At 39.5% G+C, this 288358-nt stretch overlaps 1 protein-coding gene and 1 pseudogene across 3 annotated transcripts, besides 1 other annotated feature; one reads left to right on the top strand and one right to left on the bottom strand.

Annotated features, from left to right (window-relative positions):
* Positions 1 to 56188: 56188 nt before the first annotated feature.
* On the bottom strand, positions 56189 to 274247 carry SH3GL2 (SH3 domain containing GRB2 like 2, endophilin A1). Of its 3 annotated transcripts, none has more exons than NM_003026.5 (9): positions 274026 to 274247; positions 106179 to 106247; positions 91804 to 91876; positions 66789 to 66932; positions 65800 to 65933; positions 63763 to 63921; positions 61979 to 62082; positions 59816 to 59946; positions 56189 to 57769 (listed from the first exon to the last, which is right to left on the bottom strand). In NM_003026.5, the coding sequence occupies exons 1-9, from the start codon at positions 274068 to 274070 to the stop codon at positions 57570 to 57572; spliced, it is 1059 nt and encodes a 352-aa protein (NP_003017.1). In that variant the 5' UTR covers positions 274071 to 274247; the 3' UTR covers positions 56189 to 57569. The 3 variants fall into 3 exon arrangements, with proteins under 3 accessions (NP_003017.1, XP_047279686.1, XP_011516307.1); XM_047423730.1 differs by lacking the exon at positions 274026 to 274247 and adding an exon at positions 246059 to 246079; XM_011518005.4 differs by lacking the exon at positions 274026 to 274247 and adding an exon at positions 235098 to 237614.
* Positions 262617 to 263850, top strand: PABPC1P11 (poly(A) binding protein cytoplasmic 1 pseudogene 11; annotated as a pseudogene).
* Positions 275237 to 275435: a silencer, noted in NCBI's record as "fragment chr9:17577876-17578074 (GRCh37/hg19 assembly coordinates)". NCBI's record gives its function as "represses an EF-1alpha promoter that drives an FKBP-Casp9 reporter gene in an ReSE screen in phorbol 12-myristate 13-acetate-treated (for megakaryocytic differentiation) K562 erythroleukemia cells {active_cell/tissue: K562(+PMA)}" and the evidence as "EXISTENCE:reporter gene assay evidence [ECO:0000049][PMID:32094911]".

Here is a 288358-nt window from a genome sequence, read left to right as displayed (position 1 = left end):
ATTAAATTCAAGTAAAATGAAGTGTAATCTTTTTTATTTCAATATAGCATATGTAGTATGATGCCCTTTTAATAAAATCCTCTCCCTCTCTCTCTTCTCTCCATCCTTTGGTCTGTGACTATCCCTGGAGATATGTCTAGAATGAGGCTCATCAACTGTTAACATAGGTTATCTCTATGTGGTAGTATTTCTTGTGATTTGTTGTTTTCTTCTTTGTTTATTATTATTACAAGCATTTATCAGTTTTATAAATGAAATAAGCCAGTGTTGTAAAATTGCAACAAAATGCCAAACATATGAATTCAGTGAGTATATTTCATTTACTACTCAAAAAACCTAAAAATATGTTAATTTTTTTAATAAAATGTAATATCCATCTCAGGCCTCCGTAATTTTCAAGATGTGTGCCATCATAATAGGAAAGCTATTTGTACTGGGTGGGAGGGTGGAACATGATCCTCAACTCTTCTCTCTATGCTGGCTGTCCTGCCACAGCTGCTATTATTGGAAGGTCCCCCCAAACTCATGTGTTGAAATGTAATTGCTAATGTGACAATAGTAAGAGGTAGGGCCTTTAAGAGGCAATTAAGTCATGAAGGCAGAGCCCTTGCGAATGGGATTAGGGCTTTTATAAAAGAGGCTTCATCCAGCATTTAGCCCTTTGCTGCTCTTCTGTTCTTCTGCCACGTGAGGACGCAGCAATAAGGCACCATCGAGGAAGCAGAGAACTCTCACCAAACACTGAAGGCCAGCACCTTGACCTTGGACTTCCCAGCCTCCAGCATTTTGAGAATTAAATTTCTATTTTTTACAAATTACCCAGTCTGTGGCATTTTGTTATAGCAGCACAAAAAAACAACAGCTTTCTTTCATGTCCAGAGGACCCCTGTAGTCTGGTGGCTTTCTCCTCTTCTACTCATTCCAGGCATGCAGATTTCATCAAGGCTGACTGTAGCATCACGTACCTAAATGCAGCAGGGAGCAACTTCCTCCCTGGTATCTTGACAGCTCCCTGGGATTCTACTCTGGCTAATGACAGCGTGAGGTCTGAGTCCCCTGTGGCTCTCAGCCCTGAGCACAGACCAGGAAACTCCAAAACTATGATAATAGCACCTCTCTGCCTCCAGCCTATACCCTAATTCTTGGGGACACCCTAGGGACAACTGGGAGGAAGGAAGCCTGCTCTGTTTCTTGAAGCAGAGAATAAAGTTACCATGGGAGGCTCTTGAGTGATGCCCCCTCTCTCTTGAGGTTTGCCTCAGGGGCACCCAGCATAATCTTGTTAATGTGCTTAAGTGTTTGGAATACGTACTCAGGAAAGTTTTACATCCTGCTGCAGCTCTTCTCTGACGGTTGTTGAATGGAAACAAGGGAAAGGGAAAAAATTACTTAAAGGCAGGTAGGAGGAAACCCATTGCTTAACAACTCAGAAGTACTGTTTTACCATATTAACATTGAATTTTAAAACTCTATGAGCTCAACCTAGAAGATAGTGTACCTGCCAGGTTACAGACTATTATTTTTGCTTTTGGAAAGGAGATGCTCACAGTTGATGATGAAGAGTTTGAGGGTGAGCATGATTTGCTGGAAGACTGTTCTCAGTTTACCTCCCAAAGAGAGGCACACTTTGTCTTCTACAACAGCCAAGTGCTCTGCAGACCAAGAGGATGCTGAGGAAGCATCTGAAATATTGGATAGGGGAGCGAGCAGAATATTCAAGCAGGCCAACAAGAGGCTTTATGGCTAGTGAAATACTACAGCCAGCCAGGCTCCTCATTCAGAGAGAATGCTAAATGAAGAGAAGAAAATCAATGACACAGCAAAAGGAGAAAAGGAAACGTGTTAATAAACAGGTAGGAATTTTAAAAGGGTATTACAGATCTGAACTGAGGAAATCTTTGTGGACCAACAAATGTACACTAATGCAGGATAAGTCAGACAATTTCTAGGGCTTTCTTGAGATTTAAAGGTATACATGCATAATGCATGCAGGATGACTCATATGGTGTGTATAAAATTTTGAGAACACCTTTGCATTCTACTGGCACATTAATCATAGGGCCATTTAAAATGAAGAGAACATCTGCTCAAAAAACAGGTATACAAAATTGTCTTTGGAGAGCTTATATGCAACAGATGCCACATCTTCTAGCTTAAATACTAGGGACGTTTTCTGCATTCCTATAGGGAATCACTCCAGCAATATCACATTTCCCAAACAAGTGGTATTGTTATTGTTGTATTTGACTCAGCTAAAATAGGAAATATTATTTTTTTAAAATCTCACAAGGAAACAAAGCTTAAAAATAAGCTGGAATTTAGAAATATTATCAGAGAAGAGTATTTTCCTACAGTTAATTTTGTGTTTGAAAGAAAAATCTTTGCTCAATTATGCCTGGGTATCTTATTAAAATGTATTTGTTCCATGTCATTCCAAAAGAATCTGATGCATATGATATGCACAATGTATACAGTTGTGACATAAGCATTGGCAACCTCCCACAGATCTCTCTGTTTTCCTTTATATTCATCACCAGAAGGTCAAGTTTCCAAAATCACTAACCCCCACTAATTGAAGGACTTCTGTTGTTGTCAGAGAGAATACTATTGAGATGTATCTTACCAGTGACTTTAAGTCTTTTCTGAACATCAGTATCAAATGCTTACTGGCTCAATTATTATTATTGTATTTATTTATGTATTCATTTATTTATTTATTTTGAGACAGAGTTTCACTCTTGTCACCCAGGCTGGAGTGTAGTGGTGCGATCTCGGCTCACTGCAACCTCTGCCTTCCAGGTTCACATGATTCTCCTGCCTCAGCCTCCCGAGTAGCTGGGATTACAGGCACCTGCCACCATGCCCAGCTAATTTTTGTATTTTTAATAGAGACAGGATTTCACCAATTACTTATCGAGAGTTGAATGAGTGAAAGTTTCTAATGCCTTTGAGAGAACTATTGCATGCCAACTCCCTCCCTATCATTTCTGATCCTTGTCTTCCCAGCATTTTCCATGGGTTCAGAGCTACATTGGTATTTAGTCTGTCATCTGCCCTTAATCTCTCAGTAACATGGAGGAAAAGAATCTTATTCTGTCACTTAGGACTAGTATTCATCTAAGGGAGTTTACAAAGCACCAAATGCTGACTTTCCTAAATAAATGTAATCTTGAACCAAGAGCTCATATATTTTATTGGGTAAATTATCACCGGCATTATTGGCTATCTTAAAAGCTTAAAAAAATTTCTTTTTTAGCACAGCTCTGGTTCAAATGTTTGTGTTCCTCCAAAATGTATGTCGAAAGTGATCCTCAGTGCAATATTAGATGGTGATTAGGTCATGAGGGCTCCACCTTCATGAATGGGATTCGTGCCCTTATAAAAGGCCTGTTTTGCTTTTTTTTTTTTTTTTTTTTTTTTGCCTTGTGCCATGTGAGGACACAGCATTCATCTCTCGGGAGGACACAACATTCATCCTCTCGGGAGGACACAGCAACAAAATGCCATCTTACCACACATGAATCTGCTGGCACCTTCTGGATGTCCCAGCCCTTCAAACTGTGAGAGCCTATTATTTAACTGTGAGTTCTATTATGTCATCAATTGCCAAGTCTGTAGTATTTTGTTATAGCAGCAGGAACAGACGAAGACAAGGATTCTTTAAAGGGAGCTCTCACAAACGTTGACATACTGTTTTATCTTTTATTTTATCTTCCATCCTAAAGCTTACAAGTTATTAGAAGTATACGTCATACAATGATCTCAGGGTATTTTAGAAAAGTTGATGCCCAAAGTAAATACATTGGACAGAATAGAAGAATGTGGCTTAATAGTTAGATTTTTCCATGTTAGTGCTATGAAACTATTATAGTTTTACTAGTGCTCCAATAAGGATATGGCCTTGGAGTTCACCTCAACATTTATAAAAGATTGGTATCTAGTAAAGAATCATGATCTTTATGGAGCAGAAGATCCACACCTCCCTGATTCTGCCCTTAAATGCATTTGGTTTTTAAGTCAGACTCTTAGACTATAAATAAGGAACTTCCTCTGTTTCCATTTTGAAAAGAGTTCACGTACTGTGCTATAGAATTCCAATATTTCTTAATCAATCCTAAATTGTTCACGGGTTTTATACACTACATAAGAATGAGAGAACATTTCTTGGTACATAGCCGTTCAACCTCCTGAACACATTTTCTAATCAAATCCTCATGTTCTGCTCATAGATGTTCTTTATATCTGGGTGGGAACAACCTCCCCAAAGTTCAAGTCTGAGGTCACAGGCCTCTGTTGAAACCACAGGGACTGAGGGCCTGGCAGGAGTTGGGGGATGAACGGAGTGACCTGCAGGCATTTAGGGAGTTGGGGCCGCCTTCCTGCCCCCATGAATTCTGTGTGACATCTGATACCATAGGGAGCTTTTTAAAGAATGAACAATGTTAGTTCCCCATATATACATCAGCTGCTCAGAATTTGCCATGATTCTTGACTGAGAATGAAAACATGGATCCACAAGTGTGTACAACTAATAGTAAAATTGGTTTTCCCAGGGGCTGGAGGAAGGAACACTGTAATTGGGAACATGGCAGGGGTGTATAAGATGAGCATTCAATGCTGGAAAACATTAAGCAGGGGGTTTTACAGTACGTAAAATTCAGCACAGTTTTTCTTTACGCTCCTTCATGGAGAGAGAAATTGTTACATCATCCTCTCTGGGGACAAATCACCCATTGGGTAAAAAGAGCCACACCATGAGTGAAGGGCAAGACCAGTTTCATCAAAACAGATGTCTTTTTAAACTAGTGAAAAGGGGAAAATGTCTTTTTTTCTTTCCAATAAAAGTATGCTTTGAGATATTTCAGAGGGTCATTTCTTACTTGTAACTTGTATGGCCTAAATAGCACTGAATTCTCAGATTGTGGAAGGAACATTACCAAATGCATGCTTGATTCTGTAGGAGATATGGGACACTGACTTTGAAATAAAACAAGAGAACAGAGTTCTCTTCCCACCCCATAGGCAAGAAAGAGGCTTGGTAATGACGTTGGAGCCATTTGCAGGCAGGTGTGAGCCAGCTTCCCAATAGGGAAGTTCCACTTTAGAGACCCAGCATCACACCTGGAACTAATTGCCCTCTTTTTTGGCAAATTCAGTAACTGGGCCAAAGATTAAATAGACCTTGGAGACTGTACAACCACTTCCGTCTCTAAGTGCCGTCAACCCCAGGGCAGGAAGGAGGAATGCTGAGGAGGTGGCCCAGAGAAAGGGCTGCCCCACAGGCCCTGCACCTGCACTAGAACACACCAAACACACATCAGTATTCAAAGCACCAAAATTAAATGCCTGAGCAGTATGTTGATGATTTCTTTCAAGTTGTATTTTTCTGCATTCTGTCCTAGGAACATTCATTTCTAAAGGCATGTAGGTACACAAATACAAAATAATACTGTCAATAACTCTGCATATTTCAGAGAAGGTTGCATGTAAAGCATAAAAACCATTTCATTAAGAAGTTGAGTTATTTTTAAATAGTTTGGGGTATTTTCCATTTTAAAAAGATCATAGGCTTTTCTTTTCAATTTCTGTGAATAAAATTAATGTGTTTGTTAAAATTATATTCACTCATCATCTTTTCAACCAATACCTCCTATGTGCCATGTGCTAGTCTTCTTTAAAGACTCTGAGCCTACAAACAATACATGAGAAGACCTTGTCCACAAGGAATTTAGAGTCTGATGGAGGAGAGAGATTAATCAGGAGACAATTACAATGAAACATTGTAATGACATCATTGGCAAAGGCAAACACAGGGCCTTGTGTGGATCCAGAGGGGGCTGGGGTGGGAAGCAGCAGGAGCTGTGTGTTTTTGTTTGTGTTGGAGTCCCTCAAGACTCTCAGCTCAGAATGGCCCCTCCCAGTCCATGCCCAGCTGTCTGTCTAGAATGTCCTAGTTCTTGAACCAGGTGAAGGGGGAGGGGGTTGTGTGAAGGGGGGGTTGTGTGGTGAAGGGTGAAGGGGGTTGTGTGGGTGTGAAGAACGGGGAAGAGGGTAGGTAGATTCTGAGTTTAAGGGAAAAGCTACTACAGATAAGGCTGCAGGCATGGAAGCCAAATTATCAAGATCTAAATATGTCATGCAAAAGAGGTTGGGTTTGCCCTGGGGAAAATGGAAGATTTTGGAATCTTTTAAGCACAGGGAGTGCCACTAGCAGCTTTGTGTGTTGGAAACACCCTCTGGCTGCCGTGGAAGGATGATTTGGAGGATGATGAACTTAAGTCACGGAAAACAGGTATGGGACTGAGCCACGGCTTGAAAGGTGATGTGGGTCTCAACTGGGAATGAGGCCAGAGAGACTGGAACTAAGTTCAGAGACATGGAATAGGTAGAACTAACTGAGTGACACTGAATGCTGGGGAGAGGAAAGAGCCTAGGGTAAATTCCCAGTTTCTGGCTTGGTTTACCTGGGGTAGTTTAAAATCTACTGTTCTGACTTACCTAGTCTCATGGAAGGAGATATCATTCATTCATTCATCTATTCAATGAACGTGTATTGTGTGTGCCAGGCCCTGTCTGAGACATTGGGGATATAGCACTGAACAAAGCAGCAGAAATCCCTGGCCTCATGGAGCTTACATTCCAGTAGAGAGAGAAGGACAACAGCACAACAGCCAAATAGATTAAAATGTGTCAGATGGTGGAAGGCCAAGGTGGGCGGATCATGAGGTCAAGAGATCAAGACCATCCTGGCTAACACGGTGAAACTCCGTCTGTACTAAAAATACAAAAAATTAGCCAGGCGTAGTGGCAGGCGCCTGTAGTCGCAGCTACTCAGGAGGCTGAGGCAGGAGAGTGGCATGAACCCCGGGTGGCGGAGCTTGCAGTGAGCCGAGATCACGCCACTGCACTCCAGCCTGGGCGACAGAGCGAGACTCTGTCTAAAAAAAATAAAAATAAAATGAAATAAAAAAGTGTCAGATGGTGATAACTGCTAAAGAGAAGGGAGAAAAATCCATAAGAAAGGATGGAGGGTAATGGAGGGGTGCTAGGTAACATAAAGTGGTCAAAGAATGACACTTGAGCAAAGACCTGCAGAAAGAGAGGGGGAAAGGGAAGAGTCTTCCAGACATAGGAAGCTCCTGGTGCAAAGGTTTGGAGACTAGAGAAAGGTGCCATTAGAAAGAGTCCTTCTCCACACAGTGGCAGCTATTGCCCAAGAGCACAGTCTGTCTTCCTCAGAAGGTAGTAATGTATTCCTGTGACAAGGCCTAACTGAGATGGTCCTTCTCACCCTCCTCAAATGATGCAATTCTCTCTGAAACCAAATGTCTGAGACAAGTTAAAATAATTAATTGGGAAGCCATTAGACTGAGGCAGCTCCAGTGCCCTGGGTTTCTATGTGAGCAAACCAAAACCCAACTCAGTGGAATTGGTCATATTCTAGGAAAACAAAATTTAAGCTTAACCAATCAGAAACTGCCCACTAACCTCTAACTATGGACTTTACACTGGAATTATCCAAATAAGGCTACTGCTCCACTTTAATCAGTCAAATACTTTCTTTGCCTTGCTTCTTCAATCACTCTGTAAAAGCCTCCTTCTCATGCTCCTTTAGTGGAGTCCTGAAAAAAAAAAAACACTTCCAGTTTGGAGTTGCCTCATTCATGAATTGCTCTCTGCTCAAATAAACTCTAAAATTTTAATGTGCCAAGGTTTATCTTTCAACAGACCTCAGAGAGCAAATTATCTTCTGCTTGTTGGACAGGAGAACTCTCAAGTCATTGGAAAAAGCAAGGTTGTTAACACCAGGGAGTGGACAATGAAAGAGACTCAATTTACTCCTGCAAAAAAACTGTGGTATTGGAAAGGTGAAGCTGCATTTGTAAAATTCTGACAGTAACAGAAATCTGACATAGTTGACTACATCTTGTTTCTGACCTCCAAACTGCCCTTGGTCATTCCTGAGTGTGAGCCAAGCTAACTTTGGGAGGGAATTTAGTGCACAGTTTAACTTAAAAGCATGGATGATAATAGCCCCTCCCTAAAACTAACCCCCTTCTTGCTCAGGGACTGAAAACCACCTTTGTAATACTAATGAAAGTCCACAAAATTAGGATTGTTGGAGGGCCCAATTTCTGCTAAGATGTAGGTGTGCTTTCTCTAATCCCTTACTGCTCAGGAGTCTTGTAGCCAGAGGTCACAAGATTTGTGACTTCCCCAGTTGCTCCTATAGGTAACATCACTATTGTGGAACCTAAGATTGGTTTTTTGAGATGCTTTTCAGACTGACTCCACTTGGGATCATGACTCAACTGATCCTGTGGCCCCACCCAGAGATGGACTCAGTGCATGAGGACCATTTTCCACAGCCCTATGATTTTATATCCAACCAATCAGCAGCACCCATTCCCTAGCCCCCTGCCCACCAAGTTGTCCATAAAAACCCTAGCCTCTCAGCTCAGGGAGGCTGATTTAAGTAATAACTCCATCTCCTGCACAGCCAGCCTCATGTCAATTAAAGTCTTTCTTTACTGCAATGCCATGCTCTCAGTGAATTGATTTTGTCTATGCAGCAGGTGGGAAGAACCCATCAGGTGATTATAAAGCCAGGATCAAAGGTGTGCTTAGGACAAAGAGAGGCCTGCCAGAGCACAGAGCACACCCATGTTGGCAGACCTTACCAGCCTTTAAAAGCAAAGAGAGGGTGCAACATTGCCCAGATAAGGAGCAACCCCTGCAGCACCACCCACCACCCTGCAAACTCACCTTCAGTAGGAAGCTAAAGAGGAATGTGTCGAGGGGCCAGATCCCAGGGGAAGAAAGAAGAAACTATAAAGGGTTAGATGGCAGATGCAATGGCGACATCTGATGGTCTCTAAGTCTTTGGGCATGGACAAGTTCACCTGAGAGAGGATGTAGGTAGAAAAGACAGCCACAGACAGAACCTAGACAACAACAACATGAAAAGGGTGTGTATAGGCTGAGGACCTCCCTAGGGTAGCTGAAAGAAAGTAGGGAGAAACTAGGAGAGGTAGGACCAGGGAGGGACAGGGCTTTAAGAAGCCAGGGGTCAACAGGAGCAATGCTGCTGAGAGGTCAAGTGAGATGAGGCTGACACATGCCCACTGAATTTGAACATAAAAATGGAAGGAGCTAGAAGTGAGGAATGGTTGGTGATTATGCTCTTCTTTCAAGAAACTCATGGAGGCTGGTCAGGAGCAGTGGCTCAGACCTGTAATCCCAGCACTTTGGAAGGCCGAGGTAGGTGGATCCCTTGAGCCCAGTAGTTCAAGACAAGCCTGGGCAACACACTGAGACATTGTCTCTCCAAAACCTTAAAAATTAGCTAGGCATGGTGGTGCATGCTACTCGGGAGTCTGAGGTGAGAGGATCACTTGAGCCCAGGAAGTGGAGGCTACAGTAAGCTGAGACACAGTACTTCACTCCAGCTTGGGCGACAGAGTGAGACCCTGTTTCAAAAAAAAAAAAAAAAAAGGAAAGGCATGAGTTAGAGAGTAGAGCCAGAGGCATTTCAGCTCTATCTCACTCCTCAAGGTCAAAACCAGTGGTGAGGGAGGGAGACAAGATGGAAATACTGGACAGGCTTGGGAAACTGAAGTACCTCCCAGGGTGTCTCAGTTGCCATGGGGCAGCCAGAATATAGAAAATACTCTGAGAGGGAGGTCAGCCCATCTTCCATCCTCAGGGATCCAGACAGATGCAGCAGTCACCATCTTGGATATTGCTGGGTGCTACTGCAGAGGAAAGAGGATTCTGGAGGATTATCCCCAGACAATTAGATGTTTAGCTTGACTCATCTCATTTTGGAGCTTAATCAACAAATCACATGGCCCCAGCCACCCAAAATGGGGCACAGGAAGTGTAATCCAGAGATAGTTGGTGAGCAGCACTAATGATTACCACAGTTTCCATGGTAGAGTCCATGCGTCAGCCAGAGGATTAGGCAGCTTAGGGAGAGGGCACAGCTTTGAGGAACTAGATGAAGAGAGAGGTGAATGTCAGGGTCAACCATGCTGTGAGCCAAGGGAGCTAAGGCTGCAGGGGTGCCAGTGGAGGTGCAGAGGGAGACGCACAAACAACACCAGCTCTCAACACTTCAGCAGAGGGGCAGAAAGCTCAGAGGCCCACACCACAGCCTTGGGGGGACAAGATGGCCCAGCAACAGTCAAACAGTCAGCAAAGAATGAAGGGGGGCACAGGCATGGGACCATCTGCCCTGGGCTAGGACAGCCACTGGGAAGGTAGATTGAATTGAATGAATTAAATTCAAAATTGACCACTTTTAAAATTATAAGTGACTAAGTATCTTGAGGTGGCAAAAAATAAAAAAAATAAAAAAATAGCCATCAGAGGAAAAGGGGTAATTGTGAGAACGCCTACAGCTATGGAGTAGTAAATAAAGACAGGCTGCACCTCTAAGCCGTGACCGAGACTTTTCTACTATGATAAGTGAGTGTATGCTGGGAGGGAGGGGACAGAGATTAGCAGCACCATAAACATCAGATCCTACACATGTAAAAGGCCTCTATTTTCTTTCTGAATGAAGAGACAAGGTCACCTAGGACTCTGCTCTGAAGGTCCAAACACCTGGAAATGTGATGGTGACCCAAGAGCCATAAACTAACCCTGAGTGATGTTGACACCAAGGGGAATCAACACTAGCAGGTACCCATGTCCCCAAGGACAGGCATGCAGCATCCTGGGCCTTAATAGGGAGCAGAACAGAATAGAGCACAAGCTCTTGCTCAGACAGGACAAGCTGGTTCAGTGATGGTCATGCATTCCTGGAGAGAAGTCAAAAAATGGCCCCTGCCTCAGAGAGGGGCAGAGGGAGGCAGCAAGGATTCCCTTCACATGGCTTTGACATCTGCAGTGAAGTCACATTGGTTTCCTGCATGTATCTGACACTAATGAATGAGAAGTGAACAGATATTGGAATCAGACTGAGGTTCAAGTCTTGGCTCTTCCAACTATCGCCAAATTACCTTTCTGAGTCAGTTTTCCCACCTATAAAATGGGGAGAAGTGAGTCTGCCTGGAGTGTCTGAATGAGGACCAAATGAGATAATTCATGGAGACTCCCTGGCACATAGAAAACATTTGTGCACATAGGAAGCACTTGTAAAATATGAGTTCCCATGCCCATTTTTTGTCCACTGGTGAACTGTCTTGATATACTCAGAGTTTACACCCTGACTTCATTATGTAAATTATTTTTTAGCAGGCCCAGTAAATCATTTGGAAAATCAAATCCGAAGGCATGTTGGACATGGCAGAAGTATAAACATCATGTAATGAACTGTATAGCGACCTTGAGTTTTGACCACCCCATCCCACCTCCACCCTCATCAAACCTGCTCTGTTGCGTTATATGACAACACAGGAGTAAAAGGCTGATAAGGAATTTTTTTTTGAATTCTGATCACTTCTCCTCAATCCAACAAGGAAAAATTTAATTTTTTTTTTTAATGTATAGAGACAGAGTCTCACTCTGTCCCCAGGCTGAAATGTAGTGGCACTGTCATAGCTTACTGTAATATGGAACTCCTGCACTCAAGCAATCCTCCCACCTCAGTCTCCCAAGTAGCTGGGACTACAGGTATGCACCACTGTGCCTGGTTAGTTTTTTAAAATTATTTGTTGAGATGAGGTCTCATTATGTCACCAAGATTGGTCTTGAACTCCTGGCCTCAAGTGGTCTTCCCAACTTTGGCCTCCCAAAGCATTGGGATTACAGATGTGAACCACCATGCCTGGCCAACAAAATTTTATTATGTGACTAATAGTCAGTAGAAGGAGATGTTTCCATATTAGGTATTAGGTACTATGAGATACTGAATGACACAGAAAGAATATTAATTTGTGACCAGTTGTGGTGGCTCACACCTGTAATCCCAGCACTTTGGGAGGCCGAGGCAGGCGGATCACAAGGTCAGGAGATCGAGACTATCCTGGCTAACACGGTGAAACCCCGTCTCTACTAAAAATAAAAAAATATAAAAAATTAGCTGGGGGTGGTCGTGGGCGCCTATAGTCCCAGCTGCTCGGGAGGCTGAGGCAGGAGAATGGCATGAACCTGGGAGGCGGAGGTTGCAGTGAGCCAAGATCACGCCACTGCACTCCAGCCTGGGAGACAGAGCCAGACTTTGTCTCAAAAAAAAAAAAGATATTAATTTGCTAAAAGTAATATTCTGATTGTCTACTTATACATAACAAACTTCCCAACACTTAGTTCCTTGAAACAATTTAGTTTTCTTTCTCATAGTTCTAGGGTTGATGTACTCAGATGGGCAGCTCTCACTTAGGGTCTCTCATGGTCAGATTCAGGCTGGGGCTGGAGTCCCCTGAAGGGGTAGGAACCTGGACAGCAAACTGCTGGACCAGCTGACAACTGGGCGAGCATGCCCTTATGGGGCCTCTCCTTTCTTAGGGAAAGTGGTGAGATTATTTTGTTTAAAGCATGAGAATGTATTTCCCTGGAGGGTAACACTAGGAGGTTTATGATAATCCTAACACTTAACCTGAAAGGAAGTGGGGGTATGGGTCAGGGACAGGACACAGCGTTGAGAAGGTCCAGCAGAGGCAGCAGGGCACAGCGGTTAAGAAGATAGGCTTTAGAGATGAAGACCTAAGCGTCTATAGGCCACTTTGACACTTTGAAGGCTCCCCACTCACAGGCTGTGCAGCCTTGGGGCAGGTCCTCATCCTCTCTGAACTTCATTTTCCCATCTCCAAAAGGGGGCTAATAATGCCTACTTTGCAGGGTACTTGCGAATCCTGAATAAGGTAATAAAGTGCAATATTTTGTGTTTAGATGGTGCTTGTCAATTGTTCAATGTTGTAAGGAGGCAGCATTTTAGGGGTTGAGCCTAGATCCAGCCCAAGAAATAAGAAATCCCAGTGCTAAGGAACTCAGTTGGTTCTAGGATCTCTGGTGATAGCTAGAATCAGACATTCCCTGTACTATTTTTAAGCCAAGACAGAAAAATGTACTTTTGATGAGTAAACTTGCTTTTGAATACTTTTTTCTACCTGCATCAATGTCCTTTTAGGGTGCCACTCCCCAAAAAACTCTGGTATGGCTTATTCTGGTGCCTTTTAAATGGTAGGGTTTTGTTGTTGTCATTGTTTGTTTGTTTTCTTTTTTTATTACTGTGGTTGAATTTTCGCTTCATTCTGTGTGTTTGGCTCTGGAGAAAAAAGAAGCTCAGATCACATCATGCTGTAAGTGGGTGTGGTCTGGGAATGCCCACTGCTGGTCCTTTGTACATAGTACCTCTCCCAGAAACTGTCAGCTCTCTTGGTGACAGCTAAATACATGCTTTAGACATGTGTTAAAAATCAAGCCTGCCAGGAGGGCTCAGATTTCATCCTACTCAACCACCTTCTGCGTCGTCGGTCCTTAGGAAGAGGGCAACAACCTCAAACGTGGATTAAGTTGCTTCCAGGTAGAATTACAGGACAAAGGCCTGGTTGGGGAAATGTTCTTATGATTTAAGGGTATCAGAGAGGACCTACCGCTTGAGTGCTTTAAGAAATAAAGAAATTGGCAAGTGTTTTGTTTTTCACCTTTAAAAAATATTTGTGAGGCCGTAAGAACTGGTTAAAAACTAGAAAGGCAGCAATAGTTTATATCTATGTCAATATTAATGCTGGAGACAAGCCCTCCGCCCAAGTGACAGGAAAGCATCCAGAACTAATTTGCGTCCCCAGGCAGATTTGGAAAATGATTATGCCTCAACATGGGGTAGAGCTGAATCTATCTGCCTTTGGCCCACTTTGGAAGATGATCTCTTCCCACGGCAAATAAACAAATGATGGAAAATGCAGGCCAGAGTTAGAGAGAACCTGACTAGGTAATTTTAGCCATTGACACAGAGAATTTTTCTACTCACCAAGATCAAGGCTAAACTTGGAGTGGGCAGAGTTCCTCAGCATCTTCTGTGGTCAAATATGCAGCTTGGCAATTAATCAGGAGAGGAATGAGCACAGGATACAACCCCTTCCGCTAGGACATGGCTCGGCCATGCTTGTCACAACAAGGGTCTGTTTATTTTTCCTCTATGGAAAGGGCATTTAAAAAAGAGGACCAGCAAACATCCTTGGCCAAATTTGGATTATGAGGTCAAGGAGTAAAATCATCAGCAAGCTTACATGGAAATAGACATAGAGGCAATCAATTTTGAAATAAGATACAGTGGATATAAAAGAGCATTTAACAAATGTTTCTTCAAGTTCTATGTATTCAACTGTTATTTCTAAATCTATTTTATTTAACCATATAGAGATTAAAATGCACTTCCCAAGTAATTAACCGAATAATGTGAAAACTAAACAAAATTTAGGCAGCATTAGAAGTACAGAAACTAGAAAGAGGAAGGTAATGCCATCGCTCCACCTGTGCTGTGTGTTCCAAACTCCACTTTTTAAGAGGGAGTAGGGATGACCTGGGGCCTGGTCAAAGGAGAGAAACCAGAGTGGTAGAAAGACACAAAACCTTGTCATTTAGAGACTGTTCAAGAACTAGGATTGCCTTGTAAGAGTGGTGAGGGCTCAAGGGGCAAAGGGGCATGATACCCTTTTTTAAAAAATGTAAAGCCAATTATGTGATTTTAAATGTGTTGGTATAACAGTTCCAGAACAAGTGCTGGGCACTGGCTGCAGAAAGTTACTATGGAATGTAATGCCTCAGTGGTAGTAAGTTCCCTTTCACGGGAAGGGTGGATGGTCCATCAACAGTGGTGTGGTAGACATATTTGAGCATTGGTTGAAATTGGATTGGGATGAGAGGGATTGAGGAGAGTGGTGCAATGGTCACACCAAGAGAGCAGCCCTAGAAGTAGACACATTTGAGGGCCTTGCCCACTCATTTTCCTTAACTCTAAACCCTCTACTTAACTCATCTGAGCTTCAGTTGCTTCACCAGGAAATGGAGATAACAGTGCCTGTCTCATAAGGTTATTTTGAGAAACAGATGCATTAATGCATACAGAGAGCTTCGCATTCTGCTTAGCTTGTAGTCCTTAATACATGACATCTGTTCTTACCATTAATTACGAGCTTTATGGTTTTTATTACCCTGATAGTCAAATGTAAACTTTCCAAATTCTCTAGATCCAAGGAACTTAACCGACAACACTTAGGTTCCTAACCACAAGGTGGCAGACAGATTGTCACCCTAACTATTATACTCTGGGATGGAGCTTGGAGATAAGAAGCAATGAGAAAGCAGTAATAGGATGAAAGGGGAAAGAGAAATGAACCGGACCTGGTGGGACCCTGGTGGGTCCCTGCTGAGAGCTGTGAAATCAGGCCATGGATTTATAGGGATTTTACTGTGCTTTGACTTTTACATAATTATTTTTTTTTGGTTTGGCTTTTATGAGAATAAAATATCTTTTGAATAAATAGGAGTTTTCCTGAAAGCTGATGTTTATGGTGACTTTACTTCACGATAGGGAGACAAGTGCAAAAAGATGGCTAGAAAACGAGTGTGTGTTTACCGTCATGCAAGGAAGATACCAGACATAAATATGGCAACACCCTTCCCACTCGTCCACAGCTGCCACAGACTCAGGCTCATAGCTACAAGCATGAAAATCAAACCCGCTCATATAGGCACCCGAGAGTTCTTTCTTGCCTACTTTTTTCCCAAGCTTACCCTCTCCAGACTCCCAGTAAAAGAAATATAAAAGCACAACTTTCCCCTGGGGAAGGATGGACATGGGACCAGATGAGTGGATTCTAGTCCCACCTTGGCTATTTAAGGAGATGTTCTGGTTTGGACAAGTTAATCAATCAGTGTTCTCACCCCCACGGTGAAGGGCATAACCTAACCCTGATCCATCTCTAAAAGGTTCTTTCATCCTAATGGTCTCTTAACTCTCTAAGGCAGAGAGGAAGACCTTTCTCTGAAGCCTAGCATGTAATCTTAGCTACCTGAATCATGAGCCACAATTCACACAAAAGCACCCTGATACATACAATGTTAGAAGAACTGGAAGAAATTTTGGAAAGTAAGTAGTTCTGCCCTTTTGCTTTATAGATGAAAAAATTGATAAGGTAATTTTACCAAGGACAGACAGCGAATTCAAGATTAGGCCAGGACTAGGCTCAAGCCCTTGGAAATTCTAAGAATCATTCCCAAACATGTACTTACACACACCCCACACCCCACACATAATAACGTTTTTAGAGTATTGTTAAACATTATTTAGATTCCATAAAATTCATCCATTTTAATTTTACAATTTAATGATTCTTAGTGAATTGACAGAGTTGTGAAACTATCTCCAAAATCCAATTTTAGCATATTTTTATTCCCCCATAAAGATTGCTAGTGCCCATTTGCTGTCACTCCATTCCCATCACAGGCAAACACCAATCTGCTACATGCCTTTATAGATTTATTTATCTCAAGATATATATAAATAGAATCATATAATATGTAGTCTTTCCCCCAATTTTAGAGGAAAAAGCAGTCAGTCTTTAACCAATAAGTATTATATAATGCTACTTACAGATTTTTCATAGAATTCCTCTATCAGGTTGAGAAAAGTATTTTCCATTTACAGTTTACTAAAAAATTTTATCATGAATGAGGATTAGATTTTTGTCAAATGTTTTGTGCATGTATTGAGATGACCATGTGATTTTTGTCTTTATTCATAGTATTATATTAATGTGACATTACATTGATTGATTTTTAGATAGTAAACCAACCTTCTATTACTAGGGGAAATCCTACTTTGGCACGGTGTATAATCATATTATATGTTGCTGGATTCATTTTGCTAATATCTCGCTGAAGATTTTTGCATCTACAACCATGAGGAATATTGGTCTGTAGTTTTATTTTCTTGAGATGTCTTTGTCCAGCTTTGTATAAGGGTATACTGGTCTCATGGAATTTGTTCAGAAATGTTCTCTCTTACAATTTGTGGAAATGTTTTTTTAAAAAATTGGTGTTTTATAGAATTCACCAGTGAAGATATCTGGACCTATGCTTTTCTCTGAGGGAAGATTTTTTCCATTACTATTAAAATTCTTTACTAGTCTATGCATGTTTTCTATTTCTTCTTTAGTCAGTTTCATTAATTTGTATCATGCTATGAACTATTTCATCTACATTGTCTAATTTGTTAGCTTAAAATTGTTCATCATGTGCTCTTATAATCCTCTTAATTTCTGTGAGATTAGTAGTGATGTCTCCTTTTTCATTTTTTTTTTTTTTTGTCAGTTTAAATCAGGTATCTCAACCTTAGTACTATTGATATTTGGGCACAATAATTTTAGCATGGAGGGGCTGTCGTGCATTGTAGAATATTTAGGAGCATCTCTGATCTCTACCCACGAGTTGTCACACACACACACACACACACACACACACACACACACACACACAAAGCATTACAATTAAATTTTTCTCCAGACATTGACAAAATATCCCTTGGGGTACAAAATCACCCTTGGTTGAGAACCACTGGTCTAGATGAGATTTTAATTTTGTTGGTCTTTTCAAATAACCAACTTTTGTTTTCCCTGATTTTACCTAATTTTCTGCTTTCCATTTCATTAGTGTCTGCTCTAATCTTTATTATATCCTACATTCCACTTGCTTTGGGGTGAATTTACTTTTTTTTCAGTTTCTTAAGGTGGAAGCTTTGGTTATTAATGTGGGGTATGCAAGGTCATTTTAAGACAAATTATATTTTGGACAACTTGGATTTTAGAAAACCTAGTCTCTTAGCTAGAAGAAAGGTTTATATGTTAAAAACTAGAAAGTAGTAAAGAAAAGCTTTTCCCCAGCACTCATTCTTACCTTCTCTAAACAAAATACTACGTAAACGAAAGAGCCATGGTGTTCTTCTAGACTGCTCTTACCTATTAACCCAGGCTTCCTTAAATTACATGAATCTTCAGCCTCTTCTTGAAGCTTCTTTCCCACCTCCCATCTACATCCTGATTTATGGTTCCTCTTTTCATTCACTCACACTGATAAATTAGCTAATCTGATTGAGCAACTGTTACTGACAACATCAGAGAATATTTTGACTTTACCGCTATGCAATCTATCCATGTAACAAAATTTCTTTTAGGAAAACTAGACTTTAAAACAAAGACATTTTCAAATCATGGAAGGATAGAGAAAATATAGCTTAACACATCAGAAAGGAAAACTTAGTTTGGTCAGGCTGAGATCAACCTCCATTCCATGAGCAGGTGCTAAAGCCGGGATGAGGATACCACTGGGAGTTAAAGAGAGACATCCCATTAAGACTCTTTGGCTAGCATTAGAGCTGACCCATGGAAACCAAATTTAGTGCATGAGCACCAAGATCATCAGGAGCAGAGCTGACAACAGGAGACTGGACAAAAATGAGGAGCAGGGCAAAATATGAACAAGGCAAAAAGTAAAGAGGGTCTTGACATTTCCATTTAGTCTGCAGGTTACATTTCTGGGTTCACCAGTCACCTAGGGTGCATCAATGATCTGGTAATTAATTACAGGAAATCTGGCCATCAGCTGTCAGCCTGTTCTGCCCAAGTGCTGTGCACAGGAGACAAGTGCTGTGCCCTGTCTGCATGTAAGGCACATGTATGCTCTAAAGGGCCTAGGAAGAGGAAAGCAGTTCAGCTCCACACTTCCTTCCTTGATCCCAGTCCCTCTCTCAATCTCTATCCTCGTCCCTGTCCCTTTGCCAGTCTCAATCCGCCTTCCATTTTCCTTCACCCTTTTAGTTCCTCTCTTGCTGCCCAGACCTGGCTTCTCTCACATATTACATTACCCAGGGTTATAAGCAGAACTAAGTTCAGGGCTGTAAGAAATATTCTTTTCCCACCTCAAACTCTGCTTCTTACATAACATCAGTTCTTCCTATTTCAGGAAAATCTGGGTGTGGTACACTGGTGTTTACAGTACAAGAACATATCACAGCATTACATAGCCACACAACTGGGAAAATGCTGAAATTGGAAAACTTGGGCTGGAACTGAGATCCTGTGGCTACCCTTGTTCTAAGCTATGAAACATGTCTATCAGCTGGAGAATGAATATTTTAAAAGAGGGGAAAGTTAACAGAAAGAGGTTTTCTAAAAACAGGGAAAAGGGAACCTACACAGTGCTACCTGCGTGTTATAGGAGCTTTACACGCACAGTCCTATTCACTACATAGCGATGGTTCAGTAAACAATGGACCACATACGTGATGGTGGTCCTGTAAGATTATGACAGAGCCAAAAAATTCCTATTACCTAGTGACGTCATAGGCGTATGACATATTTCTATAATGCAATGGAGTACTCACGTTTGTAGTGACTACACCACCAGTTGCATAAAAGTACAGCACATACAATTATGTACAGTAAATAATACTTAATAAATATGTTATTAGTTTATGTATTTCCTATATTATACTTTTCATTGTTATTTAGAAAAAAACTTTCTTATTCCTTCTACTTATTTTTTAAAAAAGCCAATTGTAAAACCGTCTCAGGCAGGTCCTTCTGGAGGTATTCCAGAAGAAGGCATTGTTAACACAGGAGGTGACAGCTCCGTGCATGTTACTGAGTGTGGAGACCTTCCAGTGGGACAGGACGTGAAGGTGGAAGATGGTGATACTGATGACCCTGACTCTGTGTGTACCTAGGTTAATATGTGTGTTTGTGTCTTAGTTTTTAACACAAATATCTAAAAAGTAGGAAAATAATTCAAAATAGAAAATAAAGAAAATAATTTTGTACAGCTAGACAATGTTTTAAGCTAAGTGATTTTACAAAAGAGTCAAAAAGTTTTTCACAATTAAAAAGTTTATAAAGAAAAACGGTTATAATAAGCTAAGGTTAATTTATTATTGAAGAAAGAAAACTTTTAAAATAAATTTGATGTACAGTAGTGTAAAGTAACGTCCTAGGCCTTCACATTCACTCACTCACTGACTCACCCAGAGCAACTCCAGTCTTGTAAGCTTAATTCCTGGTAGCACCCTATGCAGAGATACCCTTTTTTAAATCTTTTATATAATATTTTTACTGTAGCTTTCTATGTTTAGATATGTTTAGATACACAGACAGCATTGTGCTACAGTTGCCTACAGTATTCAGTATAGTCACATTCTATACAGGTTTGCATTCTAGGAGCAATAGGCTATACCACAGAGCCTAGATGTGTAGTAGGCTCTACCATCTAGGTTTGTGTGAGAACACTCTATGATGTTTGCTCAATGATTAAATCGCCCAAGACTGCAGTTCTTACAACATGTCCCTGCCAAGCAACACATGACTGTATTGTCTAATTTAATTCTTGCAACTCCATAAAGGAGCTCTTATCTTCCCACTTTTACAGAGGAGGAAAATGAGCCCCATAGACCTTAAGTAGCTTGCCCACTGTGAGCATGTGGCAAAGCTGGAATTCCGAGGACTGAATGACTCCAAAGCCTCCTCTTTGACCACCAGACTGCTTCACACATCAGTCAGTGGAGAAAATGATGGTTACCTCGATAATCTCTCCAGTCTTTGTGAAGAAAAATCTCTCCAATCTTTTTTTTTTTTTTTTTTTTTTTTTTTTGAGAAAGGCTCTCACTCTGTTGCCCAGGCTGGAGTGCGGTGACATGATCTTGACTCATGTCCCGAGACACAGCCCTTAGAAGGTCCTGAGAATATGTGCCCAAGGTGGTCAAGGTATAGCTTGGTTTTATACATTTTAGGAAGGCATGAGACATCAATCAAATACATTTGATATGGTAGCCTCAACTCCCAGGTTCAAGTGATCCTCCTACCTCATCCTCCCCCAAAACTGGGACTACAGGTGTGAGCCACCATACCTGGCTAATTTATTTGATATTTTTATAGAGATGAGGTGTCACTACCTTGTCCGGGCTGGTCTTGAACTCCTGGGCTCAAGTTATCCTCCCACCTCAGCCATCCAAAGTGCTGGGATTACAGGCATGAGCCACCATGCCCAGCCTGTGATTAGTTTTCTTTTATTTAACAATAGATCCTAAAGCAGAGAATTCTGGAAAGATAGCAGCTCAAATGTGTCCTGACCTTTCAGTCTCTTGTCTAACCCAGCTAACTTCTGAGTCAAGCACTGCCCTGTTGCAATTGGCAATGGTAAACTTAGAGATCACTAAGTGTGCAGGACTTTGCCCACCTGGGCCAGGTGAGAGCCTAGAAACAGCATCAGAGACCTTGAGACCAAGGATTAGAATATACATATTTAGGAGGAGAACTTAGTCCATTGAGATCCATGAACAACTACCACCTCCCACCCCAACATCATTCCCAAGGAAAGGACAACTAGGCCTGGATAAGTGTCTCTGGCTTCCTGCCCCTGAGATGCTGAGGAAACGCTGAAAACGGGGATTTTTGTCTCTCCATTCTTAGAGCAGGAGAACTCAAGAAGGGTAGGAAACAGAAAGGCTTCTTCCTGATGAGGACACCTCAGTCAGCTTGACATTGAGGAAGGGGCCAGATAGTGAACGTTATTATCTCATTCTAAGAAAATAAGATTTTTTCCTGTTGGCAATGAGTAGCCTCTCCTTTCTTATAGGAGAAAGGGAGAGGAGTATCAAATAGCATTGTGCAGGAACTAAAGGCAGAGAAGTCAATTTGAAGTCTGGGAGAAGATGGTGGCCTGAATGAAAACAGGGACAATGGAGTGGAGATAAGAAAATAGCATTTGGGCCAGGCGTGGTGGCTCATGCCTGTAATCCCAGCACTTTGGGAGGCCAAGGCGGGTGGATCATGAGGTCAGGAGTTCGAGACCAGCCTGACCAACATGGTGAAACCCCATCTCTAAAAATATATATATATAAAAATAAGCGGGGCGCAGTGGTGCCCTCCTGTAGTCCCAGCTACTTGGGAGGCTGAGGCAGGAGAATCACTTGAACCCAGGAAGTGGAGGTTGCAGTGAGCCAAGATCATTCCACTGCACTCCAGGGCGACACAGTGAGACTCTGACTCAAAAAAAAAAAAAAAAAAAGAATAGCATTAAGAGGCACTTAGCAAGCAGAATCTAAAGATGTTCAGGCAAAAACATTGGCAGGTCTTGGTGCTGGATGAGATATGGGAAGTGAGGGTGTGAGAGGCACCATGATGAGCCAAGATATCTGGCTCATGCAGTTCGGTGTGTGGTAGTACCCCCTCCCCAAGGAGAAGCCTGGGAGGTAGAGAAGGTAATGATCAATTCATCTTTGGGCACCCTAAGCCTGAGGTATCCAGGAAATTTTAGTGGGAAGCTGGGAATACAACTCTGGTGCTTAACAGTGAACCCGCGAGTGAAGTGGGCCCCTCAAGACAATTACTCTTACTGGCCGTGGTGCCACAGCTCTTCCTTGGCACACACTGGTCCCTGGGGAAGTCACATGTTTCCTAGCATCACTGATGCTGCCTCCTCCTCACTCTACTTGAGGAAAAGCTGAAATGGATAGCATGTCCTTCTCCAGCCTCTCATTTTTTTGTCTCAAAGTTTGTGCCACCCTCGCTTTCAGGAAGACGGCCCTATTGCAGCCCTCAAGTTTGCAAGCCTGGAGGCTTACTCTCCATTCTTTTCATCAAGAACACAGACCTGCATTTGTTTAACAGTTGATGAGCTTGTATAATGTGCCAGGCTTTGTGCCAGAGATCAGATACACAGAAGTGCAAGAACATGCTTATGCCTGCAAGGAGCTCACAGTGGAGATACAGATATACACACAGTCACTCTGTGATACTTGGACATGGCTGAAATTCACTGAGATTTTGGAGGGAGAAAGGAAGAAAAGGAGAGCAAGCCTGCAGAAATCAGGGAAAGTGTCATAGAGGTGGTAGCCATTGGCCTGACATTGAAGAATATACAAGAATCCACAGGATAGGGCAAGATGGAGCAGATGGAACAGGTCTAAATCAAAGGCCTGCGAAAAGACCTGGGTGTAAACGAGCCTGGTGTGTTGGAGAGTGGGTGGTTGCAGACAGCTTAGGCTGGAGTGTAATGTGCAAGGACAGGAGTGTTTGAGGTGGGTCTGTAGGGAGAGAAAGCGGTCTGTGCAAGTGCTAATCCTTGCATGGTGAAAGACAATAGGGACAGACTTCCTCTCATTTGGGCGCTCTCCCCTAGGAGTAGCTCATTAACATCCTGGAGCAGAAGAAACACAGCCTCCTTAGCATGACCATGGGTGCTCAGGAAAAGGACATTTTGCTGGCTAGTTAGACTGTCTGCAGCTGGACCAAAACAGGTGTAGTCAAGGTGTGGGATTCCTGGGACAGTCTAGCCAGATGGCAACCAGCATTGCGTCCAGATACCAGCACCAGCTTGAGCTGCAAACAGCCAGAGGACCTCCTCAAAGCAGTCACAGGGCTCAGGCTGAGATAAAACAGTCAGTTTGGCCCAGATCCCTAGCATTGGCCCAACTGCAGTTCCTGCCTGAGATAGAGTTAATTAACTTTAGTGGACATGGACATGACCAGGGTTCCAGGGGAAGCAGTAGGCATGGCAAGAGCCACAAGGGCCAGCAGGACTCAAACAGGCACAGAAACCTTGGGCCCCGGCCTTGCAGAAGTAGTTACAATGACCACGAGATGCGAGGAGAACACAAGGCAAAGAGAGAGGATGCAACAGCAGTGGTGGCCAGAGCTCACACCTCCCCAACACACAGGCAGATGGCACAGTATTGGTGCATGCTTCCACAACTATACCCTGTGAGCTTTTGGATTTGTTGATTGGCTATAAGTGTTTTTATGACCATGGACTTCCATTTTCACTCCATGTTGGTAGGGCTAGCAAGAAATCTTGTTGATATTCTCAAACTATTCAGAAAATTTACCATATTTTATATGATCTAAGAAGCCATATATTATAAGAAGCATTATTATTTTATCTACTACAAATACAGGAAAATACTGCTGATTAATTGTAAGATATAACCAATTGTAAGACATTTAGTTCTCATTATTCTTGTTACCAAATATTTCCCTGTCTCATATATCATACTGAATATATGGTGGGGCTGCATTTCCTGACTACTTTGTGGATATGTAAAGTCATATGACTAATTTTGGCTGATGAGTTATGAGTAGGAGGGACCAACTAATTATGTACTTGTGAGTTGGAGACTTCCTAGGCTCCTCTTTCTAATTCACACAAAGTTACCAAAAGGGCTAGTGGCAGCAGTAGAAATGATACATGAGATGTGTGACTTGTTAAGGTTACACAGAGAAATCAAGCCCTGAGCTGAGAGTTAGCTCTGACAAGCCTACTTCGTGCTTCTGCTTCCCCTGCATCAGAAAAGAGCACGCTTTCTGAAATTAACGAAAAGTACTATCGTTCCAGGAAGACGTTTCAGGATCTCCAACTGGCCTTGACTAATGCAAAATTTTGAACAAAGATATGTGTTTTCAAGTGAAATGACAACAAAGTACAACATTAAGACATAATAAACATGCCAGAGTTGTCCAGGGAAAACTGTTAGGACTAGGAAAATGACAACTTGTATGTTATGTTAGTTACTTTCCCTGTCTACCATCACTCATTGTATTAGGTCTTCTTTTGGAGGGTTGATATTCAGAACATTTGGGAATTCATATGGAGAGTATATGCTTTGACAAGAGACTAATCCCATCCTGAGATAGCCAGGAAAAGAAAGAGAGAGAGAGAGAGACAGAGGAATTTATGAATTTATGAGCTTTACTACCAGGGATTAAAGAGGCATAAGAGGCAGAGATACTCCCTAAACTAAAGCACATAAGCAACAGTTGGAAACATTGAACTCTACCCATATTGACCAATTTCATTTTTTCATGCCTGTGCCCCCATTTAAAGAACAGGGAGGTCTTTGTACTTGTTGATGGATATAATTTCCAGAAATGCCCTGATTTCATTTCACTAGCCTTGCTTCATTCTACCCGTAAGTATATTCATGCTTGGGAGATCACATGTTGTACTTTCCTAGTTTTTGGCTAGAAATGCATAGTTGCTGAAGGAATAGGTGGGAAAGGAGGGCTGTAGGGAGCTTGCATGCAACTTTGTAGCCGCTAGGAGAAGAGATGTTACTATGAAGATAGGAATAAGCAGGTAGAAACTTCTTCCTGGAAAACAGGAGGCTGCACATGGGACTGGCCTGGAGTTGGAAAAGTGGACCCTGAGTCTTACCTAGCAAAAAGGCCAAGAACGTTTCCTAGAAGTGAAGTGATAAAAGCACTGCTTCTAAGTGTCATTTGGGCTGGGCATGGTGGCTCATGCTTGTAATCCCAGCACTTTGGGAGGCAAAGGCAGACGGATCGTTTGAGTGCAGGAGCTAGAGATCAGCCTGGGCAACATGACAAAACACTGTCTCTACAACAAATACAAAAAAAAAAAAATAGCCAGGTGTGGTGGCACATGTCTATAGTACGAGCTATTTGGGAGGCTGAGGCAAGAGGATTGTTTGAGTCCAGGAGGTTGAGGCTACAGCTGAGCCATGTTCATGCCACTGCACTCCAGCCTGGGTGAGAGAGCAAGACCCTGTCTCAAAAAAAAAAGTGTCATTTGGAATATTCCAGTACAAATAAGCAAAACTAACACCCAGATCTTAGTTTCTAAATACCATTTTCCCCTAAAAGGAATTAGCGTTCTTTAAGAACTGGCTGATTCCAGAAGTGTACCTGGAAAAGTACAAGATAAGCGTGGAACATCTTGCTACGCGGAAGGCAAAGATGTGCTCAAAGAAGGCAAGGACTTGTCGGAAGCATAAGGGGCCATTTGAAGGAACTCAACCTGGGACAATTTGGCTCCAAAGTAAATATCAATAGTACAGATTATAGCTCATGGAATACATTAAAAATCCATGGGTCTATAGTTATGCAAATATGTAAATGAGAAATAACAGAAATCTGTTCCTTGCAGTAGGATGACAACTATTAATAATAGATACAGAAGAAATGATGTAAATGAATGCAGGAATGATGGAATAAGAAAAGAATCACCATTTGACAAAAACTGTTTGGATCCTACGCAGAAAACTATGTATTTCTTTTGCTATAAGGCATATCAGCATGACAATTGGTAAAATTTGAATAGATATGTAGATTGGATAATAGCTGTACAAATGTTAATTTCCTAGTTTGGATAATTGTGCTGTAGTTATGTAAACAAATAACCGTTTTAGGCAACAATCACCAACTGATGCTAAAACTAAGTGATAAGAAGCAGAATTTTTAGATTGTCTGGATGTATCTCCCCACCAGACTCTTATTAATTACAAATGAAAAAAAAATAGTAACTTTACAGTGTAGAAATCTCACTGACCATACGTTAACAAAGTGTTCAAAGTTGACATAACGTATAATTGTCAGTAGATAACATTTGCCTTCTGTGATGATGCACTGAGAAAAACATCATTATTTCTGTGGTATTGATTCCAAAAGGGCATAACCCGAACCAATCATGGGCAAGTGTGATGGTTACTACTGAGTGTCAACTTGATTGAATTAAGGGACACAAGGTATTAATCCTGGGTGTGTCTGTGTGGGTGCTGCCAAAAGAGACTAACATTTGAGTCAGTGGGCTGGGGAAGGCAGATCCACCCTTAATTTGGTGGGCACCATCTAATCAGCTGCCAGCGAATATAAAGCAGGCAGAAAAACATGAAAAGGAGAGACGGGCCTAGCCTCCCAGCCTACATCTTTCTCCTGGGCTTGATGCTTCCTGCCCTCAAATATCAGACTCCAAGTTCTTCAGTTTTGGGACTTGGGCTAGCTTCCTTCCTCCTCAGCTTGCAGGCAGCCTACTGTAGGACCTTGTGATTGTGTAAGTTAATACTTAATAAACTCCTCTATATATATACAATATATATAATATATAATATTAGTTCTGTCCCTCTAAGAGAACTCTGACTAATACAGCAAGCATTGGACAAACCCAAAATGAGAGACATGCGACAAATTCACTGGCCAATAATCTTCAAAAATGTCTAGGTCATGAAAAAGACTGAGGAACTTATGGGAGACTGAAGACACATGACAACTAAATGCATCATATGATCCTAGATTGGATCCTACCCAGAAAAATATATTTTTCTTTTGCTATAAGGCATATTAGTATGACAACTGGTGAAATTTGAATGGGTCTGTAGATTGAATAATAGCTGTATGAATGTTAATTTCCTGGTTTTGATAATTGTGTTATAGTTATATAAAAGAACGCCCTTGTTTCAAGAAACACACACAGAATAATTTAGGCATAAAGAAGCATTATATCTTCAGAGCACTTTCAAATGATTCAGAGAAAGAGAATGAAAAATCATCTCTGTAAAATGTTAACATGTTGGAATCTGGGTTAAAAACATATGGGAATTCTTCCAAATATTTTTCCAACCTTTCTGAAAGCCTGAAATTATTTTAAAATAAAAGGTTTTTAATATTTTTTAAATTTTAAAATAATTAAATACAAAATTCCAGGGAGTTTCTACTAAAAGCAAAAAAAAAGAAGAAGAAGAAGAAGGAAGAGAAAAAGTCACATGGAATCCCTTACAGGGTGGATGGGGTAAGGCTGGGGGTAGGAAGAGATTTCTTTTCTTGTACCCACTGTAGGTCCAGAGTGGTGACTGCCCAGCCAGATTTCCTATTTTCCTTATGTTTCCTGGCCTAATTTCATAATGCCTACAGCCAGGAAATACTGGCTTTCCACCTCCATCCAAACAGGCACCCACACATTCAAAGCCCAGATGTACACTGGAATCATCTCTGAGCATCCCTTGAGATCATACTACCCAGAGGGCAGACAGCCCAATACCTGCCTCTAACTAAAGGTCTTGATTATTTTGCTGACTGTGTCTCCTCTCCAGCTTTGGTCTTCTGTCCCTGCCCCCAAGAATCTAACCAACATTTTACAAGGTTTCAATTTTGAGAAACCACATGCTATATTGGGAAGAGCGCTGAACTGAGAGTCTTACCTCTACCATCAACTAGCTCTGTGAGCTCAGATAACTCACTTCTATAGTCCTCATACATAAAATCAAGAATTTGAATGGAATCTTCTTAAAAATAGTCTCTTTCATCTCTAAAAAGTTGAAAGGTATTTTTTAAAAGACTCCTCTGACTTTAGATAGGTTGCATCCCCATGAGAACAAACTTTTCCTCCTGAAGGAAAGAGATGAGATCTTGCACTTGATTCTCAAGGTTGACCTTGGTTTGAGTTCATGACATTGACATTGCTTTACTCAAGGGAAGGACTACAGCCAAGAGGCAACATTCCTACACCCAAGTTCTATTTTATCCCAAACCCTGCCAGCTTTGCTATGTTTAGCTTAAACTATTTCTGGATGCACAACAGTTAATCACCTCCTCCAGTGAAAAATTCAAGGAGAAAAAAATGCAAAAAAGTCCTATAATCACTCCTAAATGCCCCTAACTCTTCTCCTGGATCCCTCTCTCCCCCACCCTTCATCTCTGAGATTTCTCTGCTATCACCACAACAGTGTGCACACGAGCTGTCCCCCTGTTTCTGGAATGCTCAGTTATCTATTTCCTTTAGTCTTGGCTCAGATTCAGCAGCTACAAGCTGTCAAGGAGTTGGGAGAGAGAGACTGTGCCCAATCTGGCATGAAAGCAGGACCTGGGCACACACATTTTAGAAAATCATTCTTTGGGCTTTGCCTTCTCCCTGGGCTGTTCATCCATGCTAACATCTTTGACACTCTTTCCCCAAGTCCCAAACCTCTAGAATACCATCTGTTCTCTCAGTGACTACTAAGCACAACTCCATTTACTTTTTCAGATTTTTCTATAATCTGATTGTTCCTTTACTCAAAGAAAAAAAATTCAAGTTAGAAATATTTGTGCTCAACTTCCCTTGTGGGGCCAGATAAGGGAATACAATGGAAGTCTTATATCCTAGAGGAATGCAAGGAATCCCAAAGATGGGCACAGGCTGTTGGAGCTAAGAGTGCTTTTTATAACTGAAAACACAACAGCAACGAGAGAGTGGTGCAAGCTGGATAGACCTAGGGGGCCCCCTAAGGTCATGAAGTTTCTCTAAAAAAGAGGAGGTAAAAATATTTTAATTCCTCTAACATGTCAATTTTTTAAATTATGAAAATATCAAAATATAAAAATGTCAAACACACAAAAAGTAAAAATATCAGTACAATGAATACCCATAGCATTTTGCATATTTACTTTCTTACATTTTCATATGTATTTCCATATTTGGTTTAATATATTCTTGTGTGTTGTATTTGCATATACATGCATGTGTTTGTGTGTACAGCATTATAAAATGCCATATATATATATATATACTTTAATTTCCAAAAAATAAGGACATTTTGTGACAACATCAGTAACATTATTACCCTTAAAGTTAACAAAAATTCCATATCATGTAACATCCTGGTGTCTAATCCATTGTCCTAGTCATATAAAAAATGTGTTTTATAGTTGGTTTCTTCAGAATAGGATTTAATCAGAGCAAGCCAGTGGTCTAGCTAACTATACAGCATTTTGCATTTATCTAATAATTTCCTCTTGGTGTCATCTAACTTATCTCTCTCCACTGTTTTTCTTTACCTTGAAGATTACATCTAAAGGCGTGGTTAGATTCAGGTTAAGATTTTTGGTAATCACTCTTCATAGGTGATGCTGTATAGTTCACATTACAACATATCAAGAGGCATACGATGTCTGGTTGGGAAACTAAATTTCACCACCTGGCAAAGTGCAGTCAGTTCTGCTATAATGCCACCTATGCATTCCTGAAAACCACTGTGCTATGGAAAACTGCACATTATGAACCGTAAGACCCATGAGGAAAATTAGGTTAGAGGTCATATATTCAAAAACTTTGTCAGTGACGTGTACAAAAAAAAAGATAGATACCTATTAAAAATAGCACAGTTTTATATATGGGAAGTGATTAAGAAATATATAAATACTACAACAAATACAGCTCTTTACCTTGAAAAATACCCAAAGGACTATAAATCATGCTGCTATAAAGACACATGCACACGTATGTTTATTGCAGCACTATTCACAATAGCAAAGACTTGGAACCAACCCAAATGTCCAACAATGATAGACTGGATTAAGAAAATGTGGCACATATACACCATGGAATACTATGCAGCCATAAAAAATGATGAGTTCATGTCCTTTGTAGGGACATGGATGAAATTGGAAATCATCATTTTCAGTAAACTATTGCAAGAACAAAAAACCAAACACCGCATATTCTCACTCATAGGTGGGAATTGAACAATGAGATCACATGGACACAGGAAGGGGAACATCACACTCTGGGGACTGTTGTGGGGTGGGGGGATGGGGGAGGGATAGCATTGGGAGATACACCTAATGCTAGATGACGAGTTAGTGGGTGCAGCGCACCAGCGTGGCACATGTATACATATGTAACTAACCTGCACAATGGGCACATGTACCCTAAAACTTAAAGTATAATAATAAAATTTTTTTTAAAAGATTTAAAAAAAAAAGGAAAAAAAAAAACCTGAAATTTGTTTGTGGAGTTAGACATCAGGATTGTTGCAGCTTATGAGTTACTGTGAAGTGGTGGAAGGGAGGGTCATCTGAAGTCGGCTGGAATTTCCAGCGCTAGATGTGGTTGGGCATGGCTCGCCACACAGGCAGTGAAATGGGGTAGCTGGTAGATGTCTGAGGTGTGTACATGTGTGCACTTTGTGTATTCCTACGTGGCTTGGTTCAGCTGGGTATAGTTTTCTGCACTTACCTAGCGTTTGTTGTGTACAAAGCTGTGTATAAATATATGTGAAAGTATACTATGCTCAAAGTATATCGATTGCATTAGAAAGGTTTACATTTCAAAACAGAGTATATGAGAACTGACTGATTTTGTAATTTACATCTTCTCCTTTTCTTGATCAATCTAGCTTGATGTTTTACCAATTTTGTTGATGTTGTCAAAGAATGAGCTGCTGGTTTCATTGACTTTTTTTCTATTCTTTTGTTCTCTGGTTCATTTATTGTGCTCTTATCTGTATTATCTCCTTTCCTCTTTTCCTAGCTTCCTAAGGTGGAGGTTTAGATAATCAATTGTAGATCATTTTTCTTTTCTAAGCTTTTAGAAGTATACATTTCTCATTAAGTACTGCTTTAGCTGCATCTCACAAATCCTGATAGATTATGTTTTCACTAGCATTGGGATCAAAATATTATCTAAGATTTTTCACATTTGCAAAGATGGAGTAAACACACCTTTTCCTATTCTTTAAGTATAGCTAAAATTCCTGGACATTATGTATAAAATAAATGTAAGAAGCAAACAGCAAAAGGCAGGCAGGCTGGGGACCTCAACACATGAGGGATGACATGACTCCACATTGATATTCATGAAGCAGAAGCTTTGTAAGGATCCTGAACTCAAACTTCTGTCTGGTACTAATGAGGCAGAACCCACCTGCTGCTGGGTATCCATGAAGGCCAACTGGGGAACTTAGACTTTCATCACCACCTGTCAGCAACAAGATATGCTTCCCTTGTCCTACTAGAGCAGTGTCAGAGGAAGACTAATAAGTAAAATAGACTGTTTAAGTAAGATCCAGTATCTATCTCATGATATAATACTGAAAATACTCAAGATTCAACTGAAAATCACTTGTTATACCAAGAATCAGGAAAATCTGAACTTGAACAAGAAAAGACAATGATTAGATGAATGTATTAAAGCAAACTAAATATGGCCTGAGAAGGACTCCATACTTCTATATTTGAGTCCTTGTGGATGAACTGCAACCTAACTTAATAGGTAAGGCAAGATTGAAAACCTAACTTAGGAGTATGCACCTGTAACAATCGCTGACTCTTGGCCAATCCCAACAGCCATACTTCAACCACTCATACACTGCTGAGTGTTCAAACTATGTTCAAATAAGGCAAATACCAAACTGTAACCAATCCACCTGTTTCTGTACCTCACTTCTGATTTCTATACGTCTTTTTACTTTTTTTGTCTATAAATTTGTTCTGACCACGAGGCACCTCTGGACTCTTTTTGAATCTGCTGTGATTCTGGGGGCTGCCTGATTCACAAATCATTCATTGCTGAATTAAACTCCTTTAAATTTAATTCAGCTGAAGTTTTTCTTTCAACAGATGCCAACATCAAGATGACATAGATGTTAAAGTTATCTGACGAGGATTTTAAAGCTGAAATCATAAAAATGCTTTAAGAAGAAATATGAATACTCTTGAAATAAATGAAAAAATCAAAAATCTTTGCAAAGGAAGAGAAAGCTTCAGCAAAGAAATATAAGCTATAAATAAGAACCAAATGAAATTTTTTTTTTTTTGAGACAGAGTCTTGCTCTGTCACCCAGGCTGGAGTGCAGTGGCATGATCTTGGCTCACTGCAACCTCCCCTTCTCAGGTTCAAGCAAGTCTCTTGCCTCAGCCTCCCAAGTAGCTGGGATTACAGGTGTGTGCCACCACACCCAGCTAATTTTTTATATTTTTGGTAGAGATGGGGTTTCACTATGTTGGCCAGGCTGGTCTTGAACTCCTGACCTCAGGTGATCCACCTGCCTTGGCCTCCCAAAGTGCTGGGATTACAGGTATGAGACACTGTGCCCAACCCCAAATGAAAATTTTAGAACCAAAAAAAAAAATGAAATAGAAAATCAATACATGAACTCAGCAGTAGAATGGAAAAGACAGAAAAATATGAAAAGTGAACTTAAAGATAGAACAATAAAATTATCCTATCTAAACAACAGAGAAAAATAGACTGAAAAAAGTTAACAGTCTTGGGGACTTATGACATTATAACAAAAGATCCAACATTCATGTAATTGGAGTTTCAGAAGGAGAGGAGAAGGATGATAGGGCTGAAAAAGTATTCAAAGAAAGAATGGGTGAAGGCATAAAACCACAGATTCAAGAAGCCAAATGTGTGTCAAACAGGTTAAACCCAAAGAATTCCATGCCAACACACATCATAGTCAAACTTCTGTAAATTGAAGACAAATAAAAGTTCTTGAAAGCAGTGAGGGAGAAATGACACCTTACCAATTGGGGGAAAATCATTCAAATGACAATGGATTTCTCATCAAAACCACGGAAACCAAAAGGAAGTGATACACAATTTTCAAGTGCTAAAAGAAAGTTGCTATCAGCCAAGAAATCTGTATTCACTAAAAAATATCTTCCAGGAATGATGAGGAAATCAAAACACTCTCAGCTGAAGGAAAACCAAGAGAATTTGTCACCAGCAGACCTACCGCCAAAAATGGCTAAAGGAAGTTCACTAAACCAAAAAATAAAAATAAAAAATGAATATTAAAACATCAAGCGAAAAGAAAGAATGGGGGGACGGGAGGAGGGATAGCATTAGGAGATATACCTAATATTAAATGACGAGTTAATGGGTGCAGCACACCAACATGGCACATGTATACATATGTAACAAACCTGCACGTTGTGCACATGTACCCTAAAACTTAAATAAAAAAAAAAGAAAGAACAGTGGAAAGAACAAAAACATGGGTAAAGTAAACTTTATTTCTTCTCTTGAGTTTTGTAAATTGTGTTTGAATGTTGAAGCAAAAATTGTAATACTTTCTGACTCAGTTCTCAATGTGTGTAGAGGAATTTTTTATAAAATTAATATTTATTTTAGATGATTATATTATAAAGGAAAGAGGGTAAATGGATATAAAGTGAGGTAAGATTCTAGAATTCACTGTAACTGGTAAAATACTGACAACAGTAAACTGTGGTAAGGGATGTGTGTGTGTGTGTGTGTGTGTGTGTGTTCTCTTTAGCAACAGACATATTTCTAAGTAGCTCAAAGTTGAAGCATTTGACATTGACCAATTTAGGTTTAGCATTCTGCTAAAAAAAAAAACAGCAAATGTACATTGAGTGTATGGCCATTAACCTCTTGAAGATCTAAGGGTTCTAAACTCAATTGCCTCCAGGTCTGAGGAAACCAGAATTTTTTTTAAGATTTCATTGTTCTTTTTTTTTATTATTATACTTTAAGTTCGGGATACATGTGCAGAACGTGCAGGTTTGTTACATAGGTATACACATGCCATGGTGGTTTGCTGCACCCATCAACCTGTCATCTACATTAGGTATTTCTCCTAATGCTATCCCTCTCCTAGTTCCCCACCCACCGGCAGGCCCTGGTGTGTGATGTTCCCCTCCCTGTGTCCATGTGTTCTCATTGTTCGACCATTGTGGAAGACAGTGTGGAGATTCCTCAAGGACCTAGAACCAGAAATACCATTTGATCCAGCAATCCCATTACTGGGTATATACCCAAAGGATTATAAATCATTCTACTATAAAGGCACATGCACACATATGTATATTTGCAGCACTGCTCACAATAGCAAAGGCTTGGAGCCAACCCAAACGCCCATCAATGATAGACTGGATAAGGAAAATGTGGCACCTATACACCATGGAATACTATGCAGCCATAAAAAAGGATGAGTTGATGTCCTTTGCAGGGACATGGATGAAGCTGGAAACCATCATTCCCAGCAAACTAACACAAGAACAGAAAACCAAACTGCATATTCTCACTCACAAGTAGGAAACCAGATTTATAAACTTCAAAAGATGACTAAGAATAAAAGGTAATACATGTATTCTATAAGTGATCAGAAAACAGAGAGTACTTCGCTTGATCAGGTATTTAGAGAATGGGCCTAAAGAAGAGTTGGGATACAGAAGGTGAACATGGAGAAAGGCACAACATGGCATGATGCAGTTCTCAAATCTGGCTGACCATCAGAAAGACCTGGTAACTTTGGAAATTACAGATTTCTAACGGCCAACCAGAAAGCTCTCCAGGTGTTTGCAATGATTAGCCAGGTTTGGGTAGCCACAGGTTAAAACAAGTTTAATACATGCTGACTGATTCAATAACTGTGCAACAACATTTGGCTGTTTCCACATAATTTATTCCTATAAAGCATATTTCATAAAAAACTATACCCAGTGCATTATGAATACAACACCAACTATGGTAATAATTGATTAGATGATATAAATTCTTTCTCTTATTTACAAGAATGTAAGTTCAGGAACAACACCGTGTTTATGAAAAAGTCAGATGAAGGCAGAATTCTTTCCTGCTTATTTTCTGGTGGCATATTTTTCCTCTTTTTTTGTCTCTGTTAGCTCCCACCACTCTGGCAGCACTGGGGACTTCTTAGATGGTGAGCTGACTCAACAGGCTTCTTCAGGTGAATGAGGATCTCTTGCTTATAAAGCTTCTGCATCATTCAGCCCTTTCTCTTTCATGGAATACCTTTCCTTGGATTTTCTCCTCTTCCCTCTGAAGGGTAAACTTCAGAGACCTGAGATTTCAGTGTGGGCCTGGGTAAACAGAGTCCAGGAAGTCTTTCCTTTTGCTATGGAACCAGACCTTAGGCTACTGCACTCCAGGGGAGAGAGACTCTCAGAGTCCATGGAAGCTGGCTAAGCCAGACACTGGGTTAGGCCCCAGCAGGCCCTTTACCCATCCTTATCCTCTCCTGTCTCAGTTTCAGGGGGATCAGAGCTGGGGCAAGATGGGGTCTGAAGTTCCTGGGTACCCTAATCACCTATAAATCTTTCTCCACAAGATGCAAGTCCCACAGTGTTTCCTAAAAGCTTAGATGTTAAAGACTTGAAAACACATAGAAACCTTAAGCATCATAATTAAATCACTTAAACATAGTTACTTTCAGAGCAACTTGGTATAGTAGAGTAACTGTAAAGAGCTGAAAAACAGCTGTGGACCAAGACAATTTCACTGTAGCACATGCTAAAATAACTGAAGCATGATAAAATGTTTTCATTATTTTGGAATCAAAAACGCTTGTTAACTAATTTATAACTATCCTAGAAATAAGGTTTTTATATTTTTGTTTTTGCCAACAGAGGTCCCATTCAGGAACTCTCCACAGCCCATCTGTAGCCGTAAGTTATCTGCAAGTTACTCAGGAAATACAAGGATGCTCATCATGAAAAGACATTTCTCCCAAGCTCTCTTCCTTTGGTTTCCATCCATACGGAGACTGGGCCTGAGTGTGGAAACTATCTCCATCAGCTTTCTGTTCTTGAATACTCTTATGAGTTTGCTTGTTTTGGGGTTTGCTTATTTGAAACTTAAGTTGCTATTACGAGCGTTTCAATGGTGATGATGATGATGAATATAAGTTTAAAATAAAACAAAGCAGAATAAACAAAATAACACACTGGTAACCTGCTTGTTCTGTACTGAATTTCATATAGATGCCCATGATTCCACACAATAAATTGTTGCATGTTTCCTGAACATGCATTCCTTCATGCTGCCTTTGGCCTACCTATTCCCACAGCCTGAAAATCATGTTAACTATTGGATGAAAGAGTTGAATTAGAGGACAATGGTGCTTTGGCCCTTTATTAGAGCTCTGGGAGGCTGGGCTGAATCTGCAGAGTGCATTTGGAGGCACAAGTCTTTGTCTCACACCCACTGAAAGAGACTGTTAACCATGAATCTGTTCTTTCCAGCCATGCCTGCATAGATAAGAAAATATTCTTAGTCCTCCACCTTTAAAATGCAGATTATGCTAGTGGTAAACTTTCTCAGAGATGACTGAAATATTTTTTAGAAAGCAGCATATGGAAGCATATGGAGTCAGCCTTCAGTGAAAGAAAGCCAAACCACAGCTTGATCCATTTATCCACTGATTCATTCATAAATTAGTTCATTCACCAAGATTTATGGATAAATCAGCAGTCCACGTTCTGAGTTAGGTTCTAGCAGTACAACAAGGAATGATGCATGCTGCTTTCTCCCACCTAGTTCACAATCTGGCAAGAGAGAGAAACACCAAACAACAAACCATAGTACAACACAGCAACCACCATAAAGAAAATGCTTCTGCTATACCGTAATACCGTCTCCCAATGTATACGTGCGTGCGCGCGCGCACACACACACACACACACACACACACACACACACACACACACACACACACCCCACCCCAGATCAGTCAGTATGACCAATCTAGGCAAAATGGCTGGGCAGCACACACTCATGGAGAAGTTTTTTAGTGGTTTTGTGCTTTTCCACATTTCCTATGCTTCCTTAATCCTTAAATAAGAAACCCAACTCCGGTTTCCCTTAGACACCTCTCTCATCCCACGTCAGGTCTCACTTTCCTCAAAGTGGTCAATGAAGTGCTCCTGGCTCCACAGATGTCTTTTTTTTTTTTTTTTTTTTTTTTTTTGCTTGCCCACTGGGAGCTTCCTTTGGTAGCTGCTGCTGATTTTTGTCCACCACTATTTTCCTCTTCTGTAGTTGATGGAAAAGCCTTCTTTTTACACCAGTCTTTGGGGCTATTTATTAGGCTGCAGGACCGGCATATGCCCCTGGTTGTATTTTAGTCTGCCCTCTTGAGGAAAACTTAGGTCCAACTTTCCTGGGATCTTCACGTAAGACACTGGAATGGTACCACCTGTACCCAGTTTTACATTCAAAATAGCTTTTCCCCAGATCCTGAACTAGATTATGCCATCCTGGTTGTCAGGAGGATGTCTCTGCCTGTTCAGAGGACTTCAGTCAGAAGCAGGCATTAACTGTGGTTCCCCCCCGATATTGTGTAAGAGTCTTAATCCAGGTATCAAAGGGTCTGACTGTACACTTATCTATCAATCAATCATCTAACTGCCTACATTTTTTTTCACTCTTTCTCTCATGAAAAGAGCATTCTTTTACACCCCTGAGCTCCCATGGTAGCATTTAGATTAGCCTCTTCCCCCTGCAGATATAGGACCAAGCAGGTGTTTGCAGATGTTCCACCCTTCTGAGTCCAAAGCAGCATCAGAACAAAGCTGAACCCATACAGTTTCTTATATTTGTAGTTTTCTTAATTCAGAGTGTATAGAAATTCCTAGTGACCCTTGAAACTTTTCAGAGTGAAGGGAAAATGTTCCACTTGCTCTTTATTTTTATACCAGAACTCCTAAACCATTAAATTGCACAAGGGAGAAGGGAAAGGTAAGACAAATCTGAGTTCTTTATTTAGCACATATGTGAATAGAACTTTACAACATGTAGAGCAAATTAATTACATTTCATCTTATTATCTAAAACATGTTACATCTACGATTAATGTCAGAAATGAGAAGTGCTCTTGATAGGAGAGGAGGTAATTTGATTTATCCTCTGTGGTGAATTGAGGCATAGCCCATGGTTTATAAAGTGAGGCATCCCCAAACTTCATCTTAGTGAAAAAGGACTTTTTTTTTAAGTCTTCTCAGAATTCTTATGGGAATTCTAACAACCATCAGGAGGTGCTTGAGAACCAGCAAAGGCAAAAACAAAATCTTTGGGTCTTTACTCAGTGGACAATGCATAAGCATGAATTATACCTCTGGTATATTACTAAGCCCTGAAACATTACAGAATGTAAGCAAAACTTGATCCTCAAGTAGTCTCGAGTGGAAGACATAGATTCATATTATTATACATAGAAAAAGCTTAAAGGAGTCCCTGACACATAGAAATCCCTTAATAACAGCTTTAGTTATTAGCTTCTGCACTATAATAGACGCACATGATATTTTGTTTTGTTTTTAGATTCAGAGGGTAAAGGCAGGTTTGTTACATGGGTGTATTGCAAGATGCTGAGGTTTGGGCTTCTAATGATCCTGTTGCTGTTGCCCAAGTAGTAAATGAGGTATCCATTAGGTAGTTCTTCAACCCTTGCCTGCCTCCCTCTTCCTTTTCAGAATACCCAGTGCCTATTGTTCCCATCTCTGTGTCCCTGCATACCGAGTATTTAGCTCCCACTCACAAGTAGGAAAATACAGTATCTATTTCTGTTCTGCCTTAATTTGCTTAGGATAATGGCATGTGAAGTTTTAGAAACTGCTATGACCTCATAGAGAGGAAATGACATGGGGAAGTGGTATAAGATCTTACAGAGGAGGTGCTTTGAGCTGAGCATTGGAGGATCTGTAAGGAGTTTCCTAGGGAAAAAAGAAAGAGCATTCCAAACAGAAGCAACAGCACAGAGAAGAGCAAAGCCTTGAATTCACATTGGTACTAAAGGAATCCTGAGGGTGTATATTGTCCATAGAACAGAGGGTTGAAAGATGGGATGGGAGAAGATGCAAATTTAAAAGGCAATTGGGCCCAGATGATGAAGGACTTTAATGTTCAGGCTTTATTCTGTACACAATAGGGGCAAAATTTTGGAGAAGAACAGTGATGTTATCAAACCTACGATTTCAAAAGATCACAACAGGAGTTTCTAAAAAAGAAGGACTGGGTAAGACAGGTGGCGGGTGCAGGGACTGCAATTAGGAGGCTCTTGTGGAAATAAGGAAGATAGGAGGAGGGGACCCAAAACAGGCAGGGAGCAGCAGAGAAGGTGAGAGACTCAGGAACACTGAAGGACAAGCTTTTCCTTTTTTTTTTCTTTTTTCTTTTGGAGACAGTGTCTCGCTCTGTCACCCAGGCTGGAGTACAGTGGCATGATCTCGGCTCACTGCAACCTCTGCCTCCCAGGTTCAAGCAATTTTCCTGCCTCAGCCTCCCAAGTAGCTGGGACTACAGGTGCATGCCACCACGCCCGGCTAATTTTTTGTATTTTTAGTAGAGACGGGGTTTCACCGTGTTGCCCAGGCTGGTCTTGAACTCCTGAGCTCGGGAAATCTGCCTTCCTCAGCCTCCTAAAGTTCTAGGATTACAGACGTGAGCCACCATGCCTGGCCAGGACAGGCTTTTTCATTATGAATTGCTGCACAAATATTCTTCCCAAAGTATTGGGCATAATTTTTAATGAGGTTCATGTCTATACATTGGGAGTTCTTTTTGATAAAAGAAGTAACTAGATTATTTTTTAATTTTTATTTTTAGATGGAGTCTCGCTCTGTTGCCCAGGCTGGAGTGCAGTGGTGCCATCTCGACTCACTGCAACCTCCGCCTCCCGGATTCAAGCGATTCTCCTGCCTCAGCTTCCCGAATAGCTGGGATGACAGGCACATGCCACCATGCCCAGCTAATTTTTGTATTTTTAGCAGAGACGGGGTTTCACTATGTTGGCCAGGCTGGTCTCGATCTCCTGACCTCATGATCCACCCACCTCAGCTTCCCAAAGTGCTGGGATTACAGGCGTGAGCCACCGCGCCTGGCTATGACTGGATCTTATGCTCTTTTCCTACTGGCTCCATTGCCGGGGGGAGGCGAGCCTGTTTTTTCTTTGCAGGCGCCACTGGGTGCAGCTCACTGAATTACAGGCACAGGACTCAAAAGTATTATAATCAGTCCTGATCAAGGGATTTGGCCAACCTGCACTAATAACAAATGCCACACTGAGGTTTCATTGCACTTTATCAGAAAGGATAGAACATGTTCTTTTCTGTGTTACAGAGATGAACATTAAAAAGGTGGTTTGCTTCAGCTAACAAAATGAAATGCTGCTGTTCCAGATAAAAAAAAAGCAGGCAGCAGGGCATGAGAGAAAACAGAGGACACTGAAGGTATGGGCAGGTCGCTCATGTGTGTGTAATGCCCGCAGATCATCCAGACCTGACTGACAGATAGCTGTCAATCAAGAGCAATGAAGGACATCTCCATTCTGCAGTCCTATTGTCTGAAATCAGAGATCCTCATTGCTAACGACAACATAAACAATAGTTGTTTGTTACTACGTTTGCTGTTAGGGTGCAGAAGAGCTTAAGATGGATGAATGGTTTGGCCTCTGTTTAAATTGCATCCTCAGAAAAAAAGAAAAAGAAAAAAATGGAGACTCTGGATTTGGCAACTCTCTTTCTCTCACACACACTATATAATCCACTGAAAATCTTGGCAACTCTAAGATCTTTCCAATGCAGCCTAATCTGACCACTGTGTGCCACTCCACTACTGCTACTGTGTTCCAACCAGCAGTGCCTCTGGCCTGGCCCCCACACTGGCCTCCCAGCTGGCCAGTCGTTCACTGCTGACCACCCCCTCTCACAGTCAGCAGGGTATTCTTTTAAAGAAGTAAATCAGATCAAGCCACTCCCCTGCTCAAAGTCTTCCCATGGCTTCCCATCACATCGAGAAGAAAATCCCAGTCTTTAAGGGGACCCTCCAGCCCTTCGTCATCCACTCCTACTTCTCCCATCTCGTCTCCCACCATGCCCCTCACACCCCTGGCTCCAGCTCCCGGGGCCTCTCTGGAATCTCTCAAACTTGCCAGGCACTCTCCTGCCTTGGGCCTTTGCTCTTGCTGAATCCTCTGTCTGGAACGTTCTTTCCTCTATGGCACATACCTAAAACAGCACCCTCCCCATCCCTCTAACCCCTTACTGTGTCTTATTTTTTTCCACAGTTTTCCTGTTGTTTTATGATACATTTGTTTATTTGGTTGTTTGTCTCCAGATTTCCTGGCATTTTATTATACATGTGTTTAGTTAACTGTTTGTCTCCTTCCCTGGAAGGTAAGTTCCATGAAGTGAAAGATTTAATCTGCTTCATTTAGCTGTTGCGACCCAGTGCCTAGAATAATGCCATGCAGGTAGCAGCTTCTCAAGTGTTTATCAAATGCATGTAAGATTGAATGAATGAGTGAATGATACACTGTCCTTATTTCCTAAACCAGACCAATTCTCCCTCCAGTCCTGAAATAACACCCACTTTTGCCCACACAACATCCTAGGCCAACCTGGCCTAAGTGATTTCCCACAAAGTGGGGAAATGAAACAGTGTTTGAACAAGTGAAAAAATTCGTACATTTTTAAGACACCAGATGATGCTCTTCGGACCACTTCAGCTATTCTCAAGAACTCAGCAGCTGCAGCCACTCTGCCTAAGGAGGAGAACTTAAAGAGTACATCATTTGAGTAATAAACTTCAGAGGATTCTGAACGTTTGCCATAACTCTGAATGACCTCAGAATACTCCACGGATACATTACATTATACAAAGTATAACTTCAAATAACTAATACATGATTTCAATCTTTTGATGAAAAAAACTCAAATTTCTAAAATAACTATTGCATTATTTCAATCTTTTGATTAAAAAACTAAAAATCAGAACTTCTTTCGGAGAAAATAAAAATAAAAGCCAGCTTAATGCTACAGGAATCAAACTACAGCTAAAGGGCATTCTAGCCAAAGGTCACAGCGCCCTCTACTGGCTATTGATAGCTAACAAACCATGGGGAAAAATTCACGGAGGAAGCCGCTTTATATTCAAATCCATTCACGGGATTATTAAAAAATATTTTAGTCCCTGCAAAGAAAATGAGCTGTGGCTATAAAAGAGGGAAAGATTCAGTCCCTGTTTTCAAGGGGGTTGAAGACTAGTACGAGGAAGAGAAATTTGGAATTACAGTAGAGTAGGACAAATGATGCCATCTAGAACACCAGGTGGGCATTTCGTCCAGCATGCAGGGGTGTGGGGCAGTGCCTGAGCTGAGGACTGAAAAAGGGTAGGAGTGAGCCATGTGAACGGAGGGGTGTGTAGATGGGCAGTGACGTTCCAGGCAATGGGGCCACAGATGGAGAGGCATGGAAGTGAGAAAGAACCTCAGGAATTGAAAGTTGTGACAATTACTTTTGGTTGCCCACTCACCAACCGTCCCCTGACTTCTTTTTCCCTCTGGTCTGCCTTCCTGTTGGTGGCTGAATGTGCCAGGTACTGACTTTCCTGACTGCTTTCATGGCTAGAAATAGCCCTGTGAACAAATTCTGGACAATGAGATATAAGGGAACATTTGCCAGAGGGATGGCTGAGATAGAATTTCTTTGATGATAAAAGAGGAGACACCCATGGAGACGACACATCATGTCAATCTGCCTGTCAAAGTTGTCGTGAAAAGAGGTGATCCTTGTTGCTGTTGCAGCCTTCCGGTGAACATGAATGGCAGCATCACTAACACTGTGAGGCCGGCAGTCCTTGGTGACATTACAGAGCTGCTGAACCACCCACCTCTGGGACCACCTATTTCTGTCCTTGTTGTTATGAAAGAAAAAATAACCCTTATGGCTTAAATCACTCCCAGTTATGTATTCTGTTATTTTTAGCTAAAGCATACTCATTGATATGCTCACATTCTCTGATGTGAGGAACCAGTGCAAGGTTTAAGCAAGGATGTAACACAATGAAATTTGCATTTCCGAAAGATCAGGCTGAAAACAAGCAGAGAATGAATTGAAAGAGAGCAAGACAAGAGGGAAGAAGACCAAGTAGGATATCTATAATGGTATAAGCGAGGATGGGGGAGAAAGGCAGAGATTAGGGTCTGACCTAAGAATAAAACAAAAGGGAGAGATCTAAAAAATAATTAGAAAGTTGAATGGACAGAGTTTGGTCATTCGTGTGAGAACTAGAAGATGAGATGAAGGGAGGAGTCAAGAATGAATCCAAAGTTTGGGGCTTAAATAATGAGGTAGGTAGATGGGTCACTTCTTGATATTCACAATTGAGGAGGAGAATTAGATTTAGGACACAATGGAAATGATGAATTCTGTTTACACACTGAATTTAAAGAAGCTGAATTTCATATATGAAAATCAGAGAATCTGGACTTAAGAGAAAGATTTTCAACATATTAATGTGTACATGGTAATTGAAGTTATGGAAGTCGACCTGGTCACTCTTTGGGGAACATATATACAGAGAAGGAGACAAGAAAAGGGTGTGGAGAGAGGCCCTCACAATGACCAATACCCACAGACAGACAGAAAGGAAAGCTACACAGAGACAAGAGACTATAAAACAGCAGAGGGAGAAAGCAAAGAATGAAGCGTCTCCAATGGCAAAGTAACAAAGTTTCCAGATGGAAACTTCCCACTTCAGTGAAACAGGGTCAGGAAACCACACTTTGGTGCCTTTAACCAGGACAGTTCTGTGGACTGCTGAGTACAGAAGCAGAAGCCAGTTAAGTTGGAGAGATGAAATGGATATGAGCAGTAGATGCTTCGTTCAAGAAGATGGCTATGCAAGGGAGGAGAAAGATTGAGGGACAGTTAGGGAACGCATGGTGAAGGTATCATTTCAAGATGTGGGACATTTGAATGTATTTACATATTGAAGAGGAAAACCAGCAGAGGAAGTGGGTCAGAGAGAGGGGAGACAGGTGATAATTGATGACATAAGATCCCTGAGGTTTCAGGAGGGAGTTGTAGGCACAAGCCTTGCAAACAAATTCAGATCACAGTTCTTTCCAAAGCCACTTAATTCCAACTCTTGGGTGGAAAATTCGATCCCACTCAATACTGGGGTTCTCCTACGAAGGGTCATAGCATACCATCAAAACATCTGGATGAGCACTCCAGTTGTTAACCACAGTGATTACCACAGAGATGCTCACTCTTTCAGTCTACAGGGCCCATCTGCTTTGGAGATACTGGGAGCCCATAGGCCTGGGAGCAACTATCACAGGATTTATCATATACACAACCCAGCATCTCCCAGGGTACTGCCACTGAGTCCACAATACAGGTTAGAATTCCCCTTCCCCCTCCACCTCCAGCCTCCTCCTCATATGCAGAAAATCATTATATTCATACTTATGGTGGCCTATCTGTGTCATTTTTTGGACCCAAATATGCTCCCTCTCCCCCCATAAAAGAAAAGGTAAAAGAAGAAGGTGAGGTGAAGGTCAAAGTTTTGTGTTCCCCCAGAGATAAAATCTTATAACCAAACTCCTTAATAAAAACATCATATGGATATATTTTCTCATGCTTGTACTAGTAAGAGGGACTTTGAAACATGGTATTGTCACCACTTAAGATTTGCATTGAACATGAGCCAGAAAATGATACATCATACTATCTCAGTTTCTGACTATCAGCTGGATTTGGTGGCTCCATATTCATAAGACCCAAATATGCAACTGTAATTTGATGTTCTCACCCAAAAGCCAATCATCTCTGTGTGTCAGATGTTCTTTCTGGAGATGCCACTGCTTATCTTCAGGTGGGAAGAATAAAGTGAATCAATTTTGGAAAGCAAAGTCAGCAAACTTCTTCAGATGTGTGGACAAGGGCCACTCATGTCTTCATGCATTTAAACAAATGCTGGGTACAAGGCAAGCAAAAATTCCCCCAGCTAAAGACCCAGACCATGTAGCAGACCTGCATCATAAAATGCATAAAATGCCATATTTTTAAGAGAAAAGGGGGAGGTGGTGGAGTTAAGTCATTTATAAAGAGGAGTCTTGCTCTTTATACAACTTGAACAGCCTCCAGCAATGTCCAGGGAAGGGGGAGTTTGACTAGTGGAAAGGTGCATTCCAGACCTCCTGGTAGGAATGGCCCCATGGCAGAAAACATTGCATCTGGCTATCAGTGCATGGTGAAACTGAACATTACAATTAACAACTGGCTGTAAGCACACAGACTCAAATTTAGCTTTCTGCAGAGTTCACCTGCACAAAGAACACACAGATTGGATGATACAGCCTTTCAGCCTCTGTGATAGCTTCCCCACCAGCTGGCATCCCACACTGCTTGGGTGAATGTTTAACCTTCGTTAAATAAATAGATCCTTGCTGCTAGCCCTCCTGAGGCCTATTACATAGGGCTGCCCATGTGAGAAACAGCTTGCTCACACAAATCAGTGCCTCAAATTTGAAGCATCTGGCCCAGTGATTCCAATTTTAGGCTTATATTTGAAAGCACAGTTTGATTTCTCTGTTCACTTAGCATATCTCACATGATCGGCAGTTTCATAGGCCCATCAGTAGACCTCAGTGTCAGCTCCTCTGAAGAGGAACAGCCTGTGTGTTTGAGAAGCCCCCAAGGACCTTCCAAAGATAATAGGGGAGGGGGCACGTCATAAAAGTACTTAAACACACCTTGCAATTTTTCTGAAAATCTGTAGGGCCTTTTCATGGAATTAGTACCAGTCATCGCTTACATATTACTTATGTTAATTGTAGCTGAATAACTTCTCGTTCTTGCTCATTCCGAAAATAAAATAACACCCTAGCACCTAGGCTGTGGTCTTTAAATTCTACCTCCTACTCAACAGAAACAAGACTCCTTGAAGAAATGGCCAATTCCAGTTCTGGGGTAAGAAATCTACCAGAGGAGCCTGGTATTTCTCACCTCACCAGAAAGCAAGGAAGTTTGGAGTGACACCTAGGGTTGTATTCAAAGTACTTGGAATTCAACTTGAATGGATTCACACTGGCCAAAGCAGGGACAATTTGAGTATCAAAGGATAACTCCAATGGATTAAAAGCATACTAGATATGTTTAGATCCACGAATTCATAATACTTTAAAAATATTTATTGGTCACCACTGGAGATGGTAGTCAGTTAACTATTTTGAAAACAAAACCAGAATAAAAAAATCAAGATTTTATTCTATCTTTCCTCTATAGACTATAATGCCGAAAAAAAGTAGATGATGAAAGTTTCTTTATAGAAGTATTCTGGCAAATAAAGAAATGATAGAATGTCACAACTTTGCAACTTCTAATGAATTAATGCATCTAAGGAATGACCATCCCCAGCTGCCAAAATCACAAAAAGATAAATTATCAAAGATTAAATACCTCCTGATGGAAGCACACACTAGTTAAGAGGTAGTCTTGGTAAAAACTCAAGGCACTTCCCTAGATCTACGTACCAAATCACTGGAAACGAAAACGATATTAGGAACAAGTAAAATACCACCACAGGGATACAATAAGCAAAATCCAGACTGCAGGAAACTCTATGGAATGAATGATCTTGTATATTCAACAAATTGCAAGAAAAAAATATGGAAAGGAAACAAATGAATGGAGTCTTAAAAGTCATATCAACCCTCTCCCAAATAAAAGGAAGTCACTGATTCCCAAGGTTTCTCATTGACCATGGAGTGATCTATTCCCCTTTAACCTCAAAGCCCCACAGTTTTCCCAAGATGTGACTACAACAATGCTCTCATTATGATACATTGTTAGTCCTCAGGTCCTACCTCCTACCTTAATATTTCTCCTTCTACCTCCATGTTCTTGAAATCCCACCCCTCATTCCTGCCAATGCATTTATGTTAACTGAAGACTTACTACTTGCTATCAGCCACATGAACCCTAAATCCACTACAACTCTGATGTCACACAAGATCTCTGTTTCTGAGGATCTCAAGGGGATTGGAAAGATGAAACTTGTGCTAAAAGTTAGGTCTTTAGGGCTGGCCACAGAAAGAAATCCTACTCAAGGTAGTTGTCGAAAGCAGAAATAGTACAGCACATCTGAGCCACAATCCTTGAGGTTCAGCAAGGGAATCAAATATAAACATTAAGTCTAAGGGTAGATGAGATTATAAAACATAAATAAAACCAAGAGCCAGGAACCAGTTGGGACCTAGACTGGAGGGGAAAGGTAAAGAGATCAATTAAGACAGCCTAAGAATGGATATAAGGAACAGCGTGGACATCAATTGATTTGTGTTTGTCCAGTATTTCACTTTGATTTGGGAGCTGCTTTGATTCCATCCTAAAGCCTTGGCCCTTCTCCTCCACAAGGAGGGGCGATGACCAACACTGGGACTACTATGGGGCCCTATCCACCTCACCACAGTGCTTGGACCATTGTGACTTGTCCAAGGTTGGACACAGATCCAAGCAGGGCTAATCAGGCTTCTTCCATGCAATTTTCCCATTTGGATATTAAAAAGAAAGGGCACCTTCTACCTTTATGTATGAAGACTCACATCTATCAGCAATCATCTTCCCCATGATGCGCAAACAGTTGTCTATGGCAGGAGAGAATTAAACCAACACATCAAGAGGAATGGGAATAAGCACAGCTGAGATATAAAAACAGAAGAAAAAAAAGAGGGAGGCAAGCTCTAAAGACATTGCTTGAGGCCCTAGATCCAGTCTTGCCCAAAGTGAGTTCCATTCTTGAGTTTACCTATTACATGAACCAACTCATTCCTTTTTTGTCCTTGTTTTAGTGTGTGTTAGGTTATTGTCAATTACAACCAAGATTTTCACTACTGTAATATGTAGGACAGGTAAGCTCTATACCCATTCCTAAGCCTCACAGGGTATGGTGCAATCACGGCTCACTGTAGCCTCAACCTCCTGGGCTCAGATGATCCTCCCATCTCAGCTCCCCAAGTAGCTGGGACTATAGACATGCACCACCATGCCCATCTAATTTTGTTTTTTTGTTTGTTTGGTTTATTTTGGTAGAAGTGGGGTTTCACCATGATGCCCAGGCTGGTCTTGAACTCCTGGCCTCAAGTGATCCGGCTGCCTCAACCTCCCAAAGTGTTTGGATTACAGGTGTGAGCCACGACACCCAGCCACTACTTTCATTCATTAAAGCTCCAGTGGCTCCAACCTTATGAGCTTCTGCTCTTTCCCTAGTGTCCTGGTGAATGAATTTGAATTATTCTATACTGGATGCAGCCTCCAAATTTTAAAAAGCCATACATTGTCACGGTTCAATGTTACGTTTTCTGAAAAGAGGTGCACAGCGAGTATTTTGGAAAATGCAACTCATTTTCCACTGACTTAAACTACCATTACAGAAATGTTTCATAGAGGAAGACTTTATAGCTGGAGTCAGAACTGATTCTAGTCCCGGAATCTGTGAACCTTGGACTGGTTTTGCTTCATTGAATCACATGGCATGCCTATTCTATGTCTTGTATTATTTTAAACACTTCACCTCAACAACCTACCATTAACACTTAAGTAGGTACTATTATATCCCCACTTTACAATTAAAGAAACTGAGGCACAGAGAGTTTAAATAATCTACCCAACATAACAGAGCTAGTAAATGGCAGGTAGTGGAAGTGATGTGTTTTGAATCTGGGGACTTGAATGCCTCATCCACAAAATGTTAGTTATTCGAAATCCTGTGTGCTAAGGTGCATGGAGAGCATGGGCTTTGGAGTCAGAAAAACTTGGCTAGAATTCTGAGCCTTAGGTTTTTTTCCTATGTAAAATTGACCACACCTTTCTCTTGGGTTTGTTGCATAGATTAAATGAGATAAAACAGGTCTAGCAGCTATGAAAACACTTGGAAAATCCCTCCTACTGTGAAACAAATGGGCTTTGCAGATTATTGCCTGCAGCTACAGAGCAGACTATACTAGAAATCAAACTCAGAACTCAGAACTTGTTACAGAGGTAAAACTAGACAGAAAATGGAGGCCAGGCACGGTGACTCTTGCCGGTAATCCCAGCACCTTAGGAGGCCAAGGAAGGAGGATCACTTGAGCCCAGGAGTTTGAGACCAGTCTGGGTAATATAGTAAGACTGCATCTCTACAAAAATTAGCTGAGCATGGTAGTGCATGCCTGTAGTCTCAGCGACTCTGGAGGCTGAGGTGGAAGGATCACTTGAACCTGGGAGGCAGAGGTTGCAGTGAGCCAAGATCATGGCACTGCAATCCAGCCTGGATGACACAGTAAGACATCTGTCTCAAAAAAAAAAAAAAAAAAAAAAAAAGAAGAAGAAGAAGGAGGAAAAGAAAATAGAATGTACAATCTCAACAGTTCTCTTATGTCAGAGCAAGGAACAGTGGGACCCACAAACTGTCATGGACCTGTCTAGGTGGACAAGGCTCAGAATCTTCAACTCTTGGATTCTCCTGAATCATCCCATCTGACACAGGCAAATCCTTCCTCCACTTTGCTAGAGGACCAGCAGCCTCCCCTTGCTTGAAGACCTTGCAAAGTCTTCACCTAAGGGTCCTGCTTCCCAAGGTCAGCCCCTGCTGCCTCTGGGCTGATAAAGCGACATAGCTTAGTACATCCAGAGCAGAAAAACACAGTGCCTGCTCTGGGGGAAACAGTCTATGCACTGTAGGAAGAGCAGGCTCATAAGTACTGGCAGAGACTAGGGGCAGACTCGTGGGAGTGAATCTCAAGAGTGTTGAAATGGGGATGGATGAGAGAAATTTAAGGCTGAATTGGATAATTTATTGGCATGGGAGAACTCTCCTGTGACTCAATATTCAACACCTGGAGCTAGTCCTAATGTGTTGCTGGGATAGCCCCTTAAAACTTGGATATGGTGAGAGCCTGAAGTGAACAAAGTACAGATGCTGGAGCTACCTTATCAGAGTGGTAAGGACGTGGAGAGAGGTTTCATGGAGGTGAGCACGTTAGTTGGGATATTTTTCAAGACGGATGGCTAATGATGCCAGTGCTATTTATCAATGAAACTATAATGATTTCCACTTAACTAAAATATCTCAATTTTTGTAATTTAAAACATTACTCACAAATTAGTGGCTGCCTGAAGATGGGGGTAGAAGCAGGGTCGACTGCAAATGGGCACAACTCTTGGGTGTGATGGAGATGTTCTAAAACTGGAGTTTGGTGCTATTTGCATGTTTCTATACACTTACCGAAAACCATTAACCTGTACATTTCAAATGGGTGAATGTTATAGTAGGTAAATTGTACCTTATAAAGCTGCTCTAAGCATTACTCATAAGAATACTGTTGTTTATACTGTATAACTTTTACTATTGTCTTTAGATACGGCATTTTTCTAGGGCTGATGTCCAAGGTGAAATACTGTGACCTACACCTTTTCAGCTGTTTCAGAAAGCTGAGGTGAGACTGCAGATCATCAAGCAGTTCAAGGAGTTTGGGTAATTCCTATAGGGCAAACATGCAGCCCTAGTAAAACTGACAGTCACTGGGTAACTATGCCAGCTGATCCACAAGCACGCTTTTTATTAGAAGAACAAGAATTTGGTTCTTTTCCCAAAGATCACATACTATTTACTGGATATCACTTTGACACCAATACTTGCTAAAAATGACTAACTTATTAAAGGAGCAATAGTTTAAGCAGCATGCTATGTGAGAAAGAAAGACCTTAAATGCAGCTTATGTATATGATGACTATATAACCACCAGGAAAATTGGTCAGATTGGCAACTGATTAATTTTGGGGCAGGCCAGTAGAGGGCAATCTAGGTCCCACGAAAATACTTTGGGAAAAATAAAAGAACAAGAATTTAAAAAGAACATAAAAGACAATACATAATTAGATGGCACCAAAATTTTGATGATTGGGTATGTGAAGTCAGTAAGTCTATGTTTCCTCAGACTCGAACCACCTTCCTTCTTCATCCCTATTTCATACATAATAAATTCAGATCTTTTTTCATTCCAGAAAAGAAAAACCAAGAGAGAAGTGTGTGTCACTGTTAATGTCAGGGATTAACCTGTGCATTCTGCAATACTGTTAACTTTCTCTTTTCATGGGAAGCACTTGTATTGCAATGTGAGAGGAAGCTGGTCCCTCATATCCCCTTCTTGGTTGCCAAGCCATCTCTTAAATGGTCTTCTTCCACTGCACTCACAAATCAAAGAATTCCCAAATTTGAAGGCGGGTTCTTCAGAGTGTGGCTTTGAACGCTGCCTCTGTAAGAACCATGGGGTGGGGCAGGATGCCTGTCACCCATGTGGATCCTGGCCCTGTTCTAGAAAATGGAATCAGAACGTCGGTGTCAGCCCCAGAAATCCGCATCTTAGCACGTATCCCTCAGGGTTCTGGTATGAACTGCAGGGTGTGACCCACTGATCTAAACAAGAAAAGCAAGAGCTCTAAGAGCAGCCCATCTGAGGAACATGGGGCTAACTGCAGACATATCTCTCTGATTCCCTCGCAAGAGGGGAAGCGGAAAGCAAAGCGTAAACGAATGACCAGGAAAGAAGTGGGAATTCCAAGTCAGCACAGACTCAAATCTAGCGCATCTTTAATGTCGTCAGCAAAGTTGGAAAAACACAGGATGTCCTGAATTTGCAAGATCACTCTGAGTGGAAACATGCATTGAAGTTACTGGATCAATCAATAAATGCAAATGTCTCAGAGCAAAACCAGTAGGTAAGAAAGTCAGTGAGCAGTTGGCTACTTATTTAAAAAGTTTTTATACACACAAGAGCTCCCCAGACTTGCAGGAATGGGAGAGTTGCTTGGGAAGCTTGCTAAAAAACCTGATGCTGACCCTCAAGGGCATGTTTAAGAGGCTACCGGGGCACAACTCAAGTGGGACTTCTGGGGTCTGTAAAAAATGCCTGGATTTCCCTAAGCCATCATTCTCCACCAAAGTTTTATTCAGTGTGTGAGCCCAAAGAACACTTCAGTTGAGGAAAATGACTGAATATGTCTGTTTTCTGGTCATTCTCAACACCAAAGGCAGGGCCAAGAGCTGGCTCTTCCTAAGTTTATTTGGTAGAGCAGCACTACTTCAAGTGTGGTCCAGGGACTGGCAACATCTCTATGGAGCTTGTTAGAAATGCACATTCTCGGGCCCCACTCCAGACATTCTGAACGAGAACATCTGGAGATGGAGGCCAGGCATGTTTTAACAATACCCAGGTGATAAAGCACATATCAGTTTTAGATGCCCTGTAGAGTTTCTCCTAAATCTTTCAATGGTAAATACCACTTGCTAGGGGCCCCTCTATGGGCAGTTCTGATTCTGAGCAGCTGTAATGAGAACCTGGAAATCCAATTTGTAGTTATCTCCAGGTGACTCTTATTATCAGGTAAGCTTAAGAAACTCTAGGTTCTTGATTTCTTATCTCCACGTGTCCTGGAGGCAGACGTTTTGATAAGGGATGCACATAAAAATCACTGACAGAGCTATTTAAAAATGGATTCTTTGGCCTTTCCCCAAACTAGCAAATCATCATATTCAGTTTCCTTTTCAAGAAAGTGGTAGTGAGATGCTGTGCTTCATTCTTTTGCTCCCAAAGCTAACAGCCTGCTCCCCTGCTGTCAAGAATCACAGTTGTCTCCTGCCCTTAAGTGGAAGGCTGCCATCACTTAGGCATACATGATAGCAGAGTAACATTCAACTGCCTGACTGTAAGCAGTTAGCATTCAATGGGTCCTTAAAAAATAGCTTTGTTCTTTTCCTTGACAGCCCCTTTAACCAAGGGGCTCATAACTAGTCCCCAAAAGCTGGGCCTAGAAATTGCTGGTATGGCCTTGCAGCACTCTAAGTCTCTTCCACGAACCACCACCCAGAGTTCTAATGGCAGCTGTCTGCCTCCTTCTTCAGCATAACGTCCCTCCTTCATCACTTCCCCATCTCCGTGGGATGGAAGGCAGTCTGCATGTTTAGCAGTAGTTCTTAATCTGGCTAATGAAACACAGGCTTTAAAAGTGCCCACATACTGTTTCCTGGGATCTCAGTGAAAGAAAATAAAAGTGCCCACATATTAACGGTTTCATCCAGAACACTAGAAGCTATCTTGAAAATGGAGTGTTGGGCTAATCTCAATTTCCTAAATAATGTATGCAGAACAGGACTTGGCACGTTCCAGAATGTATGTTGTGTACTATACACAGCCCCAGGGAAACTTCCATTCTAGGTCGTATCATTCTTATTGTCTACTGATTTATGGCAAAGAGAAACTACGTGAAAATAACTATACTCCTTGAGTTTTCTCTTTAAGACCTATTAAACCTAGTAGACCTATTAGAAAAAGAAGCGAAACCATTGCCCCACTGAATTTATTAATCATTTTAGTTCAGTTTAATTCTGCTTCTGTTTCCACTTTAGGCAGTTTGTTTCAATGATTTGACTTGGAAGAACAAGTGTTTTCTGGCAAGTTCAACTTCTAGTGGTGGTCCACTGAGTAATTTCCATACATAAGGTTTTGTACTAAGGTATTAACTATACCTCAATAAAAATAAAGAATTCAAACAGTCCTGTATCTGGTGAGTGCATTAGTAATGGTCTCCAAAACTCTTCCTTAAATCAAGAGTAAGTTCTTCCTGGAATCTGTGGTCATGACACTTGTTTCATGTGACATTGACTCATAGTGAGATTACTGTATTTGGCACAAAGTCTTGCTGTTTTCACTTTGGGGTTATGGAACTGATATTAAAAAGGTTCAGTTGATATGAGTGCATCACATTAAACATAATGGAATGCTTTTCCTTCAAATATGGTCGAATGCATCTATGTCTCTTTCTGGACTCGCTATTCTGTATATACAATCTATTCTGCTATCTTTGTATCAAAACCATACTACCTTAATTACTGTAACTTTTTAATGTTTTATATCTAGAAAGAGTCCTCCAACTTTGTTCTTCTTTGAGAAAAAACATCTTTTTTCTTTTCCACAAAAATTTTATGACAGGCTTAAAAGTTGAACTTGTCAGTTCTCGAACACATGGAAACAAACTTCCTAAGATTTCTGGTTGAAATCGCACTTAATAAACAGCTAGATTTGGAGGAAAATGATACCTTTACAAGACTGAGTTTTCCAATCTAAAAACACAGAATATCTTTCAATTGCTTTCTCAAATATGTTCCATAATTTTCTATGCAGAGATCAGGTACAATCTTGTTAGATTTGTATCTATGGTTTTGATTTTTTTTTTTTTTTTTTGAGACGGAGTCTCGCTCTGTCACCCAGGCTGGAGTGTAGTGGCGTGATCTTGGCTCATTGCAAGCTCCGCCTCCTGGGTTCAGGCCATTCTCCTACCTCAGCCTCCTGAGTAGCTGCAACTGCAGGCACTCGCCACCACACCCGGCTAATTTTTTGTATTTTTAGTACAGATAGGGTTTCACTGTGTTAGCGAGGATGATCTCGATCTCCTGACCTCGTGATCCACCCGCCTCGGCCTCCAAAAGTGCTGGGATTACAGGCGTGAGCCACCGGGCCCGGCTGGTTTTGATTTCTGATGCCTTTGTGAATGACATTTTTTTAAATTACATTTTTTCTGATTGCTATTGATATATAGAAATAGATTTTTGTATATTCCTCATATCTAGTGATCCTATTAAATTCACTGATTTTTCTAATAGTTTATCTTTGGATTCTTTATGATTTTCTATAGTCACAATATCATTGGTATTTCTTAAAATTGCTTTAGAGAACTGATCTGTAATACTCTAGAACTCATACAGCTAGAAAAAAATATTTTCACGTTAGACTAGTTCACATATAGAACTTTGATATCGTTTGGCTGTGTCTCCACACAAATCTCATCTTCAATTGTAGTTCCCATAATCCCCACATGTTGTGGGAGGGACCAGGTGGGAGGTAATTGGTAATTGAATCATGGGGGTGGGTTTTCCCATGCTGTTCTCGTGATAGTGAATAAGTCTCATGAGATCTGATGGTTTCATAAAAGGCAATTTCCCTGCACATGCTCTCTTGCCTGTCACCATATAAGACGTACATTTGTTCCTCCTTCACCTTCCACCATGATTGTGAGGCCTCCCCAGCCAAGTGGAACTGCGAGTCCATTAAACCTCTTCCTTTATAAATTACCCAGTCTCGGGTATTTCTTCATAGCAGTATGAAAATGGACTAACAGAAACTTAGTATATTTAATTACAACTATTCATGTTAGATTAGAAAATCTGGACTATTGGCCTCAGCACAAAATAATAGAAATGGCCCCTAATACACAAAGAACATGTTTATTTTCCTGGGAACTCAGAAAATACACATTTTGTGTGCCTTGCTGCTCCCCTATTCCCACTCACACCCCAAACATATACATCAAGAGAAAATAATACTGGCCTTTTTTTTTTTTTTTTTTTTTTTTTTGGAGGCAGCATCTTACTCTGTCACCCTAGGCTGGAGTGCTGTGGCGTGATCTCGGCTTACTGCAACCTCTGCCTCCCAGGTTCAAGTGATTCTCGTGCCTCAGTCTTCTGAGTAGCTGAGACTACAGGCATGCACCACCATGCCCAGCTGATTTTTGTATTTTTAGCAGAGACGAGATTTTTCCATGTTGGCCAGGCTGGTCTCGAACTCCTGACCTCAGTTGATCCACCTGCACTGGCCTCTCAAAGTGCTGGGATTACAGGTGTGAGCCACTGCACCTGGCCTAATAGTGACTTTCGATCAAACTATTTTTCCATGTCTATTTCTTTATCTTCAATTACGAAAGAAAATAAGAGGCTACTCGAAGGGATATATTTTATTTCCCCTTCCTAACATTATATTCTTCAGATGATACCACTTTTAACAATATATCATTTAACATCTATGAGACCTAATTCTCCTTACTTTCTTCTCTCCCAAATTCTCCTCCTTCCTGGGGTTACCAGGAAGGTCCCAATGTCCAGGCTAGCTACTTCCTTGCTGCTGAAACTTTTCCTATGTGTAAAGAGGTAGATATGAAGTTGGAGCCAGGTCTTGTTTGGCTGCATGAGAAAGCAATGGAGACTGAAACCAGCCCCCATCCACCCAGTGTTAGACCCAAAGAACTGACACAAAATGAAGGAGCAGAGCCTTTGGTTCTGTCTTCAGCAATATTTATTGGAAACAGCGATGCTTCCTGTGGTGAGAGTTTATACATTAAGCAGTAAGATTTGCCTTTCACTCCACATGATCCACTACTGCAGGTGGCACATCGGAAGCAGCACGTTAAACCTCTGAAAGAGTCTGTACAGCTAGATAAATAGAACTCTGCATACCTAACAGGACTTTCATGACTGATACAAATAAAAAAACACACTGATAAGCTTACACACAGCACTGTACACACAAAATGAAGACGATGGATAGAAAGGGCAGAAGTAAAAGTAGCGACTGAATTGGGAAAGAGTTTTGCATATGCAGCCATATACCTTAAACTGCTAAGCACAAAAATCATCTTTATTTGGTCCTCATTGAGGGCAGAATCTGCACAAATGATGTTCAAAGAACACAGGGTAAAAGTGGAAAGGAAAGGTATTTACTGTTTCTCAGTATATGAACTAGTGGAAAGATGGTTACTAGTGTTTTCTTCCTTGTGTCTCTGTGCCAAATGGATTCATGAAACATGTAATTCACAAATAAAACTGAAGTGAAGATATTTGTTCCCCCTTCCCTGTGCCCTTCAGAAATAGCCTAAATACATACATAGTTTCTGTATAGCAAGAAATTTAAGCTTGGATACCAGATTTCTTCCCAATTCCTCATAATGGAGAATTTCTTTTCAGTCCCTCTCACAATAATGCTGATTAACTGTCTTACTGAAAAATAATTTGGAATTACCGCTCTGGCTTTAATAGCAAGGAGGGAAGAAAACTGGCTATACGTCAGAAATAGCCATAAGTGTGAGGAGCTGAGATGCCTATTTGCAGAGAATGCTTTGAACCCACAATTAACACTTTTCTATGGATGCATTAAGAGACAAATTCATTCAGATCAGGAGACAATTTGCTGGTGAGGGAAGGCTTACTTTGACAATTCCATGACTCACATATTTGGGAAGGGACAGTGTGAAAGCAAAAGCTTTCTCCTCTTTGCATGGAGAAATGCAAAGAGACCTTCAGATGGCCCCTGGGGTGATAGACAATATCTTCGGTGGGATGGTTTTTCTGTGAAATGGCTCATGGTCATATTCTAAGAAACCACAGCCTCCTGAGAACTGTGTAAACAGCAGTTCTGTGACTACTGGCTGGTCTCAGATGATGTTTTAAAAAGCACATGCCACGCCCACCAGGCTAAGAGGATATCATCCATCACCATGACTCCTGTGGGAGCCCACAAGTCAACCAAAGTCACTTGGTGGGGCTGGATGACGTGGACCACTGCGGCCTGCACTTGGGATGTGTTATAAGCAGCATTGCCAAAGCAGTGGTTAACCGTAACTATCTGGGTCAAGAGGAGGCGAGCCAGCCAGCATAACATCCTAATGGGGCAGGGCAACCAGAATTTCCACATAATTGATGGGGAAGAAGCCTGAATGGCCATGCAGCATCCCCTCATACCAGTTCTCATCAATTTGGTTAGTGAGTGTGATGATATCGCCCTCTTTAAATCCCAACTCCCCTTCATTTTCAGGTTCAAAGTCGTACAGAGCTCGGCAGCAGGGCTGATCCATTTGGACACCTGGGAGTAAGAGCAGGAGAGAAGAGAAGAACACAAAAGGATAAGGGGTATTTAACTCACAGAATCTGCTGCCTGCTGTACCCACCTGGCTTGCTGCTCCCCGTCTTTCCTCCCTCATTCCTCTTCCTGTTGAAGCTTCTTCTTGCTACTGGACCTTAGTGTCCACTGCACTGGGCATCTTGCCCTCTACCAATCCTCAGAAGCTTTCTCGGACCTTTGGAAGTTGCTGCATATTCCTGTTTCTGTTTCCAGTATGAAAAACAGTCACATCTATTCTTGTGATACATACAACACAGTTCATTATAGTTTGCCTTCGTGATAATGCCCAGAAATAGGAGGGACAATGACTTAAGAAGAATATAATGATGTAGGTTAATAACACAGCATGGCAAGAATTCTCTCATCTGAGCACTTTAAAACCTTTGCATATCTGAAAAAGTATGGTGAATTACATGGAGAATGCTTTTAAGTAACAGTTCGGTTATCACTCTTTAAAATGATAACCCCAGCCTCTGGAAAACTGCTGTAATGTGGTGAAAACGGAATAATATAAAACACTGAGTTCAAGTTTTTACTTTCTGTGACCTTGCACATGGTACTTCGCTCTCAGTTTCACTGTCTGAAATTGGATGTAACAGTAGGACTTACTTCACATTACTACTGTGGCTACTAAATGAGATTATGTAAAAAATTTTGTAATTTATACTTGGTAAGGTAAACTGTTGCATACATAAATATATGCAGTGCACTGGAGCTATGGCATACAAAAATAATGTACTCCACCTTGAGTAAAATAATGAAGGATGAAATCATATCTTAAGAGGGATCTATTCCAAATGACCCGCTGTATTAATACTACATACATACACATGTAGATACAGACTCAGACAAGTGCACACAGTTCCCATGCCATCTAGGTGGCTGGAAAGGAAACAATGTAATTTATTTTTTTATTTAGAGAAAGAAGCAAATTACTGAGTCTCCAGATGAAAAGTGAAATATATGGTTGGTTTTCAGACAGGGAGAAGCATAGCTATACACAATTTCTGTGACTAGTCCTGGTGGCCAGCTCCAGGAGCCACAGCTGCTTATGTCATGCCCTGAAGTGCTGAGCGCAAAGGACAGAGAGCACCACCTGCCGGCTCAGACCTCGCTTTTTTTCTTAATAAGTCTCCTGAGAGCATCTTATAAAAAGTTTTCTACAGTAGAACATCAAGCACTGGGGATACAGGAAAAATAAAAGAAAGCTACCTATCTCTAACATCCACATCCAGTATAAGACAGTTCCCACTTCAAACAAGCAAATGTGGAGGTTGAAAATGTCTCCAGCACAGGCTGTTGTGTAATCTGCGTGTAGGAGTGGAGAGCAAGTGTGACAAGGTAAAGAATGCTCTATTTGGTATGCATCGATATTCCTGAGATAAAATGTCATCTAGCTTTTATTATATCAACCCCAGTGCCACAGCATGATAAAGTGATCAGAGGTGAGGCATGGGAAGGAAAACCCAGCAAGTGTCGAGTTTCAAAATATCATCTTCTACAAATATATTTAACCATATGCTTCTGTGACTCAAGAAATCCAGCTCATCAGCACATTTCTGGAGCCGCTTGCTGTCTGTGGGTTATATGCGAATGCATGTGGGGACACACTGTCCAGGGGCATTCACTGTCATACAGGCTGGATTCAGAGCGAACACGCAGGAGAAAAGATGACACTCGCAGACCAAACTGACAAGGAAAGGCGATTTACGACCACAAAGGAGGGTCAAAACAAAATGTGTTCGTGTGTGCTGATGATTGACAGAGAAAATGGGATATACAAAGAAAGTTTTATAGAGAAGAATGAGAAGGAAGGAAAGAAAAGGTAAATGAAAAAAAGACAAAAGGATTCCTTTAACAGAGTTTCTACCTGACAACTGACTCCATAAGAAATGTATTACTGCATATTTCCTATGCAGCCAGATTGGACTATTCCTAAAATTTCTGGAAGAGTGCCAATGGATATGCCAAGGGCTATGCAATAGGATCTGCAGTTTCAGCTCTTACCTGAAGGTTTGGGAGTGCCTGTGTGGGAGAGACCCCCATTGGGCTGAGTACTGTCTCCAGTTGGAAACTCCAGGCTCATTCGTGGTTTAGGTTGATATTCCCTTCTAGGCTGAGATGAAGCCTGTCTTATTCTGCAGTAAAAAGAAAAGTGGTGGAAAGGTTATGTAACCAGTTAAGAAGTAAAATGAAAAGCAAATATAAAGATTCAGGAAATGCTTGGGTCACCCACCATGCTACCATGATGAAGTGTGGGAAATCAAAAAAGGACCCTTAGTTTTCTTGTATGTATATGTCTGAGATTTTGGTGATGTCCCTTTATGGGGCCATGTCCTCACTGTCTTCATTCTCTCTCTCAATCCCTCACTTCCTCTCTCATTTATTCAGAGTCCTTTATCCAAATACGCACTGTGCTAGGTACCAGGAACACAAAAATGAATTAAAACACAGTTCTTGTACACAAAGGATAAATGCTTGAGGGGATGCATACCCCATTCTCCATGATATGATTATTATGCATTGCATGCCTCTATCAAAACACCTCATGTATCTCATAAATATATACACCTATGTACCCACAATTTTTTCAATTTTAAAAAAGACACAAACAGATTATGGTCTGTAAGGGAGACAGAACACAAACAACTGATTACTATAAATTTTAGTAAGCACTGTCAGAGATATCTACAAAGTGCCACAGGAACACAGGGGTGTGGTTGTGGGTGAAGGTGGGAAGGAGTCTATCTCTCCATAAGGAAGCTGGAGGAGGTTTAAGGAGAGAACTAAAAGATACACAGGAGCTGTTTCCAGATGAAAATGTGAAAGGGAGCTATTCTATTCAGAACATGAGAAGGTTTGGACAGAGGGAAGGAGGAAATATACTGTGTGCTCTTAGAAGAATGAGCAGTTTGAAATATAGGGAGGAGGAAAGGAAAGAGGGAAGACAAAAGGAAATTGGAAAGGTATGGCTAATAATTGTCTTCTACATACCCCTAAATATTTTCCAAAGTTTCAGTTATTCAATAAACAAAGTATGTAAGAGATATGCAAGGGAGGGCGAGGGTTTAGGGTATGGTAACTGTAGAATGATACTGACTTTGAACATATTTCAGAGGAAAAAAAGGAAAGGGCTCCCTTCATGCTCAAGAGACATTACAAAGACACATAGTATTTCTTTAGTATCTTTGAAGTATATGGTTTTAAAACCTTTCTGGAGGCTTCAGCATTACATAAATTTCCATAAGGCTGCGCCGAAGGAAAATGCTCAATTAAACCATGAATCAAAGAAAATACTGAAATGAGATCAGCCTGAGGGAAAACAACGAAAACAGGTGTGGAATCGTATGATTGGTGTCTTCTTCACGCAGGCAGCCATGTGATCAGCTGTGAGAGTCTAATCTGGCCATGTGGCCTAAGAAAAAAGCTTGCTGAGGTGACCCTTTGAGGTATACATGTTCAGCAAAATCATCCTGTTTAATCTGGCTAAATTAAAATAACACATATTATAACATAGGGCCACTGGTATATAGCCAAACAGGCTGTGCCCCACAACTCCACGGAGCCACATTCACACGGTAGTTTCCTACTACTACAGCCCTGCTGTGAGGTACATCTAATGAGGTGAAAGTAGCTCTCTCTGATGGCAGAGGACTTGACCGCCATTCAGAGAAACACAAGATGTGAAAAGAAACAGCCTCTCACACAGGTTATGGCTGGCTGTGAACTCCACTTGCACCACTGAGTGACCCTGGGCTAGTTACTTCACCTCTCTTAGCCTCAGTTTACTCATCTGTTAGTCGAGGCTAAAAACACTTAGGTTACAGGGCTGTTATAAGATTGATGATGATATGTATCCAGTACCCACATGGAATAACTGCTCAGCAAATGGCATCCATTATCAGCAGTAGCATCCTGGTGTTCCACCTGTGGCAGCCAAAATATAATCCAAGTATCGATCTCTCATAAGCAGAAAATTAGATTCAACAGAACAACGTAAAACAAAGCACAAGAAAAAACAAAATCAAAACAATCCACAAGGCGCCTCTGTAGGATAAGCGGAATTTTGGCAGACGTTTGTCTCCAAATGTATTCTATGATTTCCATTTCTTTATACATCATTTTATAGCAATAAAATGCAAATGTGAAATGCAGGGAACTGTAGAATACCTTTCTTCCAGTCTGACCGTGACTTGCTGCAGGATCTGGACTGCCTGCTTGTGGTACTCCAGCTGAGCTTGCACAAGTGCAGAGAGCTGGCTCACTTGTTCAATCTGCAGATTGATGGGAAAATCATGCCTTAGTTTTACACGTTACCATCCCTAAACAGCCACTACTGTTTCATACATACACCAGGGCTGCCCTCAACACACAGCCCCTGGTTGGTGGTGCTGATGACTGTGTGATAAGCCAACTAAGATAGATAGTTCTGCAGGTTTCAAATCCATCAAGGATAAAAGAAAGCATCCTTATGCTTAGAATCATGCGTATCAGTACCATGAGGAGAAGCAACATGGGTAACCCTCAGGAAGACCATATAGCTCTAAAGAGTCTCATGCTTAGCTACAATCTTGTATCTGGGATTTGACTTCTTTTATTCTATAGAAAAGAAGGTACACTGGCCAAAGGACTCTTTGTTCCTTATACTTTTCATGCTGTTAATATCGGTACTGTTAATAAAAATGTGACAATATCTCACATAATGTACCCGGAGAGGCGACATGGTATGACAGAAAATCTTCTGTGCTCTCTGAGCCTCATCTGTAATGTAAAAGGGTTAAATCAAGTGACATCTTGAGTTCATTCTTGCTCTAATATTCTAAGCTTGATTTCTCTTGATTTTATGTTTCACATTATGATCCAGCTGGGTAGCAGCCTCCAAGTCAACAGAAGCAGTGTTGTCCCATGAATTTGGGGATGGGGAGGGGTGCTGTGTTGCAGGGAAGGAGCACTGTGATTTGGAGCACCCCTCATGCACACAGTATTCCTCTCGAGGAGTTAGGTGGACACAAGTTGTTTTACATAAACAAAAACCTACACTGTCTCCAGGTGGTAGGAAAGTCTGGATATGTTCAACACACTTCCCCTGCCACAGTCAGGAGTAAGGCAAGTAGGCAATGTGATGGTTAATTTTAGGTGACAACTTGACTAGATTAAGGGATCCCCAGATAGCTGGTAAAGCATTATTTCTGGGTGTGTCTGTTAGGGTGTTTCCAGAGGAGACTGGCATTCACTTAGTAGACTAAACAAAGGAAGAGCTGCCCTTCCCTATGGGGGTGGAGACCACCCACTCAGCTCAGGACCCAGATAGAATAAAAAGCAGAGGAAAGGCAAGTTTGTTCTCTCTCTCTTCTAGCGAAGGGACACCCATACGCTCCTGTCTTTGGATGTCACAGCTCTAGGCTTTCTGGCCTTTGGACTCTGGGACTTGCACCAGTACTACTGATGCCCCCTGCTCCACAACTGAGTTCTCAGGCCTCTATTGAGTTATACATAGATCCTCAGAAATATCCTTTATCTTCCCACTATTGATAAGAGAGATGGTCCCTGACTTTACGATTTGTAGGCTTTATGATGGTGCAAAATTGATATGTGCTCAGTAGAAACCATACCTCAAGTACCCTTACAACCATTCTGTTTTTTACTTTTAATGCGTTATTCGATAAATTACATGATATATTCAAGACTTTAACCCCATCATAAGTTAAGGAGCATCTGTACTTTAAGATTCATTAGCAGTCGAGAATCTAGTTAAACTACAGGAATGCAGAAGAAACTTTTCTATTTCTCAGTCTACTTTATGACTGACAATTATTTAAAATAAATAACTATCTACTGAAGTTCTTATCACATAGTGTAATCAGATATTAATGCTTTTAAGGGTTATGGCCTTTAACATATTAATGTTGTGCCTCGATGATAAGATTAAATTGAAAACCACAGGAGTCACTTACATCCATCTCCAAGAGATTGAACATGCTTGACTCAGCAATTTCCTTAGACTCATCAAATTTCTCTAGAGCTTGACGAAGCTCTTCATCCGGAATCTTGCCTTGTCGTTTCTTCTTATAATCAAAATCCAGGCGTCGACCCTCCAACTTCTTTAGATGATGCTGCAAAAGTCAAGGGCAGGAATAGGCTTTGAAAGGGCTTATGGAAAAGGCTTATTTGAGCTCACTTCTCCATCACGTCCATTAACTTCCAAATTAAGATAGGCTAAGTTTTAAAATACAACGCCACCAGAGAAATAAAGAAACATGCATCAATGGGGCCAGTGCTTTCAAAGGCTAAATATGGGGGAATATCTTTAAAAATAATTAAGAATAAAAGATAAATTATAGGAAATATCAGTGCCCTTTATTTTCTGGCCTTGTCAGGCCAAAGCCAAGCTGGACTAAGCCTTTGCAGCCCATGACAGAAACAGAGAAGGAATGCACATGCCCTACACACAATGAAAGGACACACTCACAGGCCCCACAGGCCCTGTCTTCAAGAGAAATGGTATCTCATGAGAAGCCAGAGGAAAAACTCTTTCCTTGAAATTAAGTGAGATAGAAATGGCAGTCTTGCTTTTCAAATCATCCAGTCTGTTAGAATCACGTAAGTTGCTCATCACAATATGGATTCCTGAGCTCTTGAATCGATATCTAGGGTGGGGGCCTAGGAATCTACATCTTAACACTTGCCCCAGCTGACTGATGCAGCTGTCACCAGAGAAACTAAATCCAGTGATTTAGTTTAAGCCTCCCACTTGACATATAATTGAACTCAAGAACAAAATCTCACTTGGAAGGGACCTACCAAGGGATTATATCTAATGCTCCATGCTGAGCTTCAATCCCCTCCTTGCACCATACCTGGTAGATGGCTGCCCAGGCTCCACCCATCATCTCTAGTGACCAGGTAGCAAAGTAGTTTTCCAAAGCTAAAAAGTATTGTTTTTCCCCGATAGCTAGTCTTTCACTACTAATGGATGAAGGAAAATCCTGGATTTTCCCTTGTTACTAGTATGTATGGAGCAGAATGAAAGGAAATGAAAACAAAGTAGGGAGTAGTTAAAAAAATGAAAAGGAAAGGAGGAAGAATAATATTCTAAACCTTCCCTCACACTGCATCCCCCGCCCCTCAGTCCATGCCCTGATCCAAAAACTAAATGCTCATTTGGAAGGAACTTTCTTTTTTAAACATTTGAGCTATAGGGTACAGCATTGGAGTCAGAGTTCTATTTTGGATTTAGGGTCAGTCTGTCACTTACTAACTCTATAATCTTGAGCAAATGGTACTGCTAAAGGAGATTTAAGCTAGAATAAGGAGGAGGAGGCCCTAGTTCAAGTTATGGCAATCCATTTTACACCCAACAAAGTTTCAAAAAAGCTCAACAAATATTTGTTAGATAAAAAAAAGTGAGCAAACATTCCACACTCAAAGACATATGAACTTTATTATAAACAGCTCAACTGCTCTACATGTTTTAGAAAGTGGCTAGTTGGTATTCTTCCTCAATCCTAACAACCATTATGAAAATATTAATATAAAAACACATAACATCCATCTAATTTCTAGACTTGGAAAAAAATAAAAATATGTGCTTATGCAGTGATAGAATAACTATTTATTTAAGCTAACAACTAGTACAACTAACATTTTAGTGGGTGAAATCAGCCCAGCAAACCATAGAATAATTAACAAAACTGTGTATTCTCAGGAAAAGTATATTATCCTCTGGAGAAAAAGTCTGAAAAAAACTATTCAATATGAAAATCAAACATAGAGAAGCCAGAGACAGCCCTCATGAGTGGCACAGTCATAACAGGCTGAAAAGTATCACATTTCTGGTTTCTCTCATTTTGTCTTACTGGGTTGTTTTGTAATTAACGTGCCCAGAGCTGACAACACACAGGGTAAGCTAAAAAAATGTTTTCTAAAGAAAAAAGGCATCTGCATCTGTATGATTTCAACTGCCCACTTTCCAGAAGACTCATTGTACATACTTGAATTTCCCTAAGATCTTTGTCATGAAGATTCTGAAGAGGGTCAATGAAGTTCTGCTTCACTTCTATGTCCAAAGAGTCTTTGACCTCCGACAGTTCCCGCATGGCCTCCCCGACCTCACCAAGTGCTGGGCCTAGGAGAGAATAAAGCTCTTTCATGTTACAGAATAAAGATGAAATGCACTCGCAATAACAGGGCCCTTCACAGATGAAAACCCAAAGGATTACCACTTGTCTTCTAAAGACAACAGACAAGAGAGAATAGGTATCTTCAGTTCACTCCAGGCAACAGACTCAATGCCCCCTAAGAGGGTAAATACCTCTCATCAAGAATGGAACAGTTACTTTTTCCTTTAAGAAGCAATTTAGGAAGCTCCCTGCCCTCTCTTGTAAGTACCAGCTTTCCCTAATGTGGGACTAGCTTAAGGCAAATCTATTAGCAGAAGCAAGTACCAGAAATAGCCGGGTTCAACCAGGAAGGAGATCCCACATCACAAGGGGGTGAAAATAGAAGATGTTGGGTGTGGTAGCTGAGTTTTGGGGGAGACAGGGTGAAGGAATAAATCATGTCTCACCTTGGGCAGTAGAACTAGGTACCATATACAAGTGAGCAAAGATCTATGAAAAAGGCCATGAGGCAGGGAGGGCTTTGAATCATGCTGACTGTGCCTGCTCACTCTGCTTCAATACTCAATGACTGCCAGAAACACCCAATAGAAAGTGCCAAGGAGGCATCTGGATATGTCAACCAAAGCTGTTGTAAAGACTGAGGTCTTATAGTGGGGGGGGTGGGAAGAAAACTTGTAAGATAAATCACATTAGAGCGGATGAAATAATTCTGAAAACAAATTTTTGGCCCATGTGTGTAGGATCTAAAACTGAAAACCAAAATATAAAATGATTTGACCGATTCCCTACAGAATTTCTTACCAGCACCAAAATCCCCATGGACAAATGAAAGAATTACAATGTGAGGAAGCACTTGTTACCAAAGTTGCAATCATCTCCAAGCTCTCTTCCAAATTTGAGCATGGCCTCTGCCAGCAGCGCCTCTGCCTGAGGATAGCCTGGCCCCTTCTCCTGGCCACGGATTTTTGACATGGTGTTGATCATGCTGAGCTTAGCTCTGGAAGCTGAAGGTGAAGAGAGAACAAGCTTTCAGAGTAGGCAATGTGACACTGCGGAAATAGGGCTGGATGGAGGATCAGGTCTCAGAGCAGCCTACAAAGTAGCTCAGCTACTGATAAGTGTACCTTCAGTACGCTCCAGTGTTCTCTCCGTCAGTCAGTCTTATCAACCACTTTTTTAAAGCACTAAACTCTCCCTTTCCCTTAAGATCTTAAAATGAATTACAGCAATTCTGTTCTGGATGAAGCAGGATTACACGCTCAAATTCTATCACTGTGTGCCCTTCCCCATCCTCCCTTCACTGTGGTGGCCCCTGCAGTGACTCTGTGGAGCTGGGTGCTTCCATGGAGAGCTTTTTACAAACTCTCGAATTATGTGATGATCTCTAAATTTTATTCTAGTTTTATAGTTCAATTCTAGGAGTCTAAGGATTAAAATAAGGAACCAATGGTAAATTCCTGCAGAGTGGGCCTTATGCCTTGTTTCACTTATACCATGTATGAAACAGAACTATTTTCAAAATCATTTCTCAACTAAGATTCTGATGGTAAACAGACCCATGAAGAGCAAAAATACTGTGTTCATTTAAAAGACTTAATCACTTCTCCAGCACATAACTAGAGAAAATTAGTTTTGTGCCTCAAAGAGAACATTTCAATTTCTCTTTCTTTGTTTTTGTTTTTATAAAAGAAGTTGCCTAGAAACCAATTCCAGTGTTAGTGGCAAAAACAGCTTTATTAAAAAAATTGTTAAAGCCTATGACTTAATTGATGCTAGGATACCTAGGTTCCTCAGGTTCAAAATTAGAGTTGGGATTACACATTAACCTAGGACTATACCCCAAATCCCATCTTCAATGGAAACCCCAGATAGAATCACAGCTTAAGGTACTTCCAGCATTCAGTGGCTGACAATCTTGACATTTATTTCACAAGGCTTTTATTTAAACTTTGAGTCTTAGAGGCATTGAATAGAGATGAGAAAAGTTATCAGGAGAGCACATCCTGCAACCCTGTCCCAGGGATATTACAATGAGCACGACAATTATGGTCCCTGCTTTCACAAAGTTTATAATGAACTGAGGGTAGAGTCTATTTTAAAATTAATTAGAGTGAAGTAAATATGCCAAGTGCCTTGATGGGGGATTGAGGAGAGTCCCAGATATGCGGCACTGTCCTCATCAGTTGGGGAGGGGCATCGCAAAGGATTCCTGGAGGGAAGTATCTTTAAGTTTAGATCCAAACAGTATGTAGCAGTTAGGCTAACAGCACATGTAAAGGCTGGTGGTGACTGGAAAAAATATAAAATTCATTTCTTATTTGCTTTTTCATATAAAAGGGATCATATGTTAAGTTTGAAAAATAGAAAATGCAGGCTAAGTGTGGTGGCTTATGCCTATAATCCCAGCACCTTTGGTGCCCAAAGCAGGAGGATCATTTGAGGCCAGGAGTTTGAGACCAGCAAGGCAACATAGCAAGACCCCATTTCTACAGAAAAATTTAAAAGTTAGCAGGGCATGGTGGTGCCCACCTGTAGTCTCAATTACTAGGGAAGCTGACGTGGAAAGATTGCTCAAGGCCAGGAGTTTGAGGCGGTAGTGAGCTATGATGGTGCCACTCCACTCTGGGTGACACAGCAAGAGCCTGTCTCTTTTTTAAAAAGAGAAAATGCCACAGAATCATTTTTAAGGGAACAATATCATTATTTTCTGCAGTGAGTCATATCTGAGATCCAGGAAGGACACAGTCCCAGCCCTCAAGGTGCTCACAATATAGTGAGGAGTAAGATAAACAGTGGCAACAAGTATGATAAATATTATCATGGCTGATATCATGGTACTAGGGGGACACTGAAGAATGACAGCACGAATAAAATGAAAACAGTGCAAATAAAATAAACAACACCTAAAACACACAGAATGAATAGAAGGAAAGGAGAAACAGAGTAATGAAACCACACATGAGTTAATCCCTACAAATCCTATTCAGGCCATTTTACATTTAAGGATGCATTCCTTTTATAAAAGCTGGATGTGGTAAGTGCTTATATCTTGGCTCTATTAAGGGCTGTCTCCAGGTAAGTAATTCTAAACAGTTTAATACACTGTGGCTGATTTTCAAACACATCATTTTGAATGTTGTTCAATTATGAAGAGCTTTATTCTTTTACTAAGAGTATCTTGGATATGTTCTATATTTTCATAAGAAGGAGGAAGAAAGCCATTTTCTACTAGCTTATCTACTTCAAATGATTAAAAAAAGCCTACTAATTCACATATCTGAAGAGACTAGCTTTTAAGTTCATTCACAAATTTATTACATATTAAGAATCTTGGGTTAATGAAACTTCTGTGTTATTAAAAATATCATCAGACCTCCAAATTAACCATCTTTAAATGTTAACATAATTATCTTTAAATGATTGTTTGAAGCAGTACTTTAAGAAACTGAGAGTGAGCCTGGAAAATACAAATTTAAAGCACTCAAATTCCTATTATATACTCTCAACCTGGATTGCTTTACCAAGTTGTATGTGCCCTTAGAGATCTGTGTCCCTTCTCTTCTAAACATACCTAACTCCTCTCCTTCAAACCCATGAATCTACTTCTAGGTGATTCCCAGAAGGAAATGTATTGGGTGAATTAAAACAGCAGGAAGCAAAATTAGGATGACCATAAAAGGCTGACCTATTCCCAAAAGGGCTCCACTGTTTTGTCCTCTGCTAAAATGAGTAGTTTCTTTTTTGACCTTAAAATTTATGCTGTCTTTTAAGGAAGACAAATGGGGGCAGTTGAGGCTCAGTCTTAACTCCCAACTCTAAAGCATAATCTGTAGCATCCCTGACGAGCTTTCTAATTCTGGGAACAGCCAAAGGGAGATCTAAGCTCTGCTGAGAATAAAATGGAAGCTCTGCTAGCCCTGCCTGAGTTATTTTCCTCTGACCTAAAAGCAGTGTCCATGTGAGTCACTGCCTGGTCTGTCCTACAGCTACTTATCTAGTGTGGCAACTAGCTGAGGATGCTGTAAACTCAGTACTTCTGCTAAATCTTAGTTTTTATTTCCTAATCCAAACAAACAAACAGGAAAACCACTAGGTCTTGCTTTCCATGGAAAACAGCAGAGTCCATTAAAATGAACATTAGCTTTGAGCACATACAGACATAGCTAAAAATCCAGGCTATAAATCTTGCTAGTTAGCTGTGAATCCCTGAGAAATCTCTCATTTGTAAGACTGTTATCAGTGTTCAATGATAAACAGCAAAAACCAGCACAGACAACACAACAGGCACTGGATACTGGGGAAAATATTCTTTCTTTCCTCCTTCCAGGCTCCCCTGTCTGTGTGTGTGTTCTGGAATGCTCTACTGACAACTTGGTTGCACAGAGAACTGCACTGCCCAGAGTCCCTTCCTTGCGTGTTTCCATGGACAAAAATCAGAATTGGTCCAAAGTGAGGTTGCGCAAGATTTGGGAGGTGAAGTTGAAGCAGCAGCCCTAATACTATGAAGGCTGGCGTGCGTTAGAGAGGGTGACAGAAAGATGCAGAGGTGCCTGTGGCTTCCAGTTTTTCCTTGCTCTTCCCCACTGTGTACTGAATTACTTCATTTAAACATTTTAATTTTTTATAAAATGCTTCTGTATACATCATTTTTTCAAACCCTTAGGTAAAGCTTTCCTGTTCAGAAGTACCATGACCGCCCACTGTGCTTTGGAATGGCACTAGAGGCTGCTGATACAATCTGATCACACCACTCACTCTGTGGTCTCATAGGATGGTTTGAGAGCAGGTCTCCTTGGCACCAGGCCTGCTTTTCCTTCACACTAATTAAATGTTAAGGATTCCAAGGCTACCACTGAGTCTTTTCATTTCTCCTGACTCCATTTCGTAAAGTACAGAAGAGTACAGTTCCACTTCTCAGGTAGGCTAAAAAGCTATATGGTTTACCATCATTCACTCCAATCTTCCCTTAGGAATCTGGCTCTTTGGAAGCACTTCCTTCTTAAATTATGCCATGAAAATCTGCTCTATGTGAGGATGACAAAAAGTGATCACGTGCTCTCACAGAATCAGAAAAAAGGCTCTTATTTTCCCCGAAAAAGAGAGTTCCCAAGCTAAATCATGAGTCCTACACCAAATCACGAGTCCCACACCAAGGAGTTTAAAAAAGATTAAATTGATTAAAATCAATAAGGAGGTTACACTGGAAACAATTATGCATTCCCTATACAGAAGAAATGTGAAGTTTCACTGCCTGGTTGAATATAGTCATTTACCAAAAATCTATTTTTAAAAGATTTTCTCTGTGATAAAGTGAGCAAAAGAAATATTCATGAAGCACCTATAATGTGCAAGTGCTATGTCTAGGGGGACTCTGAAAGAAGTGAGGTGCAGCCTCTGCTCTTAAAAAGCTTATTATCCAGGTGGAGAGTCAGAGTGCTCACTCACTGCTGTGAGGCAGAGTGTGGGTGAGGCTGTAATGTATTAATATTTACACTGCAGAAGACACAGTAACAAATTCCACCTGAAAGAGTAAGGCTGGGAAGGCTAATGAACAGATGATGCTCGAGCTGGGCTTTCTGAAAGAGTGAACCGTAAAGGGAGAGACCTGGGAAAGGCCATTCTAGGTACCTGGAGAATCTGAGTAAAGTATACAAAACAGAGATAGATCAAGTGTTCAGAGTTTGGAACAACCAGAACTCTCAAATACTGCTGGTAGGAGGATAAATTGGTAGAAAATTCTGGACAACAATTTGGTAGTGTTTACTAAAGCTGAATAGACACATACCCTGCAACCCAGTAACTCCACTTCTAGGTGTATATCCATCAGAAATGTGTACATGCATAACAGACATGTACAAAGCAATGGCAACAAAAGCCAAAATTGACAAATGGGATCTAATTAAACTCAAGAGCTTCTGCACAGCAAAAGAAACTACCATCAGAGTGAACAGGCAACCTACAACATGGGAGAAAATTTTCGCAACCTACTCATCTGACAAAGGGCTAATATCCAGAATCTACAATGAACTCAAACAAATTTACAAGAAAAAAACAAACAACCCCATCAAAAAGTGGGCGAAGGACATGAACAGACACTTCTCAAAAGAAGACATTTATGCAGCCAAAAAACACATGAAAAAATGCTCATCATCACTGGCCATCAGAGAAATGCAAATCAAAACCACTATGAGATATCCTCTCACACCAGTTAGAATGGCAATCATTAAAAAGTCAGGAAACAACAGGTGCTGGAGAGGATGTGGAGAAATAGGAACACTTTTACACTGTTGGTGGGACTGTAAACTAGTTGAACCATTGTGGAAGTCAGTGTGGCGATTCCTCAGGGATCTAGAACTAGAAATACCATTTGACCCAGCCATCCCATTACTGGGTATATACCCAAAGGACTATAAATCATGCTGCTATAAAGACACATGCACACGTATGTTTATTGCGGCACTATTCACAATAGCAAAGACTTGGAACCAACCCAAATGTCCAACAATGATAGACTGGATTAAGAAAATGTGGCACATATACACCATGGAATACTATGCAGCCATAAAAAATGATGAGTTCATGTCCTTTGTAGGGACATGGATGAAATTGGAAACCATCATTCTCAGTAAACTATCGCAAGAACAAAAAACCAAACACCGCATATTCTCACTCATAGGTGGGAATTGAACAATGAGATCACATGGACACAGGAAGGGGAATATCACACTCTGGGGACTATGGTGGGGTCGGGGGAGGGGGGAGGGATAGCATTGGGAGATATACCTAATGCTAGATGACACGTTAGTGGGTGCAGCGCACCAGCATGGCACATGTATACATATGTAACTAACCTGCACAATGTGCACATGTACCCTAAAACTTAGAGTATAATAAAAAAAAAATTAAAAAAAAAAACTGTGCTATTCAAAATATCTAGAAAATGCAAACACCTAAATGCTCATCAGTGGAGAAAATGGACAAGTAAACTGTGCTATGTTCTCACAAGGGAATTCTACAGAGCAATGAGAATGAAAGAAGTAGGACAAATAGAAAGATGAACAAAATAAGCCAGATCAAAAGAATACATGTTCTATGATCATATTTCAGTTACAAGACAGATAAAAATGTATAGTATTAAAGGTAAGGGCAGCTAGGATCTGTGGAAGGAGGTTTTGGGATGTTGACAATGTTCAGTTTCTTGAACCATGTACCTTTAAACAGAAGTTTATAATAGTTCATTGAGCAATATACTTATGATATATGTGTTGTACTTTTTGTATGTTACAGATCAATAACAAATTCAGAAATTTCACTCCTAAACATTCTGATGTAATTGGTTTGGCATGTGGTCTGGACACGGCAGTTTTTAAAATCCCAAAGGCGATTCTAATGTGCAGCCAAGGTTGAGAACCACTGTGTTCGTCTCTAGACTGAAAACGTGGGAGGTGATGATACAAATGTGAGATAAAGAACACAGGACAAAGAGAAGATTTTAGAGTGGAAGTGTGTAAGTACTTCAACTGCAGAAACACAAAGTCTAACAATATCCATGTGGTTGTATAGCAGACAACCAAGCAAATCGGTCTTGGGCTCAAAGGATGGTGGTGGGGGGTAAAGAAAACCAACTTATCTGACAACATCTGAAATCTTGAAGGCTAGGCCATTAGATAACAGAAAGAAGCAGAAGATAATTGCCCCCAAATGAAGATGAAACAAAATTCAAGAACAGTTTTCTTCCAGTGGTTTTATATGTGGCAGGTGAGATTAGCTTTTAATTGGTGTCTACTCTAAGCCAGGAGCTTTATACAAACAATTTACCTTAATCTTCACAACTCTGTGGGTTTGGTTCAATTACTCCTATTTGCAGAAAGAGGGATGGGCTGCATCTATAAAGAAAGGATATGGAACCTCAGAGAGCCTGGAAAGCCTATCCGAGCTCTCATAGTTACTAACAGGAAAAGATTGGATTCAGGCTCAGGTCTGAGCCACTCCCAAACCCATTCTCTTTCCCATTCCGTCAAATTTCCTGTGGGACTCAAAGTTTCAGATGGAAACCCCTAAGTCTCCAAAAAACAAAATCCTTGTCTAAAGGCTTTTACTAGTGGTGGTCAACCTGATGCATATCAGAATTACTCAGAAAACATTTTAAAACCATAGATTTAAGGACCCCATCTCTATCTTGATGATTTGGACTATCCAGTGGGTTAGGCCACCAAGCATGTGTCCAAGGGGCCTTGGGGATATAAGCAAGCAAGCCTGGGCCCTGAAGTCCCACCTCTTATCAGGTCTGGCCAATTGTATCACCTCCTTGAGTTGGCAAGCTGATGATTCTCATGTATCTCTGCAGGCTAGCCCTTTACACTGTATTACAGACTAAGGCATTCTAATACCTACTTGACTGTACTAGGATGTGTAGGCCTCTCAAACTTAACATATTCAAACTAAACTCCAGATTTTCCATCATCATCCCAAACCTGCTCCTCCTATAGTACTCTCAATATTAATGAATACAACTCCATTCATTCTTCCACTTGCTCAGGCACTAGACTTCATAGTTATCTTTGATGTCTCTCTTGCCTAATATGCAATTAGTCAGCAAATTCGGTCAGCTCTACATTCAAAACACATCTAGGATCAGACTGTTTCTCACTCTGGTCTAAGCTACTACCATCTACAGCCTGGATTATTAAAATAAGCTCCTGCTGGCCTCCCTGCTTCCACGCTTGCCCCCTATAATCTACTCTCAATAGAAGAGTAAGGACAGTCCTATTTAGTGTAATTTAGATCACATCACTCTTCTCCCCAAAGCACTTTAATGTGTTCCCACGTCATTCAGGGTAGGAATCAAAGTCCCAACAATGGTGACAAGGTCCTATCTGCTCTTGCCTCTCTGACCTCCCCCAGCCAACATGGCACTTTATTGTTCTCATATACATGAGAACTTCCTGGACCCGGTCACTCTCTCCCCCTCTTACTCTTCATTTTAATTCACTGCACTGATCACATCTGACATTAGGTATTATTCTCTATCAGTCTCATCCTTCCAGAGTATAGGCTCCATGAGGGCAGGGGCTTTGCCTGCCTCATTCACTCATACATGCCCAGGGCTCAGAACTGCCTTAGAGTAAACGTGGAAGATAACTGAAAAAAATGAATGGATTTCTTCATCTACAGAATGGAGAAAATCAAAGCTACCTTGCTGGGTTTATTGTGAGGATTACAAATGATGTTTTAGAGTATCCAGCACCGTGCCTGGCACTTATGGAACTATTCAATAAAATGGAGGCTATGACCAGTATGGTAAATTGTGTTATGGAAGTATGTTAACCAAGAGGTATACTGAAATGTATAAATATGGCACTCCCAGATTGTCATGGACAAGAGGAAAGTTCTTAGAGTTGGTGGGTTCGGCTATAAATATCTAGTCTGCCTCTAGTATAAAACTAAAGATAGGGATGAGAGCCCAACCTACGCTAAAGGAATAGAGTTGGTAAGTGATGAATGTAAAAAAGGTAAGAAGACTGCTATTTGTCCTCCCCAAATTCATATGCTGAAACCCCAATACCCAATGTAATTGTATTTTGAGATAGTGCTTTTAGGAAGTAATTAAAGGAAGTCAGGAGGTCAAAGTCCTAATCCAGTAGGATTGGTAACCTTATAAGAGAGGAAGAGAGAGAACAATCTCTCTCCCTCCACACACATGCACCACGAAAAGGTTACATGAGGACATAGTGAGAAGGCGTCTAACTACCAGCCAGGAAGAGAGCCCTCATCAGAAATTAAAACATGGTCAAGCAACTTGATCTTGGACTATATAACCTCCAGAACTGCAAGAAAATAAATTTCTATTATTTATGATATTTTGTTATGGCAGCCTGAGCTGACATAGATCAAATTCTGAGGTTCCGGGGGAAAATGAAATGAATTTGGGAGGGATATCACTCAACCCATATACTTTCTTTTTAAACTTGATTATTTTAACAAACTTTAAATCAAAGTAATTTTTTAAAACTATCTGAATTACTATATTTGTGAGCAAACCAATTATTACATAATTTTCATTTCACATGGATTTCTGAAGCTTTTATCTTTATAAATATTCCACCTGGGTTTACTCTTTTTGAATAAAGTCATCTTAAAAAGTTATGTTTGAAAGAAGCCTCTAAAAATATATACAGTTTATTGACTGCATGGTTATTGAGTCCTTGGGTAACAATATTTTACTGACTAAATGCTTTATTTCCATAAGCACACAAGCATGAGATCAACCAACGAATATGTAATCTAAGATTTTCCGAAATAAAGAAGAGGAAGGTCCCTAACACTCTCCATTCTACAAAGGTCTCCCTGCCTCTGTCTACAGGTATTTACAGAGCATCTGCTTCCTCCCTATCCGTGGGAGCTACTCTTTCTTGGCAGTTCAATCCAGTGGTGTGCTGGAGTTAGGCCAGCACTGCTCAGGGGAGCCAAGTGTGAGCCTCTTTTTCCAAGTCACAGTTCAGTGATGTCACACTGGTAGCTTGAAAATGGCCATGTGAGACACAGAAACTGGCTCATGCTACAAATCAAGGTTTTTCTTCCAGAAAGATGGTTGTTAAGCCTGTAGCAGCACACTGCTGGTTCCTCCCAGCTTGTGGCAAGTTTTATTGCACTTCAATTCTCATCTGTGGTGGCCAGGTAAGTATTATCATACTTCTTGGCTTAAAAAAAAAAAAAGATGGGACATTTTGAAAATGCAAAGTACAAAGAATAACATAACACACTCATATACACATTATTCAGATTTCTCACTGTTAAGTACAATGTTCCTGATAATCTCTCTAAACAAGTATTAATACTTCCTTTATAGCATTTTTGTGTGTGTGTCTCTAAAATAGGACAGACTTGAGGTTGTGAGGTTGTTGAGGTTGTGACAGACATTTGTAGGAAAGCCCCTGAGATTCTTTTTCTGGAAAAGTGTAAAATGTCAGGGGACCAAGCCTCTGAGGGCTAGGCAAAAGCGGTGTTTTCTAAGGGGGTTTAGTCCCAAGGACAGTGATGCCAGAAGATGGAATGCTCCTTTTCCTAGGGAAAAAAACAGGGAGTTTTAATGTCTGCTTTTTTTAAAGTTTCATTTACTACAATTCAAAATCAAGGTTTATCACAAATGAGATTTCTGTCACACTGGAAACCAGCAGACTCTGTGGAACGTACATGCCCAGCACAAACCTCAACAAAGGGTGGGGCTGCAGAGGCACAGGGGTGTGAAAATGAGTGTTCCCTGCTGGAAGAGCAAGGATGAGGGGTGATTCTGCCCTCCGCACCCTATTTTTCTCCCCACCCTAGATGATTATGATGGCAGTATTTTGGGAAAGACCTTTTGTAAATCACTTTTTAAAAATTACAACCTGATTTAAATTGCTGTATTCTCAAGAGTGGCTTCCTTCTTTCACTGTGAAATTTCACATAAAAACATAATGACAGGGCATCTGTCTATCACAACAGGGAAGAAGAGAATCCAACCCCCACCCTTGGTGTGAGTTGATGAACACAGCTGATGCACTTGGGCAGAACAGGTGGCCACAGTACTCCAAGTCACATCTTTATGTTCTGACTGTTGGGGGAAACCTAATGGCTTTAGCATCCATCAGGGAAGACCAAAGACATGAAACATGGTTTCTGAAGTCTTTCACTGCTTTTAGTGACCTAATTCCTTTGTCATCCCTATCTGTCTTATAGAAACCAAGCCTCATTACCCAAAGGAGCAGAGATCTTGAGCAGGACAAATGCCGAATAATTTGTAGTAGTATTCATTAATTGCTACTATCTGGTCCAGAAACTTAGAAAGAGCCCTGAAATACCTGAAAAACTGAAGACCATAACCAGATTTCATCCTATAACTATAATTTCAGAAGTTATCTACTACATATATAATGCGTACACATCATCCAGCCTTGCAAAACACAACAGATGGGTTTTGTTTCTCCATTTTACAGATGGAAAATGAAGTACAGAAAAATGTTAGTTTTTTTCTCTGTTTTCCCACTTTTGGAGAAAATTACAGTTGACGGCTATTTCGTTGAAATGGCAACCAACAGCTAAAAATACACTTGCCCCTTCATCACCTATCAAGAGCCAAGGATGTCTTTAATTGATGGAAAAAATTAAAAGTTTGTTCTTGGAAAAGATCAACAAAATTGACAAACATTTAGCTAGCTGAACTAGAAAAAAACAGAGAGAAAAGACACAAATTACTAAAATCAGAAATAAAAAGTGGGGATATTCATTCTGATCTACACAAGTAAATAAGATTATTAAGAGTACTATGAACAACTGCACAACAATGAACTGTATAACCTAAATGAAATGGACAAACTCTTAGAAACACAAAACCTACCAAGACTAACTCACAAAGAAATAGAAAATCTGAACAGACCTATCATTAGTAAGAAGATTGAATCAGTAATCAAAAATCTCCCAACAAAAACAAGCCTAGGATCTGATGGCTTCACCAGTGACTTCTACCAAATATTTGAAGAACTAACACCAACTCTCCTCAAACTTTTCCAAAAAATTGAAGAAGGAAAATTTCCTGCTCATTCTATGAGGACAGCATTATCTTGATAGCAAAGCCAGACAAAGACACTACAAGACAACTACAGACCAATATCTCTTACGATCATTGTTGTGAAAATTCTCAACAAAATGCTAGCAAAGCAAATTCAACAGCATATTTTAAAAATTATACCCCATGACCAAGTGGTATTTGTTCCTGAAATACAAGCATATGGTTCAATATACAAAAATGGGTCCATCTAATACCTCACATTAACAAAATAGAGTAAAAAAAAAAACCACACACACGATCATCTCAATTGATGCAGGAATAAGTGTTGACTAAGTTCAACACCTTTTCATGATAAAAACAATAAGCTAGGAATAGGAAGAAATTACCTCAACATGGTACAAGTCATATATGAAAACCTCACAATGAACATCATACTAAATGGTGAAAGACTGAAAGCTTTTACTCTAAGATCAGTAACGAGACAATGATGCCCACTGTGACCACATCTATTCAACACAGTACTGAAAGTTCTGGCCAGGGCAATTTGGTAAGAAAAAGGAATCCAAATTGGATGTAAACAAGTAAAATTATCTATTTTCAGATGACATGATCTTACATATAGAAATCTCTAAAGATTTCCCACAAAAAGCTGTCAGAACTAATAAATGAATTCAACAAAGTAGCAGGACACAAAGTCAACACACAAAAATCAGTTGCATTTCTATACACTGACAACGAACAATCTGAAAAGGAAATTAAAAGGTTAATTCCATTTACAATAGTATCAAAAAGAATAAAATACTCAGGAATTAATTTAACCAAGGAGGTAAAAGACTTCAACAATGAAAACTACCAAACACTGCTGAAAGAAATTTTAAAAGACATATATAAATGGAAATACATCCCATGTTCATGAACTCGAAGACTTAATATTATTAAGATGTCAACATTATTCAAAGCAATCTAAAGATTCAATGCAATCCCTATCAAAGTCTCAGTAACATTTTTTGTAGAAATGGAAATCCCACCCTAAAATTCATATGGAATCTCAAGGGACTCCAAATAGCAAAAAGAATCTTAAAAAAACAAAGCTAGAAGACTCACACCTCCTGATTTGAAAACTCACTACAAAGCTATGGTAATACAGTGTGGTACTGTCATAAAGACAGACATGTAGGCCAAGGGAACAGAGCAGAGGGCCCAGAAATAAACTCTTGCATACACGGTCAAATGATTTTTGACAAAGGTACCAAGACCACTCACGAGAAATAATAGTCTTTTCAACCAATGGTGCTGGGAAAAATGGATCTATATGCAAAAAAATGAATTTGGACCTTTTTCTAATACTATATACAAAAATTAACTCCAAATACATTAAAGAGCTAGCTGTAAGATCTAAAACTCTAGAACTCTTAGAAGAAAACACAGGCAAAAGCTTCATGACACTGGATGTGGCAATGAATTCCTGGATATGATACCAAAGGCATATGCAACAACAAAAAAAATTACACAATTGGACTTCACGAAAGTTAAGAAATTGTGTGCATCAAAAGACACTAGAAACTGAGTAAAAAGGCAACCCACAGAATGGGGGAAAATATTTGTAAATCATATCTGATATGTACAGAACTCCTAAAACGCAACAAAAAACCCAAACAACTGGATTAATAAATGAGCGAAGGCTTGAATTGACATTTCCCCAAAGAAGACATACAAATGGCTAAAAAGCACATAAAAAGGTGGTTAACTTCACTAATCATTAGGTCATTACAAATCAAAACTACAATGAGATACCACCTCACACTCATAAGGATGGTAAACATCAAAAAAACAGAAAATAACAAGTGTTAGCAAGGATGTAGAGTAACTCGAACCCTTGTGCACTGTTGGTGAGAAAGTAAAATGCTGTGGAAGAGAGCACAGTGGTACCTCAGAAATAAAAAATAGAATTCCCTTAAGTTCCAGCAATTCCATTTCTGGATATCTACCCAAAATAATTGAAAGCAGAGTTTCAGAGTGATATTTGTATACTCATGGTCATAGAAGCATTATTCACAATAGCTAAAATGTGAAAGCAACTCAGTTGTCTATCAACAGGTGAATCTATATAAAAATTGCACTATTTACACACAACAGAATACTATTCAGCCTTAAAAAGGAAGGCAATTCTTATATACACTATTACATAAGTAAACCTTGGGACATTATGCCAAGTGAAATAAAGCCGTCACAAAAAAGACAAATGCTATGTGATTCCACTTACATGAAGTGATTAGAATAATTAAAATCATAGAGCCAGAAAGTAGAATGGTGGTAGCCAGCGGCTGAAGTAGGAAAGGGGGAGTTATTACTTAATGGGGATAGAGTTTTACTTTTACAAGACAAAAAGAGTTATGGAGATGGATGGTGGTGGTGATTACGCAACATTATGAATGTATTTAATACCAGTGAAATGTATACTTAAAAATAGTTAAGATAATTTCATGTTATGCATGTTTTACTATGAAAAATAAGAAAAATTAATTCTAAATTATTTTAACTAAATTTGTGAAGTCTAATATAGAGATTACAATTGTAAGATGAGTATAAATCCTCAAATCACACTAAATAAGATTTGGGGCTTAATACTTCCAACAAAATTTATGTAATAAATAGCATCTTAGCATGCATTTCATTTTGGCAACATGTGATTATTGCATATTATGGCCTGGTTTTCTTAGGTGAAGTCTCAGAGCATCTACAAGTCTGAAACGTGGCCCTCTGATGCTCTCTGCACTGATACCAATGTGCTCTGCTGTTTTGCACACTAACAATTACGAAATGACAGAAAGAGTTATACTGTAATGAGAACTTAGGTAAATATACTCACATCTATGTTGTTTCTTTTGTAGTTAACTATTAGAAGACACTGAGAAAAGGGAAGAGGAAGATTTGCCTACTGACTTACACAAATAGACAACCCTAGCACTGGATCGTGCTACTCTCAACCCAAATAATGGTATTTATATAACACCTCTCTCCAAGGTGACAAAGCTCTCTTATGCCTCAAGTAGGAAACAGCAGGGAGGGATATTAAGACCCTGTGCTGTAGTACACAGTCAGCAGCCCTAAGAACTTGTGACATGGGGCAGCAAACATCTCCCACCTCAAGATTGGGTGCTGCAAGGTGCCAACACAGGTCTCACAGAGTGCCCTGGCAAAGCAGGCAACTGTCCCCCTCAGGGGCATAAAACAGTTTGTGAAATCTGAAAAATACACAACCCTCAGTGTACTAACATCATCAGCCTTTGCTTTCTCAGGTTTTCAGAGCAAATAGAGGGTGGTGGTAAATAATATATCCTTATTGTAAGAAGGGTCCTGCAGTGGGATTTCTAAAGACCTTGCCCAGGGAGGAACTGCTGGGTTAGCATCTGAGATGCCCTAGGTTGAGCTGCAGTACCCCAGGAAAGGAAGGTGCATAATATTTCTTGAGTCCCTACTAAGTGTCAGGCACTGTGCCAAGTGTTCTTTGCTATCATGTTTCAAAACACAAAGATATCTTCAGTCTTTGGTGGAACTGGACTGACCTATACTCCCTGGGGGGTTCAGGAGACCTCATCTTAAGCTGAAAAGACAGTGACAGGTGTTCCCAATCTACCTCCTACTTCAATGTAAGGTATCCAAGGAGCCTAAAGCCACAGGGCAAATAGCCTGATGGCCCCAGCAGACAGTTGTATGCTTGAAATAGGAGCTCTGGCTGGGAACAGCCACACTGTATTAGTTTTCTACATAGAATAACAAAGTACCACAAACTCAGTGGCTTCAAACAACACACATTACCTCACAGTTTCTGCAAGTAAGTCTGGGCATGCCTAAATTGAGTCCTATGCTCAGGGTCTCGCCAGGCTGCAAACAATGTAGAGTCAGACTGCTTTGCCATGTGGAGGCCAGAGAGGGGAGAAGTCTGCATCCAGGCTCACGTGGGTTGCTGTCTTCCTGAGTCCGGGCTGTTCACTTCTCTGTGGCAGTGTGATTGAGAGCTCTGGCTTCCCGCTGGCTGTTGGCCAGTGGCCACCCTTAGGTTCTAGAGACTACCCCCAGTTCCTTGACATGTGGTCCTCTCCTTGGGCTGTCATAACATGGCAGTGTGCTTCTTCTAGACAAGGAAGGGAATGTCTCTCGTATTAGTCTGCTAAGACTGTCTCACATAATGTGACTTGGTCATGGGAGTGATGCACCATCGATTTGGCCATATAATGTAATCACTATCAAGGGAGTGGTGAGTAGTTGATTCCATTACCTTTGCCATATTTATTGGTTAGCAGCAAGTCACAGGTTCCATCTACACCCAACGGGAAGGGATTATATAAGGGTGTGAACCTGTACAAGTCACCCTAGAGTACACTTGCCACACTTACCAAGCCTGGAGGTATCTTTGTAGTTTAAGACTTTGTAGCATAAGACATTTTTTTTTGAAAACAGAATGTGCCTTGGAGATAGTAATATCTGAATAAAGATTCTGGCTGTTCTGTTGTATAGTTCGGGCAAATTGCTAATCACCTTGCAGCTTCAGTTTTCTCATTCAAAAATAGATACAACTATTATCTATGTATATAAACACAAATGTCTATTAATAGCTTCAGCCCAGTGATTTTATACATGACAGTATGCACATCCACACTTTTCCCAAAGCAATTGTGAAATATACTAATTGTACATGACACCAAATAGATATTACACAGAGAACAGCTCTGATACTGATCTGTAAAAGTCTGCAGACCACGACACTTACCTGAAAAGTTAGCTACTCCCGTAAGATGGAGCTTATGTATGCTTCACATGATTTGATTCATTCATTAAGCAAATTAATCAATCGCTAGCACCAAACTCTGTGCTAGGAACTGGGTATATATAAAGGAGTAAAAGAGACATAGTCCTTGTCTTCAATGACTATGTTTACAATATACTGGAAGAGATGAACAGCATTCATTCAATAAATATTTACTGAGGGCACTACTTCCATTATTACGAATAGTAAATAAGACAGACAAGATTCTACCCTTCTGGAGATTACGTTCTATATGAGAAATGGGAGTGATGTGAAAACAATAAACAAAAAGATAAATTAGAAGATAATTCCAAATGTTGATAGGAAATAATATAAGGAGGTATGAGAGGGATGAGGAGAAACTATTTTCAATAGGGGTCGGGGCAGGAAAGGACTGTACAGGGAGACGGCATCTGACTGAAGGTGGAGTGATGAGGAGCAGCAGACATTAACAGGAGCTGGAGAAGAGTGTTCCAGGCAGAAGAAACACCTGTGCAAAGACCCCGAGGCAGGAACAAGTCTGAGGATAATTCTCAGTGCAATGGAAGCCAGTGGAGAGTTACAAGCAGAGGAGTGACAAGATGTGAATTACATCTTTAATGGATGGAACTGGCTGCTATGTGAAGAATGTAAAATAGGAGAGTAATAATGGAAAAAGGCAGTATAGTGAACAAATCATAAGTTGCATAAAGTAAATATTATGAAAAGTGCAATAAAAGAATAGAATTGGGCTCTTTGCAGTGTACAAACAATCCTGTGCTCAAGTCACTGCGTCACTGCATTTCGGTAGCAGTGACAAGCAACACTTTAACAAGTAAATGTACATCTGAAGTGGTGCTAAATGCTCTGAAGAAAAGTAAAACAAGAAAAGGCTTAGGAAGTTAGAAGGGCTGATGTTTTAAACAAGATGGTCAGGAAAGCTGCACAAATTAGGTGACATTTGAGCAGAGACCCCAGCGAAGGCTTTGAGAAGACATGGAGAGGAAGTGATTGAAGCAAAGGGGCTGGCCAGGCCCCATGAACAATAGTGCCTGTGTGTTTGAGGAAGGCTAGCTCAGAAGGAGCGAGATGGAGACAGCCAGGAACATAAGGAATGAGCTCAGATCCTCAGGACTTTGTAACCCACATAAGTGCTTTCAATTTTATTCTAAGTGAGGAACTTCTCAAGAGATTTGTTGAGGGGAACTCATGTGATATAAAGGTAGCATGAAAATATAAAACTGGAGTAGAAATGATTTCGACTTGGCCCTCAGAAGACACCACTCAGAGTCGAGATACATAAGCTGAGACAGGAGGGATGGTGAGAAGACAGTTGTCGAAGAAGGGGCAGATGAGGGCCCATATTCTACCAGGAGAAGGGGAAACAGCCGCTACAAACTCCTGATACAGCAAAGAACTTGAGGAATTGAAGAAACTAAAGGCCACAGAGTGAACAAGAGGGAGAAGGAACTAGGAGAGACAGAAAGCACAGGGGCCACCACATGCTGGATCTTAAAGGCCATGCTGAGGATTTAGGTATGGTATTTATTTATAGTATTTAGGGACTATTCACGTGAGGTGCCATTAACTTAATTCTCAATATACATGTACACATGCATTTTAAATGTATACTATATTTGTTATGATTAAGAATCTGGTGTTTTTTTTTTTTTTTTTTTTTGAGACAGAGTCCCGCTCTGTCGCCCAGGCTGCAGTGCAGTGGCATGATCCTGGCTCACTGCAAGCTCCGCCTCCCAGGTTCATGCCATTCTCCTGCCTCAGCCTCCCAAGTAGCTGGGATTACAGGTGCCCACCACCAACAGCAGCTACTTTTTTGTATTTTTAGTAGAGACAGAGTTTCACTGTGTTAGCCAGGATGGTCTCTATCCCCTGATCTCGTGATCCGCCCACCTCGGCCTCCCAAAGTGCTGGGATTATAGGCGTGAGCTACTGTGCCCAGCCCTGATTAAGAATCTTTTAAGCAAGATCTGGCTTTAGCATTCATTGTTTAGACACACAAGTAAAGAATATCATTATTCCACCAGTTCTAGCTGACTTAAAAGTCTAAATCACTTACAGTGTCTCACATATTTCAGGAACCTATTTTCAATATTTTCCCCAAAGATGTAGAAGTAGAAACCCTCCAGCCTTTCAATACATTAGTATATGAATTATATCACCCATCACCTGACTTAAGTTTTCTTTCTTAATATATTTATCCTTGAAATACCCTATTCCTTTGAAGCTTAACAACATTTTCCTCACAACTGCTTTTGTAATCTGTCCTTTATGCATTTTGATTATTTTTCATTGCCAGGATGTGGAAATGGAAAAGCTCTGGCTACTAGACTCAGCACACATCCCTTATTCTTTAAGTGAAGGATGGATATATTCATTCATACACCTATTCACCAGACATACTGAGAGCAAACAATGTACCAGGCATAATGCTAAGGACTCTAAAAGATGCAAAGATGAATACAAGCTATCCTGTCCTCCAGGAAAAAACAGTAAATTCAGTGTGTTGTGAGACCAAGGATTTGTCTACATGAATGCCAAGTAATACATGTATTCATTTTCAGTTCCACAGTCACCAAATATAATCACTGTATTTATTCATCTTTGGAAGGACATGATTAAGAGCACAGCCTGTGGGAAAAGAAGTACACTAATTTTAATAGAGTATCTTTCCAGGGACTAATGGTACATTTTGAAACTAATACAGCTAGCTTTTATTTCCACAGGCAATATTTCACAAATGAGATTTGAAATTATTAAAAAATTCTAAATAGACATCGAATGACCCCAATTTGATACCCAAATCTCAGAAATGCTGGAAAAATCTAGACCATATAGGCATTCAAGGGAAAAGCATTTCCATAGAGAAACAAACCCCTACTGTGTACAACATTTTTCACATTCAAGCTGCTTTTTATGTAAGCAGTTTGGAAATTTGTATTAGATTATCACATCAGGGTAAGAGTAACTTCTCAGTGCAAACTGAAAAGGCCTCTCTCATAACAAGGATGCTAAGTCTGGAAAAGGTCCACAGTCCAACTGTCTACAATTCCATTCAAGTGTCATGAAACAGACTTTCAGAATTTTTTTTAAAAAATCCAGAGCCTAAATATATCCTAATTCTAAATCAAGAATCCATTTCTCTATTGAAAAGAAAAACCCACTGATAAAACATAAAACCAAGGAGGTAAACATGAAACATATATCGAACAGAAAGGCAAACTATCTAGTGCTGTACCGTCTATTACGGGCACCACTGGCCACAGCGGGCTGCTGAGCACCTGAAATGTGGCTAGTCCAAATTGAAATGTGCTGTAAGTATAAAATACAGACCGAAATCCAGAGTATGAAAAAAAACATAGAATATCTCAATAATTTTTAATAGTGGTTAATATTTTGGCTATAATGGGTTAAATAAAATATATTATTAAAGACAATTTCATCTTTCTCTTTACTTGTATAATGTGGTTTCTAGAAAATTCAAAATTACATATGTGGCTTGCATCCTATTTCTATTGGACAACATCGATTCAGTTTTTGCTCCCCCGTAAGGCATCAGAATATGTAAAGAAAACTGAGTTATATCTTCTTCAGTGATTTTTGCTCACAAATATCGTAAGAATAGGCACTTACAACCAGTAGAATGGAATTTGTGCACAGTACTTTCTATATTCAAATTATATCTTATTTAAGCATTTTAGGAATGTGTACTGGTTCATGCTATTGCAGTTCAAGCTTGGATGACTTTACAGCTGTCTGTCCTGCGTTCTCGAAAGCCCACCCTCACAGGGCAGACGTTTAAGCCTGTGATCCCGCTCACACTTCCACATCTCATCAGTTAGCTGGATTTTCCAGGAGGAATTAGCTGTGAAGCCTTCTGGGCTCCTCTCCTCAGACTGTGTGTAACTTACACTAAGACTGTGAGGTTCCAGAGGACAAGCCTCCAGTCTTGGTCTCATTTCTGCCCCACAGCATCTAGAATTGCTCTTTGCATAAAAGTAAATGCATGTGACAAATGTTGGTTACATATGAGTATCTGATGATTTAGGGAAAAGGAAGAATTTTTCCTCCTACTTTTTGTATTAGAGAAGTTTTAGTACATTAGACACTGACAGTCAACTGTGCTTCATAATTCATTTATTCCAATATCCCAGTGCCTGTTGGCTGCCTGGAACTGAGCTGGGGGCTGGGGATGTGGTGGTGAATAAGACAGGCACAGTGCTGAACTCATGGCGGATGAAAAACAAAACCACAAGTATGGCATGTGCCCCACTGAAAAGCAGCTGGGATTACAAGAGGGACAGTGACAGGGGAACCTAATGTGGTTGGAGCCAAGGAAGGCTAATAAGTGACCTTTACGCTGGACCCGAGGGAGCTGTTAGCCTAGCAAGGTGTTGGGGAAAGGGCAGGCTGACCATGCAGGGAGGGCCCCTTAAGCCATGTTAAAAATGAAAGTTAATCCTAAAGGCATGAAAAGCCATGGAAGGGTTTTACATAATATGACCAAATTTGCTTTTTAAAATATCATTCTGGAGATGGGCAAGAGTGGATGTAGGACCTTCACAGAGCATAGCCATGTATTCTTAAAAGCTAAACAAAATCACTTTGGTCATCACTTCAATAGGAACTGAGTTTTAAGAATAGAAAACATGTGTAAGCTCCACACCCCCAAGACGTGAAAGCCAGCAAGCACCCAGGAGCAGTAATCTAATACAGATGTACTCCCAAAGTACCCTCGAAGCATCAAATCCTACTGATTCCCCTGGCCTGTCCATGAACCCAAGATGTGAAAGCCAGCAAGCACCCGGGAGCAGTAATCTAATACAGATGTACTCCCAAAGTACCCTCGAAGCATCAAATCCTACTGATTGCCCTGGCCTGTCCATGTACCCAAGATGTGAAAGCCAGCAAGCACCCGGGAGCAGTAATCTAATACAGATGTACTCCCAAAGTACCCTCGAAGCATCAAATCCTACTGATTGCCCTGGCCTGTCCATGTACCCAAGATGTGAAAGCCAGCAAGCACCCGGGAGCAGTAATCTAATACAGATGTACTCCCAAAGTACCCTCGAAGCATCAAATCCTACTGATTCCCCTGGCCTGTCCATGTACCCAAGACGTGAAAGCCAGCAAGCACCCGGGAGCAGTAATCTAATACAGATGTACTCCCAAAGTACCCTTGAAGCATCAAATCTTACTGATTGCCCTGGCCTGTCCATGTACCCAAGATGTGAAAGCCAGCAAGCACCCGGGAGCAGTAATCTAATACAGATGTACTCCCAAAGTACCCTCGAAGCATCAAATCCTACTGATTCCCCTGGCCTGTCCATGTACCCAAGATGTGAAAGCCAGCAAGCACCCGGGAGCAGTAATCTAATACAGATGTACTCCCAAAGTACCCTCGAAGCATCAAATCCTACTGATTCCCCTGGCCTGTCCATGTAAATGTGTTACTTGGCATCAGGCCCTGTCCTAACCCAGGCCATATCTTGCTTATTCAGAACCAGCATTCAGTATCCACACTGGTTGGCCCAGCTCTAGGGTTCACTGAAAGGCTGAGTGGGCAAAGTATTTAGCAAACTGCACGAGTTTGGGAACATTCTTTGTGCTCTCCTGTGCCCAAGGACTGTCTCTCTGGGTGTCTGCCTAACTCTCAACTTTACCAGTTACCTGGTCTGGGCTCTATGGCCAGTGTCTACTCTCAGGGCAAGAAGCTGGTGGAGGGATGAAATTGTACCTGTTGTAAACAATTAAATGCAGGTTGTTTAAATTCTGTGGAATGATTACACAAAATTTTCGTTTTGTTCTGGACTCTTCTGGGTAGTACTTACTCATATATGTATGTGGCCTGCCCATACATAACTGTTTTTCTGAAACCAACCTCGAATTGCCTGTAATGGCCTTCATTGTTCTTAGTGGCAGATGTCCATTCAACTCTCAAATAGTCACAAAACCATTATATTGGCAGCCAATTAGCACATGCAATATTGTATTAAAAATGTCATTTCTAAACATTCAGATCTTCTCAATTACCTCCTCCTTTGATGTTTTTTATTAAAATAAAAATAAGCCTTAATCCCACAATTTCCTTTCTGAATTTCTCTGGTACTCTCTGAAAGGGAAGGACCCTTCACACCTAAATGAAATGGAGCCTACCCTTCTCAGAGGCAGGATCGTGCAACGTGAAGTGCAGAGACTTAGGAGGTAGTCAGACCTGAGTTCCAATCTTGTCTTCATCCCTTCCTAGGTGTATGAATGGGAAAGTTCCTTAAATTCTCTGACCCTTGTTTTTTCCTGAATAAAATGAGGCTAGCGTACTGGATTAGTTTTCTAGAGCTGTCATTTCAAATGACCACAAACTGGGCAGCCTCAAAGAAAAGAATTGATTCCCTCACAGTTCAGCATACCGGAAGTCTGAAATCAAGGTGTCGGCAAAGTTGGTTCCCTCTGGAGGCTCTGAGAGAATCCTTCCTCATGTCTTCCAGCTTGTGGTGGTGGCTCCTGGCATTCCTTTGCTCGTGACGTGTAACTTCAACCTCTTCTCATTCTTCACGTGGCCTTCTTTCCTGTGTTTCTCTGTGTCCTCTCCTCTTCTCATAAGGACACCCATCACTGGTTCTAGGGGCCACCCTAAATCTAGGAAGAGTTCATCTCAAGATCCTACATCACTACTTACATCTGCAAGGATTATTTCCACATAAGGTCACATTCCTTATAAGTTTAGTTCTGGATGGACCTGAATTTGGGGAGACACACAATGCAACCCACCACACCTACCTACAACAGAGCACAGTTCCATTATACTCAGGAAAACTGATGAGCTCCCACTGATAATTTGTGTTACAATGAATTTTTAGTCTATTTTCATACTAGAAATTCTTCAACTGTTTTTACTTTATATGGAGAAAAATGGTTACTTTTAAAGATGAGACAATGCCTCATATACCTAGCACTGCACTGAAAATGCATCAGTGCTCAATAAATACTATATTCCTCCTCCCACTGCCTTTCTCTTAGCCCTACAACCATGAGTTACAAGTACAACTCGTGAAAATCCCAGGAAATCATGGAGTACTTCAAGGTTCTAGGCAAAGATAAAGACCAAAACTTCTTGCCCCTATATAATGATTTCTTGCGGGGAAGCAGGGCGAGCAGTTCTCTTTCAGAACTTGACCTATGACAGTGGTTTAAACAGTAAGGAATAAATGTGCATCCAAGAGATCTTTGCATCTCTGTGAAAAACAGTGGTTACCAAGAAGGTTCTGGGTAAAAATAAGAAACCTGATTTTTGCAGTGCTTTGACAAATTTGCTAAGCATTTGAAAATGTATCTAGACCACTGTCAGTTAAATTCCTGGTTCCTATAGCTTATCACATTTTCTTCCATATTTTCCTCCCTCACATAAGCTCATTTCTAATGTGTTTTATGAACAAAAACAACAGCAACAAATATCCAGAAAGTTATTCCTACATAGTCTGCTCATCCTCAGAATAGCAGCTGGGCTGGTCATAGGTGAATAAGGATGGAAGGAAGCTGCAGCCAGCAGCAGGGGGCATAGAAAAGGAGCCAGCACTTAGTACAGCACACACCTGCTTCCTCTCAGCCCACACCCGCCCCCTTTTTTTTTTTTTTTTGATCACTTGTCCACTATTGCTCAGTATCCAAACTCATTGGGGCTGAAGCAGTTGTCTGCACCATCCTCTCTAGGACCATAAAATACACGGAACCCCAACCTGAAACTTGCAAAGAAACTAGCCTCAAGATTAAGGGGTATTCCAAATATTCACACATCTCACTTAAATACAACCAGCCTCACTTCCCGTTTCCGTGCCCTGTGGTTAGAAACTGACACACAGGAATGGTAATGAGGAGGTCTATCAGGTAGGCTGCTTTGCTTTGCTTTGCTTTGCTATACCTAGTGCCTACCGAAACTGCCCCAACTCTGCCTGGTCCTCTTATCAACATATAGCTCCGTTATCTCTATTACCACTTCTTTTTCTTAGAGTATAACAAGTTAGCAGGAACCAATGCTGATCTGTGATGTGCTTGGAGAAGAATCAGAATCAAGATCAACGCTCTGAAGACTTTGGTGATGCCCTATGAAGAAACCCTCTGTGTTTCATGAAAACGATTCACCTCCCTACTTTTTCACATCTTCTGGGAATCATTATATCTTACCTTAAACTATCCTAATTTTCCTTCTTACCATCTCTTGAAAGTTCAAACTGATAACAGTTTATAGCTACTCTGATATTATGTGTCACCTGAACTGTTTGCATACATTATTTGTTAAATATACCACAGTCAGATAAAATACCACAGATCTTCCAGTTACTTCAATGTGAGCTTTAAAAAGCCCTTCTCCCCAGTTAAAATGTGCTATCCATGAAGTCGCTAACCTCTCAGAAAAGTGGACCGAGGAAGCAACACCAAAAGAAGAAACACACCAAACTTAAAATGTCTATCAAAGAGAAACTAAAAGTTACCTCGAGGGATCCTTTAAACATATAAGATGATGCCTTACCTGGATTGGGTTGAAGGTATTCAATTGTTTTAGTCATTATTTCCATCACAGCCCTGCTGGTGACATCCACTTTCTGAAATGAGAAAATAAGTGCTCTAAATGACAAAAATGATGAGCTTTAGAATACCGGTTTTTGGTTGAGTCTGTATACAATGGCGGGGTATGCAACAGAGCCCCGGACAAGTCCCGCAGTAGGTGAGGGAGGCTGAGACGCGGCTGGAAGTCATGCTGACACTGTACTCAGCAGTGGTCTGCCAAGATGTGGAAAGCCCGTTTATCCAAAGAAGAAGCTTGTAGTTTCCTAAAATTTGTTTCAAAATATAATTCATTACCTTCTGGTGAAAATAAGGTGAATAAAATGAAACATATTTTGTCCCAGAGGCATTTATTGGATGCCTACAGTGGGTCAGGCATGGAGGCAGATTTTGCTGCCCTCAAGAAAGAATCATGCAGCATCAACTCTGCTTATTCAAGAAGTGGGGAGCTTTTTATTTAACTTCTAAGAACATCCTAAAAATATAAAATCTTGAGCAAAGACTTCTAGTCTGTCCTTGAACTTTTGGTTAATGCTAAACAAAAATCTTGATGCTAGAGTCTATCCTCCAAATTTGTTCTATCCTCTAAATTTCTAAATTTGGAATGGTCAGTGTTTGCCTTCAGCATCTCACCGTGTTCTCTTTGTCAGGCCCCTCTCCCCACTTGAAAGAGGTCATGGAAGGTGCTCACTGCAGTGCTCTCTGTCTTTCTCCAAGAAATCCTTTTCTTATCAGCATCTGTGGGCCTCCTATTCGCCCTACATGGTAAATGACTAATGAGAATAAATGCATCCTCCTATTCAAGGTATGTACATGTAATATATGACATAGGTATAAATGAAAGTGATTAAATTTTAATGTAGAAATTTAGGTATCAATTAAGTCCACTGGAGAAATTTTCTGTTTGTTAAAAGGCTCCCCCTTCAACTATGAGAAACTTTTCCATAACCTGCTGTACCTAGTGGTATATAATATATACCAGTATATAATATCAGTATATACCAGTATAATATCAGTATATACCAATATATACCGGTATATAATATATACCGGTATATAATATCAGCCTTGCATAAAGTAAGCCTCCTCCTTTTCCATAATCCACACATTAAAAGATTTTATCTTTCAGTTCAGTTTTTCAATACTTAATAATTTTTCATTCCATGGCAGTCATATTACTGTGTGTGTTTGCTATTACTAGGATCAACAGAGGAAAACAAATTTTTTCTTGTGAAGTTATAATGATATAAAATTATCTTTAGAAGGATGCAATTTCAAATGTGCCTGTCTACATATAAATCTTGTATAAATATCCTTTTGATTGATTCAAATTTCAAAGATCTTTAAGATTGAGTGTGTACCAGGTAGTGATTAGCTTAAAAATGCTCAGTAGCCCCCTGGAGTTGTGCAGTACACAACTTGTGAAGCCATATGTGAAGGTCCTAGTATTAGCAAAATTCCAAACAACCACTATGTACTCAAGTCATAGAATGTCTTATGCCAGGGAAATGGATCAAAGGTGTGTATGGAACAAATATGCTGAAACTCCATGGTACATGTGTGATAGAAGTACAAATGTAGATCTCCTGCTGCCTATGTGATGGGAATTAAGGAATTAGATGACAAATGTGTCTAAATATCCTGTAGTTATGATGAGAAGGAAAATCATTCAAAAAGCCAAGGTTTCTAAAAAAGAGTGCCATAGGAATTAAATTTTCCAATGGCTGTTTGATATCCTGATGTCATCTGCTGTTAAGGGGCTGACCAATTTCTAAGGTTCCCCCATCTCTGTCCTTAATAATTATAACAATCATCACCATAAGCTGTCTTCTGTTTGTCAGAAACTGTTCTAAGGACTATAAATATCTTTACACACTCAATGCTCACAAACTCTGTAATGTATATGAGAAAACAGATACAGAGGGGTTAAGAAACTTCCCCAGTTCTAGTTCCAGTGTGTGTGTTCTTAATGACCATCCTATACTTCTTGAAAGCAAAAGCTCTTCCTAAAAAGACAGGCAACAGAGGCATCTCCCAATCTGAAAGAGAGGCCAAGTCAGAGCTGGAATATGCTTTGTTCCCTCCCTAAGATGGGGCTGGGGACCTGGCAGTAGCCGGTGAAACAGCATCAGCAGGAAGGTACCTGCCATCCCATATTCTGTTTTTATTTTGAAACTTCTCAAAGTCTGTGGAAGCTTCATCCACAAGACTATTCCATCCTGGGCCTCTCTGGAAGGGAGGCTCTGCAATGCTGATCTGCTGAACCACAGGCCCTCAGTTTCACGGGTTTCCCTACAGAGACTGGTACCTGCAGTGTCTATCCCACCTGGCCCACAGGGAGGTGAGCAAGGAAGGCTGTGAAAGCTAGTTTCTCATTTTGGCTACAGAACCCCCTTCCCTTTTAAGCTCTGTGTAGGGAGCCCAACCACTCATGTAGTGTAAACAGACACCACTAGCTTGGCTGAAGCCAGTGGTCTCAGGGAAGACCCAGAGACCCTGGGGATACCAATATTAGATTATTACATTTGGTCCCCAGGGCAGGACTCCATCTTAAAAGAGAAGTAGGAATAAAAACTATTCCAGTGTCCCTTGTGACTTGTCTAAAGAAAGAGCTCATCCCACCCAGATGTTTACCGACTTTGTGCCCATTGAGGCAGACTCCTTCAACACTTTTGGTTACCTAGTCCAGGCATCATTACAGAGCAAGTTCTACCTAAACCCTTTTGACTACAACATAAAATAACCTTCGCTTGAAATCCACCACCTCTGAAAACAACTTTATTCAATACAGTTACATTTTTATTTCATTATCAGGAATTATACTAAAGAGGGACCCACTTTTGGCAAATCCATTCCTAGGCCCTTGCTACTGACTGCAATTTTTTTTTTTTTTTTTTTTTTTTTTTTTTTTTTGAGACAGGGTCTTACTCTCTCCCCCAGGCTGGAGTGCAGTAGAGCAATCTCAGCTCACCGCAACCTCCTCCTCCCAGGTTCAAGCGATTCTCCCTCCCCAGCTTCCCAAGAAGCTGGGACTAGAGGCACGCACCACCATGCCTGGCTAATTTTTGTATTTTTTGGTAGAGACGGGGTTTTGCCATGTTGGTCAGGCTGGTCTCGAACTCCTGGCCTCAAGTGATCCATCCGCCTTGGCCTTCCAAAGTGCTGGGATTACAGGCATGAGTCACTGCACCAGGCATGGCTGCATTCTTACAGATAATTACTTGATAGACTTCATGGACATAAGAGGAAGAGACCAGGGGAGCATTCTGTTTAACGCTTTAATTTATTAAATGTCCACACCTGTGGCCTAGAGAAGGGAAAGGAGCTCTTTAAGTGTGTTATGAGGAGAAAAGTAGTTCCCAAGGCCATTAATCAGAGGCTTTCTTTAAAAAAGTACCAGAAGAACTGAATGGTCCAATGATTAGTCACATTCTGAAGTCATCTGCCAGTAGGAGGCTGACTAATTTCTAACTTCTCTCCACCTCGGTCCTCCATAATAATGCCCAGGACTCTTTTGCTAAACTACACTGTGTCAGCCAGAGACAAGCTGAGGGCCATAACCCCATGAGACCCCTGAATGTGCCTTGTTATGCACTTGGCAGAAGAGTTATTTATATACCTAAGCTGGTAATATCCAAGTACATATTCTCTTAGTAACAGGCCTGATTAACTTAGCATAAAGAAGATTTCCACTTAAGTAACTTATTATAACTAGCAATTCCCATAAGCTCCCAGAATTGAGCTTATTGCCATTTGAGAACAGTACAGTTTAACTTTGAACTTATGACATGTAACTGTTATTTTTCTCAATGTCCAAAATTTCCAATTACTATTTGAAAGTAAGTTTTGATGCATCCTAAATTACAAGAATTTCTCATCTTATAAGCTCCTGAGCCTCCGTCTTCAACTAACCTTGCCTGGGATTGGTGTGAGGAGCCATTAGGGAAGGCTGTTTAAAGAAAGTGAAACTGTTCATATCCTTCGCCCACTTTTTGATGGGGTTGTTTTTTTCTTGTAAATTTGTTTGAGTTCTTTGTAGATTCTGGATATTAGCTCTTTGTCAGATGAATAGATTGCAAAAATTTTCTCCCATTCTGTAGGTTGCCTGTTCACTCTGATGGTAGTTTCTTTTGCTGTGCAGAAGCTCTTTAGTTTAATTAGATCCCATTTGTCAATTTTGGCTTTTGTTGCCATTGCTTTTGGTGTTTTAGACATGAAGTCTAATGCCTTGCCCATGCCTATGTCCTGAATGGTATTGTCTAGGTTTTCTTCTAGGGTTTTTATGGTCTTAGGTCTAACATTTAAGTCTTCAAAAAGGGGGCAAAGGATAGGAACAGACACTTCTCAAAAGAAGACATTTATGCAGCCAACAGACATATGGAAAAATGCTCATCATCACTGGCCATCAGAGAAATGCAAATGAAAACCACAATGAGATACCATCTCACACCAGTTAGAATGGTAATCATTAAAAAGTCAGGAAACAACAGGTGCTGGAGAGGATGTGGAGAAATAGGAACACTTTTACACTGTTGGTGGGAATGTAAACTGGTTCAACCATTGTGGAAGACAGTGTGGCAATTCCTCAGGGATCTAGAACTAGAAATACCATTTGACCCAGCCATCCCATTACTGGGTATATACCCAAAGGATTATAAATCATGCTGCTATAAAGACACATGCACACGTATGTTTATTGCGGCACTATTCACAACAGCAAAGACTTGGAACCAACCCAAATGTCCATCAATGATAGACTGGATTAAGAAACTGTGGCACATATACACCATGGAATACTATGCAGCCATAAAAAATGATGAGTTCATGTCCTTTGTAGGGACGTGGATGAAGCTGGAAACCATCATTCTCAGCAAACTATTGCAAGGACAAAAAACCAAACACCGCAAGTTCTCACTCATAGGTGGGAAATGAACAATGAGAACACTTGGACACAGGAAGGGGAACATCACACATGGGGGCCTGCCGTGGGGTGGGGGGAGGGGGGAGGGATAGCATTAGGAGATATACCTAATGTAAATGACGAGTTAATGGGTGCAGCACACCAACATGGCACATGTATACATATGTAACAAACCTGCAAGCTGTGCACATGTACACATACTCTAGAACTTAAAGTATAATAAAAAATAAAAATAAAAAAAAGAAAGTGAAACTGTAAATATATACAGATACAGGCATGTTTTTTAGGTAATAAAAACTTCCATTTCTACTTCTTTAAATGGTTGAAAAAATTTGAAATGAGACTACTATTTTACTGCACAAAATAATTATTCAAATTTCAAATTCACATTTCAGCATCCTTAGATAAAGTTTTGTTGGAAAACAGCCATACTTATTCATTTAAACGCTGTCAATGGACGCTTTTGTGTTTTGACAGCATTGGCAAGGAGTTGTAAGAGACCACAGAGACCCTCTGGCCCCAAAAACCTAAAGCACTTACAAAAAAATCTTGATTCCTGTGCTAGGTGCTAGCTTCACTAATAATAATGCCATGCTGAATCTATAGATGATACTGATTATTTCACCAGCTGTCTCAGTCTTTAGAGACAAGATACTAAAGAATAGAAGGCATGGAAATGACTAGAATGGGGTTACTCTTCCAGAGACATGGGAATATTACCTTTCTTCCCTGAAGAAAAGTTGGTATTTCCTGAACTTAGGTGTAAGGACTCGTGAACAGCGTGGCGTTGTTTGTGGAGCAACAAAAGGACTGAAAGATATGATTTCATACTATTAGATACCACATTATACCAGATGCTGTAGCAGAGCAAAAGTTTAAGAAAAACATAGACACCTTAAAGGGAGCACCAACACTTTGTGAGTTTAGTGATCATTAATATATAAATAAATTCAGTCAGTCATGGTGGCCCATGTCTGTTACCCCAGTGCTTTGGGAGGCCAAGATAGGAGGATTGCTTAAGGCCAGGAGTTCAAGACTAGCCTGGGAAAAAGTGAGACCCCATCTATACAAAAGATTTTAAAATTAGCCACAAAGATACAACAAAAAAGAAAACTTCAGGCCAAGGTCCTTGATGAACACTGATGCAAATCCTCAATACAATGCTGGCAAACCAAATCCAGAGGCATGTCAAAAAGCTTATCCACCATTATCAAGTAGGCTTTATCCCTGGGATGCAAGGTTGGTTCAACATATGCAAATCAATAAATATGATTCATCACATAAACAGAACTAAAGAAGAAAAACACATGATTATCTCAATAGATGTACAAAAGGTTTTCAATAAAATTCAACATTCATTCATGTTATAAAGTCCCAATGAGCTAGGTATTAAGGGAATGCACCTCAAAACAATAAGTGCCATATATGACAAACCCATATCCAACATCATACTGAATGGGCAAAAGCTGGAAGCATTTCCCCTGAAAACCGGCACAAGACAAGGATGCCCTCTCTCACCCCTCCTATTTAACATAGTATTGGAAGTCCTGACCAGGCCAATTAGGCAAGAGAAAGAAATAAAGCACATCCAAGTAGGAAGAGAGGAAGTCAAGCTATCCATGTTTGCAGACGGCATGATCCTATGTCCAGAAAACCCCACAGTCTCAGCCAAAAAGATTCTTAAGCTGATAAAGAATGTCAGCAAAGTCTCAGGATACAAAATCAATGTTCAAAAATCACTAGCATTCCTATACACCAAGAACAGTCAAGCCAAGAGCCAACTCAGGAACAATCTCCTTCACAATTGCCACAAAAATAATAAAATACCTAGGAATACAGCTAACCAGGGAGGTGAAAGTTATTTATTTATTTTATTTTTTTGAGACAGAGTCTCACTCTGCCGCCCAGGCTGGAGTACAGTGGCGTGATCTCGGCTCACTGCAAGCTCCACCTCCTGGGTTCAAGCCATTCTCCTGCCTCAGCCTCCCGAGTAGCTGGGACTACAGGCGCCTGCCACCATACCCAGCTAATTTTTTGTATATTTAGTAGAGTCAGGGTTTCACCATGTTAGCCAGGATGGTCTCGATCTCCTGACCTCATGATCTGCCCACCTCAGCCTCCCAAAGTGCTGGGATTACAGGCGTGAGTCACTGCACCCGGCCAAAAGTTCTTTACAAGAAGAACTACAAACACTGCTGAAAGAAATCAGAGATGATACAAACAAATGGAAAAACGTTCCATGCTCATGGATAGGAAGACTCAATATCATCAAAATGGCCATACTGCTCAAAGCAGTTTATGAATTCAATGCTATTCCTATTAGACTACCATTAAGATTCTTAGCAGAACTAGGAAAAAGTACTTTAAAATTCATATGGAAACAGAAAAGAGCCTGAATAGCCAAGGCAATCCTATGCAAAAAGAACGAAGCTGGAGTCATCATGCTATCCAACTTCAAACTATACTACAGGGCTACAATAACCAAAACAGCATGGTACTGGTACAAAAACAGACACATAAACCAACAGAATAGAATAGAGATCTCAGAAATAAAACTGCACACCTACAGTTATCTGGTCTTTGACAAATCTGACAAAAATCAAACAATGGGGAAAAGATTCCCTATTCAATAAATGGTGCTAGGATAACTGGCTAGCCATATGCAGAAGATTGAAACTGGACCCCTTCCTTACACCATATACAAAAATTAACTCAAGATGGATTAAAGACTTAAATGTATAAACTCCGAATCATAAAAACCCTGAAAGACAACCTAGGCAAAATACCATTGAGGACATAGGCATGGGCAAAAATTTCATGAGGAAGACACCAAAAGCAATTGCAACCAAGGCGAAAATTAACAAATGGGATCTAATTATACCAAAGAGTTTTTGCACAGCAAAAGAAACTACCAACGGAGTAAAAAGACAAGCTATAGAATGAGAGAAAATTTTTGCAAGCTATGTATCCAACAAAGGTCTAATATCCAGCATCTATAAGGAACTTAAAGAAATTTACAAGAAAAAAAGCAAACAACCCCATTAAAAAGTGGACAAAGGACATGAATACTTTTCAAAAGAAGACATTTATGTGGCCAAGAAACATATGAGAAAACACTCAACATCACTGATCATTACAGAAACACAAATCAAAACCACAATGAGATAAAAAGTCAAAAAACAACAGATGCTGACAAGGTTGTGGAGAAAAAGGAATGCTTATACACTGTTGGTAGGAGTGTAAATTAGTTCAACCATTGTGGAAGATAGTGTGGTGATTCCTCAAAATCCTAAAGACAGAAATACCATTTGACCCAGCAATCCCATTAGTGGATATACACCCAAAGGAATATAAATTGTTCTATTATAAAGACACATGCACACATGTGTTCACTGCAGCACTATTCGTAATAGCAAAGACATGGAATCAACCCAAATGCCCATCAGTGAGAGACTGGATAAAGAAAATGTGCTACGTATACACCATGGAATACTATGCAGCCATAAAAGAGAGAGAGCAGGTTCTTTGCAGGGACATGGATGAACCTGGAGGCCATTATCTTTAGCAAACTAATGCAGGAAGAGACAACCAAATACCACATGTTCTCACTTATAAGTGGGACAAAAATGATGAGAACACAAGAACGCACAGAGGGGAACAACACACACTGGGACCTATTGGAGGGTGGAGGGTGGGAGGAGGGAGACAATCGGGAAAAATAACTAATGAGTACTAGGCTTAATACCTGGGTGATAAAATCATCTGTACAATAAACTCCCATGACACGTGTCTACCTATGTAACAAACGTGCACGTGTACCCCTGAAGTTAAGATACAAGTTTAAAAAAAGAAAGAAATTGGACCTCAAATATCAAATAAATAATAAAAATTAGGCAGGCATGGTGGTGTGTGCTGGTAGTCCTAGCTACTTGAGAGGCTGAGGCAGGAGAATCACTTGAGCCCAGAAGTTTGAGGTGATAGTGAGCTATGACTGAGCTACTACACTCCAGCCTGGACAATAGAGTGAGACCTCAATCTCCACATAAGTAAGTAAATAAATAAATTAGATAAATAAGTAGATGAATTACACACCCACTTGAAAATGGGTAACTCACAGTGGTAACATAAAAGAAATATTAAAAAGGCATATGAAAAACTAAAATATTTTCAAATTCTTAACTTTTCTGTCACTGAAGTTAAGAAACTACAACTATTAATAATGCATACACACCCACTTAAAGTACTGAGACTCCTGAACAAGAACAGCTCAATAAACAATCACAGAGACATGATGAAAACCGTGTCCTGGGAAGGTCTGTCTGGCAGCGAGATACAGGCAGGTCCAAGAGTGATGTTTTTAATAGTCCCCTGCTGACTCAGAAGAGTTAATCCATCTGTCCCCAAGCTGCTTTGATTTAAAGCATTATCTTATGTTTTCAGAAAGCCCAACTGACAAACAACGTGTTAAAAAACAAAAATAAACAAGGTTATTAGAATGCTGTGATTGCTCCAATGTATTTTTTTTGCTGTTAATCTTCTTGGTCATTACCTTTAATGAATATAAGCTTGGAACTATATATTGCAAACATGTAACTCAGAGGAAGCTTGTCATCACTGAATTTCAGACTAAGGAAAAAGATGTCTTCAAAGCTCATCTTGTTTGGAGCTCTGGCCCTTCTTACATCCCCACACCGGGGGGGTGTGTCTTAGCACAATGCTCCACGCCTCCTCCTTTCCCATCACACCATGAAGGAGACATTATGGGTGCACTCAGGGATACGTGTTGCTCAGAGCATTCCAGCTGAAACTCTACTCCTTTCTCTCCCCATTTGAGAGAGATCACTGGAATCCAAGTAAGAGTGACATCATTAAAAAGTGACATTATTAGTAACAAATTACTAACCACAAAACTCACAAGAGATGACTGGTGTGCCTCACATGATGGGAGGGAACTAGCAGGTCAGTGTGTGTTCCAACATGGGCGGTGGGAACAAGGGGGTCAAACATGGGCAGTGATAGGGAATTCAGTCATTGCTGAGGCAAAACACACACACACACACACACACACACACACGCACACACAAAAACACACACACCAAAAACCCAGCTTTGATAGCCAAAAGTTTTTCTTATATTGAGCCAGAATCTATCTCCCCATGGTTTCTACTCATTAATTCTAGCTCTACCACTTGGGCTGGATAGAAAAATTGAACCCCTCTCCACCCAGTGACTGAGTGTATGAAGATAATGACCATGGACATTTTCCTATTGGACTTTCTCCACACCTGAATCTGCCAATAATCCTCTCTTACTCTCATATGAAATGGCATTCTTTCTCAACAACTTGCTCTTCTTAAAACTCAAAGTTGCTCCTTAAAAAGAATCCCATTTTTATTAAAGGGCCTATAGACATGTTTCTATCCCTAGGACATCTTCTGGGTTCAACAGAAGGGATTTCCCACAATAATTTTCAGGCTGCAAAACAGATACTATATTCCTCAGCTTAGAATTCTGAATTAACCACATAATCAGGGACAAGAGACATGTTCAGGATTTAGCTCAGACGCCCTCTCTCTTCTAGGAAGCCTGATGTACCCAGCCTGAATATTCCATGGGAAACCTCCCCAGGACACCAAGCACTATGTTCTGTAAGGTACTGATTTACGTACAATTTTTTAAAAATCAAAACTGGAAGCCCCTTGAAGGCAGGGATACTGCCTTAACATGGAGGCACTTTCCAAGTAAATTAATGAATGTAACTGTACACACAACAAAAAACTACACAATCATTGCAGCAACTGAGGAAAATTTGAGAAGGAACCAGAGGTTCTTCAAATTTCCGAACTTCCTCTTAACAAAAAATCCTATAGCTTTTCAAAGAACAAATCCTCCAATGTTGCACCAGAGTAAGACATTTAGCCTGTGTTTAACAAAGCTTGTAAGCAACAGACAGCATTTAAAATGAAAACAAAAAGAATTCCATGCAAGGCACTTAGGAGAGAAATAATGATGGGCAGGGATCCTACAGAGACAGCACAGCCGCAGGATTCTATCCAATCAGCTCAGGGAGAGGAGGGCTGCAGAGCTAAGGGACACACATGATGATTTTACTGCATCTCAGCCACAGAGTGGCTGGGGCGGCTGATTAGAGAAACACCCCTAGGAAAACCCACTTCTCTCTCCCAGTAATGCTGCTTGAAGCAAACCTCTAATTTATTTCATTTTGTTATCTAATTGCACCTCCGAGAATACAGATGAGCAAAGGTCTCTCTACCCCAAATGCCTGACGAGCAGAAAACAAACTATGGAAAGGCAATTCTTCTGTCTGCTTGGGAACACTGAGCTCAAACATTTGTGTGAATAATCAATTAACAGGCGAGAAAAGATTTGAGAGTCTAAATCCAAAGCAAGTGCTTTTCAATTACCACAGAAATCTTATACTATTCATGTAAATTTAGCATGAGTGGAGGGTGCAAAATTTGCAATAGAGACAGAAACAAAAGATATACAGAATCAAAAAGAGTAAAACAATTGCCACACTGCACTGAAACCTAAATCTCTCAATTTATTCAGGTATAAACCCAAGTAAAGAGCCATGAGTGTGTTCTTCAGTCAATCAGATGTTTACTTTGCTGCAGGAGTATCTATATTTTGAAATAAAAGTTTCAGAAACATTTCTATAAATTAGGAGAAATAATCCTTATACCTTACTTTCATACTCAGAGGAAGGTCTGTTGGTATTTGCCTAAAGTAAAATGCTTGGAGGATTCTCTTTTATTTCAATTACTTTGCAAAACTGGCATATATTTCTCACCAAAATAAATCTCCAAAGGTCTAATTAGTTGCTCAGTGATAAATTCTACTCAGTTCTCCAAATTTCCTGTTCTTTTTAGTCTCATTTAAGAAACAGGAAGTTAGCTTGTCTCACTTTAGACAGTGAGCTGCCTAGCTTATTCCCTTTAGTCCTGGCAGATGCTAAAAGGAAGTGTCAAATTCTGATTCCTGGTACTTAGTTCCAAATTCCTAAATACCTGCCTAATCTTTCATTAATGACATGACATTGGCCACGTGGCAAACTATAAATGCTCTCCAGGGGTGAGGGGGAAGGAGGAGCATCAAAGTACAAGGAGGGATCAAGCAAGACTGGGTGAAGACAGAGGCGGATTAACCCATGGGCTGTTCAAATGAAGCGTGAGGAACTCCAATTTTATGGGCAGTAGAAGAGTCAAAGACAAGACATTTCTGGAAATGTGTGTCAGTTCCTGGAGTCTCAGATGCCGTAGAAGATGAATGGGTAAAATATTATTTCCAGAACTATGGATATTAGTGGCTACCAGCTTTGGTTGAGGATCAGGTGGTATTTAGAACCATCCAGAGATGAGAAATAGGAACCAATGCAGACTTTGGTCCAGTTGGAGGAAGTAGGTGCCAGGCCTCAGCTGTAAGAGTCTGGTTTTCCAGACTTCTGAAGGCTGGGACTCAGAATTCCAGTATAAAATCTCCTCACCACTGGGTATCCATCAGTGAGGTCTATCTCAAGAACTTAGCCAGAATGACCAGCTGGATCAATACTATGCAGTCTGATTTCACAGGACCCTGCCTCTTGGCAACTTATCTTTTTTTTTCAGGAACTCAACCGTTCCCTCTTGCCTGCTTGCATGCTGTTTCCTTTACCAGGCTCTGCTAACTCTTTCCCATCTTCACTTAACTATCAGGAAGGTTCTCCTTGACAATGCAGTATGGGTGAGTTTCCTCTGTGCTGGGCTTCTGTAGCTCCATTAGTTTTCCTCCTCGCCACGCTGGTCATTACTTGCCCCAAGTTTGCCCTCCCCACTAGACTACGAACTTCATGCACTCAGGAACCTTGTCTATATCCTACCTCCTGGTTCATGGAAGACACAAAGAAAATATTTATTGAATTCATCAATAAACTCACCAAGAGAAAAACTAAAAAGACAAGGTAGAAAGTACCTAGGATTTTTTTTTTAATTTCTCACACTACACTAATGAATACCTAGGAATTTTTTGTTTGACTCTTCATGCAAACATAGTAAAAACAGCAAAACTGAGGCAGCCTGTTGGATCTGATGTAGACTAAAACAATATCCAGTCCCTAAAAAACTTCTGGTAGAATCAAAATCAGAATATTAAAAAATTGCTTTGTTACAACGAAGTACAAAAGCAATATTCTTTACAATGTTTAAATGTGGTTTCTAGGTACCATAGTTTGCAACATCCTCTTCTGTTCAAGTACAGGATTGCTACTCTCAGATCCATTACCCACCACCCACTTAAGACCTAAAATGTTTCTGTGCACAATGTAACACACACTTTTAATCATAAGCCTAAATATCACCTGTTCTGAAGAGCGTTAAAGTAAAAGAAAAGTAAAAGCGAAAATATGGCTCATGTCCCAAGAAAAATAAAATGAGATGTTTTGTTCATCACTTCTACCCTCACTTGCTGAGAACCTACCTTTTAAGCAGAAAGCTAAATAATCTACATTATTTTTAAGCCTTAACTAAAATCCCCCAAATGAGTATTAGTCTTCTCATTTTACATTCACTTAAAAAGGGGCTCTGCTGGGTGCAGTGGTTCATGCCTGGAACCTCAGCACTTTGGGAGGCTGAGGCAGGCGGACCACCTGAGGTTAGGAGTTCGAGACCAGCCTGGCCAGCATGGTAAAACCCCATCTCTACAAAAAATACAATAATTAGCCAGACGTGGTGGTGCGTGCCTGTAATCCCAGATACTCAGGGAGCTGAGGCAGGAGATCGCTTGAACCCAGGAGACGGAGGTTGCAGTGAGCCAAGATCATGCCACTGCACTCCAGCTTGGGCAACAGAGCAAGACTCCATCTCAAAAAAATAATAACAATAATAATAATAAAATTTTAAAAAGAGGCTCTGATCAATAGATGGACTTTTGTGACACATGGCAGGAAGGGGAGTTTGGGCCAAGGTTGGACAAGCTCTAAAACTGTATTCTCTCCACTATACATGGCTGCCTCTGGCCAATCATCCAGTAAGGAAGGTCCTTAAAGCCAGAAAGTGACTTAAACTCTCCCAAAAACATTTGGGATGTCATTCTGCAGCTTCTTTTCTACGCATCTCACCCTAATTCAAACATCAGCTCAACACTGTCCTTATTTTTTTAAAATGATGATGAAACCCACCAGAAAAAGTTCATCGTGACCTTTCACCTTCACTGAGGTTTTGTCCTCAGGACAGTACAAAGGGAAGACAGAATATTTTACATTTTATGTTTTAAAACATACATGAAAAGTAGTTTTAAATAACAAAATGTAGTATTCTCAGAGACCAGTGGAAAACAGTTGCCCTCTCCCGTTTTCTCTTCTCCTCTAATTATGGTAGACATGTTTATGTCAAAGGGAACACTAGGCAGTAGTGAAGGCTTACCCTTTCCATCTCTTTGAAGTCATCATCTAGCTTGGTTCCTTCAGCTCCTCCAACCTTCTCACTCACTTTCTGTAGAAAATAACCACAAAGGAGAATTATTATAAACAGTTTCTTTAAAAAATGTGTTAGAAATTTTAAGCACTTTCACAAATGTCATCTAATGTAATCTCACAACCATTCCCTGACTTAGGTGGAGAGTCTCATTTTTATAGCAGCAAACTGTGGCTCTGAGGGTCTGAAAAACTTACTAAAGGCTATGCATCTGGTGGGTATAGAAGCAAGCATTCAAATTTGTATCTTCTGATTTCAACCTCAGTGCTCCTTCTATCAAACAAATCATTATATAACTACCTAATCCTAACATTTTCCTCTTGAAAGTTCTAAGGGACAACAGCATCATACAATAATCATTTCCCTCTGATAATGGATCTCAAATGCTACCTATGCAGAAAACTGCTGCTTCTTCAACCTAGTCCTAAATGGGCTATTGAACAGATAATCACAAACATCTATCAAACTGTTATGAAAAGAAAAAAAGTCTCAGCCCAGCTAATCTTCAGACAAAAGTACTTGTATAGTATAGTCTGTCTCATAAAGCTGTCTACATCCTTAAGTACATAAGCCAAAACATATAGAAAGCTGTTGAAGGCATTTCTTTGCTACTTGATCATTTTCCATTATGATACATTTTATGTTTGTCAAATAACAAATGCAAACAGTCACTAACCACATGTAAAATTCATGTTCATAAAAAATTAGGGCCGGGCGCAGTGACTCACACCTGTAATCCCAGCACTTTGGGAGGCCGAGGCGGGTGGATCACGAGGTCAGGAGATTGAGACCATCCTGGCTAACACGGTGAAACCCCGTCTCTACCAAAAATACAAAAAAATTAGCTGGGCGTGGTGGCGGGCACCTGTAGTCCCAGCTACTCAGGAGGCTGAGGCAGGAGAATGGTGTGAACACAGCGGGGCGGAGCCTGCAGTGAGCGGAGATCCCACCACTGCACTCCAGCCTGGGCGACAGCGAGACTCTGTCTCAAAAAATAAAATAAAAAAATTAGATACACTTTTATATTCTGAAATAATGATTCAAATTAAATACAAACGGATCACACAAAAGATACTCTGGTTTTATCAAAGACACAAATACTAAATGTTAATGGCACGAAGACCTTTTCATTCCCTTTAAAATACCCTAATTGTAAAGATAGATGCTTTTCCCTAAGTTGTCACTGTATTACATAAAGTTATCGCACACAGATATCAAAGTATGGTTTTTCATTTCCTTCAATAGCAGCTAGGTTGAGGGTCTTTAAGAAGATTCCTACCATGACCAACCCACAGTAAGCTCAGCAACAACCTGGTTTACCTCATTCCAAAGGGCCCCTGGATACCCTGCTCCATCTCCTGGCCAGGAATGCTCTGATATCTCCTTGTTGGGGGACCTGAGCTGTGTTGCTTACCCCCTCTATCTGTCCTTCACTCCCACTTCCTGCCATCGGGAAAACACTCAGAAGAGACCACTCTTAGGACAGCCACAAGTTGGAATTCTATCATCACTCTGGCCCTGCATACCAGATGTCACCCATTCCATCCCATCAGTAGAAATAGGAGAAATATGGCGCAGTGGAAGAGCATGACATGGACTGACCCCTCCATTCCTTGATAGGTACACAGAGCGGTTATGAAAATTAAATGGCATAAGAATTGTAAGAGCATATGTCTGAACCTACATGGTATACAATAAATCCTAGTTCCTATCTCTCACCAATAAAGTGTATATCTGTTTACCATACCACAGTTTCTCCCATCAGTTTATTTAACTGTTATTTCATACTTTAAGAAGAAGCTGGCAATTTTCCTTGACATAATACAATCTTAGGTAGATAAAGGGCAATGATTCAAAGTGAAAGGTTATTAAATTTGTATCACTGACACATACTTTCAATTTATCATTTAATATGTGTACCCAGAGAACTATATAGAACATTTATTATTACTACATTGAAGATGAGAAAAGAGAGGGTTGCATAAAGTCCGATACTTGTGTATAGTAGACATCTTTAGCTAGGAAGAATTAGAAGCAGTTTTTCCAGGAAAAACCCCTAGGAGTTTTTACATCCACCCAACAGCTCTGAAGAGCTGTCCGTGGTGCTGGATGCCTCCGTCTGAAGTTCCATTAGACTCACAAGGCTAGAGGTGTACCCACTGCCTTAACTCTTAATCCTTGATATCAGCCCTCTCACTTAACTTGTGCCCTGAGTGATGCTGACTGATGATCCCCTATTTCAGCAGTCTTCACAGATTTAGGATTTTTCTGACATCAATACCACCTAACCTGAAGCCTGTACCAACTGTGACCTTGTTTGGCAAGCCAGCTTCTTGGCCTGCATCCTGCATTCTTAAGGGTTTTTAGCAAACTAGAAATTGGGTGCGGGGGTTAGAATTCAGTTAAGAACCTACTAGGCCAGGCACAGTGGCTCACACCTGTAATCCTAGCATTTTGGGAGCCTGAGGCAGGAGGATCGCTTGAGCCCAGGATTTCCGAGACCAGCCTGGGCAACGTAGTAAGACTCTGTCTCTACAAAAATAAAAATAAATTAGTTGAACATGGTAGTGTGCACCTGTGGTCCCAGATACTCTGGAGGCTGAGGTGAAAGAATTGCTTGAGCTCAGGAGGTTGAGGCCACAGTGAGCCGTGATCGTGCCACTGCACTCCAGCCTGGGTGACAGGTGAGACTCAGACTCAAAAAAAAAAAAAAATTTCAAGTGCCAGTGAGTTGACGAGCATATTCAGGTTTAAGTTACAGAAACTCATGAATAGAGGGGGTCTTAAAGGTTATTAATATTGTCCCTATCACCAAACCAATTTTTACTGTCACACTGATTCCCTATCTCTCATTTTGCTCAGTGACAACAGTTCTGGCTCACATGTCAGTCCCCTCTTGTCTTATTTTTCAAGTACATGGTTTACCATTAAATTTGGGCTAGGAAACTCTAATCTAGCTGAATTCCCACACAATAAAAAATATTTTCTACAAAACCCCAAATCAATTGTTGTCTCCATTCTACATGGCTGTCTCCAATGTCAGGAAACTCACTATATTCCAAAATTCCATTTGTTGTCAAAGAGAATCATTATAGATAGACCCCTTCATGTGACCTGTGACCTGTGATATTTAATTTCATTTAAAAAACAGACACACAAGGAAATATATAGCTGAGAGATGCTTTCATTAATAGAGAATCCTGGTAACCCTGTGTTAATCACATTTTGACCAACTCTAGTGAATAAACCATTTCCCTTATCAAAAGCACAAGGGCCTACATCACACTTTCAATCCTATACTGTTAAATATAGAGTGATTTTAATTTCCCCTCTTCTTGCATCCATCCACAGCATAGCACCACAGTAGCTGCATCACTCTATCAAATGAGATACTTGGATCCCACTGGCCATTAGTAATTCAGAACTAGTCTTGATAACACAACGGGGTCAAATCATCAATCCATTGGCTTTAACTATTTGGGGTGTGTGTGTGTGTGTGTGTGTGTGTGTGTGTTCACAAAAGAGAGAGGGAAGAAGAGAGGGAAAGGAAGAAGGAGGGAGGAGTGCCTCAATGAGAATGCGAACAAGAGAGAGCTTTCCTCTTCTCTATAAAAACTGACATTTGAGCTGCTGAGAGAGACAGTTCACCAAATATAGCGAATGATGTTATTAGCAGTTATGTACTGATACACTTATACTGGCCTGAATGGTTGGTTGATATAAAAAATTTCTTACGTAATTAGATTCCTGGGGGAAAAAGTAATATTAAAAATAACATCTATATTGTTCTCTGGGCTATTTTTCCAAGTCACAAAGGAGCTAAATATATCAAGGCCCCGAATTTAACAGCAGACTATGTAACAACTGACTCATTCCTTAGGAGTATGGCAAACATTTTTTCTTCCTTTTCTTTAAATGTTATTAAAACTTCCTTTTGTTTTATGCATAAGGATCAAGGTGAGGAACACAGGCTTGTTGAGTCCATCTGGCCAATAATGAAGAGCTCTGTTTCTCCTTACCTGGTACTGTTTATTTGATGCTATTATTTTTCCACTGAGGTGATATCTAAAATTGACACTTCACAGTACTGAATGTTATCTGATGCCACTTAGTATACTTTGACTAACATATTTGCCATTTGAGAAACTGTTCACCTATTTAAAAGCAAAAGATATGCGAATCAAACAGAACAAGTGAACCAATATGTCCCCCTGTATCATCCAAAAAACTAAAAACAACTCCTAAAAACAACTCTCCTGTACCATTTAAAAACCTAAAAACATTGATGGTTCAAAACCTTTAATGGTGCCCATTTAGTACAGCATTGAGACTTTATACTTCTAATCTATTATACTTCCCATACACTCTGTATTCCAAACAAACTAAAAATCTCATTTTCCTCTTATTCTTTATCGTCTTCCTCATAAGAGGTATTCAGTAAAGATTTGTTGAATTTCACTGCAATGTAGTTTTGTGAATACTAATGTTAAGATGACTTAGAGGTAGCATAAATCAAGGCAAATAAGACTGCTCACCTCACTCTGGGATGGTATTTCAAACAGCTCAAATTTCAAAAAAGAAAATAAATAATACAATCAACTCACGTTTTAAATTAAAAGTCTTAATTTTAAGCCTGCAGTAGTGGATGTCTTATGCTATATTTTTTCCATATACCAAATAAGAAAAATGTCAAAGAGGACCACCAGCCAGCGACAGCTTAAATAAATGGCCACTGTTCTCAGCCCAAAGGATGTTGTCCTGCTTTCCAATAATGACTCATCCTCCCCCAGTTAGCTGTCACCTCTACGCAGAAGACATTCCATCCTCTAGGGGTGGCTCTGATTCTTCCCAGCATTGCATTTCATTTACTAAATGCTTAAGAGCCAACCACTGTGCCTCCAAACTGCCATTTAAAAAGGTCTCCTTGAAAACCGCATCATCAGTGAAATTCAATAGACTTAAGACCAAATTTATTCATACCTCCCACACTGCCAGTTTATTTACCTCTTAATTTCCCTGATTTTGTTCAGCCACTATTCATGATGCAAAGCCAGGTTTCCTTACCATCCACCAAATGTGCTGTTTGTTCCCTTTGCTTTGTACCTGAAACTATTTCCTTTTCTACTCTTCAAATTCTACCAATTGCCAAAAACGCCCACCCAGATGACACCTTCTCCATCATCTGTGACTCCCCATCTGAGCTGGAAGTTATCAGACTTCCTCTGTACTCTTAATGAGACATCATCTGTTGGATTACCTGGAACGAACTACTCGTTGAGTAAAACTGCTAAGCATATTTGCTCATATGAATTGTAAGCTGTTAATGGAAGAGATCATATATCACAGGTTCTTTTATTTGAAAATGTCTGAGACTTCAGTAATTAACACAGCGCTTGAAGAGCAGAGCAGAAAATATATATCTCAATGAATTATTCTAAAACCAAAAATTGCATGTAAGTTAAATAAGGACCCTTAACTATGAGTCGGCATTGGTCTGTATCTCTTAAGAGTTTAATCTCCACTCCAAAGTATATCTTTTACTCTATCAAAAACAGGGAAAGAGTAAGAAAATTCAACAAACTGTGTGATGTATTACATTTTACTTACAGCCAAGGCTAAAGAAAATTCTATCTTCATTTTAACTATTCTGCATTCATCCACTATACAACTTTCATTACAACTGCAATTAGTATTAATGACCTAATTATTTTCTTAATCTTGCTACCGTCTAAATACATGTATTTTAGTTTATATGCATATGCACATATTTGCATATATAAACACACACATATGTAGGCAAATGTGTTTTTGTGTGTATACCCACATACATTTGATAGAAAATAAACATAATACTTTTCCAAAATACTTTTTTGAAAAATCACCATAATTTTACTCATATTAAAACAGAATTACTTTAATTAACATTCTATAAATTAAGTATGCATAGGTTTTAAGAGTAGAAATCAGAATTCATAAATTATCCTGCCTAATCTGCATTATGGGGCAATCCATAAAATAATTTATTTATATGTACAAAGAATACCGTTGACAATTCAGTAAATGAGAGCCACTTTAGGCAAGGGTTTTTAAAAATTGGATTTAGAGTCAAGACACATGAATTCCAGTCTTGGAAATGTCACCTAATAGTTGCGTGAAAAAGAAAATGCCTAAACTCTTGCTGCCTCAATTTCTTCACCTCAGGAATGAAAACCAACATCATCTAACACTAGATCTGTTTTTAGAATTAGATGAGAAAATATGTGTAAAAGCACTTTGTCAACTGTCAAAAATCATAATTTAAATAAGGGATTATTATTCCTTAATAAGCAGTCTTAAATGAAAGATGGAATTTTAAACTGATTTCACACATTTAGCAAAAAAATCTAAATGTAATTTAAGTGCATTATTAAAGAACAACATTACTTAATGCACAAGCTCTTTAGAAAGACGAAATAGCTATCCCTGTAGGACACTACTGTATTCTCAATATTTATAGAAAGGCATCACCTCTGATAATAAATAAAAGACCATCCTCTGACTCTGTGCAAAAGTTCTTTGTTATTTAGTAAAGTACCAAAACATTTAAAAAATACAATACAATACAATACAATACAATACTTGATGACATATCAAATACTTAGAGGGAAACAGGAGAGTGAAATTTCAGCAGTATTCTTTTGGTATTTGGCTAAATATACATAGATCTTGTTTTTCCAGATGGTGGTATCCCCATGTATAATAGACAGGGTGGATTCACTTTACGCAGTATATGTCTCACAGCAGTCTTTCTCAGCTGTCATTAAGTTGGAATGCTTAAATGCCATGATGTTTTGAAAATGGATTTCAAAAAATATATATTTATTTTCCTATCCGGAAATTTAAGATTTTCTTAGAAAATGAGTAAAGGCATTTTGTCTATCTAAATTGAGATAATTTTATTTCTCACTATCAAAAAATTGTATATTTAAGAAAATTGGAAAGTTTCCTTTTATATAATATAAAAAACAATGATGTTCCCATGAATTCAACAGGATGAACACTGATTTTCTTTGAATATCTAGAGCTAAAAACTTTAAAATGAGTTTGAGTGAGTTAAGTACTTGGCCTTTTTCCCAGCTTCCAGCCTATTTTGTTCCTTGCCAAACACTTTATGGAAAATGCAGAAATTGATTTGTATGATGCTGTAACTGTTTCTGGTGTGGTTCACTGGGGTTAAAAGTAATAACTTTCTCAGCCCCATTTCCCCGAGGTGAAAAATTCCCATAGACTATGGGGCAAATTACTTAACATCCTTCAAAAGGAGTTGGAAAAATTTATAATAGAGGGATCATGCAGAGCTTTCAGCTCCTTCCTGGAAAGATGGTTTATAACTACATATTACCCACAGTTTCGTTTGCAAGGTTTCCTGTTTTTGCCTTACAGAAAATGTTTTGAGTATATACAATGTGCTGAATAAAATTAACTGGCATTTCTCTATTTTTCAACTCCCCCAAATAATTTAGTTCATCATCAGATAAGGGGCAATTTAAGAGGGCAGTTCAGCAAGCAGGGATGACATTTCCATAGTTTCCCATCCCTGGCAATAGGAAAAAATTTTATACATTTTCATAGTCCACTGCAATAAGCCATTGAAGTTACAGAAAATATAAAAAGACAGTATCTGCTAATAACAGACTCTAAGACTTGAGGTCAGATTTATGACATGTAGTAGTTTTTCGAATTCTATTTAAAGCTAGTCATAAATCCCCTTGAGAAAAAAAAAAGCAACTCATAAAGAGAAGAAAAAAGTGCTAATAATTACTTTGGGATTTCTGAGCTGGTTAATAAGTGGTCTAGAACCTAATGCCTGATGACTCTGTTGACAAGGCCAAAGCAAGTCAATCAGGATTTCTCATTTGTTAAGAGAAAATTTCTGGCTAGCCCCTTTCTACTAACCAGTTTTGTGAATTGAAACTACAAACTACCCTGGGCCTGTTTCCTCATCCACAAAATGGAGCCACAACAGGGTGGACCTGGGTAATCAGAAGAGTTCTAAGATACGTTACAACTACAAATTTCATGCTTATTTCTGTGACAGTGAGTTGCATGCATCAACTTCGCAAGTCTACAGTATCCACTTATTCAATCAAACTAATGCAATAGCTGTGAAGCTGTTTTGTGAAAATGGTTAACATCTACAATCTGTTGACTTCAAGTAAAGAAGATTATCCTTCATAATGTGGGTGGGCCTCATCCAATCAATGGAAAAGCCCTAAGAACAAAGCTGAGCTGACTCTGAGGAAGAAGGAATTCTGCCTCTAGACTGAAGCATCAGCTTCTGAGCAAGAGTTTCCAAGCCTGCTGACCTGACCTGCAAAGTTCTGACTTGTCAAACATAATCACATGAGGCAATTCCTTGAAATAAAATTATCTCTCTCTCTCTCTCTCTCTCTCTCTCTCTCTATATATATATATATAAAATCACATGAGGCAATTCCTTGAAATAAAATTCTCTCTCTCTCTCTCTCTATATATATATGTATGTATATACACACACACTTATGTATATATGTATGTATATACACACACATATGTATATATGTATGTATATGTGTGTGTGTATACATAAGTATGTATGTATGTATATCCATGTCTCACCATTCTGTTTCTCTGGAGAACCCTAACTGCTACAATTTCTACCTGCTGCAGTACTATTTATAGTACAACACAGGCAGACCATATATTAGGAAAGGGAGGAAAAGAGAAAGTACTATGCAAGGTGCTTAAAAAGAAAATGCCATGACACATTTTTTTTTCAGATTAGGGTTATTTTGGTGCAAGTTCCATTCTTCAGAAAAAAAGAGACAAAAACATCTTAAGATTAAATCCACCAAATGGAATGAATATAGCAGCACTCAAATTGAATGCCTACTATATACCTGGGACTTTGCAAGCACTGAAGGTTTTAAATGCAAATAAAACAGGCACATGCTGTCTGGGAACCTGCAGTTTTGTTTAGATGACTGTATATATAAACAAATCATTTCAATACAATGGTGTACATACATTAACCAAAGTACAGAATACCCTCATGGACAATTAGAACATAGTTGAGAGAGAAGAGTAGGCTGGGAAAAGCTTCCTGTAGGCTGGGCTGATTCTGAAAGGAGTAAGTAAGCCAGATGAACAGACATGGGATTAGGGAAGAAGCTTTATTACACAGAAGTTCCTACATGACAAAAAGCAAACAAGCAAAACATGTGGCATATGCACAGGAGAGTGTGTTGCCAGAGCTCAAAGGCGACTGCTCAGGGAGAACATGCATCTCCAGAGTACAGCTGAGTCAAGGAAGGAACCCTGAGCATCACCAACAATTAAAGACGAGGCAGGGAAAGAACCAACGAAAACGACCAAAACCAAAAAACAGAAAGTAAAGGGATAATCAGGAAAGAAAGAGGTCATAACAGTCAAAGAAGTTTCCCTAATGAGTATAAGCAAGCTCAGAGGACGGGCAAGGAGGTAGCAGTAGGGTGCGGCTGAAACAATCATTTCAGAGTCAGTATTACAGAGCCTGATAGCTTCCAGCAGTGCAAACTGCGTATATGTGATGTAGGTTAATACAATGGGCTTAGAGACAAAATAAGCATGATCCAAAGGACACTAGGAATCAGATAATAGGAACTACATCCTCATATTTTTTTCTCAGATAAATTCTATTTATTTATTCATTTACTTTTTTTCTTATTTTTTAAAATTATATTTTAAGTTCTGGGATACATGTGCAGAACATGCAGGTTTGTTACATAGGTATACATGTGCCATGGTGGTTTGCTGCACCCATCAACCTGTCATCTACATTAGGTATTTCTCCTAATGCTATCCCTCCCCTAGCCCCCCACCCCCTGACAGGCGCCAGTGTGTGGTGTTCCCCTCTCTGTGTCCATGTGTTCTCATTGTTCAACTCCCACTTATGAGTGAGAACATGTGGTGTTTTGTTTTCTGTTCCTGTGTTAGTTTGCTGAGAATGATGGTTTCCAGCTTCGGCTATGTCCCCGCAAAGGACATGAACTCATCCTTTTTTATGGCTGCATAGTATTCCATGGTGTATATGTGCCACATTTTCTTTATCCAATCTATCATTGATGGGCATTTGGGTTGGTTCCAAGTCTTTGCTATTGTGAACAGTCCTGCTCTGTTCACATCCTCATATTTTTGTGTACAATATTTCCCTCTTCCATCTCACTTTCTGCCTATAGAAATATCATTTGGAACCACAGGCAATGCTCATGAAAAGTACAGTAATTGACGGCTACAGGGCACAAAGACTTGGACAGTTTTTTTCCATCCATTCAAGGTAGGCACTTCAGCTTCACAGAAAGCCAACATCAGGGACAAACTGCAAGCCGATGGATATCTGAATGTATTTGAGAGACTTCCTACATGTATTTCACACCTCAGTATAGTCAGTTCTCCATATAGCATTTTATGTCACCAAATGTGGCAGTGAAGCTCTATCCTGAGATAAATGTTCTTCCTTCCTAAGCCAAAGGAAGCTACTGGCACCATGCTCACAGATACAATAATAAATCGTAAGCTTTACCTTAGGTAACAATAAGAAAGAGATATGAAGAGACTGCAGAGGTAGTCATGAAAGTGGATGGACAACCAGGGGGCATGCAAGAAGACACCCCAGACAGAAAAATCACTGACTTCTCTATGGAGGAAATAAAAGTCCTGTTTACTGACAAATTAGGACCAAAAATATAACTACACAAAACTCAGAAAGATGGATTCCTGTCTGAGGTATAAAATTTGAAAATTAGTATCTCTAGAAATTCTATGATCTAAATCAAAAAATTTAAAAAGCCTTCCAGTGACAGGGCAGACATACATATCCATACATACATACACACACATATAAACACACAAACACATTTCATTTATAATCTTGGGCTGAATGTCCTGAATGCTAAGCAGCTCATCATTGCTTAAGAAGGCTATGCACTGACAGATGCTCCACTTTGCTTCCACCCTATGCCGTGAGGTCTGCTGCCTGCACTGGGGCTGACTTCCTGGAGATACCCCAACAATGCAGGCTTATGCTGAATCAAACGAGAAATTGTGGAGTCTCCCCTATCACACAAATTCCTGGCTTGCTTTCTTCGCACAGTCTCAGGTATCAGAACTGTACTTGTCCACTGCCCCCACAGGGTATAAGTATGTAACAGGAAAGGCTGCTGCAATAGATGAAACATATACGCAGAGTAATGTCCCTGAATCCCACACCACCTACCTGCTAACTTAAGCCCTTCTTTCCTATTATGCTTTCCATGTGTGGAAAGAGCTGCCAGCTTTATCTTCCCATTTCCTACTGCCTCAATCAACTCTGTGCCAACAGAGTTGTCCCTCAGTGTATGCAGGGGATTGGTTCTAGAACCTAGAACCCCTGTGTCTACCAAAATCTTATATGCTCAAGTCCCTCAGTTGGCCCTGTAGAACCCACATATACAAAAAGTTGGTCCTCTGCATAGGCAGGGCTCACATCCCATGAATATTCTATATTCCACCCACGTTTGGTTGAAAAAAAAAATTCATGTATAAGTGGACCCCACAGTTCAAGTAAGTATTGTTCAAGGGTCAACTGTAGCTATATGTCATACTCTTACATAAATACAAATCTCACACATGCACAAACACAAATATATAGGGAGCATTTTATAAATAATGGACATTTCTGGATTTTCTATAGATTCAGGGTGCTTATACTCATACATTAAACTGAGGACAGGTGCTAAGTCCTATTGCAGGATTCCAACCTGGCACTAATGGCTTCCTTTTCTCTTAATTCTGCTTAGGCTTAGTAATGTGCTAATGTCAACATCTGCCAGTGAGTGGTAGGTAGTGAATACCAGGATTCTAGGAGGCTGCCCCTTTAGTTGTTCAAGTGAGACCTGAGAGGAAGAGACAGAGGAATATTTAGAAAGAAAAGACTTAAGAGACTGGTTACCCCTTCTCATGATGTGGCAAAAGTGAAGCAGAATAGGTACCAGGAAGGGAGCCCGGAGGCAGCACTTTTGAAGTTACTTGTCCTTTAGTTCTGGAATGTAGGGGAAAGAAGAATGCATTACTTTGTAAAGATATCATTTATATCCCATAAAGTTCACCCGTTTAAAGTACACAATCCAGTGATTTTTAGTGTATTTACAGAGTTATGTAATCATCACCATACTCAAATATTACACTGCTTTCATCATACCAAAAAGAATTTTTTTACAGCCTTCACTGCCCAGGCTCCTTCCCCCAACTCCATTCCAACCTTGGTAACCACACATATACTTCTGTCTCTATGGATTTACCTACTATGGACATTTTATATAAATGAAATAATATAATTATGTGGTGTTTTGTCTCTGGCTTGTTTCACATAGCATTATGTTTTCAAGGTTCCTCATGTTGTGACATGTATCACTGCTTCATTCCTTTTATGGCTGAATAATATTTCATTGTATGGATAATCCATATTTTGTTTATTCATTCAACTGTTAATGGACATTGTGTGCTACTTACTAGGTTGAAAACTGTGGGCAAAATGTCTTACCTCTTAACTTTTCTAATATATGGATAACTAAAAGCTACCTCACAGGACAGTTATACACGAAATTATGTGAAGACTGTACAGTATAATTGAGTAAGTGCTTTGTCAATTGTAAAGTACTTTACCAATGCAAGAGATTAGTGTCAATCTATGAGCATCAATATTTGTCCTGTTACCTAAGAACAAGGTGACATCACATGAAAACTCATGGATGTGGTGACTGTAAACTTCCAAAATGCTTCTACCTCAGACAAACATGTGGCTGAATGAGGAAACAAAGATACTTTCCAAAAATCCAGGTAAATTAAAGGGTTGAGGGCAATTAGTCTAAATGGCATCATTCCAGATGATCTTGAAAAGCAAAATAATGTGCCTGCGGGCACCTGTTATGGAGTGATGAACTGGAGTGATGAACTTGAGATTTATATTTCAAAATGCAATTCTCGACTGAGAGTGCATTTTCTAGAAGGGACCTATATTAAGTTTTCTTATCAAATCAACTCATGTTACCAGAGTTCTTTAGTACACTGGTTCACTAAGCTGGCAAGCAGAGGTTAAGTAAGAGAATGTGAGAGGCCATGTGTTCTCATTGTTCAATTCCCACCTATCAGTGAGAATATGCAGTGTTTGGTTTTTTTGTTCTTGCGATAGTTTACTGAGAATGATGATTTCCAATTTCATCCATGTCCCTACAAAGGACATGAACTCATCATTTTTTATAGCTGCATAGTATTCCATGGTGTATATGTGCCGCATTTTCTTAATCCAGTCTATCATTGTTGGACATTTGGATTGGTTCCAAGTCTTTGCTATTGTGAATAGTGCCGCAATAAACACATGTGTGCATGTGTCTTTATAACAGCATGATTTATAGTCCTTTGGGTATATACCCAGTAATGGGATGGCTGGGTCAAATGGTATTTCTAGTTCTAGATCCCTGAGGAATTGCCACACTGACTTCCACAATGGTTGAACTAGTTTACAGTCCCACCAACAGTGTAAAAGTGTTCCTATTTCTCCACATCCTCTCCAGCACCTGTTGTTTCCTGACTTTTTAATGATTGCCATTCTAACTGGTGTGAGATGGGTAGGGATAGCATTGGGAGATATACCTAATGCTAGATGACAAGTTAGTGGGTGCAGCACACCAGCATGTCACATGTATACATATGTAACTAACCTGCACATTGTGCACATGTACCCTAAAACTTAAAGTATAATAATAAAAAAATGAAAAAAATAAAAAAAATTTAAAAAAAGAGAATGTGAGAGGGAAATAAACACATTCATTAGCATATGCAGTCTAACTTCGTTTTGCTTTGGCAAAATGAAGGATTATATTTCTGACATGGGGTGAGGGTTGTAGGAAAGAGGAGGTCTGACCACCCATCAAAAAAGAATCACTGTAGAATTAAACTTATGATTTGATGGGAAGATATCATCCCACGGGTACACACTTGTGCTGAAGAGTGGGGAAGGCAGCAGCAGTAAGAACTGCCAAGGACGTGGGGAGTGAAGTGACCAGGTATGCTATGGTCAGACAGCCAGGTGTTACAGAGAGAGGACTGAAACCCAGGTCCCCTGATTCCAAACCCACTCAAACTTCTGTTCCCAGGAAAGGATCTATTTGGGTTGGCTATAATCAATATGCAACTTCAGTGTGCAAAAATCTTTTAAATTTTTTAAAATTTGCTTCTCATAACTGTTTATATTGCTAAAAGCTGTTGGTGAACATTTTCTTGGAAATGAACAAGAATTGATTAAAATCAATTAGGTTTTACTGTCCTTCAATAATAAATCCATAATCTCCTTCCTTTGCCTATAGGCCTATTGAATCATATTATCACTAGGCCAATTATACCATTCCCCATGAAGACTTCCAAACCCCTCTGTGCTCCCATGGCCCCTGTGCCTAACCATTCAGCACTTGTTAGACAGTATTTTAAACTATCGTTGTTTATATGAATGCCTCTACAAACTTTCTGAGTTCCTGCAAGGCAGTGATTTTGATCTTGTTCATCCCTCTTTCCCAGTGCCTAATGTAGGCCTGATATATGCTCCAGAATACATTAACAGACAAGGAGGCAGTGGAACAGTATACCAACCTCTATACTAATTTGATCTGCTTATCCTTCCTTTAACTTCCAATTTCTAATTAATTCTCTTTGATATCATTCCCCTGAACCACCATGCATTTGTCTTTTCCTCTTTCCCACCAGATATGCCTCTTCCAGTGGCAAACCTTGAGGGCAAAAGGCAGTTACAGAAAAAAAGAGTAATTAGCAACAACTCCGGTCACCATCTCCAACAGTACTACCTTAAACAGGTTATTTTTTAAAGGGTAATATTAATGTGCTGTTATGATTGTTGTTGAGAATATGATGAAGTCCAAAAAAAGAGTGAAAGTGAGTTGGCCTACTCAACACTCATGTCATTTAAAACAGTCATGATCAGACACAACAGTCAAATGTGTTGCCTTTTTTATATGCTTGTTTCCCTATCACAGTATCTCCTCCTCTGCCATCACAGGTCAGAACCTGACTACCTTCTAATTTCTACCACTTGTTCATTTAAAAATAGTCACTGAATGTCTTTTGTATGTCCGGCACTGAGGATACTGTGAGGAGGATGTCCAAAAGCCCAGGGGGTAAATAGGGAAAGCATAGCTCCTCCAAGAGACCAGCACCGATGCAAATCAGAGAGGGAGGGAGAGAGCACTTGAGATGAAGCTGAAGACACTGGCAAAAGCCAGAACCTGCAAGCCCCTTTGGACTAAACTAAGGCTTCCATCCTAACAGCGATGAGGGAGTCTATCAGTCAGCTTGGGCTGTCATAACAAAATACCAGAGACCGGGTAAGCTTAAACAATAGAATTTTACCTTCTTGTGGTTCTAGAACTAGAAGCCCAAGATAAGAGTGCCAACATGGTTGGTTTTTGGTGAACGCTCAATTCCTGGCTTGCATGACGCTGCCTTTGCCTTCTCACTGTGTCCTCACATAAACCTTCCTCTGTGGTTGTGTGGAGAGAGAAAGATGCTCTCTCTCTCTCTCTGTCTGTCTCTCTCTCTCTCTTTCTCTCTCTCTCTCTTCCCTACCTCCCCCCACCTCCCTCCCTTTTCCTCTTCCTCTTCTTTTAAGGGCACAAATTCCATCAGCAGGGTTCTACCCTCACGAACTCATATAACTTTAAACACCTCCCAAGGGCCCCATCTCCAAATACCATCACATTAGGGGTTAGGGCTTCAACGTATATTTGGGGGAACACAAACATTCAGTCCATAGCAGGGAGAAACATAAGATTTATAATTTTAAAACATCGCTCTAGATATATTTAGTGCAAAGCCACTCAGCCAAATAACAGCTTGGCATAACCAAAGGACGCTGCTTTAGGAAAAGGTATCATTCCTGCCACAAGGACTATACAACGTTTTGCTTTCATCTGCAGAACCACAGAATCGTGACTGTCGCAAGGCTGGCATGCATAAGAACATATGGCTCTCTCTGAAAGTTTTGCATGCCTCAAGTCCCAAATCTGCTAATAAAAACATCCCGTTCTCTAAGTAAGCCTAAGTGTGCACTTATTTAAAAAACTGTTTTTGTCCTTTTGTTTTGGTTCCTCTCCTTACACAGCATATTGAAATCTTCAGTGAGATTTAATTTTCTGAAGTCTAAGTGAAATTTCCCAAAGAACTATAGTTTCCTGAAAATTTTGCACTTTGTTGAATTACCATCAATTCACGTCATATTTAGAGCAACTTAGATCATGTTTGACCTGTTATTTAAAATTTAGGAGAGTATCTTCAATAGATGCAGAAAAGGCCTTTGTAAAATTCAACACTCCTTCATGCTAAAACACTTAATAAACCAGGTATTGATTGAACCTATCTCAAAATAATAAGAGCTATTTATGACAAACCCACAGCCAATATCATATTGAATGGGCAAAAAGCTGGCAGCATTCACTTTGAAAACCGGCACAAGATAAGGATGCCCTCTCTCACCACTCCTATTCAACATAGTATTGGAAGTGCTGGCCAAGACAATCAGGCAAGAGAAAGAAATAAAGTGTATTCAAACAGGAAGAGACGAATTCAAACTGTCTCTGCCTGCAAACGACATGACTGGATATTTAGAAAATCCCATCATCTCAGCCCAAAAACTCCTTAAGCTGATAAGCAACTTCAGCAGTCTCAGGATTAAAAAAATCAATGTGCAAAAAATCAAAAACATTCCCATACACCAATAATAGACAGTGAGCCCAATCATGAGTAAACTCCCATTCACAATTGCTACAAAGAGAATAAAAAGCCTAGGAATCCAACTTACAAGGGATGTGAAGGACCTCTTCAAAGAGAAGTACATGACACTGCTCAAGGAAATAAGAGAGGACACAAACAAATGGGAAAACATTCCATGCTCATGGATAGGAAGAATCAGTATCATGAAAACGGCCATATTGCCCAAAGTAATTTACAGATTCAGTGCTATTCCCATCAAGCTGCCATTGACTTTCTTCACAGAATTAGAAAAAACTACTTTAAATGTCATATGGAACCAAAAAAAGAGCCCGTATAGCCAAGACAATCCTAAGCAAAAACAACAAAGCTGGAGGCATCATGCCACATGACTTCAAACTATAGTACAAGGCTACCGTAACCAAAACAGCATGGTACTCATACCAAAACAGATATATAGACCAATGAACAGAACAGAGACCTCAGAAATAACACTACACATCTACAACTATCTGATCTTTGACAAACCTGACAAAAACAAGCAATGGGGAAAGAATTACCTATTTAGTCAATGGTGTTGGGAAAACTGGCTACCCATATGCAGACAACTGAAACTGGGCCCCTTCCTTACACCTTATACAAAAATTAATTCAAGATGGATTAAAGATTTAAACGTCAGACCTAAAACCATAAAAATCCTAGAAGAAAACCTAGGCAATACCATTCAGGACATAGGCATGGGCAAAGACTTCATGACTAAAACACCAAAAGCAATGGCAACAAAAGCCAAAATTGACAAATGGGATCTAATTAAACTGAAGAGCTTCTGTAGAGCAAAAGAAACTATCAGAATGAACAGGCAACCTACGGAATGGGGGAAAATTTTTGCAATCTATCCATCTGACAAAGGGCTAATATCCAGAATCTACAAGGAACTTAAACAAATTTACAAGAAAAAAAAATCCCCATCAAAAAGTGGGCGAAGGATTTAAACAGACACTTTTCAAAAGATGACATTTATGCGGCCAACAAACATATGAAAAAAAGCTCATCATCACCGGTCATTAGAGAAATGCAAATCAAAACCACAGTGAGATACCAGCTCATGCCAGTTACAATAATGATCATTAAAAGTCAGGAAACAACAGATGCTGGAGAGGATATGGAGAAACAAGAACACTTTTACACTGTTAGTTGGAGTATAAATTTGTCATTGTGGAAAGTGTGACAAGTCCCCAAGGATCTAGAAGTAAAAATACTATTTGACCCAGCAATCCCATTACGGAGTATATACCAAAAGTATTATAAATCATTCTACCATAAAGACACATGCACATGTATATTTATTGCCACAGTATTCACAGTAACAAAGACTTGGAACCAACCCAAATGCCCATCAATGATAGACTGGATAAAGAAAATGTGGCACATATACACCATGGAATACTATGCAGCCATAAAAAATAATGAGTTCATGTCCTTTGCAGAGACATGGATGAGGATGGAAACCATCATTCTCAGCAAACCAACACTAGAACAGAAAACCAAACACTGCATGTTCTCACTAATAAGTGGGAGCTGAACAGTGAGAACATATGGGCACAGGAAGGGGAACATCACACACTGGGGCTTGTCTGGGGTCGGGAGCAAGGGGAGGGATAGCATTAGGAGAAATACCTAATGTAGATGACAGGCTGATGGGTGCAGCAGACCACCATGGCACATGTATACCTATGTAACAAACCTGCACGTTCTGCACATGTATCCCAGAACTTAAAGTATAATAAAAATAAATACATACATACATAAATAATTTTAAAAATTTAAAAATAAAATTCAGAAGAGTATCTGTAAGTAGAAGGTTTTAGATACCACCACCATTCTGCTGGAAGAGTAAGTTATATTATGAAGCACAAAATAATGGAGGAAAAGCCACTTTTGATTTAATTGCTGTGGTACTTCATCTTTTCTATTAGTTAAATACATACACCCTTCCTTTATTCTCATAGTAAATCAATTTTCCTCAGGATATGATGAATGTGCCAAGGTAGAAACCAGATTTTAAGCACCACAAGAGTCAGGTTCCTAAAGAATGAAAAGTCAAGGAGGAAGACTAGATTCGCATAGAAATCTGTTACATTATTTCAAACTCAAAAATGTAAATACCCAGCTTTTAAAAAGCAAACATTTTGCCATATTTATTGCAGATATTTTCAAATAAAGAAATAACATGTAACAAATACAATGAAAACCCCTTTTATGCTTCCTGTCTTCCCTGAGATAACCAGTCTCCTTCCCAATGGCAGTTTTATTCTTTTACTGCCCACATGTCTGTCTTAGTCTGGAGTCCTCCAAAGCAGAGCCTAGAATGAGGATGAAGGGACAGCAGATTATCTGGGTGATGGTTCCAGCAAACAGAGGGAAGGAGCCAGAAGAGAGGGGTGGGGCAGGGAAAGGGAAGGTCAGTAAAGGGCATGTTCTGGAGCCGGTCACCAAGTTAGGCAAAATGGCTCAATTCTGCTGGGTCCCTGTGAGGGACCATGAAGAACATGCCTCAGCACTGCTCCTTGGTTGAAGAGGAAGATATGGAAATCGTCATCCACTGATTCACATTCCCAGTGGCTGTGGTTGCCTCCAGTGTGTTAATCCCTGATGTTTCAGGCTGCCCCCAGGAAGAACTGAAGTTCCAAGGCACAAGAATAACTCCTGGGGCAGGAAAGTCAGAGGTGGCCTTCAGGGAGCTGTCTACCAAGCTTGGGCTGGAGGGCATGGAGGGCATGGCCCTGGGCACACAGATCATCTGTACTGCAGAAACCAGAAAACTTTTTTAGTAAAGGAGCAAATAGAAATATTTTAAAACTTGAGGGTCAGGTGGAGTCTATGTAACATGTTTTGGTTGTTTTTACACTTTTAAAATGTAAACGTCATTCTTAGCTTGTGAGCTGTTCAAAAACAGCCTACACACTTTACATAGTTGACACCTGTGCTATGGTATCCATAAACAACAAAAACTTATTTGCTGTATTTTAACTTACATAAACAGTATAAAATACTATACCGCATACAACCTTATACAACCTTCTGTAACTTGTTACCCATCAAACTTATATATGTTGCTCTCTGTAGAGGCAGACTATTCATCTTAACTGCTGCATCGTGTTCCACTGTAAGTCTATATTAACATTTACTTCTCCATTTCCCCACTGATACCTATTTGGGTTGTTTTATGATTTTCACTATTACAAAAAGTGCAGCAACAAGCATCTCTCTATTAATGTCTCCTGCTGCTCATGAGTGACAGTTTTCCCTGGAATCTATGCCTTGTAGTATAATTACTGTGTCTAGTGTGTGACTATATAATATTCAACCTATTTTGTTACTGCTGCATTCCTCCCCGAAGGAGTTATACCAACTTATAGTCCTATCTGCAGTTTACCAAAATTTCTGTTTCTCCACATCTTCCCCAATACTTTGTCAGACTTTTTAATTTTTGCAAATCTGATGATTATAAGTTTATGATACATCATTGTTTTAAATGTCATATTCCTGATAGGTGGAATATCTTTAATGCTAATTGATCCTCTCTGCTTCCTATTTTATAGCCTGCCTAGGCATATCACACATCTATTTTTTGTTGTTGCTGCTACTGTTGTTTGTTCTGCTATTGGGTTGTCTCTTCTTATTCGTGTGTCGTGTAGTAGTTCTTCATACCCCTTCTATTTTTAAACATTCGAGCTCACTATGATTATGCTGGGTCAGCAGAGTCAAAACCTACTTCCACAGCCAGCAAAGCCCTACAGTGCCCAAAGTCCACACTGTTTGCATCACTCCTTGTGAATAAAAATCAACACATCACTTTAAAAATGTAGTATCTATTCATTCATTCAGACGTTTATTGAGTACTTACTATGAAGTAGCATTCATATTACTGGAGACAGGGAACACAAAGATATAAGAGGTCGCAGCCTGATGAACACATTCAATGACAATGAAGGATTAGCCCATCAGATAAGCTAAATGTCACTCTGCTGGAGAAAAGCCTTAAAAAACCACGCCAAGAAGGGGAGTCTTCTGGAATAGCAGTGTGAGATTAGCAGATCCTCTCTTGGTGCAACCACCATTTATTTAACTGGTGAAAATTACTTAAAACAAACTAAAGAAACATTTAAAGTTTCTGGAAATTTTCCTAAGGGCATACAGCAAGTGAAGAAACATCTCTTCAAGAAAATATACTAAATCTTGGTAAGAATGGCAAGAATCTGTGGCACTGGAGCAATGACTTGCTCCCATACCCTCCCTACACCCCTACTGCCAGCTCTGTGATGGAAACTTTGCTATGGGAAGATATGGCCAAGAACACGGGGGTTCCCACTCTCCCCAGCTCCTAGTCTAGGGCTAGAGTTTCACCTGAAAGGGGCAGGCTGCCAGTGCCTCTCGCTGCCTATTCAACCCCCAGCCATGTGTTGTGGAAGCACAATTCTTGGCAGGTGCTGCTAAGAGGACTCTGTCTCCTTTCCCCATTCAGTTCCCATTTGTGCAGCAAGGCTGTGTGCCAAGAGCAAAGTCTGAGAATACTGGGGCCCTTAAAACCCCAACCCCAGCTCACTCACAGGGTAGACATTCCACACGAAGAGAGGCAGGCTACAAAGACCAGAGCCACCATCACCACAACTCTGACTCAGTGCCACAGAGATTCTGTGCAGGAGAAATGGCATGCCCTGAGGACAGAGGGAGCTCCCCTTCTGCCTTGCTGACTGAGGAGACTGACTTTATTGGGAACAAAGAGGGGAGAAGTTCACGCCTAAGAGCATTGTCAAAAACAATGGAGATTTTGGTGGCACACAGTTATGCAGGGCCTGGTAGCTTCATGATAACAGTAACAATAAGTGAAACGGTGGACCAAGGAAACTGAGAGACACCAAAGAAGAGTGCTCTTGGAATCACACTCACCCCTAGAGACAAAGAAGGCTAAGCACATGCCCTGGAATGCACACCTCTTTTATTTCTACTCAGGAGTAAATCGAGTGGAATGTGGAACAGACTTGAAAAAATTTCCCAAGTCGTACACAGATCCATCAGCAAAATGCAAAAGCCTTACTAACTTGAGGGGCTTAAGCACAACCTTAGACCAAATACTTGCTGAACATTAAGCTACTCTATCCCAGGGGTGACTCCTAGGAAGGGAGTTAAAATAAAATAAAATCTCATTCACCTATCATGGTCTGGAAGACTGTATGGATGTCCATGCTGCACCCTCTCAGGAGAGAATGGAGAAAGAACCACTTATCTACTAGAGCCTTGTGGAACTCAGGACAAAAGTATAAATTCCCTGAACCGTGAAAGCCACGCATACATCCAACTGGCTAAGCCAGCTTAAGCACAAATATTGATCAATAAATGATTTAGGCAGACCCAGGGGTGACTCCTACGAACCCACACTAACAGATAAACACAAAGAAACAAATTTGAGCAGGGACATCAGGGGCCACACAGAGTGAGAAAAATATTCTTCAAATAATTAGTAAAGCCAAGTCACTAAACAAATAAACAAATGAGCAAACAACAACTTCAAGAAACTTTCCCTAGAAGAGGGAGAGGATCAATATCCAGAGTTACCATAGTATCTAAAATGTACAGGTTTCAACAAGGAATTATGAGACATTCAAACACATACACACACATGCATGTGCATGCACACACATATCCACACACACACCCCCAGGAAAATGTGACACATACACGGGGGGAGGGGGGATGTGCAAAACAGGCAACAGACACTTCCTTTTCAGGGCCCAGATGTTGGAATTAGCAGATATGGCTCGGCAGTAGTCATTTTAAATATGTCCAAAGAACTAAGGGAAAACCATGCCTACGGAAGTAAAGTAAGGCATGATGACAATGTCTTATCAAATAGAGGATATAAATACAAACACAAATTATTTTCTAAAAGAGTCAAATGGGACTCTTGAAGAGTATAAAAATTTGCATGAAAAATTCACAAGAAGGGCTAAGCACTTCATTTGCATGGGCAAAAGAATGAATCAACAAACCTGATGATACATGAAGGCAGATGAGATGATCCAAAGAACAGAGAGGAAATAAAGAAGAAAAAGTAAACAGGGCTTCAGAAATGGGGGATAGCAGTTAGCAAACCAACACATAATCAAAATACAAGAAGGAGATGAGAGACAGAAAGAAGTACAAAGAATATTCAAAGAAATCATAGCTAAAAATTTTCCAAACTGATGAAAAATGCTAATCTATACTTCAAAGAAGCTCAATGAATTACAAGTACAAAAAACTCAAAGAGAACCACACCAGACACTTCAAAACGTTGAAAGATAAACTCTTGAAATCAATAAGAGAAAAATTATGAATTTCATTATGTAATGATGGCATCACAATAAGATGAACAGATGACTTCTTATCTGTAACAATGGAGGCCAGATGACACTAGGATGACACATTCAAAGTGCAAATCAGGAAAGGCATGTACCTTTTCACTCTGGGAGAGAGAAAAAAAACACAAAAATCAATGGAGGCAAGTCTTCATAGGTAGCAGAAATCCTCAGGCAAATAGACGAAGAAGATCAAAGTGGTAGCAAGGAAATTCTGAGACAGAGTCATGAAGAAAAGATGTTGTTTGTCAAAAGACTTTATCTGAAACCGACCTTTCCATTAAAGGTTAAATAGAGGCAATCCCTCCTGTTACACAGTTTGAAAGTTTAGGAGAAGTTAACAGATTTCATCTCAACAAATTATTGAGATACATTTCTCAACCACACCTGGCAGTGAACTGCTCTGTATTTAGGTTCATATATGAAAGATGTATAAAATCATTTGTTTAGAAAGAAGTTGCTAAATTATTAATAACAGCTCATAAACATGTACCATGTACATGATACTGAAGGCAAAAATAATGTGATATTAATTACATAAAACAACCAGAGAACTTATTCATTCTAATTTTTTAACTGAAAATATAATATATTGAAGTTTGGTAAAAATAGTGAACATAGAAGAAATTTTAGAAGGCTCCATGCACACTAATATAAAAAACATAAAAAATACTTAAGGTGAGAATGTGACAGTACATTATGAAAGCTTTGTACAAATATGAAGCAAATAAAATCCACAAAGACCATTTATCTACACCAATGCAATAAGCTTGCACTGGCATCTGGAAAACATTTTTCTGTTTTGTTTTCTGTCACAGAAAACAAACTGTGAGTGTGTTTTAAATGTGCTTTGACTGTACAGTGCTAGTCATCTTTTACAATTTAAGTAAAATTACTAAGCAGGCACTGTGATTTAGATTCAAGGCATCTGTGAGAGAAAGGATCAGCAGTGAAGCTGAGATAATGAGCTGACACAAAGAACCAGCTAATTCCATTTAGGGTGCCCTGGATATGCATCTCTCACCTGGATCTGCCACATCCTACTGGAATCCTAGTTGTTATAGTCAGATATGGACATAAATTACTGACAGAAGAAAATGGCTAATTTATGAAGAAAATAAGTGACAATGTATGCATAAGCCTTATCAGATGCTGAAGGGAAGTGATCCAGAGGTATGTAAACTCCGATGAGCTATTTGGTAAATAGAGGAATTCTTTTTAAAAAAAAAATTTACTGCAGCATGATTTTAATAGGTGCAGCACACCAGCATGGCACAGGAATACATATGTAACTAACCTGCACACTGTGCACATGTACCCTAAAACTTAAAGTATAATAATGATAAAATAAAATAAAAAAATAAGAAAAAAAAATTTTACTGCACACTCATTGCCACACTCAATCACAAAAGGTTTAGAGTGCAAACATGCAGTGACTATTTCCAACAGTAAATGAATGTTCACCATTGCATGGAGAAAATATTTTCTCTTGAGTATTGAGACATTAACTACATGTCAGTATATGCAAGTTTTCTGTATGTGCAATATATTGGTACTGCATATACAGACAACTGACATTTTGTCTAAAAGTAGAGACCAGTAAAGCTTACTAAACAGAAGATTTTCATAATCATATTTACCTTCTCTTGGCAGGCAAAGAACAGATCTGAGGTTAACTTAAAGACAGGAAGCCCAAAAAGCCACACTTCCTGGGTATCAATCCTGCCACTTTCTGGGTATGTCACTTTGGGCAGGTCTTTCACTTCCTCACCACCTTCAGATTCCTCCAAAGTAGAGTTTACAAATTGTACTTACAAGTGGATATAGCAACGTAGAGAGAGTGAATCCTTCGCTACTGTGATGAAAATCATACATGTGTCTCAGGCACCAGCGTTAACTATCAACCTCACCTCACCTCACTGCGGACACCTCCACTGGGTTCTCTCCAGAACTAACCCCCATCTCATTGTCCTAATTTTCCTATTAGTGGTTATATTAGGGTTCTCCAGAGAAACAGAACCAATAGGAGATATACACATACAGATAAATGAGAGGGTATTTATTAGGGGAATTGGCTCAAGTGTTACGGAGGCTGGGAAGGCCTCTCTTCAAACTGGAGAACCAGAAAAGCCAGTAGTATGGCTCAGTCCAACTCTTAAGGCCTGAGAACCAGGGATTCAAAGCTACAAATATATAGTGAGGAACATGTATGGTAAGTGCATGCATAGATAGCTGCCCATAAAAATATACTTTTTTTCTTTAGGTGGAATGGTAATGGGAAATTAAAGAGAAATTTTCCAAAAAAATTACCAGAAAAACTATACTGGTTAAGTAAAATATGGTATGGTACATTCATTTAATGGAACACACAGCAACCATTTAAAATGATGGAAAATATATTTATTATATGTAGTAAAGTTAAAAGAAATCAGGCTTACATTAGTATGATCCTGTTAAAATATACATATAAAAAAGATTAACAGAAAACTAAGTCCTTATATATCAAAACTATCTCTGGTGAGAGAATATAGATTGTTTAAATTTCCTTTTGTTCGTTTATACTTTTCCCAATAAATACATATTACTTTTGTAATCCTGAAATAAACCCTGAAATGGTCAAGTTCCATAGAAACCCCTGGATGTGGCCATTTCGATGTTAATTTTCTCAATCACATTGGAGTGGGTGGGTCCACTTCTAAGAGCCAAAAACAAAATCAAAAGCCAAGCAGTCAGTTTAGCCAAGCTGCCAATCTAGAGGGCCACAAAGAGACTCAGGACCAAGCAGGCAGGAACTAGCCAGAGGAGAGTGCGAGAGTTCAGAAAGCAGAGCAGATGTGGCCTGAAACACTGACCTCGTTTTGTTAACCAGTCTATAAGGCTTCCCATGTCTTATGTGCCACAAGTCGTACCCTGCTCCACAACACACTACCACTCAATCCAATCAAAATGTTTCCTCTGGAAAGCCACTGTAGTGACCACTGCAGCAAACGATAATTGTCCACATTCATCAAATTTTGGTGGCTCACCTAAAAGCACATCATGGCTCATAAGTCAAGAACCACCAGTTTAGATAGGTATGCATCTTCAATACCAAGACCATTAGGCTTTCTGAAAAGTTAAATTTAGAAAACTGAGTGGTAAGTCCTTCATTTTTCTTACGTTTCCTTATATCTTATTTCACCTTGTTAAATTGAGCTTAGCCTAAAACTGCCTCCTTATATAATTTAGGTTCAGCCTAAAGGTTTCTTAGCAGGTAGTGAACTGTAACCTAACTAGATGTGCAAACAGACTGTAACCAACTCTTGGGCCAATCACCAGGGTTCAGCCAATAAGCGCTGCCAACTGTTCAAACCATGTCCAAATAAGGCAGATGCTGAGTTGTAACCAATCCAGCTGTCTCGGTACCTCATTTCTGTTTTCTGTACTTCACTTTCCCTTTTCTGTTCATAAATCTTCCTCAACCACAAGGCAGGCCAAAGCTCTTTCAACGTATTTTGGTTCGGGGGCTGCCTGATTTGCGAATCATTCTTTGCTCAGTCGAACTCTGTTAAATTTAATTTGCCTAAGGTTTTTCTTTTAACAATCTAAGTATCGAAAGCATGTTAGAAAAGTAACTTTCTTCTTTTGTCCCCTCCTGTCTGTAAAGAGGCATAAGATGATGCAGTTAATTCTCTTTTGGGACAACTTCTTTGACGCATCGTGTCTCCGGTACTAAATTTATTTGGGAGAGGGGATGTTGCTAAAATTAAAATTTGAGAATCAAGCAAAATAAAGTAAACATCTTTCTTCCTATTGATAAAATTTAATACTACTTTGTCACTGATGATTTTGTGTATTTGTTTTGGTCAACTACAACTTTATAAACAGGATATTCAACACATCAAAAATAAAGAGGAGGTTTTTTTTAATTAGTAAACAGAAATAAAAAGAAATTCTACTTATCAAAAATAATATATAATTTATAGTTTATTATTATATATACACAGGTGATACATGAAATCAAGTGTGGAAATGATTCTTCACACAGTATTACATTTTAAATACCAGTAGCACAAGGGCATTACAACTTTTTTTTTTTTTTTTCAAGACAGGGTCTCACTTCGTTACCCAGACTAGAGTACAGTGATGCAATCATAGCTCACTGCAGCTTCTAACTTCTGGGCTCAAGGGATCCTCCCACCTCAGCCTCCCAAATAGCCAGGACCACAGGTGCATGCCACCATGCCAAGATAAATTTTTTTTATTTTTTGGTAGAGACAGGGTCTTGTTATGTTGCCCAGGCTGGGATCAAACTGCTGGGCTCAATCAAGCTATCCTCCCACGTTGGCCTCCCAAAGTGTTGGGATTACAGGCATGAGCCATTGTGCCCAGCCAAAAACTTTCAAAGGTACTGAGAAGGACATGATGTACCTGACTCCAATAGCTTAACTTTATACTCTAGACAAGATTCTGTCCCTTCTTCATATTTATAAGCTGCTCTGAATTTGGCAGATCATGAAAACATTGACTGGAATTAGGCCTGGCAGTTCCTAGAAACAGTCTATAAATAGTTAACTCACATGTATCACTTTACAATGTTTGAAGTGTTAGAGTTCAGAATCTTATTTAGATACCTGAACCGCTTTGGAAAGAAGTAATATTGGCACAATTAATGCTAAGAGAGGACTAAGTAGTATTTGCTATGACTACTGCAAGGCACTTGACATTCAATTGGTTTTCACAACAACCCTCCTGAAGATTAGGTAGACCATATTATTCCAATTATATGCAGTGAGCTTAAAAGTAACCCATTCAAGATCAGACAGCTACCCTGACTAAACCAGACAGGTCACACTGAAGATACTTCAAGAACAGAACCATTTTAACTCATCTTTATGACACCTTAGGATTTAAATTCCTGATAAAAAGTAAACCCTCAGAAGTTATAGTGGATGGCAGAATAAATACAAGGTCACACGCAGAAGAAGAAGGAAAATCGATTCTCCTTATATCACATGGTCACTCCCTCCACCAGTGTTCCTCAAAGCAGGACCCACCTGAACCAGAATCATCCAGAAACTAATTAAAAGTACAATGCAGCCCCCACTTTCTTGAACTGCTAAATAAGAATATTTGGAGGTGGGGCCTGGGAGTTAGCATTTTCTTTTCAGACAGGGTCTCACTCTGTCACCCAGGCTGGAGTGCAGTGGCATGATCACAACTAACTTCAGCCTTGATCTCCCCCAGGCTCAGGTGATCCTTCCATCTCAGCCCCCTGAGTCAGTGGGACTACAAGTGTGTGCCACCATGCCCAGCTAATTTTTGTGGGGTTGTTTTGGTAGAGATGGGATTTCACCATGTTGCCCAGGCTGATCTCAAACTCCTGGGCTCAAGCAATCCACCCGCCTTGGCGTCCCAAAGTGTGGCAATTACAGGAGTGAGCCACTGCACCTGGCCAGAATCTGCATTTTTAACACGGTCTCCAGGCCTTTAAGAAATGCTGCCACATTGTGTACTTTCCCAAAGCCTGACTTCAGCACCATGCCACACCAGTATACAGCAGTTCTTAATTTTGTTTTTCATATCGTTGGCAATGTAATGAAATGCTTGATAAATCACGATAAGAAGTTCTAACACTGTGTGAGGGAGGATGGCATGAACTAGTGCTACAAAACCATGATATTGGAATTTTGTCACTGCTTTCTTCAGAAAATTGTTTTCTATTTCTCTGTATGGTAAATGCTAAAGTATTACAACTGCCATCTGGAGTTGTAAAGTCCTACTCAGTCAAGCATCAGTAGAGATTTACAGTATTCCTAGCTTACAAGATTTGAATTCATGTGAGAATTCACTGGGTACAAGTTGTCTTTTACAAGAGCCAAGCCCAAATAACCTGCAACAGCAGGAAGAAAATGAACTTACTGTCATGTTTCCACCCCCTGTTGGCACACACTAAAACTTATTAATTATGTGGAACCCAGAGGATTCACACAGAACCTTAACACCGAAAAGGTCAAAGCATAACAGACTCCAGAAAAAAATAATGGGTATGGAGCAGCTGCTAGTACATCTTTGACTACTACTAAATAATATCAAACATAATCAAACATACAGTCCTTTACAGCACATAGAGTACATTTCACATACTTCCATTAATTTCATCTATAAAATCCTATGACTTGCCCAGCATGCCTGGCATACTTCTGTTAGCAATTTTATCTGTGCGCTGTATCATTTAACTTCTCTTCCCCCGCTTTGTCTGAGTCCCTGGAAGGCAGAGAGGGCATATTCTCTTCTGCATCCTGAGCATCTGGCATGGTATCTGACTCAGTAAAGGAGGCACTCACAGATACAGGAATCCTTTTTAAAATAAATAGCACATTTTATAGATGAGACAACTGAAGCTCACAGAGATCAAAAGGTTTTTACTCTGGGAGATGACTTGGGAAGGAAGAGGGCAAAAGCCCTCAAATAAGAGTGGGGCTACTGTGTGGGAAAAAAGATTAATTTCATATGACTTTGCTAGACAAATTTGGATGGAGGTTAGTAAAAGACCGATTTCAGGTAATATGAAAAAGATGTTTCGAATGATGAGAAATACCCAAAATACGAAATGTGTTCTTCAAAAGGGAGAGCTGCCCAACATGTGACAGCATAAAAGAGAGAATGTACAGAAAGCGATTTATGCGGCACTGGATGATCAGCCACATGACCTTCCGAATAGGAGACTCCACAAGTCTGTCCCTTGAGACAGCTGGTAATTGGTAGAAATAGGATGAGACCTTCAGCTTTATATTGCTGTTCCCACTGGACCATAATGAACGCCTTTAAAGATATAGATAGCTACCAGGTTCTGACGAAATAAAAAGCAGGCCATCAGTTCTGGGCAAAATGGAGTGAGAGGGACTAGGTTTAACCTCCTGCCTGAAACCAACCAACCAATCAACCATATGTATGTATGAATCTATCTATATAAGAAACAACCATTTTTAAGAATGAGTGTCAAGAAATGAAAGACAGAGATCCCTGACTGAGAGGAAACAAATGAGGTGAGCCCTACAACTCTCCCAGTTTACTGCTTTGAGAGATTTTCCAGGTCACAATGCAAAGAGAGAGAACATAGGCGAATGGAGTGAAGAGAGATCAGAATCTGAGACCACCAAGGTGACTAGCATTTTCAGGACAGCATACCAGAGTGAATAGAGCTGCACTGAGAGAGAACCCAAGATATCTATAAAATGTTTCCCTTATTCAGTAGAGTTCTGATCAACACATGCATGTGAGGAAACTAACCAAGACTGAGAAAAGAACCATCCAAAAACAGTAGAGGGAACAGTACTCAGCACACTGCCATGGGGCCAGGAAGAGTGCCTATTCCCACTGCACATACTGGAAAACCTTATAATTGACCTGGAATTGAGTAGAGAATTCAGAGGTCTCATCTCAGTAGCGCAAAGCAAGGCGCTTTAGCTATAAACCAAATGATGCTCTGGTCCCTCCTAGCAAATATTAAAAGCAAGACCCAAAAGAATAAAACTGTTTCCATGTAATTTCGCTGTGTCCCAGAACAAAGACCAAGAACTGTTATAGAAAAATTAAAACATCCAGCCCCCTAAGTCAAGTAAAATTCACAATATCGTACAACTAAAGATTATTAGGCATTGCAAAGAAGCAAAAAATAAAAGATCCAAATGACAAAAAGCAACCAATTAAGTCCAACTCAGAATGCCACAGATGATACAATTGTTTGACAAGGATATTAAAATAATTATAATTACTTTCCATTTGTTCAAAAAGTTAAATAGAGATGTAGAATATATACATACACACGTACAAACATAGACAGTCCTCAATTTATGATAGTTCAACTTAAGATTTTTCAAATTTACAACAGTGCAAAGGTGATACACATTCAGTACAAATAATACTTTGAACACCCACACAACCAATCTTCTTTTCACTTTCAGTACAGTATTCAATAAACTGCATGAGATATTCACCACTTTCTTACAAAATAGGCTTTGTGTTAGATGAACTTGCTCATCTACAGGCTAATGTAAGGGTTCTGAGCATGTTTAAGGTAGGCTAGGCTAAGCTATAATGTTTGGTATATTAGGTGTATGAAATGCATTATCAATTTACGATATTTTCAACTTATGATAGGTTTATCTGGACATAATGCGATGCCCATTATGAGTTGAGGAACAGCTGCTTATATATACACATAACTATGAGGTATAATTCCCAGACATAAAAAAATACAATGTCTGAGATAAATAATATGCTGGATGGTATTAACCACGGGAGGTCTTGCAGGAAAAATGATTAGTGAAATTTAAAGCCTAGCAATAAAATCAATCCAAAAATGAAACACATGGAGAAAATGAATCAAAAAAAGAAAGAAAATAATCAGTGAGATATAGGACAATATCGAGTGAGTTAACAGAAGAGTAAGTGAAGTTCATGAGGGAGAGAAGAATTGGAGAGAGACAAAAAAAATTTTGAAAAAGTAATGGCTGAAAATGTCCAAACTTCAGTAAAACAACAAACTGATGAATCCAAGAAGCTCAATGAATCCTAAACACAAGAAACACTAGGCAAATTACATCAAAGGAAATCATATTCATAACCAGCCTGGACAACAAAGCAATTTTGTGACCAGCCTGAGCAACAAAGTGAGAACCCATCTAAAAAAAAAAAAAAGAAAAGAAAGAAATCATAATCAAACACTCAAAACCAGTGATAAGGAAAAAAATCTTAAATACCAGCTAGAGAAAAAAAGACATATTATATACAAAGGATGAGAGCTATGAATACTGCATATGCAATACAAAACAAAAAGACTGTTGATAACATCTTTAAAGCACTAAAAGAACAAAACATGTCTACCAAGAATTCTATATCCTGTGAAAACACCTTCCAAAAACACAGGCAACATAAAGACTTACTTTCAGACATATAAAAGCTGGAATAATTCATCACTCAACAACCACTGAGAAAGAAATATTAAAGAAAGTCCTTCAAGCAAAAAACAAATGATACCAGATGAAAATCTGGATCTACATGAGAAATTAAAAGCATAGAAAATGTTACAGGTTATATATGTGAGTTTTTTTGTTGTTAAAACCTATTAAAAGATAACTGACTATTCAAACAAAAACAACAACTATGTACTCAGGGATTTATAATATAGCTAAAAGTAAAATATATATACGACAACAGTAACATAAAGGCCAAGAGAGACAGAAATGAAGTATACTGCTCTAAGGTTTGTATGCAATAAGTGAAGTACTAAATATCACTTAAACTGTGATGTTAAAGATCAATGTTATAGACCATCTAGGCACTACCAACCACTAAAGTAGCAGGACAAATAGCTATGAACAATATAAGATCAAGGAAGATAAATCAGAATCATTAAAATACTCAATCCAAAAAAAGGCAGGGAAAAACAAAGGAAATGAATAAATAACAGATTAAACAAATAGAAAGCAAATAACAAGATGACTGGTTTAAACCTAAAGATATGAATAATCATATTAAAATGTAAATATTCTAAACATCCATAAAAAAGGCAGAGATTTTCAGATTGGATAAAAGATGAAGACCCAACGATATTTGCTTACTACAAACCTACAAACACTTTAAACACAAAGATACTAATAGGTTAGGAAAAAAGGTAATAGAATGGAAAAAGACACACACAGTAACACAAGTCAACACAAGTAAAAAATACACCATAGTAAGGACTATTTCTAGGGATCAAAACCATCATTTCATACTAATAAAGGGCTCAATTAATCAAGATGATATAACAATCCTTAGTATTTATGTCCCAATATTATTTCTTCCAATACATGAAGCAAAAACACAGAAATACAAGTAAAACAGACAAAATCCTAAATTAAAGTTGAGGATTTCAGTACCCTTTTCTCAATAATTAAAACAAATGGACAGAAAATTGTCAGATACATAGTAGACTAGAACTATCCTATCAACCACACTGACTTTATTAACATTTATAAAAGACTCCATCCAACGATGACAAAATATAAATTATTCTGAAGTGTACATGAAACGTATACAAGACAGGCAATATTCTTGACCATAAAATAATTCTCAATACATTTAAAAGGATTCAAGTTCTATAACGTATTTTCTCTAACCACAATGGAATTACATCAGAAATAAAAAAGCAGATCTCTGGAAAATCTCCAAATATTTATAAAGTTAATAATGCACTTCTAAATAATCCACTGGTTAATAAAGAAATCAAAAGAAAATTAGAATGCATTTTGAGCTGAATGAAAATACAACATGGAATTTGTGGAATGACACTACCACAGTACTCAAGAAGAAATTTATACCACCTAACATCTGTGTTAGAAAAGAATAAAAGTCTCAAAACGAATGACCTTAACAAACTGAAAAGGAAAAGCAAATTAAACCAAAGCAAGCAGAAGAAAGGAAATAATAAAGCTCAAAGCCAAAAAATCAGTGAAATAAAAAATAGAAAAACAGTACAGAAAAGTCAATGATGCCAAAAGCATGTTATTTGAGAAGATCAATAAAATTGATAAATCTCTAGGAAAACTTATCACAGGAAAAGAATACATAAATTATCAATATTACAAATGATAGAGGATATCACTACAGATTCTACAAATTTTAGAGGGATAAGTGGAGTTTATCCGAGGAATATAGAGTTAGCTTAACACTCAAAACATCAATCAACACATTTAAAAAACTAAAAAGGAAAACTACACCATCATCTCAACAGCATGTGACAAAATCTAACATCTACTTTTGATTTAAAAAAAAAAACCCAGCACACTAAGAAGGGAAAGGAATGCCCTTAAACTTTAAAAAGGGCCTATAAGAAAAATGTATAGCTAACATCATCCTTAATGGTGAAAGACTGAATGCTTTTTCTCTATGATCAGGAACACGGCAAGAATGTTCACAAGGATGTTCACGCTTACTATTTCTATTGGACATTGTAATCAAGGTTATAGCTAGTGAGATGGATGAGTGAGTGGGTGGGTGGGTGGGTGGGTGGTTGGATGGATGGATGGATATACAGATAGACCAACAGATTGATTAACTGATTCTAAATCCATTTGAAAACACTGTGAAGGACATAGATGGACAAAACAACTTAGATGAATGTGATTTCAAGACTTATCATAAAGCTACTGTAATCAAGGAGGTATTGGCATCAGAAAAGACAAATAGATCACTGCTACAGAATAAATAATCTAGAAACAAACTTAGATATGTAGGACAAATAATTGTTTGCAGAGATAGAAAGGCAATACAGTGAAGAAAGACCAGAGTTTTCAACAAATGATGCTAGAGAAATTGGATGTTCATATGCAGAAACAAAAAACATTCAATCCACACCTTCAGTAATATACAAAATTAGCACAAACTGATCACAGGTCTACCTATAATACCTAACTATGAAACTTCTGAAAGAAAAGATAGGAAAAAATCTTTGTAAACTTGGGTTCGGCAAAGTTTTTTTTAGAGATGTCTCCAAGATTATAAATCACAAGTGAAAAATTAGATGAACTAGATTTTTATCAAAATTAAAATATTCTGCTCCCCAGAAGACACTGTTAGGAAAATAGTCAAGCCATAGATGTGGAGAAAATATTTACAAGCATATCTATGATAAAGAATTTGTATCCACAGTATGTAAATAATTCTCAAATCTAAAGAAACAATAAGAAAATCACCCAATAGAGAAATGAGGAACAGATTTGAACAGATACATCATCAAAGAAAATAGGAATAGCAAAAAAAGCACATAAAAAGACGCTCAACATCATTGGTCATTAAGGAAATGCCAATTAAAAACTACAACTACATACCACTGCACACCTATCAGAGTGGAAAAAACTAAAAAGTCTGCCATGCCAAGTATTAGTGAGGGTGTAGAGCAACAGAAACTCTAGTACACTGTTGCTGGCTTGTAAAATAGAACAACCACTTTGTAGAACTGTTGAGTACTGTTTTTAAAAGTTAAACATACATCTACCACATAATCCAGCTATTCCATTCTTAGATTTACCCTAAAGAAAACATACATCCATTAAAAGAATATGTCTTGTACAAGAATATTCATAGCAGGTTTATTTATAATTCTCCAAAGCTGAAAACAACCCAACATCCATCAACAGGTGCTTATGGATAAACAAACTGTGGTATATTCATGCAATGGAATACTATTTGGCAATATAAAGGAATTAACTTTATATACACAAAAACATGGAGTCTCAAAACAATTATGCCGATTGAAAGAAGTCAGACAAAAAGGAATACAATATTATATGATTACAGGTATCCAAAACTCTAGAAAACTCAAACTAATCTATGGTAAGAGAAAGAATAACATTGGTCGTCTGGGGAAATGGAGGAATTACCAAGGGATTTGAGAAAGCATTGGGTTCTGTTGAGAAAGTAATGGATTCTGTTCGCTTTCTGGATTTCAGTGATCAATTCACAGATGTATATATATGTCAAAACTTATCATGCTATATGCTTTAAATAAGTACAGTTACTGTAGTGAAGAATGCCACAATAAAGCTATTAAAAATAAGACATCCCATCAAAGTCAAGGAAACAAGATTAATATGTCATATATTTAAGTTAGTTCTTCAAATAAAAAAACACTAATGGTAGTAGTGGTAACAAAAGTACTTCAGTAGCAGCTCACATTTACTGAGGAGTTACTGTGTCAGGCATCCTTTGAAGCACCTTACATGAGTTAGCCAATTTATTCCTCAGGGCCACCACCCTGTCATTTTATTAAATAGACACAATTTTTTCCCCATTATCTGTGATCTCACTTTCCATGGTTTCAGTTACCCACAGTCATTCTGAGAGAGCGAGAGACAGAGAATGAATGTGCACAATCATATATCTTTTATTAAGTATACTGTTATAATTGTTCTACTTTAGTTATTGTTGTGAATCTCCTACTGTATCTAATTTATATACAGCATTCAGTAATACCCAGTTTCAGGCATACATTGGGGATTTTGGAACATACCCCTTGCAGATAAGAGGAGAGAGCTGTACTATTATTATCACACTTCAAAGATGAGGATTGGCTTATTTCACTTGGTATAATGTCTATAAGGTTTATCCCTATTGTAGGATATGTCAAAATTTTATCCCTTGTTAAGGTTTTAACGATATGCCATTGCACATATATATACCACATTTTGTTTATCCACATTTGGGTTTTTCCACCTTTTGACTATCATGAATAATGTTGCTGTGAACATGGATGTACAAATATCTGCTCAAGTCTCTGCTTTCAGTTCTTTTGAGTCTACATCTAGAAGTAGAATTCCTGCATCATATAGTAATTCATTGTTTTAATTTGTTGAAAAATTCCTCTAGCTTCTCATTCCTAAATTGCAGTCCACAGTATCAACTTTCTAGAAGGAATACCTGACCATAACACTCCAAGGCTTAGAATTCCTTAATGGTCCCTGTATTAGTCCGTTCTCATGCTGTTATAAGGACATACCCAAGACTGGATAATTTATAAAGGAAAGAGGTTTAATTGACTCAGTTCTGCAGGGCTGGGGAGGCCTCAGGAAACTTACAGTCATGACAGAAAGGGATGCAAACACATCCTTCTTCACATGGCAGCAGCAAGAAGAAATGCAGAGCAAAAGGGAGGAAAGCCTCTTTTTAAACCATGAGATCTTGTGAGAACTCACTCACAATTGAATGGTAACTACAATTCAAGATGAGATTTGGGTGGGGACACAGCCAAACCATATCAGTTCCCTAACTGATTTTAGGGTGAAACTCAGACTCTTCAACATAGCAAGTCCTTCCCAGACAATTCCACTCCAATCATAAGGACCACTCCTTCCTCTAAGGATTCAAAGCACTTTGTACTTATAGGGCCTCTAGGGGTACTGCCCTCACTCTATTGTTAATGGTATATATTTCTATCTCCCTCACTAGGCTTCCAACTATTTAAGAAAAGGATGCATATTTTTACTCCTCTTTGTGTCTTCAGCACCCTTCCACAGTGCCTGGAACATACTAGGAACTCAATATATTGAATAAATGTCAGTTTGGCTGTCCAAAATATTAAAATATTGCCATATTCTAAAATAAGCAAAGTAACAGGGGAGACAGAATACAGGTTAAACGTGTGTGTGTGTGTGTGTGTGTGTGTGTGTGTGTAATACAAATAAGTTAAACTATATATACACACACATATATAATATTTATGTTAATATAATGAGAAACGTTTTCTTTATATGTAACATGTAATTATTCACATGCTAGTTTTCATCTTCAGTTGTAAGCTCCTTTAGGATGCTCTACTAGGCACATCGGAGGAAAAGAGACCAATGATACACAGCCCACTTGCATGTTAGAGACAGCACCAAAAACAGCCTAATATCTGGAGCATCTCTCTCTGCTGAGGGGTATCACACATTTATGTATGGATCAGCCCTTTGGTTTCATGGACTTGCTACACAAGAAATATGCTCTTACATCTGCGATTAGGAATTTGGTAGGATTTCTTGATTAAAGGCTTTAATACACTCTGTTTTCTATTCATGAGTGGTCTATTCCATCCACGACAGGATATTGTAAAGGACTGACTTATCTTACAAGTAGTATACAAATAAACCAAGCTTTTTTCAGGCCAAATGGATTCTTCATGGTCCCCAAATAAGCAAGCCCTGGGAAACACTTCAACCTGCAGAATCTAGAGAATCATAGATCAGCAGAACCTCTGGCCTAAACATTTTACCCACATTAGAAACAAAAACTAATGTCTTGATAGGAGTAAGAATCATGGCAGCAGGAAATAAACTGACAAATAAAAGTATATCAAGGCAACAAAATCAATTGCTGAACAGGGAGAAAAATAATAGCTTGGTCACTTAGGACTCAGAATGAAAGGTAATAACATTGATGCTGGAAATGGAATTCTTAAGTGAAACCTAACAAGCCTGAAGCTCAGTGGTTTCATTCCAGTAAAATCTAAGATCGATGGTAACAAAGAGTCTCAAATGCACTTCAAATTTCTTTAAAACTGAATCTCGTAATCAGGTTGGATTTGCATAGCCTAATTTCTTAAATGGGGCCATGCAAACAGCCTTTAAATAGAACATTTTAAACTAATCTCAGAAGTGGACTGCTTTCACATAACAAACCTGAAGCACAACAAGAGGCATTATCTTAGCCACATGAGGGTAAATGAAGTGGTCTTTACTTAAAGCCACTAGAGACACCTGACCAGGTGTTCATGGTTAAAGAACATTTAGTTTATAAATAAAGTATAACGCAATCGTATATATTTGTTAAATATATACTTGACAAATTTCTAAGAAAGTCAAGCTCTAATGGTTTCATCCTCACACTTCACATGTTTTTAAAAGCCAAAATTAGAATATTTTCAAACTGGAATTGCTCTACTCTGGGGTCCCTAAATTACGCAAAGTAGAGTTTCTCTAGAAACATCTGACATGAAAGAATGCTAAGAGTCAAAATCAAAAAATGAAATATATAAAGCGTGATAATCATTTAAGCAGAAACAAAATTCAGTCTCACTATCAAAACCAAACACAAATACGAGTGAGACTGTAGAAAAATGAAGGGAAAAATGAAAGGAGTGGGGACAGTGATGAGGATGTCCAGAAGCAGGCACAGAACCTGGGAACAGCAATGACCACGATGGGAAGAAAGAAGCCAAGACCTTGGGAACAGTCCAGAATCTGGAGACAGACGGTTTCTCTACCCACCTCAGAGGCCCTCAGGGCAACACTGAATCAAAAACTATTCATAATTGAGACACTGAGAGATAAGGACTTGCTGAATTATCTTTGTGCACTCCATTTACAATAATGGGGACATCATGCATAAAATCTACATGCTTCTAAGAGGACAAGTGTGAACATGTGTCTCTCTAGGTCTCACCTTTTATTTGGATTTGGGAGACACGTGAAGAGTAAATACACAAGATGAGTGTGAAACAGAATATGCATGTGAGGTTACTTTTTCACTTGTCTGTGTTAGGACAGGATTTTTATTATCGGTAGCAAATGAAACAGGCTTATGTAAGGGACCGTGCTTTAAATCTTAGACATAAGGATTTAGGTGTAAGGTCTAATAGCTGTAAAGTGTCTGGTATCAATATCAACTTTCACTCTCCTTTGCCCAAACATATCTATAGTTTCATCCAGAAAAGGAAGAGTTTTTCACATCAGTTAATGACTGAAATGGAATATTTAATTTGAGCTCCTGTTCACAAATACCACAAGTTCACAAAGTGACTGTTGCATAGCACAAAGTTAGTACAGCACAGTTGCATAGCACAAAGTTAGTACAGCACAGTAAAATACAGGTAGATCACAGAGAATGCTAGAAGGTGACATTGGCTTACCAATGTTCTGTCTCCATTGTCCTTTGATTGCACAGCTTTCAAACACATAAAAGATAATGGACAGCCCTAGAGAGAGTTGAGACTTGAAATTAAACACACCTAGAAGATAGCTAGTGAGATTACAACCGTGTTCTGTATGACCCCAAGAGGAAGATTTAGAAGAAAGACATGAGAGCCAGTGGAAGATATTTCAGCTCAGATGTGATAGATGAGAATAGTGGTAGTTGATATGTCATTTAATTCTCTAATGAGACCACAACAAGGAAATGGAGAATCAGAGAGTCAAGGGTCTTGCCCAAGGTCACAACATGTGTGTGTTGCAGTCAGGATACAGAAATTTGCCTGATTAAAAGCACAAGTTCCCCCCATTACTGTAGGCTGCTCTCCTGATTTTCTGGTCTTCAGCATGGGTTAAGCAAGGATTGGCTGACCACTGGTTAGCAGTGTAAGGGCTTTATATGTCAAGTGCATATATATATACAAATTGCCTAAAAATCCCTTTTACTCTGAAATGCTACATTTCTCTGGCCAAAGCACACTGCTTGAATTGCCTTTCAAATGCTTACTATTTTGTTGAGGTAAAACCCTACAGCAACTTTTTCTAGCCTCTCCTGACTCTCCTACGTGAGAAGAGGATTCCATTTTTTAAGGGTCATTATTCATTTTAATGGTATAAGATTAGTCTTAGATATCAGGAATAGAGGGACCTGCAAGGAAGATCCAAAACTCTAAGGGACTCACCTATAAGATGTCTAAAGCCAGGAGGAAAAAAATAAGATACAAATCTTTCTTCATAAACCAAAATGCCCATTTACATAAAAGAAACTAGAACAAAGACATGAACAGTATATGTCATATAATTTAAGACAGGAAAGATTACACGTACAACATTCATTTTTATGACAGAGATAAATGACCATAAAAGTTTACCATGGCAAGAAAAGATAAGAGGAAAATAAAGCCAGCTATGGATTTCTTTAGGAAGAGCAATTGCTCTCCCGCTGCATCTGGCAGAATCAAAAGCCTGGTACAACTGAGAGGACAGGAAAGTTCATGAAGAGGTGCTAGCATCACAGGCAATGTGGAGAAAAACAGCTTAAATTAGGAAAGCATAAAAATACATTCATGTCTATTATGCTTTATTCAAAACTTCAACACACATTCTAAGGAAGGAAGATAATTGACTTAAAGGTATGAAAGGAAGAAGTATGATCACATGGAAAGGAAAAAGGCACTGGGATCATGACATGGGATTCAGGCCCTACTTAGTGGCCTTGGGCATGTCCCTTTGCCACTCCAGAATAAAAGGGGTAAACTCTCAAATGACTCAAATCTAAGTTTTATTTAGAATATATTACTTTGATCTCTTACATTAGATATATCGACATTACTTTGATATCATCGACTAATACTTTCTATATATTACTTTGATCAGTTTTTAGCCCTATGTCTCCAAAATTTTTTTTATTAAACATTTTTTAAAACAAATTGGATGGAACTACCAAGTTCTTCATTTTTATTTTAGCACTATGGGGTACACATGCAGGTTTGTTACATGGGTAAATTGCATGTCATGAGCATTTGGTGTATTTTGTTACCCAGGTGATAGGCACAGTACGTAACAGGTAGTTTTACGACCCTCACCCTCCTCCCACTCTCTACCCTCGAGTAGGTCCCAATGTCTATGGTTCCCTTCTTTGTGTCCATGTGTACTGAATGTTTAGCTCCCACTTATACCTGAACATACTGTATTTTGTTTTCTGTTCCTGTGTTAGTTCACTCAGAATAACGGCCTCCAGCTCCATGCATGTTGCTGCAAAGGACATGATTTCATTCTTTTTCACAGCTGCGTAGTACTCCGTGGTGTATATAAACCACATTTTCTTTATCCAGTCGACTTAGGTTGAATCTACGTCAATTTAAGTGGCCTGAATATGGTACATATGATACATATTTTCTATATCAAGTCCATTTAGGTTGATTCTATGTCTTTACTACTGTGAATACTGCTGTGCTGAACATATGCATACATGTGCCTTTATGGTAGAATGATTTATATTCCTTTAGGAATATACCCAATATGGGATTGCTGGGTTGAGTGGTAATTCCGTTTGAAGTTCTTTAAGAAATTGCCACACTGCTTTCCACAATGGCTAAACTAATTTACATTTCCAGCAGCAGTGTATAAGCATTCTCTTTTCTCTGCAATCTTGCCAACATCTGTTATTGTCTGACTTTTTGATAACAGTCATTCTGACTGGTGTGAGATAGTATCTCATTGTCATTTTGATCTGCATTTTTCTAATGATCAGTGATGTTGAGCATGTTTTTATATGCTTGTTGGCCACATGTATGCTTTCTTTTGAAAAGTGTCTGCTTATGTCTTTTGTGCATTTTTTAATGGGGTTTTTTTTTGTTTGTAAATTTAAGTTCCTTATAAATTCTGGATATTAGACCTTTGTTGCATGCATAGTTTGCAAATATTTTCTCCCATTCTGTAGATTGTCTGTTTGCTGTGCAGAAGATCTCTATTTTGTCAATTTTTGTTTTTGTTGCAATTACTTTTGGCATTTTCGTCATGAAATCTTTGCCAAGTCCTATGTCCACAGCAGCATGTCCTAGGTTATCCTTCCAGGATTTTTACAGTTTTAGGTTTTACATTTAAGTCTTTAATCCATCTGGTGTTAATTTTTTAGATGATGTAAGGAAGGGGTATAGTTTCAATCTTCTGCATATTGGCTAGCCAGTTATCCCAGCAACATTTACTGAATAAGGAGTACTTTCCCCCATTGCTTCTTTTTGTCAACTTTATCAAAAATCAGATGGTTGTTAAGTGTGTGGCTTTATTTCTAGGCTCTTTATTCTGTTCCATTGGTATGTGTGTCTGTTTTCTACCAGTACCATACTGTTTTGGTTACCATAGCCTGTAGCATAATTTGAAGTCAGGTAATGCGATGCCTCCAGCTTTGTCTTTTTAGCTTAGCCTTGTCTATTCAGGCTTTTTGATTCCATAGGAGTTCTAATATTTTTTTTTTCTAATTCTGTGAAGAATGTCATTGGTAATTTGATAGGAATGGCATTAAATCTGTAAATTGCTTTGGAGAGTATAACTGTTTTAACAATATTGATTCTTCCTATCTGTGAGCATAAAATATTTTCCATTTCTTTGAGTTATCTCCGATTTCTTTGAGCAGTGTTTTGTAATTCTCATTGTAGATATCTTTCACCTCCCTGGTTAGCTGTTTTCCTAGTTGTTTTATTCTTTTTGTGGCTATTGTGAATGGGAGTGTGTTCTTGGTTTGGCTCTCAGCTTGGATGATGTTGGTGTACAGAAATGCCACTGATTTTTGTACATTAATTTTGTATCCTGAAATTTCACTGAAGTTATTTATCAGATCAAGGAGCTTTCTGGCAGAGACTATGGGATTTTCTAGGTATAGAACCATATGGTCTACAAAGACAGATAGTTTGACTTCCTCTCTGCCTATCTGAATGCTTTTTATACCTCTTGCTGACTGCTCTGGCTAGGACTTCCAATACTATGTAGAATAGGAGTGGTGAAAGAGGGCATCCTTGTCTTCTTCCAGTTTTCCAGGGGAATGCTTTCATCATTCAGTATGATGCTGGCTGTGGGCTTGTCATAAATGGCTCTTATTATTTTGAGGTATATTCCTTTGATGTCTAGTTTGTCAAGGGTTTTTAACATGAACGGATGCTGAATTGTATTAAAAGCCTTTTCTGCGTCTATTGAGATGATCATGTGGTTTTTGTCTTTAGTTCTGTGTATGTGACGAATCACATATATTGATTTGCATATGTTGAACCAACCTTGCATCCCAGGGATAACGACTACTTGATCATAGTGGATTAGCTTTTTGATGTGCTACTGGATTTGGTTTGCTAGTATTTTCCTGAGGATTTTTGCATCTATGTTCATCATCAAGGATACTGGACTGATGTTTTTCTTTTTTCATTGTGACTCTGCCAGGTTTTGGTATCAGGATGATGCTGACCTCACAGAATGAGTTAAGGAGGAGTCCCTCCTCCTCAACTTTTGGAAATGAAACTGCCATGTTATTCTAAACACACTAATTTTAATATTCAAACTTGTGATTATTACATCAAAATTCAACATCACTCATTATTGACATCACATGCATCTTAAATATTTTTATGAAAAGAGATTCACTCAAGCTAGTTATTTATAAAATATTTTTATTGTTTTTTTTCCCCGAGCCATACAATCCTTAAAATCATTCCCTACCCAAATAATGCAGCTCATTTTCATTTGATAAAGGGTGGGAAATTCTGGCAACACCCAGGCTACTACTACCTCCACATTTCATCTCTGTTGAATCCTCCTTCAAGAGCTTGAGGGTCCTGACAATGTCTGATGTGTCCCCATCTTGAGGGATTTATTAGAGACTGCTGGGCCATCATCTGTCGCAGTCCTAAGCGATTTTTAAGGCAGGATAAAGTAATGGGCTTCTTTCAGGTCAGAGCAAGATCCAGGATTAACAAAAGCATAATCAAGTGGCATAACCAGCTGACAGCAAGGCATTAACAGATTCAGGGCATTTGGAACACTGAAAGGGGGAAGCATGTCTAAATTTAGTTTAATAGAAATTTCTGCAGTATATTAATCTCTTTAAAAAAACCATTTCTGAAATCACAGATTGTGCCTTTTAGATATTTCGGTGGACATTATTTACTTACTGGAAGACTCATTTTTCCTATGCCTTAAAAATCATCATGAATATTAGGGAATCACTAATTTCCTAATTGTAATAATGGCATTTTAATGTGTTGAGGGAAAAAAGGACTCTTTTATATTCACATGCAGGTTGTTTTAGATGCAATGATATGATAAGCAAGGATTACCTTCAAAATAAAGAAATTCAGTCATGAGTTTGAAATGGTTGAAATTGGGAGATGGAAACAAGAGGGTTCACTATGTTTTGCTCCTTGCTTTTCCATCTGTTTAAATTTTTTCGTGACCCAGCTCATGGGTGTTTTTTTTTGCTGTGCAACATTTCTCCTCTTTATATCGGTACATATATCCTGATTCTTTCCTTTATAGTTTCTGGGTTTGGGATCATAATTAGAAAAGCTTCCATCAGATCAAAACTACTTTCAAATTTCTTCACTGGTTTCTTCAAGTGATTTTTATGATTTCATTCATTAACATTTAAATCTTTATTTATTCCACTGGAAAATTTTCCTGGTCCTGCCAATGTGAATTATGGATCCAAGATGTGAATTATGGATCCAACCTTTTTTCCAAGCAGACTATCCATCTTTCCCAAAACCATTTATTATCTATTTTGTTTTAGTGATTTGAAATACACTTGTATCTTATGTTAAACTATTAATCTGTTTCTTCATGAACTAGTAATACACTATGTTAAATATCAAAGATTTTTTAATGTTTTTAAATATATATTAGGGCTAGTTTTCCTTATTATCCTTCCTTATATTTTCCTGGGCTATACTTTACTATTTTTCCATAAATTTATAATAGGCTTATCTTACTAAAAATATTATCTTTTGTATAAGTATCACATTACATTTACAGTTTAACTTAGAGAAAGCTGACTCCTTTATGATGCTAAGTCTTTTCAATCATAAAAAGAACATGGTATGCTTTTCTGTTTCTCATGTCTTTTTCTAGGAAAAATCATACATGTGTTATATTTATTTTTTAAATAGAAAAATTATATCATTTATAGCTAGGAATTTTATCTTTGTTTAATGCTACTGCAAATGAGATCTTTCCTTCCACGATATCTTCTAATTGGTGGCTGTTCGCATCTATGTAGGCTATTCCCATATGCTAATATTTCTGTATGTTAAAATGAACATGCTTATTGTTCGTCATGTTGTTTCAATTGCTCCCATAAAGTTTTCTAGGTATACAATCATATCATCGAATGACGGTAATTATTTTACTACCTGTTCCCCAATTTCTATACTCATGCTTGTGACTCACTTCCAATCTCTCCCCACAAAGAGGCCCCAAATGATACACGATATACTCAAGTCCTACCCTCACCCACTACCTGCTACCACCTCTCCCCTCACTACTCCTCCTGAAGCAGCTCAGGTCTTCGGTTTCCCTCTTCATTTTAGGCTCCTGATAACACTTTCTGGTTACTTTTGCTATGAATGAAAACATTTTTGTTTTGTTTTATCCATCATTTCTAAGTATTTTGTAGCAAGAGATTTTCAACTTTTGTAGTCAGTCTGATTCCTCTGGGAAGGTTCTGCGTACTGATTTCTTCTGTGTATACAATGTTTATTCAGAAACCAGAGGGAGGATTCTCTGCTGGGTTTGTGACTCCATTTTCACTCTCTACCCTCTCTTCTTCTGTGGGCCCACTTTAAGCTGAATCTATGGAATGATGAAAGGTTATAGTTCATTTTACCAATTGGGATTAAGGCCCACTATGAAATGAGTTGCCCAAAGGCAGGCACATTCCATATTAGCATGATGAAACACAGTGCACAGGTCCATCCACCTCTCTAAGACAGGCTTTGAGATGAGTTCTTCTGCTACTCTGATATGGTTCTATTTAGGTTGGTGCAAACATAATTGCAGTTTTTGCCATTAAAATAACACAAAAAGCTATTAACTAGCATTCTTTATACCATATGTTTAAGTCCTCAGAGTTTGATTAAAATATCAGAATAAGTGTTTTCTTTAGTGTGCAGAGCATCTAGGAAACCATATGGCGTTATTGCTGACAGGATTTTAACCCAGGCCCTTTGTAACTTCTAGGAGACGTTAGAAATCAATCACAAGCACAGAATAGAGAAACATTTCTAAAGAATAAGGGTAAAATACAGAAAAATCATGAAAAAGTCAGAAAGACAAATGAATCTGGCTAAAGAACAAAAGATAAGAAAATAACTGGTTAACTTCAGAAAGAAACAAATATTCAGCAATTAGTTCCAGCTAACCTAACCACAGGAATCCAGGGAACCAAGAGGCCAAGGGGCAGATCTTCCGCTCCTCTAGAGTCCCACAGATTTTTCAGTTCACAACTGAGTCTTAGGGTATTGCTTTAGGAAGTTTTAGCTTGAAGACCCTGAATTTACAGTTTTGCTACTGGGTAAATCCTACATACACGACAAAACACAGTGAAAGGGTTGGAAGGCTGAGAAAAATCTGGCCATTCCTTCAAATATGGTAAGAGAACATGAGATAAATAAAATAGCTCATCCTCTGAATTTAAGTGGGTCAACATGACCAATTCAACACCAACTTAGAGAGGGGAAACAAGAAAAATAATAAATCCCTAGCAGATGGATCCTGAATACCAGAGGAACCCAAGTTCTCTAGAGATAATGTTGCCATGTGTATGACCATATGTTCTTCTTCTGAGATTGTGGTAGCCAGAACTATTTTCTTCTTGCACAGAGATCATCAGCAAGCGTGACAAGGAAGTGCACTCCAATGCACTCTCAGGAATGTAAACTGGTGCATCTATTCCAGAATGCAAACTTGCAATAGGGGTCAAAACTTAACAGGTAAACCTTTTGATACAGCAACATAACTCCTGAGTGTTAGCTCTAAAAACACAGATAGGTGGCCAAAGATACATGTAAAGTGTTCAACGTGACACTTTATAAATAATGCTGATCTATGCATTCACCATGAGATGACTGGCTGAATAAATGATGGCACATGCCATCAATGATATATTATGTAACACAGAAAATGGATGATGCACTGAACTAATAGAGCTGCCCTTGTTCAAAGAGGCACGTGGTCTTTGCTGGGAGCTCAAGCTCATGATATTTCACAGTATCAAAAGCAAGCACTACTGGACAGCCAAGAGGGGCTAGTGCTCAATAGTGGTGCCACATGGTAGTAAGGCTGAGGGCAGGCCAGGGATGGCAGCAGGAGATTGGTGGATGGTAAGGCTCTTCTCTGCTTGAAAGCAGATTTCAGCGAAATTCCTTTCTAGACTGTACACACGTGTGGGGATTGGGGTTAGGGGGCTGACAAACTAGGCACAGGAGAGAATATCCCTGGAGGGTGATATTGAAATTCCTGTCAGTCTGGCAAGTATACATTTCAGTTGGATTTAATTTAGTTTGGAAAAATATAAGCTGTGACTGCTTGTTTCCTTCACCTTGAATGCTATGCAACAGTTCATGCTGCTTGCACAGAAGTCTAATAGTATCTTTACCAAATGACTGACAGTGACTCAATCATGGTTTTATACAGAGAGGAATATTTCACCGAATTTTGGCTTTTCCTCCCCCATGTCTTTCTGTATTTGATTTTTTTTTTTTTTTTTTTTTTTGAGACAGAGTCTCACTCTGTCACCTAGCTGGAGCGCAGTGGCATGATCTCGGCTCACTGCAACCTCTGCCTCTGAGGTTCAAGCGATTCCCCTGCCTCAGCCTCCCAAGTAGCTGAGACTGCAGGCACGCACCACCATGCCTGGCTAGTTTTTTGTATTTTAGTAGAGACGGGGTTTCACCATGTTGGCCAGGATGGTCTCAGTCTCCTGACTTCATGAGCCACCCGCCTTGGCCTCCCAAAGAGCTGGGATTACAGGCATGAGCCATCGCGCCTGGCCTGTATTTGATTTTTTAATAATTTGCATATTCTCTATCTTTAGGGAAAGAACAAAAGCTAAAAGAAAAAAATGAATAAACACCTTACTTCCCTTCAAGGTTAGAAACATCTGTACTTGTGACCTTCACAGAACAGAGGAGTTCAGGTATAATTTAGTCCACCTCTTCTGCATAAGCAGAAACAAAGTCAGAGAATTTATTAAATGGCCTGCCCAGCATTATTTTTCTCTATCTCATTTAATCTCTTATTTCCTTTTCTCCTCTCTTAGTTGTATATTACTCATCAACTTCAGCTCATGGAATTTTATCTCTTCATATTACATCCAATTTTCTTAGTTTATCTAAAACCTAGAATTCAGAACCATCCCAATATAAACATATTCACACAGATTTAAAAAAATACTTTCCAAGGATTTTCTTCTGGCTGTCTCCCACTCACCATAACATGCCAGATACCGAGATATCCATCCATCAGGCACTCTATCTCTGTTATGTAATCCAAAAGTTAGAGCAGCCTGGAAAGCTACCTCTGTATGAAGCTGATATTAAAAGCACTAATCACTGACAATATGGCTTGGACCATTTTATGAGTCAGAAATTCAGAGGCAGAAGGTGCCTTGTTTTAGACAAGGTAACTGAAGCCTGGAGGCCTTAAGATGTTGACCAAAGTGACAAGTGACTGCCTGCATCTGGACTTGAAGCCAGGACTGCAAAGTCTTCCTATCCAGGACTCCTTCTACTACCATATGTAATATTCCCTTTCACTTCTTCTAAAATCAGCAGGATCACCTCAGGAAGTACCCAGGCAATTATATGTAAGGTTGACACCAAAATCCTAAAAGACTAGCTACAGGAAAAAATTAGGAATGAATAAGAACAAGCACACAGACAAACGGAACGCAGAAAGTGAATATGCCATCTAAATCTTAGCCCATTTTCTAGCTCCCAGAGATTCAATGCCAGTCTGATTTACTAATTCCCTTCAACCAATATCATGACAATAGAGCAAAGGAGAAGACAAGAAGAATTTAGTAGGCGCAACACAGGCCAAGTCATCAGGGAGAACTGATCATCAGGGTTACAATCCTAGCATTTTCTGCTTCTGCAAAACTATGAGACAGTTTAAATATTCCTTGGTGCATTCCAAGGTTAGGAGTCTAGAAGGCTATTCGGGGGGCAATGATATGGTTTCAGTGACAAAGTTATGTACTAGTGGATGTCTAATGAAGTTGCTAATAGAGGAATTATTAAGACAAAAGACTAAACATGTTGCTTTGCATTCCTCAGGTTATATTTTGAACACATGAGTGGGACTGGCCACTACTCTGACTGGACCTGTATAGAAATGCATTTGAGGCCAGGCACGGTGGCTCACACCTGTAATACCAGCACTTTGGGAGGCCAAGGTGGGCGGATCACGAGGTCAGGAGTTGGAGATCAGCCTGACCAGCATGGTGAAACCCTGTCTCTACTAAAAATACAAAAATTAGCCAGGCATGGTGGCGTGCACCTGTAATCCCAACTACTCAGGTGGCTGAGGCAGAAGAATCCCTTGAACCCGGGAGGCGGAGTTTGCAGTGAGCCGAGATCATGTCACTGCACTCCAGCCTGGGTGAAAAAGTGAGACTCCGCCTTAAAAAAAAAAAAAAGAAATGCATTTGAGCTCATGCTCAAGTTGAAGGTGCAAAGCCAGCTACTAATTCTGAAGAAAGCAGACTATATGTTTGTTAGCAATCAATCTATCCAGCCCTGAGTGCCCGGTTTTCACAGCCCATGTGGCCTCTCTAATACCCTGTGGTGTGAGGGAGCTGATTCTTAAAGAGGAAATGTCAGCCCAGGACAGTATCAAGGTTCCAACACTGGACTTAGTACATCCTCCCAGAAGGGCATCCTTTATTTCTAAGAGGCAATGAGGCTTCTGCATGTTCAGTCTTTAAAAGTCACTCTAAAATAAGAACAAGTCCCAGAAAGTGATGGAAGGTAAGAGGGTTATGGATATGCTATGCATGTGGAGAGCAATTTTGGTTTTAGCATCCACAAAAAATGGGCTATGAAAAATCGAAAAAAGGAAGGGATAATCCAAAGCTATGTGATATGGTTTGGCTGTGTCCCCACCCAAATCTCATCTTCAATTGTAGTTCCCATAATCCCCATGTGTCACGGGAGGGACCCAGTAGGAGGTAATGGAATCATGTGGGCAGTTCCCCCATGCTGTTTTCATTATAGTGAGTGAGTTTTCATGAGATCTGATGGTTTTTTAAGGGGCTTTTCCCCCTTTGCTCGGCACTTCTCCTTCCTACCGCCCTGTGAAGAAGGTGCCTTTCTTCCCCTTCACCTTTTGCCAGGCCTGTAAGTTTCCTGAGACCTCCCCAGCCATGTGGAACTGTGAGTCAATTAAACCTCTTCTGTTCATAAATTACTCCATCTCAGGTATTTCTTCATAGCAGTGTGAGAATGGACTAATATACCATAGTAGTAAAGTGATTATTTGTCTGCTGTAATACATCCAGGAATACTTTCTCTTTGGCTTTGTTTATAAAACCGTTTTCTTCACAGTCAATTAGCTTCAAGGCACAAACATAAATCTGAAATATTCATTACAAAATACAAATGTAATAGTTATCTGTATTTAAAATATCCTTGAGTTATAAAGCTAGATTTTAAAAATGTTCTCTTTAAAAAAGGAAAAAAAAAGTCCTCTTTAGTGTGGACCTCCCTGAGTCCTCCAGCTGCCCCCACTTTGAACAGACTTCAGAACTGGAAAGGACTTGGGTATTACAGAGGGCCTTCACTGAAGGGATGAGAAAAGAGAGGCTCGGGGAAGTTGTGATTTGTATCAGCTTGCAGGACAACTCAGACAACAACACAGCCTGAACTAGAACTATCAGGTCTGCCTTCTTTTGGTCTGCTGTTTTTCTCCCATCATGTCAAGATGCCTTTTAAAAATGCAACATCAGTATAAAAAGGCCTCTATGACTTACTAAGGTCAGAGCTAAGAAATGACCCCAACATTCCCTACCCATGTTCCTCAGATAAAATACCATCCTCCAATTTCAGAGACATCAAGATTTTTTTCACAATGTTTCCATTTTTAAAAAAATCTGGATAGATTTTTCTGTGCTTATTCCTGCCAAGAAGTAATCCACTCCTAGCTCTCTGCATAATAGCTACCCTGACTGAAAAAAAGAGGTTGTGATTATGTAATGGCCATCCAACCCACTACCACCCGGGAGCATCAATACAGAAAGGGCTTTTTACAGAGAAAGTCAGAAGGCCCCAGGCGAGCACAGAGGGAGTGCAGATACCTCCTGGTTACCTCCTCAAAGTTGCCATCTGAGGAGTATATTGAGATCTAAGCAATTGCATTTGTTCCCCTGAGATTATGTGACACCGAAAACCTTACTGACTCAGGGAAAATAATCCACTTACTCCTTATGTGTGCAGAGCAGAGAAGCTACGTGAAGTTTCTAACCCCCTGGAAATAAAAATCTTCAATATTTGCTGACAACCTCAGGCATCTACTCCACTGTGTATGAAGCAGAGGCTAGCTCGTGGGATCCCAAGTTCCTCTCTGATGCTTCCACATGTACCTGTCATCCTAAGAAGTTAAAGGGATCGCATTTCACTTTGAGAAAATGAAAATATCTTGATAAGATATTTCATCTTATGCTACAAGACACCAATAAACACTCCAGAATTTTCACCCACTGAACAAAGCCACAAAAAGCAGCCAGGGGACAGAATGGGATGACATTTCTTACTGACTGTTTTCTAATTATTTTCTTCTCTTGTATTCCCTCCAGTAACTTTTGCAGTGCCTCTTTCCCCTCTAGTGATCTCTGGCTATTTTTATATTCTTTCATAATGATTTATTCATGTCTAGTGAAAATTTTATAATTTTCACTAGATTTCTTCAAATTTCAACATTGTGACTGCTGTGCAAGGTATCACCTAAGTGTGCCACTGCCTCCCCTACTCCATTCCCTACAGAAAAAATAAAAATAAAAATAAAACTCTAGTCTGTAAGCCCCCACTTGTGAAGGTTTTAGTAGGCTCTCTAAATGTGAAGTTTGACATTTAACTCAATTATTTAAATTCTCCAGAGCAATACCTTAAGGAAATCACCATTCCCATTTTACTGGCACATGGAAAATTTAGAAAGAATAGCGGTTTCTCTCACTTTATTTAGAGGTGAATATGTTCATTTCCAACATTCATACCCTCAACTTATACCATTCACACTCTCAAATATTTGCTTGCTTTTCCCTGTCTGTCTTCAGCTCTAGTATTGCAGTGGAAGGGGAAAAATAATGACATTTTATAAATTGAATTCTGAAAGCTAAATGACAGGCAATCCTGTTAGCAGCTTCAGGTACATCAAGTCTAGTATATAGCAAATCCAGCGATCTGGGTATTATAAAAGGCAATTATAGTAGTTGCTTTTACAATAGAACAGTTAAGAAATCCCCCAGAGAAAAAGAACACTTACTTATTAGCATTAAAAAATAGGCAATCAACACCAGACTCTTAGTATATTCCAAGATTTGCTCTCTCTTTCTCTCTCTCCTGCTCCGCCATTGTGAAGATGTGCTTGCTTCCGGTTCACCTTCTGCCATGGTTTTAAGTTTCCTAAGGCCCCCCAAGACAAGCTTCCTGGACAGCCTGTGGAACTGTGAGTCAATTAAGCCTCTTTTCTTCATAAATTACCAGTCTCAGGTACTTCTTTATAGCAGTATAAGAACAGACTAATACAGAAAATTGGTCTCCAATTTCCTTACCAGGATTTTTTCTTTCTGAATAATATGAAAGTTTCCAACTAGAAAAACGAGAGAAGCACTGCCACTAAAAATCTTGAAAAATATTATTAGGCATGGAAGAAAGTAGGAAAATAAAATATAGCGTACACTTCACATAAATTCAGATCATTAATAAGCTTCCTCTTCTCCACTATACATTCAGTAATAAATTCTTTTATCAATAGAAATTAAATTATTACCATGAAAGCTCTAACCAAGACAGGGGTGGTTACCACGATTACAAATGTACTGATGTTCAGTGTCTATCCTGAAAGCAAAATGAGACTCCTCTCCCATCAAAAGCCTTGCCAGGCATTTCGTTCACTGCTCGCTTGATTCATCCAGCAGAGAACTGGAGTTCTTAGCAACTTTGGTTCTTGAAAAATATCATCTAGGAAAAGAATTACAAATTTTCAGGTAGCAATTTTGCTGTCCAGTTTTATGTGTAGAAAGATTCTTGTATAAAATGGCAGAATAAAGGCAGCCTTTCTTTTTATATGTGTGTGTGTATGTGTGTGTCCATATTTGAAGAAGCTTTACACCATTCGCATTTCTGCAAACAAAATAAAACAAAAACATTCTATCCCTATTTTACACAGAAGTAAACAAAATAAAACAAAAACTTTCTATCCCTATTTTACACAGAAGTAATGGCAACTCCTAGAAAGTAGAAGTTGGATATTTAGTTCATCTTTGTTTCTTCATCCATCTAATGCAACCAAAAGAGCATCCATTAAGCCTCCTAAATGGTAGGGTTTCTGTTGCAGAAGAAATGCTCAAGTACTTGCCACTGGAGAAAAAATCACCAGCAACCAAAAGTCTCAAAAGGAGGACCCTGATCCATGTGTCCAAACATAACGTTTTCTGCTCAAAAACAGACACTCAGTAAATTTCCAAAACCCACTATCAATATTAGTATACATGCAAGTTTCCAATACTTAAAAAAAGTTTTATTTTCAATGGACAATACAGTGGCATGGCTAAAAAACCAAAACACTATTTGATATGGTTTGGCTGTGTCCCCATCCAAATCTCAACTTGAATTTATCTCTCAGAATTCCCATGTGTTGTGGGAGGGACCCAGGGGGAGGTAACTGAATAGCTGGTCTCTCCCCTTGCTATTCTCATGATAGTGAATAAGTCTCATGAGATCTGATGGGTTTATCAGGGGTTTCCACTTTTGCTTCTTCCTCATTTTTCTCTTGCCACCACCATGTTAGAAGTGCCTTTTACCTCCCACCATGATTCTGGGGCCTCCCCAGCCAAGTGGAACCGTAAGTCCAATTAAACCTCTCTTTGTTCCTAGTTTCAAGCATGTCTTTATCAGCAGTGTGAAAACCAACTAATACAGTAATAAAAAGTATACAGTGAAAAATATTTCTTATCCACCTCTGCCCCTCCTAGCTGCCCTACTTTCTCCAAGTAATTTTTTTTTTTGAGATGGAGTCTCCTCTGTTGCCCAGGCTAGAGGTCGGTGGCACAATCTCAGCTCACTGTAACCTCCGTCTCTTGTCTTTAAGCTATTCTCCTGCCTCAGCCTCCCAGTAGCTGGGACTACAGGCATGCACCACCAGACCCAGCTAATTTTTGTATTTTTAGTAGAGATGGGGTTTTACCATATTGGCCAGGCTGGTCTCGAACTCTTGACCTCAAATGATCCACCCACCTTGGCCTCTCAAAAGTGCTGAAATTACAGGTGTGAGTCACCACACCTGGCTTCTCCAAGTAATATTTACAAGCAAGCACATGTAATAGTTTCTTAAATATCTTTATAGGGTTTCTTCAGGCAAAAAAAAAAAAGCAAATAAGAATACCATTGTATACCACTCCTTCTTACTCAAAAGCTCAGATAAGCATATTCTGCACCTTGCTGTCCCCCATATCCATACATAGCAAGCACCCTCTACTTTTTTAACATCTGCATATTCCACTATATAGATGTACCATCCCTTAGTCTATCTTCTATTAATATATACTTGTTTGGTCTCTTTCCAACACTTTACGATTTCAAAAATGTTGTATTTAATAAATGTGCACACAGGTCATGCCACACATATGAAAGAATACTTCAGAAATGAATTCTGAGAAATAGATTGCATTTGTAATTTTTATAGATATTGTCAAATTAGGTCCTCGTCTTCCATTTCTTCTGTTGGCTGAAAAAAACTTTTCAGTATGTACTCTCAAAGAACATCAGGCAGTTTATGTGGAATATATAGTACTTTGTAATAACTGTCAAAAGTGTACAAAACCACTAATTTTAAAGTCCAAATCAAATACTGACAAGATAAAGAGCAAAGTTCCAGGAAAAATAAGGAAATCTATAATCTATATTGTTAGTGAATAGTACAAATTAGCTTTTAATAAAATACCAACTATGTTAGTGTAAAATCTTCTCTGACTGCAAATCCCATCAATTTTTTGAGAGCTAGAAGAAAGCAACTCAATTTGCAGATTTTTAAAAATCCAGTCTTATTTCATATGTTCAATAAACTGAGTGTTTTGGTTTCAACATGTGGGAGTCATACGCAAATCAACTGAAGATCAGGCTTAGAACGTTATAAACCCTGACAAAAATCAATTAGATAGGGATTTGTTTGTAGGCCGCCCAAAAAATTAAGGTTAGCAAGAAATGTCCTAAGTACGTTTTTCTAAGCAATATATTACTATCTAATTTTCTATTATCTGTCCAACAAATTTAAAAGAGACACACAAAACACATCTTTCCAATGTTTTTATTGATAACTGTGGCAATATTTTCTGATAGATAAAATAAAAGTAGAATTAGGGTTAGTAGGAATTAAAAGACCAATTTATGTCTCAAAGAGAAAGAAGAAAACTGGAAAAAGCTATAAAGCAACAACTGGAACAGGAAATAAACAATGAAAAACACTCAGTCACCCCTTGGCAAGTGAGAAACACAAAAACTAAATGGCAGAAAATCTAGCCTGTGGCACCTGCCGAGACCAATTCATCATTAACTTTACCCTAGCATGCTAAGGTTCTTATTGGTAATAAGAGGTTTCAGAAGTCTCTGTTTCACAAAGCATGCCCTTTTCTCCACTGGAAGAAATTATTTAAAAGTATAATATTTGCCACACTTCGGTAGTAAGGTTTTTGAAGGCTAGGTTGCAGAAGTCTGTTTACTTCCAGCTAATCACTATGTCTGTAACCCATTCTGGCAAGATCTTCTAAGTAGACAAGAGGACTCTGGGTTAAGCTTCATGAACAAATTCCCTGGCCTTCTAGAGGATAAATAATGATTCTCATGATATGGAGACCATGTGTTTCCACTATGAGTTCTTCAGCCTTTGTATTTTATTCACATAGGTGCCCCTAGTACCCGGCACTTTTCATGTTATTCTTAATAAATGTGACGGGCTAGGAAAGAATGGAGAGAGAGTAATTCTCCCATTAGGTAGATTGCCACATGCAAGCCACAGTGCACATTTCTACCACTGGGCTTCCACTCACAGGTCCTAACACCTGTCTTGGGCTTAGCTGGCCACAGGAGCTTGGTGGGCCTCATCAACATAATTTTTGAGCAGAATGAGGCGAGATCCTATGGGATGTCTAGGTCAGGGCCTTGTTTTTAAAAATGGGAGTGATGTTGTCAAGTCTAAAGAGGACATGTGATGTGGGGGAAACCAAGACCAAAGCCAAAGAGGTCAAAATCAAGGGAGCTGCAGCACGAAGTTCAGATAGTGGATAGGGAGATAAAGCTTGGAGGAGTCCATAAAAACAAAGTCAGACATATTCAACTTTTTATGCAGTGCCTGAGGCCTCGCCCGGGGGAATGCTGAATGCAGTAAAAGGACAGGTCCAAAGCAGAAACACATGTTTATCCCATAAACGCTACTGAGCAGTCACTTCTTTTTGCCAGGCACCTAGCTAGATATTGTGGGGGTGTAGACATAAATCAGAGGTATACAACTGCTGCAGTTTTGGCAATCCAGAAGGGAAACAAAGTCTCATACAGGCACAAAAAGATAACACACAGCAGAGAACAATCTTTCCAAGAGTCACACAGAATGTGCGGTTAAGCATTCAGAGGAAACTAAGGGGCACAATTTGAGAATTCTTTCATTCACATGATATTTACTCAGTGCTACCTACCACTTGCCTGGAGTTGTTCTAGTTGCTACAGACAGAGGAACAAACAGAATTAACAAAGTCCCCGAATTCATGTGCCTAATTCTAGTGGGATAAGAAGTTAAAATAAATAAATAATTTCAGTAACTGAGTATTATGAAGACAAAGAACACAAGTTTTGTGGTTATAGACTGCAGGAGATACTATTATAATCAGGAAGGTCAGAAGAGGCTTTTCTAATGAGGTGGTATTTGCCCAAAGACCTAAATGAAATAAACGATATACATGAAGATTCAGGCAGAGGAAATGGCAAATGAAAGGCAGGAATAACCTTGCATATTCAAGGGACAGCAACCAGGCCAGAGTAGCAGGGACAGTGCTAAGGAGGAGGGGCTAAGACATGCAATTAAAGAGAGATGAAAGGGCCAAATCACATGGGGCCTTGTAGGCTATGGTGAGGACACTCAAAAGGAGGGGTCATCTGCACTGGGCTTTAAAATGTGTATGTCCCCTCTTATTAGCACTGTACATTAATATGGCATATTTGTTACAATTGACGAGTCAATATTGATATATTATTATGAACTAAAGTGCACAGTTTATTCAGATTTGCTTCTTTATTACCTAGTGGCCATTTTTTTCTGTTACAGGAACTCATTCAGGGTGCCACATATTTAGTTTTCGTATCTCATTAGACTCCTCTTGGTTTGACAGTTTCTCAGACTTTTCTTTGTTTTTGATGACCCTGAAAGTTTTGAGGAGTACTGATCAGGTATATTATAGGATGACCCTCTGTTGGGGGTTTTCTGGTGTTTCTTTCTCATGATGAGACTAGAGGTGGGAGTTTAAGGGAGGAAGACCACAGAGGTGAAGTGCCATTTTCATCACATCATATTAAGGGAACACACTATCAACATGATTTATCACTGTTGATGACGTACACCTTGATCACCTGGCTGGGGTAGTGTGTGTGGGTTTCTCCACTGTAAAGTGACTCTCCCACTGCACCCCCTCTCCATTCTGTATGCTTCAAGAGGAAGTCTCTATGAGCATGTCACACTTAAAGAGTGGGCAGGTATGCTAGAACAGAGTGCATAATTTGCAATTCCTCTGCACAGGAAGTATGTGTCTTCTCCCCCATTTATTAATTTATCCCATCATTTACTTCCATCAGTATGAACTCATAGATATTTATTTGATACGTCAGGTTATGATCCAATACTATGTTATTTTTCTGTTCAAATTTTTCTGTCTTTGGCCATTAGGAGCTCTTTGAGCTGGCTTCTGTATCCCTTTGACATACTCCCATCAGCATGTTCTCTGGAGTTTTTATTCTTTAGCACCCCTTTCCTCTCTCGCACTACAAAATGCTCCAGGCTCATCTTGCATGCTTCCTGCCCCCATACTAGAATCAGCCATTTCTCCGAGGTGCCCTGGTTCCTTTTACTGAAGGATGGTATTGGAAACCAGAGCTGAGCACTAGGTGTGCTCACGATCTCTGTTATTTTTTTCACACTGGGTCTTATTTTCGTTTGTCTTCTCCTGCTTATAAATAATGTATCCAGAGCTTCACCTGTTAAACAGTACGTTACTTCTCTTATATCTAATATTCTCCTTTCACCCATTTTCCATCCCAAACTACATTTTTTTTCACCGTTGATCAAAGCAAGCTATAGAAAATACTACGTAAACAGAAAATAACTCCCCAAAAGGCAATTCCAGTGGTTGAAAATTTGGCCAAAAAGGCTGCCACATTGTGATGCTGAGTCTCCCATAAAATTGAACTCAATGGTTAGAACCAGATAATCTTGGTACACCTCGACATGAGGCACCCATTGCTAAGTAGCATAACAAATTCAAAACAAGTTCAGAGGTATTTTAATTTTATAAGTAGACAGAGACTGGAAAAGATGAACTTAGGTGAAAGCAGGGAGCAGAAGGCTAACTTGTATACTAGAAAAAGAGCTACTATGATACTGAACTATGAGACACAATCTTTGCCCTTACTTTTTAAATACTAGAGCATTACAGAAACATACTGTCAGGCATCTCTTAAATGAATTTTGTTACATAACAGAACTGGCTGTAGGCAGCAATCCTCGCCATGGTAACAAATATGATAATTACTTTCTAAATTGTATGCCTCAGATAATAAGTGGTCTTTGAGACCCTTTCCCCATACTGCCTTGAGATTCACATCCATCATTGTTTCTCTCTGGTTTAACAAGTATGATTATCAGAGTCAGCAAAATAATGTTTTCGGGGGGCAAAGACAAATCCTCGACTTAAACTTTATCACCAGGACAAAGAAATACCATTATTTTCTATAGGGAACATGATTTTCAGTTCAACTATATGTATGTTATAGTTTGTTTTTAACATTCTGATTTTTATCATTAGAACTTCAGGACTATACTATGAAGAACATGCTTTTTTAACTCCACTATGCTGTATGTTGACAATTGTATTTACAATTGAAATTTTTTTTGCTGCACTTAAAAAAGTTTGTATTGAACCTATGTACCCTGTTACAGAGTCAAAAACAGTCTCAGTGTTACCATTCAGCATACTCCTCCTCCAATATCTGCAACAATACTGTACTTCAATGACTTTTAAGGCTCTCCTGTTCTCACAAAATCCCAAAATAATACTTGTTCACTTGCAGATGAAGTCACAGTGAACTGCAAACTTTCAATACCTTGTACCAATTCTGCTAATCCAATGATTTCAATGAAAACGTAACTGCTTAAGTGAAATTGGATTGAAAAAAACTCAAAATTTAAATGGTTCTAGATGATGAAATGATTATAAGAAAAATCAAAGCATACACTTAATGTGAGAGAGCATATTTAAAGGCTTAGAATTTTTTAATGCTAGTTTACATCTTAAATTCTTACTATTACCAGCTTATTTAATGTGCATCTTCAGTCTGGGATCATTCTTATCACTCCGCTAAAAATACAAACAATCAAAATGTAGTTCACAGTTGCAATTCCATTGTTTTGCAAAGATTCCACTGTCGATCTTCCCACAATTCTTTTTTTTTTTAATTATACTTTAAGTTTTAGGGTACATGTGCACATTGTGCAGGTTAGTTACATATGTATACATGTGCCATGCTGGTGCGCTGCACCCACTAACTCGTCATCTAGCATTAGGTATATCTCCCAGTGCTAACCCTCCCCCCTCCCCCCACCCCACAACAGTCCCCAGAGTGTGATATTCCCCTTCCTGTGTCCATGTGATTTCACTGTTCAATTCCCACCTATGAGTGAGAATATGCGGTGTTTGGTTTTTTGTTCTTGCGATAGTTTACTGAGAATGATGATTTCCAATTTCATCCATGTCCCTACAAAGGACATGAACTCATCATTTTTTATGGCTGCATAGTATTCCATGGTGTATATGTGCCACATTTTCTCAATCCAGTCTATCATTGTTGGACATTTGGGTTGGTTCCAAGTCTTTGCTATTGTGGATAATGCCGCAATAAACATACGTGTGCATGTGTCTTTATAGCAGCATGATTTATAGTCCTTTGGGTATATACCCAGTAATGGGATGGCTGGGTCAAATGGTATTTCTAGTTCTAGATCCCTGAGGAATCGCCACACCGACTTCCACAATGGTTGAACTAGTTTACAGTCCCACCAACAGTGTAAAAGTGTTCCTATTTCTCCACATCCTCTCCAGCACCTGTTGTTTCCTGACTTTTTAATGATCGCCATTCTAACTGGTGTGAGATGGTATCTCATTGTGGTTTTGATTTGCATTTCTCTGATGGCCAGTGATGATGAGCATTTTTTCATGTGTTTTTTGGCTGCATAAATGTCTTCTTTTGAGAAGTGTCTGTTCATGTCCTTCGCCCACTTTTTGATGGGGTTGTTTTTTTCTTGTAAATTTGTTTGAGTTCATTGTAGATTCTGGATATTAGCCCTTTGTCAGATGAGTAGGTTGCAAAAATTTTCTCCCATTTTGTAGGTTGCCTGTTCACTCTGATGGTAGTTTCTTTTGCTGTGCAGAAGCTCTTTAGTTTAATTAGATCCCATTTGTCAATTTTGTCTTTTGTTGCCATTGCTTTTGGTGTTTTAGACATGAAGTCCTTGCCCATGCCTACGTCCTGAACTATACTACAAGGCTACAGTAACCAAAACAGCATGGTACTGGTACCAAAACAGAGATATAGATCAATGGAACAGAACAGAGCCCTCAGAAATAACGCCGCATATCTACAACTATCTGATCTTTGACAAACCTGAGAAAAACAAGCAATGGGGAAAGGATTCCCTGTTTAATAAATGGTGCTGGGAAAACTGGCTAGCCATATGTAGAAAGCTGAAACTGGATCCCTTCCTCACACCTTATACAAAAATCAATTCAAGATGGATTAAAGACTTAAACGTTAGACCTAAAACCATAAAAACCCTAGAAGAAAACCTAGGTCTTCCCACAATTCTAATAATGGATCCTGTGATGGTTAGTTTTATATGTCAACCTGGCTAGGCAATAGTATCCAGTTATTCAATTAAGCATTAATCTAGGTACTGTTGTGAAGGTATTTTGTAGATATGCTTAAAATCTACATTCAGCAACTTTAAGAAGATTATTGTCAGTAATGTGGGGGGACCTCATCCAATCAACCGAAAGTCCTCAAAAGCAAGAATTAATATTTTCCCTGAAGAAGTAGAAACTGCCTCAAGAATGCAGCACCAATTCCTGCCTGAGGGGTTTTCATGCAAACATGTCCTATGAATTTTGCACTTGTCAGTTCCCAAGATCACAGGATCCAATTCCTTGAAATAAATCTCTTGATTCCATCCACTCATAAATATACATATACCCACAGACATAAACACACACACACCTGTCCATTCCACTGGTTCTGTTTCTCTAGAAAACCTTGGCTGATATAGGTACCAAGTACACCACCCTTAAAAACCACCAAAGCTATACCATGTATTAGGATTAAACAAAACTCAAACATCACAGACAAATTCATAAATCAAGACACACTGCTTATTTATCGCAGTTGTCAGTTCAGATCAATGTGGTTGAGACCAGAGCCTTATCTTCATTTCCATTGATTTTTAAATGTTGGCAGTGAAATGAAGAGTAATAAGATCACTTATATTTGCTTTCTTTCATTTTGAAGGATATTTTGAAGGACATAGGAATCTGGGTTGACAGTTTATTCTGTTAACACTGTAACCTTACCTAATTCTGATGAGAAGTCTGCTTTGACTCATCTTTCTTCTTCTGTATATAATGTGTCTTTTTCTCTGGTTGACTTTGAAATTTTGTTTTTTCTCAGTGTGAATACAATATGTCTGACTGTATGTGTGTTGCAGGGTATTCATTCTGCTTAGTGAGCTTATTGGATTTCTTATGTGGTATGTGTCATTAGTTTGGGAAAACTGTACTATCATCTCTTCAAATATTTTTTGTATTGCACTATTTTATACCACACTATTGACTCACTTCTCATTCTGGGATTCTAATTACATATACACTGGAACTTTTGATATTGTACTAAAGCTCTTAGGGGCTCTAACATTTTTGGGTCTTTTGTCACACCCTCTTTTTTCTTTGTGTTTCAGATTTCCCATAAATCTCTTCTGACCAATCTTCAAATATACTGATTATTTCTTTAACTGCATCAATTCTACCAAGGAGGTATCAAAAGCATCGTTCATCTCTGTTACTAAGTTTTTCATTTCTAGCATTTTCATTTCACTCTTTTTTGTAATCTCACCTTTTCTACTGAAATTCCCCATCTGTACATGCATATTACCCACTTTTCCCACTTAGAACCTTTAACATATTGATCATAGTTATTTAAAATTCTCTGATAGTTCTAACATCTGGTTCATATCTGAGTCTGGTTCTATTGATTGCTTTGTTTCTTTTATGTGTGTTGTTTTACCTCACTTTTTGTGCATCTCAGTAATTTTTGGTTAAAAGCCAGCCATCTTGTGCAGAACTATAGAGACTGAGGTATGTAGTATTTGTGCCTGGAAATGAACATGTCTCGCATCCTGCTAATCTTAAGTGTGGGGAGTTGATTCAATTTAGTCAGGAGTCAGGAGTTGAGAGCTGAATTTAGGCTTATTAGCCTCTGCACATCACAGGTTTCATGTGTCCTTGGCGTCACCCTGTTCTTCAGTTGGGGCTGGTTTGCCACAGTGTTTTTCTCAATGTCTGCTTCACCCTCAGCTTTAGGTCTTCCCTTTGTGCCTGTACCTTAGGGAGGTCTTTCTCCATGTTCTCCCCACTCCCCTAGCAGTAGACCATCAGCATTTCTTACTCTGAGCTTAGCATCCTGGTGTATGTAGAGAGGAAGTATTCTCTTGTTCTGGTTCAACCTCAGTCTTAGGCAGGATCCGTTTGCCTGGGTATAGGGGTAGGACGTTCCAAGTGATCTACCTCCTCCCACAATGTTAGGAGATCTCTAATAGTCCCAGTGGATAATATTTCTTTGACCCTCCTCCAAAGGTACAGCAATTTTCCTGTTCCTTTCCCCTAGCTGAAATAGGTCTCCACCTGTCCCCTGAGCCTAGAGTTTGCCGCCCTTCCCCCAGGAGCTTAAGGCTTTTGTTCCACAAGAGAAACAGGGTTAGAGAAGGATCCAGAGGGCTTCATGCCTTTCTTGCAGTGGTTGCTGCTTGCCTCCATAAGAATGCCATTCTTCCATCACTTGCCTTGCCCCCAGTGTTCCCCATGAGCACAAGGTGAGGTCTGTAGAGAACTGCCTGCATGTAACTGAATTCTCCTTGCAGCTGCAGGTCCCATGCTGAGATACATTCAGCTTTTAGTACTTAAAACATAACTCAGTCTTTTTCTTACTAGCTTATGTGACATCAGCATCAGCATTTACTCCAGTTAAGCAAATGTCTTGTCCTGTCTACTTGGAAACTCATACCTTTTCCTTAGATTTCAGGCTAGTTAGTTGCTCTATGACCGAAATTCTCTGATGAGACCAAGAAAAGTCATTTTGTATACTATCTGGATTTTTTACTATTGTAAGCATGAAGGCAACACTCTGTGAGCTTTCTACACCCCAGCAGAAGCATGTTCACAGAAGGTTTCTTGTCAGTTTTGGTTTCAATAATACAAAAGCTTCCGGAGTTTGAAATACACAAATACACATACATCATGTTAACTTGCAAACTATGAGCATGTGAGGAAGTGCTTAGGATGCTAGTTAAAATGCTACCTCTTAGAATTTATCCAAACTTAATGGGTTTTTCAAAGGAGGAATAGATCTTGTGTCCTATTTAAGCCCATGTTTTCCTTTTTTTTTTTTTTAATTTTGCTTTAACTTCCAGGATACATACGCAGAATATGCAGGTTTGTTACATAGGTATATGTGTACCATGGTGGTCTGCTGCACCTATTGACCCATCCTCTAAGTTCCCTCCCCTTGCCTCCCTCCACAACAGGCCCTGGTGCATGTTGGTTCCCCTCCCTGTGTCCAGGTGTTCTCTATGTTCAACTCGCACTTACCAGAACACGTAGTGTTTGATTTTCTGTTCCTGTGTGAGTTTGCTGAGGATGATGGCTTCTGGCTTCATCCATGCCCCTGCAAAGGATCTGATCTCATTCCTTCACATAGCTGCATAGTATTCCATGGTGTACATGTACCACATTTGCTTTATCCAGTCTACCACTGATGGGCATTTGGGTTGGTTCCATGACTTTGCTATTGAAAATAATACGCAAAAAACATATGCATGCATGTGTCTTTAGGGTAGAATGATTTATAATCCTTTGGGTATATATCTAGTAATGGGATTGCTGGGTCAAACGGTAGTTCTGGTTGTAGATCCTTGAGGAATCGCCACACTGTCTTCCAAAATGGTTGAACTAATTTACATTCCCACCAACAGTGTGAAAGTGTTCCCATTTCTCCACAGGCTCACATCTATTGTTTCTTGACTTTTTAATAATCGCCATTCTGACTGGCGTGAGATGGTATCTCATTGCAGTTTTGATTTGCATTTCTCTAATGATCACTGATGTTCAGCTTTTTTTCAGTGATGTTGAGCTTTTTTTCATATGTTTGTTGGCCACATGTCTTCTTTTGAGAAGTGTCTGTTCATATCCTTTGCCTACTTTTTGATGGGGTTTTTTCTTGTAAATTTGTTTAAATTTCTTGTAAATTCTGGATATTATACCTTTGGCAGATGGGTAGATTACAAAAATTTTCTCCTATTCTTTGGTTGCCTATTCACTCTGACTGTAGTTTCTTTTGCTGTGCAAGAGCTCTTTAGTTTAATGAGATCCTCCATTTGCCAATTTTGACTTTTGTTGCAACTGCTTTTGGCATTTTTGTCATGAAGTCTTTTCCCATGCCTATGTCTTGAATGGCACTGCCTAGGTTTTCTTCTAGGTTTTTCATGATTTGGGGTTTTACATTTAAGTCTTTAACCCATCTTGAGTTAACTTTTGTATAAGGTGTAAGGAAGGGGTCCAGTTTCAGTGTTCTGCATATTAAGCCCATGTTTTCTTAATTCAGAGTCAGAGGACTCACTGGTGACATATGACCATGCTACAGGAAACCCTAACACAAATTTAGAAATGTGCCTGTATTTTTGCTGATAAATCAAGAGACAGCGGAAAATACAATGACAACAAAGAAAAAGAGAACAAAAAAGGACAAGCATTAATTGGTAACACTGTAAAGTACTACTCACTGTAGTAGTCTTCCACCACATACTGATTAGACTCTTTTGTTGTTGTTATTGTTGTTTTGCCACTTACCTCTTCCTACTTAGTTCTATGCTTAAACGTAATACCTTTCCTAAAATTATTTCTAAGCTTCTTCCTATTTTTTCCCATTTTAATATAGCCCCTTTTTGATTCCTTGAAAGCTTCTAGAAGCATGGGTAGTTAAAAGATTTGGTGTGAGTTCTGTACTTATTCCAAAATTGACCACATAGTTGGAAGTAAAGCTCTCCTCAGCAAATGTAAAAGAACAGAAATTACAACAAACTGTCTGTCAGACCACAGTAAAATCAAACTAGAACTCAGGATTAAGAAACTCACTCAAAACTGCTCAACTACACGGAAACTGAACAACCTGCTCCTGAATGACTACTGGGTACATAACGAAATGAAGGCAGAAATAAAGATGTTCTTTCAAACCAACGAGAACAAAGACACAACATACCAGAATCTCTGGGACACATTTAAAGCAGTGTGTACAGGGAAATTTATAGCACTAAATGCCCACAAGAGAAAGCAGGAAAGATCTAAAATTCACACCCTAACATCACAATTAAAAGAACTAGAGAAGCAACAGCAAACACACTCAAAAGCTAGCAGAAGGCAAGAAATAACTAAGATCAGAGAAGAACTGAAGGAGATAGAGACACAAAAAACCCTTCAAAAAATCAATGAATCCAGGAGCTGGTTTTTTGAAAAGATCAACAAAATTGATAGACCACCAGGAAGACTAATAAAGAAGAAAAGAGAGAAGAATCAAATAGACGCAATAAAAAATGATAAAGGGGATATCACCACCAATCCCACAGAAATACAAACTACCATCAGAGAATACTATAAACACCTCTACACAAATAAACTAGAAAATCTAGAAGAAATGAATAAATTCCTGGACACATACACCCTCCCAAGACTAAACCAGGAAGAAGTTGAATCCCTGAACAGACTAATAGCAGGCTCTGAAATTGAGGCAATAATTAATAGCTTGCCAACCAAAAAAATCCCAGGACCAGACAGATTCACAGCCGAATTCTACCAGAGGTACAAAGAGGAGCTGGTACCATTCCATCTGAAACTATTCGAATCAATAGAAAAAGAGGGAATCCTCCCTAACTCATTTTATGAGGCCAGCATCATCCTGATACCAAAGCCGGGCAGAGACACAACAAAAAAAGAGAATTTTAGACCAATATCCCTGATGAACATCGATGCAAAAATCCTCAATAAAATACTGGCAAACCGAATCCAGCAGCACATCAAAAAGCTTATCCACCACGATCAAGTGGGCTTCATCCCAGGGATGCAAGGCTGGTTCAACATATGCAAATCAATAAACGTAATCCAGCATATAAACAGAACCAAAGACAAAAACCACATGATTATCTCAAGAGATGCAGAAAAGGCCTTTGACAAAATTCAACAGCCCTTCATGCTAAAAACTCTCAATAAATTAGGTATTGATGGGACATATCTCAAAATAATAAGAGCTATTTATCACAAACCCACAGCCAATATCATACTGAATGGGCAAAACCTGGAAGCATTCCCTTTGAAAACTCGCACAAGACAAGGATGCCCTCTCTCACCACTCCTATTCAACATAGTGTTGAAAGTTCTGGCCAGGGCAATCAGGCAGGAGAAAGAAATAAAGGGTATTCAATTAGGAAAAGAGGAAGTCAAATTGTCCCTGTTTGCAGATGACATGATTGTATATCTAGAAAACCCCATCGCCTCAGCCCAAAATCTCCTTAAGCTGATAAGCAAGTTCAGCAAAGTCTCAGGATACAAAATCAATGTGCAAAAATCACAAGCATTCTTATACAGCAAAAACAGACAAACAGCCAAATCATGAGTGAACTCCCATTCAAAGTTGCTTCAAAGAGAATAAAATACCTAGGAATCCAACTTACAAGGGATGTGAAGGACCTCTTCAAGGAGAACTACAAACCAGTGCTCAACGAAATAAAAGAGGAAACAAACAAATGGAAGAACATTCCATGCTCATGGATAGGAAGAATCAATATCATGAAAATAGCCATACTGCCCAAGGTAATTTATGGATTCAATGCCATCCCCATCAAGCTACCAATGACTTTCTTCACAGAATTGGAAAAAACTACTTTAAAGTTCATATGGAACCAAAAAAGAGCCCGCATTGCCAAGTCAATCCTAAGCCAAAAGAACAAAGCTGGAGGCATCACACTACCTGACTTCAAACTATACTACAAGGCTACAGTAACCAAAACAGCATGGTACTGGTACCAAAATAGAGATATAGACCAATGGAACAGAACAGAGGCCTCAGAAATAATATCACACATCTACAACAGTCTGATCTTTGACAAATCTGACAAAAACAAGAAATGGGGAAAGGATTCCCTATTTAATAAATGGTGCTGGGAAAACTGGCTAGCCATATGGAGAAAGCCGAAACTAGATCCCTTCCTTACACCTTATACAAAAATCAATTCAAGATGGATTAAAGACTTAAATGTTAGACCTAAAACCATAAAAACCCTAGAAGAAAACCCAGGCTTTACCATTCAGGACATGGGCATGGGCAAGGACTTCATGTCTAAAACACCAAAAGCAATGGCAACAAAAGACAAAATTGACAAATGGGATCTAATTAAACTAAAGAGCTTCTGCACAGCAAAAGAAAATACCATCAGAGTGAACAGGCAACCTACAGAATGGGAGAACATTTTTGCAATCTACTCATCTGACAAAGGGCTAATATCCACAATCTACAATGAACTCAAGCAAATTTACAAGAAAAAAACAACCCCATCAAAAAGTGGGCGAAGGATATGAACAGACACTTCTCAAAAGAAGACATTTATGCAGCCAAAAAACACATGAAAAAATGCTCATCATCACTGACCATCAGAGAAATGCAAATCAAAACCACAATGAGATACCATCTCATACCAGTTACAATGGCGATCATTAAAAAGTCAGGAAACAACAGGTGCTGGAGAGGATGTGGAGAAATAGGAACGCTTTTACACTGTTGGTGGGACTGTAAACTAGTTCAACCATTGTGGAAGTCAGTGTGGCGATTCCTCAGGGATCTAGAACTAGAAATACCATTTGACCCAGCAATCCCATTACTGGGTATATACCCAAAGGACTATAAATCATGCTGCTATAAAGACACATGCACACATACACATATGTTTACTGCGGCACTATTCACAATAGCAAAGACTTGGAACCAACCCAAATGTCCAATAATGATAGACTGGATTAAGAAAATGTGGCACGTACACACCATGGAATACTATGCAGCCATAAAAAATGATGAGTTCATGTCCTTTGTAGGGACATGGATGAAGCTGGAAACCATCATTCTCAGCAAACTATCGCAAGGACAAAAACCAAACACCGCATTTTCTCACTCAAAGGTGGGAATTGAACAATGAGAACACTTGGACACAGGAAGGGGAACATCACACACGGGGGCCTGTTGTGGGGTGGGGGGAGGTAGGAGGGATAGCATTAGGAGATATACCTAATGCAAATGACGAGTTAATGGGTGCAGCACACCAACATGGCACATGTATACATATGTAACAAACCTGCACGTTGTGCACATGTACCCTAAAACTTAAAGTATAAATATATATATATATATATACCATACAATTTAAACAGTAGGTAACAGTAGATCAAGAATAGCATTCTTTTACAAGTAATCAAAAAATAAAAGTGAAAACATGAGTTTAAAAAAAGAGATTTGGTGTGAGTTGTATAAAATAATCATTCATTCATTTAATGCATAAGGGGAATGTTGCAGACCCCCAAATAAGTGCTTGGTTGAAGGTTATAAAATGCTAAAATCTTGTCATTGATAATATTTCAAAGCATCCACTCTAAAATTAATATTGAGCCATCCCTTCACAATGTGAGAGTACCGTATCACCAGGAAAATTGTCCAATCTATGTAGTATGTATAAAAGTCAAAGATAAGCCACAAACAAGATTATACAGTGAATGTGAACATGAGAATGAATAAAAAGGAGAAAATAATGAACAGAGTTCCACGTTTGCTTCAATGGGTACAGCTGTATCTTTTCAGGAAAAAAAAATGTTTTTCAAATCTTCACAGAGACCAAGTCAGAATATGAACGTGGGTTCTCTCAGGACAGAAAATCTTGCTCAACCTCTAAGTCCACAGGAGTGACTGCAGGCGTGATGGAGGAAGACATCGCCAAATGGTCCCATGAGGGCAGGCCATGATCTCCTCTGAGCAGACCTAGTTCTGCAGTGTCTTCTCTTAGTCTCTCCCGAGGGAAGCCAAGATGAAGGAATTTATGGCATATTTGGCACATAGAGCAGACACCCCAATAAGAGGGTAGAAAGCAGTATTATGGAGAAGAGAAAAATAATATAAAAAGATAAAAAGGACAAAAAGAAACTAGAGAAAGATGAGAAAGCAAGATGGAGAAGCATCTGTTATGACTCAGACCTTCTTAGACACAAGTCTTTCATCAGTGAAGATGGTGCCAGCAATCTTGTTTTAAGAGGGCAAAACTGAGTTGTGAAAACTATATTGAGGCTATGTAGCAAAATGCCACTTTCAGGGATGCATAATTATGTATTAAAGAAGAATATGTAACAATATTTGTGATATACTTTTTGTTTGTTTCTTTGTTTGAGACAGAGTCTTGCTCTGTCACCCAGGCTGGAGTGCAGTGGTGCAATCTCAGCTCATTGCAACCTCCAACTCCTGGGTTCAAGTGATTCTCCTGCCTCAGCCTCCAGAGTAGCTGGGATTACAGGTGCCCACTACCATGCCCAGCTAATTTTAGTATTTTCAGTAGAGACAGGGTTTCACCCTGTTGGCTAGGCTGGTCTTGAACTCCTAACCTCATATGATCTACCCACCTTGGCCTCCCAAAGTGCTGGGATTACATGCGTGAGCCACCGTGCCCAGCCTGTGATATACTTTTTACAGTCTGAGCAAAAATAATTCTTCCCATTTTAGATGCATAAATATTTTTGTAGAAAAGTTGAGGAGAAGGGAAGGAAAAAAGAAAAGGAAGAGACACTAAAGACTAAGATTAGATATTAAGATTAACAGCAGGGATTTATGTTTTTCAGATACAATGCAGGGTAAAAACTTAGGTCTACCCATAGCCCCTAAACCAGAATGTATTTCTCTCCCTTCTTCTAGCCAAATCTTTTGCTTTCTCTCACTCTCCAGCCCCCTTTGGTTACACACAGCTTCTAAGAACTCCAGGAAAAAAAGTCATCAGTAGACCAAATCCAATATGCAAGAAAGGCATTAGCATTTTTTTTATTTTTTTATTTTTTTGAGACGGAGTCTCGCTCTGTCGCCCAGGCTGGAGTGCAGTGGCGCGATCTCAGCTCACTGCAACCTCCACCTCCCGGGTTCACGTGATTCTCCTGCCTCAGCCTCCCCAGTAGCTGGGATTACAGGCACCCGCCACCACACCCAGCTAATTTTTGTATTTTTAGTAGACACAGGGTTTCACCATGTGAGCCAGGATGGTCTCAATCTCCTGACCTCGTGATCCTCCCGCCTCGGCCTCTCAGAGTGCTGAGATTACAGGCGTGAGCCACTGCACCCGGCCTGGCATTAGCATGTTTATCAGTATATTTCTGACAACAAATAACAGTGCTGGATACAGCATGTCTACATCCTTAAGGCACCTTTTTTACTCTCCCCTCCCTTGCAGAGCAAAGACTTTTGAAGTTCTAGGGAAAAATAACTTCTGTACAACTTAAAGAGTTTTGTAATCAATGCATTCTTTTCAGACAGATACTGATATTACATAAATGCCTGTAATATTAATACATAAAGGAATTTCTTTAGCTTTATGTGAACTTTATCAGTTCACAGCACTACTTTATCTCAAGAAAGATGTTCAGAGCATTAGGTAAATGACTGTCTTTCACTTCCCTGTATACTTGAGTTATTTATTTAATAAGATAATTCACCCCTTAAGTCCTGAATTAAAACCCGCCAAATTTTAAAAATCTGGTATGTGCTATGAGAGATACAAATGTTTATTGCACTGTCTCCTAAGTGAAGGGGAAGATGAGCTCCCAATGTGACCTACTAAGGAAGGAAATAAGACATACGAAGTTTAAAGCATGTGAGATGACTACCACAAAGAAATACCACAACAATGTACAAAAAATGCTCAAAAAGTAGAGACGTCAATTCAGTTCTAGTAAGGTATACTGTGCTGACAGCAACAAACAATCACATTCCTCCCATCCCTGTATGCACACCCCTTGGCAATGTAACCTGGTGGCTCCTCCTATCTAGATGAAGTCTACTCCCCATCCCTTGAATCTGGGCTGGTCTGGTCACTTGCACTGGCCAAGACAATGTTAATGAACTGCCACTGTACACTTCCCGGGCCTGGGCCTCTAAAGACCTTGCAACTTTCACCCTTAGTCTCTTGCTGCTCTGAGACTGCCATGGAAAGAAACCCTGGCCAGTCCCCTTAAGGATGAGAGAGGGAGGCAGAGCTGACAGCCAGCAACAAATTGCCAGAGATGTGAGTAAGGTCATTCTAGACCTTCTACCTTCAGCTGGGCGACCAGATGAATGAGGACCCATGAGTGACCCCTAAAAAGACAAAAAGAAGAAACATCCAGCTGAGCCCAACTCAATCATGAGCCCATGATTTTCCAACAAAATCATGAACAAATAACATGTTCATTGCTTTGGGCAGGCTCACACCTGTAATCCCAGCACTTTGGGAGGCCAAGGTGGGCAGATTGTTTGAGGTCAGGAATTTGACACAGCCTGGGCGATATGGTGAAACCCTGTCCCTACTAAAAAAACAAAAATTAGCCAGGCATGGTGGGCCACACCTGTAGTCCCAGCTACTAAGGAGGTTCAGGCAAAAGAATCGCTTGAACTCGTGAGGCGGAGGTTTCAGTGAGCTGAGATCACACCACTGCACTCCAGCCTGGGCAACAGAGAGAGACTCCGTCTTAAAAAAATAAATAAATAAATAAAATCACACACATACACACAAAATGTTTATTGTTTTAAGCTGCTTAGTTTTGGGGTGATCTGGTGATCTGGTAGTCAGCAATGGATACCCAAGATAAATACAAAGAACATGTTACTAACTCTCATTTGCATTAAAAAGAAAAGGCAAAGACATTTCTTGCCACAATTATGCTGTTAATTCTGCATGCCTCCATAAGGAAGTGCTCAGATCAATTCATAATGATTTCAAGAGCCACACAAGGAAAGAGGGAAACAAAGAGAAATAAAACACAGACCCTCCATTCAAGGAGCTTAAAGATGAATTCAATAAAGTGGGCAAGGATCTATCATAGAGATAGACACAGGATGCCCTATGGAGACCTTAGGGTAGAGTCAATTGACATAATCTGGGATGGCAGCAGATGGGTGAGCAAAAGAAATCAAGGGAGGCACCCTAGAAAAGCCAGAGCAAAGTCTTGAAAGCAAAAGAATTAATAAAGACTCAAGGGTGAGTAAGAAAGAACAGCACAATCACAGGTGAGGGTGTGTGAAGCATTATGGTGGTTTCAGGGAACTAAAAGCAGTTCTGAATTGCTGTATTCTAAAGTTATGTTTGGGGAATGGCAAGACATCAAGATGGACAAGGAGATCATGGCTGGCTAGTAGGTCAAGTCAAAGAGCTCAGACTTTATCCTGCTGGTGACAAAGCATCATCCAAGTGTTTAAAGGGGAACAATGTGGTCAGAAATGTGTTTCTAAAGAAAATCATGGTTGCGTATAGAAGATGGACTTGAGCAGGCAAAGATCAGGGACAGGGAGATGAGTCAAGATCAAAGTGAAGGCCAGGCGTGGTGGCTCATGCCTATAATCCCAGCACTTTGGGAGGCAGGCAGATCGCTTGAGCCTGCATTCGGGACCAGCCTCGGCAACATGATGAAACCCCGCCTCTATAAAAAAAAAAAAAAAATTAAAAACTAGGCATGGTGGTGCGTGCCTGTAGTCCCAGCTACTTGGAAGGTTGAAGTGGGAGGATTGCTTGAGCCCAGGAGGTCAAGGCTGCAGTGAGCCATAATCGCACCACTGCATTCCAGCCTGGGTGACAAAGTGAGACTGTCTCAAAAACAAACAAACAAACAAAAAAAAAGTCAAGGTGAGAGACTCTAAGAGTAGAAGAGAGGGAAGATTTATTAGGGAGGACTATTGAAGCAGAATTGACAGACCATGGCAAACAGCCACGTGTAAGGGTAACAGGGCAAGAAATCAAAGAGCCGAGTGATACTGCCAAATACTACCCAAGACATGACAGAGCAGAGCAGGCAGTAGTCTTCTCTGGAGGAGAAGACAGCTAAGAGATTAATTCACTTTAGACATTTTGAGTTGGGCCTATGAATGTACGAAAATCTAATTCTGAAACAGAATGAGGCTGGAGGTATGCATTTGGAAGTCATTCATATAAGCACAAGAGTTAAAACCACGAACATGGATGAAATCACCCATGGAAAGCTTCTGAAGTAAAAAGAGATGTATTTATATCTGAGAGGTCTAGAAGTTAGTTATTTACACGGTCTGATGAATATACAGAGTGTGTTACTCTGTATCTTTTATAAAATCAATCACTCCTTAGGTCCTCTGTATTGGGTGAAGGGGGTGGGTGGCTCCCAGAAAGAGGGAGAGAAACCATGGCTCTGTTGCAGCTCATTTGCCTCCTGAAGGATTACAGATCAGGATCCCCACATTCACTAAACTAAAGCTTGAAAACTAAATGCCTACTTAAGTCCAGCTAATTTTCAAGATCTATGTACATGCCAGATATTATCTGGGCTCTTTTTCTAAGAAAATTCAGCCACCCTATTCTCTAACCTGAGCTTAATGAGCTCAGGTCAAGGACCTTGGAATTCAGCTGACTATAATGGTTCTTTTAGTCTCTGCTCCATCAATTATTTACATTTAGGGCATCTTAACATGAAGCAAGTGGTACACAGATATGATATTGTGTGTTTGGTTGCCTGGAAACCAAGATTTCTAAAATTTTCCTTTCCTGCTCCCAATTTTAACTATTGCCAAACCACACTACATACATATCTGTATGCACCTTTTTAATTAAATACAAAATAAGCAAATTCAACATCGACAGCTTAAGAATCTTTAAACAATTGTATTTACCTCACACTGCAGAGTAGATTTAGGTCAAAACAAAACATTGAGTTCCAGAGGTCGGTTTCCAATTTAGTTTCATGTAACACACTGGGCTCTGATATTAGTCAGTGGGTAACTGCTAGTTGATTCTACTCTGACTTAAATAGAATTAATTTACTGGTATGGTTTCATTTGTCAAGGTATGAGTACAATCTTTGTTGAGGTAACACAATTATTATGAGACAAGATTAAATACTTAAAGACATACTGATTCAACCAAAGTCCTTATCTCAAGGAAATCAAGTCCTTGGTTGTTGTCTCAAGGCAACGAAGATGTCATTATCAGTTATAAAGGCCATTTATTAAGTTTGTGAAATTACATTTCAGCTTTAATTCTCAGTTTCAACACAGTTAATTATGTGTAGAACAGAGGCACAATACTGCAAAGGTTAGTCAGAGGCTTCTGAAAGTCAAGGGCTTTTTTCGTTTTTGTTTTTTGCTTTTATAATTTTTTTTAGTTTTGTAGGTACATAATAGATGGGTATATGTATGGGGTACATGAGATGTTTTGATACAAGCATGCAATGAGTGATAATCGTACCATGGAAAATAGAATATCCATCCACTCAAGCATTTATCCTCTGTGATACAATCAATCTAATTATACTGTTTTAGTTATTTTTCAATGTACAATTAAGTTATTATTGACTACAGTCACCTTGTCGTGTTATCGCCTCATAACCTTCCCCTCACCCTGCCACACACTACCCTTCCTAATCTCCAGTAACTTTCTGATTCTTAAATATAGAATTTTAGAAAATATATTTAACTCTTCTTAAAAAAAAAATTCCTCATTGTGTAAAACAGAAACCATTTCACTGCCTAGCAAATGTAGTTGGAAGCAATAAAATCTGATGAATAAATTAAAGATTAAATAAATGAATGACTTAAAAGCTGAACTTTTCTATCTCCTTTCAGTACTAAGATTTAAAAGTCTGTTAGATACCAGCATCATATATCTTGTTTCTTTAGCAGTACAGATATAATGACATCTGTCCTACACAATCATTCAAATATAATGTCAATCATAAGACCCAGCAATCTTCTCAGAGACACTCCATAAGCCATTCTACTAATATAGCCTAGTAGTCCTCAAAATGTGGTCCCAGGCCAGCAGCCTCAGCATCACCTGGTGCTTCAGAAATGCAAATAGTCAGGCCCCACCCCATACTTAGTGAATTAAAGTCTCTGGGGCAAGGCCTAGCAATCTGTGCTTTAATAAGCCTTCCAGGTGAATCTGTTACCCACTAACATTTGAGAATCACTGATGTATATGTAAGTCCCATTATTTCAAGTAGATAAGAAATGAATAAAAAGAGGAAAAAAACTTTCATAATTTTAGTTTCTTAAAAAGAATAATTGAGAAATTCAGAAAAGGTGCAAGCAAATGCGACATACTTAAATGACAATTTGCCAGCCAAGTTGGACTAAAGATAGTCAAGAGCTAAAGTTGGGAAAACAAAGAAAATGCTACTTGTTCCATCTGCAATCCTATAAGTAGGATAAATTAGACAAAGACATATCACTGGCATAATACAACTGTTTTGTGTAAAAACTTGGAAAATACTTGAAAAGCTATTAGGAGCTATTGGCCCTACCAGATATTAAAACATGCTGAAAAGCCCCTATAATTAAAACACTTTCGCAGTTTCTTATATAACTAAACATGCCATTATCATGATACAGGAGGTAGAAAAAACTATTGAGGCAGATAGTGAGGGCACAGCATCCTTCGCAGAACTTCCCTTCTAACAAAAAGCAGCCCAAGAAATTACTTATTTTCTAACAAAGAGTAGCCTGGAAGATCAGACTGCAAACATAGATAAGGAACCTGGAAGCTTGCACTGGGGGATGCCAGCAGTTGCATGGACAGAAAGGGCTAGCTGGGGCCAGGCATGTCCACCATGGGGATTCTACCTCCCCTTTTTGAGCACATGCACAGTAAGAAAGAAATAAGCAACATGGAGTAGCTCAGGCTGAGGACCTGCCTGTATGATAAAAGATTGGGGTAGGGGCTTCCAGAGATTTGCACCCTATGCAGATGACACACCTGATCCTAACTGGTTTTTCACACCCTATGTTCAGATACTGCCTCCCCACTAGCTTGTCTGTAAAAATTCCTGTATTTCACTACAGGATGGCAACCCTTTTTCTGGGACCCCTTTCTGCAGCAGAGAGCTGTTCTTTTTCTTTCTCCTATTAAATTTCTGCTCTAAACTTCACCCTTGGTGTATCCATGTCCTTGATTTCCTTGGCTATGAGACCAAGAATTCTGAGCGTCACCCCAGAAAACAAGGCCACTTCAATACAATCACCCTCATAAGCATTTATCTCAGAGGAATGTGGAAGACTTATGTTCACACAAAAACCTGTGATCATAGCAGCTTTATTTATGAGTATAAACCCAGAACCAACCCCGGTGTCCTTCAAAAACTAAACAATTATACAAACTGGTCCATCCATACCATACACTACTACTCAACAATAAACATGCAATAATTTGAGTAAATCTCCAAGAAACTGCACTGAGAAAAGATGTTTTAAGCCAATCCCTAAGGATTGTATACTGTATAATTCTGCTTTTCTAATGCCACTAAAATGACAAAATTACAGAAATGGAGAACATTTCTGTGGTTGCCAGAGGCTAGGGAAGATGAAAGAGGAAGTGGGTACGGTTATAAAAGAGCAACATAAGTGATCCTTGCAGTGATGAAACTGCTCTATGTTTTGACTGCGGTGGTGAACACTTGAACCTATATATGTGACAGAATGGCACCGAAGTAAATACACACATATATACATAAATGAGTTCAAGTAAACTGCAAAAAACCTGTAGACTGTTATCAATGTCAATATCCTGGTTTTGATACCATACTACCGTTTTTCAAGATGTTACCACTGGGGAAAACTGGATACAGACTACAGAAAATCTCTGTATTATTTCTTACAACTGCATATGAATCTAAAACTAACACAAAATAAAATTTTTAATTAAAAAAATCATGGTATTACATAAACAGAGAAACGGACTTTGAAGTCCAAAAATAGACTCATATACATATGCAAATTTAGTATATGCTACAGGTGGCACCTGAAATCACTGAGTGAAATGGATTTTTAATAAATGATTCTGGCCAGGCATGGTGACTCACCTGTGTAATCCCAGCCCTCTCGGATGCCAAGGCAGGGGTACTGCTTGAGCCCAGGAGTTTGAGACCAGCCTAGGCAACATAGCAAAACCTCATCTCTATTAAAAATTTTAAAAACTACTTGGGCATGGTGGCATGCACCTGTAGTCCTGGCTACTCAGGAGGCTGAGGTAGGAGGATCACCAGAGTCCAGGACTTTGAGGTTGCAGTGAGCTACGATTGTGCCACTGCACTCCAGCCTGGGCAACAAAATGAGACCCTGCTTCTAAAGTAATAAAATAAAATAAATGGTTCTGAGACAAAAGAACAGCCATTTTGAAAATGACAGAATTATAAGGGGAAAACATGGGTGAATTCCCCCATAACTTAAGTGTAGGAAAAAACTTTCTTTAGCTCAAAATTAAGATAAGCAAAATGTTGATAAATTTAGCTACACAAATATTCAAACTTGAGCATGGCCAAAAAAAATCATAAGCAATCTCAAAAGACAAATGACAAATCCATAAATTTTTGGGCATCTGATTGTTGACGGACAAGGATGCCAAGAATATTGAATGAGGAAAGAACAGTCGTTTCAAAAACTAGTGATGGGACTCTGGATATCCACATGCAAAAGAATGAAGCTGGACACCTACCACACACTTTACACAAAATTAACTCAAAGTAAATTTAAAACCTAAATGTAAAAGCTAAAACTATAAAGCTCTTAAAAGAAAACATCGTCATTAGTCTTTGTAAACTTGGATTAAGCAGTGGCTTCTCAGATATGAAGAAAAGCAAAAACAAAAACCCTGGTAAGCTGGACCTCATCAAAACTTTGTGTTTCAAAGAACATCATCAAGAACATGAAAAGACAACCCATAGAATGGGAGAAAATATTTGCAGCTCATATATCTGACAAGAGTCTAGTGTCCAGAACATATAAACTTAATAAAAACAACTCAATATTTAAAATGGGCAAAGGATTTAAAGAAGACGTTTCTCTAAATAAAACATACAAATGACCAATATGCACATGAAGAGATGCTCAACATCCTTAGTCTTAAGAGAAACACAAATCAAATCACAATAAGATACCATTTCACACCCAATAAGATGGTTATAGTCAAAAGGACAGACAACAGCAAGTATTGGTAGAGATGTGGAGAAATGGAAACTCTCAAGCACTGCCAAAATTGTAAAATGGTACAACTGCTTTGGAAAACAGTCTGGCAGTACCTCAAAAGGTTAAACATAAATTTATCATATGACTCGATAGTTCCACCTCAAGGTATATGCAAAAAAAAGAAAATTTTGTCCCACAAAAACGTGCACACAAGGGTTCATGACAGCATCATTCTTAATAGCCAAAAAGTGGAAACATTATAAATGTCCAACTGATGAGAAAATGTTTTATATCCATATAATATTATTCTGCCATAAAAACAAATGTTGTACTGATGCATCTGTAACATATTCATATATGTTGAAAACACTATGCTAAGAGAAAGAAGCCAGACATAAAAAACAGTAGTCAAATCCCTAGAGACTGAAAGTATGGTGACTGTCAGGGGATTTGTGGGTTGAGGAGAGTGGGTGCCAGTGGGCATGGGGTTTCTTTTTAGGAAGATGAAAATGCTCTAGAATTAGAACATTTTCTAGTGGTGATGCTGTACAATCTTGTGAATATGCTAAATATCACTGAATTGTACACTTTTAAAGGATTAATGTTATGGTATGTGAATTATATCCCAATCAAAAAAGAATACACGACAAGCTAGAAAAAAGTATTTGCTGCAACATGTATCACAGTTAAAAAGCCAATAACACTAAAAATATATACCAAATATGTTTAAAAGACAAGATAAACACCATGTAAAAAACAGCCAAAAGACACAGACAATTCACAAATGAAGATCTAAAAATTGTATTTATCACATGAAAACTCTTCAACTTAACACATAATAAAAGCAAATGACAACTACGCTGCAATACCATTTCTCATGTTTCAGATCAGCAAAAATTAAAACATTTGACAACACATTCTGTTGACAAAACTGTGGAGAAATAGGTCCTCTCACAACTTGGCTTGTGCAAATGAAAACTGGTACAGCCTTTATGGATGGGAATTTGACAAATCTAACAAAAGTACTTACATTTACCTTTTGATCTAGCAATATTACTTCCAGGAAGTTACCCAAAATATTCACCTCCAATATTATAAACATATATATACACTAGGTTATCCACTACAGTGTTTCCGAATCGCAAACTACTGGAAACAAGTGAAATGCCAATATTTAGAAAACTGGCTGAATAAGCTGTTAGGATGAATGAGAATGCTTCCTATGAACTGATGAAAAAAGCAAACTTAATGTATATACACACACACACACACACACACACACACACACACGTTACCTTTGTGTATGAAAGAGTGGGAAAAGAAAACACATGAATCTGCTTGTTTTTGCAAAAGAAATACAAGAAGGATAAACCAAAAACTAATGATACCAGTTACCTATAGGTAACAGGAACTAGGGTGGGAGCTGCATAAACAGAGCAGAGAAACTGAAAGAATTAGAGTCATAATGTTTCTGGGGACATCTTTCATTTTTGAAACCATACTGTTTCATATATCCAAATAAATAAAATCAACAAGCATTGGTGAAGGAATGGTAAAAGGAATACAACAGAAACATATGAACTTTACTGTATTTCAAATAAAGAACACAGTAACATTGAAGAGAGGAAAAAAGGAACTATCCCAAGTAACTTCTGAATGCAGTACTTTGACTACATACCCCCAGCCTAAGACACAAAGAACCATAAGCAAACACTAAACTCTAGTCATTAGGTTACTTTTTCATGGTGCTGTAGGGTAGAAATTTTAAATATTTTTTGTTAAAAGTGAGCAAATAAGTAGGTATATTAAGAATAATAAAGCCATGTTTCTTAGGCGGTGGAGTTACAAATATGGAAAGGAGGACTACTGCAATGAACCCTGTGGTACTAGACTGAAATTGAACATATCAGTATAAAGTCATGGTTTTTCATGGATAGACGGACAACTAGATGGATGGATGGATGGATGAACAGACAGATGCATATTTATTTGTGTGTATTTTCCCCTCACTTTGATCTCCAAGAAGACCTAAAAGTTATGACATTCTGGTAGCAATAAGCACATCTAGCACCAAGACCTGAACACCACTCTCCAGTAAAAAGAACCAGGGGTCCTTAGAGTACTGGCTGATTCCAAGGATGCAGCAGAAAAAGTACAAGATGATGTATGATGTAAAGAACGATGATGACATCATTCTTTAAGCTGACGGGGCTCTTACTGGCCAGATTTGTAACAATTTGAGCATCAGAATAAATGTTGACAGTAATAGTTTATAACACTGTATGAGAATCCAAGAGGACATAATAAACGTTAATGAATAAATAAGCAAATAAACACCTGAATACTATTATGAAGAAACAGCAGACAAATCTGTTAAGACACATTCTACAAAATAATTTGCCTGTACTCATCAAAAACATCAAGGTCACGAAAGAAAAAAGGATGAAGAATGATTCAAGATTAAAAGAAACTTAAGACATAATAATTAAACACAATACAAGTGGATGGATCCTGGACCCAGTGGAGGAGAGAAATGCTACAAAAGTTATTATTGGGACAACTGACAAAATTTAAGTTCAGATTGTGGACTGGATATAAAAAGTTTTGTTTCTTATCACTGTACTATGGTTATATAAGAAAATGTCCTTATTCTTAGGAGGTATGCGTTGAAACAGTTAAGGGTTAGTCTACAGGAACTCTTAAACGGTTCAGAGAAAAAATAGTTTGTGTACGAGGGAGACAGAACTAATGATAAAGTCAATGAAGCAAAAGATGAACACTGGTGAATCAAGGTAAAGAGTACACATGGAAGTATCTCACACTACCTGTGGAACTTTTATGTAAGTTTGACATCATTTTAAAATTAAAAGAAACTTTAAAAGTATCAATTTCTTTAAAATATCAAAGCAAAGAAATAATTTTTTTTTCAAGCAAAGAAACTCTTCGTAAATATTCCCTTGTGGTTTGAATAAATTTCCTCTAAAATGTCACTGTCCTCTAGGACAGTTGAGTGAATTAAAAGGGGAAAAAAGAAGGGCTAGGAAAGAAAGATTATACATGAAAGTGGCTGAAAAATATCCCCAGACTCCCTCCAAAATGTACTTTTGAATTTTCTATATGATTATATATTTCTATATTATAGAATATTTCTATATACTTCTATATATTATAGAAATACATCATATAGAAAGTTCAGAAGTACATTTTGTAGAGCCACTATCACTTGCTTTTTTGTCAAACTTGTTTTTCAAAAGTTTGATATGAATTTCTTAATATGTAATGCACTTAAATGAAAAACTTGCCTTTTTCAAAATTCTTCACTGTCTGACAACCATGTGAGCTCAAGATCATTATACTTCTCATTTTTAAAGTGCAAAAAACTAAGGCAAAGAGGTATAAAGTTGTGAGTGCATCTCCAAGTGAGAAATGCAAAGCAACCCACAAACTGAACATTCCAGAATCCTGATCCAATGTCCACATGATAATCACCTTGATTTGATTTTATTTCACATCAACACATTTCTGGATATTGTATCTGTGGTATGAGAAATAATAAAAGGAAGCTTGCTTTGCTAACATGTATTCACGGGAATTCATTTTTACCCAAATGAAATTAGAAAAACAATTTCCATGTTTTAGTTCGAGATTTTTAGCCTCACAGCTGAATAGCACTCCAACTATTTCTTTAGCAGCTAGCAACTTCACTTAGGCGTACTGAATTAATGCTAGGAGGGTGGATACAGTGAAGCTAAAACTGAAAACTATTTCCACAGGATATATATTTTTTAAAAATAAAACTACCACCACCACATTTTTACGTTTCAGTATTCTTCTCCCTCGACATTATTTTATCTAAAACTGCCACTGTTGGTGACAGTAACCAAGAAATGGAGACTAGAGAAGTGTCTCTCTCCATAACAAAAAAGAAAAAAAGAACAATAAGTTCATGAAGTGACAAGTCTTTAATTCATGTTATTCCAATAGATATTTTTCAATTTCATCTGAAAAGAGGTTTATTTTTGCTTCTTTTCCTGTGGCTTATTGCAGTTTCTAACTCAAGTTCAACAACTGGCAGCAGCTTCACTTTAATTGTGGATCTGTTAACAAAAAGTCTGCGGTGCTGAAGCATGGATTAAATTGTTCCTCAGTAAATTTATACCAGCCTTGACATCTCTATGATGGATCATTCTCCAGAACCATTAATAATAATGCAATTAGCAGGTAGCTACGAAACGGACTAGAGTCACAGAACAACAATAAATCCGTATTTCAGAACCCTGAGTGGTCACGTTTTTTGATATGATAATAAATTCCCAGTTCTTTGATTCACAAAATTACTAAAACCCAGATACATCTTTTGTAAAATTAATCAGAGTATGTGTGTTAAAATTTCAGTCTAACAGAATGCATAATGGCCAAACCAGTAGAGGGAAAATAATTTTAAAAAATTTTAATAGGAGGAAAGCAGACAAAAGGAAAGCATTAATAAACAGTAAAAAAGCAAATCTAATACAAAAAAACTGAAGGATATAAATCCCAACATAACAATCATCACAGTCAATGTAACTGTTTTATACTAAAATCAACAACTAAAAGATCAATTCTCAGCTGGGGTATTTTTCCAGCCATCTGTTATTTAAAACAGACACATTTATTTAAAAGAACTTGATGAGTTACTCTAGAAAATGAGGAATAGAGAAATAAAAAGTGGCTTTTCAAGAATGACTGCTTTGTTAAGACCCAAAGCCTGAGGATATTTTTTGTTACTTAATGTCCTTCCTTTTCCACTAGAATATATCTTCCCCAAGAGGTTTATTTAAAAAGGACTTAGCCAGCTGGGCACGGTGGCTCACGCCTCTAATCCCAGCACTTTGGGAGGCGGGCAGATCACGAGGTCAGGAGTTGGAGACCAGCCTGGCCAACATGGCAAAACCCTGTCTCTACTAAAAAATACAAAAATGAGCTGGGCGTGGTGGCGGATGCCTGTAATCCCAGCTACTTGGGAGGCTGAGGCAGCAGAATTGCTTGAACCCGGCAGGCAGAGGTTGCAGTGAGCTGAGGTCGTGCCACTGCACTCCAGCCTGGGTGACAAGAGCAAGACTCTGTCTCAAAAAAAAAAAAAAAAAAAAAAAGACTTGGCCAAAAAACTGAAAGCATGTATTTTTACATGTGCTGCTGCAAAATGTGAAAACAGGTTAATTCTGCATGCTAACATGCCAAAAGACGGGGTCAAACATGAGTCTGTATCTGACTGAAAGAGTCACTAAATACTAGAAAACTAACCTAATCCAGCTCATTGTATACAGAAGGCACTGGAGCTTCCAGTATGCAAGGTTGCTCAATAATAACAACGAGGCCAAAGGCATGATAGTATTTCTACAAACCCCGGAAAGCTAATGATGACAGACTCTGCTACTGAATTCATGGGAAATCATAGCATGAGAACATTTTCTCCTATATGAAGCTGGCTATTCTCTCACTACAGCTTCTTTGCATTCCTTCTATACTATGCTGACCACTCTGGGTCACACAAGGCCAGACACAGATGTACATTTTTAAAAATTAATGGTAAAAACTCATCTCATCATGGGGACCAAACATCCCATTCTCAGCAACTGATAGAACTATTAAATAGAAAATTAGCAAAGATACAGAAGAACTGAATAAGACATCAACCAACAGGATCTAACTGACATTTACAGAACACAAAGAATGCACATTCTTATCAAGCACTCATGGAATATTCAGCAAGATACACTTTGTATTGGACAGTTAAGGGTCATTTTTAAAACCCAACAAATTTAAAAGAGTAAAATTATACTGGGTATATTCTCCAGCCCTAAAGAATCAAACATGAAAGACAAAAAACAGAGAAATTAACCAAAAGACAGCAGTAAAATCATCCCATTGCAACCATCCAACATACCTATGAGAGAAGTATTATAACACACATTTTACATTCAATGAAAGTGAGGCTCATTAAGTTATGTTACATAAGTATTACGTGTTAAAGTTAAAGTTTATATTCAGGACTATCTGATTTTAAAGACTGTAGTTTCCACTATACTATGCTACCTTTCAACAAACAGAACTTCCAATCCAGCAGCCTGCAAACTTTTGATCACACTCTCCTATTAGTTAAAAAAAAGATTACATCAATACCCCAAGGGCATGTTTTGTTTTATTTATGTAGTACCATCCTGTTATGTAATTCAACACACACACAAATTGAAAAGTTGCTTATTTAAATAAACATAAATGGAAATCCTAATATTCTCTTTATATGACACATTGATGGCCATGTATATATATCACTTGAGATTGAACATTTCATCTAAAACCCTAGCTCTGTTTTACCTGTTATTTCCTTCTTCATCTTTACTTTTTCGGTTGGTTTTATTCAAACCAAATTACACCACTGTGTACACATCTTTGTTCAATTTTGTGTCCACTGCTCCATGCTATCAAGATGTCTCTCCATCCTGGGCCTGTCATCCATCATATGACTGTCACACCCAGCTTCACAATAGCTCCTATATTGATATCCCTGCCCCCCATAGCTTTATCCAAATCAACAGCACAGGGCTAAAAGATTAAATTCTTCAGTTTTCTAGATTGGTACTAACCAACAACGCTGAACATTAATTTTGTTTTTGTTTTTGTTTTTGTTTTTTGAGACGGAGTCTTACTCTGTTGCCCAGACTGGAGTGCAGTGGTACAATCTCGGCTCACTGCAACCTCTGCCTCCCAGGTTCAAGCGATTCTCCTGCCTCAGCCTCCCGAGTAACTGGAATTACAGGTGCCTGCCATCGTGCCCAGCTAATTTTTGTATTTTTAGTAGAGACAGGGTTTCACCACGTTGGTCAGGCTGGTCTCGAACTCCTGGCCTCAAGTGATCCGCCCACCTAAGCCTCCCAAAGTGCTGGGATTACAGGCGTGAGCCACTGTGCCCAGCCTGAACATTAATTTTAAGCCACTTTGTAATTAACCTAATTGTTCTTACAATCCATACTTCATTATTTTATTTTTAGGATATAAGTTTTTATTCAAACACCCCATGGAAGTTTGCGTGTGGTTATGTATCACTTTTCAGGCAAGTTCAGTACTGGAAGAAACCCTGAGAATCAGCTAGTCCAAATTCTCTAGTGTCCCTAGAAAAACACTGAGCAATGGAGGAATTAAGTGATTTTCTGAGATCATACAGCCCACTGAGACAGAACTTTCTAGTTCAGGGCTGAAATCATTTGGATTTAAACTTTCTCTTCACTACATCATCAGCAGCCTAATAGAGAAAAAGGGAAATATTTAATGACCATCTATTGTGTACCAAATATCACACCTAGTGCAACATACTTTTCAACCAAAACATTCATTTACTGGCAGAACAATAAATGTCTACCGGCTCAGCTACAGAACATATGGGCATGAACAGTCAGGGTAGAACGCTGTAGGCAGCAGCAGTTCTGTGGAAAACTGGAGAACACATCCTACCCAAAGAGGTCCACAGACACACAGCTTGAGGAGTCAGGCAGCCAGAGGGACAGACACAAGGCTGCCAGATCTTCTGATTTCTGAAATCCAGATTATTACAGTGGAATCATCTGATGCTTAAGTGTTAGAAACTATTTCAAATTTAACACAGCCCTGGCCAAAGAAAGCACACGTGAATGGCAAACCAACTTAATGCATGCCAGGCATTTAGCATACATCTTATTAAATTCTTACCCTGCCAGGGTTTTACTGGATGAGGCAACTCTAACTCAAAGACACTAAATAAAGTTGTCCACATAGCCCAATAGGTGGTAGAGTCATAATCCAAGCCTGTTTACTTAATACTTCCACTATACTTACAACTACTCTTACAGGCAGTTACCATTATCCATGTTTACAGACTGGGGAAAGTAATCTCAGATATTAGTAAATTCCAGCCAAAAGTCATATCAAGAACCCAGTTTTATGAAAATTGAAATATTTTTGTCTTCCCATTTTAATGGTGATGAAGCGCTCTCAAGCAGTGAGTCTTAAACTAGAAGATATTTCCTAACTTCCCAATTATTTTTTGTTCAGCTTGAAAGTCAAGATTCTTTTGCCTCTAAAGTGAACCAATTTCAACTTTTATGGAACAACACTAATTCTGAGCCACATCTGATGAAATAATCAGTAAACTCTGAGAGTAAACGCATTTCTGGGTTATACCACCAGTTTCTAACTCAAATTCCAGAGAGCGTGTAAGTACAACACTGTGTTACAAGGATGAAGACTTCTCTCCCTGAACCTAAATGAGACAATCTAGAGTTTAACTATTTTCCTAGTCTCCACAAATTCATTAATATCTCTCCAACCCAGGAATACAAGACACAATGGCGTGAGAAAACACACACACACACACACCACTTACTTCAATGGCTGACATTCCAAGGACAATTCTATGACACTGGCTCATAGAATGAGCCATTCTCAGGAATGGCTCTGCCAGCCATCATCCTATAGCAACAGCATCTACTTCTGAGCCAATAAATGGAACTGAAGAGTTCTCCCAGGAACACAGACAATGCTGCAGACCAAAGGGAACCAAAGCTTTGTCTGAGATGGGGAAGAGAGCCAAATGGACTTTCTCTATAATATGGGATCCCAGTGTAAATACAGGAAGGGACCTTAGTGGCCGCTTAACTCACTCCCATCTGCCCTTTCCCGTTCTTTTTCTGCACTCTATATTCTCTCCCTGGCTTCCCAGTTCTATCTCCAGTTAATTCCCTAGGAAGTACCACTAGCAAGAAATCTTCCATCACCATTTTCTTCTCCCATTAAAAGTTACTTGAGCCTTCAGCTCCTTTCTTTCTCAGAAGATAATTTCATAACTGAATCCCTATTTAAGTGTTAAATGATTTAATTAGCTCCCTCTCCAGGGACACCTGCACTTCAAGCAGGTCCTGAAGATGGAAAGATTTAATCCAAAGGACTCATTTTCCAGGGCAGATTTTCTGGTACCTTGGTAGAGCAAGCAGTGGTGATTTCCAGGGGCATCTTGGGGGAGTCAGTGCACACTAATTTCCAACAGCTTTTCAGACAAGTTCAATACTGGAAGAAACCCTGAGAATTAGCTAGGGTTTATTTCCAACAGCTCTGTAATTTCTAACAGCTCTCCTCCCAATAAATACACAGCAAAAAGCCTGCTATGCAAATGCAGCTTAAAGCTGCCCTCGAATAAACATCTAGTTTAAGTTTAAAATTGCTAGAGGAAATCTCACAATGTTATTTTATGCTTTTGTATTAAAATGCTTAGCACTGTGGCTGGCACATACAGTACACATTTACTATTAAGCAATATTATTTGTTACTATTTTTTATTAATTGCTATTATAAATCCATTTTCTTCCACAAGTCCAATGTGATGACCCAGCAGAATTCAGATGAAATAAAGCTTTTTGCCAGACATTCTAAGGAGGCAGGAAAATAAAATATGTCCCTGGAAGAAATCAAACGAACAGGAAGCAGTATAATTTGCTACTAAAACAGGTATCAGAAATGGCTACTAAGCTTGCTGTAGTTCTCTAAACAAAACAGATCTGAAATAGTAGGTACCCATCTGAGGGGACAACGGCAGATGCTCTAGACTGGGGTTTTTAATTAACATTTATTAATGACTGTCCAAAAGGCAGCATCTTAATCACTGTTCATTAAACTGACTTTCTGCAACTAAAGAAGAGTATATTATTTGAATGCCAGAAAGAGGCATTTCCAAACTATTCAGCAAATAGTGTGAGCTAAAGGGGAGCACCTGCTCACCTCATAAGTTCCTATCTGCAGTGGATCAGTTAATCCAGTTCTGGATGCTCATCTACAACAACTGTCCAACAATAGAAAGTTTTCATTATGCCATCAAAATTACATGGAATCTTAATGTCCAGGGTACCACAAAATGAGTATCTTGAAAACCTTCTGCCAGGGTAACAGAGAGGTAGGGTCAACTTCTTCTGCTATAAGAATATCAAAATGAGAGCTAATATTTACTGTATGCCAGAAACTGTTTTAAGGGCTTCACATATTTTAACTCATTTAATCCTCACAACTACCATTTGTAAGAACAACCATTATTGTTCCCGTTACAGATAATAAATCCAGAGCATAGGGAGGTGAAATAGGCCAAATCACAGAGTGAGTGCCACAAATACTAACGATTAATTTGTATACATTTTCCCTATATACAAAGCTCATTCAGGCACATTACCCCAGCTAGTCCTCATAACTGCCTTGGGAGGCAGGGTAGTTTTACTACTTTCCTTAATTCACAGAGAGGAAACAGACTTAGAAACGTAAATGACTTGCTTAAAGGAATAATTAGAATAACACCAAAATCCGTCAACCTCATCAGCCTGCCTCTGTTTGTGGTACAACCACACTACTGCCAAGACCAGAGAGGTCACATCTACATGGTGTTGAGGGAAGGGTGACCTAGAAGACAACCTGCCCACAAATCTCTCTCTCTCCTATCATGCTCCAGATTTTACAACAGGTCATGTGCATGTACATCTATGACAGCATTCACTACAGTATATTAAAAATTGTCTGTTCATGTATCTCTTTCTCATACTACAGAAGCAGCCCTTGAAAAGCAGGTGTCTGTTATTCACTACTCAATGTAAAGTGCCTGGCAACTAACTAGCAGGCACAAAAAAAGTTAAACTGAAGAAGTAATTCAGTGTGTATGAGCTTTTCAGACTACTTTTCTCTATCAGGTGAGTGACTAAAAAGTACTTCACAACCATTCCCTAGGAACAGCATATTTCACGGGTAATTTAAGAATTTTTATGTCTATAGTATCAGAGAGCACTTTTGTTCAAGAATACTTCAAACATTTATGTTCCACCCAGTGATTTTTTTTTCTGAAAGTCATTAAATGAAATCACTTTTTTAATCTTCACTATAAGAACTTCTTAAGTGTTTCTGGATTTTTAATCCCATTTTCCTAAATTGTGTACACTTTAACGTGTCAAGTAATCACATGTATAATTTAAACAAATGAGAATCCCATAGAAAAGCCTTTTTTGTTTTTTTTTTTTTTTTTGAGATGTAGTCTCACTCTGTCGCCCAGGCTTGCAGTGCAGTGGCACTAACTCGGCTCACTACAAGCTCCGCCTCTTTTTAAATAAGCATAAAAGATGTTCAAAACATGCTCCTCAATAGATCTGAATATAATTTCAACAGCTACCACTGGCAGTTATTTCTTCTTTGCATGACTAAGAGAATAAGTAGAATTAAGATAAAACATACCAATCACAGGCATATACTTTAATAATTAATTACTTGTGATATTGTAAATGCAACAGATCATTTTCATCAAGGAACTACAGGCAAGATTATCTACGTTACTTGCAATCTACAAAGCACTGGCATAGGATATTTTTTCAATTATGGAACTCTCGTCTCCAGTAAAAAAAAAATCAATTTTCAACAAATTTACAATTTCATAAAGCTAGTCAGTTACTCTACCGATTTTATGATACATTAGTTGGTTAATCTTCTGAAGAATATTATATATTAAAGAATATTAAAACATCCTCTAATATATCTATCCATGGGTAACTTTCTTAATGCAAATCGGTCTACCAAAGTAATTAAAATAAAAACATTCCAATAGAAATGATAAATGATACAATATTGTGTACTGATCCATCAACACAATTTACATAGAAAATAAAGAAATTGGAGTATTGCCTAAGTAGACGATAAATCAATTATAGAAAGCCAATCTAAGCCAGTCTAAGAGACTGAGTTTTAACTTTTTCAGTTCTTTCACTCCAAATATGATTTCAGGGGACTAAAAAAATAGAGAATTTAAGAGATGTGCCAACTGCCACAAACCTAATTTTGACTTAAAATGTGCCAAGTTGGGCTTTAAAAGCACTTTTCTTCTGGATCATGAAGTGCAGATCCCTGTGCAAAGTGACCTGGACCCACCTCTATCCTCCTCTTGGAATGCATCAGGCTGGTTCCAGATGAAGGCAAGCATGCAGGGATGAGTAGGGTAACCCTCAGAGAGCAACAGGTTCAGACTACATGGATCAGACATGTTCAAATGTGCTCAAAAACGATGCACGGGGCTAGAAGGCCAGAGGGCATGAAATCAGAAGATGAGAACAGCAAGTACATCAGAAAATGTGAAAAATAAAGAAAAGGTTCTTCAACCACCATTTCAAAACATTTATTTTTAAATTATATGTTTAAATAAATATGCTTGGGGTTTTAAAATGCTTATTGATAAGATGCAATGTAACAAAAATTTATTCTTAATTCACTTCGAAAACTGACTATTCAGACTCAACTTATATAGGTGCATAAATCAATCCATCTTATAAAACATATCATGAAGCAGTAAGTCATGTTGTGTGTTTTATTAGAATGGACTCAGCGCATATCATCACTTCCCAAGCTATATGAGCAGGGGGCAGGGGTGGGGAGCCAGAGATCGTAGTAAAACATCCAATTTCCTTACCAGTTGGGCACAGGAAGAGGGAGGGACAAAACACAGCACGTACACCCCTTGCCATCCTTCTGGGGTTATTTGAGAAAGGAAGTACTACATGAATTCAAAAAGACAAGACAATGAAACACCTAGGTATTTATTTGATCAGAAATTACAGTCTTCTCACCTGTTGGACTGTGAAGTTTCTTTTTTCCCTTACAGCTTTCCACTTATGGACCCTGGCTTAAGGCCCTTAGGTGTCTGAAGCATTTCTAGAGGAAAAGGAAAATTCATGCTGATCTAATTCATCCTCCTCATCTCTCGCTGCTGAGGGATTTTTCACACAAAGCAAAGAACTATTTGATCTATGAACAACTGCAAAACACCAAACTATGGTTTCTTCCAGTACCTATTTAATCTCACTGCACAGCTCCCATCACATCCTCCAGGAGGAGCATGACTTTGTCATTAAAAGCAACAATTTAGATGGAAAATGTCTACATGTTACCAGATGTTGGTTATTTTTATTTTGTACTATTACCTAATTTCCTCTATGCATTTTGATCCTATAGCACCTTTGCAGTTGGGTATTACACTTCTGTCACGTGATAATGTGTTCTCATTCCTGCCAGCATGCTATTTCTTGTTCACACTAGCTACTGGTTCATACAGTCAGTGATAATTAAACTCATTTTTATCTACAAATTTATTTTCATAATTTTTTATAAGCATTGATTTTCTAAGACTCCTAGACATGATATAGATAGATGATAAAGATTAACTTTCATCTTTAAATTCTATTCATTCCAAGCCCTAATCTACGCTTTCACAGACTAGTCTTACTGACAGGCATATTGGCTCAGAACAGAGTTCTCCTATAAATAAATCAAAACTCTCAATGGTCTAGCCAACAGGCAGGATTCATATCTATGGCTACATTTTCAATGACTGCTAATTCATTTATTTCATTAACAAATCTTCAGTGAACACACAAAACAATACGACAATCCCCCTTCCCTAGAGGAGTCCATTTATTCAGGGGAAGCAGCACAGAAAACCAGAGGGTAATATGTTATAATCACCACAGTAAAGCGATATTATGAATGATACATGAGCATAGACAGAGAAAGGATGATTCAGTCTTCGGCAGCACAGGAGTGGTCAGTGGAGAGAAACAGGAGCAGCCAAAGTATCAGTTTTTCCAATCTGGTTTTCTTCCAACTGGGAAAGATGATCATCTGACTCCAGATTTCTTGCCCTCCCCCAGTCTGCAGCTCTCTCCGTGTCTTGACACCTTCTAGAAGCTAGCTGCTAATGAGAGAGGGGGGTAAAGTCAAAGCTTAAAATGCTGAAGGGATAATGACAGGATAGCTGCTGTGTGAATACAGCACACAACTGCTCTTCCCAGAGTTTAAAAGAAGATCTGCCTAGTCATTTCTTTTGTTACAGATGTGATGTTTTCTACCTGTTTGAAGATAGGTCATCACATACCTTCTGCATCAGCCCCTTGTTAATGTCTCCATGAATGTTCACCAAGGCAGTATCTGTCTTCTTCTTTGATAAGACTAGCCCAATTCAGCCACCCTCAAATTGAACTGCTTTCACCCTTCAGGCTTCCATGTAAAAGTTAAGTTCCTCTGAGCAATAAATCATTTAAGTACACAAAGGAATGGTCTCATTCACAAGGCGAGGAGCTCTCATGGCCTAATCACCTTTTAAAGGCCCTACCTCTTTGTACTATCACATTGGCAGCACTTGGACTTGGGAAGGGACACATTCCAACCACAGAAGCAGGTAATAACTCCAGAGGAATTAAAGATGAGTCCAGAGAAAATTATGAGGCAAATGAGGAGCAGAAGCACCATCAATAAAAGACAACAGCTCAAACAACCTACACAGTATCTTAGAAAACCTGGCCAAAAATCTCTCCAGATGGCATCTTAAAGGTAAAAAGAATGAGATATAAGATAAAAAATCTGGAGGCTAGAAGTATTAGGAATCTCAAAAGAATAGAGGAAAGTAAACAGATGGGAGAAAGTATTGAAGAAATAACAGTCAAATATTTCCCAGAACTGAGGGAAAAAAATAAGACATCTGATTTAAAGAGTTTCCACTGGAAGGTAGAAAAGAAAACAGCAATGCGAGCAAGACACAAAACAGTTATAATAAATAGAAGACAGAAAACAAGACAGTGAAAATAAGCCTGATAGAAAAGTAATCATGATGAAAATATAAATGGATGAAACTAAATACCAAAAGAAAGACTTTTCAGATTGGATTTTTGAGAAAACCATGATTCAACCAGTCAATGTTAAGTGTATGGAAAGTATTATGTCACAGAGGGATAAAATGGAAGAAACCCCATGAAGCAATTTTATTATCAGACAGAATAGAATTGCAGCCAAAAACATTATAAAGGACCAAGAGGAAATTTACCTACAGGAAATGCTGTAGAACAAAAATACAACAATCACAGAGGTATATGTACCTGAAAATATGACCACAAAATATAGAAGGAAGTAAGTAACAGATCTACTAGAATAACAAATTCAACTATTTTCATTGGATAATTCAGTATGTTTCCCATAGCAACTGATAGAAAATTTAAATCAATTAATAATACAGGTTGAGCATCTGTAATCTGAAAATCTGAACTCTAATGCTCCAATGAGCATTTCCTTTGAGTGTCATGTTGGTGCTCAAAAAGGTTCAGATTTCAGAGCATTCTGGATTTTACATTTTTGGATTAGGGATACTCACTCTATATAATATATAGTATTAAGACACCCATCTCAGAAATGGCAGAGAAAATGTAAATACACTAATTAATAGTGTTGTGACATAGACTAGCTGCTCTTCTGAAGCACTCATGGAGCAGTCACAGAACTTGATCACCTCATAGACCAAAACTGAAGCCTCAAAAAATTACAAAAACTCCACCAGATTATATTCTTACCTCAATATAATAAAGGTAGAAACAATAAAAAAGATGACTAGAAGAGACTGCACATATCTGAAATATAAAATAAAAACACATATATGTAAAAATAATAATGAATAATAATGATTTAAAGAAGAAATGAGGGAAACTATAAAATCCTTAAAGTATAATGAGAAGGGAAGAACTCATGCCAAAATTTACGGCATGCACCTAAAACAGTAACAACAGTAAATTATGAGCTTTAAATGCCTTCAATAGAAAATAATAATGATTTACAATTAGCTGATAACTAAATCCACCAAAGGGGACAAATCCAAGAGAATAAAGCCAGAAATGTGAAAGCAGAAAATAAAGATGTAAGCAGAAATCAATGAACTAAAAAAAATCCAGTCAATCAATTCATCACTCAGACTGATTAATGAACCACTAAGTGGTATTTTGAAAAGGCTAATAATTTGGAAGAGTCTCAGGCAGGACTGACAAGAGAGAGGAGGCAATGATTTGGCAAAGATCCCCGACTCACACCATAAGTAAAAGTAAACCCTGGGCAGTTTAAAGACAGAATAAAAATAGAGGAAAAATAACTACTGAAGTAATGAGTGAGAAAACAGACAAAATAAGAATTTAAAACAAGTTAAGCAATATCAATACTAAAGATGAGGAAATATTGGAAATATGAAAACAACATCTTTAAAGTGCTAAAAGGAAAAAAATGTCATCCTAGAATTCTTTAGCCAACACAAATCTCTTTCAAAATAAAAAGCAAAATAAAGACTTCCTTAAACAGACAAAAGCAGAAAGAATTTATCACCCACAAACTGCTAAAACAAAGATATACAGCTAATAAGGTAATGGAGAACTAACTACACAATTCTGCAAAGCTGTCAAATATAAAACCAATATACACAAAGTGAAGAGTATTCCTCTGCAATAACCAGAAAAAAGGCAAACACAGCATTAATTATAAGAGCAACAAAAACAATACATCTTGGAATTAATCTAACAAAGATCACACAAGATTCTCAAGGAGAAAATGTCAAAACTTTAAAGGACATTTAAAATTCCCTAAATAAATGCAGAAAGAAGATACTCGTGGATGAGATGAGTCAACATTTTAAAGATGTCAAATCCCTGTAAAATTAATTTATAGTCTCAGAGGATTTCCTATTACATCCCATCAGGAATTTGAGGAAGCTTAACAAAGTAAATCTAAAAATATACATGGAGAAAAAAATGGCTTAGACATTTTTTTCAAGAAAATAAAGCAAAAGCTGAAAGTTTACCCTGCCAGATATTAAAATTCATTATGTCTTAGGAATTAAGAACAGTAAAAACTAATGAAAAAACAATAAAAAGCAAAGCCAAGAAACAAAATAGGTGTTCTATGTCTCTCTCACACACACACACCACACATACATGTGTGCACACGTGCAAACACACACACACAAGGAAAAGGGGAGAAACAGAGAAAAGGTCTAGTATGAAATGGTGCCAGAATTCAGCCCTGGGAAAATTCCTATTGTTCTAGCATTAAGGACATAAGATGACCAGTGATGGGCAGAAAACATGTATTTCATAAAACAATAAACTCTCCTAATGCAGCAGAAGGCAGTCTCAAGATGCCCTAAAAAGAATTATCATGAGCAATCTCACAAGTTAATTAATATGTTCACAATAGGAAAGACTGTATAATGTATTCAGGTCGGCTTTAGCCATCATATCACCAATAACATGATTTACAAAAATATGCTTCAGCCATAAAAACCTCAAGACAAGGCCGAGCGTGGTGACTCACGCCTGTAATCCCAGCACTTTGGGAGGCTGAAGCGGGCGGATCAGGAGGTCAGCAGTGGCCAACATGGTGAAACCCTGTCTCTACTAAAAATACAAAAATTAGCCAGGCGTGGTGGCACACGCCTGTAATCCCAGCTACTCAAGAGGCTGAGGCAGGAGAATCGCTTGAACCCGGAAGGCAGAGGTCTCCATGAGCCAAGATTGCGCCACTGCACTCCAGCCTGGGTGACAGAGCGAGACTCCGTCTTAAAAAAAACAAACAAACAAAAAAACTTCAAGTGGATATCACCTCAAATAATCTTCAACCAATCCATACCATGATTATTAAGGCTTGAGAAAGAGGATATATCACGTTCTTTTGTGTACTTCAAACTGTTACAAGGATATCATTTATTTCTAGTTTAAGTAAAATCCTGACAATACTCACATTTCACTTACTTTTTATCAAACACAGCATGTGCAATATTTTATTCCATAACTAAGTTGAGAATCTGAATGTAGATAACATCATCTCAACTGCTGTTCTTAAGTGAAAATTCTAATCAGAGTTGGTATGATCTCAACTCTACTCTCTCCAGGGAAGATATCCTTGTTGGAATATTAGAAATATGTGGAACACTAAATAAAAGCTGGTGGTTATGAAGGCTTTTCTTTTTAGATTAATCAATTTAAAGTTGAGCCATTCTATACTTTTTTTCTAGATAGAACACCTAGATATACTAAACACCATTTCAGTACAAACCTGTCAAATCTCTGAACTGTGATTTTTCTTTGTCACTTCTGTTACAACAGGTGTATAACAAATTGGTTTGACACGTTTATCTGCCAAAATTCAGGCATAGCAAGAAAAACTACTTAGGCTTCTCAGAAAAAGAATATTACATATTTGTATTCAAAATAACTAAAAATATTCACTATTTTCCTCAAACCTGAAATGAGACCTAATACGTGTATTTGCCAAAAGAAAAATTTTGTTGCCTCATTTGCAGTTACTCTAATAAAGCAAACTCCCTTGTGTAAGTTAAATAGGCACATAGTAAACTATTTTTTCCATTTAAAACAGAAAATACGTTTTGTGGTATTTACCAATGCCCTTTTAAATATACTTTGGTAACATCGATTTATCTTTATCATACAATTATGATTTTTTTCACTTAAATTATACTGAAAACAGAGATCCAACCAAATCAGAATGTAGTATTTGTAAGCTAATGTGAGTGGTTTAATTCAGAACACTGGTTTCAATTGTGCCTTTAAAAATGTACGCGATAGGGCAGGTATGGTGGCTCACGCCTGTAATCCCAGCACTTTGGGAGGCCAAGGCAGGTGGTTCGCTTAAGGTCACAAGTTCGAGACCAGCCTAGCCAACACGGCAAAACCCTGCCTCTACTAAAAATACAAAAAATTAGCTGGGTGTTGTGGCACATGCCTGTAATTCCAGCTACTCAGGAGGCGCAGGTTGCAGTGAGCTGAGATCATGTCACTGTCCACTGTGGGTGACAGGGTAAGACTCTTTCTCAAAACAATAATGAAAAATGTACACTAGAGAACCTTACGATTAATCCTTGAGTTAAGAGAAAAAGGAAAAAAAGCCCACATTGACAGACTTATTTTTATACACATGCACTCACACACAACATCATACAGGAAACACAGTTCTATTCAGAGATAGATAAGATCCCTGATGGAACAGTGCTCTTTGTATCTAGGTTTCACCATAATAATTTGGGAAAAAATGATTGATATGATGAGTAGTCTACAGAACTTTGTTTCTAGGTTGCCAGATGTAACTTACACTGTCATCTCTTTCTAGAAGTTGTTTTCATCATTTTCAACCTGAATGAACCAAACATTATCATAGGAAACTCTTTTGAACATTTCACACAGACTTAAGAAAATTATGTGAGATCTGCCAACACAAACATTTAGAATCCTAAGCAGCTATTAGAAAGAAGCCAATGACTCATTTTCTGAGATGCTTTGATTCTGTCAAGTCACTACCTCAGTACATTTTAGAAAATAAATTTATTATAATAATAATGACAACAAGAAAATATTCAAAGGCAACCCTCCTTTTTCAGTGTCTAAAGAATTCATTTACCAATGCTAAGAAATAAACCCTGGATGTTTTTGAGTGAGTTAACTCAGAACAATGGCTTTCCAAAAGATAGACAAAGCCAAACTTCTTTGCCAGGCCTTGAAGATCTGTAAGATTTGGCCCCAAATTCCTTTCCAACCCAACATTTTACTCTTCCTATGTACCTTTGTGTAGATATAAACTGGCTACCTAACAGCGTTAATCTCATCTTTGTACAGCACCTTTGTACATGCATTCCCCTAATCTTGATCATGTTCTTTTCCCTCAAGCACAGATCTCTCTATATACAAGTGGAATCCTTGAACAACATGGAGATTAGGGACATCAATCCCCTTGTGTAGTTGAAAATCCACACATAACTTTTGACCTCTCCAAAGCTTAACTACTAATAGCCTACTGTTAACTGGAAGACTTGCCAATAACACAAACAGTTATGAACACATTTTGTATGTTATATGTATTATATACTGTATTTTTACAATAAAGTAAGCTACAGAAAGAAAATATTAATAAATCACAAGGAAGAGAATATATATTTACTGTCCATTAAATAGAAGTGCATCATCACAAAGGTCTTCATCTTCATCTTCATGTTGAGTAGGCTGAGGTGGAAGAGGAAGGTGGGGGGACTGGCCTCACTGTCTCAAGGGTGGCAGAGGTGGAAGAAAATCTGCATATAAGTGGACCCACACAGTTCAAACGTGTGTTGTTCAAAGTTCAACTGTAAAAATGCTGTCAACTTTCACAGTCCAATTTAAAGGATGCCTCTTTGAGTTGGTGAGTGCTTACATGCCATGCTCCATGCTAAATCCTTTATGTGTATCATTTATTTTAATCTTTATAATCCCTCCTCTACGGTGGCCATAATAATTACTACCATTAAGAAGTAATAGTAGTATTCTGTGGTACCAAGTGTTTTACAGTATTACTTTATTTAACCTTTGCAACAAGCTAGCTTGTTATCCTCACTTTCAGATGAGAAAGGTGAGGCTTTGTATGTTACAGACTTAAGAACAACAGCTTTGTGGTCTCAATTTGAATCCCAGTTCCACCATTTGTATCTTTATGTCTTCCTAAAGCATCAGTTTCCTCAAACGGTAGAGAGAGAGACAGAGAGAGAGAGAGAGAAACTAACAAGAGCTCTGTCACAGGGCTGTTTCAGCACTAAATGAAATCACCCACATCTAGCATTTAGCATAGCATCTGACAAACAATGTGACCTTGCCTAGTGTTAGCTATTATTCATTTTAGTCTTCCCCACAATATCTAGCACAGTGTTTTGCACATTGAAGCAACAGAAATATATTAGTGATGAGAGAATATACTATCATTTCCTAAAATAAATGTTTACAAGTCAATTTAGATATGTGATCTGCATCCTGTTAACTTCAGATCATTAGAACACAAGAATTTTGAGCGCCACAAAGCCACTGTAGCCATACTGCCTCTCTGGATTCCTCCTCTCTGGGCAGGGCATCTCTGAGGAAAGGCAACAGCCCCGGTCAGGGGCTTATAGATAAAACTCCCATCTCCCTGGGACAGAACAACTGGGGGAAGGGGTGGCTGTGGGCACAGCTTCAGCAGTTTTAAACGTCTCTGCCTGCCGGCTCTGAAGAGAGCAGTGGATCACCCAGCACAGTGCTCGACCTCTGATAACGGACAGACTGCCTCCTCAAGTGGGGTCCCTGACCCCTGTGCCTCCTGATGGGGAGACATCTCCCAGCAGGGGTCGACAGACATCTCATAAAGGAGAGCTCTGGCTGGCATCTGGCAGTTGCCCCTGTGGGATGAAGCTTCCACAGGTAGGAGCAGGCATCAATCTTTGCTGTTCTGCAGACTCCGCTGGTGATACCGAGGCAAACAGGGCCTGGAGTGGCCCCCCAGCAAACTCCATCAGGCCTGCAGAAGACAGGTCTGTTAGAAGGAAAACTGACAAACAGAAAGCAATAGTATCAACATCAACAAAAAGCATGACCACGCAAAAATTCCATCCAAAGGTCACTGACACCAAAGACCAAAGGTAGATAAATCCACAAAGATGAGGGAAAACCAGCGCAACAAGGCTGAAAAGTCCAAAAACCAGAACGCCTCTTCTCCTCCAAAGGATCACAACTCCTTGCCAGCAAAGGAGCAAAACTGGACAGAGAAGGAGTTTCACAAATTGACAGAAGTAGGCTTCAGAAGGTGGGTTATAACAAACTCCTCTGAGCTAAAGAAGCATGTCCTAACCCAATGCAAGGAAGCTAAGAACTTTGATAAAAGGTTAGAGGAATTGCTAACTAGAATAATCAGTTTAGAGAAGAACATAAATGACCTGATGGAGCGGAAAAACATAGCACGAGAACTTGGTGAAGCATACACAAGCATCAATAGCCAAATCGATCAAGCAGAAGAAAGGATATCAGAGATGGAAGATCAGCTTAATAAAATAAAGCATGAAGACAAGAATAGAGAAAAAAGAAGGAAAAGGAATGAATGAAGCCTCCAAGAAATATGGGACTATGTGAAAAGACCAAACCTATGGTTGAGTGGTGTATCTGAAAGTGATGGGGAAAACGGAACCAAGTTGGAAGACATATTTCAGGATATTACCCAGGAGAACTTCCCCAACCTAGCAAGACAGGCCAACATTCAAATTCAGGAAATACAGAGAACACCACAAAGATACTCCTCAAGAAGAGCAACCCCAAGACACATAATCGTCAGATTCACCAAGGTTGAAATGAAGGAAAAAATGTTAAGTGCAAGCAGTGAGAAAGGTCAGGTTACCCACAAAGGGAAGCCCATCAGACTAACAGCGGATCTCTCAGCAGAAACCCTAGGAGCCAGAAGACAGTGGGGGCCAATATTCAACATTCTTAAAGACAAGAATTTTCAACCCAGAATTTCATATCCAGCCAAACTAAACTTCATAAATGAAGGAGAAATAAAACCCTTTACAGACAAGCAAATGCTGAGAGGTTATGTCACCATCAGGCCTGCCTTACAAGAACTCCTGAAGGAAGCACTAAATATGGTAAGGAAAAACCAGTACCAGCCACTGCAAAAACAAACAAAATTGTAAAGAACGTCAACATTATGAACAAACTTCATCCACTAATGGGCAAAATAACCAGCTAGCATCATAATGAAAGGATCAAATTCACACATAAGAATATTAACCTTAAATGTAAATGGGATAAATGCCCCAATTAAAAGGCACAGACTTGCAAATTGCATAAAGATTCAAGACCCATCGGTGTGTTGTATTCAGGAGACCCATCAGTGTGTTGTATTCAGGAGACCCATCTCATGTGCAAAAGCACACACAGGCTCAAAATAAAGGGATGGAGGAAGATTTACCAAGCAATGGAAAGCAAAAAAAAAAAAAAAAAAAAAAAAAAAAAAAGCAGCGTTTGCAATCCTAGTCTCTGATAAAACAGACTTTAAACCAACAAAGATCAAAAAAGACAAAGAAGGACATTACATAATGGTAAAGGAATCAATGCAATGAGAAGAGCTAACTATCCTAAATATAGATGCACCCAATACAGGAGCACCCAGATTAATAAAGCAACTTCTTAGAGACCTACAAAGAAACTTAGGCTCCCACACAATAACAGTGGGAGACTTTAACACCCCACTGTCAATATTAGACAGATCAACGAGACAGAAAATTAACAAGGATATTCACGACTTGAACTCAGCTCTGGACCAAGCAGACCTAATAGACATCTACAGAACTCTCCACCCCAAACAAACAGAAGATACATTCTTCTCAGCACCACATCGCACTTATTCTAAAACTGACCACATAATTGGAAGTAAAGCACTCCTCAGCAAATGCAAAAAAATGGAAATCATAACAAACAGTTTCTCAAGCCACAGTGTAATCAAATTAGAACTCAGGATGAAGAAACTCACTCAAAACCGCACGACTACATGAAAACTGAACAACCTGCTCCTGAATGACTACAAGGTAAATATCAAAATTAAGGCAGAAACAAATAAGTTATTTGAAACCAATAAGAACACACAGTGTACCAGAATCTCTGGGACACAGCCAAAGCGTGTTTACAGGTAAATTTATAGCACTAAATGCCCACGGGAGAAAGAGGGAAAGATCTAAAATCAACACCCTAACATCACAATTAGAAGAACTACAGAAGCAAGAGCAAACAAATTCAAAAGCTAGCAGAAAACAAGAAATAACTAAGATCAGAGCAGAACTGAAGAAGATAAAAAACCCTTCGAAAAATCAATGAATCTAGGAGCTGTTTTTCTGAAAGAGTTGACAAACTAGATAGATGGCTAGCCAGACTAATAAAGAAGAAAAGAGAGAAGAATCAAATAGGCACAATAAAAAATGATATAAAGGGGATACCACCACTGACCCCACAGAAATATAAACTACCATCAGAGAATACTATAAACATCTCTATGCAAATAAACTAGAAAATCCAGAAGAAATGGATAAATTCCTGGACACATACACCCTCCCAAGACTAAACCAGGAAGAAGTCAAATCCCTGAACAGACCAATAACAAGTTCTGAAATTGAGGCAGTAATTAATAGCCTACCAACCAAAGAAAAGCCCAGGACCAGACGAATTCACAGCTGAATTCTACCAGAGGTACAAAGAGGAGCTGGTGCCATTCCTTCTGAAACTATTCCAAACAACAGAAAAAGAGGGACTCCTCTCTTACTCATTTTATGAGGCCAGCATCATCCTGATACCAAAACCTGGCAGAAACACAACAAAAAAGAGAATTTCAGGCCAACATCCCTGATGAACACCAATGTGAAAATGCTCAATAAAATACTGACAAACCGAATCCAGCAGCACATCAAAAAGCTTATCCACCACGATCAAGTCGGCTTCACCCGTGGGATGCAAGGCTGCTTCAACATATACAAATCAATAAGCGTAATCCATCACATAAACAGAACCAATGACAAAAAACACATAAACAGAACCAATGACTAAAACACTCCATAAGGTCGGTATTGATGGAACATATCTCAAAATAATAAGAACTTTTTATGACAAACCCACAGCCAATATCATACTGAATGGGCAAAAGCTGGAAGCATTCCCTTTGAAAACTCCTATTCAACATCTCACCACTCCTATTCAACATAGTATTGGAAGTTCTGGCCAGGGCAATAAGGCAAGAGAAAGAAATAAAGGTATTCAAATAGGAAGAGAAGAACTCAAACTATTGTCTGCAGATGACATGATTGTATATTTAGAAAACCCCATCGTCTCAGTCCAAAAACTCCTTAAGCTGATAAGCAACTTCAGCAAAGTCTCAGGGTACAAAATCAATGTGCAAAAATCACAAGCTTTCCTATACACCAAAAATAGACAAATACAGAGCCAAATCATGAGCAAACTCCCATTCACAATTGCTACAAAGAGAATAAAATACCTAGGAACCCAACTTACAAGGGATGTGAAGGACCTCTTCAAGGAGAACTACAAACCACTGCTCAAGGAAATAACAGAGGACACAAACAAATGGAAAAACATTCCATGCTCGTGGACAGGAAGAATCAATATCATGAAAATGGCCATACTGCCCAAAGTAATTTATAGATTCAATGCTATTTCCATCAAACTACCATTGACTTTCTTCACAAAATTAGAAAATCCTACTTCACAGAATTAGAAAATTCACAGAATTAGAAAAAACTACTTTAAATGTCATATGGAACCAAAAAAGTCCATATAGCCAAGACAATCCTAAGCAAAAACAACAAAGCTGGAGGTATCACGCTACCTGACTTCAAACTATACAAGGCTACAGTAACCAAAACAGTATGGTACTCATACCAAAACAGATATATGGACCAGTGGAACAGAACAGAGCCCTCAGAAATAGCACCGCACATCTGCAACAATCTGATCTTTGACAAACCTGACAAAAACAAGTAATGGGAAAAAGATTCCCTATTTAATCAATGGTGTTGGGAAAACTGGCTGGCCATATGCAGAAAACTGAAACTGGACCCCTTCCTTACAACTTATACAAAAATTAACTCAAGATGGATTAAATATTTAAACGTCAGACCTAAAACCATAAAAACCCTAGAAGAAAACCTAGGTAATACCATTCAGGACATAGGCATGGGCAGCCTTCATGACTAAAACACCAAAAGCAATGGCAACACAAGCCAAAATTGACAAATGGGATCTAATTAAAGAGCTTCTGCACAGCAAAAGAAACTATCATCAGAGTGAACAGGCAACCTACAGAATGGGAGAAAATTTTTGCAATCTATCCATCTGACAAAGGGCTAATATCCATAATCAACAAGGAACTTAAACAAATTTACAAGAAAAAAACAAACAGCCCCATAGAAACATGGGCAAAGGATATGAACAGACACTTTTCAAGAGAAGCCATTTATGCAGCCAATAAACATATGAAAAAAGCTCATCATCAGGAAATAACAGATGCTGGCGAGGATGTGGAGAAACAGGAATGCTTTTACACTGTTGGTGGGAGTGTAAATTAGTTCAACTATTGGGCAAGACAGTGTGGTGATTCCTCAAGGATCTAGAACTAGAAATACCATTTGACCCAGCAATCCCATTAGTGGGTATATACCCAAAGGATTATAAAACATTCTACTCTAAAGACACATGCACACGTATGTTTATTGCAGCATTATTCACAATAGCAAAGACTTGGAACCAACCCAAATGCCCATCAGTGATAGACTGGATAAAGAAAATGTGGCATAAATAAACCATGCAATACTATGCAGCCACAAAAAAGGATAAGTTCATATCCTTTGCAGGGACATGGATGAAGCTGGAAACCATCATTCTCAGCAAACTCACAGAGGAACAGAAAACCAAACACCACATGTTCTCACTCATAAATGGGTGTTGAACAATGAGAACACATGGACACAGGGAGGGGAACATCACACACTGGGGCCTGTCAGGGAATGTGGGGCAAGGGAAGGGATAGCATTAGAAGAAATACCTAATGTAGATGACGGGTTGATGGGTGCAGCAAACTACCATGGCACATGTATATCAATGTAACAAACCTGCACATTCTCCACATGTATCCCAGAACTTAAAGTATAATAAAAATAAATAAGTAAAGTTTTCAAGGTTTCTCCATGTTTTAGCATGGACAAATATTTCATTTCTTTTTATAGCAGAATTTATTTTAAAAAAACTATAATTTGAATTCAAACATTTATGGATTGCTCTCATTCATACATCTGTCCCTTGAGCTGCTACCATAAGCAACATACACTCCAGGAATAGTGAGGAGATGGTAACTGAAATGAACTTCTGAGAGACTGGAAAAACTGTTTGCTTGGAAACACTACTAGGAGATAGAAGCCTAAACTATAATATTCAACTCAAGCACAGAGTTTATAATATTGGAAACTTGGTAATAATTAGGAGCCACCCCAAAAAAGGCTCCTTTATAAATGCTTAATAACTTTTTAAAATAAACTCATCTAGGTAAAAAACAATTTTTTTCAACTTGCTTATAATCAAAGGGATTCTACAATTACATACCTAAATTCAGAGTTTTACTTATTATTTATGCCTAAGTTTAGATAATCTCTATCAGGAAGCTTTCCTATATTTACATTCTTCCCTAGAAATCAATTTTAAAAGTCAAACTACTATGCTATTAACTATTATGCTACATTAGGCATGTTGAAAGAAAAAAGTGATTAGGCCTAAAGGATATGTTAAAGCTGACCTGAATATCTGTATAATACAGTCTCCATTTCAAGGACATAGTAAGTAAATGAATAAATAATATATGCACAATAAATACTTTTCAAATAAACATTTCAAAACATTCCCTGACCTTGTCTCCGAGAAATGAGAAGTGTTATGGAGAAACACAGTAAAGCTACCAGCCTTCTGAGGGCATATGCTGTCTGCTACATCTGACATAGGTGGTCTCAGTTCATCTTCACAACAGCCTTGCAGGTGGGCATTACTGGGCCTGTCTTACCAGAGACAGCCGGTTGAGAGAGCTCCTTTTGAATCATACCAACGTTGTTGGTTTTCTTTAATATTATGACAAGCTCTTTGATTCAAAACAAAAAAAATGTGTCCCATAAACCTGTCCAGTCTTTTCATAGTAGAAATAATGCCCTTGGAAAAATAAATAAAAGGTCTGCAAATTGGATTAATATGGTTTAAAAAAAAGAAAAAAGGAAACTTTTTCCAAATTCTCTAGTCATATAATGACTACTGAAAGAATAAGAATATAAAATGCTTAGAAAAATAATCCTTTATTATTATATTTAATGATGAAACACTGCAGAATGCTTCATTAGTAGAAGCAAATAAGATAAACTGGCAGAGACTATATATTTTTAAAATGTTTTTACTGGGGTACAAGTTATAATTTTACAAATTAATGACAAAATAATAAATTGTAAGAAAAGTCACTCATTTTAATTTTATATTTTGATGAGTGTTCATAATTGCACACAACCTTATAACTCCCACCACATTCAAGATATATTAATAATAATACTATCACCCTAAAAAGTTTCCTGGTACTTTCTGTAGTCAAATGCCATCTCTCAACTACCAGCCCAGGCAATCACTAATCTGCTTTATATCACTAGTTTTGCCAATTTTCAATTTTCATATAATGAAATTGAACAGTATTTATTCTTTTGGGTTTGACATCTTTCACTTAGCATAACTTTTAAAAGTTTCATTAAGATTCAACATGTCTTTTCATGTATTAACATTTTATTCTTTTTGTTGTTACATAATATTCAATAGTACAGACATACCATAATTAGGTTGCGTCCAGTTTTTAAGACTATTATGAATAGCACTGCCATGAATATTCACATAAAGTCTGTATGAACATGTTCTCCTTTCTCTTCGACTAACACCAAGGAGTTGAACTGCTGAATTATACGGCAATTTTATGTTATCTTATACAACCATAATGTTTTCCAACTTGCATTCCCAACAAAAATGTATAAAGGTGCCGGTTGCTCCACATCGTCACCAGCATTTGGTATTCTCTTTTTAACTTTGGCCATTCCAGTGGGTATACAGTTGTATCGCATTGTGGCTTTAATATGCATTTCCTTGAAATTTCACATACTTTTGATCATTTATGCATCTTCTTTTAAGACAGGTCTATACAAACCATTTGTCTATATTTTTATTGGGTTGTCTGTTTTGTATGGTGTAAGAGTTCTTCACATATTCTAAGCACACACATTTCATTAGATTTTTGCTTTACAATATTTTCTCCCAGTTTATGACTTGCCTTGTTCCCCCAGATCTATCTTCCAAAGAACAAAAGTTTTAAATTTTGATTAAAATTTACCACTTTTTTCTTTTGCAGTTCATGCCTTCCATGTCTTTTAAAATAAATCTTTCCATAATCTAATGTCATGAGAGAAAATGGCAATGGTTTCATTTCAAATCTTACAATTTAGAATTCATACATTCATTCAACATACCTTTATAAAGTAAGTGTTACATACATTACACTTGGCTAATAGCCTCTCCTGCCAAAAATCGTTTCTTAATCAGAATTTTAAAGTACAACCAGGGTTAATAATTGATAGATTAGCCTCCATTTTTACATATGGGATCCAACAATGTAATTCTCACAAAACCCCTGTAATTCGGATGTCCATTAAAAGTTCCAGAACCAGGGAAATGGAGAGAAGTCACACACCACCACCCCCTCCCCCAGTCTGAAGGGATCAGCTTATAAGACATCAAGGAGGGGTGGGTGGTAAGGACCCTCTGTTGAGGAGAGGTTGGCAGCTTAGCTGAGGGGAGGCCCACCTACCTGTTGATATTAGCTCCAAGGGCAGGGTAACCACAGTAGAGGCTGGTGGTATGGCCTTAGCCCACAAGGCAAGAAGTCCTTGTTCTGCACATCCCCCAAGCCCACAAAGAGGAGAGTACTGGTGGCAGTGTCTCATTCTTTAAGCCTCAGCTTATACATCATTTCTCAAAGGGGAATTCTCTCACCACTCTATCCAAAATAATTTTCTATCACTCCCAACCAGTCTTCACCTCATCATTTGGTTTTCCTCATGATACTTTCACAACAATGTTTTCATTTACTTGTTGACTTTTTTGTCTCTCTCTACTGTAAGTAAGATACAGGTAGATCAACCCAAAACGTTACCTGTTTTGCTGGTTTATATACCTCTAGCACTCAGCAGAGGGCCTGGAATACAGCAGGAACCCAATAAATATCTGGATAATAGATACATAAATGAATGTCTAACGAAATAGGACTTTTTTGATACTGACTTGAAAATGAGAAATGATAAATTTTTAAGGGCCCCTCTAGGATATCTTGCAAAACATCAGTGCTATGAAATCAGTGGTTTTTTTGTTTTTTTGTTTTTTTTTTGAGAGGGAGTCTCGCTCTGTCGCCCAGGCTGGAGTGCAGTGGCGCGATCTCGGCTCACTGCAAGCTCCGCCTCCCGGGTTCATGCCATTCTCCTGCCTCAGCCTCCCGAATAGCTGGGACTACAGGCGCCTGCCACCATGCCCGGCTAATTTTTCTGTATTTTTAGTAGAGACGGGGTTTCACTGTGTTAGCCAGGATGGTCTCGATCTCCTGACCTCGTGATCCGCCCGCCTCGGCCTCCCAAAGTGCTGGGATTACAGGCTTGAGCCACCGCGCCCGGCTGAAATCAGTGTTTTAAGATCAAAAGGTAAGCTGGATGGAGGAATAGATATTAAGTGTCTGACTGAGTTTATCAGTAATCATGACATTATGCTAGGCACTTCATTACGTGCTGTGACTCCATAAAGCACCCACTTAGGTTGTTCTGAATATGTTAATAACTTCTGAGGTTATTATCCCACTCTTACTGGTGAGGAGGCTAAGGCTCAGAAAGGACAAGACATTTGCCTAAAGGCACATGGCTAGTAAACAAAAGAAACAGGATTCAAACCACACTTGTGTGTCCAAAGATAATGTTGTTGCCACTATTTCCTTGTCCTGAGGAAGGCCAGGGTGGAATTCTGTCTTTTATATGAATTTATTCATTCAAAGATGTTATGACACAGTTCCTAGCTATAGGAGTTCCCGACTAAGTAAAGAACACAGACATAAAAGCAATAATAAACAGCACAAGTGCTACAAGGGAGCTATAACCAGACGTTTATGGGAATTCAATGTCCCCAGAGTTCTAAAACAGCCTCTTATGTAAGACTGGGAATTTAAGAATACTCTCGTTGGGCCTGAATCTGATGGTCATATTCCAACCATTTCCATTTTCATTCCTTTACTCACTTAATAAGCTTCATTAATAAGATATATATGGCTAAAGTTGTGCTTTGGTCTTAACTTTGGGCTGAAATACATCATACCGTGAATTCACCATTAAATGTTTGTGCTCCTGTCCCAAAGCTATCAAACCAAGATACCACCATTTACTGCAAACTCCACTCAACAACTTCAGTTCTTCTCAGACCAGAAGAGACCATCTGAGTCATAAATACTTCATGCACTAGGTTCACCTTTGATATTCCTTTCCCTTCCAGGCAACTGGCAGGTTAGAGCAAGTAACCTACTACAAGCAAATTGTAAGAAAATTTAGCAATAACAACACATCACACATGAAGGGACTTCTTTTTATGCTAGTATCCAACACACTAGGATCACTGTAATGAATTTTAAACAATAAAGAAAACCACCCAGGAAACACAGGGCAGGCAATTGTTATAACAATAAGTAGAGAACTGGCCTTAATTTTGGTTTGGGCATTAAAGACTAAACCAAGGACTAGGTAAGTAGTACGTACAGTGGACACAAGAGTAACAAGATTTGAATTAAATATCCACTTAAAATCATTTCCAAGAATAATATAAAAATTCCAGTTGATATAAGGGTGATGAGGGTTATTAACTCTATGGCTAGTAAACTTGCACAATGGGAAAATAATCTTCCTGAGTCAAAAGAAAATGATACCTAATTTCCCTTATCATTATCAAAACAGCAACACTGCTGGAAGTTGTACTGTGACATGACTCCAGTAGTGAAAAAGGTCATTTTGTAAAGCTATGATCAACGTGGAGAATGCAAAGATGGATCAGGTTATGCCATGCTGTTATATATCATAAGGTTTCCGTACACAAACAGTTTAGCAGGAAGGGCAATATAATATTGTTTGGAAAGATGGGAGTTTTGGGTGTGGGATAAATGTTGGAAATTCCAGACAGGTCAGGCAGGTTATTAGAACACAGACCATTCATCCATTACCTTTACCTAACATTCCCATGCTGCCCACAGTGGCAAGTTCTGTGCTAGGGCCTAGAAATGCATTCATAAGATGCACTTGGTGCTTTTCAATCCACGGTTATCCCATGCTAGATACTTCTTCTTAAGTAACTCTTTTTAAACTCCATCATTAATATTCCATACATAAGCACCTGCATATTTGTCCACAGACTGAGAAACCCCAACATCTAACTCCAGTTATATTAAAAAGCATGGCAAGCAGATATAAGATAATCAAACTTTGTGCCTAGAAAGCAAAGCTTCAGTGTGGCTGTACTTGAATACCTTGGCAGGTCTTGGGCCCACATACAGTTTGGACACTGCATTTAGGACCTCTTGGTTACTTGCTGCTGTGACCAGGCTGATAAATGGAGGTGAGAGAAAATAGAAACTGCCATTTTTGTGGCTTTTATCCTTCCAAACCTTCCTGTAATACTCAACTTGAGTTGGAAGCAACCAGGAAATCCTCAGAGAGCCTTAGGATGTCCACTCATTTTTCTCCCTTGTGCCTGAACCCCTGGGGGCATCACAGCTGACTCCAAGAGACATTCCAAGGAAATAACATAGACCAGCCAGATTTCCTCTGTTGTGTACACTCAGAGCACCCAATCTCACAGCAGGCACATGACTTTCAGCTTAAATAAATGCTCTGTGAGGTCAAGAACAGTGCATCCCGAACCCCAGGAGGCATGTGCTGGATACCTTTTAGGCACTTAACTCTGAATTAAATTGAGCTCTTACAGATAAAGCAGTTCAAACCCAGGACTCCTCAATGAGTCAGCCACGTGCTCAACTCACCACACCTTTCTTTTTCACTTCCTTCCAGTTAGAAATGCTCAAATATTCTTTGAAGGTCTCTAAGAACTTGCATGGAATCAATCTAAATGCCCATCAATGATAGACTGGATAAAGAAAATGTGGTACATATACAACATGGAATACTATGCAGCCATAAAAAATGAGACCATGTCCTTTGCAGGGACATGGATGAAGCTAGAGACCATTATCCTTAGCAAACTAATGCAGGAACAGAAAACCATATACTATATGTTCTTACTTGTAAGTGGGTGCTAAATGATGAAAACACATGGACACACAGAGGGAATGACATGCACTGGGGCCTATAGGAGGGTGGTAGGTGTGGGCAGGGAGAAGATCCAGGAAAAATAACTAATGGGTACTAGGCTTAATACCTGGGTGATGAAATCATCTGTACAACAAACTCCCATGACACACATTTACCTACATAACAAACCTGCACATCTTGCCCACGTATCCTTGAACTTTAAAATTAAAAACAAACAAAAGGAATGCTCAAATAACTACTTGCATCACAAGTACTGGCACTGAATCCTATGCTTCCCCACAGAAGTTTCCATCACACTATAGCATCAGAATGCTTACCCTTCCCCATCCAGGGCCCTGCCACAGGCTCCAAAAGCCACAGATCATGTGTGTATTGTGTGGTTCTGTAATTCCCAGGGCCAGAAGAGTGTCTGCTCAAAAGCTGTTGGCTGACTGACATGGCCAAAGTCATTTTCTGTGCTGCTTTCACTGAAGACATATAAAGGAAATGAACAAACCATAAATAAACCAAGTCACAGGTTAAGAGAAGAAAGAATGACAAAGCTAAACTAACCTTGGTTTTTAAGCCTTAAAGAACACCTAGAAATATTTAAATGATTTGCCCAAGTCAAAAAATTTAGTAGTAGAACCAAGAACAAGAAGCTAAGTCTCTAGTGGTTGACAATGAGTGAGGTATTATACTAGGCATAGCAAGAAAAGAGGCATATATTTCAGAGGGTCTGGAAACACCCCACTTACAAACATCTTTACTTCTCCAAATGGCCAACATATTTTACTTCATCATCAGAGAAGACAAAAAGCAAAACCTGTTGTGGAGTTTGGGTTATTTCTAGTCTCTTCTTTGTGATTTTCTGTATTTTTCTGATTTCTCATAGTTAAAAGGAATACCCTGGTAACAAGAAGAAAATATGTAACTACCCAAGAAGATGTATCATATGTATCATCACCACTGCAGTTCTGGGTTAGTATGGACCAAGCATTGCACTCAGAACTTCACTAGTGTTAACCGATGCAACCTCCACAGCCACCTGAGGGTACCAGTGGTCTCCACCGTACAGATGAGGATACTCCCTTCAAGAGCCCAAAGTTCCAAAACCAGCCAGGACTCCACATCAAGAGTCTGAGTCCAGAACCAGCATTCTTTACTTCTGCACTCTATTGCTTTATGCAAGGTATACACAACTAAGCTCAAGGCTTTCATGAGCAGGAAGAGGGACATGGTCATTCAAGAAACATACCACAGCAGTGGAGAAAGTGCAGAAAGGGGTTGCCAAAGGACACTGAAGGCACACTTGCATAACTCAAAACTTTTAGCTTCCTTAAGGACTTGGATACTTAGAAATATTCTTTCAGCTGAACATACACCTACTCCCCAAAAAGGTATTAGAAAATACTCAAATGGACATACAGCAAAATGGGCATAGTGTTCATTTCAGCTTCAGAAGATACACAGATGAAAGCCTGCTGTTTTCAGCCTTTATTTCCCAGAAGTTTAAGAAGACTGTCAAATCCTCTTCATTCAATTTCATTTCACAGACCTAGAATCCTACATATCTGATTTATAAAAATAACTTCAAAACTCTACTACAAATGTGCCAAAACACTAAAGAACACGTTGGTGCAAAAAAGAAAAAGAAATGGCTTTTAATCTCACCATAACTTATTACAGCTATTTACACTTTCTTATATTAATATTATTTTGACGATATGCAAAACATTTAGGACACTTGTGCAGTACCTAGATCATTTCGTATTTTGCTTTTTCATTTAATACATGTTAAGCAGTTACCCATGCTTTTACATGGATGACTTTTTAACGTCACTGGCAGCAGTGCAGCCATTGAGAGTAGTATCCTCCCACAATGGATGTGCACATCAATGGACTGGGCTTGCAGTAACACCAACTGATTTCTAGTCCACTCCTGCCAAGAAGGGCAGGTACCCACACTCATCATGGCGTCTCATTCTACTGGCATTCCCACATGGTTGTGAAATCAAAGCTCCCTTCCCAGATTGCCCAGTTCCCCTCCTGAGGGCACACTCACTTGAGAAACAAGACCTATATCAGAAGCCACTGAAAAGCCTTAGCTGGCAAAGTGAAAAGCAATGTGGAGGACCAATGATGGCTGACCCAGGAGAGGAAAAGTCAAGGCTGACAGGTTGCAGGCTCCAAGTGATAGTTCATTAATACTGGCAGCTCCTCTACAGAACTCCAAACTACTTTTGTCCTCAGGCTAATACTCTCCTTTTTTCATAAAACTTGTTTCAGCAATAAGTATCAAGTAATAAAACACCACAATCCGTTACCTGTTTACAACAAAGCTGGACCAATTCAATTTAATTAGCAGAAGCTCCTGACAGAATCTTTTTCAGGGAAGCCCCAAATAGCAGGGACACATTGAGAGCACAAAATCTTCGGGATGTGTTAAGAACATCCCTAAAGCTAAAAGCTTGCCTGTCACTTGTGCTCTGGTTGGTTACAAGAACAAAAACTATTTCTACAAGTATAAAACAGAATGTTATTTCAGGGCCATAAAAACAACTGTGACCCAGAAATTCCAAATTTAAAGTCCAAATTTAATTAAAGGATGTAATCATTAAAAGAAAAACATAGGCAAAAATATGTTCCCTATAACATCATCTACAATTTCAAATAACTGGATGGAATCTAAATTCTAAGAATATGGGCATGCTCACAGTAAATCACCCGGACAGCCCAATATGTAGCTTTGACAGTGACATTTGTATAGTATATGGGAAAATGAAAACAGTGATTAGATACATAATAAAAATCAAAAATCAAAATAATTACTGTAGTTCCAATAATTGTGCTTTGTAGCTATGTCGGCCAAGATGGAAAGAAAATGCAAAACTAAAAATAGTTGTGTTAGAGATTGTGCATTTTTTAATTATTTTTCTCTACTGCCATGGATAGGTTGTTGTATGACAAAAGACCAACTTCTTTGTAGTATTTCACTTTATTTTTTTGGTACTAAGATTTAACTAATTTTTAAATTCAAGGACAATTTTAACCCAGCATTAAAGCAAATGGCATTCACTAATTAGTGTTACACTAACACTAATTATTGATTTTTCCCCCAAAATGTATTGAGGAAATTATGTTTTATGTGGTTAAGAAAGCCCTTAAGCTATCTTAAAATCTTTCCAGAAATAACCCTGAAAAGCAGATACTGAACCCTAAAAGGAATATTCTGTTGCCAAGAAAATTAAGACTTTTAACATGCCCAGAAAGGAATTATCAGATACATTTCAAAACCATAACAAAGTATTGACATTTTTTAGGTCGATTTCAAAAAGTAAACATCAGCATGTAAGCAAGGAGCAGGCCTGAAGTTATCAATAAGCCAACCTCTTTACTTTTCAAAGTGAGCCTCGTCCAACTATGGATTGGGAGATTAAAAGGCTCATTTTCAGAAAAAGTATAGTAAATTGTTAAGTTTGCAGAAGATGATGGGATGTGGGGAGAATAAAGGATGTTTTAAAGCCCCACTGAACCCAAAATACTATGCATGGGGGTGGTATTCAAAACATTTAACCTTAGGGCCTTCAAAGCACTGACTCACCAACATTGTCATACAGCCCAGCTGATGTGAACATCCAGTATGATGGGCTTTGTTTTCTCCAGGATAGAAACCACTTACCTACAAATTGAGTCCTTATATTTTCCATGTACAGAACTGCCAGAAATCTTGTTTGGTGGGTTTACATTACAATAAAGCCCAGAAAAGAATGACACAAGAAACAGCTGCCAGAACAGTTGTCAGAATGGCCAAGGTTCACCAAATATGCCCTATGCCTGAGCAAGAGGGGATGTCAGAACACTACACTGTGGTTTTTATTTTAACTACATGCTATGAAAGCAAGAACTGCACCTTCAAAACCGACTCTCCTCTCAACATCCCTCCACAGGGGGATGGATGAGAGAAAACATAGAACAATGTTTCCTTGAAGCCTTGGAAACTGCTCCGTTGATGAAACAAGCCTACAAATGTGAAATATAAAACTTAATATTAGGTTGGTGCAAAAATAATTGCGGGTTTTTTCCTCTATAGCATCACCATCTCTATGCTATAACTCAAATTAAAACTACAGTATCAAGCAATCACTGCATGCATAGGCTTGGGACATTTTTAATGCTATCAAACATCACATATTAAATCTATTGCTACTTATCTCTCCTCCCCATCATCCTAATTGGATCCTTATGCTGAACACTCACATTCCTAAACAGTTAAAGGGTTCTAATTTTCTACAGTCATTGTAGGAGAAAAGGGCCATGGGTGAAGGAATTTTTATAGGTCCTGCCCCACCTTGCCCATAAAACAGCAGGCAAGAGACTAAGCCTCAGATCCAACCTACTACCTCCAACTCCCCCACCCTCTTCTTCCAAATGGCATTTGGAGACTCGAAAGGCTACATTATTGCATAATGAACAGGAAATATTTGAGCTCCAGAATAACTGTTAGGTAGCAGTAATTTCCTTAATCAGTGCATCTTTGGCCTGCCCTAGTCTCTGGTCCCACTGGTGTTATGTAACCATCACAAAAGTCTTAAAGACAACAAGAAAAGGCAAAAAGTCATATAGCATGTGCCTTTTGCTTTTTAACCGCCTACCACATTCTGCCCTTCCCAGCCAGTCTACTTGACGTCACTCCTAGCATTGATACGCGTGATCACTTGCAGGCTTCCAACAAACGGAGTAGGGTGTGTGTTTGTGTGTAACACAAGGTGAAAAACACTTATGTACAACCAGAGCCGTATCCAGAAGTATCCAGTTTATACTCAGTAACAGTCACAAGAATACTGTTTTTTGGAAGACTGTTATGAAACGAAAGGCAGTATGTTAGCAATTTGTGAATGAAAAATTATTTTCATCACCTTATTATTAGCACCATTCATTCATTCAATAAATATTTCAGAGCTTTCATTACAAAAAGACTGGTAAAGGTATTGTATAGCTTTCTAACTACCACAAACCCAGCAACTCATGTGCTCACTTATTGCTCAAAAATATTCATTGAATTCTAATTATATGTTAGATTCTAAGAACATGAACAAAGCTATAACCCTGATTTCCAAAAGCAGTGATTCTGAGGCCAGCTTAAATTTGAGAGTCACTTGCAAAACATGAGGCTTTTTATGTCTGTCCCCAAGATATTCTGCTCCAGTAAGAACGGCACATTAACCAGAAACGTGCCACTTTTTCAAGCATCTCCATGTGATTCCATTACAGGTGGCCTGGGAACCACATTTTAAACAGTGGTGTAAGAGACCCCAAAATATATACAGAAAAAAATAGTTGCTGAATATATGAAAGTCCAAATACATGGCATAAACAGGACTACAGAACTTCCTGGACTGAGACACCTGGACACAGGTATATGCAAAAGTTAGGCCTTGTAGTAGCCCATCAATGAAAAGTGAAACCTGGATAAACAGGAAACAAACAGGCTTAAGGCAATCTGAAAATGTTCTCTGAATATAAGACAAGGGAATCCATGAAAAATGGCAAGGATATAGTGCTAAATAACCAAAAATCAGTATCTTGGTTCTTTAAATCTCATTTTCCCCAAACAATCCTTTAGTTAGGAAAACACTTATGTACAACCAGAGCTGTATCCAGAAGTATCCAGTTTATACTCAATAATAGTCACAAGAATATTGTTTTTTGGAAGAATGTTATGAAATGAAAGGCAGTATGTTAGCAATTTGTGAATGGAAAATTATTTCCATCACCTTAATAGCACCATTCATTCATTCAATAAGTATTTCAGAGACTTCATTATAAAAAAGACTGGTGGATCCACCCAAGCTGCATGGATCTCACAGACGTGATCTCACAATTTTAGGAAAAATACTTGCACACTATATTTCATTTCTATCATGAAATTATAATAACTTATCAAAATTAAAACACAATGGGAATTTCATACAACCCCTTTGTTTAATGACTACACAATATGAGGGCCACAAAGGCCTTGTGACTAATCCAGATCACACACTTCATGGAAGGCAGAACTGGGGCTAGAACCCAGGTCTCCTGCCTCCCAGCCAACCAAACTCCACGCAATCCTCCTACTATAAAGGTCAACATCCCAATTCATCTAAGTCCTCTTCAAAGGCCACATCTTGAACTCTAATGCAATTTCCTTCTGTTTGACAGACAGAAGGCATCAGCAAAAAAAAAAAAAGGTAATTTAATTTTCTAGAAATTAACTAAAACATGGATCTTTATAAACAGTTGGTATTATGTATCACCGCATGCTGTGCTAGAGTGAGTGTTACTTCTAAAAATACTAAAGCTTCTCTGATGGAATTGGATCCAATATCAATTTTTGGCTGGCAACCTATGCAAAGTCTTGCTTCACACTGAAGATCTATAAAAGGGCAGTTGGCAGGATTTTACCCGTTAATACTTAGTGCCCAATATACAATTCTCCCTTGAGCTAGAAAAAAATCTACCCAGAACTTTTTGGTTGAAATTAAAGCTACCCATTTAAAAAAAATGAATAAATAAAAAGCTACCCATTAAAAAGAAGAAAAAAAAGCCTCCAAGCCAGCTGCTAAGGCATCTAGCTCTAAATGTATGCTGTTAACTCTACTTCTCTTACCTTAAGATCTTTAAATCAAAATGTCTGAAGTCAGCAAGGCAAGCCACATTTCATCTGGTAGACCCAGTTATGCATACTTACACAAATAGATAAATGTGCATGCACATACACACACACACACACACACACACACACACACACACACACACCCAAGATATAGTTATCTGGGCATCCCCAGAACTAGAGATGCATTTTTAAGCTTGGCACTGCATTTGAGAAATAGATTAATGTTCCTACTCTACTTCCAGCCAATCAAAAGATTGTATTTAGATAGAAGGCATGTATACAGAAGTGAGGGGGTACAGAGAAGAGTTAGATACTTCATGAATGCCCACGTGCCAGTAACAATGCTAAACGTCTGATCCATTCTGGCTCATTTAAGATACAGTCTATTATTTTGAATGATATAATCGTGTTTTAAAGAAGAAACTGAGACTCCGGGTAGCTTCACCAGGGTCTCACAGTCACGTCTCAGATATTTAATATTTTGTACCTTACACTGCAAAAAAGAGAAATCACTCCTCTGACCCAAAAGAACTTAGAGCTCTTAAATCTCTGTGAACTCATCATTACAACCACTCTACACTCAACAACACCAGGAGAAAAGTAAGAAGCCCGAGACATGAAGAGGTTAAAACACAACAGAGAGGAGGCTAAAGCCAAGTCTTCCCAGACCACTGTTATATTGAGTCACTAGAGCAGTAAAAATAAACAATCCCCATGGTTTGTGTACAAAGAGCCACACGGCCTCTCTGGATGCCAGCTGTCTTTTCAGCTAGTGCCATCTGGAACCTCTATCTCAGGAGGTTCACCTGGGTTTTATCCTTTGTCTACACAGTTATCACAGAGGGATGAAGGGGCAGGGTAGGATGACAAACACCTTTTTGAAATGCCATCAGAGCACCGCCACAGCAATTTATTTTTTAATTTACTATATTCATAGCAATTCATAGAAATTATACTCTCAGAATTAAAATTTTTCATGCCAATGTGACATTAAAAATACCTTGTAATAATGATTACTTTATTGTTTGTGATTTTAAAAGTCAAATAACAGATAGGGTCTGCTTGCTAACACTTGACGTCTGTTACTTTTCACCATAGCCAAGAAGGTCACAGTTTCAGGCCTTTACTTCCAGAAGAGCTCTCGGGTGGGCCAGGAATGAAGAACCCAGCAAAGCGGTTAGGGATCCAGCACCTTCTGAGAGCTCTGCCATTATTCCCCAACGATCAAGCTAGCTCTCTGCCTCATAGGAAGATGAGCTGTAGGTGGGCTCTGGGCACTATCTAAGCTTTGGAGCAATATATGGCGCTGCAGGATGAAAACAGGGAACAGGACAGGATGGTGTCTCATTGGTGAGTGCTAATAAAAACAGCAGCTGACGTTTTATTCCTTGAGTGTATTGAAAAAACTCTGGCTTTGGAATCTGGCAGTTTTTACCGGCAGTCCCAATTCTTCTATTTAGTAAGTTAAACATGTTATTCAGTCTTTGGCACCTCCAATACAGGGTAGTTGTGACAATTACATGAGGAGAGGTACATCCAGCACACGACCAGGGCCTGACAGAAAGTGGAGGTTAAAGAAGATTATCCTGGCTCAGACCTGCTCAGGGAACCAGTAATGGGGGAGGGGAAGCTGAGCCAGCCCCCAAATTTGGTAGTTAGAAAGGAGACTATTTTCAAGGCCTCCTCTTCCTCGACTCTTCCACAAATTAAAGTGCTCAGATATCTATGAGAGACACGGGAGGTAAAGGCAGTTCTCCAAAGGAATGTGAAGAAGACATATTGGAGGCCATACTTTGGAGAGGGACTGTCAAATGTCCACAAGAATCTGCAGAAAGCTATGGGAGCCATTCCTCCAAAAAATGCATTCATACAAACATATAACATTTTGCATCTAATTTCAGGGAGTCCACAGATCCTTACACATTCCTTATTCAATGGCCTTCGATTTACTGGTAAAGGTTACCTGATATGTCTTAAAGTAACTGCACTAGACTGCCATTGTTTTACTCTTTAAAAAAATAAAAATCATTACTGCCATTTTAAAAATCCATGAGCATGAAGATTTTAAGAAAATAAAATCAAAAACAGAGCAGGAAATAAGAGAGAGATGAGGACACAGTCCAACTAGGACCTTAATGAAGCCACACCTCTGGCCCAGCGAGGCTTCTAGAAGGGGCAGCTGTGTGGTCCTCTAACCTCAGAGTGGCTCAACTGTCCCTCACAAAGGTCCCTGTCCCCCGCAACATGCTCCTGCCATTCCCAACCATGGCCTCAGGCCAGAGCAATCTGAAAGCACTCACATGGGCTCATATCCCCTTGACATATGGAGGCAATAAAAGAAGCAGGTGCCAGGTGGAGGTCAGACCCGTCCCAGACCCACACCTGCCGAGGCACAAACATGGGCTCCCACAGGCTCCATCTGCTGTGTCCTGCGGCCAGAGCCTCCCTCTGGGAACCAAAACCAAAGAGCCAAGTGGACACCTCCCCAGCCTCACAAGACAGTCCATCAGCTCAGGTAGGGAAGATGAGATGGGGAAGACTGAAGTAAAGGACAAGGAGAAGAAAACAGCTTTTCTGCTCTGCTTCATCAACCACAGTCAGTGAGACCGATGCTGTCACATGGTTTTCTCTAATTGCCTTGAGGTAAGCATGGGGTTTAAGACATACCTCCTGGGACAGGTTTCCCATGAAGACACAAAGTGACCTCAGCCTCCCTTTCACACTGAAAAACGATACCCCCAGTATGTGAAGCTTCAGACAGGAAACTGATTAAGAAGGAAGAAATCTACCCCACCTCCTACCCTGCCAATTCCTGTACCTAAGCTGCTTCCACAGGGCTTACTTTTCTTCTTCAGTTTTTAACTAAGACAAGAAGAAAGCACAAAGAGGCAGAAGTGCCAAGTTGAAGTTCTGGTTCTGCCACTTACTAGCTCTTTGCTACTAAGGAAAAGAGACTAACTTTCCCCATTGGAAATGTACTCTCTTTGCCTTGTTTCCCTGTCTGTAAAATAGAATTGATCTCTGCCTGATTATCACACAAGGTATTGTCCAGAGGATCCCATGAGATGAGAAAAGTAGGAATGCGTTTTAAATAGCTCCATACTGGTAAGAAAGTGTCAGAAATTATCAGGTGACTTGCAAGTTAGGAGGCAATGAAAGGAGGTGGACTGTAAAAAACGAACTGTGTGTTGCCACAGTAGTAATTCTGCTCATTCCACACAGCAATATAAAGTGGGGCTTCTGGACCAGGATTCAATCAACAACAGATGTGGACTATCTGGCCTCTGCAGGCTGCTCCCACCAAGGGAACCAGAATACCATCCACTCACCACCTCCCCCTGCCCATTCACACAGGATGAACCAATGTTAAAGGGGCACCTACAGAGCATGGTGAGACGAGAACACAACTAAAAATGCAAGCATGAGAGAGTGCCAAAATGTGCATGTTCATTAAAATGCAGGCCAGCCCCCTCCCAAAAAAAGTATGGCCAGAGGGAAAGGGACACAATCTGTCAGGCCAACTCTAGCCAAGGTTTACAAACAAATTAAATAGAAGAACAATTTTCATCTCACTCACACTCTGAACAGATATTCCTCATTTACCAATTGCAAATCAAAATTGTTCTTCCTCAGTACCCCAACATTTCCACTTGACCCAACATCTACCAAGAAATGGATAGTTCCCAAAGCCTGGGCCTAACACTTCACACAGCACAGAAGCAAATGGAAAACACAGACCATACTGCCTATACCCTTTCTCCACTAAAAGGAATCTGGGATCCTCAAAGGAACAGATGGCTCCAGGGCTAGAGTATATACAAGATGAGCCTGATCACATTGTTATGCCAGAAAGTGAAAAATTTGTCAAAAGTAAGTGATGGGAACATGCCACATGGACACAGGAGCCATCTTGAAGGGGCCCCCACTAGCCAACTCAAATTTGATTGAGGGCTCAAATTGAGTACAGTGGTAAATTATGAACCAACGGAAAATGGGAACTCTTGAGTGCACACAAAAAATAAATAAATAAAATTATATGAGACTCTTGCTTAGAGCAGAATGTCAAAGGCTAAATGGTAAACATGGAAAGAGCATGGAGATGGAAAATCATGTTTGCGCACCTATCACTGTGAAGACTGGACCCAGTAATAATCATCAATGGATGCTAAATCTTGCACTGACTTTGAGGAGAAGGAGGATATCTATATGACCTTACAGTAGCTCCCCACAGACCACTTATTGCAAGGGAAGAAAGAGAAAACAATAATTATATAATCAGGAAACTAGACAACACTGTGAAAGGATGTTAAAAATCATCGCCACCGATGGGCATAAGGTGCCTGCAGGTTGGACATCCTGGCAAGGACACATCACTATGCAATATTCCAACTGAGATTGCATCACCCTGAATCTAATCATGAGGCAGCAACAACCTCAAACTGACAGCCACTGCATTTTTAACGGGCAGGATGCAGTCTTAAAAACGAGATAAACCAAGGCTGTGCAAATGTTTCAGATTAAAAGAAACGAACGAATGAAATAAAATGAAGTATTTGACCCCAGACTAGAACCTGTATGAGACAGAAAAATATTATTCAAAATGTAATTGGGTTAACTTGTTAATTGGAATATAAATATTAGATCTGATTTTTTAAATTGTATCAATGTTAAATTTACTCAAGTTGATAATAGTGCTGCGGTTATAGTATAAGAGAATATCCCAATTCTTAGGAAATAAATACTTAGGTAATTAGAAGTAAAGGACCATGATATAGTAACATATCCTCAAAATGGTTCAGAAAAATATATGGTGGGTGGTGTGTGTGTGTGTGTGTGTGTGTGTGTGTGTAGGAAATTATAAATAGGGTTAAATATAAGAAAAGGTGAATTAGATAAATAAATGGACAGGTATTCTTTGTAATTTTTTTCTGTAAATTTGAAATGATTTCCAAGCAAAAAGAAAATGCAAACAAAAAACATATTGAACCTTCATTCTCCGATTACATTTTTCATGAAACATTGTCCAGTCTTAACTTTCAGAACATCAATCTCTTCTGGATTTCTCTCTGACTTGTCCTTCACAGGCAACCTTCTTCTTAATTCATTCCCTAAGATTGATAGGTCATTTTGTTCTCAGTCTACACACTACCCTATATAGAATCTAATTCCATTTGAACTACATACGTATACAACACCTAAGGCCACATATCCCACAACTCTACTTTCTGAACCTCGCCAGCTAGCTTCCCACAAGCTCCTCCTATGGACAGGACACATCTTCTACACCTGGCAACATTCAGACGTATCGTAGGGACCTTAGACACCAGAGACTAACTTCTCATCCCTCACCCTTAACCACTAAAGGGCCCACTCCGATGGAAGGACAAGGGGAAAGAACAGAACCAGGGCTTTATTTCACCCTTCCAAACAGTGAACTAAAGCAGAACGAATGCAAAGATAGGAAAGGGGAAGGGGAAGGGGAAGGGGAAGGGGAAGGGGAAGGGGAAGGGGAAGGAAAGGAAAGGAAAGGAAAGGAAAGGAAAGGAAAGGAAAGGAAAGGAAAGGAAACGAAAGGAAACGAAAGGAAAAGGGAGGGAGGAAGGGAAGGAAGAAGCAAGGAAGGAGCAGGTATAATTTCATTCTGCCATATTACAGCAAGCATAGTTCTTACTCTCAAAAACTGCGGCAGAGGATTGGCAGTCTTTGAGTCTTGGTTTTCATGCCCCAAGCACATACCCTGCCAACGGAGTGACCAAAAGGTGAGGCTCAGGATCCATTATTCTTTACTTACCGTGCCTGCTCTGACTTCCTCATTTTGAAATTAAGGACATCAAGAGCACCTACCTACCAGCCCACTTTCTCAGAGAATAAGACAAACCCAGGGTCACATGAGAAAACCACAGGTACTGTTCAATCCCAATTAATATTCTTCCACATTTTTTAATTGGTATCACTTTTTTTTTGGTCTTTGTAGAGGTATTAAAAGAATAAAGTTGTGGACACCTATGATGAAACATGAGTATCCCACAGGTGGCGCCGAATCTGGAAATAGGAGGTTCTTTGCTCACAAGTGGCCTGGACACCCAATTCTAGTGTCCTTATTTACTATGGAAGCATTTTTAATCATGCTGCCTCTTAAGAGATCCTCCCCCTTGGAAGAATGCTACTGAAATTATTCCCCTGCCCCTGGCAGGTTTCTGACTAAAAATTGGAAGCTATCCTCCCATTTAGACACTGCAGATGGCTTATTTGCATATTACGATTCTCCTAGTTGATGACTGTTTGGGGGGATTACGGGATGAAGCAGATGGGTGGACAAACTTTTTTTTAATGTACCACCCTGGCAAGTAACCAGGCTAATAAATAATCCCTAAATAATAAATTTTCAAAACAACTCCTAATGCATATTCATTAAAAGGTTACAAGCAACTGTTTATGAATGCAGAAATTTCCAAATGAAAAATAGGGAAATAGCCTGATTCTAGTTTTCCCAAAATTTACCTTTGGGAATAATCAAAAGAAGACAGATCTCCTGGCTCTGGAGGCAGAAATTAGCAACCTAAAGAACATTACACAAACTAGGAACATTCACTGTGGAAAACTGAGGCCAGAACAGTTATAAAAATTAAGGGTTGTAGAGCAACATTTTTATTGGGCAAAGTAGAAAAAGTCAAAAACTGCGGCACTTATGGCATACTGCAAGTGCAAAAGAGTTATCCTAGTTTTGCTCCCAAATCACCAGAAATTTTACAGTAAAATTTGTTTTTGTCCTGAGTGATCCATGTAATGGCTTTAACTCTCCACCACTTACCACATGAAGGCAGGTAATGTGCACACTGAAGAACACGCATCTTTTAGTGAGTCCTAGGTGCCCTCACAGCCATGAGCCAGGCTTTGGCACAAAAACTTCACCTCAAACTTGAAGTATCATCCTGACATCAATACTTTAAACAGAGTTAAAGAACATGATCTTGATCTCTCCTCTCTTATCTGATTATATCTGTAAAACTTCTTGGCAATATTCTGTATGAATCAGGCATTGATTCCAATAAAATAAAGACACAGGATACAAAGTCATCATATGATTGTGATCATGGGATATGTTACAAAAAGCAGGAATTGAATGAAGGTGCCACAAAAATCATCAGGACAATTCAACCCAATGGCTGATTAAGAGGCAGGTCTTGCACGTAGTTGCGGACATAAATTAGCACAGTCTTTCTAGAAGTTAATTTTGTGATATGTATGATTCGGAAATTGTAGTTCAGCTATACCTCCAAAGAAATAATCCTGCATATCAAAACTGTTTTATGCATAAAGACATTCATTGTAAAATTATCTACAATGAAGGAAAATGGCAACAATCTATACATTCACAGATTATTGATAACCCAAATCATGATACAACTACATTAGAAAGCTGTCTACAGGCATTGAAATTAGTCTTCAAAAGGGCATTAATATGACACAAATTTTACATGTTTTTCATACACGAAAACCACAGCAATCAACTGAAACTCTGTCAACATCTTTAAACGCTGGAAAACTTTCTCATGAACTACACATTATAAGTATTTTTTAAAAACTCATTTTCTGATAACTAAACTACCAGGGTATATTTGGTGAGCTTCAAAGCTACTGACTCCAAATATTTTGAAGATAATGCCCCTCTGCTTACCTCCCCCTTTCAGACCCCTCTGACATCACCAATCTAAAACATGCTCCTCATTCTTTCCTACTGTTCCTGGACTCACTGAAGGGCTCCATCATCTAGCAGGTCACTCATACCAAGATACCTAGGCTTTACCCTTGACTTCTCCCTCTCCCTCCACATTCAATCACCATGTCTGATAAATTCTATCTTGAAAAATCTTTCTGATGCCTCCATTTCTCTCCAATCCCATTGCTGGACTGCTTGACCAATTTGCTGGTGGCAAAAGCCACCAGTTTCTCATGCCCAGAGTACTGCACCAACCCTCTTCTGTCTGCCCTTCCAAACTAGCACAGTCAGTGGTTTGCCTTGGTTAGTAGTTGCATGTCTGCGAGCCCATTACTCATCTTCTCTGTGCTTCAGTCTCATCAGTTAAATGGATACAATAATAGTATCTACCTCATAGGGTTGTTGGGAGTAATAAATTAAGTAACATGCGTAAGCTGTTAAAACAGTGTCTGACACCTAAAAAGCACTGTGTAAGTATTTGCTATTTTTCCTTTTATACACTTGTTCCTCACTGGATACCCAGTGCAAAATGCAGTGTATGGTGCGTAGCAGATCCTCCATAAATGTTTACTGAATGGTTGTTTTAGGCATATACTGATCACATACCAGTAAGATTCAGGTCAGAGTATCTCTTAATGCTGCACTATCCTTATTTCTACCAGCTCTTCATAACAATGTGAAATGGAGCCTTGATTTAACTTCATGGGTTAATCTGAAAATAAAATGGCTCTAAAATTGAATTTTTTGAAATATAAAATTTTATAAAATCAGTTATTCCAACTACTTGTTTCCTGACCAATTTAAAAAAAATCATACTAAATTTCCAATCATCTGTCTGATTTTCTCAGAAAACTTCAAGATACTACATCACAGAATCAGAAATCAAAGGGAAAAGCATTTAACACTCCAGGCTGATGACAATGAATTCTAATGAGAGAATAAACTGGTACATTTCACAGTATATATGAAGAGTCTATTAAAAAGCCCCATTAAAACATTCTCTAAAGAAATAATCAGATATGGATAAGTATTTATACATAAATGTGTCCATGTCAATTTTCTATTGTGAAAAAATGGACAGAGCCTAAATGCCCAACAACAAAAGAATGTTTAAATAATTTATGGTTCACTCACTTATTTTATTTTATTTTTTTTTTGAGATGGAGTTTCACTCTTGTTGCCCAGGCTAGAGCGCAATGGTGACTCTTGGCTCACTGCAACCTCTGCCTCCCGGGTTCAAACGAATCTCCTGCCTCAGCCTCCCGAGTAGCTGGGATTACAGGTGCATGCCACCAAGCCCAGCTAATTTTTGTATTTTTAGTAGAGACGGGGTGTCATCATATTGGTCAGGCTGGTCTTGAACTCCTGACCTCAGGTAATCTGCCTGGCTCAGCCTCCCAAAGTGCTGGGATTACAGGCGTGAGCCACCATGCCCCACCTCACCTATTCTTTTAAATAGGTAGTCAGCCATTCAACAATCAGGTTTTTTGAAAATATTTAAGACAACAGGGGAAATTCTCAAATATAGTTGAGTAGGGAAGGCTGAAAGAAGGCTATAAGGAAATACATCCATGTACACACAGCAGCCCACTCCAGCTGTGGAGATGATGAATCACTTCCTTCTCTGTGCCAGAGTTCAAAGCCCAGCTCTGCCATCAACTAGGGGATCTTGAGCAAGTTACTATGCCACGGCTTCTGCACTTGTAAAGTAGGTATAATGGGATTCGTAAGATTAAATTAGTTACTGCACATAAAGTGCTGAGAATTGTATCTAGCGCACAGTTAAGTACCATACAGTTGGTTGATAATATTACTACTTTTTTGTACTTAAACTTTTCAAAATGATCTTATGTCATTTTTGGAATTTAAAAAAATCAATAAACGTTACTAAAAGCGCTGAATTTTTAAAAATAAGCCAACTTTGGACTTTTTCAGACGTTTCTCTCTTTCTCTCTCTCTCTTGCAAGGAGATGCTCTCCTCTCTCCTTTCTTCTATTAAACTTTCAACTCCTTAAACCACACACACACACACACACACACAAAATAAGCCAAATTTGGCAAAAATTTAGTTCAATATATAAGTTCACAATCTCTTCTCTGAAACCTTTGGGGACCAAAGTGTTTCCAAGTATAGAATGTTACAAACTTTAGAAGAGTGATACAGCATATTTACTAAATAAAGCCCCAAGCCAGGTCTAGGCCAGCACCCTACAGTCAAGCGCATTAACATTCACACAAAACCAGGTAAATAAAGACTATAAATACCTTTACATCAACACAGGCAAGGTTTTACTGCTAACTGAATTATGAAGAAACGTCACATTTTCCAGCGTTTTTTAAATTTCCAAACTATGAATAAGGGGTCATGAGTTTACTATTATCAAATGCTGGCACCATGGTGGCACCTCAGTCCAGAATGGCACATGGCTCACTTATGCTCCTCTCCATGTATGAAGAAAGTAACAATTTCCTAACTCTCCAACCCTGGTAGAATCCCATTAGAGAAGGGTATATCAATGGAGGTACTACTGACATTTTGGACTAGATAATTCTTTACTGAGGTATTTTTTTGTCCTGTGCATTGCAGGATGTTTAGCAGCATCCTTGAGCTCTACTTACCAGATGCTGGTAGCACCTTTCCAGTCGTGGTAACCAAAAATGTCTCCAGACATTGCCAAACATCCCCTTTAGCAGGAAAGCAAAATCATCCCCGGTTGAGAACCAATGCAAACTGGAGGGAAAAAAATCTATTGCTTTCCTCTCCATTTTCTACAACAGAACTCCCAACTGCAACTTCTGCTGTAGTGCAGCTTATTTTAGAAAGCCTTATGACTCTCCTCCACCCATTTCTATCCCCTAAACCCTAGCCAAAATGAACTGCTTGATTTTTGTCCCACAATACAACACGATTTTTACAACTCAAGTCTTGAGCTGGAGACTGGGCTCCACCCAAGATATCTGATCCTACCTTCTCTCGCGCTCACAAACAGAAGATGGTCCTGACATACAACCTTCCAAATACGCTATTTCTCACTTTAAGCAATAGGACCAGAGAGGTGAACAAGCTACATATGTCAAGACACTTGACTCCAAAAGCAAGCAATTTGTCAGCTGAAAACTCAGTTAGCTAGTTTCCAGTATCTATGGAATTGGTGAGACAGGTAGTAATCACATAGGTCAACATTTCCCAAACTATTTTTTCCCAGAAACTGTCTCGAAAGATGTTAACAGGCATCTTCAAATATGTGATACTCAAGTGAGCCTGAAAATTTATCTTTGGCAGTTTTTTTGTTGTTCTTAAAACCACATGAGCACGTTAAGCCTTTAACATGCTAGTTATTTTAGGAAGCTCCAAGGAATAATCAAGGACACTGCATTTTCCAAATTTATTTGGCCATGAAATCCCATTTGCCTTCTACTCCAATGATGCCTATTTCCCTGAGGAGGGTTCCAAGGAGCACTGGGAAACAATGATAGAGATCTAATTCCCAGGGACAATCCTAAAACCATCTTTCAGCTATGGGTTTCCACTTATTTCTTAACAAACCTACATATATGTACAACTTTATATACTGCAGCATTGTTCAAAGGAGCAAACTGGAAACATTTTAAATGTCCACCAATAGCATATTCCTTAAATACATCATGGCATAATAATACAACAGAATACTACCCAACTATGAAACAATGGGGAAGCTCTTGGTGTACTGAAATAATCTACAGAGCACATGAAGTAAAAACAACCAGACAGACCCAGAATATTATAGTATGTATGCTAGCATTCCTAAAAGAAAGGAAGGCACAGAGACAAGGAAAGAGAACACACACAGATTTGCCAACATTTGCAGGAACTGTCTTTAGGAAAACATGGTAACAGTAACAATGGTTGCCTCTGGGAAGGAAACTAGCTAGGGGAAGGAGTAGAATTCAGACATCACTGTCTAACCTTTTATACTACGCTGACTGTATTATCTATTCAGAAATAAAAGTAACAAATAAGTGCATAAACTAATTTTTATTAGTCTGTATGGTATAAAAATCAGACAATAAGATGCAAAAATCTACTAAACCAACAGGCTATATTAACAAAAAAAAAGGGACTTACTATATTCAATGATACGATTTTTAAGGTTGACACCTTCTTGATTTTTTAAATTATACAGGAGAAAATACTTTTTGATAAGGCAGTAACAATATTTTGTTCCCCTGCATGATTTCAAAAGATTCATAATCTAGTTATTTGCTTTGCTATATCATTTGTAGCCTCCTCTGACTCTCAGACCCCCAGATCTCTCCCCTTCTTTCTCTACCACTTCAACATAATCAAAATAAAAATACTACCCCACAAAAAGTACACCACCTTCCTTCATTAGCTCAGTGTATATTGGATCAGTTTGGGTAGATTTCTCCTTGTTGATTTTAATTTTTTTAAGCACCAATAGAAGTAATTAGCTAGCACTAAAGTTATACCCATATATTATGTTTTGCCCTCAATGGAAAAAAATGCAGCTGCTAACTTCTGGAAAATGGGTTGCTGACTCACTGTGTGTATCACAAAAGTCATCATGCTTCTTTCCTAGCCTCATATTTCTTTTATAAACAAATCTGAAAGCTTCCTAATTTATCTCTTTTTTTCCAGAAACATAAGTGCTTCATCTACTGTGTGATACTCCTGTACACAAACAGCTTAGTAAATATATTTTCCCTAAAACATTAAGGCTGATGTAGAATAAGTGTTAATGGGTAAGTAATCCACCTTACTGATCAAGGGCATCATTAATAAAGGTAACCTGAAGAAAGCTGAATGCAGGCTGCCTCTGAATCTCAATTCCCAGAAACATCTCTCTGGGGTCCTGCCATTGAGCACAAATTTTAACTTTCTCATTCACAGAACAACAATTTTTCTATCATGCAGTAGAAAAAGTAAAATGGAGCAAAAACATTTTAAGCTGCTAGAGCAAATTAATCAGCTGATTAAAATGATTACAGTAGTTTTTGACTGAGTTCTAGAAAGTTAGCATTAAAAATTTTCCTATAGAAAATAAATACAGAATTATGTTAATGAAGATCTCTGTAATTAAGTAGTGTGGGTTTTTTTTTTTAACTTTCGTCCTAAGTTTTTAACAATAAACACATATTAACGAGGGGAATTTTTTTTTTTTTTTTTTTTTTTTTTGAGACGGAGTCTCGCTCTGTCGGTCACCCGGGCTGGAGTGCAGTGGCGCAATCTCGGCTCACTGCAACCTCTGCCTCCTGGGTTCAAGAACTTCTCCTGCCTCAGCTTCCCGAGTAGCTGGGATTACAGGCGCCCGCTGCCACGCCTGGCTAATTTTTGTATTTTTAGTAGAGACGGGGTTTCACTGTGTTAGCCAGGATAGTCTCAATCTCCCGGCCTCGTGATCCGCCCACCTCGGCCTCTCAAAGTGCTGGGATTATAGGCATGAGCCACCGCACCCAGCCAATGAAGGGAAATTTTAAAATCAAGGAAAAATGACAAATGAAAAGAATATACATCTTAAATACCCAATTTATTCATAGGAAATACAGGTAGGCTATCATATGGATTTATCTGAGAATTCCTAAAATATCCCAGTAAACACTTCTTGTAAAACAGACTCCAGAAAGGTCCATATCTCACCCTGCTACGGGGTGCTCACCAGGAAGTCAGCCTTTGATTCACCAAATTGTGCAATAAACACACAGCCGTGGGTCCTACCAGTAACTTAACACCTGGGAGTAGGCAGCACACAGCCCAAGTGTCCACAGCAGTTGGGAGGGGTCCAATGACAGAGGACTCTGAGAGCAGAGAGGACATGCTCACTCTAGTCAGGGTGTCATTGGCATCTGGGCACCTCTGTGGTTGCTGGAGGCTACAGAAGCTTGCCCCTATACCTGGAAATGCTGTCGCGGAGCCTTTTGGGTGTGGGGAAACTTGAGTCTGTGAAGGGATTTTGTATTTTTGTCCTATGCTAGTGTTTCCATCAGCCGCATCAACCTTGTAACATCTGCCCCTTTAAAGAATATGGCAGAGAAAGAGCAAAGACAAACTTCACTTGGTAGAAAAGGACAGCAGCCTCCGCAACCCACCTCTCAGCTGTAGAACTTTAGGAAATACGATCTCCCTGGGCCTCAGTTTCTCCATTCGTGAAGCAGTGATGGTAATAATAACAACAGTAGTAATATACAGCTCACAAGGTTGTCATACTACACAAGAATATACATAGCATTTACATAACACTCTCTGACACATGGAAGTTCTCATAGAATGTTGGGTGCCTGCCCTTTTCCCCCTGAGTTTGCCCTATGACAGAAAATAGCTACGCTGTCCCAATTCCAGTGCCACTAAAGATACTGACACAGATCTTTAGTGGGCCAGTCCACAGGGATCCCTGAAATCCAGCCAAGTCAATTTCCTTGACACAAGGGCTCAATCCAATCTTTCCCATTTCCTCCAAAAGAGGGATCTGGCTAGCCTAGCTATGCTAATTTCCAAATCTAAAAGGGGCAAGGATTTTTTTTTTTTTTTTTTTTTTTTTTTTCAGAAACCATGCATGTTCCCTGTCACACACACACAAATACACATATGCACAATGGCAACTTTGTCAAGACTGAGAAAGAACAGAATGCTGGTGATTTACTGAGAATGATCAGCAATTTACAGCACCTAGAAACAGTAATCAGGTTAAAGAAAGAACTTTCCATCCCAAAGAAATCTGTGAAGAAAGCATGTCCCCTCAAGTTGAAAAGATAGATAAATGGCATTTTTCCCAGAGCCTTCCCAAACAGAGCCAAATAACTGAGTGGACCCGCCAAAGAAGGAGAAGGAGACAAGAGTATAAAGGAGGCACAAAACCCTTTAGAAAGTGACCACACAAGATCTCCAGTATTGTCGTCATTCATTTGATTTACCAGGCAGCTTGCCAAATAAGGCATTGGTAATTTAGTGGCATTAAGATGAGCTTAGTCAGCCAGGAGGGAAGGGGAAAAAGGAAAGCTTTTTGTGTTGCCAAAACCAGAATAAGAATTTCCAAATGTCCGTGTGCCATAGTCAAAGCAGGGAAATGCTAAAGTGACTTTTCTGCAGGCTAGAGCATCTTGCTGGCCATTCTTCCCGTCACCTCCCATAATGAGCATTATAAAATGATCACCAGAGAGCCCAAGAGCCAAACCAAGATTTTCTCCAAACAGTAAGGCATTCCACACAAGGTCTTCACGTAACTAGAGGAAAACACATTTGTGCTTTATTTGACAAATAACAATCTCAGAGCTTAGCACTGACACCAAGGGAAGAATGTTACCTTCCTCTAGGGTGCTTAGAATTACCAAACATTCAGAATTGCAGGGAACAGACTGCTTGGGGGAGGGACAATATGTGATTTCTTGCCAAAAATATTGCCATTGTTGTTATTTATCTAAACACAATATTTTGTCATTTTAATTTTCAGCAACATCAGCTCCATATTTTATAAAGGCACGCATAGTTTTCAGCAGAGCATGGATGGCATACCACTGCTTTTTACAGAGAAAGTGGTTGAAAATTAACAACCAAAACTTTACAAATGGAAAATACTAATGTTTTGCTTCTTTAATTGAATGCATTTAACAATACTTCTACTATCTCACTGTCACTTTTCAGATTCTAGAGTACGTGGCATCAGAAAAGCAATGGTCACACTAAGAAATTACTCTTATTGAATGTTATTGTACAATAAAAGACCGTATTTAGACAGCCTAAGGTCATCAAAGCTTAGGATAAAGGTGAATCTCTGTATTCTTGCTCAAAATAAACTTGACAACAAAATGACAGCAGTAAAAAAGGAATGAAGCATTGATACACGCTACAAGATGGATAAACTGTGAAAAAAATTCAGACACTAAAGACCATATATTGTATTATTTCAGTCATACAAGAAATGACCAGAATAGACAAATCCAAAAGACAGAGGCAGAAGTACATTAGTGATAATCAGGGGCTTCTCGGAAGCAAGGTAGGCACTGTGGAAAAATGGTGAGTGACTGCTTATAGGTATGGGGTTTCTTTCCAGGTGTAAAAACGTTCCAAAATTGATTGCGGTTATGGGTGCACAAGGCTGTGAACACACTTAAAACCAATAAGTGGTTTAAACAGTACACTTTCAATAGGTGAACTGCATGGTATGTGAATTATAGCTCAGTGAGCTGCTTTTTCAAGTAAAATGAGAACACACTCCCACAATTACATACACAAGTGAAATGCATCCTCCCAGTCTCTCACACATACACACATGCACCCCTTCCTCTCCTCACCTTATTCTCAATTATACAATTTCTGGTCCTCTGTATTTCAATAGAGCTGCATTTTGCAAACTTAATGTACATAAGAATCACCTGACAACCTTGATTAAGAGCAATTATGACTCTTAGGTCTGAGATAGGGTCTGAGATTCAGCAGTTCAAGCAAGTTTCCAGATGTGGTAAGGTTAAGAGGGTTGTGTCAGTCCCACACAAAAAGAGTGTACCACATATATGGATTCAAAACATATTCTAAGTTGTAAAATCTGACCAGAGCTACTACCACAAATTCACCACAAGCCACACTCAGGCACACTCCCGGAAGGGCTTTTCCTCCCTGTTCCTCTGTGCCTTCTGTTCCTGTTCCTGTTCCTTCTGTGCACAGAACTAGAGAGAGAGGACAGACAGGCAATGCCACCCTTGAAGAGCCGGACTTTCCCCCATACAGACAGGTCACGGGCTTGCCTTCTATGCCAGCTCTGCTGCTAGGCAACCTTCCCCCAGGCACCTCCTCTCTCTGAGAATTTCCCCATATGCACAACTAGTCCCAATATTATTAGCTACTGACTTCACAAAGTCATTTTCAGGGTGAAAGAAGATGATGCACACAAAAAGAGCTTACAGAACCATAAAGCATTCTATTACTTTATGGTGGGAAAGAGTGTTGAGATAGGCAAGTTGTCATTACGATTCCCATAATGGGCACCAAAGACAAGAGGAGTTGGGCAGACCTGGGGCCAGCAAGTCCTGATGTCTCCTTCTGTTGGCACTGAAGACAGAGCCCAAGGCAATGATCACCTCTAATCTCCTCCTGACGGGGTGTAGCAAGGGCAAGGCCCCCAGAGTAAGAAGACTGCAGTGACCAAAGTTAACCAGACATATTCTGAGAGGCATTAAAAGCTTTAGTCCATGTCTCAGGGATCCACTGGCTTCTCATGAAAACAGTAATGTAAGATCATGAACTCAGTAACAGGGAGCCTCAGTTACCAGTCACAGAGTCTCAGATACATCCCATATACAGGTCACACACATCTCAAACACACCAATGCGATGACATGGAAAGTCAAGGTCTCTGATTATGCTGTAGCCAGAAGGAACTGAAGCCAATAAAGTTCTAAATGAGCTTCTCTTTCTATTAAATTGTAATGCCCCAAGGATAAGTGAAAATTTATTTCACCTTAGAATGCATTTTAGCTTCCACGAACAATTTCAACCAAAAGCAAAAATGAAAAAAAAAGAAACCAAAATGTCCTATATGTCTATCACGTACCCACGTTTACCCTATGAAATAACTTGGAAGTTACTTCATGATCATGAAAACTATAAAGTTATTCAACCTGTATATTTCCCTATAGTAAAATAATTGTTAGGCTTTATGAAATAAAAAAAACCAATGATCGATACTTCCTATTTGCAAGGTTATTATTGTATGACGTCTACTCTATGAACATCAAAAATTAAAGAAGTTCTTTACATCTGTCATGAAACAAAATCTGTCACAATGAATAACTCTCAGAGAAATATAGAAAAATCCAGTTAATTGTCAATTGAAAGAACCTTCACTAAGAAGAAATAAGGGTTTTATTTAACACTTTGGCACTCACATCTTCTCTATATTCAGACTGTAATTTTTCACTGTATTAATTTTACCATACAGAGCCTACAACCTTAAAAACGAGATTACTAAATATAAAGTATTCACCAAAAAAGCGTCCCATAACATAAGACAACTCTCATTTTGAGGGGGCACTGCCCTATTTTTTAATCACAGTTCAATTTCTGGGTCAGCAAGCTAGTTTATAGGAGAAGATATTCGCTTTTATTAAAAAAAAAACTTTAGAAAACTTGCTGTACTTCTTGAATGGCTTTGCTTAATAATTTTGTGTTAAACTTCTTCGTCAAAAAAAGGAAAATGAAAAAAATTCAACACTATTCAGCCAGGGATCCTTACACCCTGATTTTTTTAAGTATATGTTTAACAGTTGAGGGTTTCTCCAGCATTACAAAGTTCCCATTGCAGTGTGCACTCACCAATGTTAAACAATGATCTTAGTCATTCCAAGTATGTATCAACAACTTAAACCAACCTAACAATCGAACATCAGTTTTTTCTGTGTCTCTTACTAAATTGTATACTCTTTGAGAATATAACATGCCTTTAATGGCCCTAATAACCTAGAGCAGGTGCCTGTTAGACAGAACATAGTGTTCACTGAATACATAAAGAGGATCTGAGCCCTACACTAACACACAGCTCTGATCTTCAGGAAGTTCATTTGTTATCACATCCACCAACTGGGTAATTGATTAAAATGAGGAAAAGAAAGGAAGCTATCACTTACTCTACGCCAGACACTTATGTGCATTTTGCTATTTAATTCTTGCAATACCCTGAGGAAGCTAACTTTGGAGAAGATGGAACTTGCCCACAGTTGCACAGCTAGAATAAAGCTGGGCCTCCATTCAAATCCAGACTCACAGAGTTAAAACTGCACACAGGGGATATGACAATACATTGACCGATTTAGGAAAAATAGGATTTGGTGGTACCAAGGAGTCTGCCCCTAACTTAGCAAATGAGTCCTTGAGCAGTACACACTTGTATTAAAATGTTCCTCTGTTAGAGGGCCAATCGTGTGTCTGGAGCTCTCTAGGGTGGCAAAATGATTATGAGAGCCCAGGTGTGGTGTGTCTTGCTGTGGCTTCCAAGAATCTTCCAACCTACCCCCCATTATCAATGAGAGCCCAGATGCCATGAGCTGAGTAGCACATGCCCTTCTCAAGGGGGAGCCTTTGCTCAGCTGTCACTTTGCAGTATGATCTGCAACTTTCTTTTAGAGAACAAATGTTTTCCCACATTCTCAATAAATTCCCCAAAGCCGTATCAAGTACATATCTAAACGTTTCACGTTGTATATTCACAAACCTGATGTGATGTAAAGATCAATTTTTATGACCCAGAGATGTTTTGTTAAACCTTTCATTAGCTTCCCTTCTAGAGATCAGCCATACTGGGCTCACTTTCTCACTGGCTACAGCTGCAGGGAGGTGGCCCCACGGAGAGCTCCCCTGCTCACCACAGACCATCTGGCCAACTTCATGCCTCTATTCTACCTGCTTGGCTTACGCACGCATATGATTTGCAACCCCTGTACTTTTCAGAGTTTTATGGGTACAGAGACCATGACCCAAAAAGTGCTCAATGGATCTGCTTAAACACAAGAGCATCTTTGCTCTTTCCTTAAGTCTCAAACTTTCTCTGCAAAATATCCAGAAAAAAAAAAACTCTGACTACCTGGCTTCAAACTCTAATTATACCTCTTACAGACTGATCTTGGGCAAGCTATCACATCTCTGCATTTCTATTTCCTCATCTAAAAATGAGGATGCCATAAAAAACTACTTTATCGGGCTGTGAGAATTATTGTTTATTAAGTGCTCAATAATGCGGGTTACTAACATTGTCACTAGCTGGACAAAGCAGAGCCAGGACCATGCCTTCATCAGCTCTGGATCCCCCATTCCCCCAGCGGTGTGACACAGAAGCAGCAGATGCTGGGATCAGTGAAAGAGCGGATCACCTGTAAGTGAAAGTGGGTGTCCTGGATCTCTGTCCACCAAAACAGAGCTGTTTTACTCAAACATTTTTTAATTATTGTAAATGAAATGCAATGCAGCCACCTGCACTGAATTTTCTGTCTACATTCAATAAAAATAAAAAGGATTGATTAAATTGTTTCCACTTGTACGTTACAGAAAATAATTCATGTTCCCCCTACCTAATTTCAACCTCAAATCCGGTTCATAACTTCCTTGTTTTTAACCTTCAGGAATAATTTTATTAGCTTTCTGGAAACACTTATGTAAGGAGAGACAGACAGTGAAGAATCATGAAAGCATCTGCAACTCTCAAATCTCAGGGCTCTGTTCCTGATAATACTTTGCCTAGAGAATGTCAAAGCAGCTTAAAAATAACTGTGTTTAATCCATCAACACATTGTCACTTCACTGGAGAAGTATGAGTCAACAATCAAAATACTTGTTGCTTCCAACCTATGTGGATGAGGAAGAACCAAATCTGTTCATTGTATTTATCAAAGTTTCCATTAACAGATTTCTTCAGTAAGATTTGACCGTTAAGAGGAAAGTTTACACTTTGGGAGGCCAAGGCGGGCAGATCACGAGGTCAGGAGATCGAGACCATCCCGGCTAACACGGTGAAACCCTGTCTCTACTAAAAGTACAAAATTTAGCCAGGTGTGGTGGTGGGCGCCTGTAGTCCCAGATACTCGGGAGGCTGAGGCAGGAGAATGGCGTGAACCTGGGAGGCAGAGCTTGCAGTGAGCTGAGATTGTGCCACTGCACTCCAGCCTGGGCAACAGAGCAAGACTCCATCTCAAAAAAAAAAAAAAAAAAGAGGAAAGCTTACAAATTCTAAATTCAAAAAGAGATTTTATTCCTAAATATCCAGCTTCCTCACTTGTTTATATATACAAGTGCAAAACAGCCCCCCAAACACAAAGATCCCATTTTCATTTGAACAGATGAGGTAAGGTGAAGGAAAATCTTGAATTTCTTCACCATAATAAACATTTCATATAATTGTATGCCTAGCACCAAGCACAAGTATTTGGGACAGGAAAGCATTCCATAAATCATGACATGAACAGTATTTAACCCATTCATTTGAATGATCAGTTTGTGATGATACCAAGTGTCATACCATTCATTATTTTCATTTCATTTCAATCTAGGCAATTCTGCTACGGATGAAACAAAACACAATCAAAAAGGACAAGCTCTTGAACCCTGCTGGAATTTTTAGCCATTCAAAATTTGAAGAAAAAGTCAAAAATACAATTGCAGACCATACAGTATGATGTAAATATATACAGAATGTGAACAATGAACCATGTAAAAAATACTTTGGAAAAAGGTCTTAATAGGTTATTTCTACTTAATCGTTCAGCTAAATACAGCCACGTGCCGCATAGACATTTTGGTCAACGATGGCTCAAATACATGATGGTAGTCCTGTAAGATTATAAGACCTGAAAAACTCAGCTATGTCATAACTGATTAGATGATTTCATCACCACTCACTCACCAATTCACCCAGAAGCAACTTCCAGTCCTACAAGCCCCATTCATGGAAAGTGCCCTGTACAGTTATACTATTTTTAATCGTTTATACCATATTTTTACTGTATCTTTTCTACATTTAAATATGTTTCGATACACAAATGCTATGATGGTGTTATAATTACCTACAACATTCAGTATGGTAATATGCTGTACAGGTTCATTACCTTGGAGCAATGGACTACATCATATAGCCTAGGTTTGCAGCAGGCTCCACCATCTAGGTCTGTGTGATTACACTCTAGGATGTTCACACAATTATGAAATCACCTAATGATGCATTTCTCAGAATATATCCCATTGTTACCTGATGCATGACTGTATGTCATAATTTTAAGGAACTATCATAAAGTAGTCCTTTCCCCAGACACACAAACTCCCTCGATAACCGGCCTTATGAGAAGAGGAGAAAAAAAGGGCTTCAGCTAGTAAACATGCTCCTCTGAATCACTGTGTGTTTACAGGAGGGCTTGCATCTTTCCAAAGAACTTGGGTAAATCACAAGTGGGGTCTTACTTTCTACTGCTGACCGTCTATTTCTAAATTGCCACTTCACTGAAGCTGCCTGGACAAAGAGTGAAGCTAGCCAAAATACATCTTGAATTTTGTAATTTTATTTCTTGGTTGTGGTAGTTTTCAGCACTGCAGGATATGGAACAACTAACATTAAGTTTCACCTTTACTCCCCTAATTTAGCAAAGAGAAAGAAAACAGAAGGTGGCAGGCAGCTCAGGTAGTTAAAGGATATCCAGCTTCACTTCATCAGAGAACATCAAGTAAATCTGTAGAAACTTTTAAAATTGATTTTAGCCTTGTTTCCTATATCAGATCTCTCATGATGGATACAAAGAAGAAACTGAACTGGTACAGCCATGGACCATCGAAGCAAGATTAGCATCATTCATATCAATCAAAAGGGAAGGGAGATACTAGTCAAACTTTTGGATAGGCTAATGATTCCCAAGCCAGGCTGCAGCTTGGTAACACTTGGGAAGCTTCTGGTTTAATTGGCCTTGGGAGTTGTGGGGTCTGAGCGGGCATGGTGGCTTACGCCTGTAATCCCAGCACTTTAGGAGGCCAAGGCGGGCGGATCATGAGGTCAGGAGTTCAAGACCAGCCTGACCGAGATGGTGAAACCTCGTCTCTATTAAAACTCCAAAAATTAGCTGGGTGTGGTGGTGGGTGCCTGTAATCCCAGCTACTCGGGAGGCTAAGGCAGGAGAATCGCTTGAACCCAGGCGGCAGAGGTTGCAGTGAGCTGAGATCACGCCATTGCACTCCAGCCTGGGCAACAGAGTGAGACTCCATCTCAAAAACAAACAAACAAACAAACAAACCTCACGCAAGTGAAGCTGACCCCGCCGTCAAGGTTGACAAGGGTAGAATGAGACTACTTGAAAAAAATAAGCCATTAATGAAAGGGATCATGTGCTCAAGCATACCAAGCATAGAGTGTCAGAGTTCAAAAAATAACGTGTTGACTTTGATGAAACTATCAGTTCAGTTACTGCCTGGGCCCCATACAGGTGAATATGGCCACACCCATACAGGAAGGCATCCCTACTGCCTGCTCTGACACTAGCATTTTAAAGTCATTCTGGAATCATTTAGTTTGAATGTCCACAATATTGAGAGTCTTTAGGAATGTAATAGACTATGACAAATCTCACACCATGAATTTTATGACATGCAGTTTATTATGTATTTTTCACAAATCTGAAAACATATGTACACTGAACACAAACATACAAACACATTTAAATAATACACAATACAGTTGCAATGTTGGCACCAGACCCCCACACTGAGGAGCTGCCTGGGCTAAGAGAAACATCTCTGCTTGTTTTTTGCTAGCTCTCAGGTACTAGGACTATATACTGAAAGTGCTGAGCCCCTGCATGTCAGCAGCATTTCATTACCCTTTATATTTCTAGCCTCTTACCCCTATCATATACTGGTTCTCAATACATACCTGCTAGATGAATTTTTCTTGAGCACAAATGACCTCCCTGGTCATCTCAATTTCGGATGAAGTCTTCCTCTGGAAGTAGGTAAGGCTAAGCTAGTGAAAAACAGTCAGGAAGAGGATGAGTCAGTAGTGAGGGGATGTCTATTACCTGGGATTGGAAACAAAAGTAACTGTAGCCTACTGCAGTAGCTCTTGTCTGTAATGCCAGTAGTTTGGGAGGCCAAGACAAGAGGATCATTTGAGGCCAGGTGTTCAAGACAAGCCTGGGCAACACAGAAAGACCCCATCTCTACAAAAAATTTTTCTAAAAAAGTTAGCTGGGCATGGTGGTGAATGCCTGTATTCCCAGCTACTCGGGAGGCTAAGGTGAGAGGATCACTTGAGCCCAGGAAGTTGAGGTTGCAGTGAGCCATGACTGTCCCCCTGCACTCCAGTCTGGGACACAAAGACCCCATTTCAAAAAAAAAAAAAAAAATGACTTGTGAAAGAACACTAATACCTCTGTCCCTGACTCAAACTATACCAGGCTCTACCTGCAGGTCCTCGACCTACTTTTAGGGACAACTGACCTAGAGAAGTCCGGTGACCCCTTTCTCAGGAGGCCCTAGAAAGCGGGCCTAGAAGAACACACCTCCACCCTAACCCAAGGTCAGAGCTGAGCATGCCTGTTCTCAGCACCGCCCTTGAAGACCACGCCTTAGTAGATGCCAGCCCTCCAGGCTGCAGTGACATCCTCTTACCCACTAAAACTGACCTGGGTCATTACCATTCACCAAGTGCTCTGTCAGGTACTCCACTCTCTCTCTTCACAAGCACCACACCAAGACAAGTGCTTCACCCATCCTTACTTCATGCACTGGGTAACAAGGAGAAATTAAGCAGCATGGCTAAGGACAGAGAACTAACAAGTAATTGCCACTGAGCCTCAATCCCAAACCTCTGTCCCTAAAGGCTCTTTGCAGCACATGCCAGTAACAACAGCAATAACAAAGCAATAACAAACGGCTAAGATTCATGTGTTACTTACTGTGTGAAAATACTATGCTAAGCACCTAAAATGCATTCACTCAGTTAATCCCCATAACAACCTCATAGGATACTGACATTATTCCCATTTTATACATTCAGAAACAGGTTTAGAAAAGTTAACGGTCTGTGTGGACTTGGCGAGTAAGCAGCAGAGCAGAGTGGAGCCCAGGCAGCAGAGTCCAGTGTCCAGCTCTTGCTGCACTTTGCACAGCCTCTCCAGGAAACTGAAGGAAGAAGCCCACGCAGGAGGGGGTAAATACCTCACTTCTGAGACCCAGTTTTCTCACGTATGAAGTGAAAGTGTTGGAGCAGATGACAGGTCTAAGGACCCTTCCCACCAGCAGTTTTGTAACAAGCGTAGGACCAGGGCAGCCAAACCCCACCATGACCAGAAACTAAAAACAACATATCGGAGACTGACTCACCCTTTTTTCTATTTTTTAACTTTTATTTGTAGTAAAATATATGTAACATAAAATTTACCATCTTAACTTGTAAGTGTATATATAATTCAGTGGCATAAGTTTATTCATGGTTGCTTTTGTTTGTTTCTTTTTTGACACGGAGTTTCGCTCTTGTTGCCCAGGCTGGAGTGCAATGGCACGATCTCAGCTCACCACACCACAACCTCCGCCTCCCGGGTTCAAATGATTCTCCTGTCTCAGCCTCCCGAGTAGCTGGGATTACAGGCATGCACCACCACACTCGGCTAATTTTGTATTTCTAATAGAGATGGGGTTTCTCCATGTTGGCCAGGCTGGTCTCGAACCCCTGACCTCAGGTGACCCATGGGCTTTGACCTCCCAAAGTGCTGGGATTACAGGAGTGAGCCACCACGCCCAGCCGTGTATTCATGTTTTATGCAACCATCACCACCGTCCATCTCTAGAACTCTTTCCATCTCTCCCATCTGAAACTCTGTACCCGTTACACAACTCCCCAGTTGCCCTCCCCTCTCAACCACTGTTCTACTTTCTGTCTATGAATTTGACTACTCTAGGTACCTTATAAGTGGGATCACAGAGTCTTTGGCTTTTTATTTCTGTGTTATTTAACTTAGCTTAATGTCCTTACAGCTCATCCATGGTGTAGCATGTGGCAGGATCTACCATATTTTGTTTATCTATTTATCTCTCCACAGACACTTGGGTTGCTCCCACCTCTTGACTATGGTCAATAATGCTGCAAGGAACATTGGCATACAAATAATGCTGGCTTTTTAATAAGACAAATTGATCCAAAATATGTTCAAAAACATATTTTAACATATCAGGATATTTCTCATAAATAAAACTCTTTGCTGCTCTGGAATTAAGGTGACCTCTCCAACACAGACCAAAAGACTCAGTGGCATGTCCTCAGAATCAGTCCCACAGAATGTGCACACACAGCACTGTTCCATGACTGGGCCCAAGCTCCTGTTGTAAATGTGGCTCTTTGCTACAACTAAAGTAAAAACATGCTACCTAAAGAAATTAATCTCAAGTAAAGTACCACAATGAGGAAGATTTTAATGAACTTTGCAGGGGATTTAAGATGGATTTTTCTTGATAGCACATCAATGTCTACAATAATTGTAGGATTTCTTTAAGCATCCTGCAGTTAAACATTAAAAAGAGAATGTTTCAGTGATAGAAGTCCTTGTTATTCTCACCTACAAGAAATGTTTTCATTTTGGTGCATGTTTCCTACCTTATTCCCACTCCATCTTCCCCAAAAATGGAGAAATAAAGAGGAAAATTTGACAATCAACTGTCTTGTTAGCGTTTTGTTTATAATCCTTCTTTTGCAAATCAATAATATTAAAGTTTTTTTATACTGCCAGGTCTACATGGGATCCGGTTACTCCTCATTTGAGGGGTCAAGAGTCACCTGGAAGGTCTGTTCTACAGTGACAGCCATTAGACCTGCCAATCTCCTGGAGATGGGGGTGAAAGAGGCAAGGTGGCTGGTGGCCTCTGCATTGGGGTATGATACAAAACACTTAGAAAGAGGAAAGCAAAAGTCTTTTTTAAAAATGTTCAAAACAGAAGAGCTCAGAAAACAACAATTAAACTGACAATGAACTGACTGGGTTTTCATGGAGGATGGGAGCCCAGCAGCTATCATTACTTTCGCCTTTTGGACAGAATCAAATCCAATACAGCCCAGCAGCCCCATTTCAAGCTGTGATCCCAAAAATAAAGATCATTTCTGTCTCTCCCTACTCTGATCCTGAGGAAGGTGTTGAAATGCCACGAGCATCCTGCCTTGGGTCCAAAAGAGAACTTTAAAGACGTCTGATTGTCACTCTTCAGTCTTTTCTTCTTTTAAGTCATAGAACCCAATAAATAGAGCTGTTTCTGTGGTTTTCAGAAGGTGGGAGAGACAGTCGGGAAGGAAGAGTTAAGTTTCATGAAGTTCAACCAGAAGGCTTTCTGCAATGCCCTTAAAATGCTTTCCATATATGAACAATCTATAAGATTCCCAGCCCCAAAGTACAATCCATGACTCCCAAGCTTGACCATTTCTCTTTCATACTACCAGAATTGTAATTACTTTTACCTATTTGGCAGCATCAAACCCACCACAGACAGATGAAGATTTCCCACCAATAGGATTCTCTTCCCCAGTGACCATACCCCAAGTTTTTGGGACACAACAAGTCACCAACAAAAGTGTACCAACTCAAAATGACCTAAAACGTACTTCAGCTCTATTTAAGCATTCCAGAGAACTTGAAAATTAACAATGTTATTGAACCACTCACTGGCTTCCTCTGCTATCCCTACAAAAAATTTAACTACTGTCATGGTTTGTTTCAATATATAACTTCACCTTTTCTGAAGCTTACATGGGAAGATGATTTGATTTTTATGACTAAAAAGATATTTTACAAAGGACAAAAGGAAATTATGCACATAGTTACTAAATAAAAGAAACCCACTCCTATGAATCCAGAGAACCAAACTGCAGAGGCACGCACAAACACACAGTTAATCCAGCCTTCATCCTTTAAAGAAAAACCACCAAAAACGGAAACATGAGTCATGAATTACACTCAACTATTTCATGGAAAGCAGCAAGCTGCTTCTAAGTCTAAAAATACCCTCTCAACATTAAGCCCTGTGTTTATTTTTTCCACCTTTCACCCATCTTGCTGTATGTCCTTTAGTAAAAAAAAAAATTGATTCCAAAAAAAGAAAAAGAAAAACAACGGTATCTCTTAAGACAACCTGGGCTTCAGCAACCAAAAAGAAATGACCATGTGCAGGTCAGGCACAGCCACCACGTGACCTATTAGGTGAAGACGTTGAGCACTGCAAAAAAGCTGTAGAAACACCACCACACATGAGGCACCCAGGGAAAAGCTTGGTAGTGCACATACACAATGGTTAAGAATGCTGAGGGACACACTGACCAAGGGAGGGGATCACAGTGATTGTCACTGAGCTAATGGATAACAACAAAAATTGCAGAAAAAAATTTAGAGATCCATTACCTACTGCAGCTCCAAAATTCATTAAGGTTGCCATATTCTAAACTCTAAACTCTAAATTCACATGGTATTTTTCACCTACATAAATAACATATCTCTTTCTCCCCTCTGCTCTGTCTTCCAACAATTTCTCACCTCAGACAATGAGTAAAGAGTTTTTAAAAATACCAAACATGTTCCCACACTGTGGATCAGCATGAAACTAATCTTTAAAGTCCATTCCCCACAAAAACTAAAGTAGTACAACATATACATTGAACCAGTTAGCATGTTCAATATTAAAAACTGTTTGTAGTTCTGAAATCAGCATAGCTCCAGTAACTAAGAGCAACAGATACCTTAAACTAGGATGGAAATAGCATTCCATAAATATATCATCAGCAACATTATGCAGCTGAATGATCCCTGTCTACAGTGTGTGTAGGGATGCTCCATAATTAAAGCTTTATTAAAACTGTTCTCTGAAGATCTAACTGAGAAAACATCAGAATCGGAGCCAGCTGTGCTGTTTAACCGTCTCCCTGAGAAAGGCTTGTGTGGAGGTGGGTTATTTGAAATTCTCCCTTCGACATTACATTCCTGTCTTTGACATCTTGATTTTTTTCTCCTTTGTCTTAGTTTCTCCTACCTTTTAAGGCTGAAGAACATAGGACATTTAATTAATAATCAAACAGTTTAAGAACATTGATGCTTAAGAGGCTGTGTTTCTATCAAACATTAATCCAGTTCATCCAGGAAGGCTTTGTGCTGTAGAATAAACTCCAGCGTTCATGTAATTTTAATGAAAATGCTTCTGCACCCAGGTACTTTTTTGTGTCTAAACTGCTGTTCAGTACCCTGAATATTTCAAACATCCCAACTACAGTGGCTAGGAAAGCCAAACGCAGGAAGAGCATGTATAGGAGCCCAAAATAAGTGTTATAAGAATTTAAATACAAAATGACAAAGTGTCCTAATTTTATATTTCATAAGCAAAATAACTGTTCAGATTAGAAAAAAAAAAAAGATAGGCAGTCTTAGATATTTATTCCCGTTTCCTGGATGGGTTTATTATCAATAGGTATATATTCACCGTTTATATTTTTTAAAGGAAATATCAAAAAAAATTTTAAGAAAAAGAAAACGTTTGAAAGCCCACATCTAGAGATAATTAACATTGTGACCCTAGTTCCAAATCACCACCCATCCAAAAGAACATACACAGGCCACACCCACAATTTTACATATGGGTTCATGCTACAAATGCCTGGCTAGAATCTGTCCCCCAACCGTAAGCACGTCAAAGAAAGGTTTCCATGTGAATGTAGATCACATCATTTGCCTCATAAAACTCCATCATATGACTGGACCAATATTTCACTACCATTAACACAGCAATAAATTTTGAACATACATCTTTGCACATCCCCAATTATCCTACTTGTGATAAATTTCAAGAAGTACCTTAATCAAAGGGAATCTGCATATTGACACATATTGCCTAACTGGATCCCAGAAAGAAGAACCTGCTGGAAATACAGTGCCATTTGGCACTGTACCCTTGCCAAGGCTGGGTTTTGTAAATTTTATTTTTATTTGTATGCTGCAAATCTTAATCCCATTAGTCACTTCAACCATCTTTAGGATCCTTTGCTACTCAGCAGTTCTTCATTTTTACAAGTAGCAAAAATTCACCAGCCTTCATCCATAGTGCACAGTCTCTGCATGATATGTTATGTTTAGAAAGTATTCCCCATTTCAAAAGAAACCATATTTTCTTTTTACACTCTTTTACCTTCATATTTTCCAACTAGTTAAAATTTATTTTAAGATGTGACAAAAAGGATTAAATTTTATTTCTCAAACGAATAGCTAATTGTCCAAATGCCATTTACTAAATAATCTATTCTTTTTTGATGATTTTAAATACTGCCTTTATTGTATACCAAATCACCACAATGTACTACTTATTGCTGGACTTTCCATTTTGTTCCATTGACCAATTAAATAATTAAATGATTCATTTAAAGTCTATTCCAACTTTGAAAGGATGGACTGCCAGTGTCAAACTCTGCCTCCACCATTAATACCGTGTATTATTTTGGATGAGTCACTACACTTCCCTGTGCCTTAGTTTCCTCATCAGTAAAATGGGCATAATGGTAACTACCCCAAGAGATCAGCAGAAACTTGATCCCTCCCTTCAGGAATTTAGAGACCAACTGAAGGAGACAGGCATTTAATCGAATGGCCATAAAATTAATGCACAATCACAAACCATGGTGAATGTAATAAAAGGAACCTGATCCAACCTACTAGGTCAGAGAAAGGGATTCCAATAAGTATCATCTGGATCAAGGCCTAAAGGATGAGTGGGAGTGGACTAGCTCCCAGATGACATGAAGTGGGCAGGTCGGGGGGTGGGCTCAAACCCCTTGGCCCGCAACTCTGCAAAGGCCTGGTTTCTTCTCAGCCTCAATTTCTCAGTTTAAAGACGCATCCTCAGGGAAACACTGCATGACCACACATTTCTGTGAGACAGAGTTATGATCTTTGGTAAGAAAGATAATGATGTAAAATCATATCATACAATCTTATTTAACAGAAACTATTCCAGCTGGAGATGTTCCATGACCCTAGCTTCAGTAAGACATGAGAAGTAGTTCTTTACCCTCAAGGCTATCCTCTCTGAATAAGAATCTAAAGTGTCTGTGAAACCATAACCTGCTCTTTTTTATGTGCAAATAGTAGTACCCTGTTCACTTTTTGAATGACGTCAGCTGGTGAGAGCTTCCCCAGCTGCACCTCATAGACAACCTTAACCTTTCTACATACTGAAAAGAACATGGCCTCTCTCCACAACAGAATGTCAGGTATGACCTCCACGTGAGAGTGCCCTAGCATTGTTCTTTGCTGCACCTGTGACAAATTCTAATTATATATTTGCATAATCATTGGTCTGTCTCCCACACTGCACTGCCAGTTCCACGGGGGCAGGGAATGAGTATTTTATCCATCTCTCTATACCTAAAACTCAGCACAGAGCCTGGCGGTTAATGGGCGAATGCTTACTGTTTGTTAAGAAAGATGGAGGACCAGAGCATAAAGAGGGGAAAAACTGGCCCTCAATCAGGGTGGAGAGGCCAGGGTCAGATCAGGCAGGCCCTTGCAACTCTCCAAAGAGAGTTTTTAAATCCAAATAATTTCTAGAGTAGCTTATTAATGGATAGTTCCATAATCTGATAAGAAAAACATATAAATCAAACAAACTCACACCTCACTTTCTACAAGTTGTGTCCAATTATGAAAGAAGCATCTTGCAAAACCCTTACTCTTAAGAGAACCACCTAACAAGCACATAATACAGAATACATAAGTAACAAAGTTCAATTATGCTACATCTACCTTCATTCAAAAAATCATTGTTATATAGTAATTTTTTTTTTTTTTGAGACTGAGTATCACTCTGTCGCCCAGGCTGGAGTGCAGTGGCATGATCTTGGCTCACTGCAACCTCCACCTCCTGGGTTAAAGCGATTCTCCTGCCTCGGCCTCCCGAGTAGCTGGCATTACAGGCATGTGCCACCATACCCAGCTAATTTTTTTGTATTTTAGCACAGACAGGGCATGTTGGTCAGGCTGGCTTTGAACTCCTGAACTCAAGTGATCTGCCCGCCTCAGCCTCCCAAAGTGCTGGGATTACAGGCGTGAGCCACTGTGCCAGGACAATTATTTTTAAATGCTGAAATCTGAAACTACTTTAAAAGGACCAAAACCCGAAGTTTTGCAGCAAATAAAAACATCAATTTGGTATATGCTTCAGCAGATTACTACACAAGAAAACAAATCTCTTGAAGCAGTCTCAACTGTTTCTCAGCTTACAAGTTAATATTATCCCCAGAAACATCACAAGATGCTGCAGAGGTTGGAAAAGTTAGCTTCACTCTAGAAATGATTTCACAGAAATTATTTATCTCAGAGGTCGAAGCACTTGCCATTGAAGCCATCAAAGAGTGGCAGGCCCCAGAGAAAGCCAGACCATCCATAAAGGCATGCTTGTGCCCAGCAATCCACCACCGTCAGCAGTCCAGTGGATCTTGCTAGACGTGTCCTCTTTGGGAGAAAGGCAAAAGTGGCCTGCCCATCTCATTACTGAGGCTACGTTTCACGGTAGTGTTTTTTCCATTTTTATGTATTTTGTTTGGGTTGCTGAGAAGAATATATTATTTTACCATTTATGGCTTCCTAAACTTTGTATTTTCTGTCTTCAAAATAGAAGCCTGCCAGAGACTATTAACAATGTTCCGCATTCAAGTTCAACAGGGATCACTGGGAACGTCTCCTATCTTCTCAGGTATCTCTCCCTCACTTCATTCTTTTTTTGCTAGAATGGCACTGCCTACAGGCTTTTTGCTGAGAAGCTAAGAAGTGACAGATGCCCAGGAGACTCGTGGCCTAAGGGCTGGAGAATGAGGCTGAACAGCTCACACCAAATTACCAAGAACATCTTACAGGAGCACTCCAATACCCTATACATGTCTTAGCTGCCCTCTTTCCCTTTACGAAAAAACAGTGTCAATGCTATGACACTAGGGATAAGACTTAGGGAACTGAAAAAAAAAAATCTTCATTTAAAAGAAATGCCAGCAAAAGTCATTAGCAGCTGCTTACTTATAATGTTTGTACACATCTTCTTGGTGAAACCAGAAAAGTAGCCATGCATTCAGAAGAAACCCAAGCAGCACAATTTAATTCAGGGCTCTATGGAGGGCAGGGCAGGTGTTCCAATAGTTTTAAGCTAAATGCCTAATGAAGCAAACTGACATATATTTATAGTTCTAGAACTTGGCTAGAAACTGGGTTTGTTCCTAGTCCCCGTGATGGCTCCTAAAATTATTCGATTCCTTGTTTTCAACTTATCCTGAGAAAGTGGGGTTACAAGTAAAGACGATGAAGTGGAAAGAAAATTTTGTAATAGATCAAATTACCAAAGATAAGAAAGAAAATATAGAAACACTACTCACCCATAAACCCACTGACCAGGAATAATCACTGTTCAAATGTTCATTAAAAAAATAATCTTACTGTAACAATATAGCATAACGCCTGGTCTATAAATTCTCAGTGCATTTTAGCTACCATCATAGCTATATTTTTACAATATCAGGCTTACTACATATTACATATCTGCTTTATGGCTGGCTTTTTTCATTTTGGCAATAATCATGAATGTTTCCCTACTGCAATAAATATTGCCCTATAGATAAAATAGCTGTAGAGATTTCATAATATTGACATACAGATTTACTTCCTCATCCCTTATTGAGGTTGTTTACAATTTTTCACCACAATAACTACTACAGTGAACAATCTTGTACCTAAGTTGTACATACTTATACATTTATATTCTGTGAATAGTTTCCTAAAAACAGAATTACAGGGAAGAGAACTACTGATCTCCAGAAGTGTTTTAACAGTTTACACTCCCACCATAAACGGGGATCCATGTTCTTATACTCTTGCTAACCCAGAATGTTACTATCCTTTTCATCTCTGCCAATCTAAACAATGAAAAATGTCAGATATTGCTGTCTGATTTCCTTGATTTTTGCATTCGTATCTTGGCCACTTGCTCTTTCAAATACTGCCTTTCATATTGTTGTCTTATTTTTCTACTAAAGTGTTCGCGTCTTCTTGGTGACCACTAAGAGCTTTTAGGTATGTCTTGGTTTGATATATAAGGTGACAATAGGACTCATGGTTAAAAACTACTGGCAGTTACTGGCTCTGAAACCAGGTGGTGTGGTTTCAATCCTGACTCTGCCACTGAAGCTGTGTAACCACCTCTGTGTTTCAGCTTCCTCATCTGTAAAATGGGGATAATAATGTTCATAGGGTTGCTGTGAGTAATAAATGAGTTAAAATAGTACCTAGGCTAGCCATTTGTACAATGAAGGAAGTTTATTTTAAACTTACAATCTTACAATTTTATGAGGGTGTGCTTTAAATTCTACATTAACTTTTAGAAATCGGTGATGTATTTTAAGCAGAAATGAATACATCAAAAATATATGCATAGGACCCCCTTTTAAATATACATAAGGATCAACAGAAACAGAAGCTATGTATTCATTCAACAATTATCAATTAAATGCCCACTACAGGCTAGGAACTGGCAACAGAATGAAGTATAGAATGGCAGGGTCCTTCTCTTTATACCCACCCTAGAGGATACCATCAAGGAGACTGGTGCCTGTATAGCAGTGAGCCGAGCACTACACTTCACAGAGGTACAACACACAATTATTTTTTTAATTTTTATTTTACTTTAAGTTCCAGGATACATGTGCAGAACGTGCAGGTTTGTTACATAGGTATACATGTGCCATGGTGGTTCGGTGCACCTATCAACCTGTCACCTAGATTTTAAGCCCCACATGCATTAGCCATTTGTCCTGATGCTCTCCCACCCCCGCCCCATAGACCCTGGTGTGTGTTGTTCCTCTCCCACAACATGCAATTTTCATTGCACATGGAAGGACATTTAACCCACACTAAATGAGGGAAGGGTAACCTCTCTGAGAAAATATGAAGCTGATAAAGTGGTGATTAATCAAATACCAAGTGGAAAGAAGGGAATTTCCACAGAGAGGGAAGAGCATGGTGCGAAGGCTTGAAAGGCAAGAAACGTATGGCATAATTGCAAGGTGTCAGGATAACTAGCACAGCTACAACTCAGAGCACATTTAGAGTGTGAGAGTGAAAGCAGATCACTGAGCAGGACACAGATGACACTTCAGACTCCTGAACAGGACTTCAGAGGGACCTATCCTGGGAGCCATAAGGAGCCACTGAAGAGTTTTAAGAAGAAGAACAATGCTAGATTTGCTCTTTAGAAAAGTCACTATAGCCACAGTAGATAATGAACCAGAGGGGAACGAGACCAGAAGCACAGAACGTCAGAACCTAAAATCATGCCCAGGACCATATTACCTCAGCTGTGCAACTGAGAAAATGTGGGTGTGAGGAGGAAGAAGTTGAGATCAAGTGACTAGTGACTGGTCTGGGGTCTCACAAGTGCTCAGAATGGGAAAACTAGGAGATGTGAAGTCTCTGGGCTCCTACTGATCTTGTGCCACACAGCCTGATGACGGATGGTATTGCACCATTTTCTAAATTACTTCAAAAGCTTCTCTTAAAGAACATGTCTACCTCCTTTCTGAACATCGGGCACAGAACAGATGACTCAGTGCTGCTCTAAACAAATGACCTTCCTTTTTCTAAAATATAATTAAATACCCCATTACAGGCAGAAAACTCCTTGGTACTCAGAAAAAGGTCAACCATTTCCATAGTCAAATTATGTATGGGAAGGGCCATGTTTTGAACAAGACAGTTGGTACATTCTTGTGTCCTTGTAAGGATGTAGGAAAAAAACAAACACAGTTTCTCCTATTATATATATACCTCAAAATACCCAGCACAGACTATTTCTGTGACCTCTGGTTACCAAAATGTGTGGGGATTTCTCCCTACCAGCAACCCATTCTGCAGATGATTCTCCACTGGACACCAGCTGGGTGTCCTCTAATTCAATTCAATTCTGACACTACCTGGAGATAGCGTCAGATCCCACAGGTTGAGGGCTCGGTCCCACAACTGGCTTCAGATGCCAGTCACAAGCACAGTCCTGTGCTTCTAACCTATCAGCTATAAATCAGGGTTCCCACAACTCCCTCCTGTGATTCAACTAATTTGCCAGAGCAGCACACGGAACTCAGGGAAACACTTACTTATGTTTAGCCATTTATTAGAAAGGTATTAAAAGGATACAGATGAACAGCCAGATGGAAGAGACACATAGGTCGAGGTATGGGAGAAGCAGCCTGGAGCTTCCATACCCTCTCCAGGCACATCCTCTTTCAGGAACCACCACATGTTCAGCTGTCTGAAAATCCTCCCAAACCCTGTGATGTTGGGTTTTTATGGAGGCTTCATTACATAGGCATGACTGATTAAATCACCGGCCTTTGGTGATCCACTTAACCTTCACCCCCTTTCCCCTCTAAGGAGGCTGGAGCTGAAAGTCCCAACCCTCTAAGCATACATTGGTCTTTCTGGTGAACAGTCCCCAACCTGAAGCTATAGGAGTCCCCAGCCACTGGTCATCTCGTAGCAGAGAAAAGACAGTTACCACCCTGATGATCCCATGGGTTTTAGAGGTTTTTTTTCTGTGAGGAAACAGGGAGACGAAATACATATTTCACAATACCATGGTCCTTAAGAACACTGAATCCCCAAATTAAAATATCCATTTTATTCTTCTTCCATTCTAATTTAGTGAAGGAGGAAATCTCAGGGTATTGTTAGAATATCTACTACTTATCTGTTAATCTCCTGTTTTAACAAAGGCAGAATAAACCTCAAGCTCACAGATTTACTCAGGCAAGAGTATCCAGGACTTAATTTTGTTTTGCATGATAATTAATAGTGATTTTTCCATTTAAGAAAATGGTACACTGATTCAGTTTTAAATTAAGTCAGTGTGATGATTAATTTTATGTGTCAACTTAACTGGGTTAAGGGATACCCAGATAGCTGGTAAAATATTTCTGTGTGTGTCTGCCAGGGTGTTTCCAGAAGACATTAGCATCTGAATCAGTAGACTGAGCAAAGAAGATCTGAGGGCAGCAGACATCCAATCGCTTGAGGGCCTGGGAAGAGCAAAAAGCAAATTTGCTCTCTTTTCTTAAGCAAGACTTCCATCTTCTCCTGCCCTTGGACATCAGAATTCCAAATTCTTGAGACTTTGGGGTTGGGGCTTACACCAGCAGCTCCCCGGGGCCTCAGGCCTTTGGACTTGGACTGTATTACACCACCGGGTTTCCTGATTCTCCAGCTTGCAGAAAGCATATTGCAGGATTTAGTCTCCATAATCACATGAGCCAATTCCCATAATAAATCCCTCTCATGTATCTACATATCATGTTGGTTCTGTTTTGCTGGTGAACCCTTATATAGTCAGTAAACATGAATACAGATTGACAAAATGTCATGAAGATACAACTGAATGATACGCTTAGGAAACAATCAAATTATTCTACCATAATCATGTGGAAAGCGCCTACAGAAAATGCCTACGTTCACCTGAATCATTCACAGCAGCAACCAGTAGACACAGTTTTACTGGACACTATGAGCTTAGCAATGTTCCAGGCTTTATATCAGTAACTCCATCTTGGGCTACTACTCCATATTAAACTGCTGATGAACTTTGAGACCCGAAAAGGAACTGTGAAAAACATTCCTTCACAAACAACCGTGCTCTCAGCACTACACAATACAAGTAAAACTGGTCCTAATCTTTACAAACACTCTGTATATAGGTTTTTCCTGAATAACTGATACAAATGTACCCTTCTACTACTGATTAAAGACTTGTTTAATACACCAATGAAATAATGTGACAAGCAATTTATGTAATCTAAATAAGTTCTTTTAAATAGCCCCCTTGCCCTTCTCGGGTGGTACAATCTCTGACTGCTAGCCAGGTTGCAACCCCCATTCCTGAGTAAATGCTAATTTAACTCTGACCTGTTGACCTTTTTTGGGGGGCACTGGAGGGGTGACAACACTAAGAATTTAGGTAATTTAGATATTATAAAGGGCAAGCCAGTACATATCACAAAATATCAGTATAACTCACTGTTTCACAAAAGGGGAAGACGTAACAGTCATCAATTTAGGAAAACAATTGATATAGAGATTTTATGATAAGCTTTCTGTTTAAGACACGTCCTTTTATGTAAGGTGATTTTTTTGGTGAAAATGTATCAAAATGCTTTACATGTCTGTGTCTTCAGACACAGAAAGTAGCTGAAAGAGCTTGTAAAAAGTGAATTAAATGTTAGCCAGGCGCGGCGGCTCATGCCTGTAATCCCAGCACTTTGGGAAGCCAAGGAAGGCATATCACTTGAGTAGGAGTGCAAGACCAGCCTGGGCAATGTAGCAAGACCCTGTCTCTACCAAAAATACAAAAAAATTAGCCAGGAGTGGTGACGTGAGCCTGTAGTCCCAGCTACCTGGAAGGCTGAGGAGGGAGGCTTGGGCCTGGGAGGAGGAGGTTGCAGTGATTCGTGGTCACGCCACTGCGACAGAGTGAGACCCTGTCTCAAAAACAAAATAAAACAAAAATGAATTAAATACACCTTTGTGATCACAAAAATATCTTCTGAACAATTTAAGTTGTGTAAAGAATGACATTCTTCCAGCTTTTCTTGGAGCTAGGGAAAAGGAGCTTTCCATGTCTAGAACATAGGGACGATGAGCACTATAAATATATCTGCAAAATTTGGACTGGGTTTAAGGTGAATATAATGATCAAAAGGTGAAAAATCCAAAGATTTTAGGTTTATCAGCTTCAAATGGCCCAAAATACATAGAGCATAATGGATGAGATGAATGGAAAAGAGAATAATGGAAAACAGTTTTACTGTTTGTTAAACTTAACTAAAAAGTGAAATGGGAGACAGAACTTAAGTGCAAGGTTCATCATCAGAAGTAGAAGATCTCTGGATAACAGGCTATTAATATTAATCAGTAAACTCTTAACTACAGTACTGATGAACACCTCCAGAAAACACTTCCTTTAGCCAGTGTATTATACGATGATGATGTGCAATGGCCATGGCAAAGGGTTTGTAGGTCCTTCTTGCCCAGATGCAGCCACTTAAGCAGTAAAATAATGAATGGTATAAATTCAGCCATCAAGCCACTGTACACACATTAACTCAATAGAAAGAAGCACATTAGGGTCACCTCAGCAACCAGTATATGCAGAAAATAACAGAAGTGAGAGGTGTGTCCACCCTGCAATTTCTACAGGACACCTCTCCTTCAGGTTACTTACCACTCAGATACAAAATCAGGCCTCACTATTCTCTCCCTGGCCAAGCTGCTCAACTGACACCAAGTCCCTAAAATATATCTCAGGGTGCCAGACCGCATGCCTTCCAAATTATGTCTGGCACCGTCTACCAGATGTACCTAGAAAACCATTCAGGGCTAAGGATCCATGAATCACGTCAAAGAGCATGGGGCTAACGGATCACAGACAATGGCCCACATGTTACGGGGCCCACAACCACCCTCAACCCTGCTGCTTACACCACAACACACTTCAAATGTGCTACACAAATCTGCAATCCTCAACAACTTAATGAACAACTTCAAAGTACCATGTAGCCATCCGATGTGCCTGCACTAAGTAAGGCATTTCACTGTCTGTGTTGGCCTCAGCCTTCCCCCAAGCACAAAAACAGATGCAGGATTAACAGTCAACTCCTCTACTCTAACTGAAATCCCTGCCACACTGTCAGAGACTAAGAATTCAGAAACTTCTTTGCAGATCTGTAGTCTCTCTATTCCAAGGTTAGAGAAGTTGTCACTGTTCCACCAGCCCACCAGGCTAAGGTACTGCTCAGCAAGTACTTAACGGTGCCACTGTTAAAAAAAAAACTGATCAGGAGCCACAGAAATAAACTTGTGCCTCATCAGAGAAAAACATCTAAATATCAAAAAGCCAAAGCACTGTAGAAAAAAATCTATAAAATAAAAAATATATTAAAAAGGCACATGGGCCAGGCATAGCGGCACACGCCTATAGTCCCACTACTCTGGAGGCTGAGGTGGGAGGATTGCTTGGGCTCAGAGGATTGAGGCTGTAGTGAGCTGTGATCGCCCCATTATACCCCAGCCTGGACGACAGTTTCAAAAGGCACATGGAACATACTGAGCCTTATGTATTAAGAAAAGACTTATTCAGCAAACTAGACTTAAAATTCATATGTGCATATGTATGTTGTGTATGTACATATGGACATATGCACATATACATACACTTACAAGCTCACAAATAGATTAATATACAGACACACAATTAATTAATTATAGGCACCAGTAATAGCAAAACTGCTAGCTTTTTAACCAAAAACCCACTTTTACATCCTGGGCACATAGCTAGGCTACACTTGCCTTCTTCCATTTCTCTTAGGTGTACCACAGAGGGGCCATGTTACAAGTTCCAGCCAACCAAACATAAACAGAAGGAACTATTCCTTCTCTTCATTTTCAGCTGTTGTATAACAAATTACCACAAATTTAGCAGCTTAAAACAATACCCATTTATTATCTTACAATTCTATAAATTAGAAGTCTGGGCCTGCTTAAGTGAGCTCCCTGTTGAGGGCCTCACAAGGCCAAAATGAAGGCGTTGGCTAGACTGGGCTCTTATCTGGAAGCTTGGGGGAAGAATTCCCTTCCTCTCAGATTCTTCAAGGCTGTGGGTCTAAGATCCCTATTTTCCCTGCTGATGGTCACCAAAGAGCTGATTTCTGCTCCTAGAGGCTGCCTGCATTACTACTCACATGGCCCCTCCCTCTTTAAACCAACAACAGCATGTCCAGTCCTGCTCATACTTCCAATCTCTCTGATTTTTCCTTCCACTACCAGCCAGAGAAAATATCCTGCTTTTAAAGGGCTCATGAGATTAGATTAAGTCCAATCATATAATCTCCCTTTTGTCTTACAAAGTTAAAAGTCTCAGGAATAACATCTTTTCAAATTGAACATTGCACCCACACTCAAAGGGGAGGAGAGTACACAAGAGCAAGAGTCACCAACAATCGTAGCATTCTGTCTACCATATTCCTCTTCCAGGCCTGGCTTATGAACATCTCCCATGCTTGTTCAAACATATTCTTTCCCTTTGGCAACCTTGAAAACCATATGTTACAGATGGCAGAACCGATCCAGGGTCATCCTGAGTCCCTGAAGCAAATAACGGGAAATATAAATGAAAAAGACTTTGAGCAACAAAGTACCATTAAGACTTCTTGGTTAAGCCAAAGTATCAGGCCCTCTTGTTAAGTTCAGAGTAACACAACCAAGTCTACTGGATGAAAATTAGGTCTAAAAAAGAATTTCCATCATAGAAATTGGCAAATGAAACTCACAAGAAAACACATCAGAAGCCTATTAAGTTGAAGTTTTTCTGGTTTTTTTTTTTTGGTTTTTGTTTTTTTGAGACAGTGACTTGCTCTACTGCTCAGGCTGGAGTGCAGTGGTGCAATCTGGCTCACTGCAACCTCTGCCTCCCAGGTTCAAGCAACTCTCCCAGGTTCAAGCTTCAGCCTCCCGAGTAGCTGGGACTACAGGCGTAGGCCACCATGCCTGGCTAATTTTTGTAGTTTTAGTAGAGAAGCGGCTTCACCATGTTGTCCAGGCTGGTCTTGAACCCCTGGCCTCAGGTGACCCGCCCACCTCGGCCTCCCAAAGTGCGGGGATTACAGGCATGAGCTACCGCACTTGGCCAGAAGCCTACTAAGTTTATGAAGAAATTTCATTACTCAAATCTACCATGGATAGTGAAAACCCTATGACTGTAAAACAATCCCCAAATTTAAATAAACAGGAAGTTGACTGAAAAGTTATGCCGTTCCCAAAGAGGGCAGATTTCCTCTAACCCTCCTTAGACCTGGCCAAATATATATAAGAAAGAACAAGAGTTCTTCCCAGATTGCAGAGCCAGATTGTAAAACCAAGGAACTTCCTCTACTGGCAGGCAGGGGATTTCACAATGCCCCCTGCAGGATGCCATCACTGTTATGGACAATAACTGTCCTGACTCCCCTTCTCTCCTTTCCTCACTGGAGTCATTCACTGTGGACATTATTTCCTGTACTTTTTGTTTTGTTTTGTTTTGTTTTTGAGACAGTCTCGCTCTGTCGCCCAGGCTGGAGTGCAACGGTGTGATCTTGGCTCACTGTAGCCTCCGCCTCCCAGGTGCAAGCAATTCTCCTGCCTCAGCCTCCTGAGTAGCCAGAAATACAGCTGTGCATCACCAAGCCTGGCTAATTTTCCCATTTTTAGTAGAGACGAGGTTTTGCCATGTTGGCCAAGCTGGTCTCAAACTCCTCAAGTGATCTGCCTGCCTCGACCTCCCAAAGTGCTGGGATTGCAGGCATGAGCCACCGCACCCAGCCGATTTCCTGTACGTTTAAAAGCATAGGCTATCTGCTTTATGTTTCTTTCAAGCATTATTCTGTGATACGGTTTGGCTGTGTCCCCACCCAAATCTCATCTTAAACTGTAGTTCCCACAATCCCCATGTGTCATGGGAGGGACCTGGTGGGAGGTAATTGAATCATAGGGGTGGTTACCGCCACACTGTTCTCGTGATAGTGAGTGAATTCTCACGAGAGCTGACGGTTTTATAAGGGGCTTTTACCCCACTTTGCTCTGTACTTCTCCTTGCTGCCGTCATGTGAAGGACATTTTTGATCCCCCTTCTGCCATGACTGTAAGTTTCCTGAGCCCTCCCTAGCCATGCAGAACTGTGAGTCAATTACACCTCTTTCCTTTATAAATTACCCAGTCTCGGGTATGCCTTTATTAGCAACATGAGAACAGACTAATACATAGCTTGATATTGAGATGTTTCTCAGCATTATAAAACTGCTTCCATTAGTATCTATGGGGAAAGGTTAGTTTGAATTATAAAAAAGATATTTCTATTTTTTATATATATCATAATTCAAAAAAAGGCAGAAAACACTGCCTAGAGGTCCTTCAGTGTCCTAAGTATCCAAGTAAACCTCCATGGAGCTGTGGGTTCTTCACGAGTATTACAGACAGCTTCTCCATATTCATTACTACTATATACAATTTGACCCAGGGGATGGCGGAGGGAGATTAGGGTAGAGCAACTACAACATCATATTTGGCATTTAGAAGTTGTACTAAATGTAAAACCTTTATAAATAGTGAAATTATTTCCTGAAGCATTTGTCATCAGCTAATGATTTAGTATAGCATGAAAATATTTTGTTGGTAGAATGCAAAAGACTTGGCAGGGTCTCACAATCATGGCATTTTAATAAGTATAGTTATAGCTCTCTTTAGTCTTTATTATCCATCGGATACCATGTACATCATTCTTAAGCTTTTAGGCTCCTTAAGTGATTATGGAAACAATAAATTCTAAACCAAAAACACTGAGAAGGGTTGTACTACAAAGTTTCAAAACTTCACATGTTGTCTCCTGCTGCCTCTTGCTGCCTCAACATTCATTCCCACATACGCTAACTGTGAACACCCCACCCAGGTAACCAGGTGCACAAGTTTGATAAGGTTGGCCCCTACCACAAGTTCACCTCTCTGTCTTCTTCTGACCACGACCTACCAATGCACCAATGCAACGCACTGTGAACTGCACTGAGCTGTGAACTGCACTGAGATCACTAGTAAAGGCACTTGCCCACAGTCCTTGCTCTCTCTGCTCCCACCTGTTTCCCACCTGCTTAGCTGATCCTGCTCTCAGAGCTGTCACCTCCACCCCACGTGTCCCCCCTCCTATCCTCCTGTACAGTGATTGTCATTCTAAGACATGTGAGTATAATAAACTCTGTTTTCTTGAGCCTCTCCTATGTCCCCTCTTGTGGCTACACCTCACTGAACATTACCTAAAAGAACACAGGACAAGGGTACGAAGGATTAAAAGAACAAAAAGAGAAAAAAGGAGGCCAAAAAATCCACTGACTTCTTACCTACTTAGCATCTCCCCTATCTGGCCTTAAATTGAGAAGAATTGCTCATCTCTAGAAAGCCCCATCAGGTATCCACCTTAAAGTTTGAAGCAGTTCTTAAACTCCATCTCCTCACCTAATTCTCATTATTCATTTGTCAGTGTGTCCTGCCCTTCTCTCGCCGCTGCCTCAAGCTACTCCTCTGAAGAAAGCCCTCGGGTTGCTTGATGCCCTGAGACTCTGTATGCAGCACAAGAGGCTTGGCAGAATGGAATCTGCTCTGCAAGCTTCAGCTCCCTTCCCCTGAATATTAAACCTCTCCCTTCCACAATGACATCTGTCTCAAAACAGTCACCATTTGCCCCAACCAAGTCTTGCCATTTTCTAGGGTACTTCTAATTAATTTGCAGGTTACTTTAAAATTTTCTAAGTAGACTGAAACCAAAATTCATATAAACTCAATTTAAAATATTAAAGAATCACTATGGGGAAAAAAGCTTGCAAAAATATAGCTGTTTCAACAACACAAACTTCAATCACGAGGACTCTCAGTCTACAGAGAAATCATTTTCAGTCACCACTTTCTTTTCATATACCCCACAGGCCCGTATCGTTGACTTCAAGCGCATTAACAACATTTTGTTTTACATGGTTCAAGTGATCCTTATTATGCAAGCATGGCACTCTCACAAGCATTACCTCATTCAATCCTGACACCTCTGGAAAGGTTTTTTACATTTGATTGCTGCTAAATTAATGCAGAGAAGGCTGCATTTTGATCAGGCATCCTAAAGCCCAGTAACAGAACTGTTGGAGTGATTATTGTAAGAAACATCCACTTTCTCCTGATGACATGATGAATTTATTTATTTATTTATTTGAAACAGAATCTCACTCTGTTGCCCAGGCTGGAGTGCAGTGGCACCATCTTGACTCACTGCAACCTCGGCCTCCTGGGTTCAGGCAATTCTCCTGCCTCAGCCTCCTGGGTAGGTGGGATTACAGGCACCTGCCACCTCGCCCAGCTAATCTTTTTGTATTTTTAGTAGAGACGAGGTTTCACTGCACTGGCAAAGCCGGTTTTGAACTCCTGACCTCAAGTGATCCGCCCGCCTTGGCCTCCCAAAGTGTTGGGATTACAGGAGTGAGCCACCACGCCCCACCCTATTTTTACTTTTCGAGGGGAGGAAGGGGCAGCAATTAGGAATTTATTTAAGAATCTGGTAACAGGCTAAGGGCATTCTCCCTCAGAAAAATGCATGTATAAAATGTTACTTATAATTTTATAAAATATATAGGCCCCTTGCAGCCTATTAGAGACTACTGGCTAAGAATGTGAAAGGGTACAGGTGTAGAAATCCTGGGTCAAGCAACAAGCCACAGCCAAGATTTTAAAGGCAGCAGAGAGTTGACTGCTTAGAGGCAATTAAGAAACTGAAAATCTCACTGAGATAAAGTCATAACTAATTAGATATTTAATCCAATACTTAGTAAGTTTAACATCTCACCAAATCAACAAATGCATGAAAAGACTTATGTAATGGTCTCCTGAGCAAAGCATCCATATAAAATACAGCATTCTGAAAGAGGAAATTAGGTAAAACAAAAAGACACAGAACACAAACATGATGAAATTTTCCCAGTTAAGGAATCTGAGTGTGACAAATAAACATATACCAGACTGTATCATAAAACCCAGCCTACCCAAATTAATTTTATCATTTAAAAAAATCAGAAAACACAATTTATAATAGGTATATTTCTGACTTAGTCTGTTCAGGCTACTAACAAAATATCTTAGACGGGGTAATTTATAAATAATAGAATTTATTTCTCACAGTTTGGGAGGCTAGCAGTCCAAGATGAAGGCACTAACAGATTTGTGCCTGGCTAGGGCCCACCCTTTGCTTCAAAGATGGTGCCTTGTTGCTAAACCCTCACACGGTGGAAGGGGACAGGGTGACCCCTTCAACTTCTTTTAAGAGAGCACTAATCCCATTCATGACTTAATCATGAGTGCCCTCATGACTTAGTCACCTCCTAAAGGCCCCATTTCTTAATACTGTCACATTGGCAGTCAAGCTTCAACATACGTATTTTAGAGGGACACATTCAGAACTTAGCAATATACTAACCAACTCATTAAAAAAGGAGAAAGTATATCTTTTTGATGCAATAGAAAGTTATATGTTATTTATAGGCTGAACTGTCCTCTTAGATGTTGAATCAAATATAGAATACTGTGGTTAATCCTTTTATGCAAATAACGACTGTTATGGATTGAACTGTGCCCCTCCCAAAATTCATATTAAAGTCCTAATTACAATAGCTCAGAATGCAACTTTATTTGGAAATAGGGGCATTACAGATGGTAATTATTTAAGATAAAATCATACTGGAGTAGGATGGGCTTGCCCAATCCTATATGACTGGGGTCCTTACAAAATGGGGAAATTTGGACACTGAGACACACACAGGGAGAATGTCATGTGAGCATGAAGGCAGAGACCAAGGTGATGTATCTACAAGCCAAGGAAGCCCAAAGATTCCCAACAAAGCACAAGAGCTAAGAAGGCAGCCTCGAATAGATCCTGTCTCATACCTTCAGAGAGCTCGTGGCCCTACTGGCACCTTGGTCTCAGACTTCAAGTGTGCTTGTCTCAAGAAGTGGGAAACAATGTATTTCTGTCGTTGAAACGACTCAGTTTGTAGTACTTTGTTACAGCAGCTCCAGCAAACTCATAAAATGACCTAATATATTTTACTTTATAATAGACTTTTACATATTGTAAAGCAAAATGTGTCCACATCATATGCATGATAGAGTGAATTTTTAAAAATACAGATTTTGTAGGAGCTTCATGTTCACTGGAAACAGCTATTTTTAACTAAGCTGCTGCCAGTTTAAAACAAGTGTAAAAAAACTGACATGACTTTTGTAAAATGAAATCTCAATATGAATAAAACTCACTAAAAGAGCAACACAAGATCATCTGCCCTTTATTACAGTAAAAAAAGAATACTTTATTCTAATTATACAGTAAATTATATCTTTATGAGCAATTAAGTAATGAAGTACATGAAAATAAGATGATCAATCAATTTTTGGTATCATTATATATTTTCATGCTGAAAGGATTTTCTTCTCTAATAAATTTTACTTGGCAAAAGCATTTTTTTACCTCCAAATTGTAAACATATTGAAAATAACTGTCAGCAACAAGGTAGAAATAACCAATTCTAATATAAGACAACAGTTGTGACACATTTAATCAGAAATTCCAAGTACAAACAATATACTGTTTTATTTATCATCGCTTACTAACACAAGCAAAAAAGCTCAATTCCATAGAAAGAAACGTTTGCGTGAACAGACTCCTTCCACTTATAAACCCAGGCTATAGGCCAGGTGCGGGGGCTCAGCCTGTAATCGAGGCGGGCAGATCACCTGAGGTCAGGAGTTCGAGACCAGCCTGGTTAACATGGCTAAACCCTGTCTCTACTAAAAATACAAAAATTAGCTGAGCGTGGTAGTGCATGCCTATAATCCCAGCTACTCAGGAGGCTGAGGCAGGAGAATCGCCTGAACACAGGAGGCAGAGGTTGCAGTATGCTGAGATCACGCCATTGCACTCCTGCCTGGGCGACAAGAGTCAAACTTTGTCTCAAATGAATAAATAAATAAACAAACAAACAAACCCAGGCTATATTATCCAGCACATCAGTTCTCAAAAGGAAGTAATTCTAGGTCTAAAGCTTCTCTGTAGATAACATCAGGTTCACGGACCTGATGGAAAAAAATGGCTACAAAAGTAGGACAGGACTATTTCTCTAATTTTTTTGTCACATGCAAACATTAACATGGGCTTTACATACTCTCCTAAATATACATATGCACAGAACAGTCACCTGTGCCTTAGACTTTCTAAGAGTGTGCTACACTAAATTATGGATAAGAGACTACGTGCTGCTTCACCTTTCAAATAAAAGGCTTTTCAGTAAAAGGAAGACAATGACGCAGTGATTCTGCATTTGGATTCGGTGTGATAAACATTAACCGTATCGCATCACATGCCGACCTTCTCCAACCTTTTAAGTTCTTTCCTAACGCAGTTTAAATTATTTTTTCTACACTTTAGGGCGACACAGAACTTCAAGATTTAGCGGAAATGGAGCGCTCTATTTTTTAAGTTGGAAAAACTAAAAGGTCTAGCTTGGGTAACTTCTTCACAGCATAAGGGATAGTATTTTATACTAATAAAAATATCCTTTATGTCAATAACTATAATTTATTGAACACTTTATACGTGTGTTCTACACACTCGTTTCTCTTCACCTCAACCCTGAAGAGACAACGGAAATTATCATCACTTCAGCATGGACAGGTTCAGAAGTTAAATACTCTCTCAAGGTCAGAAGCAGCAGAGGCAGGATTCAAACCTTAGCCTTTCCCACTCCAAAGCCAAGACTCTTAATTGCCTTTGAGGGCACTAAGCTTTGCAAAAGAAATCTTTAGAATCCAAGTGGAAAAAAGATGTGTTGGTAAACGCAGTGCTGAGATATGCTATAGAGAAGTGACCAGTAGAGCAATCAAAAAGGTTAGTAATATCGAAGAAGTCCTGCCACAGAATTCCTGGGCAGCACATATGCTTGGTTCTGTAAACCTGAAAGAACTTGCAGTATAAAGTTATTAGAAGCCTTCCAAACTACATCAACAAACAAATCACTTACTTTCATAAACATGTCTGGCAGAGAGGTCACAGATAACTCCAATTATAATAGAAAAGCAAAAATAATTACATTAAGAAACATTTTTACAGAAATAGTCTTACTTTTCTTGATTTCCTAAGTTGACAGGTATAATTGATTCTATAAAGGCAAGAATGTGTGATGAAGATGATGCAGATGCGTGCAAACACACACACGACGGGAATTACATGCTGCATCTGTCACCCTAAGTTAACCAAGGTTCTGTAAAACACAACCCTCACCTTTTCTGGATGTGGTTCATAACAAGGCTGCCACTGTGGTAGCCTAGGAAAAACCTCACTACTTCCGAGAAATTATGAGAAAGCTCGTTAATTAAGGCTAACCTATGAAAAACTATTTAACACCAAATCATGAAAAACATTTCGCGGTAAGTCATCAAAATCCTTAAAGATCCCATAAATTTGAACCTATTTCAGAAGGATAAAAAAGTAGTAATCACACACATTATGTAAGAAATAGGTCACAGCGTAAGTATTCGCTTACTTGCCCCTATGTAAAATTCTTTGAGTCCAATGATTTTAATTATTAGAATCTAAATTAATCAGTTTTATTACAGTCACAGCTTATTAACCCCATAAAGAAAAATGGGCACATCCAAGATGCCAAAGATTTATTAAAAACAATTTAAAATACATGATGATTTTAAGTCTTCAACAATTTGGTTGTTTTAGGGAAATATTTAAGACCCGCAGACTGTTTGTCATGCCCTGGCCTCAAAGGAGTTTCACGACCGAGTTCTCCAGGTAAAAGTTAATGTATGCGGGTCCCTAAAGGAAGACCCCAGCCTTCCATTCCCCTGGAGCCTGCGGGCGGCGGGGAAGGAGGGTTCTGACAACAGGGTAAGGGAGAGGAGCGCAAACCGCCGGCCTCCGCCCCGCCACCCCCAGTGCGGCCACCGCTCATGCCAACACATCCCGGGAAAGCCGGGTGCACCGACTCCGCAAGGTCACCCGTGAAGAGGCGACTTTACATAATCTCCCACCGCGCCGCCAAGGCACCTGCGCGCCGCGGCAGCAGTGCAGCCGCGGTCCCCTTCCTGCAGCACGGGCGCGAGATGATGCGGGGGCGGCGAGCAGCGCTACCAGGCAGGACGCCGGGGACCCGCGGGAAGGCAGCGCGCACCAAGCCGGGGGCGGGGGACCGAGGGTGGACGCCCAGACCGGGGATGCCCCGAGCCGCCGCCTTGGCTTGCGAGGCGGGGCGCGGCCGGCGCGGGCGAGGCTCGGTGCCGAACTCCCCAAGCTGCCGCCGGACGGCCAGCGCCGAGCGCGCCCCTCGCAGCTTCGCCCCGGACTGCCCCGGGACGCACCTGCCGCGCGCCTTACCTGAGTGGCTTTATGGAACTGCTTCTTGAGGCCGGCCACCGACATGGTGCAGGAGGCCGCGCTGGCGGCTGCTGTGCGGGAGGGAGGAGGCGGAGGGGGACTGGAGGGCCGAGCGGGGCGGCGCGCTCCCCTGGCCGCCTCTGGTCGTGCCGCCGCCGGGGCTATGGGCGCGAGGGCGCGGAGCCTAGCGGGACACGGGCTCTTGCGGAGAAACACTCTGACGTCAAGGGCGGGTGATGCGGCCTCTTAAAGGGGACGCGGGAAGCCCCGCCCCAAGCGCGGGAACGCCCAGGCAGGTGCTGTGGCGCGCGGTACCTGGATGCTGGCGCCAACTGCGGGGATGTGGCTCAGCGGCACCCGCTGGCGGATCCCTAGTCAGCGGGCCGAGGACGTCCTCCTGTCCCGGGGTTGGTGTTCCTGCCCCCGGGGGCTGCGGACGGGTCGCTGCAGATTGGCAGCCCAGGCACCCGCAGGACTCAGGTGACTTGCTGGGCTTCCAGGTAGCCGCGGCGGCGCTGCCTGCAGACGGCCCTCCTGCCCTTTGAGCCTGGCGTCTCTGCGCCGCAGCCTGAAAAAGACTGGCCTTCTATCTGGGCTAATGAATAAGTCATTGCTCCTTCTATGCCTTGCCCTGACTGGTGGGTCACAGAAAACATTTCTCTGCCCTGGTTTCAATATCCCTTAAGCCCATCTTACCTTAGGGAAAGTCACACACGCGTTTTCCCCCTTGTCTGATACAATTTAATGACTTAAAAAGAAGAACAGGAACCCTTAAGCCTGGACGGATAAATAGAATTGAAGTCTTACTACAAAACTAGCGTTCAATCCTCTGGTTACAGAAATGAAAAAGCCCAAATGTGATCTTGTTGTTATGCTTGTGGATTTAGGGTTTCCGGTCCGATAAAAATCAAAATATAATGTGAAAAAGCATGATACTAAGTTATATACAGATGCTTCATATGTAACCAAGGAGGTATGGCTGGCTAAAGTGAAACTAATAGATGACTTGGGAGCAGAGCAGCACTAAATGCCTTCTGTGCTCTGGTACTTAACCAAGTCTGGTTTTTCTAGGACTGAGGAGGTGGTCAGAAAGAACTTAGACGCTGTCCCCGTATGTGGACCAAAGTGATAAGAAGGAGAAGCCAAGATGGGAGAAATTGCCAAGGATGTGTAGAGACTGCAAGGCCAAATGGGAGTCCTAGAAATACTTTTTCTGTCTCCGCAACTCCTGCAGCCTGATAGGAGCCACAGACCCATCCCCACTCTTCTAGGCACTGCGGCTTGGGCACAGGGTGAACACCTGCTACAAAAGGGTCCTCCATCCGTAGAGCTACCAGTCATGGTCCTTCTTGATAATGTGAACTGACACACACAAAGGCAGAGTCAAGCAGTGGTGGGCACTGGAGCAGTAGAGCGCATGGACTAGGGACGCAGGCTGCAAAGGGAGGCAGATGAAAGGAGCTATTCTCCAGTGTGGTAGCCCTTACCACTGTTCATATACCTTTCCCTACATGGCAGAATTGCACTTTCCAAACCTCTTGTTAAGTGGAGGCATGGTTACAAGTTTTGACTAGAGGTTTAAGAGGAAAAGTGACTGTCACTTCTGCAGCAGCAATATGAGATGTATGAGATGCCGCAAAGCTTTCTTTTCCTCGGCCGCAATATTCTAGAAAGCTGTGGTCTGTCAGCCAGTATCCAGAGTGAGACTAAAGCAGTGCAGAGTCCCCACCTGACGTTCAATGGGCATGTAGCATCAGTGAGAAACCTGAGTAATTTTAATCCACTGAGGCTCCGGTTGTTAGGAATAAACTTTTTTCTCTATGTTTCCAATTTTTAAAAAGGCTACCCATTACTTGCATAATAGAAAAAAAAGTATTTTATAGTTAATTTTTACTACCAGGTCCCTGATCTGAACAATAAAGCATTTTCATAAGACAGGGCTTTGTTGAAGCTGCCAAAAGATAGAGCAATTGATCTACAAAGTGGAAGGGCCTGGGATGGATAGGAGCTCTGCTCTCTAACAGTGAAAGGTGTGAAATGGGGGCCTGAATTGCCTCCTTGGAACTTTGAATACTTAACTGAGCCCTACATTATAAAAAAGGCAGTTTCTATCTTTCCCTGGTTCTTCATCCACCAACCTGGAAGTCTCATGCTGCTTAACTTCAAAGAAACTACCTTGGGAGAAAAAAACTACTTAAGGGCATTACATTAAATCCTTTGGAAACCATTGATTTAGTCGCCCAGGCATCCTCTGCACCTCATCTTATATGGTTTGGCTGTGTCCCCACCCAAATCTCATCTTGAATTGTAACTCTCACAATTCCCACGTGTCGTGGGAGGAACCCAGTGGGAGTGATTGAATTATGGGGGTGGGTCTTTCCTACACTGTTCTCGTGGTAGTGAATGAGTCTTACAAGATCTGATGGTTTTAAAAACAGGAGTGTCTAGTTCAACCATTGTGGAAGTCAGTGTGGCGATTCCTCAGGGATCTAGAACTAGAAATACCATTTGACCCAGCCATCCCATTACTGGGTATATACCCAAAGGACTATAAATCATGCTGCTATAAAGACACATGCACACGTATGTTTATTGCGGCATTATTCACAATAGCAAAGACTTGGAACCAACCCAAATGTCCAACAATGATAGACTGGATTAAGAAAATGTGGCACATATACACCATGGAATACTATGCAGCCATAAAAAATGATGAGTTCATGTCCTTTGTAGGGACATGGATGAAATTGGAAATCATCATTCTCAGTAAACTATCGCAAGAACAAAAAACCAAACACCGCATATTCTCACTCATAGGTGGGAATTGAACAATGAGATCACATGGACACAGGAAGGGGAACATCACACTCTGGGGACTGTTGTGGGGTGGGGGGAGGGGGGAGGGATAGCACTGGGAGATAAACCTAATGCTAGATGACGAGTTAATGGGTGCAGCACACCAGCATGGCACATGTATACATATGTAACTAACCTGCACAATGTGCACATGTACCCTAAAACTTAAAATATAATAATAAAAGAAAAAAAAAACAAACAGGAGTTTCCCTGCACAAGCTCTCTTCTCTTGTCTGCTGCCATGTGAGAGGTGCCTTTCACCTTCTGCCATGATTGTCAGGCCTCCCCAGCCAGGTGGAACTGTGAATCCAATTAAACTTCTTTCTTTTGTAAATTGCCCAGTCTCAGGTATGTCTTTATCAGCAGCGTAAAAACAGACTGATACATCATCTAAACCCAGCATTTGTATTGAAGCCACAATTTATGCCTGTAAAGACCTTTGAGATGTCACCTTTGAAGAAATTTGTTAAGCTCCTCCTACTAGCAAGCATCATGGTAGGAGATGCTGGGATTGAGAAGGGGAAGTATCGAGGCATGTATGGGCTGGACCTTGAATCCCAAGGGGTTTCCAGACGAGTAATTTGAAAAAAAAATCTTCCTAGGGACATTTATTGTTACTTGAATACAGAGGAACAAATACCCCAGACACTGAACAATTCTAAGCATGGATGCCATCTTTGGTTGCAAAGAATCTTCAACAGAGGCTTTGGAGAGAAATGCAGAAGCACAATGCAGGGAAAGGGGAATCAAAAGTCAACGAGGAAGAGCTTTGTTTGGTAAAAGGTTGTGGTAATTCAGCATGCTGCCCTAGTCTCCCGAGATAAAAATCAATGTAAACTGTTAAATAAACCTAGATCTGCTCAGGAAAGTCCCAATTAAATGAAACCCCCACAAAATATCACCTCACTAATTGGGCAGTAAATTCGTGGTCAGCAATAATCCCATCACATCATTCATGCACTATTTCTCCTTGCATTATGGTAAAGCTTCTGGCAAATACCAGACCTCTCATTTGCACAGAGCTGCTGCATCCCTGGCACCTTTCAGAGGGTCCCTAGCTTCAAGGAGGCAGAGGAAAAGCAGCAGCATTCATCTTTCTGAGCTTCAACCCCTGTCTCTGTGCCTCTGGCTCATACCGGGGCAAACTACTCCTGACTTCATGTGTAAGCTCGTTAAGCATAAGAAACATTGCAAAGCAAAGGCATTAAACTCCAACTTCTTATTTTAGAGATAGGAAAACAGAGGCAATGAAGGGAAGTGACTTATCCTTACTTTTTCTACTCCAGCCTTTAGCCTCAATTCAGGGTAGAGCCTCTAGTCAGTGTTAATAAATAGAAGAGGTTTGAATGAATGAATGAATGAATAAAAGAATGAACAATGTATCATTGACACTGATGCTTTCTTCTGACCACATTGGATCTGATGTTCAAAAGCCTTCACCAGATACTAAAACCTCGATTGCGCAGGACCCAGTTTTTCCAGGGTGAGTGGCGCTTAACATAAGATTTTGTGCCTTTGGATGCGCCCCAGTAGCATTGAACACCCACCTAGCTCAGGCAGGGCTAACACGCCCTTTCCTAGAGATGAGAAATCAAGGGAAAGACCATCTTTGTTTCCTTGCTTCCAGTTTTGTCACCTACCACCCACTCTCCAACAGATACACAGAGAGAAGCATTTTTTTTTAACCTCTTTTGAAGTGGATGTGTGGGTCTTTCTGCCGGGGATGGCCACCTTTCCCACCTTTCCTTCTCTCCCATATAGCCCTCCTCCCCCCAAAGTACAGGGGCCTCTCCCTGCAAAAACTTCCTTTTCACTTAGATAAACCCTTTTAACCCAATCACAGAGGAGAAGAAAGTGCTTAACCAAGTGGGTGACTCATGTTAGACTCTTCATCTGTACCATCATCACTATTTCCATTGCAGATTGAAATAGTTCTGACTTCCCCACAAAATCCTGCCACCTCCAGTGCCCATTTGCAGTGTTTTTCCTTTGAAGTCTTTCCCCATCCTTTTACCCTCGTGTCCTCTCTTTATTTTTGAAGCCTCAGCCCTGATTGTGTTGTATTTGGCCTAATATGTACCATAGACATGCTTACCTCTTTGAGTGCAGGGTCTTTATAACTCTTCACAGATAATACAGACACTTGCTAGATATAGGCTAAATGCAATTGTGAAAGCCTGATTAAATTTTGAAAGCTAGGTCCAGCAGAGGGTCAAAAAAACTGGGAAACTGGCTGAGCAGATTGTTCAATGGTTATGGTTACTACTCCCTCGATGTGTCCAAGCCCGGTTCTCCAGGGTCCTGACAATTCAGCTCCCATTGCCTTTCCCATAAATTCCCCTTTGTTCACTCAGCCAACACTGCTTTTTCTAGGTTGCAATCAAAAACACTTGGCGTTACATCCCCTTTCCCCTTCCCGCAATGATATTCTAATCTCAGGTCCATTTCTTGTTTGGCTACCAACTCAGAGATTTAGGCAACTATAGTTCCTGCTAAGCACTGCATTAGGCTTCCTTCTCAGAAAAGGGTGGGCAGATTGAGTGACAAGGAATATAGTCTTTTAGCAAACTGTCAATTGTCCCTGTAAGACATTGACATTCCGATTTACAAATCAAACCTTTTGTTTATGTGATTGGTATGGTTCAGGCTGCCAGGGTCTGAACCTCCCAATCCCCTGGGAATTGGCATCTAAGTGCTTGTAAATAAATGCCAAGCAACTGGACTCAGAGCAGTGGCACTTCTGGAATGGGAATCATCTTAATTAAGGGCAAATTGTTAGGGCATCTTTACCATTGGCTTATTTATTCTATTCTTGTCTGGATATTATCACTAGAGATGTTGAAGGCATATTGTTAACCCTGAACATAGCATTTGGCTAGTCAGCCTCTTAAAGTACTGTGTTAAAGAGGCCAAGTTCTGGCCTGGCTCGGTGGCTCATGCCTGTAATCCCAGCACTTTGAGAGGCTGAGGTGGGTGGATCACTACTTCAAGACCAGCCTGGCCAACATGGTGAAACCCCGCCTCCACTAAAAAATACAAAAATTAGCCAGGTGCAGTGGCATGTGCCTGTAATTCCAGCTACTTGGGAGGCTGAGGCAGGAGAATCACTTGAATCTGGGAGGAGGAGGTTGCGTGGAGCCGAGATCATGCCACTGTACTCCAGCCTGGGCAACAGAGTGAGACTCTGTCTCAATAAAAAAAAGAGGCCAAGTTCTGTTGCTATTTTGGTAGCTAGTTAGCCTTTCAGAGAAAAGCTTTTCCTTAGTCACAGTGTGCATGTTACCCCATCATCTAAATGATGCATTCTCTTGATTATAGAAAATCCAAGTGTGAAAGGAGAGATAATTTAATTTAGCATAAACCTGTCAATGATACTAAGAACTCTGAGTACAAGCTTCCAATATTCTGTATCAGCTTTATATATGAAAATAATACTGATAATATATTTATTCTACTTTACTTTTTTTTTTTTGAGATGGAATCTCGCTCTGTCGCCCGGGCTGGAGTGCAGTGGCATGATCTCAGCTCACCGCAACCTCCGCCTCCTGGGTTCAAGCGATTCTACCACCTCAGCCTCCCGAATGGCTGGGACTACAGGCGCCCACCACCACGCCCGGCTGATTTTTGTATTTTGACTAGAGGTGGGGTTTCACCATATTGGCCAGGCTGCTCTCAAACTCCTGACCTTGTGATCCACCTGCCTCAGCCTCCCAAAGTGCTGGGATTACAGGTGTGAGCCACTATGCCTGGCCCTACTTTACTGTGTTTTTAAAAGAAAATTACACTTTAAGAAGGGATAAAACAATCGACAATTTACAACTATTTAAACAGATTATTCATCTTTATTTGGCCCAGGATTTTCTTTTTCCCCTTGAAAAACAATTTTTCAGATTGGTTGTTTTATTAAACATGCTCAGCTTGTATTTTTCTCTGGGCCACACATATAAAGCCGACTTCAATGAGAACAAATCAAATATAAAGCACAACTTTAAAACTACATTTCAAACATTTAACATTAAAACGCTATCCTTTCAGGAAGATTAATTTTCTCTGAGGTCCAGTTACAGCAAGTTTGCCAAGTAGGAAATTCCTTAGATCAAAGATCTAGAAAATACTTTTAGTTTTCTGTGAATAGAATTCAGTTGAATTGGGGAATGTTGACAGCAACTCTTAAGATGCCCTTAACTTGGAAGGTGTATTACAGAGGGGAGGAAATTCCATCCGATGCTCAAGCTTAAGACCAGTGAACACATTGAGCAAGGAAGAATTCTCTATTAAGGCAGAACTGACTAAGGAGTCAGGAGAAGAGAGGAAGTGAAGAAGCAAAGGCAGTTTTCCCCCTACCCCGTTACTACCAATGGAAAGGGAGGAGCCAGTCATCAGGTCATGGATAACAAAGGAACTGATAGGAAGTTTTCTGTTTGTTTGTTTCTTAAGCTGGGCCACCTGGGTGTGTTAATGAACAAAGGGAAGGAGCCAGTTACATTGCAGATAAAAGTCACCCTGGAGACTTAGAGGCTCACTGAGCGCGGTCACTGGAGAATGCGGTAGGGAAGGAAGAAAGGCCAAATGGAGAAGTCACCTGGGAAAGGAGAAGGGATGCCTATTTCCCTGGGGTACCTATTCCCCTGAGACAGAGCACTGGTGACAAGGTGGAGAGGGATGAAGTCCGCATCTTGAGTAGAGGAAGTCTGATGACAGGTGTGAGGGCAGCAAGTGGAAACAAGTGAGATGACCAATGGCTCATATCTGGTCAGAATGAGAACACAGCCTTAAGAACGTTACATGCTCTGGGCACTTCCCCACTTGTTCAGCCACACAGCACCAGCACCTTTCATGTACCCTGATGCCCACACTAAAGGTTGGTCTCTGGTACACTCCTTCACCTGCCCAAGCTTTGCACACACTATTCTCTCTGCCTGATCGTTTTCTACTTTATACCTGGCTAATTCCCTGAATACCCTTCAGATCTCCATTCAAAAGACTTCTCTGAGCTTCCTAACAGGGTCAGATTTACCAGTATAGTCCTGTAGATCTAAGTACTACTCTCCTTTGATGCACTTGTCACAGCTATGATTTTGCATGTATTAATGTGATTTTTTAAATGTGTATCTCCCCCTTCTCTCACTATTCTGCAAACTCAAGGGCATGCACTGTTGGGTTTTGTTCACCACTGCATGCCGAGCATACACTGTGAGCACACAGGAGGTGTTCCACATTTCATGAATGAATGAATGGAGGGAAAAGCTTTGGGAAATTTAGCAAAACTTAAAAGAAATTAAAGTGTTTTGGAGGATCAATGATGGCCTAGTTTCCTAAGTCTAGCTGAACATGATCAGAGTGAGGCAGGGGTTGGCGGCGGGGAGGGTGGGGGCGGTTTACAAATCAACGGGAAAGTCTCTGAGTGACCACATGAAAACTGGTTCCATAGGTGAATGTATGATGATTAAGCACCTAATAAGTCATATACAAAGGAGGTGGCAGTAAGCTGAGATCGTGCCACTGCACTCCTGCCTGGGTGACAGAGTGAGACTCTGTCTCAAAAAAAAAAAAAAAAGAAAAAAAAAAGCCAAAACTGACAAATGGGATCTAATTAAAGTAAAGAACTTCTGCACTGCAAAGGAAACTAGCATCAGAGTGAACAGGCAACCTACAGAATGGGAAAAAAATTTTTTCAATCTGTCCATCTGACAAAGGGCTGATATCCATAATCTACAAAGAACTTAAACAAATTTACCAGAAAAAAAAACAAACAATGCCATCAAAAAGTGGGTAAAGGATGTGAACAGACACTTCTCAAAAGAAGACATTTATGCAGCCAACAAACATATGGAAAAAAAGCTCATCATCATTGGTCATCAGAGAAATGCAAATCAAAACCACAATGAGATACCCTCTCATGCCAGTTACAATGGTGATCATTAAAAAGTTGGGAAATAACAGATGCTAGAGAGGATGTGGAGAAATAGGAACACTTTTACACTGTTGGTGGGAGTGTAAATTAGTTCAACCATTGTGGAAGACAGCGTGGCTATTCCTCAAGGATCTAGAACCAGAAATACCATTTGACCCAGCAATCCCATTACTGGGTATATACCCAAAGGATTATAAATCATTCTGTTATAAAGACACATGCATGTGTATATTTATTGTGGCACCGTTCACAATAGCAAAGACTTGGAACCAACCCAAATGCCCATCAATGATAGACTGGATAAAGAAAATGTGGCACATATACACCACGGAATACTATGAAGCCATAAAAAAGGATGAGTTCATGTCCTTCACAGGGACATGGATGAAGCTGGAAACCATCATTCTCAGCAAACTAACACAAGAACAGAAAACCAAACACTGCATGTTCTCACTCATAAGTGGGAGTGGAACAATGAGAACACATGGACACAGGGAGGGGAACACCACACACCGGGGCCTGTTGGGGGGTGGGGGGCTGGGGGAGGAATAACATTAGGAGAACTACCTACTATAGATGACCAGTTGATGGGTGTAGCAAATCACCATGGCACGTGTATACCTGTGTAACAAGCCTGCAGGTTCTGCACATGTATCCCACAACTGAAAGTATAATAAATTATATATATATATATATATATATATATATATATGTAAGAAATTTTAAAAAATAAAGTATGTGTTGGGAAGGAAGAGGTCATCCAGAAAAGGGTTCATGGGGCAGGTCAAACAAAGGGATGCTGAAATTAACTTTAGATCAGATCTCAAATCTCATCACTCAGGGAAGCTCAAAATGGAACAATAGATAGACATTCAAGTCCAAGCCCAGAATGTGCAAGAAAATAACTTCCAAGTTCAGAATGAAGATTGGAAAAGAACCTGTAGCCAATAAGATAGCATAAATGTCCATGTGTTACAGCATAGGAGAAGGGCAGAGTAGCTGAGACCCATTGTGGCGACAAGAATAAGGCTTATCTGCACGTGATGCAAAGCCTCCCGCCCTTTCAGAACTCCCTCTAAGGCTGGCCTTGCTACTTTGTTCCCCATAAATCTTCCCCAAGTGTCTAATTCCATAGTACTCGAAATGTGGTCTCCGGACCTGCAGCATCAGTATCGCCTGAGAACGTGTTAGACTCACAAGTTATCAAGGCCCAACTTCAGACCTCCTGGATGAGCAACTCTGGAGGTGGGGTCAGTCCTCCTGTGTTTTAACAAGCCCTCCAGGTGATTCTGATGTGTACTGCAGTTTAACAGCCACCGGTCTCTAAACTGCAGCAGTATTGCTGACAGGGAAGGGTGCAAGTCTTAAGGCCAGAAGCCCCAGGTAGCCAAACATAGAAGCTTTCCCCTTATAAAGAAGTCCATTGGATCCTCACACTGGGTTGCTATTATGATTTCTATCCCACAGATAAAGAAATTGAGCCAAAGTTATCAAGCAGTTTGGCTAGAGATTTGGAGCCTGTGTTGGTTTGCAAGGGCAGCTGTAACAGAGGACCACAAACTGGGTTGCTTGAAACAACAGAACCCTACTCTGTCACAGCTCTGGAGGCCAGAAGTCTGAACTCAAGGTGTCAGCAGGGTTAGTTCCTCCTGAGGACTTGGAGGAAAACTTCTTCCATGGCTTTCCTGTAGCTTCTGGTGATGACTGGTGTTCTTTGGCAGTCTTCAGCTAATAGATGCATCACTTAAATTTCTGCTTCTGCCTTCTGGCCTTCTACTCTCTGTGTGTATCTGTGTCTAAATTTCACTCTTATAAGGAAACCAGCCTTATTGGATTAAGGGCCCAACCAATTCTAGTGTAACCTCATCCCAGTTTAGTTAATTGCATCTGCAATGATGCTATTTCCAAATAAGGTCACATTCTGGGGTACTGGAGGTTTAGGACTTCCATGTATCTTTCTGGAGGACTCAATTCAACCCATAATAGGGGTCCAACACAGGACTCCTATTAAGAGCGCATGTTCTCACTCATAGGTGGGAATTGAACAATGAGAACACTTGGACACAGGGTGGGGAACATCACACACTGGGGCCTGTCATGGGGTGGGAGGCAGGGGGGGTATAGCATTAAGAGATATACCTAATGTAAATGATGAGTTAATGGGTACAGCACACCAACGTGACATATGTATACATATGTAACAAACCTTCACGTTGTGCACATGTACCCTAGAACTTAAAGTATATATACATATATAAAAAAAAGAGTGCATCTTACTCCTTAGCATTTTGTTACAATACCTTCCCAATGACAGCAGCACTGGGACACTTGGCACATTTCCTTATTTAATGCCACTGCTGAGAAAAAGTAACAAGAAGGGATAAATTACTCCCATCACACAATGTGTGTCCCCAGACCAATGATGTTTACATACATCAACACAGGACATTTTCCCATACCTTTCTTCTCCATTCCTTATCTGGTACATTTAAGCATAATACAGGCAGTTTCCTCCTATTGAATGGATCAAAATTCAGCCACTGAAGCACATAGTTTAGAGAGAAGAACATGGTATCTGTCAGCCATCCCACATTACGCTGTGCCGCCTCTGGCTTCAGCCATAGTAACCAGGCAGCTCTGCGTAGAAGGGGAGACTCATTAGGCCTAAAAAGACGGTGCTTAAATTCAAAAGACTATAAACTCAGAACTACTCAAAAGTAAGCATTTGGGGTTCACAGATCTTCATAAAAGAAAACTAGAGCTATTTGTAATCCACTTATGAGCAATTCTGACTTTTAAGTAGAACTGGGGGAAAGGTGTTCAGTGTTCACACAACTCACCTATCACACTTAACCTTCTGGAAGCACAATTAGCCAGAGAATGTGTGCTATACTTTGGCGATTTCTGTTTAAGAATTTCGCAAACCAAAAAGTGATAGGCTGCTCAGCTCTCAATTTTATCATGACAGTTTTTTAAATACAAGTAAACATTGAGAAATTGACACTAAACAACATATTTTTTAAAACTCCAGTTATTTCCATAAATATAATTAAAGTGCCAAAGAAACTAAATGAAAAGGATCAACCCCCAAATAATTACCATTTCTGATTTCCTATATTTCATTGAACATAAGTATATTTTAATTTTCAATTAGATTCAGGGAGAAGCATGGATGTGTCTCATGTAATCAAAGTGCTGTGTCTCAATTAGTCTCCATTTGCCTAATGTGTTGTATTGTATAAACAAATACGAATTTTTAAATTTTCTAAATCTTTTTTAATTCTTTGGAAATGATTGGTCTGATTGGTTATCACAAAGACTCTGACATATTTACTTTTTCAGATGTTTTATAGTGATAATTTACTTTAAAACTTTCCTTATTTAGGCTGGGCGCGGTGGCTCATGCCTGTGATCCCAGCACTTTGGGAGGCCGAGGCGGGCGGATCACGAGTTCAGCATATCGAGACCATCCTGGCTAACACGGTGAAACCCCGTCTCTACTAAATATACAAAAAATTAGCCAGACGTGGTGGCAGGCGCCTGTAGTCCCAGCTACTTGGGAGGCTGAGGCAGGAGAATGGCGTGAACCCGGGAGGCAGAGCTTGCAGTGAGCCGAGATCGTGCCACTGCACTCCAGCCTGGGTCTCAAAAAAAAAAAAAAAAAAAAACTTTCTTTATTTAATAAAAATTATTCAAGATGAATGTAGGCTATTTTAAGAAAAATTTCCAAAACAAATGTACACTAAAATACTTCATGAAAAATATGACTAATAGAAGAAATGTACATAACTCAATAAAAAGTAAAAACTAAGACCCCATAGGAAAATGGACAAAGAATATGGGTAGCTCACTGGAGTTACATAAATAATTATTATGTATATGAAAAGCCCCAGGGTCATAAGAAAGGGTGTTAAAGTGATACCCATTTAAATATTTATTTTGATGAAAATCTTAGGGAACTAGTGACCTACATACTTCCAGGCAGAGTAAAATTCACACAATTAGTGAAAAGCAGTTTGGCACTATATATTAACTTTTTAAAAATTGTACTCTTAATTCAGTAACTTTATATCCAAAAAGTATCTTAATTAAATAGAAATTCAGGCAATTAGCCATTAGGACAATGTAAATCAACACCACAAGATGATACTTCATACCCAAATGGATGGTTATAATTTAAAAAAATGGATAATAACAAATGTTGGTGAGGATGTAGAGAAATTGAAACCTTTATACATTTCTAGCAGGAATGTAAAATGGCACAGACACTTTGAAAAACAGTCTGGCAATTCCTAAAATGATTAAACATGGAGTTACCACAGGACCAAGCATTTCCACTCCTAGTTATATATCCAAGAGAAATAAAAACATATGTCCACACTAACTTGTAAATGAATGTTCATAGAAACATTATTTCGTAATAGCTGAAAAGCAGAAACAACCCAAATATCCACCAACTGATGAATGGATACGTAACATGTGGTATAGCCATGCAGGTCATATACTATTTGGCAATAAAAGAATGAAGTACTGATAAATGCTACCAGATGGATCACCCTTGAAATTATGCAAAATGAAAGACGACTGTCATGAAGCACTACGTATCATATGAGTTCATTTATTTAAAATGTCCAAAGTAGGCAAATCTTTAGAGAGAGAAAATAGATTCGTGGTTGTCTACAGTGCAGGTGGGGCATATGGAAGAACTGGGGGTTGATGACTGAAGGGGGTGTAGTTTCTTTTGGGGATAATGAAAATGTTCTAAAATAGATGTTGGTGAAAGATGCCCCAGGCTGTGGATATACTAATAAACATTGAATTGTACACATTAAATGGGTGAGTTGTATGATGTGTGAATTAGATCTCAATCAAGTTGTTATAAAAGCAAAAGTTCAGGCAAATATTAGTACTGTATCAAGATAGTTATCACAACATTATATAATAGGAAAATAATGAAAACAACCTAAAACTCCAACATTAAGGAAGGTTCAAATAAATTATGATGTATCCACATGTGGGGAATAGAGCATAGCCATAATAAATTAAATCTCTAAAGAACATTTCTTTGTATCTTAAAATTATCAGAATTTAGTATTAATTAACAACAGCAGTATATAAAAGTAAAAAGCCACAATAATTTCAATTATATAATAATAACTGTCTGCATAGGCATTAAAAAAAAGAGTAGCTGAAAATATTTTAAAATATGAATAATGATTATCTCTGAGTGGTAAGATTTATGGGTGATTTTTATCTTGTTTATATTTATGGTACTATCTAAATTCCCTCCTGTGGGAATCTATATAATCAAAACAATTATCATATAAAAGATAATGTATGACTGTGGTTATGATTATATCTTAAGCTTAAGGTAATATCCCAGCAAAATTATTCGTATATCTGTGACTTTTAGGTATATTGCATTAAGCTAATTCCAGATCTATTGCTGGCTTATATATAACAAAGATTTGGTACACAGAGGCAATTTTGTAGAACAAATCCTCAGAGATAAAGACTTGTGTTCAGATAATTCTATAATTCAAATGTTCGATAATTTAACATG

The sequence above is a fragment of the Homo sapiens genome, chromosome 9 (assembly GCF_000001405.40).
Source record: "Homo sapiens chromosome 9, GRCh38.p14 Primary Assembly".
Classification (NCBI taxonomy): domain Eukaryota; kingdom Metazoa; phylum Chordata; class Mammalia; order Primates; family Hominidae; genus Homo; species Homo sapiens.
The sequence above is the reverse complement of the archived record's forward strand: the minus strand, read 5'-3'. Positions and strand labels throughout refer to the sequence as shown.

Coding starts and splice junctions, on each gene's coding strand:
- SH3GL2 (XM_011518005.4), bottom strand. CDS start 235,244: ATGGAGAGGAAAGCAATAGATTTTTTTCCCTCCAGTTTGCATTGGTTC. Junction 66,933..91,803: donor ATACCTTCAACCCAATCCAG/GTAAGGCATCAT, acceptor CTTCACCTTCAG/CTTCCAGAGCTAAGCTCAGC. Junction 59,947..61,978: donor ACGGTCAGACTGGAAGAAAG/GTATTCTACAGT, acceptor TTTTTACTGCAG/AATAAGACAGGCTTCATCTC.